The following is a 280,046-nucleotide window of genomic DNA, read 5'->3' as shown; positions in this document are numbered from 1 at the left end:
CATGAAGCATAATAAACGTATATGTTCCAATGACTCAACTCCTGAAGTGAAAATTAAAATTCAAGATTTATAACGCTTAAGAGGAGGTTATGATCTGCATTCTCTAAATTATGATTATCTTAGAAAAGATAGTGTAATGCCCTTGAAGAGGTAATGGATATCCAAAGAAATGAAAAACTTTTATGCATATGCATGCACATGAGAATATGAGATCACAGATTGATGATAACCAATGGTAATGTTGGTTTTTACAAGTAGCTACTAAATTCATCAATAAGGTATATGATATTGAGTTCTGTTCTTTTTTCGTCAACAAAATTATTGGCCAAAATGGAGAAAGGCAATTCCATTACAATTTTGTAAGAACGTGAAAAAATAGACCTATATACTTGAATACAATACAAATAGCCAAAAGATGTAGAACTTAGAAGGTTACATATGGGCATTTGTAATACCGTGAAATACACTCACATGATATGACACAAGGTTGTAAAGGAGTTCCTATGAATGGAAAATTATATACGAATGGTTGTACGTAGCCCACATCACATTTCTATAAGTAAATCCCTCAAGAATACATGGGAGCAAATTGCTCTGTATAAATTCCAAAGGAAAATGTGTCATAAAGTGTAGAAAATCCCTGAAGGATTCAAATTGCTTGAAGAAAGCCCTGAAAAGGTAAAACATAAATTATGTACTTAATACCAATGGATGATATAAATTGTCTTAGTGAGTACTATCACTATGATATTGTTGCAACATACTTAAATCTCTTGTAATAGTCGATGACATTAGATTGGGACTCTTGAAGAGTTTAGAAATATTATAAAGTGTTGAGAGAAATATTGTCTCGAACTGCAGATCGAACAATCTACCAACACGAATTTTATCCATGATGTTTATGATATTAAAGAATCATATGGATTGAAGATTATGAGTTGAATACTCAAATGATTTAGACACTAAGAATGACCATTTATCTGCACGAGGGTAAAGATAAATTGATATTTAGTCCAGAAGTACCATATCTTAGTAAAGTATATGTTTTATTGTATTTAGCACAATACATTGAATGAAATAAAACTTATCTATTGATATCTCAGATAAATTACAGACATGTACATACACATGAGTTAAAACAAACAGGATGGAACCTTCACAAAGGTTACTTATGTGATGCCTCAGTACTTGGAAGTACCCCAGAAAGGGGAGACACCGGAGGTTGATTATTTGGAGCCTCTATACTTGGTAAAACTCTGGATGACGAAGGCAATAGGTGCGATTAGAATAAAGCCTCGAACCTCTGATTGTCACTTTGAGTCAGACTTTCGGATTCCAGCAGCTGGTGAAGCTTTCTTTTCATGCTCGTTGAGTAATTATTTGTAAGCATGTGTAACACTCTATTCTCGTGCTTGAGCCCTCTGATCTCTTGTTTAAGACTTGCCACCTCAGCTATCAATGATTAAACTTGGTGAGTTCGAGCAAGTATGCGTTGGCCCGTATTGGAAATAGAGGCAGCACACTGAACGCTGAGAGTTAATGAGTCTTGAACGACCGACTTATCAGACCGTTTTGAAAGGATTCTGTTATCCTTTGGAGTGAGAAGATTCCTAGTTACCACTGTAACGGTTATGTTATTCTTCATCACAGAGTCCCCAACCGTAAAATGACCATTAGAAGATAAGAAGGACGGGCGCCATATATTATCCTGACGATGCTCGTCTATATCACTCCTAAAACTCAAATCTAAACAAATGTTAGATGGGCAAGCCATTTTCAGAAATGATGAAGGAAAAATAAGGTCAGATAAAATCTCAAAAGTGCAAGAAGGGGAAAATTCTACATGCAACAGTTTTTCGAGCATACATTTTGAGCACAATTGATGCCTCTATAAAAAAAAGAGGCAACATAGCCATTTGTCCGGAGATCGAAAAGGCACCGCTCTCCGAATTTCAAAAGCCGGATTTCCTGGATCAAGGTTCATCAACATTTCTCATACGTAATCTCAACTTTTCAGATATCACGTGCAACTTTGTCAAAGATTTCTGACAAAGTTGAAAACATGTAAATCTTACTGTTCTAATTACAACACAATTGCTAACAAAAGTAAAGACACAACACCACTACTTGCTATTGGAAAATCTCTATATATGTTGGCCTCTGTTCTCCATAACAAAGCAGACCTGCAAAAATACCTAATTTTTCCTCATCTCCGATAATGCATCTTTAACAAAGCACCTTGAAATACTCAATTTTCTTCCTCTTCGAGAACACCTCTTCAAATAAGTCACACCATAACAATAATATCTTATATCATCAGGGACGAGAGCAAGAGTATCTCATATCATGCAATCTCCCTGTCATTTCCTTTGTCTTTGTTCTCACTTGCATGATAAGGAGAAAAAAAGCAATTAGTCACCACATGGACTCAAGCTCCTGATCTGGAACTGATTGCCTGGAACCTTTGTCTGGTTACTTACCTTGCATTACTCTCGAGTACTCATTTTCAACTGTTGCTATGATGTTGGTTATTTACACTGAAGCTGTTAAGCATGATGAGTTACTGAGATGTGATGTTCTGAAGGACTATTCAAATGCAAGGGTTGCATTCCACTTCTGTATCAGGGGACAAATATTGTAAGAGAAGATGTCACACCTGCATAGGGAAAATATTACTTCTGCAAGGGGAACATATAAGGCAAGTGAATATGATACATTAAAGCATGTGGAGACAAGCACAACAAAACATGTGTCGACTCATCCTCGAGGGAGCCGAAGATCACTTGTTACGTGGAGCTGCTCGTGGTCCCATTTCATTCGAGAACAAGTCCCAATGCCTTTAAGGAAATCATAAGTCCGATTCAAAATCAAGTGTCCACCACCCTTGGATCGAATTTAGCTCTAGATAAATGAAGTAAATTTAGACATTTGGAGGAAGTCTAGCAGAAAACCCTCCAGCCCAATTCAAGAACAAGCTTGTGGAAAGTCAACAAGCACAATAGATATGATACTACTCATTAGGGAGAGCATAAAAAAACAGATCAAAGATTTTAACAAGTCAATCGAAAACTTATGGTCATCCAAGGAGGAGTGTTATAGAACAGTGAATGTCCACTCAAAGAATAAAATAATGCGCCATTTCATTATTTGCCGAAGCTTACCTCATACGACTCCTATTTTCTATAAAATACAAACTCCACACAACATCAAAGCAATAAGTTCATGAAGAGGAAGATAGAAAAGAGAGGAAGAGGAGAGGAGATAAAATACAGAGTTATTTTGTACTACTATTATTCTAAATTATAATAAAAGCACCACTGCTGCTCGGATGACGTACTTCAGTCACACTGACTGTAGAGGAACCTCGTAAATTTTGTGTCTTGTTTTATTTATTCCATTGCATACACCGTCGATTTTACAACAGTACCAATGGTTTGTAAGAATTAGAGATGGTATGATGATTTTTTGGAAGTATCAATAATAGTATTAAGAGTGTGAATCTCGTATTAGAGATAATAAATACAATGCAAGAGCTTGTAGTGTGTTAAGTATTCTTCTGATGCTAGTTATTTTAAAGTGGAATCTCAATTTCTTTCTTGGTATTACAACAGTTATCTACGTTGTAACATCCCACATTGTCCAGGAGAGTGAATCTTGTAAGCCTTATATATATATTCTCATCCCTACCTAGCACGAGGCCTTTTGGGAGCTCACTAACTTCAGGTTCCATTGGAACTCCGAAGTTAAACGAGTTCGTGGACGAGAGTATTCCCAGGATGTGTGACCTACTAGGAAGTTCTCGTGTGAGTTCCCAGAAACAAACCCGTGAGGGCGTGGTCAGAGCCCAAAACGGATAATATCGTGTTACGGTAGAGTCAAGCCGGGGATGTGGTGGGGGCCCAGGCCGGGATGTAACATACGTGATAAGTCTCATTAATGACACATGCTCTACCTCTATGACATCTTATATATTTTGTTGGTTTTTTAGTCAAAATAAACCATAATACCAAAATACGCTCGAATTTTGTAAAATCATTTTGGTAATTTGTTATTAAATTGAGGATATTTTTGCTGCTTTGGTCCTTATTTAACATAGAATTTTCACAAAATGATCAAAATGATTGATAGTGGATAAACTCAGGGATCACTTTTATCAATTTCAAATCTCAAATACCAAAGTGAGAAATTATGATAATCTCATAGACCATTTTAGTTAAAACAACTATTTTTGTTCACATGTTTGAAATAATTAACCTCATACGTGAGACTAAGAGAACGTTTTAGATTGACAAGTGTCAATAACAAATTTCATAAGAAATTCTATGACATGGACATACGTAATTGACAAGGAAAAGCAAGCCATTAAACACACAATTAAGAACAAAGGTGCTTTTCACCAAATCCCCATTATGCCAATTATTGAACATTTGACTGAAAAACAAAAACACCGTCAACACTTCTTTAATTAATAGGAGTTTTAACGAAACATTTTCGGTACTGTTTATTTTTTAACGAAAAACTTCATTTTTATCTTTTGCTAGTACTATTTATTACACCTTTATTTATCAATTTTCATTAAAACTAAATTTTTTTTTAACTTTTCGTTAGTTTTCTTTTAATTATTAATTAGATTTCGACACCGTCAAGTACGGCCGTCCGTCCGTCCCCACGACGAGGCCCAACACCTGCAGCTCACAACGCACGGCGGGCATCAGCAATAATATCAAACGACATGTCGACAAACCAAGAGGGTGAGGACTGGGGAAGGAGCTTGCGTTGACCGTCAACGCCAGCGTGGCCACTCCCCAAAAATTGAAAAAAGCCTACGGAATCTCCGTCATCCACCACGTGTCTTCTTGCTATTGGACCTACCTCCCTACCCCTTCCTAGTGGCGACCATTTTTATGCCCCCACCCGGATTCCATTTCCTCCAGTTTTGCTTCGAGCTTAGATCTTCTTCTTCATCGTGGACCAGAGAAGGTACGGACGCCCCCAGCTTCTCAAGAACTACTCAGGGTTTGATTTTTCCTGATTTGATTTCAATTTTAATTTTTTGTTGTTGATTTTCTGTTTGTGTGATGATTTGCTTGTCTAAGATCTAAGGTATAGAGTTCAGTTTTTTTTTTTTTTGGCATAAAAAAGATAGTGACTTTATGTTTGGTGGTTGGATCTGATTTGATTTAAGCTGTTTGGTAGTTGATTTTCGAGTTGTGACTTGTTTGGTTGCTGGGGAAGTGGAAGTGTTTTTCTTTCATTCTATCATCAATAAAGAAGTGTTTTTTGAAAGTGGGATAAGAAATTTGGGATTTTTTTATTTTTTATCTGGTTTTACTGAAGTTAGAGGCTTGGAAATTACCATTTGGTTAAGCTGGGAGTGAGATTTATTGGTCTAATCTGATTTTGCGATAACTGAATTAGGATCCTGATCTGTTTGTTTGCTGAGAAAATTCTTATAGAGGTCTGAAGTTAGCATGCTTAATTGTTTTATAGGCTTTTATGGAATTAACATGGCTTTACTCATCTGTTACTAATTCAACTGTGTATCGCGTTTGCTTTGGCAGATCTGAGTAACCTTATGAACAGAGATCGCTGATTTCATTTGTCATTTGTTGGATTGATTCCCAGGTTTCAGATTTAGGCTTACATAGCAAAGATGTCGCCAACTGATTCTTCACGCGAGGAGAATGTGTACATGGCCAAGTTGGCCGAACAGGCTGAGAGATATGAGGAGATGGTCGATTTTATGGAGAAAGTTGCCAAGACTGTCGATGTTGAGGAGCTAACAGTGGAGGAAAGAAATCTCCTCTCTGTGGCTTATAAGAATGTGATTGGAGCTAGGAGAGCTTCGTGGAGGATCATATCTTCCATTGAGCAGAAGGAGGAGAGCAGAGGGAATGAGGATCATGTTGCGATTATCAAGGAGTACAGGAGCAAGATTGAGACTGAGCTCAGCAAGATCTGTGATGGGATCTTGAGCCTTCTTGAGTCGCACCTCATTCCATCTGCCTCATCCGCCGAGTCCAAGGTGTTTTACCTCAAGATGAAAGGTGATTACCACAGGTACCTTGCTGAGTTTAAGACTGGAGGCGAAAGAAAGGAAGCAGCTGAGAGCACTTTGTTGGCTTACAAGTCTGCTCAGGTTGGCTTTCAGCTTGCCATTCTGCCACTTTTAATTTGCAATTGTGCTTCTGTTTTTTGTAGTGATCCGTAAGCTTGTTTTGTTTTCTTTGATGTAGGACATTGCCCTGGCTGAGCTGGCTCCAACCCACCCGATAAGGCTTGGACTTGCACTCAACTTCTCAGTCTTCTACTATGAAATCCTTAACTCACCAGATCGTGCTTGCAATCTGGCAAAACAGGTTTGTATGCAAGGCCTTATATTTGCTATCATTTTGTTGTCTTTACTTGTGTGCATTCTAGTCTGTGTGACTAAATTATTTAGTGGTATTTGTTGCTTAAAATTAATATAGAGTGGTACATATTGAGTGAAATTACATAACCTATCTTCATTGTTAACATGTTGCCCCGTTTTTATGATTCTTTATGAATTTGTTGAGTTGCCATGTTTGGCTTTAGTGTTCCTGAAATTTACATACTTGGTGAGAAATTCTTTTCCAAAGACATTTGGTTGCAAATTTCTTTGAAGGTATTAGTTGGTTCATAAATTAAGAAATACTTGGTTTATCTGGTTATGCCACATGTTCTATGAGAAATGGCGAGTCGTCCTTTAATCACTCACTTTTATACTCTCTGAATACTTATTTCCCAAGTAATTTCTACTTCTTGGCTCAAATTTTAAAAAGCCTTTCCACTCGTAACTTTGTTTAGGTCAGATTCTTGATCATGCTTGATGGGTTAATTAATAGGTATCACTACATATACTAGAAGAAATGAACTCTCACCAATTTCAAGATTAGCAGCCATCATGTTTGGTGGGATAATTTAGATAACATTGGACTTGTAGTGAATATACAATCTGGATGTGAACTTTTGAGTTTTAGCTGTTATGTAACATGTTACAATTTAGCAATTCATGCTCCAGAATTTCTGTATGAGTGTTATACATTTCTTATTTAGGGGTTGTTTAACCATTCGTGTATCTTCAGGGCATGAATTTGGTATATGTGTTTTGCTTTCTAACATTTGGTTTGTTAAGTGAACTAAACATGCTATCGTAAAATGATTATTTTCTCCCTTCTGGTCGAGTACAAGTTTCTTTGTGACTGCAGGTTTCAAATAAACTTGAGAATTGGATGTTTAGTGTATTGCTTTTAAACTCAATTTTGCTACGTCTTCCCACAGGCCTTTGATGAGGCTATTTCTGAGCTTGACACATTGGGTGAGGAATCCTACAAGGATAGCACTTTGATCATGCAGCTTCTCCGAGACAATCTGACACTCTGGACTTCCGATATCACGGTATCTCTCTCATCCTCCTTCCCTCGTGATGCATGTACATGAACGAATGTAAACATTTAAAGTACATTAGATTTATCTCTCCCCCCTCCCTCCCTACCTTGTTGAACATGCCCACGTATTGATCATTTATTAGAGTTAAGGTTGGTGGTACTTTTTTCATTTACTCCACAAAGGGAGAAAGGAAGGGGGGTCTTGAGATCGGGATGCATCATTCTAGTGATACCAATGATGTAACCAATAATTTAAATTTGTATTCATCCAATGCTGTTTGATGATTAAGTTCCACTCCAGTATTTTAACTGTGGTAGACTAAATGTAATTGTTATATCTGGTGTTTTAGGATGATGCCGGGGATGAAATCAAGGAGGCATCAAAGCGCGAATCCAGTGAAGCACAGCAGTAACGAGGCTTCTGGTTCGTAGAATTTGTACTATGTACCCTTTTATCTTGGGACCTTTATAATAGATGCCTGTGGATTGTAGAAGGATTTGCCTATGAACTTGACGGTCTTGAGCGCGTCAGCGCTTAGGGTTGAAATGTTCCAGCCTAGGGTTGGAATGTTCCAACAGATCGCAAAATTGCGTTTTATAATTGGTGAGAAGAATTTGGTTCAGTGCTTTCAGTGCTGTGCTATATGATTTAGTGTTAAAAATTAGTGTATTTTTTTTCAATGTTTCTTCAGATTTCCAATGGCTTGTGTTGTTTTTTTACCAGATGTAACATTGTGGAGCTTGTATTCTTTATGCTTCTCTCAACTAGAATGTGTTTCGGGTACATCCAATTCGCTCGACCCACGTTGGTACCTTCATTGTTTGCAACCTTAGAATTGATTGTTTGGGGCTTCTACAAATCAGTTTATTGCTTTGTGAACTTGTGATTTCTTGTATCTTGAGCATGTACATCTTCTTAATCGATAAGTCACTGAGTCCGCTGCTTTATCGTCGCGATTTGATTCGTTTTGATACTGAAGCTATAGGTGCCTCAATCGGTTTTAACTCGTCTCCATGTTCATCTTCTTCTCTTGTTTCTCTTCCTGTTGGTATTTACTTTTGGACATGCTTCGTTTGCTTTGCTCTTCTTCTTCGGACACATTTGACATGGTGCTAGAACCTTGTTTCGAGATGTTTTTGCTGGTATTGATCCAGATTTAGATGCTCGAATTTGGATGCTGCATTTTGGGCATTCACGAGTTTCTGGAGTTGGGAGTTACATTGACGGTTCTCAAAGTTGTAAAGACGATGACGTTTCTTGAAGCGAATGTTTTGCATTTCTTGGCTCTGACATCGAATCGGAGTGGCTCGCGAGAAATGAAAGGCTTCGATGATCACTAAAGGTGGTGGTCACCATTTTCTTAAAATTGTTGCCACTTAATCCATTGCATTTCAATAAACTGATTAATTTCCGACCAGATTCACATGAGAATTATGGGCAAATTAAAGCAACGAAGAGTATGAAAACTACTGGGAAAAAAAAAAAAAAAATACAAACAAGCATATCAAGTCTGACCGAAAGCGCCCCCACTCCCCAAAACCAATCTTTTCGGTTTTATAGTGGTGGTGTCTCCCATGACGCTTACTCGTCACTCTTTGTTCGTTTCGAGACTGGATCCCCTCCGGATCCAAAAGGATGTGAGCCCACTAATCAATTAATCTTAACCATTTAAATTTGATTAAATGGTTATAATTATTATAACTTTTAGAGGGGTTCCTGTTTGTAGCCGTTAGATCAAATTTCAATAGCCAGGATTCATTGATTAGTGGGCTCAGATCCCTTGGATATGGAGGGGATCTAGTTCCGTTCGTTTCTGTCTTTCTTCTTTCTCTATTTATTTCTTATTTTTTTGTGCAAACTTTTAAGATCGAACCGACAATTAGGGTTTAGAGTTTAGGGTTTAGGGTTGATGACAAACATAACGTAGAGCCATAATTGATATTTCCCTTGTAGTTTTTCTTTAATTTTCCATGAGAGCATAACTGAACTAAAAAATTTACAAACAAAATAGAGAGTTGTTGTATTTTTCTTTCTATAATATTTGAGGTGCAAAATGCGAATTTTATAGTGCCCCGTAACAATTCCCATAAAAAAAATTTAGTTGATACAAATTCTAAGATTAATTTGTCAAGCAAAATTAAAAAAAAGAAAAAAAAGGCTAGAAAAACTACTGCCGCGCAAACTTTTATCTCCACTGGTCAAGCAAAACGCCGCCGTTTGCCCCACTTCCATCGCGTTTTTGGTGTCTGGTTCCCCTGCTCGAATTGCTTCACAACATATAAAGAAGATACACGCACGTATCATACACGAACACGATATGCTATTCGATTGAGTATTGATCAACACAGTCACTCCTCTCCCTGCTATCTTTTTAATAGCTTCGATTCAAGCTCTGATTCAGCCTCCAATGGCATCCGATGCTGCCATTGCCACTTGGTATTTGCTCTCTTTCTCTCACCTCTCGGTTATGCTATTCTAGAGAGAGAAAGTAGAGCAGGTTTCGTTCATTCTGTTTGTCTTTGTGAACAGGGGCTCTGGGGAAGACGGCCAATTGGGAATCGGGAACAACGAGGAGAAGGAATGGGTGTGCGCCGTCAAAGCCCTCGAGTCGCAGACTATCCGCTCTGTTGTCGCTGGCAGCCGAAACTCTCTCGCCATTTGCGATGACGGCAAGGTGGGTCCTCTTTCATCTTCTTCTTGTCTTTTTATCACTCCATCCACTGTTTTGATTACTACCCTTTTCACTTGTTTGTTTGTGTGTATTCTGCAATTTTTGAATTTTTGGTTTTGGGTTTACTGAAAGTTTTTATTTTTAATTTTTATTTTTAATTTTTGGTTTTGGGTTTACTGAAAGTTTGGATTTTTATTGAATTTGTGGTTTTGGATTTACTGAAAGTTTGGATTTTCGTTGCATTTTTTGTTTCACTGAAAGTTTGATTTTTTGTGTTGTGAATTGAAATGGGTTACCAGTTGTTTACATGGGGTTGGAACCAAAGAGGAACCTTAGGGCACCCTCCCGAGACCAAAACTGAGAACATTCCAAGCCAGGTTAAAGCTCTTGCTAATGTCAAGATTGTTCAGGTAATTTCGAATTTATCATAACCGTGCTTGGCTTTGGAAATAGTTAATTTTTTTGTTACTATAATTTTCCTTGGATTTAATTAGGGGTTGTTTGAAATCTAGGCTGCTATTGGTGGATGGCATTGTTTGGCTGTCGATGATCAAGGCCGTGCTTACGCCTGGGGTAATTGATCAAGCTTTTTCTACTGTTTAAGTTGTGAATATTTACTTCTCTGTCTCAAGTTCTCTAGTTTTCATTATTTAGAATCCAATAGAAGAAAGAATGCATTCCTTTAAGCCAGTTAAGCCAAATGCCAAAAGATGGTTGCTTCTAAGTCATGTTTAAAACCATCCTGGAGTTTAGTATGTTTAACTTCCAAGTAAAGGTTTTGGTTGGTTTTCTTGAGGTGCGGTAAATAGACCTGGAAGTTGTTTTTTCTCAGTCTAAGGGTACAAAGTTGTTTGGTGCAGGTGGGAATGAGTATGGACAGTGTGGTGAAGAACCTGAGCGGAAAGATGACACTGGTAGACCTTTGAGAAGGGATATAGCGATTCCTCAACGCTGTGCACCAAAACTTAAAGTCCGCCAGGTGGGTACCCATGCCTGTGTCTAGAGAACTCCATGATAGGAATTTTTGGATGTAGGATGCTTTTGTTTCTCAAGAGACATCTCTTTCTATAAAACGGTATTTGACATGTTCTAATTTTTCACATCCCAGGTAGCTGCTGGGGGTACTCACTCTGTGGTACTTACACGTGATGGGCAAGTATGGACATGGGGTCAGCCATGGCCTCCTGGAGACATGTATGTTGCCCCTGGACTTGAATCTGTCAACTTGTTTTCAAGTATCTGTCTTAGATTGCAGCCAACCTTCTAGGTCATACTATATCAAATTCTCTTTATACTATAACAGCTACGTGCATGGATGTACTTGTGAACTCATCGCTCACTGTCGTTTATCATACAATCATCCCTGGACTTTTCTTCTAATTTTCAGAAAACAAATTTCAACGCCTGTGCGTGTACAAGGTCTTGATGCAGTGAGGCTCATTGCAGTTGGGGCATTTCATAATTTGGCTCTGCAGGAGGATGGTACTTTATGGGCTTGGGGTAATAACGAATATGGACAACTGGGAACAGGGGATACTCAGCCGAGATCACAACCTATTCCTGTCCAGGGGCTATCTGATCTTAATTTGGTTTGTATCACATTTCCGTGTATCTTTTTGTTTAATTTCTTGTAGTTGCTTTAGCCTAGCCTCATGTATGATTATCTCGATGTTTTCTGAATGTGTGCCTTCGCATTATCCACCGTACACTGAAGTGCGTTGTTTGTCTAACCGGGAAGATTGTTACGTGATAGTTCGTAGGTTTCATACCTTCATGGTTGAACGTTTGCAACTAGATGATACGCCATACGTTTATAATGCGTTTGCCATAAGTTTATAATGTGTGTTTTTTTAACCTTTTTGCTTGTATAGGTGGATATTGCTGCTGGAGGATGGCATTCTACTGCACTAACAGAAGATGGAGAGGTGATTTCTCTCCCTTCCTCCCTTCTAACATACACCAATGACCGTTTGAGATCAACGTGCTATAGTTCAAATATTTCGGTATTGCTAACGTCGTAACATCTGCATTTGAGTCAGTGGGATATCCTTACTTCTCTGCCTTTTTCATTTGACTGCAGGTGTATGGTTGGGGACGAGGAGAACATGGAAGGCTTGGGTTTGGCGACAATGATAAAAGTAGTAAAATGGTGCCGCAAAGGGTTCATCTTTTAGTTGGGGAGGATATTGTTCAGGTACTATCTATAGTTCATTCCTCGCCGCCACTCTGAATAACTCGGACTGCAATGTGTTTTATCGTTGATTTGATCGATTTCTTTCGTCGATTGCTCCAAAAATCCTGCAGGCTCGTAATAATCTCGTTTCCTTCCAACAGTTTGAGATAGATTCTGTTTATTTTTCATATAGGTGTCTTGTGGAGGCACTCACTCTGTTGCATTAACTCGTGACGGGCGAATGTATTCGGTAAGAATTTTTCACCGATACGAGTTAAAAAGATAATTTGCTTACGTTAATTTCTCATTGTCTTGCTTTAGTTCTTGCATCATCTTGAGTTTCCTTCCACATCACATCTGGTTCCACCATTTTTGTTTGATCCAACAACTTGTCCTTGTGTCGGCAGTTTGGCCGAGGCGACCACGGACGCCTTGGATATGGAAGGAAGGTGACGACTGGTCAGCCGATGGAAGTTCCCATCGGCATCCCTCCCAGAAATGGCACTGCAGACAATGGACACTGGATTGCCAAACTCGTCGCTTCTGGAGGACGCCATACGTTGGCAATCGTAGATTGGAAAGCCGATGATGAACCAGAATCATAGGAATTATGTCCGAAAATTTTCCGGTAGCTCGAATAATCGATGTTGGTTATGTATAACTGTGTTAACTTAATATTTTCGTTCTGCATATTTTTTGCTTCCGGGTTTTTGAATTCGGTAAAGAACTGTTTTGCGTTTGGGTTTTTGAGATCGGTATAAACCGAAACTCATACAAACATAAGCCCCTTCGAACCCTTCTTGCTCGTGTCCGGATTAGGGTACGTCCAGCGTTCCATTCCCACCAAACTAACCGGAAAAAAACTGATACAAACGCAGAGCGCGGCTAATGAAACAGAGACATTGTGTTGTTTAATTTACAGCTGCTGATATGAACGGAAGTCAGATCACAGTCATTGCGCCGGTGCTCCGGGGGTCATGACCGGTGCCAATTCCACCATGTCTATGTCTGCTCCTAAACATCCCAGCATGCAGAAGCACCAGGTAAAGCAATTGACCTAGTAGTGATATTGCAATCATAGCTTCCAGTGTTTGCTGAAAAACACCAATTAATTTAAATAATCTAGTTTTATTGTGCCTCAGCAAACAGCAATATTTGCTTAAAAATTCTCTTACCAAGCGTTTTCCTCTGTGCCCTCCTAATATCATCTCGTTACACACAAAACTGCATCAGACACATCCATCCAAAACTGATTAATTTCTTGACTTTTGTTATGAAAATGTAAGCACTTTTTCATGTTGATTTTGGGGCGGAGAGGGGAGAGAAAACTACCCGAAAGCGAAGGCGATAATCGTCAGGGCTACGATCGCTGAAGAAGCTGCACCAGCTAAACTATTGGTTCGCCATATCCGGAGATGTATCAGACCGTAAAGCACAGAAGCAGCACCAACCACACCGGCTATCAATGCAAAGATCAACAAGAAGCTAGTCGATGTATTGCCTCCCAAATCTGTACAAAAGTATCAGAGCTCAAAACCCTATTTCAACCATAGTATTCTAAATTACTCTAATCTATGCACAGGGTAATCGTACTCAGTACACATAAGTGACACTTTTCTGATCAACTGTTCTAATCCACGTCGAATACTAGAGGGATACTACACCAACAATAGAACATGCAATCTAATTAACTGATTCAACCCAACTCGAGTACTAGAGGACACTAAATGGACAATAAAATAAACAATCTGATCAATTGACTTAACGCACATCGATGACTAGAGGAATACTAAATAGTCAATAAAACGAGGCACTATACCGTGATTTACGTACGATGTTTAGTCTCTCCCACTACTATTTTGCAGAGTTGGTTCTATTTGTGCATATTTTCTATTGACATTCTAGTGGGCGTAAAATAAGCAATGAAAACGTAAAAAAAAGAGGAGTGATTGAGAGAGAGAGTGCTTACGGGCGAAATTTTGCTCTCCATTGATGTATTTATCAAGGGACCAACAAGCAAGTCCAAGCATGATCAGATGGACCACCAAGTTGACTACCAGAAGAGGAGCCATTAAACCTCTACCAATCCTTCCGACCGCCATTGATATCAAAGTTTCAAAAGCTCAAGCTGCAACCCTTCAATCTTTTAGTTCTCAAACTATACACACTTTTAAACTCCAAGCTCAAAAGTACACACCCTGAGACCTGAGTGACACAGAGAGATTCAAAGCTGATGGATGAAAAGGACAGAAAGCTCTTTGTGTTACGTGGTTTGTTGTAAGCAACCCAACTGTAAACGTGTCGGCAAGCAAGGGCATGGTTCCTTTAACGTGGAGATACACCATGCATGAAGAATTCGGGTCTGAAAAAACAAACAAATGAAATTATAGTTTGGATTTGGGAGCCATATTTGTTAGAACAAAAAGTCACTTGGTTCACATGCAGGCTGTCGGGAGTTCGTTTAATTAATTAATTACCTTGTTGGCCAATGACGTTGTTCAAAGGGACGTTAGGTTAAGTCGTCATTCGATATGTATGCATGTGTAGTTAAAGTTATCCACGTACATAAACGACTAACTGTAGCATAATTTTATCTCATTAGACTTCCAAGAGAAAAACTTAGCAGTGTTCGAGGCACACGTACTATGGCCCACCTCAAAACTAGAAAGATGTAGAAGAATCACTAGAAAATGAGGGAAGTAATCCGAGGGCACGCGTGTTATAGCCCTCCCATCCTAACCTACCCCTCGCACAAGGTCACTGCCAACCCCAAAGTTCAAGGCTGGCTTCGTTTTGGCCTCTCAAAAAAGTACGAGACCCTCTATATTTTGTCTAAACCGGCCTCAAAGCTTGTTCCACCCGATATAAGAGGTGTCCTAGTCAGGTGGCCCTACTGTTCTCTCTACTCTTGAGGCTCGAGTCTCACAAACTGTTACAAACCGATTGCATGTAAAAATTGATACACACTGTCAAAATTGAAGGTCTACCCTCTTGCGTGCTACACAAGAAACACATATGAGCTAATGTGTTGTATAAATTGATGGTTTCGCATCCTTGTAGAAGTTTTACGGAGAAGTATCTGATGCAATGACATTCAGGGGAGGTCCCACAAAGAAAAGTAGAGAGCTTAATACAAGAACAAATAGGGCAAAGAAAAACAGTGATTTGCAAGGATCTGCATATCGTCTAACAAGTGCGATTCCTTCCTCTTGGCCACTTGTTGAAGAAGATGATGCATCATCCAGTTGAAGAGTTGGGCATGTCAAAAACCCATATGCCACTCCTGCAAATGCTGCTCCAAAATGTGTCCTGGAACAACATAATATGATATAAGGTCACTCAGGGACAGTCTCGTAATGTTTTCTGATATGAAAATAAAAAAAAAAACGAGTAAGTATCTTCAAAACTTGAAAATGCGTCTGGTAGCTTACCAATCATCAATAGGACCGAAAATGCTCAACGCGAAGCTAAGAAGCGTGGTTATGACAGCCTTTTGGAACATACTCTCCGAAATATCCTTTGAAATTATGTCCTTGTTTTGGACCTGATAAGCGAGCCAAGCTCCGATCATGGCAAATATTGGTCCCTGCGATCACATTATGAACATAAACACATTCGGAAGAGGAGAGAAAAGGGGTAACAAGATTCGTAGAAAAGGAATTTGAGGAGCAGAGCTGCTTACCGTTCCACCAACAGTTGGCTCTGGTGTATGAAGAAAACTAATCAAGTTGCCGGAGACTCCTCCGAGTATGTAAATCAAGAAAAATGTGAATGATCCATAGCCTCTGCACACTTTAGGCCCAAATACAACAAGTCCCCAGCAACCAACAGCTATGTGGAAAAGCCCCGAGTGCTGCATAAGTTACATGAGCCGCGTGATAACCGTTGATAAGGAAGAATAATATGCAAATGCTCTTCAAGAATTTATCGCTTTAGGAATTCCTACTATTTTCTTAATCGATACAAATTGTGAGGCGGATCTTGCAGATATTTCATAAACCAGAAAGCATATATGTGCTGCATTATACTAAGAACCAACAAACTGGACGTTTCATAAACGATAGTTAGATACCCGACAAATGTTAAGGCCAGATAAATCTCTAGTAATGTGCAAAGCCCTATAATTATTTGATACGTTCACATTCAAATCCAGTGGTTAACTAGCTAATGCAAATTATCACGGATAATGTTGAAATGGAAACAGAATGGAAACACGAACCGAATCGTCGGTCTTGTACCAGAAACATGGGTGTGACTAGCCTCCACCATTCTCCAACCAGGATCAAATCATTTATCTTTGCTCCATATAGCAATGGAAGAGAGAAGAGCCCTAAGTCAGTGTTCCTAACCGGACTCGCAATCTCGAACAGAAAAACTGCGATGTTTACAGAACCTAATATGCTTCTGCATCCAACATAAAGAACAAAGAAGCAAAATGTCATTATTCCTAAGGAGCTCCCAGATTTAACCTGGATTTTCGGTTCCCAATATTATATGAATAAATATACCGGTCACAAACTTTTAATCGAAAATAAAACTGGCAGAACATAAAACTGCGCTTTATATACAGACTTACGAGTCTATTTAGTTCCCCAATTTTATTTCTCATTAAAAGTTTATAACCGGTTCGATTGGTGCATATTTCTGAGGACTAATTTAGATAGGGCAGGGTCTTACATTAAGTAGAGATCAGAGATTTCATTATACTCGAGCGAGTCTTTAGAAATCTTTGGACCAAGATCATCCCTTTCACGTATAGGATTTCTGTATGCCTTCAATACCCTCTCATCACCTTTTCCGGAATCTCGATTGATAGCTGATGGTTTTGCAATTGGAATGTCTTCAGTAGCAAGATCAACAGAACTAGATGATTTCGTCGAGTCTCCATCTGAGTTAATACAAAATATAAGAATTAAAATGTCATTTCTAAAAGTAACACACACAATCGACTCAGCTGGGAAGATAATTTTACCTTTATTTCTAAGTTTTCCAAGATAATCATCAAGAGACTCCAAACCCTCCTTTAGTCTCAGCTGACCATTATTTTTACTGAGTGGTTGCTCCCTTGTCGTGTTTGAATCATCCGGAGGCACATTTGTGACGTTTTGGAGCTTCCCAAAGTAAGAATCCAAGGATCTCAAATGGTTCCCAGAATCTGATGCAGCATACCAAACCATCCCAAGAATCTTATGTTTTCTTGCATTATTTTCTGAGGTTGGAATACAATCACATCGAAACCCTCTGTCCCTCTGTCCGATTACATAGTGATTTGATTCAGCACAGCCTCTATATGGCATTTTGTAGCATATTGGAACCACGGCCATGTGTTTCTGAAAAAGAAAGAAACCAAACAACAAAAAGGGTATCATGCATGAACTAACTCCAATATATACAACAATAGTGGTAACCAGTGGTTTATCTCCGCTCTCTATCTCACTCGTCACGTAAAATCACAGCCGTTGCATGTAAGAATCCCTTGAATAAAAATTATGAGGAAGTAAAAATTAGTACTAGAGAGCAAATTTTTTACAAGTGCAACATTAAAGCATGTGACTTTTTCAAGTTAGTTTCAGTTATTTTCTCAGCAACCAAACAGAGACTCAAAAGGCCAACTTCATACCAGACAAACAAGCTTAACATGGTTTGCCTGGTTAATTCTGAAAGAAATTTCCATTTATAACCAACCCAAATTCTCCACTGTTACCAAAGACAAGCTTTTAATCTAGAAACCATAATTCTCTTCAAATACAATACAAAGCAGGAGACTTTTTCTAGGAAATTTCAGTTATTTTCTCAGCAACCAAACAGAAGTTACTCAAAATACCAACTTTCCTGAACAAAACAGAAAAATCTCAAAAGGGTAGGTTTAAATACCTCCAAGTCCAACTCCCAAGTATTTCCCAGATTACCTCAATGCAGAGGTTCTGTGAGAGGGACAAAGTCTGAGGTTGTTTGTACTTGTGCTTGGTTCTGCCATTAATGGAAAGACATGATTAAGTACAAATAATACATGAAAGGCCCACGATTGAAAGGAACAGTAAGAAAGTGTCACTGACAGTCTGACATGGAATGAAAGAAATCCAGGGTGGATTCTCCTTATCGCTATTGGTCCATTAGGTTTCTGCCACGAAGGACTCACCGGCGATATGGTTTGCGTGGATGAACTCTATCTGACTACCTTCAGCAGCTAACCAGAAACTAATGGTCAACGTACAAGAAAATTAGAGGCTTTTAGTCGAATACCCCACTTTTGTTTATTTATTTAATCGCAGGCCACAACATTTTTCTGGCATGAATTTTTCATAACTACTTTAAGCCACTTGTTTTTAAGAATTTTATTTTTAAGCCCTATTTCCCCCACATTTTGAGGCTAATGTATATTTTGTATATGTTAAGGGTTAGGCTTCTAACTTTCCACAGAGGTATCCACAATTTCAATGTAGACGTACGTTTTATCCTTTTAGTTTTCCATAATTCTAAGACAACTTTGTTTATTCTAGTGGGTAGATAGCGTGCTAACGTGTTTATTTTGAAACTGATTTTGTCTCATTTTACTTCTTGAAATTGTCAGTTTTGTCTCAAGTAGCGAGTTCATTCTATTTTCGTCTATCCCGTCAAATAAACTTTAAATTAAAGGGTACTATAGATATTTCATTTTTGACACTACTCTTTATCTCCAGCATGCCTCTAAAATAATTGCAATTCTATTTTTGACAACTCTAATTCAAACTTATGGACATCTTGTGTTTCAAAATCTAATCTAAGCTACTTATTGAATCAATGGTGGCTATAGCTACAACAATCCGCAAGAGACTCATAAGGTTTGAATGAGAGTTGTAAAAAATGAAATAGGAATTGTTTCAATAAGCAAGATCTCTCATATACGACTCACAGATCTACATTATCTTTTGTACTTACCACAAACTTTCTCCATTGAAATTTATGCTCATCTTTTGTTGTTCCCTCACCCTTTTCTGAAGGTATCAAATTTCTCCAACGTTTTTTTTTGCTTCTATTGCATTGTTGCAAGTACTCTTAGATCTATATTATTTATGATTTTTTATTTTTAAGTTGAATAGTATATACTTGTGAGCTTTGCGTTATTGTTTTTCTTGGAGTCGTATACCTTCTTGCTCTCCTTTGTCAAAAGTGGTTGGCAAATTGGCCATTTGTCAAAAGTGTAATAGTTCAATTAACTGCCTCACAAACAACAATAAATTCATTTGCTACACGTGAGGCAATTGATGTAAGAGAGAAAAAAAAAAAAAAAAAAAAAAGGTGTTAGAGAGTGGTGGGTAAGTTAAAATTAACATATGATCCTAGTGATGACTCTCAATGTAGTTAATATAAAACGTCAACAACGAATTGTTTTAAGAAAAGTAATTTTCACACGTTATTTTTTCTCTTAATGCACACTTAGTTATTTTTAATATTTAAATTAACATAAATAGAGGGTGCATAAAGGGAAAATAAGTGTGTGAGTGTCATTTCCCTTACATTAAGGCATGATTTAGTACTGAGGTGATTATGAAAAAAATTGATATAAAAAAAAGTTGAGAGCTGTTTTTGTGTTTGGTAAACATTCAGCTTCAGTTTTTTTTCACAGTTTTGGGTGAAAAAAAGCCAAAAACAAGAAGCTGCAAAACCCAACTTTGAAAAACCAGCTTTTTTTTCACATCTGTTTTACATAAAAGTTTACCAAATACTATAATACTGCTTTTTTTTTTTCTTTTCAAAAGCACTTTTACAAAAATATTTACCAAACACTCTACTACTTTATTTCACAGCTGCTTATTCTTACAACACAGCAGAAACAATTTTTTTTTAAAGCACATTAATACCAAACCAGCCATAAATATAGTGTAAAGTAGACGCAAGTTGAGAATTGATTTATACACACCATTTTTCATTCTTTATTTAGTTCATGAATCAAAAAAGACAAAAAAAAAATCAGAAGTCAGACTAAAATGATTATGTACCAGTGTGTATAAATTGCTCACGTGGAGAAGGGTAAAAAAAATGGGCCCAATTTTTTTGAATTTAGAGGCGCCACATGGTGCGGTAACATATTTTCTATTTTTTTACCGTCGGAAATCCAACAGTCCTGATCAACGGATCATTGAAAATCCAACGACTGTCAAGCATCCAAATTTGAGCCGTTTGGCTCGTTGCATTTCACGTGCGTTGGGAATATCTACTACTGATGTCCTGAGTTGCAAGCGGGCTCAAGCCCTGCCTTTAGTTGGGAGGGCAGTCCAACGGGCTCCTGCCTTTCACCCAAACGCCCCTAATTCCAAGGGCAATTCAACCTAATTCCAAGGGCAATTCGGGGACTGCGAGGGTTTGCTGTAAACGTGAAAAAATTTGAAAAATGAAAAACGTTACACGAGTCCCAAAGTCGAAGCCCAAAATTTGAGTGACGACCAAAATTCTCCCGCCAACCTCGAAGAGGCGGGGAAAGGAAATTTCAGACACATTACAAAATTAGAAATAGCTGCTCTCTCCCCTCCACGCACTGCTCTGTCCGAATCTCAGACTATAGAGAACGGGAGAGAAAGGGGAGTTTTACTCGAGCTCCGCTGCGGAAGACGTCGCCTCAGCTCGCAAGATGGTGGTGGAGGAGAGCAACAAGGTTGAGGATACTATGGTGGTCGGGAAACAACGCGTTCGGGCCGTCGGTGGCCAGACCTACGACTCCAAGAAAGGAGTTTCCTGCCATCAGGTGATTTTTGTTTCGTTTTCGGTTTTGGGTACTTGATTTGGAGGTTGGGCATCTGTTTGGTTGGTGAGAAAATTTTCAATGTAAAGGATTCGACTTTCCTAGCCCTTTTTCTTGGTTTCTGTTTCTCTTTGGATGACGAAAAAAGGTTGGGAATTATGAAACTTGGGGTGGATTTATCTTTGTTGGTCAATTTGTTTATTGATTTGTTGGTTGAATTCTTCAGTGCCGTCAGAAGATGACGGAAAAGTTGACAGCTTTGGCTGCCTCCTGTAAGAACGTCAAAGCGAAAGGCATTTGCCCGATTCAGTTTTGCCATAAGTGTCTGTGGAACAGGTTAGATTGGAATGATTTTTTCTCTCATTTTTCGTGTTTTCGAATTAAGTTTTCGGATTGAAATTAGTATTTGGGTGTTGAATTGAGAATAGGTATGGATTGAAAGCTGAACAAGTGGAACTCGAGGATGATTGGAAATGTCCGAAATGTCAAGGCAATTGCAATTGCAGTATATGCTTGTAAGTGTTTGGTATATTAGACAAATGTGTTTTTATAGTTGTTGGTGTTTTGGTGCTGCGGCTGATTAGACTAGTGTGCTTTATCAGGAAGAAAAACGGTTACCAACCCACTGGTCTTCTCGTGTACGAAGCCAAGGCGAGAGGGTTTCAATCTGTTTCTGATATGCTGACTATGTACAAGCCAAAAAAGCAAGGGGATGAGGATGACAAAAGCAAGGATGGCTCACCACAAAAGCGCGTCGCTTCAGAGAAGGTCTGGTGCTTTTGATTATGGTTGCTTTTGTGAATGCATATTGATATTGTTGATGTCGTTTTGGTTGGTTTTAGTGATGTTTTTATGCTCTCGAGTTTTGATAGGCAATTGTCGTTGGTTCACCAAGAAAACGAGGGAAGGAGAACACTCTCGATCGAAGCAAAGATATGAACTTGGATGCAGCTCTGAACTCTGGTGAGCAGGAAACTAAGAAAGCAAAGCGGGAAGAGTTGACAGAAGTTTGTAATGGCAGCAGGGATGGTGGTGCTACTGTGAGTAATAAGGATGCCAAGCCCAAGGCCAAGGAAGTCAGAAGGAACCGGAAAGTAAAGGAATGCCCTGTGAATATTGAGAATCAAAAGGTTGATCTTGACCTTCCCCTGCCACAGGGCAATCCCTTGACAACTGTAGCTGGTGTTGAATTGGCTGCTGAGGATGTTGGAAATGCACTGCAGTTTCTGAAATTTTGTGAAACTTTTGGAGAGGTAATTCTAACTTTTTGTTCCATACTTCTGTTACATATTAGACTAAAATGGTGTTCAAGTTTTCTGGTTCTATACCTGAATCAAAACTGATTGAAGTATCTGTTTAGCCCTTTGCATTTAGATGCTCACATGATTCATTTGCGTTCTATTAATATGAAATGGTTCTCATTTTTGCACATTTATTTTGTGTTTAAACATTCCTGAAATTTCACTGCACTTGAAATCTCATTTTCCTTTTCCTTTCACTTTAGTTTCTTAAAATCCAAAAATGCCAAGCTGAATCTGTACTTAGAGAACTATCACGTCGAGGAAGTGGGCGAAGGGGACGGCCTGGACAATACTCCTCAGTGATTCGATTTCATAACTATATGCTCTCCTTCATACAGAAGGGTTCCTTAGAGGAGTAAGAACTCTACCTAGCATTTTCCATTTATACATAAAGTAATTTAGTAAGCTTTAGTTGCGGGAAGTAACTCATTTGGTTTCTGTCAACTTTATTTCCTGTCAGGTCTTCTTTAGATCAATCAAGCTACAATAAGTCCTGGTTCCAAGATTTGGGGGAACTTATCTCTGCATCCGGTGTCTCTAAGGTCGATCCTGTATTAAAGGAACTGTCCCCAGAGTGTTTTAGCAAAGGCGGGGATGGATATGATATGTTGAACATCACTCAAAAGCTCAGGATTTTGAATTTCCTTTGTGATGAGGCTCTTGACACCGAGTAAGTGAATAAGCATAATATGTGAATCATTATTTTGCAATTGTCTTGGCTTCTGGATTAAGAGTGATGAGAACTTTCTGATCTTTCCTTCAGTATGCTAAGTGGATGGATAGAGGACCAAAATGAAAAATTGGTCCAACGAAAAAGGGACGCCAAAGAAAAAGTTGCTAAAGCAAAGGATAAGGTAATATGTAAAACAAGGCAACCTTTTATGAGGCAACATCTTTTGAAGAAAACATAGAGTTCTATTTTTAACTAAATCATATATTTGCAGGAGAGAGATCTCAAAAAGAAGTTGCAGAAGGAGATGACTAAGAGGATAATTGCAAACAATGGTTATCCTGTCCGAATTTCAGAACGTAACTCTGTTGTTTCACAAATCACAAGCAAGGCAGCTCAAGCTCACACTGAGGTGGTTGAAGCAATGGCCATGTCACCTAAAAGTAAGTTCCCCTTTAAAACTATCCTTAAGAATATCTGAGACATTTTTCTGTGGTTGAATGTTTTTCATGTTTTAATTCTTCATGAAAATCGGGTTATCAGTTTGCTAATTGTTAAGCTTTCGTATCCTGCAAGCAACCTTGCTATACATGCCCGTGTTAAAATGTTTTGACCTATTTTATAGGCAATGAAATATGTGAAGCTGTTAGAATAAAGGCTTATGTTTTGGATGTTCATGGCCGTGCATTTTGGAAACTGAACGGTGATTTTGGTGAAGATATTTTGCTTCAAGGTTAGTCTTAACTGTGCCAAATACAATTGGTAGATTTCCAGGTCATGAGTTATTTCGATGTGTAAGCTTTATGTTTACGTATTGTACAGATATGGGAACATGGGATGGAGCTCCTTCTGTTGAAAACTGGTTCGTTTATGGCGCTGAAATGAAAGAGCCAATCGACAAATACCTCTCTTTTCTAAGTCTAAAGTACGCACATATAATTGTTCTACATTTTTAATTAGGTTGAAATTGTTCTGATATCGCACAGTTTTCTCTTCCTCCCTTTTCAATGGACTGGTTGTTCATGCATTCATTGTTTGCTTGGCTTGCAGACAAGAACGGGCCAGGAGCCAGAGGCCATTCAAAAGTCGGTTTGCAAGCAAAGAAGAAGACTTGCAGGTTCCTCAGACTCCTGAAAGCAATGAAGAAAACCCTCCGGTTTCCGACACCTTCTCAAAGCAATGAAGAAAACATGGAGCTCAGTCCTGAGGCTAATTAAAGTTTTGAGCCATCAGAAGACAGTATTTATCTCCCCCAATTTCTGCACACACCTATATGGGATGGTTGTTTCCTACTTCAGATTTCCCTCTGTATGGCGGGGAAGTGATGTCGAATAGCCGGCCGACGGCCTCAGACGGAAAGAAATGTTTATCTGAACTTTTGGATAGTTGTATCTTAATGTTAGGGAAGTTATTTCGTACTACCTTTAATCCTCATGCACACTTTAGGTTACTTTTGGCCTCTGAATTGAAAGAATTTAACAACAATCAATCAAGGGACATGTAAATGATAGTGTGCAGAAGGAGTGCGCAAAAATTATTTTCCCTAATTTTATTTTGTGATGGGAAATGTAAAACAATGTGACGAGTTAAATTTCGATGTAAGCTATGATTTCACGTTTCTCTACCTGTGCTCAATTTGGTTGGGTGTAAGATGTGATTTCACTGTTTCTTTATCTTATTCGTAACGGTTTGGCGTTGGATAAAGTGATAAAAACTTGGGTGTATCATGTATGCTTGTTTCTCTATCTCATTCATAATAGTTGATTCTTGATAAAAACGAGAAAAATTTGAGTGTGCTGTGATTTTTCATTGCTTCTTTATTTCACTTGTAATGGTTGAGTATTGAAGAAAACAAGAAAAATTTGAATGCAAGTAGTGATTTCTAGCTCGAAGAATGTGACAATTGCAATGGTTACATTCAATCCTAAAGAAAACAATGAAGTAAAAGCTAGCGCTGAAAACACATGCGGGTGCATGTGCATTTGGATATGCTATTAACTATAAGCAAACCAAACTCTAAGAAAGCTTAAGTGGGTTAATTGGCTAGTTAATAATAAATGTACTTTTCTATATAAGAGCAACCCAAGTTCTATACAGTTGTCAAAGCAAACCTTTAACCTAGAGGAGAGGGAAATTGGTGAGGATCGACCAACATCAGGGTGTATGAACATAATTATATTTCACCACTGCGATAAAGCGTTATCTACAAGACAAATTTTTATTTCAGTGAGTACATAGCACCTTCACATGCCATAGATAAATGAGGGACATTTAAGTCATATTTATGATCATTTATTAAATAGTACTAGAAACTTGACTCGATTATTGCTAAGGTCCTTGCACTCTGTTAAAATTACTTAAGTAACATCGCGTGACATATCATCATATAGCCTACTACCAAAACAAGGTCGAGTGACGCTCGAGATTGAAGGATCAATTGTGCACATTATATAATGGGCTGTCTCAACTTAAGAAATTAGAATATTTTCAAGTTGAGGTGTGATTATCAACGTCATGATAGTGTACCTACTGTGAATGAAAATAAAAATGGATAGCGAAGAAAAAGTGGCCATCATTTAATTTTATTTCATTTTAATGAAATTACAAATATACCCTCTAAACCCTAGGCACCTCCTATTTATATGTGTTTTTGTCTCACTTTCATACCAACAAAGGCTGCCGCTACTCAGATTTATCTTGTCTTGTATTTTTCAACAAAAAATTTCAGCCATAAATCTGCTTCTCTTTTGCATTTCCCTCACTCTAATATGAAGGTATGTAACTTCTCTAGCATTTGTTATGTCTCAATTGCAAGTGTGCTGATACTCTCAGATCTATACTAATTCTGCATTTTTCTCAATTTTGATTGTAATCTTGTAATGAAAATGGATTAAATTAGATATTTTGATTATTGTTATCTCATCAAAATGAATTCTGTCGGTGCATAATTATTAGCCCAAGTTAGCAAATTATTATCATTTTCTTATACATGTGGGTTGAGAGAGTAGTGAGTCGATTAGAATTTCAAATTCAGAGATCAATGGTCACAATCACTTGAGTCACAAGTCCGTTATTGGATTATTAATGCATATCATCTCAATTTTTTTTTTAATTGTAACTATATATCTTGAAAATTGGATTAGATTATATCATTAATGCGTATAATTTTTGCACAACTAGTGGATTGCTTGCCTTGGTGGTTAGATTATCACTTTATGAGAGCAAGTTCACCCTTAAAAAAAAGCGCCAGCACCCAGCCTATTTAATTCACTCAGTGAATAGTGATAGATCCCAATGAACAATAATAGGCCAAATGCATCTCCATCCCTAACAAAAAATAGCCCAGTCAATTTTATTAAAATATTATTATTATTTATTATAAAATAAAAAAATTTATTTTTAATTTCTGACTTTATAAAAAAATATTATTAATTTTTGATATGTTTATAAAATATTATTATAAATTAACTTGACACACACCTATACATATAATAACACCATCGTCGCCGCCACCTTTAGCATCACCGACGGCCCGACTCGCGACGCCAAGCCCACTGTCCTCGTCTCAGAGAAGCTTGGAGAACCCGGAATCAACCTCCTCAAGCAGTTCGCTAATGTCGACTGCTCCTACAATCTCAGCCTTGAGGAGCTTTGCACTAAGATCTCGTTCTGCGACGAGTTGATCGTGCGTAGCGAGACCGAGGTCACCCGCAAGGTGTTCAAGTCCTCCGGCGGGAGGTTGAAGGTTGTGGGAAAAGCTGGCGTCGGCATCAACAACTTGGATCTGGTTGCGGCGATTGAGTTCGAGCGGTGAACACCTCCACGACCAACACCGTTGCGGCCGCCGAGCATGGGATTGCTCACGTCAGATGGCCCGGCTGTTAGGTCTGTCGATTCTGAGCTGGTCTCTTGCCTGGCTTGGGCTAGGTGCAAACCTATTAGGCTAGGGTGGAGTGATTTGGCTGGGGGCCGACCTGTTTTGGGTGTTGGGTGCTGGGCAATCCACTCTCGGTGGACTTGCTTTGAAGAAGTGACCATGATTTTGAGTTTTACCACGGAAAATGTTGACTCAAAAGAGGGTAGACAAAGTGTCTAGAGGATGATGATTTGAAATTGATGGATTTTTACCTTTGTTTTTTAACAAACACTATTATCTACACTAAAGGGAAAATGGTGGGCTTAACCTCACAATGGGCTAGCAATAATGTGGTTCGAACTCGCTAAAGAGAAATACTGCTAGACCGTAGTACTAAGTGGCTTTACCTCGTTAAGAATTTAGGATATTCTTTGATATGAATTAGTGAAATAGTTAAGTTTTTTGAAGTAACAAAATTCCATTGAGTAGGAAGAAATACATAACATTAGGTAGTCTTTTCACGATAGTTATCATTCCTTAAGTATAGATTTTTTTATTTTTTAGAAAATTTTAAGGAAAAAAAACAAGGGAGTTTTAATGAAACACTCTTAGTACAATTTACTTTTAACGAAAAATCACATTTTTACCTTTCATTGATACTATTCACTACACCTTTATTTGTCCATTTTCATTAAAACTAGTTTGTTTTTTAGACTTTTCGTTAGTTTTCCTAAAAAACAAATGTAGATTAGTAAATTGTACATTCAAAATTTTAATAACAGTTCATTATGCAATACATAAATAATAACTTCTACGGTAAAATTTTCAACGCAAGTGTGGTGTTTTTTTTTACCACAGTTGGGAAAAACAATGGCGCCTATGCACCTTGGTGTATGTTGATCTCCACCGATCTCTCATTCTTAACAATTAACAATTTAAGTCACTAATACTTTTATTTATCCAGTTAAAATTTAACAACATTTTAAACAATTCTTGGTTTAAAAACATTAATTTAAAAGCTTGGACATGCATGCACGCAGGGTAGCTATAACTTATTCAAAACATTACATAAGTAAATTTTCTTAACAAAAGATTCACGAGCTCACACTCTAACTAGTCATAATCTTTCTTTTTTTTTTTTTTTTTTTTCAAAAAAAAAATTATTATTTTTAAGGAGAGAATGAAGGTTCAAAATTATTAAAATAATTTATAAAAGAGGAGTTTCAAATCAAGGATGCCTGGGTGGGAATGCAACATACTCTTAAGTGTGTTTTTTTTTCCTGAACAAACGATATTATTTTCGCTAAGAGGAGAGGGTGAGCTTAGCCTTACAATGAGTTAACAATAATGTGGTTCAAATTCGCCTTTGGCAGGAATCAAACGTAAGACCTCTCAATTACAAGTGAAGAGGAATACCATTAGACCATAATATTAAGTGGCAACATGCTCTTAAATTTAGATTGTGTGAGATTAAAGAGTTCAGACTTGAACAAATACCAAGTTATTCAACAAACTTAAACAGAAAAACAAAAAGAAGAGAGAACAATTCATCCTCTGTAGCCCATTCATAAGACATGTATGTCATACCTGAATCGGGCAAATGAATTTTGCTTTGACGTTCTTGCATAACGCCGCAAATTCCATCTTTCTTTGACGGCATGGCGGAATTTAATCAACAAAAAAATTAACCAAAAAGATAACTCCAAATTTCATTAACAGTAGATGCTTTCTCATCATCCAAACAGAAATAAAAACAAAAACAAGATAAAATGGGCTAGGAAAATCAACTCTCCCGTACATTCAAAACCCTTTCACCAAATAAAACCAAGCCCTTGAATCGCGTACTTGAAGCCGAAAAATAAACAAAACTCACCTGGTGATAGGTTTCATTCTTCGAACTGGCGATCCAGCCTCCTACTGCCACACTGCCGTGTTTCTGGACAACCACGTTATTTTCTGCAACGGAGCGGACCTCCACTTCCATCCTCTCAATCGTAGCACAGCAGAGCTCGAAGCCATCCCCATTTCTCTCCAAAAACTCGATTCAGAAATACAAAAGGATTGTCACCTTTGAAGTATGCCAAAGAGACAGGTCGCAGAGGTGTCAATTCTGAAATCTTCCTGGTGCCCGAGTTCAAAGTATAAATTTGAGGTGTGAGTGATTTTGTACTTCTGGCGATGGCTTTGAGCTTTGCTGCGGCTACGGTTGAGAGGATGGAGGTCGAGGTCAACCCCGCCGCAAAGAATATGGTTATCCAGGAGTACGGCAGTCTGAGGTTTGGATCGCGGGTTCAAAGAACAAGACCTGTCACCAGTTGAGTTTTGTTTTTGGTTTCCAAGTATGCGATTCGAGGGGCTGTGTTTTGTGGTGAGAAGATTTTTAAATGTAGGGAAGAGTTGATTTTCGTAGCTTTTTTTTTATCGTGTTTCTTTTATTTTGTTTGGATGACGAGACAATGTCGGGAATTTATGTAATTCGGAGTAGAATTATCTTTTTTTGGTTAATTTAATTTTTGGTTAAATTCTGCAGTGCCGTCAGAGGAAGACGGAACTCGCGGTGTTGTCTAAAATGGTCAAAGCCAAAGGCCCTTGCACGGTTCGGCTATGCCATAGTTGTCTGAAGAACAGGTTCGATTAGAATGAAAATTAGTCTCCTTTTTTTCGGTTTCGGAGTAAATTTTTTGGACTAAAATTGGTGGTGGGTGTTGAATTGAGAATAGGTAATACATTGAGGCCTGAGGCAGTGGCACAGAAATGTACGAAATGTCTAGGCAAATGCAATTGTAGAATATGCTAGTAAGTGGTTTAATACCCACTGGTATTCGCATGCACGAAGCCAAGAAGAAAGGGTATCAATCTGTTGCTGATATGTTGCGTGTGGAGAAGCTGCAAAAGAAGGAGAATGGTGACGGCAAGGATGGTAAAGGGCGAATGCATGTGGCTTCAGACAAGGTTTGGTGCTGTTGATTACAATTTTATGTTTTGATTGGTTTTATTGCTGTTTAAGCGGGCTTATGATCTTGGTTTTGGCAGGCAACGAGTTTTGATTCACCTTGCAAACGAGGGAAGGAGAACGCTCTTGATCAGAGGGAAGATGTGAACTCAGATGCAGCAAAACCGGGCGAGTTGATGGGAACTTGTAATGACAGCAGAGATGATGCTGCTGCTGCTGTGAATGATGATGATGCCAAGGCCAAGGGGCAAGGCTGCAAGAGGGCGTCGCAGGGTCAAGGAACGCCACGTTGAGAGTAGAGAGGTTGAGCTTCCCCTACCTCAGGGCACCCCATTGACAACTGTAGCGGGTGTCAAATTAGCTGCTGAGGATGTGGGAAATACTCTCCAATTTTTGAAGTTTTGTGAAACTTTTAGAGAGGTAATTTTTGTTCTATTAGATGTTTGATTGAAAGATGCTCTAAACTTGTTTTAATTTACTTTGACACTTGAAATCTCATCCTTTATTCTTTTTACTCTAGTTTTTTAAGATTGAAAAGTCCCAAGCTCAGTCTGTTCTTCGGGAACTATCGCGTGGAGGAAGTGGGCGAAGTGGACGTCCTGGACAGTACTCCTTCATAGTTCGATTTCATAGCTATATGCTCTTCTTCATACAGAAGGGTTTATCACAGGAGTAAGAACTCTACCTAATATACTATTGTTATGCATAAAGTACTTCTAGTATTTAATGAGGGAAATAATTCATGTGGTTTCTGACATCTTCACTTTCTGTTAGGTCTCTAGAGCAAGCAAGCAACAACTGGTCATGGTTCCAAGATTTGGCGAAGCTGGTGTGTGCATCGGGGGTCTCTAAGGTCGACCCTGTGATGAAGGAGCTGCCTGCAGAGTGTTTTATTGGAAGCAGGGAGGGATACAATGCCTTAAACTTCTCCCAAAATCTTAGGCTCCTGAATTTCATCTGTGCTGAGGCTCTTAACACAAAGTAAGTAGATGATACATAATATGTAAATTATAATTGTGTTATTGTCCTGTGTTTTCTGCGTTATGAGTGATGAGAACTTTTCAATCCTTTGTCCAGGACACTGAGGGGATGGATTGAGGAGCAAAATGAAAGATCTGTTCAATGTAAAGGGGACATGAAAGCAAAAGTTGCTCTAGCAAAGGATAAGGTAATATGAAAACAAGTCGAGCTTTTATGAGGCAAGCATTTTTGAAGCCAACATAGAAGTCTGCTTTCACTAAATCTTATGAGCAGGAGAGAGATCCAACCAAAGTTGCAGGAGCAGATGGCTAAGAGGGCCACTCCAGACAACGGTGATGCTGTCCCAATTTCAGAGTCGGACTCCATTGCTTCAGTTCTCAGAAGTGAGGCAGCTCAAGCTCACACGGAGGTGGTCAAGGCAATGGCCACGGTACCCCAAAGTAATGAAACAAAAAGTAATAGGAATATAAAATGTTGACGTGGCTTAACCGTGACCACACAAATAGAAGGGCATGAGAAGAGTACGGAAATAGGAAGGCAGACAATCCACCTCCTTTTTTTTATTGCTAGAATCGATGTTAAAACTATCGTTAAGACTTAAGAACACTTTTTGAGATGTTTTTCCGTTTGGTTGAAATGCTTTTTATGTTTTTGGTTCTTATTGAAAATCTGGTTACACGTGCTTACGCTAAAATTGTTGACTTATTTTACAGGCAATGAAATATGTGAGGCTGTTAGAATAGAGCCCTACATCGTGGATGCCGATGGACAAGCCTTCTGGAAACTGAAAGGCGATTTTGCTGAACATATATTGCTTCAAAGTTGGTTTTAGCTGTTCCAAATACAATGCATTGATTTCCCATTTTTGAGTTATTTCCGTTGAAATGTCTCACATCTGACTGTATCAATGACAAAATAATAGTTTAAATACCCTAATCTCACTCCAACTAATATCGAGGCTTTTTGTGATAAAACCCCACACTTGACGGATTGTGTACATGGTAATTACCAAGTTGCAAGTTGGAGACAATATTGGTGTTGTTAAAAGTGCGCTGTATGTAATAATTTTATTTTCGACTATTCTACAGATCTGGGAACCTGGGATAGAACTCCATCTGGGGAACGATGGTTCATCTGCGGTGCTGAAATGAAAGAACCAATTGACAAATACCGCTCTTCTCTGGCTCTAAATTATGCACACATACCTGTCCTGTTTTACATTGTTTATATTGTTCTGATGTCGCAAAGTTTTATTTAACCCCACCCCCCCAAAATCCCTATTTTTTATGAACTGGTTGCTGATGCATTAACTGTTTGATTGGCTTACAGGGACAAACAGGCCAAGAGGGAGCAAAGGTGTTCCAAAATTTCTTCAAGCAAAGAAAAAATGTCGCAGCTTTCCCGAACTTCTTTGGAAAGCAATGAAGAAAACACTCAGGTTTCCCAAGCTCCCGATTGCAATGAAGAGAACATGAAGCTCAGTCAGGAGGCGAGTTAATTTTTTTAGCCTAGAAGACATTAAAGCCCATTTTATTTTATTTTATTTCAAATACATAGAAGGGGATATACATTTACAAGAAAATATGTATACATACAACTATACAAGTTACAAGGATCCGGTTGCATGCCCAAATTTCTGTATGAACTCCTACATGGGAAAGCCGACCATAATTACTTTGTGACGGGGAATGTAAATTTTAAGATGAGCTTTGTCATAGTTATTTCTTCACAGCCTTTAGAATATTCATGTCTTCATCTCTCTTGATATTTGCTCCTAGTTAAGATTCCAAATATTTCAAAGTACCTTGGGTTTAGGTCCTTATGCGTTTGTTTAATTAAGACTGCTTTTGTAAGAGTATTTTTGCTCATAAGCGCTTTTTTGAAAGTGCTTTCGTTAGAACTTTGGTCTTGTTTAAGAGTGATTTAAGAAAAGCTAAAACACTTATGATTGTGTTTGGTAGGAAAGGTTAAAAGTGCTTTATGAAGAAAGTGGGTAAGAAGACTTTCGAGTAAACAAAGCCGAGCCTTCTGCCGGAGCCTTAGATGATCTGATTGGCACCGCCGCAGGAGGAGAACAGAAGAAGATGGTGGAGGGGGGGGTGGTGGTTAAAGGGGAGGATAGGGAGTAGAAGAATTAGGGCTATTGTTGGAGTTTGATGAGTGAAACTAGTGGAGTGAGGCTTTCGTTGGACTTGGATATGGTTGAGATTGCCAAGACTACTGGGTTTCGGGGATGTAACTTTTAAAATGTTGGTATCAACATTTCTTACATGTGCAACTCTTTTTAAATGTTGATATGAACATTTCTCACATTTCTTACATATGTAACTCTTTTTAAAGAGTTACATTTCTTTGTAGTTTCAGTTACTTTCTCAGCAATGAAACATAGGACAAGAATAATAATACTTGAAAGGCTTTTTAGCTAAAATGATCCCTGAGATTTATCTAACTCTTCAATTTGGTTCTTGATATTTGAAATCAATAGAAGTGATCCCTGAGATTGTCCACTATCAATCATTTTGGTTCTTCAGTGAAAAATTATGTTAAATAAGGATCAAAGTGACAAAATTAACCTCAATATAATAAACAATAGGCTAAAACAATTTAACAAAAATTGAGGGTATTTTTGTCATTTTATCCTTATTTTATGGAAATTTTTCATAGAAGGACTAAAATGATTGATTGTGGACAAACTCACTGACCAATTCTATGGAATTCAAATCTCAGGGACCAAAATGAGGAATTATGCAAATCTCTAGAATCATTTTGGCTAAACAACCTACAATTGACCATTGAAGCATACATGAATTTTTTTTTTTTTTTTTTTTTTAACAAACAATAGATAATTTACACTATCAAGATAGATGACCTGGCTTAATTGATATCACATATGCACAACATACCACCGTATAGCCTACTACCCGAACAAGGATTTGTCATTTTGTATAGCATGATCTAAGCCAATCTCCAAGGTGGGGTCAAGGTCGAGATAGAAGGATCACTTGTGCTTGTTATATAATAGGCCGCCCCAACTTGAGAAATCAAAATATTTTTTAATTTGGGGCATGATAATGAGACGGCCTAACAAGATTCAAAAGGGAAATAGCTGACAAAGTAAAAGGATCCCCATTTTTTTCACTTTGAATTAAATTACAAATATACCCTTCAAACTCTAAACGCCCCCTATTTATTTGTGTCTTCGCTTCTCACTTTCGTACAAGCTAAGATCGTTGACGGTTAGATCCACTTATCTATTGTATTCTTTTCCAAAAATTCTCCTGCTTCTCTTTTGCAGTTCCCTCACTTTAATCTGAAGGTATGAAACTTCTCTAACACTTTTCTAATTTATCTCCACCTTCATTTTCGCCGGCGCTCTTAGATCTTACTAATGTATTTTTCTCAAATTTGATTGTGATCTTGTAAAGAAAAATGGATTAGATTAGATCTTACGCATCTAAATGAATTTTGTGGGTGAGTAATTGAGAGAATTTTTCTCCTTTGAGTTGAAGTGCACATATTTTGTTAGCACACATTATTAGTAAATTTTTTTTCTTTTCTTTCACAAACGTTTTGGGGAGGGTGGAGAATTAGTTATAGCTCCTCAGATTTATGACAGAGTTAGCTATTTGAGTTACAATTTTAATTATTATTGATGCATATCGTTGAATGATTTGTTTCGTACATTAAGTTTTAAACATTAAGATGTATAGATTTTGTTTGGATGATGATTTCAGATTGATGGACAAAAAATAATCGAGGAAACAAAAAAGATGTAGATTAGTTAATAATCCATACCCTCGAAACTATAAAAATGGTTCAATATCTAATCCCTACCCTAGTGTTTTGAAATAACTGTTTTTTCTTTTTTTTTAACCAAAAGAATTGTTTTATCAGATTAAAGGAAGTCGATGCTTTTAGGATTTTACGGAAAGAAATCTGAAGAATATTCATGCTTTCAAGCTTTTACGGGACAAAATCTGAAGAAAAAAAATCTAGGTCTATGAGTTTTTATAGAAACAAATCTGAAGAATAAATTAAATAGGAAAGTAAGTTAAAACTCCTGATACTTTGCAACCATAAAAGGAAAAACATATTAACAAATCCCAAAAACTTTGACTGGCCACCAAATTCTCCTGCCAAATGTCGAAGAGGGAAGGGAACTAGGACAGTACAAATAGCAGCTCTCCAATGTCCCGCATGATCATCATGAGTTAACTATGCAATCTCCCCAATGGCTGAATGCGAGAATATAAATTGAGGCTTAGGGAGAGATTTTGTTCTTGCGAGTCGATTTCTGAAGAAAATGGTGATAACTTCAAGCTCTTTCGCAGCCACAGTTCATCTTCTAATATGAAAGAAATAAGCTCGAAGGTAAAACTTTTATAATTCATGAGCACACACTCTAACCAAGTAACCAGTCCTAGTCTTTCTTCATTTCTCATATTCAGACAGTGTGCGAGATTGAACATAGATATTTATTCCACAAATTTTATCTGGAAATTAAACAAAAGGAAGATATATAGGAAAAACCATTCTAATCTAGCCTGTTTATAAGCCATCTATTGCATAATTGAAGAGGGCATGTGCCTTCTATCCTCTACTTTCTTGCTTACGTATTACACCTCCATCTTCTGCGCTCGGACGTTGCTTTCCGTGAGGTGTAAGAACTCTACCTTGTATGTTACATTTATGCATAAGTACTTCAGTAGGCTTTAATGGTGGAAATAATTCATGTGATTTCCGCCACCTTCATTTTCCTTTAGGTCTCTAGAGGAAGCAAGCACCAACTGTTCATTCAAAATTTGGTGAATCTGATCTCTGCGTTAGGGGTCTGTAAGGTCGACCTTGTGATGATGGAGCTGCCCACGGAGTGTTTTGGTGGAGGCGGTGATGGATATGATGAGGCTCACGACACTGAGTAAGTAGAAGATACATAATATGTGAATAATCAATTTTTGTAATTGTGCTGTTTAGATTTACGAGTGACGATAACCTTTCAATCTTTTCTCCAGTAGACCGAGTGGATGGAATGAAGAGCAAAATGAAAGGTCTGTCGAACAAAAAAGGGATGCCAAATGAAAAATTGCTAATGCTAAAGATAAGGTAATGTGAAAAACCAGGCAAGCTTTTGAGAGGCAAGCATATTTTGGAGCCAACAAGGGGTTGTGTTTTTTAACTAAATCATATATGTGCAGGAGAAGGATCTCGAAGCAAAGTTGCAGGAGGAGATAGCTAAGAGGACCACTGCAAACAGTGGCGATGCTGTCCAACTTTCAGAATCCGACTCCATTGTTTCGCAAATCACAAGTGAGGCAGCTCGTGTTGTGCGGAAGCTTCAAATATGAAACCAAAGCTAATACGGTAAAATATGACAAGACAAATAATTCATAAAAAACACAAGGATTTATACTGGTTCGGCGTAAGCCTACATCCAGTTCCGAGACGGCGAGGAAATTCCACTAATGTCAAAAGGAGATTACAAATAGAGTTTTAACTCTCAAACCCAATAGCCCACATACACCCAATAGCTTTCACTCACCAAAGAAACAAATAGAGAAAGAAATATAATGAATAATTTCTTCTCTATACATATAGCTCAAAGCTATTACAACAACAACTACTTTGGTGGATGATTACTAACCAATTGAAGCAGCAACTTGTTCTTCTTTTTGGGCTCTCTGCAAGACTGCAACTCTCTGATTTTTTCTCTTAATTTTTCTCCTCTGAAAACAAAAGGGCAGCAGCTCTCTTCTCTCTCTCTCTATCTCACAACCGAATGGAAGAAAGCAACCAAACCCTCCATTATGAAGGAGCCAAAACTCACGGGTGGTAGACAACCAAACTTTTCCCTTTTACTTTTCCCTTTTTTCTTCTCCAAAACAAGGAAAGGTGTTGTCCACCTTCTTGTTTGTTTATTCTAAAGTATATGGCCACTTGGCCACATAATCCAACAATCTCCACCTTGGCCAAGTTCCGAAAGCATCACAGAGAATCGAATCAACAATCACCATAAGCACCCAAAGTACACACTAAAGACAACGGGAACTAAATCAAATTCTCCAAACTTACCAGTGCTCATAACAATTTCCACCTCGACTCAAACTGTACCAAAGCCAACAAAAGTAGACCATTTCTCTACCGTCTTCTCCAAATTTGCAAACCATAAGTGCCTTTATCAAAACAAAAAGTGATTCAAACGAAGAACTGAAATTCTTCAATATCACCAACAAAAGATCAAGTACACCATACCAAAGTTGGACACACAATGAACTCCACCTGCTCACAAACACCATGGTCTTAAACTGCACCAATAGACTCATTCACATAGCATGGCACATTCTCCAAGTCAAAACTGATTACAAATTTGGTAACAAAGTCTCACATACCACATACGAAAATATGCCCTTCACTCAAGTTTACCATCATCACATGAGCACCAACAGGACAACCAAAATTTCAAATTCAAATAATCAGTAGGAGATCCAAAACCATACCTCAACTGGAGTCTTCAAGAAAGCTAATTGCAGATGATGGAGACCAACAGACCAAATAGCAGTGGCAAACACATCCAACCAAATGTCCATAGCCCAAACAAAGTTAGAAAGCATATAACTTGCCTTCTACACGAGGGTTCCACACAAATGTTCTGCAGTGCATGTGGTGTATCCAAAATAGTGTGGTGCCTCACTATCCAAACTTGCAGAACTCAACAAATTGGCCCTCACTGAATTCAACTTTACCAAAAAAAGCAAAACCATACCAATATCCAAAACAATAAAAACACCGATGAAGAGCAACTGACATAACACAAACATACATAGAGGCTACTAAGCAACTTTCTCAAATCATAACAAGGAATCCTTACAAACTCTTAAATCTCCATATGTAGTGGAGAGATTTAAGAGTACCCACAACACCAGATTCTCTTCCTTTTTTTTTTTTTTAAATTTCAAATCTGGTGTAGCCAACTGTCATCATAGAACAAAGTCGAAGTCGTCATCGACGACATTCGCACTCGCACCAGCATTATCTTTCAGTTTTGGGCAATCAACTTTCCAATGCCCTTCCTTGCGACAATAGTTGCATGTGTTGTTTCTGGTCTTAGACTTCGATCTCAAATTTCCTTTATTACTACCTGAACCATATTCCCTATCTCTGCCTCTTGCTATCAAAGCCTCAGAATGAGAATCATTCAAATTTCCAAATACTTTGTTCTTTAACTCTCTTGAATTCAAAGCGGCTTTTACATTCTCCATACAAATAGAATCTCTCCCATATAACAAAGTTTCGACAAAATTCGCATACGAAGGAGGTAAAGAACACAACAAAATCAAAGATTGATCCTCATCATCAATTTTATTATCCATACTTTTCAAATCCATAATAACCTTATTAAACTCATCAAGATGATTTTGAATAGGCGTACCTTCATTCATACGGAGAGTGTACAAACGTTGCTTCAAATACAAACGATTGGTGAGGGATTTGGTCATATATCTACTCTCCAACTTAAGCCACAAACCAGCTTCAGTAGTTTCATTATCCACCTCACGAAGAACTTCATAAGATAGTGATAACATAATTGCACTATGTGCTCGATTCAAAGCGTCTTCTTTTTCTTCAGCAGACCAATCTTGTGGCAAGGCTTCCACACCCTGTAGCGCCTTAAGCAACCCTTGTTGAACTAGCACAGCTCGCATCTTAACCCGCCAAAGGCTAAAATCATTCCTCCCATTGAATTTTTCAATATCATATTTCACCGACATATTCGATGGTTTCATAGACATACTTGTACAAAGCCCCAAGTCGAAACCCAGAGCTCTGATACCACTTGTTGTGCGGAAGCTTCAAATATGAAACCAAAGCTAATACGGCAAAATATGACAAGACAAATAATTCATAAAAAACACAAGGATTTATACTGGTTCGGCGTAAGCCTACATCCAGTTCCGAGACGGCGAGGAAATTCCACTAATGTCAAAAGGAGATTACAAATAGAGTTTTAACTCTCAAACCCAATAGCCCACATACACCCAATAGCTTTCACTCACCAAAGAAACAAATAGAGAAAGAAATATAATGAATAATTTCTTCTCTATACATATAGCTCAAAGCTATTACAACAACAACTACTTTAGTGGATGATTACTAACCAATTGAAGCAGCAACTTGTTCTTCTTTTTGGGCTCTATGCAAGACTGCAACTCTCTGATTTTTTCTCTCTATTTTTCTCCTCGGAAAACAAAAGGGCAGCAGCTCTCTTCTCTCTCTCTACCTCACAACCGAATGGAAGAAAGCAACCAAACGCTCCATTATGAAGGAGCCAAAACTCACGGGTGGTAGACAACCAAACTTTTCCCTTTTTTCTTCCCCAAAACAAGGAAAGGTGTTGTCCACCTTCTTGTTTGTTTATTCTAAAGTATATGGCCACTTGGCCACATAATCCAACAGCTCGAGCTCACATGGAGGTTCTTGAAGCAGAAATAGCCATGTTACAGGAAAGTAAGTTCCAATTCGAGTATCTTCAGCCCTTCAATTTCCTTTTTTTTGTTTCTATCAATTGATGTTTTTCTTTTAATGTTGTGGGTTTTCATGGAAATCTGGTTATCGTTTTGCTAGTAACTAAGCTTTCGTATTTTTCATGTGCCTGTTATACATGCTCGTGTTAAAATTGTTTTGACTTATTTTATAGGCAATGAAATATGAGAGGCTGTTAGAATACAGCCTTATGTTGTGGATGCTGATGGCTATGCCTTACGGAAACTGAAAGGCGATTTTGGTGAAGATATATTGCTTCAAGGTTAGCTTTAACTGTGCCAAATACAATGTGTAGATTTCCAGTTCACGAGTTATTTCGATGTTCTAATTTTACTTTTCAGTATTGTACAGATACGGGAACATGGGATGGAGCTCCTTCTGTTGAAAACTGGCTCTTTACGGTGCTGAAATGAAAGAGCCAGATGTTTCCTAGTTCGGATTTCGCTCTTTACGACAGTGCTGATTCGAAGGGGAAGTGATATTGAAAAATTGGCGCGCTGCCTCATATTGTGGTTATGAAAGTTTAATAGTTATTTTTTTATAAAGCGATATATTTACGGTATGAGGGGTGAGAAAATAAATTGGCAGTGAACTCGTCATTCAGAAATACGAACATAAAACTAGTCACTCACAAGTGAAGAGAAATATCACTAAATCGTAGTATCAGTAGCGAATAGTTGGATCACAATTTTTTTTGTAATGGGAAATGTAAATTATGGGATGAGCATTGGTCATAGTTATTTCTGAACCGCTTTTGGAACTTATATAAATGATTTTCATGTCTCTTGATCTATCTCGAATTCTTGGTCAGGCCTTGAAGTTTTTTTCATTTGTTCATGACTATTTTGCGGTATAAAACACTTGAGTTCATAATATATATATATATATATATATTTTTTTTTTTTTGGTTACAGGGTGCTCTTATTAGAAGGTAGAAAAATAATTCAAAAAAAGCTTGGAAGTATTTTTAAATTTGTTGTCAAATTGTATTTTTACAAGTTATCTAAAAAGCAAAATAAAATGGATAACATGAGGACACGTAATCAGAAATTTGGCGGTTGGGAGTAACCAGCAAAACTACTGAAGCTTTCTCTCAAAATCTGAATCTTTGAGGAAGGAGAGTGAGAGAGAGAGAATCCAATGGCAACGCAAGCACTATCTACTCCAACTGCAACTGCAAGAGGAAGCAGCAGCTCCTGCCGCCATCATGACGTCAACCGCAGCCGCTTTCTCTCTCTGCGCCACCACACCACTGCCTCATCCTCATCAAGGCCCATCACCAGCTTCCTCATCCACCTGGATCCCATTGGACGCAGAGCCCACCAACTCTGGAAGTCCAAGCCCAAACTGACCATCCAGAGAGCCGCCGACTCTTCCACTCAGCCTTCCACCGTCACCTCCTCCTCTGCCGCCGGCAAAGCCATCGTTCCCGACGACCAGTTCTCCCTTGCTAAGGTACCCTCTGCTCTTCTTTACCTTCCTCCTATTTCATTCACACACGTGCGAGAGGTACGTGCCAATCGTCTGCGAAACAAAATATGCACATATAAAATCGGTTGCAAACTTTAAAAACAAAAATATAATTGATGGGATATGTAATAAACAAGTGTAGTGTCACTTTATTGTCCGTTTAGTGTCCATTCAGTTCTACTTTTTATAAAAGAAAATTGTAACCAGTTCTATTTCGTGCATATTTTTGGAAAGATTCGAGGATTCTAATATAAGTTGTTTATGTAGATATGAATATGTATACTTGTATCATGTAGTTTTTCTTGTGTGGTGTTTGCAGGTTTCGTTTGGGGTTATTGGTCTGGGTGTTGGGGTTTCACTCCTGTCGTGAGTACTTTATCGCAGCATCAAGTTTGTAAATTTTTTGAGCATATTTTGATTCTTACATGTTTTTTCGTAATTAATTCATGTGGTTGTGATGGATTTGGAACAGGTATGGTTTCGGAGCGTATTTTAATATCCTTCCTGGGTCCGAATGGTCGGCATTGATGCTCACATACGGCTTCCCTCTTGCAATCATTGGTATGGCTTTCAAGGTAACACTAATTACCAAAGCCATTATCTTGTGTACAAGTTATAATGCAGGCTACTGCCAGCTTCAAATGTTGTCCGTGTGATGATGCGGATTAGTAGATGTTGATTTGTTTCATGAACATTTTGTCTAGTGAATTTGCTTTGATTCTCAAACAAGTTCACACCTAGGTTCTTGCTCTGCTATTTAGACAAACTTCGGCTTTGTTTATTTCGTGACTGGAAGTATTTTGTGTATCTATTTGCATCATCGTGTTCCGTTATTCTGTTTTGTAGTATGCAGAACTAAAGCCAGTGCCATGCTTGACTTATTTGGATGCGCTACAATTAAGGGAAACAAGTGCCACCCCAATCCTTACACAGGTAATTAGATTGAACTGCCTCGTTTGTGACATAAAAGACGTGGTAATGTAAGAAAATAGATGTTGTAATGGTTTATATAAGGTGTGGTAAATTTATTGCATCAACCCTCGAAAACCTTGGACTGTATGTGCCAGTAACGAGTCGTTCATTAGTAGTATTGTCCCATATATATTTAGGTGATTGCAGTTTTGGGCAAGATTTGTAGTTTCTTCTTGTGGTTCTTCATAACAATTTTGAACGAAGGCGGGAGGTGATTGGAAAAGGATCTCTTGAAGAAACGTGTGCTTGAGAATCAATATCATTAAAATATAGAATAGGATGTTGGGGAAATATGATCAACCCCTCTGAACTTCGGGGTTAGTTCTAAGTCCATAAATGGATAGAGTGGATCACTTCTTTGAATGTCTGATGCATGCAATTCATGGTTTTTCTTTTTTGTTGTTTTAGCCAAATGTTATGATATATGGATTTAGGTGAGGAATGATGTTACGAGGTATCGTTATGGAGATGAGCAGCATTTGGATGAGGCGTTGAAACGAATCTTCCAATATGGTCAGGTGCGTTATCTGCTTTGCGTGTAAATACAAGAACTCTATGACATCTATTCATTTGTTTCGGAATGTTCTGTGAGAGTGAAAGAAATGTTTGGCCTTCTGTATACCTTTTTGGAAGCGACTTGTCATCACAACACTTCACTTTTAAAAGAATTTTGGATGTAGATAATCTTATGCTCAGTGCACAGTTATTCTGAGGGCCTCATTAAAGAATATACGCTTCAAGCACTGTTTTGTGCTTAACATCTTCTCGTTTACCTGGTTTTCCTTTCAGGGTGGAGGAATTGCTCGGAGGAGTGCACCTACTCTCCATAGTGTTCGTGAAGAGGTATGCTTCTCACCAGCAGTTGGTTTCAAGCACATAAACTTTCGAGTTTACTAAACAAAATTTTTTTTGTGTCGAAATGTATCAGCACACAGCAACTTTTGTGGCCACTTGTAATATCCTTTTGATTACCCTCCACTAAATAAAACTCTTTCGGGAATTTATATGAAAGGAGAATTTGTTCTTTCCTAAATATCGCAAACAAGAGCAGACTGATGACATGATATGATTGCTCAATTATTTTTGAAGTATCTTGCATCTTAAAGAACCTCAACCATTTGTAACATCCTTAAGGTTTTAATCCTTTCAATTTGTGGTGAGGCTATTAGTTACTTTGTATCAAAGTGTGACCGATCATTATTCCCCGACTGCTAATACTATCTCAAATTATGATCGTATGTTCTTAGGTCACCGGAGATGGTAGATACTCTCTAGTCCTGGTGTTTGAGGCCAAAGCTCTGCAGTTGTCAGATTTTGAACAAAGACAGGTAAAGAATTATGAGTCTACAGAGTCCCGCTGCACCTGTTAATAGTCGCATTTATCTATATTTAGATTTATTCTTGAAGACAATGTTTACAAGTTTGCTCGTGCTTCACGGCATAATAAATTATTTGACCTTGCATTTTGAGAAAAGGATACTGCATACTGATTAATCGAATTCTGACATTTCTAGGTTAAGTTTACTTCATTCTTCGGACCAGGAATCACAGCTGAAGTTGGTGAGTTTTATTCCTAAATGCTTCAAGTCCAATGAAAATTTTCGACCTTGTAGAACTAGAAACCTGTGGCTTCAACAATCTGAATTTCACTTATACCGAACTTTTTGGAATACTACTTACTTTGTGGTGCAGGGAAGGGAGAGAATGATCTATACGAAGTCCGACTTATTTCCAACTCCAACGCTAACCCTTCTGCATCACCATTATAAAAAAAAAAAAAAAAAAAAAGATGTATTATAGTTTGATCGAATGCTACTTTGTAGTAGTGTAGTTTCATATTACGCGGCTTTTTGTCACTTGTAATTTGTAAAACTTCTGTTTAGATTCAGTTGGCAGAAGCTTTATTGTATCATACACGGATTTTTGAAGAGAGAATCGGAAATATGAGCAAAATTGAACTCGTCGTTACTCATCTCGGTAGCTTCAAATTCAATTCTGCTTAGTCCATTCCTTGAAGCTTAGATCTTCTACCACTTCGAGTAGTAGCCAACTTCTTCAATTTGTTGTTTTTCTTTTGGCTATTTCGAGTCTTCTTCTATTATTTGCCCGCTCTCTTATGAGCTTGTGGGACTAGTGGTTGTCTAAGATGGTTATCCGAGACGTTTTTGAAAGTGGTTTTGAATTATATTCTCATTCTCCGCTTCTTTGGGCGCTTGCGGGTGTAGGATGGGGCAACGCACCTATATATCTCTCTTATTCTAATGTTCCTCTCCAGTCTCTATGTGCAGGATGAGCCTGCACGTGACGGAGGTCATAAACTTGATGTACATCATTATAAGATAGTTCTGGAATTGTCAAGGTTTTCCATTTTTCTTTTTTGTAACCTCTCGTTATTTTCAAAAAAATTTGGCATACAAATTGATACACGACTAGATGACCAATGATGATCAAAGTTATATTAAGTTTATCCCACCCACATATCTTCAAAACGGTTTCTCACTGCGGTTAATTATACTTATTAAAATGTGGACAGGTCGCACATGCGTTGTTGATACTATTAATACTTTGAGATGATGTTGATATGCAATCAATATAATCTATCATCAATAAATTAGATAATAGTTAACCGCACTGAAAAATGACTTAGCCCTTAATTTCCCAAGATTAAAGTTTTTACTCCAAGATCTTCATATTTCGAATCCTATTCAAAAGCGCACAAACAAAAAGCATAAGTGAAGCCCAAAGATGTCAGCCAATTTGAACATAACAAGAACAAAACGTTAACATCATCAGTGACTCAAAGTATTACTACATAAAACGTAAACATAATAATACATTGATGGATTGTTCTTTTTTCTTCCTCTCTGCAAAAGATTTCTCAAAAGACACAGAGAATCTCTGCTTTCACCCTGCAAATATTCACTTCTCTTTCTTCTTTTTTTACCATATTAATAATTTCAGCTCCTGATAATAATTTAATTTTCTCAGTACCCTTTGAGATTCAGATGAGAAAGAAAGTTATTCTTCTTGTTTTTTGGTCTATGTTTCTCTCTGTACCTTGTTCTCATCCATGACAAGCACCCACCTAGCCTGCACTTCTGCTTTTCCTTTTCTCTTTTTGTTTCTTCTTTTGTATCTTCCACTTCCACCTGCATTTTATGTAGCAACATACATAAAATCTCTTTCCTTTTATTTTCAATTGCATCCTTTATATATTACGAAAACTAACAAAAAGTCCAAAAAAACTTCTCTTTTAATGAAAAATCATTTTTAAATGTATAGTGAATAGTACCAGAGAAAAGTATAAATGTGGTTTTTCGTTAAAAATGAACAGTACTGTGAGTGTTCTGTTAAACCTCTCTTATATATTTGGTAATTTGATAAGGAAAGTAATATAAAATAAAGCAACAAGAAGCGTCTGGTATATGAAAAAAGAAACCCCTTTAACCTAGTTAGTTTCTCTCGCACTTAAAATATCAGGGACGGTTCTAGTTTGTACCTGACCTAAATTTAGATGGTGCAAAATTTAGTTGATTTTGGAAGAAAAACTTAATATGTTGATTCCTATCTATCTATCTCACTCATCAATTATATTACGTAATAATTGACATAGACATACGAGAATATGTCATGGTTGCTTGGGGCTAGATGGAGACTAACAATTTCAAATGAAGTGTAGTGTTAGGTCAATTGCTAGAGTAGACTAGTGTCACTTTCTGTAACCATCAGTCACCATGGTAAATCACACGGTCTCGGACGCAAGAGAATCCGCTCCGGACCTTAAGTGTCCGGAGCCTCATCATCAAATCATCTGGACCGTAGAAATTGAATCCAACGGTCTCCATTAATTCATTTTTTTGGTCCAACATACACAACCAACGATATTGATTTGACTTGCACACCAATCAGTGATCCAGATGTCTTGATGAGAAGGCTCCGGTCACTAAGATCTAGAGCGAATCCTCTTCCATCTCAAAGACCATCAAATGACAATCTCCATCACAAACATGTACAAGTTGATGATCACAAACCCTAGCCAAAAGTTTGAAAGGACATGACTCAGTCACCTAGTCCAAAGATGCAACAAATTGGAATCGGATCCCACCCAAATAAACTGAGCCTTCTGAGCAAAGGATCCGAGTCGTTGAAATTTGATCCAATGTCTACAAACAGGGGGCCCTCTAAAAGATGTAATAATTGTAGTTGTTGGATCAAATTTCAATGGTCTGAATCCTTTGATCCTTAAGCTCAGTTTATTTGGGTTCGGAGGGGATCCGGTTCCCAACAAATTTGCACTTAAATAGTGAAATCATCAAGTAACAAACCCTGAAACACATGACCATCTTTTCCAAAAAGATGAACCAATAAATAAGTGATGGGGCATTTTCAGTGAGGAATCCGGATCCTCGTCGGATTTTTTTTTGTGAGGACTCCGGAGATCCGTTAATTGTGTCCGTTCATCGTATATCGTGCGATCAGAAATCATATTAAATTTATTTATTTAAAATTAAACACAAATAATACCTGATAAAAACTGAGAGCACGATGTATGATAAATGAACGCGATTCACGAATCCTCAGGATCCTCACAAAGAGGATTCAGAGAGAACCCTGCTGGTTAAGTGAGAATCCGAAAGATCAAAACCGGTGGGGTTGTGTTGGGGGGTGGGGAGAAAAAAGTGAAGAATCCTTTTTAACATTTGCACTGAAAGAATTTTCAGGGTTTCCACACAAAAACAAAAAGGTCGTGGTAAAAAAGGAAGAGGATCTTCTCCGAATTCATTTGTGGAGATTCTAGGGATCCTCACATTCCAGCCATTCTTCGTATATCGTGTGATCAATTTTCATCATGTACTATTTATGTTTAATTTTAAATAAAAAATATCAAATGATTTCTAACCGTACGATGCACGATAAATATCTAAGATGTAAAGATTTCTAAAATCTTCATAATTTGAATCCGTATGGGATTCAAATCCGGTAAAAAAGGAACACATAGTTTCTGCATAATTCTAAAAAAGGAACACGTGTTCTGCATAATTCTAAAAAAGGAACACATAGTTTCTGCATAATTCAAGGCAAAAAGTTAAAGCGAAGTGGTGGTGGACGTGCAAATTGTCTTGCAACTTAGAGAGGATAGAAACTTATCTACACTCGAGATAATACGATTGCCAATATCGCATATTAATAATGTATTGTCACGTAATAATCATGTAGTATTACAAAAGGACGAGTCTAACTGTATTTGATACTATTGGACTCCATGTGAAATTGTGAATACAACTCCTAATGCACACGGTCCGACACACTGTGACAGCTTACCCTACCCAAAGTTTTTCTTTTCTTATTGGAGGCAAAATGATATTCCGAGAAGAGAGTTTATGTGCTGGAAAGCACATAAAACCAGAGGGACCAATTCAATCTGCTAGTCCCCCACCTTGAAGGGAATACTCTATTTTTTATGACACCGAACGACCTTCATTTAATTGTCCCATCTTCAGAAACACATCATTAATTAAAAACACGAGAAACGCTGCCGGCATCCCAAATGCATATCATGTAATCGGTCACAAATTTTTAATAAAATATTCAATGCAAAGACAATAAACAAGCAATAAAATGTATACAGTTGTCCTTCTAATCTTGAACAGTTTATAAATCGGTTTTATTTGTGCTTATTTCTCTGTTATTAGTCTTAAAAACCTACAACATGGCTAACTCTTAAGCATTTTGTTACAAATATGAGCAAAAACATACCTCTTTATCAGATTTTGATTTTGCACTTGTTTTAGACGAATCTCCTCCTCGAAATCGATTTGACGATCTCACTACGATCGGAGGGGTTGAAGTAGAGCTAGGACAACTACTTGAACTCAAATCAGGAGGAGTGCTTTGAGTTCCCACATCTCTCATTCCATCTATTTGCTTCTCTGCATTAAAAATAAGTTGTGATTGAAGTTGTAATTATCATTCCATGAGAAATGAAGTGATTTTTCCACACCTCGTTTAGATTGGGCCTTTGAATTGAATAAAGGCTAGTTTTAGATTGTTGTGTTTTTTTTTTTTTTTTAAAGTGCTTTTCTTAAAATTGTTTTTGTTGTGGTTTAAGAATAATGTAAAATAAAACAATTAAGTGTTTGATAAACTATATGTTTAAAAGTGTTGCAAAGATGAAAAACAATGTAAAAGCGATATAATTATATATAATGACAAATATGGACATGATAGTGGTTGTGACAGTGGTGGTGGTGCCAATAATCGGGTGTGGTGGTTTAGGTGCAAAAGTAACAATGGTGGTAGGGGCGGCGACGTTGGCGAGAAATGTGGTTGTGGCTGTGGTGGCAATGGTGGCGGCGTGATTGTGGTAAAAATGGTGGTGTTAATGGCGGTGGTGATGTAAGAGGTTGGGGTTTGTAATTGTAGGTGGTGATCACTTTGTTCTTCAAAGATAAAATGTGTTAAGTCATTTTTAAAAATTATCAAGGGTATTACAAGAATTAAAAATATTTATTAAAATCCCAACTCCACTTTTATTAAAGAGGTTATTACTTTTAAAATAAGCAAAACGTTTTATTTTTACCCAACATTTTTGTATAGCTAAACTTTGAAGTGAAACAGCTATTGGTGAAACAAAAAAGCAATATTAGAAGAAGCAAAATACAAAAATAATTAGATGTGTGAAAAGAAAGAAAAATGACTGAACCTGGAATTGGAAATTGACGAGCCAAATCTTCTTTTGTAGGATTAGAAAAAGGCTTGGCAATGTTGGTTGTATGGATTGGTCTCGAGTGGGAAGAGTAAACAAGAGGTGCAGACATTGTGATTCGATTCGTTACGTTTCGAAACGATCTTCCGCTAAGTGTTTTTGCAGATAAACACTCCATTGGAACCTGCCCTGATAGAGGGTTGCATATGTATTTCTCTGCTTCGTTCCACTTTGAATTCAAAGCAAACCCTTCCGGTGATGACGTTTCCCAACTGTGATGAGCGGACCTTTCCTGCAACGCTGCGAGAACAACACAAAATCTGGTATATTAGTCCGGCTGTGGAACAAACGTCTGCTTTTTAATAAAGAAAGCAAGAATAAAGATGAGACGTTCTGCACAGAAAATTTATATTAGTCTGGTTTTGGAATCGACGTCTGTCTTCCTTTGTTATTTAAGAACGTTAATAAAGACCGAACGTCATGCACAAAGAATTTTTGAGCTGTATATAACAATTTGAATTTGAACTAACAACATGCTTTCACGATCATGATTTCGTACCTTTGAGGGCTGTGGTGAATGAGTACGTTGCTGGGTCGATTTCATCTGCCAAAAAGGAGGAGTTTTTTTTAATTTTTTTTTTATGAGAAATGGTGGATTAAAAAACTCGGTTTTGAGTGAAGCAGAGAGAAGGGTACCTCTTAAGTTATAGCCAGGGGAAGAAGCAGTGCTGGAGATTGTAATGTTTGATCTGAAAGACCTTGTGTCCTCTCTGAAGCTTCGAATGTAAGAAGCCGAAAACCTTCTAGACTTCGGGTTTTCGCGGCTGATTCTGGCCTTCACAGCCCACTCTTTCAGGTTGAACTCCGGCTCGTCTCGCCTTCTCGAACCGTATGGTGAGTCTTCCATGGTGGAGATCAAATGGAATGAGCTTTTCTTCTGACTTTTCAATTTGGAATGGTCTTCTTTTAAGGGGTTTGAGTTTTATAATTAATAAGCATGAAAACATGCAGACTTCCAAATTCTGTAAAAATGTGCTTCTGTTTGTGGGAAGATGTAGTTTAAATGAGTTTTATATTTGTGTGGGATTAAACATGTCGGCATACGATAGGCTTGGACATAAGCAATTTGGCTAAAACAATGTGACTTCAAAGTTTGAATTGCACCAGTGTAATTTTGGCTGAGTTAGAATATCGCTCGAATAAAAAAGAGTAGCACATGAAATAAGTATTGCCACTTTGGCTGCCAATGATACACTCACACACGCACATAAAGGGTAAAAATTCATTCGCTTTCTCCTTCCAAAAGAGCTCGACCAAAAACAAGAAAGAGTGAAGGGAAAAGCTGCAGACTGTAGTACAAATTTTGAGACTAAAGATTGTATTTTTACCTGTTCAAAATTATACACGGTTCTATAACTTTATGGTATGATTTTCAAATACTTGAATCGAGGGTAAATTCTTTAGGGTGTTTTTCAAAAGAAAATACGTGCATTGATATTGTCAAAAAAATACATATAACATATTTGTACGTTTGTTGGTCACAGTGATATCGACATATTACAGATAAAATATCAACAGTCCGTCATTTGAAAAGAAAAATACTCCTATGGCCAAAGAGATACAATCATGTCACCAATTCATCAAATGGCAGGACAAGTGATTTATTTTTTAAACACGTGACAAACATTTATTGGACGAGTGACGCTGCTTAGATTATATCTTAATTGAAAGAGATAATCTTTCCTACACAGACTATAGTTTTCCTATGCTTCTATTGGATTTTTTACCAAATGGAAAGGTTGAAAGATGACAATTCACCACTTCTCTGCGGAGAGCCAAAGATTTGAGAGATGTACGTGCGCAAAACTGACAACATAATTGGTATAAAGAATCTCAAAATTCATATATAAACGCTGGAATGTGGGGTCATATGGTAAGCAATTTTGGTTTGTAGCTGTGCTTTATGAGAGGACTAGCATTGCAAATAGTACGATGGTGTTGAATTTTTTGGTATCAAACAGTCCAACCAAATTTAGCATTTGAAAATGTGAGTGCATTATGTAGTGCACCCAATTTTCGGAGGCAGATTTTGTCTGCTCTTGTGTTTGAGTGTCCTTTTTATCTTTTTTTTTATTTGTACGATCACGATTAAATCACGTCAATATTTTATATTTCTATTATTTTTTTGTCCTATTATCTCTATAAAAAAAATCAATATAAAATATTAACGTGGCTTAATCGTGATCTCACAAAATAAAAAAAAAAAAAGATAAAAAGGACATCTATTTAGGGCAGACAATCTGCCTCCCCAACTTTCCCATCTGGAAACTGCTGCCTCCTGGGAGTGAGGTCAGGGGAGATGTGATTTGATTACTTGTATGAATGTGTATAACTTTTTGACAGAAGTGTCAGGAAATTGAATTCAATCAGGTGAGCATAGGTATAGGGGTAACATGGGTTTTAAATTATGGAATTATTGCGATTTGGGATTGCCTAGTTGAGCAATTACGAGAGAGGAATGGAGTTGGGTGTCTCCCCTCCTTCCCATCCTCTCTTTCTCTTTCAGTTTTTTTTCTTCTCTCCCTCTGCGGAAAGGTAAATCAAGATGACGATGTGACTTAATTTTAAGTGTTCAAATAAGAAGAGAGGAACATGAGGAGAAAATGAAAGGAGAGAGAATTCAGATCGATGAGGAACTTACCTACGTCAAACATTGTTGTTTGGTGGTAAAAACGTATATGTTTAACTCTAAGTAGTATGACTATGGAACGTGCGTCCGTATTTTATTAAGAACATGTGGTCATCGGAGGACATGTCATATGTCGGGGATGGACACAACTTCTTTTGGCGCTAGAAGAACATAGGAAGACACTCGCGACCATGAAAGCAGCACACTGGACGGGCATGCTTCGATTGTCTCCGAGGCACAATTGAATGTAGATATCATGAATGTGCGGGGATACTAGATCAAGAAGCCTATGCAATACATCATTAATAATGTGTCGATACTACTGTAGCCAATAAAGCAGACATAAATGTTACTGATATATTATCAACAACATTAGCGACGCGTCCCTTTGAAGCACAGCAAGCGTATAGAGAATTTTTATAACAGAAAAATATGACCAAGCAGAATATATATTATCCTACATAGTGCAAATATCGGCCTATTATTTACCTCACCTCTCTAAGTCTAAACCAATGGGATTATGACAGTGCATAAAACTTGTGATATATGAAACCAAATGTTAAAATCACATCCGGTTTTTTTTATAATTTTCTGGGGAAATGGGTTTTTTTAAAACAGCAAATAAGTTGATCAAGCAAGCAGATAACAATGTGGGGTTGCTTTCGGTGTGGCCTGGGCCTGCATCTGGATCTCGCTGGAAAGAAGAAAAAAGTGTGGATAGAAAGAACCGGAGAGCAGACTCTGTGTGTCTCTTACACAGAGAGAGAGAGAGAGAGAGTGAACCTCTCTCTGTGTGTGGGTGTGTGCGTGTGAGTGTGTGTGGCTGTGAATTTCCATGTCATGTGATTGTCAACATCCTCATCATCCCTGTCAAGGGAAAGGATTCCTGTCTGGATTCCTTCCTCCTAATCTATCAAATCTGAAAATTCAAACCATTAAAATTTGATTTAACGGTTAAAATTATTATAACTTTTAAAGAGAATTCATTTTTGTAACTGTTTTATCAAATTTCAATGATCCGGATTTTCGAACATAATAAATTAAAAAGACGAGATCTGGACATAATCCCTTTCCCTCCTCAAGCTATCCTCAAATTATGGGGATGCCTCACCCCCGCTGGAACCCTTCTCATCATGGTCGAGTTTTGTCTGCTGTGTATGCAACGTAGGTTTCAGGTGCGGTCCAAACCACCAAACCACCAAACCCCACCCCACATTTAATCTCTAAATCTTTCACTGCGCATTTCGAGAGGAGGAAGGAGGAAATAATCTGGTCTTATCTGGATATTATTTGTCCGTTTATTTTCATTTTTGGCTAAGGTAATTACTGTCCTTGTAAATCAAAGATGTCTGTTAAATCCAACACTTAAAAACATTTGTTTCCAGAGAAAATTCAGCTGTGAATGGCAAGGTCTCACAGAAAGGAGAGAAACTTGACAATAACGACAGCGTTGCTATGACGTTATTCCAAACTAATCAAGCCCTGTCATGTGGAAAAATTAAATACAGGAAAATGCTCGTTTGAGTTGAGATACCTCCACAATAGAATTTCAGTTGCAAGTTCACGACAGGAAGTGGGGGTTTTACTAATGCTGATGAAAACTAGTATATTTTCCATTTCCATATCATCAACAGCAGTACTAGACAATCGCAAGGATAAAGTTCAACAAAAAGCGTTATTACGCAGAGTCAATATGTGGATAGAACTGCGAAGTTAGACGCGTTATTACAGACCTTGCAAGCTTTAAGAACTGAAAGTCTCGTAAAGTCTGGAGTTTCATCCATATCAGTCTCAAACCTTGCTAGCTGTCTCATAGCTTCTTTTACCTTTGGCGAATGCACTTCAGTTCTCCAGTTGACAACCTTAGAATAGAGACATGCTCGACAGAGGCAACACAGAAGGACCAGCAGCGAATACGTTCAGATATGACAAAGTTGTAGCTCATGGAGTTAGGTTGAACAACAGAAGTAGCCTTCAGTTGCTGAAAGGAAGCAATGGCACACACCCAACTGGTACCGATTCCATACCACCTAAAATGGAGGGGAAAAGATTTATGTAGCGATGCAAACCACACAACGATAGCAAACATTAAGAAACCAATACAAGATTAAAGTCAGACCTTTTGGCCCCTTAAATCCAAACCACCTAAAATGGAGGGGAAAAGATCTATCCTTGTTATTGGTTACATAAACAAGCTCTTAAATCCAAACACAAGTATTTGAGAATAGAATGGCTACTTTGGCCGAAAACCCTTTGGCCCCTCATGGACTCACTATCTTAGACTCCGCTGTTAAACACTTATACATTAGCACAAAAAAGAGTCTCAATCTACATGATCTCTACACTACCATGTAGCAAATGAATGCAAACTATCATTGAAATCCACAGCCCATAGTCTGAATTAACTTCTTTTGATCTTTTCAATTACGAAAAATTTAAATGACAGTGCATACCTTCAACAGCTCAGCATTCTCAAAGTCTTTATCACTTTAGGGTAAAGGGGAAACTGCAGCTCCTGACTTTGGTAATATAGACAACGCAAGGGACCATGGAAATCAAAGAACACAAGAAGGGCACCTACAAAAATCAAAATATGAGTTAAGACTCCATACTAAAATACAGAGTAGACATGACAACTTGTTTCTGAGTCCTGGTAACATTACCCCAGGTTCACAATCATACTGGCAGAGCTCCTTTAAGCCCGGAAGTCAGAAGTCCTGAGAAGAAACCAGCTTAGATCACAGCCACAGAAGAAAAAATATATATTTGAGTGAATAGATTCAAGACAAACTGCTCACCAATTAGAAAAGGTGGGTGTAACTATGCAACTTCAAGAAATCGCATATGTGTACAAGCTTCCTGCTTAATACAATCACATATGACGATTAGCCTTTTATCTATATTTCAAATCCAGCAACACTTATTGCATATAAAGTACAAGGAGAAGAAAAAAACCACATACCTTGTCCAAGAATCAAAATAGCATTTGCAGCCATAGGAATAAGATCTTGAATTTTTTCACTGGCAAAAACTGTGAGAAGAACTAGCACAGAAAAAAGAATTGAGTGTGAAACACTGAAAATTAAAACCAATAAGGGGCATATGACCTCGACTTTCAAATTATAAGGTAAATACAATGCAAACGACCCTATCAATTAGGGGATCATTGGGTGCAAATGTTTGATGACCAAGTTTGGACCTCCACTGATGATAAAATTAAAACAATATCACAATCTCATAGAATTACAGAAAAAACGAGAAAATTTATTTGACATGTTACAATGAAAGATACGACATGATTTCAAATTTAATGAGTAAGGACAATGAAAACCTGAGACATGAATCAGCTTTTCCTCACTGTCATTTTTCTCATTTTCCACAATATCCACGTCAGATGCCAACATCATCTGCACAGAATTATATCCATCTGATGCCCAAACAGATTGAGTTCCTGCAAAGTGATGGCAGGTTTCCAAGTTTTTCAGAGGGCAATGAGATAGTGAAGAGTAACCTCATGGTTGAATCTATCTCTAAAGTTTAACATTAAGTGTTTCATTCATAAAAATACAAACCAAGCTACATCCCTACAATTATCTGCACAATAAGATCATCTATTTCAATTGTTTCCATACTGCAAATCCAAAAGACCTTCGGTGTTCCAACATGTAAGCATGAAAGATATTTAAAATGGAATGGGTAGGAGAAGCATACTTGAATCTATATCAGGAAGAACAGCCAGCTTTTGCACTTTCATAATGTGAGGCAAATGCTGCACGCAAGAAGTTATTTCTGATCCAATTATAGGACCGGAGAGGTGCAAGATGCGTAAACCTCCATCTGAATCCAAGATTAAAAATTTGTTGGGGGACAGTGCTTCAATAGAAATTGCCTTTGCTGGTATTGTTCTTTTCGATTTTGAGGTTTCAAAATCCTTTCCCTTGAATTCCACAAAACACACTCCCTCTTCACAAGAGTCTTGGTTCAGTTTAACACACCTCTGCTTGACTGCAAGGTTAAACACAGCGTTAGAGACACTAGTAAATTAGCTAAGGGCAAACAAGTTCATATGAATCTAAAACCAAGAATCAATCGAAGTCACTTCCATCTAAAATGGACAGGTGCAGTTATCTGGTGAACATACTACAGAACTATACTACAGTAGAGAATTTTCGAGGGGATCAAGGTTAGAATCTGTCTATGAGCTACAGATTCCAATTCGATGATAAGAAAGTTAAGTTACTTTTCTAATCAGTGATTTACCATCTAGAGGCATCCTTATGATTTTAACCAAAGGACAGCACCCTGCTTATATGAGTAGCACCCATGTCCTGGTAAAAAAGAAATACCTAAAAAACAACTTGTCAGTGGAAATTACAGATAAACACATAGATAAGTTACAAGTAGTTCAGGCTTAAGAAACAGGCCTAACTAATGTAACACAAATAGATATGTTACAACTAAAGTTACAACATATAATGGAAAAGATCTTGTTTACAATACAACCCTTCCTCTCACATTTAATCCATAACGTGCTGGTGATAGACCAGTCATTGTGAGAAGGAGTTTGGGTACAACCATAGGAACACAAATTTCAATAAGGTATCGGATGTGCATAAAGATCCACGGGTATATGGTATTGGTTTAAGACAAAGTGATCATGACACTTTCATAGTAGCAAGAACACTGAAAAAGCCTGATACCAAGATTTCAACGTGGTAATACAGGACTGTTTTGTTAAGCCAATCATGGTAGGTCACTTCAAATCCCAATCGTGATCTTTCAGATTGCATGTATAAAATCAAATTTGAGAACCACATTATTCATGCACTTGACCAAATGATGGAATCCCTTTTTACTTACACACTGCATATAAAAGTACACTAATTTACTAGAGGATCCAACCTCATCTTAGTGGCTAGTTAATTTACAAAATATATCTAGATAGTCACTCTAATGCAGTTAGGGGATGCCTATGCATACGATCTTTCATCATCATGAACCCTAAATTTAACTCAAGACTGAAAGTCGTGGGCTGAAGGAATGCTAACCTCATTTCTTTGTTTTTTCGGTTTTCGAATAGAAACCCCTATTCTAAAAACCCGAATTACTTCCCACCGTCAAACCTTGACCCTAGCACTCCCAAAGTGTTAACACCAATATGGATTTCAACAACCTTCCAGCCATCCAAGTTTAGCCTTTTCCATCATATGCAAACAATAAGACTCATATGCAATCCTTGAAACTTCCAAGAAAAACCTACACTGAATATTTATGACCTTTTGAATCCTCTACCGTGCCTATGCATTTACGAGTTAACACATTCACCTTCTTTCACAATAAGGATTGCTCAAACTATCAACACTACCTAAGTTACATAAATAAATAATAAAAAAGCCTATAATTAGCTTTGAAAAAACAAGGCCAATGGGGGAAAAAATAGCACTTAGAAGTTAGCAGTGTGTTAAGCTATCCTTATTGGTTATATGGTTATCATAAAGCCATAGGATTTGCTTAAGTTCTCGATAAATTTAGAAGACCTATAAAGCTTTCATCTTGCAAAATGTTAGATTAAAAGTTCCAGCATCCAACTCTATTAAGTACCAACTCAACAAAGAGCAACAGATATGTCATATGTACAGAGAACGTTTGCAATCTTGCATTTTCTGCATGAAAGGTAAGATCAGCAAAAGTAAAATCAAAATGCAGAATTGGCTTACTTACCAGAAACATAATTCCTATCATTCTTCCCGCATGAGTTACCACTGCAAATTATCTCCAAACTCCCCTCAACGCCACCACATTTACTGCCTCCATGCTTATTTCCACAATCGCCCACATCACTATGCACTTGGTCACCAATCACCCCATTAGGCAAGCCCAAATTTCGGCCCTCATTTTTCGAACTTGAGCTCAAATTCTTGGCCTTTCGAACACGCCCTTTAACAAGCTGCCTCAAGTTGAAAACCCTAACTCCATTATCTTCTCCTAGGATCAAGAACCCAAACGAAATGCTAATCGACCAAACGAGCTTGCAACACTCAATGACAGCACACCTCATCAACTTCACAACCACCCCATCATCGCCATTGTCGTCATCGCCAACTGCTTTCACAGCAAAAACCGAAATCTTTGAGCTCGAAACTGAGTACATGGCGAAGAAATTGACGGACCCGGCAAGCTTAATCGAAACCCCATGATGGGCATCAACCAAAACCCCCAATTTCCCATCAAATTTCACCCCTTTCTGGGTGCAAACAACTTGAGCCCTCACAAATTGCTTCTGGTTCTGCAGAATGTAGAACCTGAGCAGGACCTGGGACCCACCTTTGTGAGGGCCGGAGGCAATGAAGAGGGTCCGGGTGTTGGGGCTAGAATTAGGGTTTTGCAGAAGGAGGAAGGTGGAGGATGATGAGGGAGGGGCAATTAGGGTTTGGGGAGGAGGGAGGGAGGAGAGGGAAAGAGGGGAGGGGAGAGAGGGGTAGAGAGAGAAAGTGGAGTCAGAGTGCATGAGGGCTAGAGAGAGAGAATGGGGTTCAAATTGGAGGGAAGTTATTTGGGGAGGGGAGGAGAGAGAAGGGTTTGGGAGGCTGAGCTTGGAAGCTTGGACAATTACCATTAGAAGAGGAGTGAGAAGAAGAAGAAGAAGAAGAAGATGATGAGACCCCAACAAACAAAACCACCACAACTGCCTGTCTGAGATTTTTGTCAGTTGGGTTGTTGGAGGAACAAGAGGAGCATTGTCTTTGAATTTTTGTTCTTTTGGGTTTGGTTTGGTTTTGGGGGAGGGTTTGAGATTTGATACTTGTAATTTGATGGGAGATCCAAAGTTGCAGAAATAAGTCTAAAGGTTTAGGCTTGCTGTCAATTTGCTAATCCTGGATTATTATATTTCTTAAGTAGTCATGTTGTCCACGTTAACAAGGTTTAGAACAATTTCCCTTTCTATTTCTGGATAAATTATTAGAAAAAGAGTCCTCGCTAACGGACAGGGATCTTCTCCGGATCGTTTTTATAGGGATCCAAAAATTAATTAATTGTGTCCGTTCATCATACATCGTGCGGCTAGTTTTCGTGAAGTACTATTTATATCCAATTTTAAATTAAAATTTTAAAATAATTTCTAATCGTACGATGTACGATGAATGCACACAATTGATTGATCCTCCAAATCTCCACAAAGAGAATCCGTAGAGGATCCTATTCCCTCGTTAACAAGGTTTAGAACAATTTCCCTTCTATTTCTGAATAAAATATTAGAAAAATGATGGAGAAAGATATTTATCTTTTGCAATTATAGGAAAGTAAATTGATTCAAATGCATAAATAAATCATAATCTTTGATAGACTAGCTTAACTTACTTATTGTCCTGAGATCGAAATACTTTAAATTGATCATAATTTAACGTATTGAGCGATTTGCGCCATCTTATAACTTAACTAATAATCACATCATATCTTGTATCAAATAATTAATTAACCTAAAATTTAATGAATGTTTCGGTGTGATGTACATTACCACATGGACTATCAAATTTACTTATTTTGGCATAGGGTGAAGTGCCGATTTAGTCATTGAACTAACACCTCTGTGAAAATTAGGTTCCTGAATTATTTTTTCGGCAAAATAAGTCTTTAAATTCATTAAAAATTGTTAATTTCATCCCTACTATTATATTCAAAGCTATTTTATCCAATTTGTTGTCAACTTAAGTCACTTAACACACTTTAGAGTGTAATACCATCATTTTCTTGCCTATAAGCTCTTAACATTTCATATAGGTTGTGAATCTAACGTCTAATTTACTCTCCAAAGTTAACTTACACTATTTCTTATAAAATAAAACTACCAGTTTACCCTCCAAAGTTAACTCCATACACTATTTCTTTATGAAAAACTACCAATCTAACCTAAGTAACATAACTTCAATTGAATATAGTAGCTTGTAATATAATATTAGGGATGTAATTGGCAGATTTTTATAATTCAATGACTGATTTTTCTGAAAAAAAATAGTTTAGAGACCTAGTTTTCACTGAGGTAACAATTCAAGGATTAAATTGACAGTTCACCCTTTGGAATATCATGTCATGTCCGGAATTCACTTGCATTCACTTCAAGCCAAGTTAAAAAAAAAAAATTTATCACACTTGTCACTTAGTAGTATGGTCTAATAGTATTCTTCTTTACTTGTAAGTGAGATGTCTTTAGGTTCGATTATCGTCAAAGGTAAATTTAAATCACATTATGAGGCTTAGCCTCACTCCACACCCTCTTAGTGTAGATAATATTATTTATTCAAAAAAAAAAAAATTATCACACCTAGTAATAAGATGGACACTGATTTTGTTGCCAAGTTTGGCCTTCGAGGGATTCTAACATGTAATCATATTTATCTCACTAGCATTGTGACATGATACATACTAATGGCGGTATTTTTGGTGAGCTTGGCATCCTAATGGGCTTCTTAATATCCTAATAAAATGAAAGGGCGAATAGTTTTGTAGCATAGTTCTTTGTTAATTTAACTCTTGATTACAAAAGAGAGAACAAAAAACTTCCTGGCCTCTAAAGGCCGATTCGATCTTTCCTCCTCCACCTCTCTCTTTTCTCTTGTGGTCTCTCTCACCTTTCTAATGGTTTCAGGCCCGTTTGGTGGTTTGGAACATGTTATTTTTTTTTTAAATTGGACTTGTAACTTAGCTCATGCTTGATGAGCTTAATTGTAACACAGATTAGATTCGGAATAAAAGATTGAGCTCATAATAATCTGGGTTATGTAACTTGACACAACCCATGGGTTATGAAGCCAATCCCCTTAGCCTTCGTCGCCATCCTCTCTTCTTTCTCTGTTCAGGCGACAAAGTCTAGCGTTCATCCTCAACTTCGGTCACAATTTCGGCGAGTTGACATCTTTACAACGTTCTATAAGCATCGCGAGCGTTGTGGTGTGTCTTAAGCGGCATCGTGAGTTGATTATTCGATGGGTTGCGAGGGTTGTTGCAGAGAGAGATGGATGTTGGTTGTTGTATGCTTTTATTTATTTCAATCCGAACCAATCCGGTTAAGTTGTTTACACCAAATTAGGGACAACTTTCCCAACCTCTTCCTTCCAATTCTAGCCTAACTATTCCAAAATACATAACCTATCATGTCCAGTCCATCAAACGGTAACCGCTTTTTTGATATAAACTCGTGGTGGTTGGGCTCTTCATATTCGTCTTTATCTAGTTTGACTCTTCTTGGAGATAGGAATTGTTTGGTCATATTTCTGAGATTCATCTCTTGAGAGTGTTACTAAACAAGCATCAAAAGTTGTCATCTCACTTGATATATAAAATGCATTGTTCAAAACGATACATTGACTTCAAAACACACAAGACATTTAATTAAATACCATATTCATCCAATTCCTCTCATTCGTACTACAATTCTCATCAGTTGGTGAAGTTGGACACGGTGGCATGGGCCTCACAGGCCTTGGCAGCAGGGCTGGGCTCCACACCAGGGCCGGGCTCCACAACCTTCACATTTGTAAGCTCCTCAGGCAAATCCTCAATCCCCTTCAGAGAAAATGTGTACAAAATCTTGAAGGGGAACAAAATCTGGTGCAGCTTCACCTGCCCGTACACCCCTTCGAAAATCCCAGACCCACCAGTCACAGCCAGATACGTGTCCTCGTAAGTCAAGTACGGCCCCTGAACCGCCACGTGGCCGTAGTTCCCGAAATAGAAGCTGTAAATTGCCTCGTATCGATCTCCTTTCTTCTCCGGCTTGTTTTCGATCAAAATGCAGATTCCCGCCGTTATCCCCAATCGTTTCTGAAGATCTCCGGTGTAAATCTGCAATTACATTCAGACAACGGAGGTATATTAGCAAATGTAAACCTAATCCAATGAAATTTTATTTGTAGACATAATTTTTAAAGGAAAAGGAAAAGGAAAATACTTTGTTAGTGAAGGGCACAAGGTCTCCGAGGGCATGCACAGGTTTCTGGCTTAAACTGAGATACGCAGGGCTTGAACGATCTCGCTCGTTGATCTCGTACACGTTGAGTTCTTGAACTTTTGCTGCAGAAAAAAATGAAACAGCAACGTTTACCATCAATTCAACACAATATGCGACACATTGACTCAATTAATATCGTGCACAAGACTATCACATTTGCTGAATTTCAAACAAGATAGTATTTACGTTGACGGATGTCCGTGAACAGAAATGATGACGAAAAAACAAACTACCGAGACACGAAAGTTGAGTTTCGAGAAAACTAGAGGGTACTACAGGGACGAAAAACGTGTTTTAGCTGTAAGGTTATTGCGAAAGAAAAATGAAGAAACACTAACTGGGTCTTGAAGAGCTTGAGCAGGCCATTGCAGGAGTCTTTTTTTTCCTCTCAGTTGGAATTAGCAAACAATGTATCGTGTTGTGGGGAAGTGGAAGAGACGGTGTTTATATAGAGGGTGAAAAAAATTGATTCATGGTGGCATTTGATCACGTGGGGTTTTTGGGTAAGTGGACTGTCGGTGAAGTCAAAGGTCTTCGTCAGGATGTGAACTCGATGAAATGAGATAAACATGTGAAGAAATTGGGAATTGAAAAGTGGCAACTATTATGGCCGGTGGAGCCTCCCAAGCGGTGGCCAAGCAAACCAAACGTGCACAAAACAAGTCAAAGAGTCAAAAGCAGTCTCCAATCGTTGTAATGCGGAATTAACAGTTGTAGTATACACTGGTGTATAACATGCATCGAATAATTGAATGTTAAATGTACGAACAATAATTTAATGATTACATATTGTATGGTATACACTAGTGTACAGTAAAAATCTCGACACTCAACTTCAAACAACAATAAATTATGCTTGGCTTTATCTATTTATAAGTTTGATGTTCGTGTCAACTCACAAGTTGACCAACATACGAAATGTACGGGTTAAAATAATAGTTTTGTTTCAATCTACCACTCACGTGTAGTTAAAATAATAGTCAATTGATAGGTAGCTCAACACATAAAATAAATATGACTTTTTAGCTAAAATGATTTTTGTTATTTGGTCCCTAATAATGAAAATCGATAGAAGTAGTTATTGAGTTTGTCTATCGTTAATTATTTGGTCTTTCCATTATATTTTATGTTAGTATGATGATGTGGCACATGAGTGGTCCCACCAATCTAATCATGTGTCACCACGTGGATTACCACAAAAAATTCTTCTTCTTCTTCTTCAAAAAAAAAAAAAAAAACAAACCTTAACAAAAAAAAAAAAATCGTCATTGAACTGGTGGGACAACTCATGTGCCACATCATCATATTAACTATATTTAACGAAAACCTAACAAAAGAACCAAAATGATTTATGATGGACAAACTCTATGACTATTTCTATTGATTTTTCATTATTAGAGATCAAGCTGCTAAATTATATCAATCTTATGAATCATTTTGGGTAACAAATATTTGAATGGTTTTATGAAAAATATTTATATTCTAATCATACATACATTGGAGCCTATATTGGAATAGATTTCGAAATGTCCAAAATTAGAACCCAACAAATGGATGGTGGAAAATTGGGCATGGGCCACTTGTTATTAATAAAAAACAAGATGCCCAAACGGGCAAGCGCATCTGGTGTAGTGGTATCATAGTACCCTCCCACGGTACTGACCAGGGTTCGATTCCCTGGATGCGCAATTCCTACCTTTGTTTTTCTTTTCCTGAAATTTATTGTGGTTTGGTTTGATTTCAAACGATTTTGGTTTTCGGTTTGGGATTAACTTATAGGTAAAGCCCGTTAAAAAATTGGGCTTACCTTACAGGTCTGTTTCGATTTACAGTTCCCAACCATTCTTTTAATTTTATTTTCATAGTTTTCTTCAGTTTGTTTTGGCCCCCAAATGAGAGAGGCCTGCTTCGATTTACAGTTCCTAACCATTCTTTTAATTTTATTTTCATAGTTTTCTTTAGTTTGTTTTGACCCCCAAACGGGAGAGAAGAACAATTAATGGTAAGTAAAACCCAAATTGATAACCACCATACTAAAATTCAAGGAAATCATTTTAGGGTTTGTTTCAAAACCAAAGGGGGAAAGTAAATCCCAGCAACCAATAACCACTATACATTATATAGGGTTTGTTTCATGTATCAAAACAAATTTTCTAATTAAATTGATTTTTTTTTTTACATTATGCAGTTCGGTTCGTTTCCAAATATTAACCAAAACCAAAACCAAAACATTATTTTAGCTTTCGGATTTGTTTCAAACCTAAATCGTTTCAAAAATGCAAAATTCAAACCATTCAGTAAGTCCATTTTGATCCATGTTTCGATTTCAATTTTTGGTCCGAAGCACCCACCCCTATTTGCCTCATTCTTTTGGAAGTAGGATTTTTTATTTTCCCACCAAGTATAGTTTTACTCATATGTATAAACTTTTTATTTTGTATTTTTCTGAGTTATTTATGCACACAGTTTGAACTATGAGTATATATAATCGATAGGAATGCAGTAATTTCTACTTCCAAGGAAGAAGAATTGCAACGTTTATTAATAACTATATATTAATGTAAGTAGAATGAATATCTAGTGTCGTTTAAGTATGTGGACAAATAAGCTTCAAGTTATTTATACGAAATTGGTGTCACTCAAACTAAACGCATACAACGAATACCTATCAGTGGGAAACGTGTGGCCATTTAGTCAAATACATGAATACCCTACTTTAAAACCATTCTAAAATGTAACCATTCAAGCATTTCAAGGTGATGAGAGTAGAAGCATGAGATCATTTAACCTATTTTTGTAAAACTTTAATATTCGATGCGAAACACCTTCAACACCATACGAAACTTGCACATAATGTTGTATAATTGACACAAAAGGTCATGCTGACGATACCTTTATCGTCTCTTGAAAGTCTGCATTGGACTCGACACATAAATTTGGAATGCTTTGGTCCAACCAATTAACTCGATTTCCCTTCCATCTTTATGTGTATGCTGGTGCATATAAATCCAAAGTTTGAATGCCGAAAAACCCTGACACGCCTCGATCTCGATATTCCCTGAATACCAAGATAGGCACGTGCTGGCTGACACCCGAGGGTGACGAAAGCCATTTATTGAATGCAAATGCTGAAAACAAGGAATAGATAAGACTTATAAATGTAAAAAAATAATAATAATGAATATGCATTTAAGGAACATGTTCAAAGCACACATCTAATCTAGAATGTTAAATGAAATAATATAAAATTGAATGAAACAAAGAACGGGTCTTACACTGAGAAAACTCGAAAAAGCTAATGCGGAAGTGCCTGGACGCCGGGATTATATGCCTCGATTCTAAGTCTTGAAGGGGCACAAAACAAACATGAGTGAATCAAGTTGATATATATATATATATATAATAAAACAGGGATCAACATACTAACCCTCTAGTTTTTTGAAAACACATATAACATGATAATATAGGTTTTCCGAAACCTAGCATGTCGTGCAATGTCTCAAAACATATCTTGTATAGATAATAATCACTAATGAATGTCCAATATCCCTCCAGGCCCCATGCCAGCTCCTCGTCTCTGTGCAAACAGCCAGAGGAAAATTACCCCCAGGCCCCATGCCAGCTCCTGTCCATGTGCTAATAGCCAGAGGAAAAACCATTCAGGCCTTGTGGCAACACCATAACCGTCGCTCAGGACGGACTGGCATCTATCCCTCGTCCCATAGCGGAATTAGGACGACTAGGTAAGTACAAAACCACTGAACATACATGTATTGAAAAGCAACTTCATAGTATAAAGTCATCCATCATCTATACTATGAAGAGGTGTTCGAAACATGTTCTATATATTATATCGTCATCCATCATATATCCTATAAAGAACATGGGTTATAGGAAAAATAGTAATAATTCAAACTAGCCTCAATAAGCATGTTATCTCATAAAATGTAATCATTAAATCATGCTTTTTATGTATGCATTTCTATTATTCAAACATGCATTTTTAGAAGGGGTCTACTCACAATACTTCGCCACCGAAGAGCCACGCAATTAGCGAAGACGGAAACGCCACAAATAATTATCCTTAAGCACATAAAGGGTACACTTACTCAAACTCTACTCAAATGATGTAATTTGGGAAAACAGACATCAGAAACGAGTTCAGGACGTTGAAATTAGCCTAAGAGGGGTCCCAAACGAAAACCCAAAAAGTCATTGGTCAAAGTCAACGTTGACCATAGACCGGTCAAGGTCAAAGTCAACACTGACCTCTGACTGGGTCGGGTCAAATGGTTTGGAGTTGGGTTTGGGTTTTAAAAGAGATTGGGCTTGGGTCATAAAGGCCTAAGGTTTTGGTTTCAAAAAGGACTTGGGTTTTAATGGGTTTGGAACCTGGGCTGGACCTAAAGCCTGGGTTCGCCTTAAAGGCTTGGCCCAAGGGCTTGGGTTGGGCTGCAAGGTTTTGGACTGGGTTCAAAGGATCTGGGTTGGGTTTGATCCGTTTTCAAGCCATGTTTTTGGCCAGTTTCTGGGCATCACTTCAAACGCCCATAACTTTTTCGTTACTTAACGAAATCAAGTGAAACAAAAATGAAGTTATAGTTCTCGACGAGATAAAGATAATGGGACCTCGCATGATAGCTAACTTGCAGTGGTTTGGCCGGAAAATGCCTCAAAATTCTTAGAGGTTACCTAAAACTGGGTAAGATTCAAATGGATATAACTTCTTCAATACTCAACGAAATTGGGTGATTCAAAAATGAAAGTTGTAGTAATCAATGAGATGAAGAGATTGATACCTTGCACGCTGGCCAACTCACAGTGATTTGGCTGGAAATTTCCTTGAAAAGGGCCGCGCTGGTCGAAAAATTTGGAAAAGCTACTCCGAGCTATTTTCTGCAATTCACACTTATACACCACTTAAAACAAGCTTTGATCTAACCCTAAAACACAACCCAAGGGGTTCTAGAAGTTAAAGCTGACTAACGTCGGAAAAATACGAAACACGATGGATAAGATGATGAATAGTACTGGTCAAAAGGAAAAGAAGGGTTTGTGGTGTTCTTTCTTTGAATCTTAGTTCGTAGGGGTGATGCTGATGGTGTTGCAGGTAAATGGTAAGGGTGTGCGTGTGGGTGGATCGGAAGGTGAGAGGGTTTCGAGAGAGGGAAGGGAGAGATCACAGAGGGAGAAGAGAAAGAAAAGAGAACTGAGAGAGAAGAGAAAGAGCATTGGAGACAGGAGACATATATCAGGGGTGGGCCGCTTGGGCACACTATTTAAGACCCAAAAATCATTTTTTTATAAAATTTTTAGGGGATTTATGAAATTACACTTTAATTCGGAGGTGGGGTGTAACAAACCCCGCCTTACACCTAGTGAGAAAACAAGGACAAAAACAAAAAAAGAAAAGAAAGGAAAACCCTGCCAAAAACAGATACGATAAATGTGGTGATGGGTTTCATCTTTATATACAAGAATAAAACACAACAACACAAACAAACACCCTTTTCAACATTAAGCATTCCAATTGTGTTTGTGTTTGTGCTTTTGCATTATTTGGGAGAGAGTTTCAAACACGATTTGGAGTGGTTTAGTTAGTCTATTGGAGATGCTTTTATCGAGCAATAACTGTTACTTCTCATAATCCAATCATAGTGTTATTTTACTGCCCTTCCGTTTGAACTCTACATGCTTAAACACGCTCCTATGTAGTAGTCAGACTAAACAGATTTGAATTATGTCAGAGTCGATCCTACAAAATTATACCCCTTTAATAGTGACTTGTAAAACACAATATGTTTGGTTTAATAAGTAACGTCCCAATATTTGTAAGGTCACCAAACATGGACTAGCACATTAATCCAATGCAACTAAACTACCCTTGTATCATTCTAACCCTATAATACAAGACTATACAACCAAACACTAAACCCGTTCTATACAAGTCTATTTCCTTCCGCCAGGATCAAGCCACCAACCTACGACTACTAATAGTAAAGTTCCTTTAACATAAACCTGTAGTTTCTCACTTTTTCTAACACACCCTGATCCTAATATCCTCCATATACCAAGGTGGGCACATGCTAATCAACACCCGAGGGTGACGAAGCCATTTTAACATGCATGCAAGTTATGAAGAAATGACGAATGTAAATAATATATATAAATTTAAATATAATGAAATATGCAAATGCAGAAACGTGTTCAGAGCATACAACAAATCAAGAATAGTGTGAAAGAAATATTATAAGACAATGAGATTACAAAGAAAGTAGGTTCTACACTGAGAGGTGGACTCGAAGCTACTGATACGGGAATGCCTCAACATCGGGATTGTACGCCTCGATTCTAATTCCTGAAGGGGACGCAAAACAAAAAGGTGAGTGGACCAAAGTTTATATTAATAATACTAAGTAAAACTATTTTTCTTTTGAACATACTAACCCCCTGTTTTGAAAACATTATATAATACTACATAGTATGTTTTTTTGAAAACCCTAACATGCCATGAAATATTATAAGACAATGAGATTACAAAGAAAGTAGGTTCTACATCGAGAGGTGGACTCGAAGTTGTTGATACGGGAATGCCTCAACGCCGGGATCGTACGCCTCGATTCTAATTCCTGAAGGGTGCGCAAAACAAAAATGTGAGTGGACCAAAGTTTATATTAATAATACTAAGTAAAACTATTTTTCTTTTGAACATACTAACCCCCTGTTTTGAAAACATTATATAATACTACATAGTATGTTTTTCTGAAAACCCTAACATTCTTAAACCAGTGTTCAGTAATGGTAACATAGTCGTTCGAAGGAAAATCCATAAAACTTTTGTAAATCATAAATTAGTGTACTTAGCTAGGGATATCATAGTCGTCCAAAGGCATAACCATCACCCAAAGGTGAAGTTGTATGACACTGGGTTACAACAGTGAAGAAATATGGTAGGTCCCATCACCCGAAGGTGAAGTTGTACGACTCTGGGTTACGCCAGGGAAGAAATATACATAACACATCGACACTAGCCATGGTTAATGAAGCTGTCCAACATTGGTTTCGCCAGTGAAGTTGGGAGTATGTCATAAATATCCTTAACTGTGTCCTTTGGCCATAGACGTATGCATACTCAGGTTGTGTGTATGTGCTGTATGAATACCCACTAGATAAACATCGAAGAACATAACCAAAATCTCATACCAAGTGTAAAATACCCAAACCTCATCATCTGAAATCATAATACATCCATCATGTGAAATCATAACTTCACATCTATAAATCTATCATATATCATAAAGCGTAAAAAGAAATGGTTCGTAAATATTTCGTAAATGTAAATACAATAAACCATAAATAAATCATGAAACCATGCTTTTCATGAATGCAAGCCTAGCATTTAATAAAAAAAACATGCAATTTAAGAAAGGGTCCACTCACAGATACTCCATCGTCGAAGAGTCGTTCGAACTAGTGAGGATGGGGTCGCCACTAACAAATGCACCTAAGCACATAAAGGGACCAATTAGTAAAACCCTACTAAAATGATTGAATCTAGGAAAACGGAGCGCGGATTTGAAATTAGGGCATCGAATTACCTTAAGAGGGATCCTGGAAAAATTTCGTAAAAACATGCAATTTAAGAAAGGGTTCACTCATAGATACTCCATCGTCGAAGAGTCGTTCGAACTAGTGAGGATGGGATCGCCACTAATAAATGCACCTAAGCACGTAAAGGGACCAATTAGTAAAATCCTACTAAAATGATTGAATCTGGAAAAACGGAGCGCAGATTTGAAATTAGGGCATCGAATTACCTTAAGAGGGATCCTGGGAAAATTTCGTAAAAAGTCAACACAAAGTCAACATAGAGGATATTCTAGAGAATATTCCCTCTTATTCTTCCCTTCTCTGGTCGCCAGAAAACCTCACTGAAAATCTAGGTTTTTGGTCGAATTTCTGGGCAATTTTTAAAGCTTAATAACTTACTCGTTTCTCAATCAAATTTGACCCATAATATATCAAAACGAAGATAGGAAAGTGTAGAACAAGATTATATCTATTTTGAAGCCGAATGGTTGCCGAAGATGGCCGAAAAATGGCTTGAAAGGTGACTAGTCTGCGGAAAAACTAAGGTATTCACTGAAAAAATGGAAAATTTTAAACATCCACTTTGTCAATACTCAACGAAATTGAGTGATTAAAGAACGAGAATCATATCTCGGTACGAGACAAATAGATTCGTACCCTCCTCGACGGCTAACTCGTCATGGTTTGGTCGAAAAATGGCTTGAAATCTGCAGAAGTCGTCGAAAACTGGGTAAACTTTAAACGTTCATAACTTCTTCAATTCTTAACCAAAATCGATGATCTTTATATGGAAATGAAGCTATAAATGAGATGAACACATTTGTACCAAATTGGGACTGAGTGGTGGCCAGGGTTGTCCGGCAAAAGCCTGTAAAGTTGTTGGTCAATCACTGAAAAACAATGGGAAAATCCTTCCCGAGAAGTTTTCTTGGTCTTGGTTCGATGATGGTGTTTTTTGGGTGGTGAGTGGTGGTGGTTGGTTCTTGCTTAATGGGAAGGGTATGTGGTGTCTGAAGATTAGGGAGGACGAGAGAGGTATGAGGGAAGAAAGATGTGACAGTTAAGAGAGGGAGAGTTTGTAGTAATTGAAAGTATAAAAAGAGAGGGAGGGAAGAATATCCAGAAAAAGAGGGAAGGGAATAGAGGACACCGGACAAATATATGGGCCTAGGTGGCTTAGAAAACAAAATTATAAAATATGGAACGGGAAAATATCTACGAACATAAGAGTATTGAAATGCCCTCAACGTTTCAAAATTCGTAAAATTTTCGTTATAGCTCCAAATTTAATTCTATTCACGCCTACGCATTCGTAACAACGAGTACTACGAGGATACATTAACATAATGGGTTATACGTCTCCTGATACGAGGGTCAACAAAAGTCTACGATTTCGCCTCAAAAGCCTTTTCATAAATTCACACTTTAAAAATTATAAAACCATAAAATTGGGGACGGGTTGTTACAATCTACCTCTGTTAAAATAAATTTCGTCCCCAAAATTTGAAATAATTTGCTATACGTAAAATACTCGAACATAGGAAGAAAATATATAAAGTAGAAATCAAGTTAAAGCGGTTGCATAAAAGATAATGTCATTCTGTCGTGATCAGATTGCAATTATTCCTCTTTCATGCCTCCAAGCTCATACCTTCTTTGTTCTTCAATATAATAGTATTGTGTAATACCTATATAAAAATATATAAAAAATAAAATATGTGTAACAACATAAGGTCAAAAATTTATACATATAATAAGGTGATGTCAAAATAGATATATAATAATGTAGAATTCAAATACTTGTACTGAATTTAAAATTGAAAGTGGAAAGGATTCACCCAAACATTTGTAACGTCAAAAAATACATATAATAATAATAATAATAATAATAATAATAATAATAATAATAATAATGTAAGTTAAAAAATACTTATGCTGAAAATTAAAACCTAAAATGAAAATGGGTCTCGTCTGAGCATTCGAAACGTCATGTACTCCGAGAATGTGTGTGTCTTGAGTCAAGTCCAAACCATAAATAATTAGTAACTACTACCATAGACATGCCTACTTGTCCACTTGCTTAACGAACCCAACGAATAAGCCATTGGTATTACAATTTGCATCCCGCTATACCGATAACTCACTATTGTCACAATAAGCAAGTAAACAATTCATGAGGGTGCAAAATACCACTTTGCCCCTCATTGTGAAAGTGTACATAGATCGTCTGATTTAAGGCTCATTCGTTCTCACGCATTACCCTCAAGCGCACCAATCCACGTTGCTAAAAGTGCCTTGGCATCCACGTACACACGAACCGTCAAATCTAGAGCAAAATAGTTAAAAAATGTGTCTAGACGAACACTTGTAGTAAAACATTCATTTGTAACTAATCACTAGGGTCGTTTTCCAAATCGAGGGGTATGTTGAAAACCTGAATTAGAAAAACCATATCTCTGACCACATCATTTGAATGACGGTTGCCGTTTCGAACCACACTTAGAAATTGACGCCACAATCGCCAAACTCAGAACCTACATTTCTACCTTTACCAATTCCATGCTAAAAGATTGTTCAATCCTCAAGGCCACTTGGAATTCTTTCTAGTAAGTCTGGTAAGCTTGTGAAAGAGTTATGCTCCTAATGTTTATGGGATAATCAATATGAAACTGGGCGCACATTTCAGCTGAGTCGATCCATTGTGATTTATTCGCGGATTTAGAGAGAAATCATGTTGAGAAAGCTAAAAAGAACACTCAAGAAGTTTAAGGGTCAAAACAAGTCCATTAAATCTATAGTATAAGATATTGGGATTGTTTATACAACTCTAATGCTTAAACACGTGTAAGTACCTAACTTGATTAGGTAATAACAATTTGAAAGGTCAAACTTGAAAGTCAGCTGAAAGGTTTCCTGATGATTAAAAAGTAATGTCACAACAGTATTCAAGAGTTCTGCACAAGGTGGAAATAGAACAGGTTGAAAAACATTCAAGTACCTATATGTTTTTTTGCAGAGGTTGTTAGCCACTACGCTTGCACAATCAAAGATGGTACGCGATGAAGCAATCGTAGACATTAACATATTCTATCCATCGCCGCTCATTGAGATTTAGCTTTTTTCGAGTAAAGATAATTAAGAAGTTTGTGAGGTTGATAAGGCTTTGATGCGTTACTCCACGAAGAGGGTGTCATTAGGTTTCCAAGCCAAGATGGTAACCGTTGACTCAAAGTCGTAGGTAGGATGGTTCACTTTGTGCGTTTTCAACCGTTGAGAGACACAAGCGTTACTCGGTCATGCTGCGTCGACAAGCGGCTAAACATTCAATAAAACATCACCTTAGGATTCTAATTTTATCGACGTCATTGAAGAGTGTAAGAACAATGGTCGGGTAAGATGACACTTCAGTTGTTAGAATAGGCAAGGTCGATGTTTGAGGAATTTGGTATAAAGCTGGCTATTGATGTTTAGTAATTTTGACCTCGTTGTTAGAATAGGCAAGAAGGTTATCGTTAAGACAATCACGAATCCGTTGGAAAATGCATGGAATACCCAGTCCATTAGGTTCATAAACGTCGTTGGAACATTTGTCACTCATTAAGAGGCAATGCAATCACCAAAAAACCTTCTGAGAGTCCACATGAATTTCTTTAGTAGAAACAACAAGCCTGAGAAAATTGACTCGATTCCACCAAATTGACACTTGCTAAACTTCGCTTACAACTGGTGCTTCCTAATTTCTCCATATAGGTACAACTCTGCCCATAATACCTAGGGAACCTATGACGCAGAATATCAGTCTGTTGTTGAAAGTCGTCCATCATCCTACTACGTCGCTGATGAGGCACAATCCCGACACAAATTTTTGTACTTCAGATAAGGATGTGACAATTCAAACTGAATAAGGATTAGACAACTGTGCCAAAAGACATCAATACATAGAAGACGTGACAACTAAATGATATTAAGGCCAATAGACTAGTAGAGTAGGAGAATACCCTAAGTATGCTTTGAACCAAACCATGCTCTGATACCAAACTAACATGCCACGCCCGATATCCTCCAAATACTAGGATGGGCACGTGCTGGCCGGCATCCAAGGGCGATGAAGCCATTTTAACATGCATGCAAGTTATGAAGAAAGGACGAACGTAAATAATATATGTAGATTTAAATATAATGAAATATGCAAATGCCGGAATGTGTTCAGAGCATACAACAAATCAAGATTAGTGTGAAAGGAATATTATAAGACAATGAGATTACAAAGAAAATGGGTTTTACACTGAGAGAGGAACTTGAGCTACTGATACGGGAATGCCTCAATGCCGGAATCGTACATCTCGATTCTAATTCCTGAAGAGGGCGCAATAAGGACCAAAGTTTATATTAATAATACTAAGTAAAACCAATTTTCTTTTGAACATACTAACTAGGGGTAGTTTGGTATGGGATCTAAACCGAAAATGGGATCCCAAATCCCAAACCAAAAATTTTTGGGACAAGAATTTGAAGACCAATCCCAAACCAAAATTTTGGTATTCCCAATTTTTGGAATTCCCGAAATATTTTTGGTATTTCGGGATGGTTTGGTATTCCCAAATTTCATACAAACTGAAATAGCAATCATTCATAGAGTTAAATTAACATGAAACCAAAATAAAATAAGTAACCAACCCAAAAACAAAAAAATTAGTTACAAACCTAATATGTTTGAAACCAAAAAATACAATTTTTTGATTTCATGTTAAAGAAATAGACACATTTGTGGGAGATTCGTACATGCAAATGTGGCGATAAAGGGCTATGGTTACTACCTATAGACCACACCAATTATATTGCTACTAGTAGTTAGCAACAATTCAAATGTATAATATATATATATATATATATATATTATTTATTTTCGATTCGGTATGGGATTACTGAAGGATTGAGCAAACAATACCTAATCTCGTATCGAAATTTCGGGATTGGTTTAGCATTTCATCCCAAAAAATTCGGGAATTTTGGTTTGGGATTTTTGGGAATTTTTTCTAGCCTTGATACTAACACCCTGTTTTGAAAACATTATATAATACTACATAGTAGGTGTTTTTGAAAACCCCAACATACCATGAAAACCTTCGTAAAACATGTATATAAAAAATAGTGTTCAATAATAGTAACATAGTCGCCTGAAGGAAAATCCATAAAATCTTTGTAAATCATAAAATAATGTACTTAGCTAGGGGTATCATAGTCGCCCGAAAGCATAACCATCACCCGAACGTGAAGTTGTACGACATTGGGTTACGACAGTGAAGAAATATGGTAGGTCCCATCATCTGAAAGTGAAGTTGTACGACTCTGGGTTACGCCAGAGAAGAAATATACATAACACATCGACACTAACCGTGGATAATGAAGTTGTCTGACACTGGTTTCGCCAGTGAAGCTAAGAGTATGTCATAAATATCCTCAACTGTGTCCTATGGGTATAGACGTATACATACTCAAGTTGTGTGTATGCGCTGTATGAATACCCACTAGATAAGCACCGAAAAACGTAACCAAAATCTCATACTAATTGTAGAATACCAAAACCTCATCATCCAAAATCATAATAAATCCATCATCTGAAATCATAATTTCACATCCATGAATCCATCATATATCGTAAAGTATAAAAAGCCATGGTTCGTAAATCTTTCATAAACATAAATTTAATAAATCATAAATAAATTATGAAATGTAAAACCATGAAACCATGCTTTTCATGAATGCAAGCCTAGCATTTAATAAAAAAGCATGCAATTTAATAAGGGTCCACTCACAGATACTTTGTCGTCGAAGAGCCGTTCAAACTAGGGAGGGCGGGATCAAAACTAACAAATGCACCTAAGCACATAAAGTGATCACTTAGTAAAACCATACTAAAAAGATTGAATCTGGGAAAATGAAGCACGAATTTAAAATCAAGGCGTCGAATTACCCTAAAAGGAGCCCTAGGAAAATTGGTAAAAAGTCAACGGAGACACCGAGCCGGTCAACTACATTAAAACTTCAAATTTTCACTAAACGGATGTCAAAAACAGATTCAGGGCGTCAAAATTAGTCTAGGAGGGTTTCTGAGAAAATTTCGAAAAACTCAACACAAAGTCAACATAGAGTATATTCCAGAGACTATTCTGAGAATATTTCAGAGAATATTCCATCTTTTTCTTCCTCTCTCCGGTCGTTGGAACCGCCATCGGCCAACAGAAAACCTCGCCAGAAATATGGGTTTTTGGTCGAATTTCTGGGAAATTTTTAAAGCTTAATAACTCACTCGTTTCTCAACCAAATTTGACCTATAATATATATCAAAACGAAGATAGGAAATTGTAGAATTTGAAGCCTAATGGTTGCTGGAGATGGTCGAAAAATAGCCTGAAAGGTGATTAGTCCGCAGGAAAACTAGGGAACTCACCAGAAAAATGAAAAACTTTAAACGTCCATAACTTTGTCAATACTCAACAAAATTAAGTGATTAAAATACGAAAATCATACCTCTAAATGAGAAAAACATCTTGGTACCCTCCTTGATGGCTAAATCATCGTGGTTTGGTTGAAAAATGGCTCAAAAGCCAAGGAGGTCGTCGAAAACTGGGTAAACTTTAAACGTTTTATATGGAAATGAAGCTACAAATGAGGAGAACACATTCGTATGACCAAGTGATGGCCGAGGTTGGCCGAAAAAAGCCTGCAAAGTCGCTGGTCAGTCACCGAAGAACTGGGAGAAAATCTTTCACTAGCGGTTTTTTTGGTCATGGTTCAATGATGGTGATTTTTGGGTCGTGAGTGGTGGTGGTTGGTTTTTACTCAATGGGAATGGTCTGATGTATGAAGATTAGGGAGGACGAGAGATATGAAATCTCGTTCCTGGATTTCACTATTGCAAACTACGTATTTGTTTTACGGAGATTTTATATTATTTTTAGGCATTCCTATTAAATTTTATTAATTTAGATTTTAATTAAACTAATTACGAAGTTTGAATTTTGGTCAGTAATCATAAAAAAAATTTGTGGACTTTAAGGGGTCACACTAAGTACATTTGGATAGAGCTTGATCCTACGAACGCGTAGGCAAAAACCGTTCGTGAATCGGAGTTGAAATGAAAAAAATAAAGGCTTAAAAAAAAAAAAAAAAAAAAAAAAAACTGGAAGCTGCTAGATGGCAGTGGGATAGAAGGGAAAAAGAAGAGATGTGGGAGAGAAAAAGGAAGAGGGGACGAATTAGAAAAAGAAGAAATAAGGGAAATGAAAGAGAAGAGAATGAGGGAACTGGACCCTTTTTTTGACCCGCGACCCGACCCGGCTGTATCCATGTTTTCCGATGCCTTTTACGGTGGTTTCTTCGGTGAACTAAAGCCAATCACCACTTGGAAGCGACCTAGCATCCATTCCTCTTCCAATTTCACAAAAAACATGAGTTAATTTGGCCTTGATTTTGTGAAGAACTTGCCAGCGAGTTTGTGGGGTTCACGGCGGCAATCCGTCATTTTTTAGGGTAGTAAAGTTGACCACCACCCCTAATAAACTCTCCTCAACCTTAGGAACAAAGCCCATGCATTGGTTGGGGCATCAAAGTTCGTTTTTACGTCGAGTTGAGAACACCTATTTTTACAGTTTTCGATGGATCCAGGCGTTTTCAGGCCACTTCCTAGCCAAATTGAACTTCAACCCAGGTATGAAAATTATTCCCCTTGACTTGCTCTACATTTTTGTAAAATTTGGTAATTTTTTGGAGTTCGTTGAAAAATTGGGTTTCTGTTTACCTAAAACCGTCGCATGCAGTGGTACGTGGCCAGTGGGCCAACTGTATCTTTGTAGGTTAAATTTGATACCCCGAATCATTATGTGTCATCCAATCGATGAAATCCCGTCGTTTGAGCATATTTTCGTTAGAGACCGCCACTTGATCATTATAACAATCGATGATCTGACTGTTAGATCGTTATCAAATTTTAATATGTTATTATATGTAATATTTGAGGAACTTAGGAATTTACGGATTGAAAATCCGGTGGGCGGATCTTCCTGATTGATTTACTAGGGCTGATTTTGATCAAAACGTTCTTAATCGTTCTTGAATACTAAAATTGGTATTACTAGAGACCAAGTAGGGCTTAGTCAGGCTATATCGGTTAGTGAGCTATCCCAGGTAATATATATCTTAGTCTACGTGTATGGGACACCTTATTGTAATATAGATGTGAATTTATCTTCTTGATAATATGAATGATATGTATGGTAACTATTATGACAATGTGAGCTTAGAATCCTATTAGAAGTATTTCGGAGAACTTGTATGCTTGTGTGACACGTTAGTTAGTAGTCATGAAAAGTTGATAAGGCAGGTGCTTATGTTGTAACTCATAAGGGTTAAGGGGTATGTTATGTGTTGAATTTACTGCACCATGTAGCAGTGGTACATGGATGGTCCTGCTTGATATATCTGCGATAGAGGACCATACATATTTCAGGGGTAATCATGCTTGGTATATACGTGATGGGTGATCATTGCATGTATGATTAGGCTATGCTTATGGTTTTAATTGGTATATCCACAATGGGGGACCATACGCATTCTAGGAATGATCATGCTTGGTATATCCGTGATAGGTGATCACTACCTAGAGCTATAGGATACAGTAATGTTTGGTATATCCACGATGGGTGATCATCACCTACACGATTAGACTATGCTTATGGTTCTGCTTGGTATATCCGCAATGAAGGACCGTACGCATTCTAGGTGTGATTATGCTTGGTATATCCACGATGGGTGATCACTACCTAGAGCTATAAGATACAGTCATGTTTGGTATATCCGCAATGGAGGACTGTTAGGGGTGATCATGCTTGGTATATTCACGATGAGTGATCACTGCCTACGTTATTAGACTATGCATATAGTTCTGTTTGGTTTATCCGTAATAGAGGACCATATGCATTCCAGGAGTGATCATGCTTGGTATATCCGTGATGGGTGATCATGACCTAGAGTTAGGATGTGGTCCTGCTTGGTATATCCGCGATGGTAGACCATATGTATTTTAGGGGTGATCATGCTTGGTGTATCTGCGATGGGTGATCCTTGCCTGCACACTTAGATTATGCCTATGGTTCTACTTGGTATATCCACGATTAGGGACCATACGCATACTAGGGGTGATGAGGATTAGTTGTACTTGGAACATTTCGGTAGGTGCCATGTTTTAGTTAGATTCCATCGAGTGGTACGGAATCCTCGCTCTTGCTCATTTCCATAAAGTTAGTCTGGAACCTAGATTTGAGTGAATGAGGATTAACCACAGTAGACCTTGTGAATATAAATTAGATTTATCATGTTATTACTTATAATCCAAGTAAGGAATTATGTAGAGTTCTTTAATTGAATTCGTGAAATGATATGTTATTTCATTGATTGATTAACGTAGTTAGATGTTAATATCGTGCATCTTTGATTCATGGAATTGATTAATTGACATGATTGTGGAATGACGTTGGATATGATTGTTATTATTATGATTAGATTAGTTGATCAATGTGGCTTGAGAATAATATTGTGCCTTGTTGGTTCTTTGATATGTTACATGTTGTGGATCTAGTACCATGTTGAAAACATCGTGATTTATATGATGGATGGAATGTAAATCTTGAATGTCTTGTGGGTATGTTATGTAGCCCTGAATCTAGTAATTCATGCATGTAAAGTCCTAATAATTGATTGAGGAATGCTATGCCTTCTTGTTAGAACGCATTAGGATAAATGTTTGAGTTTAGTGAATGGTGAACTACGAATGGCTTGATCCCTTCTTAGGGTACTTAGGTAGTCTAACGCAAAGGTTAGATGCAACCATGAAATAAAAGAAAATGACCGCATGGTTAGATCATTGATTGTGTTTTGGGTCTTGTCTCGGAGGCGAGACATGACAGATAAACAGGAATGTGATGACGTCACGTGTTGATCTTGGACGTATGTCGGGATTGGGGTGTGACAAGAGAGGTATGAGGGAAGAGAGACAAAGTTTGTAGTAATTGAAAATATAAATAGAGAGGGAGGGAAGAATATCCAAAAAAAAGAGGGAGGGGAATAAGGGACACTGGACGAATATGTGGGCCCAAGTGGCTCATAAAATAAAATTATGAAATATGAAACGGGAAAATATCTACGAACCTAAGATTGAAATGCCCTCAACGTTTCAAAATTTGTAACGTTTTCCTTATAGCTCCAAATTTAATTCTGTTTGTGCCTATGTGTTCATAACAACAAGTACTATGAGAATACACTAATAGAATAGGTTATACGTCTCCCGATATGAGGGTCAACGAAAGTCTACGATTTCACCTCAAAAGGCATTTTCGTAAATTCACACTTTAAAATATAAAACCGTAAAATTAGGGATGGGTTGTTACATTTTCCCTGTCTAATAACACATGAGAAGGGAATGTTATTATTGCACTAAAGAAAAGTAGAAGGGCCACATCAAGGCACATTCTTTTTTCGCTATCAACATAGTACGACCATCTCCAACCGAAACGGTTAAATATAGCCTCGTCCAGAGTTATAACCTTGTAAGAAATTATATTTAAATGAATAGTGTCATGCTATATTTATATACCATCTCCAATCGAATGAGTCAAAACATAGTCCTTCAACAATTTTTTTATTTTTAAGTTTGTTCTTTAACTTTATTGGTGAATTGAATTAACTACCATATTAAAATAAGGTTGTCCGAACATATCTTGGGTGCCACTAATCGTTTTGAATGTGAGAAATAGTGTCAGGCATCCCTTAACCAAACCACGCACATTGGTACCCTGAAATCCTCTCTCTTTTATTTATGATTTTATCTGGGTTGGTGTCCCACTTTGAACTTTGGAGCACCAAAACCGGTCAGAAACCAGTATAGCAATTAAAGTTGAGCCTGTTGAGGTCAAAAATCATAAAGAGACAATTATAAACTATAAAGAGGTGCATGCATCCTTCCTTCCCCATTTCATAAAGCACCATGCGTGTGGTGTCACCCCTCCCCTCCACCCATAGTCCCCATCACCCACATCAGCCCATTTCATAAAGAACCGCACCTTGAAAACCGGAAACCTTTTTTTTTTTTTTTCTTTCCTTTTCCTCATCATCTTCGTTTTCTTTCCGTTTCCTCTTCTTCTTCTTCTTCTTCTTCTTCATTTTCTATTTTCCCTTTGTAAATTCTCCCCTTTGTTTTTTGTTTCCTCTTCTTTTGTTTTGCGCTATAAGTTCATCTTCTTTGATGGATTTTCGAGAGGGGGAGTTGCAACAGCTAAGAAAGTCGTGGTGCACATAGAGAGGGAGTCAAGGCGGCAATAAAGCTTTTGCGATTCTGGGTATGTTTGGAATTTCTTCCTAAGAAACCATTTCACTTCGCCTAGACCTCCGACTAGACAGCCGCCTAGATTGCCCAATCCGCCTAAGAGTGCCTAGGCGGATGCCTAACAGCTCCCCGATTTTTCTTAACAATTTAGACCTAATCGAATCGGCACACCTACGCCCAGCGCCTAGGCGTTGCCTATGCTTAAGCCACTTTTTAGAGCACTGGAAATTCCATAGGTATATATAGAAAAAAAAATTAAAAAAGAATTAAAATTTTTGTTTTTAACTTCCGTCTGATAGCTAACTTCTACGAAAACCAAAAGGTAACAATTATCAAATTGAAAATGTTATTTTGATTCTTTCGAGCAGCCCACACTGATACTTCTTTTCTAAAACAATATGTGGAAATAGTTTTAACATGTTGATCATGCTTGAGTCCATCTCATCCATTGGATTACATTGTAGAGAATGGCAAAATGGGGCTTGGCGTGGGGCTGAAAGTAGCCAGCCCGTTAGCCTTTTGACCAACTTTTGGCCTGGTAGCTTCTACGCATTGATGTGGAATCGTGGATAGGTGTTCAATTCCACTCGGCATCTTTGTTATCCATGCACAGTAATTGTGAGGGAGGGAGTTGAGGGTCTTTGGCTGTCCAGTGCGCCCCCGGTCCAGTCCGGTCATGTCCTGTTCACCACTTTGACTAATCACTCTGTCACCCACCCGCCTCCACCACCATTCCACTCACCCCACCCTCATCCTCTCTCTGATTTCTGATCTTCTGATCCTGCCCTCTGCCACCGTTCCCTCTCTCTATCTCCCCAATAACTAATCCCATCTGGGCAAATCCTTCACCATCATTCCAATTCGCCCTAAAACCAGCGACTACCATCGTTTCACTTTTCACTGATGCCACGCTCATTCCCCGCGCGTCCACTAGCCACCCCCGTTCCATCCTTAATAATTTCTCAAATCGTACTATATAGTAAGAACAGGAAGTTGAATCGAATTGGGTTCGTTGGATTGGAATTGGAGTCAGTCCCTCATCCGTCAGCGGTTGCGATCTCTCTCAATTCCGGCGGAAGAAATGACGATGAAATGAAGAAGCGACAGTGCTGGCAACCAGAAGAAGACGCCTTGATGCGATGGGTCAAAAGAGTGGAGCCTCGCCTCCCAGTGGATGGGGAAGCTCCTCTTCCATGACCCGGAGTCCTGCCTGGATCGATGGAAGAACTATCTGGAGCCGGGCCTGAAGAAGGGCTGACCTCGGAAGAGCAAGCCCTCGTCGTCTCCCTCCAGGCCAAGCATGGCAACAAGTTGAAAAAGATCGTTGCCAAGCTCCCTGGTCACACCCCCAAGCGCCTCGGTAAGTCGTGGGAGGTATTTAAGGAAAAGCATATCAAGTTGCAGTCTCAAAGGCAAAAGAACAAACACTTTCTGTTCAGTGAGCCTGACGTTGTCTCCCTCCGATCTCGACCCAGACCCGACCTGTTTTCATCAAATGGGCACTCTGATTCAGCTGTGCAAGGAGGTGGATGAGGGGAGGCAGAGCTGGATGCAGCAGAAGAATGAGGCAATGTGGCGGCTGAGCAGGCTGAAGCAGCGGCTGGAGTCGGTGAAGGGAAGGAAGCGGACGGAGGCGGTGGAGAAATCGAGGCGAAGATAAGGTGTTTGAGAGAGGATGAGGCGGCGTTCGTGGGGAGAATCGAGAGGGATTACAGCCAACAGGGAGGAGCGGAGCGGAGAATGCTGCAGAGGGAGGCGGAGGGCAATGAGGCCAAGTTGGTAGAAGCTTTTGATGCGGCAAGCACGTGAAGCTAGCGAAGCTTGTGGGGCGGGTTGCGGTCAGGGTTTATAATCATGGTTTTAGCAGTAAACGAAGTTAATTAGAATCTAATTATGTGGTTTGGTTTTGTTTTGGAATTTTACCTAAATTAATACTATCCTCAACTTGTCAGCTTTCTTTTCTTCAGTTATTTTGTTTTGTGTATTTCAATAATTTTGAGATTCCTACAAATCTCTTAATTGAAATCGTTTTTTCCCTAAAGATTATTTTTAGAAAAAAAAAATTGTGTAAGTTGAATACCATTTAGTCATTTGTACGTGTAGAACAAATAACGATTTTTGTTTTAGTCCATAAGAAAGGCCAAAAGTTGGTCGGAGGTCATCGGAAAATGGCATGAAAGCGACAGGCTCGATTTTGAGTTCTCCGTTTTCATCGGTTTCGAAGTGGATTTGGGCATGCAAGCTCAAACCTATGGCCTAGGGGTAGTAGGAAGTCGTCCTACACCTTCAAACTCAACCACAACAAGAAGTTTTTGTTGGGTTTAGCTTGGAAAAACCTACAACTCGCCAAAAAACATGGTGGGTTAGGAAAACGTCCATGCGTTCACCAACACATGCATGCATGCATGAAACCTAACCTTGAGAAAGATCGTCAAAGCTTACTGAGATAGAAGTGGTTTGATTGGTCGGTTCCGTCCAGATACGTAACGAAAAGTTTATATTTTTTACAAGCTAACCACGGCCACAAGGTTTTGGATGAGTTGCAGAGATCATTAGGAAGCTTTTGGGTGAGTTTGTGAAATTTTTAGGAGTGGTGTGGTGGCGTTTTGGAGTGTTGCGGAGTGGAGGGTGAGGAGAGAGTGACGGGAGAGAGCTGGAAGAGAGAGAGAGAGCTGGAAAAGAGAGAGAGAGAGAAAAGAGAACCGGCTAAAAAGAAAAAGAAAGAGAGGGAGAGAGGCTAAGTGAGGGGAAAAGGACAAAAAGTGAATGAGAAGTATGATGTCTTATGGAATGAATGAGAGGAATAGGTTTTTAAAAAGTAATTTTAACGGAAAAATCTTAGTATTGTTTTTTTTAATAAAAAATTATATTTTTATATTAAAAAACTAATTTGAATACTATTCATTTTATTTTTTAATTTACCATTTTATGTAAATTTGATACTGTTTATTTTAATAAAAAATTATATTTTTATATTAAAAAATTAATCTTAATACTATTTATTTTATTTTTTATTTAATCATTTTATCGTAATAAGTGCATGCTTTCATCCTGCACAAGATCCCACTCACACACTCAAATCTAATAAAATATTGATTAAAACTAACTTGTTTTTCTTTAATCAAATCAGTCAACTCATGCCAGTTTTTACACTGCACGAAGACTAATTTCTGTTCCAAACACATGCAGTGGTGCACACTGCATAAGATTGTCTCAAGTATTTTTACACAATTTCGAACGTACCTTATTGGTATAATTCTGAATTAAATTCCATATGCGGTTACGCGTTTATAAAAATAAGTACCGTTTAGAAATAGTAAAATAAGAGTGAAAAAGTGAAAGAAAAATTGAAATTCATGTGGAAGGCTTACGGTGGCATCTCAGGAATATTTTAGAAATTTCATTGCTACGGAGAATAAAATACAATAAATCTTGAAATGGAATGTCACACACTACATTTGGATAAGGGAATTAACTTAAAATTTGGACAAAAGCGAGAATTTATAAATTTACGTGCACCAATTCTTTAATTTGGATTATAAAAAAATTGAATTTAAAATTTTCGCATGAAAAAAAAAATTTAGAATTTGAAACCTCGAATTTCTAAGTTTAAATTTAATATAAATAGTTGTCATTTTCCTAATTTCAATGAGTGAGAATTTGGGACTATCACCGCCCACCATCATAGCCATCATGCGTCAATGCCAATGCCACTACCTACCGTTATCACCACTATCGCCACCACCCATCATCATCGCTAGTTCGCTACCATCTCCACCACCACTACTAGCACATTTCTTAACTACTATCTCTCATCTACATATTAACAACTATTGCACATTAAATTTCATCTTTTTTAAGTTAACTAAAAAAAAGAATGTTCACAAGTTTTAAAAATTAAAATTCAGCCATTTCAATTTTTTGTTAATTTAAAATTCTTTAACAATTTCATCATCTAAACGAAATGCAGATGAAAATGTGAAAATGCGCTCGTTGAAATAACTGAAGTATCCTTGATTGCAATGCATGACAGTGGTCGCGTAGGGTCTCTGTTTAGAACCCGGCATCGTATGGTTTTTAATGCACTCTCTGTTCCTTTTATAATAAATTGGTTGTTTGGGCCGATTGAGTAGTTAATTTATGTAGAGCCTCCCGAATGTGCTTGTTGATCCTAGTTATTTCGTTAGTGAACTCCCGGTTCCAGGCGCAAAGAAAAATATAATACCCTTGGAAACTCATTAGATTATTGGCTTATATGTCAAAATGGTCTATGTGTTAGTTATTTGGTTAATTTAGTCTTCATGTTTTCAATGTGGACAATTTAATTATTGTGTTTGTCTCTATTGGTCAATTAAGGATATTTCATTTAATCACTGTTAATATTACAACCATTATAGAATTTTTTTTTTCTTTCAATTAACTAGAAAGAAATATAATTCCAAGATAAAAATAAAAAATAAAAAAAATTAAACAAACCCATCTTGCCATCCGCCTTGTCCTTGATCCAAACCTCAACCCTAGCCACACATGCTTGCAACTAGACGAACACGTCTCTAGGTCCACCTCGACCCCACTTATCACCATAGTCTGTAGAAAATTAACTCTGACCACCTCATCTTCGGCTGTGTAATCGAGTAACAGACTGCAATTGAGAGAGCCATACATTTCTCTTTCTCTTTATTTAATTAAAATTTTATAGAAAAATGAAAACCAATGAGAAATAACACATATAATAGATAAAACTTCCAATCTGGAAGATTGTTAAGGTTGTGACATTAAAAAGAGGGTTGGGGAAGAAAATTGGGAGAGGAGAGAACTTTAGGGAGGTGGTGGAGTTGGAAGGAGATTAAATATTTTTTTTTAAAATTTTATGAATAAATTTATAATAATTTGGCTAATGGAAATAAACTTTAGAATTAAATTGGCCAAATTAAAAACAGAGAAACTAAATTGGCCAAAGTGAACCATTTTGACATATAAGGTTAGATTATTTGTGGGTAGGTTTGCATAAAGGGACATGACAACCATAATTGCCCAGAAGACCACAACTTTATAATCTTTACCCAGAAGAAAAAAAAAAGTAAATAGACCATTCCAAGACCAAATACATTGAACACATGTCCATATCATTCCCAGCTGAACAAAAAATGTTTAAACATATTCTAATACTACCAAGTAGAAACAAATTAGTAGTAGCTTGCAAGACCAAATCGAAGAAAATCCAACAAAATAAAGTGTTGCATAGTAGAAAGGCTAGGCAATCTGTAAGTACACATGATTTGTTCATGTAATTTCATACTAGCCTTCATGCACGTGCTCACGCGCGTGCATAAGCTATTTTTTGAATTATGGCATGCTACGCACGATTTATACATTTTAAATATATTTTTATGAGTAAATTGACAAAAGAAAAGTCAAATATTTGAAGTGAATGAATAATCTTAGGTCATGCTAAAAGAAACTCCTCATAAACCAATTAAAGCAATTGAATCTACATAATAAAATCGGTCTCTATTGAATTTATATTAATAATAGAGAAAATAATATTTAATAAACAACTAATTGAATCACATTATTGCTAACTTATAATGAGGCTAAGCTCACCCCCTCCCCCTTAATGTAGATAATATCGTTTGTTAAAAAAATAATCATTTGACAACTAATTTAATCACATTATTATCCGCATGCAAAATAACTTTTTTATAACCGGCATTACACGCCTCTTAAAATATTTTGAACGTGTTTTAGAAGTAAAGAAAATAATATTTAATGAACAACTGATTGAATCATATTATTGTTAGCCTATTGTGAGGTACTAATTATAAATCATGTGGGGCAAGTTACAAGGCAACCAACTTTGAATGCAATTGCAAATGAAGTAGTTTCACAGGGACCTCAGATGGTTTACAATCCTATTGCAAGTGAAGGCGGTTCAGAAGTATCTCATAGGGTTATCAATCCTACTTTCATTTCGGAAGGGTCACAAACTACGTCATTGATAGCAAGGATATGCCAAACGGTCAAGCTTACTGCTCCGAGAGCAAGGATGTGGAAGCCATAAATTTAACTAATAATTTGTCTACAATATGTTAAATGCTGGATGACTTTTGTGATCGCTGCCTTGAACTTTAGAAAATGGCAGATAATTATGTTTTGTAAGCAATGCCTTCAACTTTAGCAATTGGCAGCGCTAATTGTGTGTTTGTATGCGCTGCCTAGAACTTTAGTAAATGGCAATTTATTTTGTGCAGTTGGTTGATGATTTCGTAATGCCACATTAAATGTTAATAAAATCGTTATTTGTTATTGTTCTATTATGTATTTAGGATGATTCAAGTTTTCTTTCATATGTATATTGTGATTTGGGGAAAAACTGGCGGGAAATGATTTAGGGGAGAAGGGATAAATGAAATAACAGATAAAAAACGAACTTACCCTCAAAACTAATTTAAAAGTAGATGAATTTTTTCAAATATGACGGTGAAGGGTTAATTGACTGATTTAAAATAGTTTAGGGGGTTAATTTACCACAAAAGAGAAGTATTCACTATAAAGTTTGATGGCTAAAGAGTTGCTAATGCTCAACTCAGTTAAGTCTGAGTAAGGTATTAAGCATTATATTTATAAATGATGATTTACATGAGTTAGTTACAAGGAGTCTTATCTCCTATTACAAAATTGAAATATACATGAGATAATAGAAATAAGGGGAAACTTGATATAGATCCAATTTTTTGAGCTAATAGTAGGAATAGTCCAATTTTCTTAAATCTTATTATTTTATTATCAATAATTATCTCTTAAATGATAAGATTTATTATAAAAATCAAATTTCTTCTTAATTATCTCTTTGATTATTTATTTATTTTGTTCTTTCTTGTTCTTTATCCCGTTTTAAACCCTATTTATAGAATTTAGTTTTTATTTTTATAATCAACCTATATCATAGGTTAATTATATTTATCTACCTATATGACAGATTCTTTTTTATAATCAAGTAAGATTCATGTGTCTTACTTGTAGATATATTATGTTGTTTCTACCTTTTAGTTAAGTTTCATATCTTACTTATAGGTATGATATACATTCATATATTTGTTACTTGAGTTAGGGTAGAATGATTTGCAGATAGATTTATGTCAATATATATATATATATATATATATTTGTTATAAGACATTAATTATATTTTTTGGGGTTGAAAATTCATAATATTAGAAGATTTTAATTGATTTTTAATATTTTTAGAAAATATAAAATGAGCATTAAAAAAATAAATACATATAATTAGGTAATTGGACTCACTCCTAAAAACCATCTATGTTTTTGAACTTGGATCTAAAAGCCCCTATAAATAATTATAAGTTGAAGAGTTGGAGATAAATCCCAACTCTTCCAGGAGTATATTCGACAAAGCTGTTGCAGCAGATTTGAGCGGGAAGGGTTGTTTGAGATATTTGAAAAATCATGGCTTATCAGCAATAGTTTAGGGGGTCAAATGACAGTTTACTTATGTGCATAGTTAGTCATAAACTTAGGGTACATTTGTTTCACCAGACTATCTCAGACTGGATTAAGTTCAGGAATTAAGTTGGATTAGCTTGACATAGACTAACTAGTATAAGAATAATTGAGCGTTTAATACATTATCAGACTAAGTCACGAACTAAATTATTTTTGAAATCTAAATATTTTTTGTCATTTTTTAATGGGAGTTTTAACGAAAAGCTCGCGGTACTGTTCACTTTAAGGAAAAACCACATTTTTACACTAAAAAGTCAATCCTGGTACTATTCACCTTACCCTTTATTTTGTCCTTGTTATTAAAACTCAAAGTTTTCAAGTCATTTTCATTAGTTTTCCGTTTTTTAATTTCTCTCCCCCTCTTTCTTATCCTTTCCAAATGCTTCTTGTTCCTTTCTTTTTTCTTTTTTTTTTTTGGTCATAGCTTCTCCGTTTGTTTCTACTCATTCCTTTTCTTTTTCCGTCCTTTTCAAAGTTAGGAACTGGGTACAAGTCGATGAATTCCAACTAGATAAAAGATTTACCGATCGAAGCAGGCGTTAAAGTTGCAGATGGTGTGGTCGAGCGCGAACACGCAGATCGGCGTCGGCCTCGAGCTTTGGGTGAATGCCAATTTGGATTCGCTTACCTAGAGAGGCACCATGGCAGTCGAGCAGGACGAGGAGAGAGGGAGAGAGTGTGGTAGTCTGGTGGTGTGATTTCGTTGGATTGAGTACAGAAAGCAAGCAATGAGAGCAGGAGAGTAGAGAGCAAACGAAGGGAGGGAGGTCTTACCAGTACCATGGTTATTAGGGGTCTCGCTAAGACCTCCTAACGAAGAGGTTTGTCCATGCAAGTTCCCTTTAGTCTCATTAGTTGAAATCCCAACACGGAACAAACATGGGATTAGACTAAGAAATAATCCATCTAGTCAAGTGATTGTTAATGAGGCCAAACAATCACATTCTTATGGTGCACAAAATAAACATTGCTTATAACAGAAGATTTGAAATCTTGATTGAAGCAACAGTTCCTAAAATGCTAATAGAATTCATCTTTGAGCAGAGTACATTACTTCCTTATTTTATTAAATATGACTCAGAAATAAACTTTCTTTCATAGGATTTTTCTAAATTTATCATGTCTCACTAAGTCACTTAAAATGACTCTTTTTGGTATTTTTGCAACAATTAAAAAGCATATATGACAACCACACATGTTTCCACGATCTTCTCCCTTGCCTTGTGCTCAAATTTTCCATTTCTGTTTGAAAGTAGCAATAAGACACTCCACTACTGGAACCGAGGCCCGGTAGAAGGTTGTATGTTAACTCCGAACAATCTCACCATTCCATCATCTTGAACCGCCCCTAAAGGCTCACCAACCCTACTATGCATCTCCCTGATCCCCGACACATCGACGTTTCTTGGTCTACAGTCAATGAACATCTTCTTATCCTCCCCTACTGATCTCTCAAACCTCACAACATCACCAGCTTTCAGCTTCTTCTCCTTCACAAAGCGAATCCACCCTTTGCTCAACACATAGCTCTGACTACTACTCCAATAACAATACCCAAACCTCCACACATTACCCACCTCATCCTCAAATTTCAACAACACCCCTTTACCAAACCCTACACTCAGATGAACCTGAAAATGCTTCTCGGCATGTTGTTTTGGTATAACCATGCGGTTCAATCTCCCTACATCGCTTGGTGTTGCCACTTTCTCGAAAAGCAACTCCCTCTCGCTACTACATGTGTCCATTAAATCAAGGTGACACTTCATACGCTTTCCGCCGGCATCAAGGCCTAGGGCACCACCATTGTACAGCTTATGCTTGTACATCTCGAGCTCGTTGGCATAAGAATGTTTTCGAAGCATGTCAACAATCTCAGCCTTGGAATGGGACTCCAAGAAAAGAGCCTCCGTGACATCAAATTCGTAGGGTGTCATTTGGTTCCGACTGAAATTTGTGATGGCATCAAGACCCCGGAACTTTAGCGAAGCAATGTTGTAGGTTTTAGCAGCTTCTTCTTCATCATCGAAGGTTCCCAACCACACACGATGACTCTTCTCGTATATTTGAGCTCCCCATCTGCCATTTGACTGGGGCACTACTCCTTTGTAGCCAGAAGAAGGCAACTTGTTTGAACTTGCAGCCCTTGCTCCAGTCACTGGTGAGTAGTCCCTTGTGCTTCTATTCCAGCAACTCATCAAATCCATTAGTTAATTAATCTTACTGAATTTAGATATTGCACACACAAAAATAGAGTAAAATGAGTGGAGAATGTGCAGTGAAGGTTTTCTAGCGAGGGTATTGGGATCGGAAGAAGAGAGAACGAGAATCAAACTCTATTTCTAGGGTAATTTGATCTGTGGGAAGAAGATGATGCGAATAACCGGTCGGACTTCCACACTCTAAAGTTTGATTAGTTCGTATTTCTTCAGAATTGAGATTCTCGCAAACTGACCTACAAAGATGAAAATGAAACACTGTTTTTAGGGTTTGTATTTGGATTCGCATGAAGTGGAGAACTAGAACCAGAGTCTTTTTCTGTGAACTTGGTTCAAAAGGTTGAAGGTAGGCTGGACCAATCGCCGTTCTAATTTATATAATTATAGAAGTGTGTGATGTTAAAAATAGGGATATGGTATTCACACACCTTTTTTCACTTCTGTCATATTCTTTATTAATTTATACCCTTTGATCTTCTTTAATTCAATCGATCCGACAATCACAAATTAAAAAAGTGAGTATGAAATAAAAATAGATGCGTAGATAACACATTACTAAAAATATTGGTTGTGAGCCGATGTAATAATAGTAAAACCCACTTTAGCAAGTGGGATGGTTTCAAAAAGAATTTTACATTATTTTATTGAAACTTTCCTGTTATATATGCCTTACCTGATACGATCTAAAACGAAATAGAAAATAAAAGACTGCTTCTAGAAATTAGAATTCCTTCTTCTCACCTCCTTCTAATAATCGTGTGTGTTAAATGTGGGAAAGGGGGATTTTACCAGAAGGAGCTCACTGTAAGTCCTATTTAGATCTAATAATGCATTGTCATTATATGAAAAAGGAATTATACATACACTATTAAATCAGACGCCAATTGACTTATTCTATTTAAGTCATTTTCGTTAGAGGAGTAGTTGAAATTTCAGAGGCTGGATGTGTCCTATGTGAAATTCACTAACATATCCTTTGTCCAACACTTTGGCACGTTATTCCAGTTTGGCTGTATTGCGTCTGCATCTTTTGGACAAGCTTCAGTTAGAGGAATTACTGTTAACTTTGTTTTCCATGAACCCAACTGAAATAAAGTGCATAATTAGATTGTGATCCTTAATAAAATTTGTTTCTCATTAAAATCAGGTGTATATGAAGAAACTTAAGGTTCCATCATAAATCCAATTGGTAATATGACGAGTAGCTCAACTACTTATAAACTCATACAATGTTCCTTCCACCAATGTGAGATTCATTCTCAACACATCTCCTTATGTGTGACAAATTTTTAAGTCTAACACTAAACAACACAACGGAGTGACATGAAGCGTTTGTTGCTGTTTGACTCACATGTGGGATAACTTGGCTCTGATTCCATAAAGAAGGTTGGGCTTCCACATAAAACCAATTGATAATATGAGACGTAGCCCAACTATTTATAAGCTCATGCAATGTCTTTCCTCCGATCAATGTGGAACTGATTCTTAACAATATAAGATTGAATATTGAATTTGATCGTTTTCGTAAAAATTAGTTCTTCACTTAGTACTATGGTCTATTGATATTCATTTTCTCTTATAAGTGAGAGGTTTTAAGTTCAATTCTTGTCAAAAGCGATTTTGAACCAAATTATTATGGTTAGTCCAATGTGAGACTTAATCTATTCCCGACCCTTAGTGTAGATAATATCGTATGTATTAAAAATTAGCTAATTATTATTGACTTTTTAAGTTTGTTTTCTTTTGCATTTTATTAAACCGATTCTTAATTAACGTGTGCATTTTACAAGTTCATATATAGGTCCTAATAAATATACTAGGTTTCCATATAATACGAGCTTTTGCTCATACAATGTTAGAGGTATCAAATGATATCGTGGCTAAGATTTTGAGAAGAAGAATAACTTGTTCAATTCAAAACCATCTTTCTTCAGATATTCATATCAAAAACCAGAATTCATGCCAATAGATTCTTCCTCTTGTATTTTTTACATTGTGCACTTGTGTATTTTTATGTGAATTTCTTTCCCTATTTATGGACCTATATTTATGCCCCTATATATATTATATATAGTTTCAATATTCATCTGTCTATCTATATATCTATACCTATGTATTTTTGTATACCGAATGTCCTTATATGTAAATATACGTGTAACTATATATCATCTATATGTACCCTTGCCGTGTACGGTTATACAGCTCCATCATTTTGAAATTTGATTTGAGCATTGCTCATTTAATATGTGGAAGTGTAATTCCTATTTTTAAAGATTAATTGATGATTGAATTGAATTTTTCAGATGAAAATATGGCAAATAGTGATAGTAGTAAAAGTACCTTAATATCACATGACATTGAGTTTTAAATGGGAGGACCTAAATTAGATTCGCAAAACCATTCAGGCTATCATGTAAAAGATAAATGCCCCTAAAATCAATTAGTAGCTACGTAATAATAAATACTTTTGATTGCCGGGTAGATCCAAAGTCTCCAAGTACGTGTAATATGTACATAAAAAGTGAAAATTTTCATCAGTTAATATTATAGTGTACGGATATTAGTGACAGGTTTTAGGTTTGGATGTCGTAAATAAATTGATCCAAAATTTTCTTCTACCCCTTAGTGTAAATATATCTTCATATAAAAAAATGAAAATCTTCAAACCGAAAAAGCCAAATGGTGAGCATGTAAGGTTTAAATTTGGCAGCCACTTCGTACTACAGTTTAGTGGTATTCATCTTCACTTATTTGAATTTCGGTAATAACGGGTTTGCATCCAATTTATAGCAAAAACCCAGTGGGAAAAATGCTCATAATTGTAGGGAGAAATAGTACATTAAGATCAAGTGAGTATACTTATGGATGCTTCCCCTAAGTTTGACATAACTTCCAAATGAGAACTACAAGCATTACATATGAATAGTTAGGCATACCAATTCCTCGGACAAACTTCTGGAAGGAGGACTTTGGCAGTGACGTCGTGTAGAGGTCGGCAAGGTTATCTGGGATTGGTTTGCATGACTTCAATCTTCTGATGCTTTACTGATGTAGATGTAGACTCAATATGTCTTGGCGTTGATTTTATTGATGTATCATGTCTTGGTCGGGTGGATACATGAGGCATAGTCTTCATGGATCGTCGTTGGGACTCAATGATGGATGAAAACAACAAGTACTTTGAATATGCTCAACAAGAACTCCTAACCATGTCTCACTTGTGGCGTAATGAAGTGAGGTGAGTCTTGGAACGATTCGAAAATTTCACAACTAAGGTCATATCGTGGACCTCCAAGATATTGCGATATCCCTAACGGTAAAGACATAACGATTTGGGGATTTTGCCTTATGCGGGTCTGATAAGTACCAGAGTCAACATAACAAACAAGGAAAGCATCATTCCGAGGATTAGGGGGTTGGATCCGCTCGAGATATGTTGGGATTGATTTGCCCAAATTCGTAGTACCTTCAGGGTACGTCTTTAATACCAATTCAGTGGTTGCGTGTAGGCACGGTGATGCATATTTACCAATAGATGAAGAGCGAAGGAGATGTCCTGTCTAAATACAATGAGCTATGTACAACAAAGCACAAAGTTGAACTTTAGATATGGAATTTCAGATTCCATAACCTCTTCAAGGGTCTCATTTACATATAGCGTAGGACAATCATAGGCATATTCAAACGTAACATGTTAGGGGTGTAGTTCGGCTGATAAACCAAGGTACCGTCAGAACAACGCTTGAACTTCAGGTCAAAGCATAAATGAGTTTTCCTAATATCTTTTATCTCAAATTCTATCTTCAGGTGCGAGGTAGTTTTCTCAAGCTCTTCCATAGTCTTAGTGAGATGTATGTCAACGACATAAACTGTAACTCTAGCAATTTCGAATAAGACTTCATATTTTAACACGTAAGGGTATAATTCATATCCCTAACTAATCAAATAATCACTTAGACAGGTATACCACATCCGTCGGATTGCAAGTGAACGCTTCAAACAAGTTAAGAAGGTGTTCCGTGGTTTTCGAACTATTTGAACCAGTCCATGTAATTCTTCGGGAACTTACATGTCAATCTCCGTATCTATATCCCCATGGAGAAAACACTAACCACATTTCATAATGTTGCTATCAATCACATGACGTTTGAGAGAAACATTGTTCTGTAAAACGTGTATCATATTGCATTATTTCATTCATCTCATAACGTTTCTTTTCCCACTTGCAACACAACAAGTTTACCTTAGGCAGTGTAGGAATGAAAGGTCCAAAACACACTTTGGTAAGGAATTAGACTTGGATTGTAATTTTGGTTGTCCAATCAGTTCTATGTTGTTACTTAATCAACGAAACACGGTTCAATATCGTCGCTTTTCATTTATGTCGATAGCTACCATATAAGTGAAAACATCATCGATCGTAATCTCATTTCAATTCTATTTAGCTCATCCAAACTAGTATATTGGACCAAGAACTTCAAATCTCAGGAGTAATCCAGATTAATCTCATAAGATGTAAATGATTTGAAACAGCGCGACCTTCCAGGGATGTTGATCCATTAAGTATGTTTATCCTTGCAGGCATGTTTGCAGCTGGTATATGATTTCGTCACTTTAGCTAGATCAGAGGAATACGTCTGGAGCAACATTCTGAAAGCTAGAATTCATCGTACTTTCTTATCACACTTATGAGATATAGGGATTGAGATGAGACATTGTGGGCAACGTCCACGCAACTTCACGTCATTCTACAAGAATGTTGAAGTTATTATCTCCCCCTAATGGCGGAAAGATTGTCTTATTAAAGTGACAACCCGCAAATGAGCAGCAAAGAGATGACGTGCAAGGGCTCTAAGAGAGCTAGTGTGAAGGAGAATCATGATCGACAAAGATTCACATCCTTCTTTGAGGACCCATATTGGTATGTTGCGGCGGTGCAACTTGGCACATAGAATGCACACCCAAATGCATAAATATGAAAAACACCAGGTTCGTACCCAATAACCAATTGTAACATCATATAGGTTGGGTGGCAATGGGCCTCAAGACGGACCAACATAAATGTATACAAGATTGCATATCCCTAGGAAGAAATCGAAAACTTGGTACATTTACCAAAATCCGGGGCAATCGTTTAAATTGCGCTTTATGATCACTAGGCAAGGCTATTTGGGGTGAACATGGGAATTCGATGTTCAATTATAAACCCAAAATACATGTAATACGTTATCGAAAACCGTCGATTTAAACTCTTCGACATTATCCAGTCTCCCAGACTTTATAAGATAAGTAAGGTGGTGAACCCTTAATCGGCTTGGAGGTTTAGCAGCAATGTGTGTGGACAAACATTTGACCAGTTTGTCGATTCATCAACCAAAACCATAAGTATTTATATGGTCCGCATTTTGGTTGGATTAGTTCACATATATTCCTTTGAATCCCTAGTGAAAAGGGGGCGATTTCATATCTTTGTGAGGAATGATATAGAAAATCAATTTCCCTAATGAGCAGGCTTGGCAAAGTGTACTTGTAGGCATAAGATCCTTACTTCGAGTAAGGAGATGCGTCGTAGCATCATTGTTCGACCTAAGTGTCCTAAATGGCCATGCTAAAGCAAGTAAACTGCTCAATCACCAGGCTCCAGGCCGGCCACATGTGGTGTGTTCCCAGTTGGAAGACAACCCGTTAGCCCCAAATTAAAGATGCATGCTCATTTTTTGAAGCGGTGCAAAGATATTCCACTCTATTTTCTTCGGTGGTTTCATTTATGTTCATTGTTCTCTCAAATATCTTTACAAACTCAACGACATGGAAAATTTAAGGTCCCTTAAATGGTAATTCGGTACCATTCATACAACGAGGAGCGTGCCAATACTCTTAATCAAGTTGGATAAACCTGAAGTCGTTGTTAGAGATGTGATTTAGGTGTAAAGTTAGTGTGCGTAGTATCATATTCATCCAAACAACTAACTTTCCCACATTTCTACCTAATCACATGTTTAATTGAATTTAATCATATGTATACAAGAAACATAATTCAATTAACTCATATTTAAGGACAATATCAATAAGACTATCCATAAGTAAAACATACACCAAACTTGAATCCAAAAACATGGAAAAATGTTCACAAAGTAAATGGTCTACTAAGGGGATTCGGCCAACAAGGCCAACCATGTCAAAATTCTGCTCTTCCAACAATATTTGGTGGAGCAAAAGTAGTCTTACAGATTGGCTACGAGAATGCTACTCCTCAACGACATTTGTAGGGGCATGAACAGATGCATAACCAATGATCTATTCCATCGACATGAACATAGATTCTGCAGGGTTAAGGTTCAAGAATATTTTCCCTTATTCTTGAAGTTTTTATGTCTTAGGTGCCAAGGATCATGCTTCGAGCATGATGCCACACATTTGCATGCCTTGATTCTACCATACGTTGTAAAAACAAACTCGAAATTGGATCATGAGAAAGACAAACCCTGAAATGGATTTGATAGGCTCCAACCGAAGCTGGAAGGTCTGTTCGGTGCACTTCTGCCAAATTAAGGCATCATCGTTCGGTAAGCTGTGACTGAACTAGGTCAAGCCATTCGGTAGACTCTAGCCGAACCGAGTTTATGCCGTTTTCTCACATTTGTGGTAGTAATCAGATTCAACAATTTGGTAAACTTCCGCTTTCTACACTACTGCTTCAGGAATGAGTTAGAAACATGGAAGGACGAGAAAAGCATTCTCTAGTCAAAATTCAATCGGATTTATAAACTTCAGAATTGTACTCATTCATGGTGTGTTTCAGGCAATGTCTTGTACCCCACATAAAGTGGTTTCTTTTAGAAACGTCCAAATAAGGGAAATCAAACTTGTGATGGTTCGACAATCCATTGAATTTGGAGGGAACATGATTATGATTGGTGTTATGGGATTGAATCGTCCATAAGCATCAAAGTTAGAACATTCGAGTTCTAAGACATGGTTTTCATGAAAAACGTTGGGTTTTCATGAGTGTATTGTTTTATGAAAACTTCGGGTTTCAAAGGCACTAAATTTGAAATTACAGGTTCAATTTAATTTATGAACATTTGGTTCATAAAAGAGAAGTTCCTACAAGAACACAAAATGCAATATGCTGATTTAAGTGTAGTGGATTTAAGTTGCTTCAAGAACTCAAGTGTGAGCATTTCGAGACTACGAAAGTGAGTCAACGGTTCAAAGTATAAAAATAAATTATTGAATCTTTAATGTCCAAAAGTGATCTTCAGGTCAATAATTTTAAATTTATTATCAGATTAATGGATTGTATGTCACTTTTAATTAATTCAATAGATTGGGACTAAACGGGGTCGATCATAGAAGCAAAATATTGCTAAAATAATAGCATTGGGTCGAAAATACCATATCACAAAACTTGGGCTGGCTGTCATGAGCAAAGGGCATGGGTATGGCTGCAATAGCAGCCCATGGAGTGGCTTCAAGCCACAGGCTAAATGACATAAGGCCAGCAGCAGGGGTAGGCCTAGAGGCCTACGGGTGTGAGAGAAACCCCAATCACAGCTGAGTTTCTGGTTTGGGCCGAAGGGGGGCACGGGTCAAGCCCAATGAAATGCTGGCCTACGAGTTTATGCGTGTGAGGACTAAGCCCAGCCCCATGGGCTGGCTAATAAGTCACGGGTCGTGGGAAATGACCCAGCCAACTAAGCTGGTGGAATAGCTGCAGGCTGGGGCAACAAGAAGTCCCAGCAAGCACAAAGGCTTGCTCGCAGTTAGGCCAGAACTACTTTGGTGGGCACAGGCCTTCAAGCCTTATCGAGATTGACCCCAGGCCAAGGCTTGGTTGTTGTGATGGTCAGCTAGGCTTTAAGCCAGTGACTTTGCCAACGGTCGTGGTGCTGTGGTGTCCAATTTTCCCTTTTTTTTTTTCTTTGAAATTATTAGGGTTTTACAAACCCTAGATTTACTTCTAATTTATGAATATACTTTGACTCACATATTCCACATAGCAAATATAATTGCATAATACATGAAACAAATATATATATATATATATATATATATATATATATATCAAAAGGAAAATATAAATATAGGGGTTTCATGCATCATGGGGAATGTTTTCATGCTTCATGGTCGTTTCAAATATCTTCCTTTATTTTAAACTTACCTTATTGGCAGAAAACAACAAAAGTCTTTGAATTTGTAAAAGATCATTCTCGGAAAGCCGGAATTGCATCTCCAATGCGTTGTATCACATTCAACAAAGAAAAATTAAATTGAATCACTAGCATATAGATCAATTCAATAAAATAATAAATTAATCATAAAAAGATGATTAAAATGTAATACTCCCCTGATTGAAAATCAAACTCTCTTTTGTGTAACGTCAAGAGTGTGTTGATAACATGTTGTACGCATAATTTATTGAACAATTATGGAGGCCAGAAAGAGAGAGGGTGCGGCATAGAGAGAGAAGAGAGAGATCTGTTATTGTGGGTGTGTTCTATTTCACCCCATTGTGCCTTTATTTATAGTAGAAGGATGGATAAAATTCTTACCCTTTTAGAATTACAACTCTTAATAGGTAATCAACTCCTAATAGGAATATAAGAGATATTCCTAGATCTACTAGAATTTACACAATCACATTCCTAATCTAATAGGACTGCAACAAAAAGAAGATTGTTGCATAATATTGTGCATTGTTAAATAATATTATAGTTAACAAGCTTCAGTTATATAAAAAAAAAAAAAATATATATATATATATATATATATATATTGTTTAACAAGCCACTACTCAGTATTGGTAGTAGAGACATGTTGGATGAGATTGCGCCTAAATTGATATTGTCTTCGAATTGAGTGGTTGTGCATCGAGTAGAAACTTAGCTCGATTTGGTTTATTTTATAAGCCTTCAGCGGTAAAAGGACTTAAAATAATGAGTAATGCTACAATTTCTTGTAAGGGAAACGCGACAGTTGATTCAACGAGTAATGTTACATTTATTATATTTTTTTATATCATATTTATACCATTTGTTTAATAAAGGTATGACTTACCTGAACATATGAGTCGCATCTCGATTAAAAAGATTATATAAACGTCGTATGAAAAATATAATAAACATATATTTCTGGAAACAATTTATTATCTACGTAATTAATCCATGAAAACAGGAATTGAATTGCCTGGGTATTGATAACACTAAGTGGTAGTATGCGTCCCATCAACTCAAAAAGAAATTCTATTAGATGACATTTTATGAGCAGTTTGCAAGGAATTTTGGACTCTAGCTAATACCACATCAAGTAACAATAACTTTGAAGATTCTAGGAGATTAAAAGAATAATGAAGAAGGAAAAATGGTCATGATGGCAATCTGAATTTGTTTTCAGCGAGGTAATGTGTTCCTTAAAGCATTTATGCAATGATGGTAAATATTCTCTAGCACAGTCCCTTTATGCAAAGAGATTTTCATTTTTTTTCCAAAAAATAGGAATTATGTGTGGGGTTCATTCCATGTCGAACCTTAACAATCCAAATCGTCTATTTTGTAAGTCTCGATTCATAGATCATATTTGCAAAAATTCAATTTAATCCGAAATCATTTGCCTATTTAATTATCAAGATAAAATTTCATTGTTTATTATTTAACAAAGTACTCGTTAATTTTTTTTAACCCAATTAGATGTCTTAAATATTTCCGATTGGACTAATATTGTGCAAAGATGATCTATGAAGTGCAACTTGAAAAATAGACGATTCAGATCGTTAAAGGTCAATGTAATGTGAACCCCACAACTAATTCCCATTTTTATTAAAAAATGAGAATCTCTTCCCTTAAAAGCTTCATTCTCTAGGGTACCTAAAAAGAGTGATAGAAAAACAAAGCACAAATAGTACGTTAAAGCACTAATAATTTTAGTTACGTGAAAGAACATGATATATATATATATATATATATATATATATATATATATATATTTTTTTACGTTATTTTGCTCCATAAATTTTATGCCAAATGAGAATCATTTATTTATTTTTTATCGCCATCTAATGATCGTCTGCATAAATTTCATTTATCTTGGCGACCATCACTACAAGGTCATTCCAATACAAAAAATAAAAACATAAAAGATATTGCAGAAACCCACATTTACCAGTCTCATGAAGTGCAGGCTTGATTTAGCCATTCAAAACTCAACCCATATTTGCAAACTAAGATGGGTTTTCAAGTTCTTCAGGTGTAAATTATAATATAAACTATGTCAACAATGAAACTCTACATTACAATATAATTGAGCTCAGTCCCGAAATTGAAAACCTAAAAATTTCAACCCCATAATTTGACAGTTGCGAGATGTGGTTTCAAACCACTTTCTAGCCCATATAATCAATCAGAATCCTCCAAATCATAGGGGTTTTAATCGCTGGGATGTTTAGTTTACAATCATATTAATAGAGTCAAGAAAAGAGCTATAAATAAGATGAAATAGTGTTTTAAAATAGGTTAAATAGTTGCATACATTCTCGAGAAAATTTAGCTTCAAACTGAATCCAATAAATTTTAATTGAAGCCAAAGCTCCAAATCAGTTTTTAAAGGACTTACCTTGTTCAGGACTAGTTTAGATGAATCCTTGCTATCCAATACCCTAAATGATAAGACAACAAACAACAATAGATTGAATAAGAATTCCTAATGAATAAATCAACGCTGGCTGAGTATTACCTGGATAAAGAATGAAATATGGACAAAAAGATACAGAATTAGCACGCTTTTCCAAATCAATATCAAATTAGGCCTGTTAACCAAAATTTTAATTTAGTTCTATGGAGTTAACATGTAAAATAATATACAAAAAATCCTTTTTTAAATAGGAACAAAGGAGGGATCTGCTGGCGTAAATCAAAAAAACTGAAACAAAATTGTCAAGTAAAATTAAAGCTGAAAATAAAACCTAGAAACCTGTGAGACGGAGAGAGAGGTCATGACTCGTGAGGGGGGTAATGACGTCTAGAAATTAGGGAGGGAAAGAGGTGTAGTGGAGGGCAAGAGAAAGAGATAGAGAGGGAAAGTGCAGATCAATGTCGAACAGGAACTGACTGGGTTGAAGTTTAGGTGGAGAACTGTGAAGCTTGGTTTTGGGGATATTTATCCAAATTAATAACAGAAACATAATTCCCAATTCAAAAATAATAATAAAATATTTCTTTTATTGTTTAAGCGGCAACTTAAAAGAAATATTTTATTATTTTATTGTTTAAGCGGCAACTTAAAATTGATGGATCATTACTACAAAACCAATTGGGGATATTTGAAAGAAATTGTAGTAATGGTCTCTCAATTTTAACTCAATTGGAGCAATAGTCCCTCAACTAAAAATTCATGACTAGTGGTCTCTTAACTCATGAAAACGTGCATATATGGTCTTTTTCGTCAACTCCATTAAAACTTCTGTCAAAATAAGTCACGTGTCACGCACATAAGGTTGAATCAAAAGGGCAAATATGGAAAACTAAATGAAAAAATTGTAGCAGCAATCCCTCAACTTTAACACAATTAGAGAAATGATCCTTCAACTTTAACCCAGTTGTAGCCATGGTCTCTCAACTTCAACCCAATTGTACCAATGATCCTTCCAACATAAGTCGTTTTGATAGTCATGGATTAAAGTTGAGAGATCATTGGTACAATTTTCTTTTTTATTTGGTATGAGATCCCCTTTTTAGTATATGTGACGATGTCAAAACCTATATGCAACGAACAAACCCTCGCACAAAACCACATCTCTCTCGTTAGAATAGGTGTCGACATTGGTCTATATCCCAAAACTTCATTTTCTCCGTGTTGAGTTAAGAGTGACGGCTGCACAAATTCGTCACATATTATAGGAATATCTAGCGCTTATGGGTCTCACATATTATTTGGTCACGTCTTCACTTTTTTCTTGTACTACGTTTAGTCATCCATACGATAATTAGTGACTCATTTAAGAATGTTACTTGTTATCATAACTGTTGATTTATTTGATATATATGAATGATTAAATGGCCTCCAAATCTAATGAATTTTTATGGAGATGATCTTTCAGTAAGCTAAAGAAAATGTATGGTTCAAATTATGATGTTTGCACAATAAAATGAGGTCAAGTCTATATTGAAAAGGAAAAGCCTCCTTACAATATTGTCCTGTGTTAAAGCTAAAGTTTTTGAATAAAACAATATATTTATACTAAGGGGTGATCATTTGAATTAAACCACACAATAGACCAACCATATAATAATTTGGTATCGAACTCGCTATTTACGAGTTGAACAAAAAAATCTCCCACTAACAAATGAGAGAAGAATATTACTATATAGATCGTAGAGGTTGCTTGTCAAGACTGAAGTTAGAATTGTTGTTTTTCTTTCTTGCAAAAAACAAATCAAACCAAAAGAAACACTATTATGAAATTTGAATTTACTTGCTCAAGTAATGAGAGGACTTTTGTTAGTAGGGTTTCGGGTTTAGGTCTCAAATAGATAAGTAATGAGGGAGTTGCTTTTCGAGAAAGTGGCAACACCAAGCGACGTAGGGAGATTGAACCGCATGGTTATATATACCAAAACAACATGTTGAGAAGCATTTTCAGGTTCATCTGAGTGTAGGGTTTGGTAAGGGGGTCTTGTTGAAATTTAAGAATGAGGTGGGGAAAGTGTGAAGGTTTGGATATTGTTGTTGGAGTAGTAGTCAGAGCTAGTTATGTGTTGAGCAAAGGATGGATTCATTTTGCGAAGGAGAAAAAGCTGAAAGTGTAGGAGTTTTGAGACCTCTCTTGTCCCACATCGGGCAACAGTGGTTTTTCACTAGCCTTTATATAGGCTTATTCCTTTTTCTTAGTAATTAGAACTTGGACCATTTAGAATGAGGATTGAGGTTTGGGCCACTAATTGTGTAGATTAGGTTTGATGATTATACTATAATATTAATAAATATTTAATATTAATTAATCAAGACAAGGGCCTTGGGCCCTTGGGGTACTTGGGGCCAAGGAATTAAAATTAAACTGATCAATTAGTTTTAATTTCGAATTAAGTTTTTAATTAAATTAATTAAAAACGTTTTGATTAATAGACACAACTCTTTGGAAAGAGTTGTATCTCTTTGGAAAGAGTTGTATAGTTTCAGATACATCCAAAAGGTGTTTAAAGAGGTATGAAAGAGCCTATCTAACTGGAGTCCTCAGTTCCATCAAAAATCATTTTTTCTTCCTCTTTGTCTTCCGTACAAAATTTCCAGAGAGTAAACACACAAAGCAATTCGCTAGAGTTCTATAATCTAATGCAGGTTGTAGAATTAGGTAGTTGTATCCTGGTCAAACAGACGTCGTTAAACCATAAGCACACGAGTGGGACGGAAATACTGTTCGAAGGACATAGTGTTTGCGCTAGCCTCTACCTTCAATTCATTCAAGTTAGTATCATTTTAATTTTTTTTGATATTATTGTGTAATTGCATTCTGTATTGCAAGTATTTTTGAATAATAAAGTATAAGTATTTCGGTTCTGTATTTCTATTATTTTATTGTTTCTAAATTGTTCTCCAACAATCTTCGAACAGTATGGAACAATCAGGAACTAAACATCATTCTGAGAAGCTTGAGAAATTTAAGGACGAAGACTTCAAAAGATGGCAGCAGAAGATGCTGTTTTATTTGACAACCTTGAATTTGACTAATGTTCTACGCGAGACTGTACCTACTGCAGATGGAGAAAATATTTTTTTTGCAGAAACTTTAACAGCTATAGATGCTTGGAATCATAATGATTTCCTCTGCAGAAACTATATTCTCAATGCATTAGATGATTTATTGTATGATGTCTATGTAGTACGCAAAACAGCCAATGAACTTTAGGAATCACTTGAGAAAAAATATAAAACCGAGGATGCTGATTCGAAGAAATTTGTCGTGGGCAAATTTTTGGACTACAAAATGGTGGATTCCAAGTCCGTTGTCTCTCAAACTGAAGATCTCCAAAAAATCATCTATAACATTCATGTTGAAGGGATAGTGATCAATGAGTCTTTCCAAGTGGCATCCTTTATAGAAAAACTGCCACCTTCTTGGAAAGAAATCAAGAATTTTCTCAAGCACAAACGTAAGGAGATGACCCTTGAGGATCTCATTCTAAGGCTGAGAATAAAGGAAGATAACAGAAAGAATGAGATGGGTCTGGTTTCAAGTAGGGAAGCCAAGGCAAATGTTGTTGAAGGAAGTTCATCAAAGCAATGGCCGAAATTCCAGAAAACCAAGAAGAAGGAAAAGAACTATGCCCCTGAAGTGAAAGGCAAGGACTTCAAGAAAATCAAGGGAAGTTGCTGGGTTTGTGGAAAGCAAGGTTATAGGGCTCAAGAATGTCGTCATCGAAGAGATCAAGGTCCTGGACGTCAAGGCAACAACAATCGCGCAAACCTAATTAAAAACAATATAGATGCCCTGGCTGCAATGATTTCTGAAATCAACCTTGTATCTGACCATGCTGATTGGTGGATAGATACTGATGCAACTCGCCATATGTGTGGTGACAAAAATATGTTCTCTTCGTACAAGAAAATTGAAGGAAATGAGGATCTGCTTATGGGAAATGCATCTGCATCTGTTGTGGCTGGAATAGGGAAATGTGTTCTGAAATTCACTTTTGGAAAGGAATTAACCCTCCTTGACATGCTGCATGTCCCCGATATAAGGAAGAATCTTGTTTCTGGTCTTATCTTCAGTAATAAAGGATTCAAACTAGTTTTTGAGTCCAATAAGTTTGTACTAACTAAATGGGGAATGTTTGTAGGGAAGGGTTACCTTGCTGATGGATTATTCAAACTAAATGTACTTGCTAATGCTATGAATGAAATAAATAATGCTTATGCTTATATTGTTGATTCGTCTAATTTATGGCACTCTAGATTAAGACATGTAAATTTTCGTTCTCTTTTTAGAATGCATAATTTAGGTTTGCTACCCAAAATTGATTATCTAGATAATGTTAAATGTGAGACTTGTACATAATCGAAATTTGCAAGTCAAAACTTTAAATTAGTGCATGAAAAGTCAGATGATTTATTAGATTTAATTCATAGTGACTTGTGTGATTTTAAATCATATCCAACTCGTGGTGGAAAGAACTATTATGTCACATTTATAGATGATTTCAGTAAGTATTGTTATGTTTATTTACTTCATAGTAAAGATGAGACCTTGGATATGTTTAAGACATATAAGGCAGAAGTTGAGAATCAACTTAACAAGAAGATTAAAATCTTAACGTCCGATAGGGGAGGAGAATATGAGTCTCATGCCTTTGTCGAAATTTGTGCCACACATGGCATAATTTATCAAACAATAGCCCCTTATACACCGCAACAAAACAGTGTTGCCGAACGGAAAAATAGGACTTTTAAAGACATGATCAATTCTATGTTGAATAGCTCTGGGCTTCCACACAATTTGTGGGGTGAAGCTTTACTTACTGCAAATAAAATTTTGAATCGAATTCCACCTAAAACGAGAAATGAGTCACCATATGAATTATGGAAAGGAAGAACCCCACAGTTTAAATTGCTTAAAGTGTGGGGTTGCCTAGCAAAAGTATAAGTCCTATTGCCAAAGAGAACAAAATTAGGGCCTAAAACTATATATTGTGTTCTTATTGGTTTTGCATCTAATAGTTCAGCTTATAGATTCTTAGTTTTTCATTCCAAAGTAAGTGATATACATGTCAATACTACTATAGAATCTATAAATGCAATATTTTTTTACGATATATTTCCATACAAAATAAGCAAGTCTAATTTATTGAAAAAGATATTACATGATGATGTATCTGAGGTTAATGATGAACCTAGATAACATGATGATGGTTCATGCTCATCTAGAGTTCAAGAAGAATAAGAACTTGAACTTAGAAGGAGTAAAAGGACAAAAATTCGAAAGGACTTTGGGCCTGATTTTGTGACCTTATTAACCGAGACAGAACCTCAATCATTCACGGAGGCCATGTCCACTCCTGAAGCTCCATTTTGGAAGGATGCAGTTAACAGTGAGATAGATTCCATTATACAAAATCATACATGGGAATTAGTCGATTTTCCCCCTAGCAATAAGCCAATTGGGTACAAATGGATCTTTAAGAAGAAATTAAAACCTAATGGTACAATTGACAAATATAAGGCTCGTTTGGTAGCTAAAGGATACCGTCAAAAACATGGTTTGTATTTCTTTGATACATACTCGCTTGTAACGAGAATTACGTTAATAAGATTGTTGTTATAGCTGCACTCCATAACATGGAAATACATCAAATAGATGTAAAGACTGCATTCTTAAATGGAGACTTAGATGAGGAAATATATATGGAACAACCCGAGGGGTTTGTGGTTAAAGGTCAAGAACACAAAGTTTGTAAACTTGTGAAATCGCTATACGGGCTTAAACAAGCTCCAAAGTAATGGCATGAAAATTTTGACCATATTATGATCACACACGGTTTTAAGATAAATGAGTGTGATAAGTGTGTCTACACAAAAACTCAAAATAATGCTTGCGTTATGTTGTGTTTATATGTATATGATATGCTTATAATGGGAACTAACAAAGAGATAATAAATTGGACCAAGAAGATATTGAAATCAAGTTTCGATATGAAAGATCTTGGATTAGCTGATGTGATTCTTGGTGTAAAAATAAAAAGAAACCAAGAAGGATATATTCTTACACAGTCCCATTATATAGAAACTACACTTAGAAAATATGGTCATTTGGAAAGTAAAGATGCAATTACTCCTTTTGATGCCAATAGCAAACTTAAGAAGAATAGAGGAGATGTTATATCTCAACGAGAATACTCACAAGTTATAGGAAGCCTTATGTACATAATGAACTGTACAATGCCTGATATAGCATACTCAGTGAGTAGACTGAGTTGATATACATGCAATCCTGGGCATGATCATTGGGAAGCTTCAAGTCGAGTATTGAGATACTTAAAGCATACAATGAATTATGGATTGCATTATACAAGGTATCCTCCTGTGCTTGAAGGATTTACTGATACGAATTGGATATCGGATAGTAATGATACAAAATCCACAAGTGGATATGTATTTACTTTGGGAGGAGCAGCAATATCTTGAAAATCTTCTAAACAAACATGCATAACCCAATCAACTATGGAATTGGAATTTTTAGCTCTCGATATGGCTGGAGGAAAAGTTGAGTGGCTAAGAGATTTTTTGGAAGATGTTCTCATGTGGCCTAAACCTGTAATAGCAATATGTATACACTGTGATAGTTTAGCTGCACAACATCGAGCTAAAAATAGTGTATACAATGGGAAGTCTAGACAAATTAGACGAAGGCATAATACTATAAAACAATGGCTCTCTAGTGGTGTAATTTCTATTGACTATGTTAAGTCAAACGATAATATTGCGGATCCGTTTACTAAAGATTTGTCTGGAGAGCAAGTTAAGCATACATCGAGGGGAATGGATTTAAAGCCAATAGAGTAAAATGAAATTGCCAAACGGAAACCTAACCTAGTTGGTTGGAGATTCCATGGTCTAGGTTCAATAGGCAAACTGGTTTGGCTAGATTCAAGAAGAAACACATTTACATACCCATTCCTATGATGGAATAAGTGTGGTGACTGCTGATGGTGTAAGATACAGTAGTTTAATGATATTGATACTTGTAAATCAGGTGGAATAGTAACAGCCTATTTTTAATCAATATCATCTATATGAGAGTAAATGTGGGGTCGCATTTATGAGAATTACATGGCTACATTCTCTCAAGCTCTCATGAATCCATGATTTGTTCAGGACCAAAATGAACACAAATGTATGAATTTGCAATGTGTTGGTGTGACATATGTTTTGCTTATTGTCTTGGTTTACTACGGAGATGAACAGTTCAAGATTTTATATTCACTGCGTCATCTAGTAAATCTGATAAGTATATACTAAAGTAGGTTCAAGTTCAAAAGACACATCTCCTGATATATGTCACATCTATTGTTTACTCTCGTATCTTAGTGTTTCTAGGTCCAAAGAGTTGTCTCAAATGTGGGGTATTGTAGGAGTTTTGAGACCCCTCTTGTCCCACATCGGGCAACAGTGGTTTTTCACTAGCCTTTATATAGGTTTATTCCTTCTTCTTAGTAATTAGAACTTGGACCATTTGGAATGAGGATTGAGGTTTGGACCACTAATTGTGTGGATTAGGCTTGATGATTATACTATCATATTAATGTATATTTAATATTAATTAATCAAGACAAGGGCATTGGGGCCAAGGAATTAAAATTAATTTGATCAATTAGTTTTAATTTTGAATTAAGTTTTTAATTAAATTAATTTAAAACGTTTTGATTAATAGACACAACTCTTTGGAAAGAGTTGTATAGCTTCAGATACATCCAAAAGGTATTTGAAGAGGTATGAAAGAGCCTATATAATTGGAGTCCTCAGTTCCATAAAAAATCATCTTTTCTTCCTCCTTGTCTTCCGTACAAAATTTCCAGAGAGTAAACACACAAAGCAATTTGCTAGAGTTCTATAATCCAGTGCAGGTTGTAGAATTAGGTATTGTATCCTGGTCGAGCAGACGTTGTAGAACCACAAACACACGAGTGGGACGGAAATACTGTTCGAAGGACATAGCGTTTGCGCTAGCCTCTACCTTCAATTCATTCAAGTTAGTATCATTTTAATTTTTTGTAATTATTGTGTAATTGCATTCTGTATTGCAAGTATTTTTGAATAATAAAGTATAAGTGTTTCGGTTCTGTATTTTTGTTATTTTATTGTTTCTAAATTGTTCTCCAACAAAAAGTTGGTGATGTTGTGAGGTTTGAGAGATCGGTAGGGGAGGATAAGAAGCAGTTCATTTACTATAGACCTAGAAACCTCGACATTTCGGGGATCGGAGAGATGCATGGTAGGGTCGGTGACCCTCTAAGAACAATTCAAGATGATGGAGTGGTAAGGCTATTCGAAGTTAACATATCACGGAAACCTGTGCATTGTAGAGAATAGCAGGTATTGGAGGCTTTGTAGAATGTTCATGAAGTTTAAATGATAAAGCACTTTTTTCTTTTTCTTTCTTGTTCATTTTAGAATTTTGGTTGACTAGTTACAAAGTTTGATTTTCCGTAGTTAGGCATTAAAACTCCGTAAATCTTTCGTGGTCAATATTAGTATTTTCAGATAGAGTTCGATCACATGAATGCGTAGCCAAATGCTATTTACGAAACAAGAGTTGTAACGAAAGATAAATAAGCGAGCATGGGCAAGGGCAACATGATGTTTGGACTTTCTACGTATAGCAGCTCTAGCAAAACTAAAGCAGCCTTACCATTTCTATAAAGGCCAACCCGTGAAGCCGACCCGACGACCCGGTTTCTTGCCTCTCGACCAGAATTTCTACAGATTTTTCAGGTGCATTTTTCGGCGGATCCGATCTTGGCCACCACCTCATTCAACTCGCCTTAGTCTCTTGAACAAGAACCCACCAACGCTTGCCCCGTTTGACCACTGTTCACAGCGAGGTGAAGTTCGACTTTTTTGAGTTCCCTAATGGCAAACTTGCCGTCTCCAATCATTCAAACATTTTTCTATATATTTGATTTAGGGTTGAAGATAAGTAGGCCCGATCAATTTTTTTCATTTAATTATGTGGTAAGAGTGTGTAATGTTCATATATATTAGGGGTGGAATTTTTTGCCAAATTACCATACTAACTGAATTACCAACCGTACTATACCAAAGTTGTGCTAAAAAATTTGTACCATTGGTAATGGTACGTTATTTGTACCGTACCATACATATTCGATACGGTAATGGTATTCAAGACCATTACTAGTGATATACCGTACTGTACCACTACTATTAATATTATATCATTTATTTATTCATTTATATATATAATTAGGTATTATTATCATTATATATGCACTTTATATTTTTTTTCCTAGTCATTTATCCAATCATCCCACCCTCTAACCTCCACTTTCCCAATAAAAAAACCTAAGCTTTCTTGCGCTGCGACTCTTTATCTTTTCACTCATCTAGCCATCGACTTCATCTATGTTGCTCCCGTTCCGGCAAACTCTCTCTCTCTCTCTCTCTCTCTCTCTCTCTTTTCCTTGTCTATCTCATCTTCTCCATCATCAAATTGGGATGTCTTTCTCCCTGACTTCATCTATCAAGTTAATTTTTGTACAATTTTAAAGAATGTAGAGATGGAATTTAGGAATCTTTGTACTATTTTTTTAGGGATGCTGGGTTCTTTCAGCAATCCTTCCATCTATTTACTTCTTGTTTCTTAAATGAATCTCTATAAAATCTTATAATTAAATAAAAATGTTTTAGAAACCCAAATAGAGTGGCCAAACCACATTTGGGCCTTGAATTGGGTTGAAAAAAAAATCAAATTTTCGCCCAAAAGAACGGCCCAAAACAAAGTGGTAATTACCATTACCATACCATGCTAACCGAACTATTTAGCATGCCGAAGTTCGGTATACCAAAAGTTTGGCACAGTAATGGTAATAGATTTTGTCATACCAAAAATTTGGTATGCTAATTGGTATATGGGTTTTGGTACGGTAATCGTACCAATACTACCCCTAATATATATAGTTGTAGGTTGGTGTATTAAATGTAGAACTTACTTAATACTACGGTATATTCTTCTTCACTTAGAAGTGAGAGGTTCTAAATTTGATTCTTGCCAAAAATGAATTTGAACCATATTATTGCTAATCTACCTATCTTCTCCTCCTCCTCCTTCTTAGTGTAAATAATGTCGTTTGTCAAAAAAATAAAATAATAATAATAAATAAATAAAAAATGTTCCTGCTATATATACCTTACCTGGTACGATCTCATGGGATTTCTGATTGGCTGGATCTGTCCTGCATACTTGGCATTTCTGATTGGTTTTCTGCATGTTGTGATAGTCACTAAATATATCATTTGCCCAACGGTTTGGCACATTATTCCAATTTGGTTTATCACGTCTTTTTTTTTTTTTTTTTTTCACTGCGAGCATATGGAAAGTGAAATTGCACATATTACTGTTGCTTTGTTTATCTTCATTTAAAGGAATTACAAGAAACTTGATGAATTGTCCCAGCATAAATAGATTAGTAGCTAGGTCTCAAAATTTTTTTATTGCCCTGTAGATCTTTTGTTTAAATAGAAGGGTTAATATCATTGACTCTTGTGATTGATTCCTTCCTCCCCACCATTGCTTGTATATATATAAAAAAAAAAATTGTTGAATAATTAATATTGTACATTGTTAACTATATTTAACAAACATCAGTTATATAAAAAAAATATTTATTTGTTTACCACTAAAATCGCCTTAGACTTGGAAGTAGGTTAGATGATTGATTGTGTGAGCGAGCCACTACTAGATATTGCACTACTACATAGCAAGCCATTCTTGGCGTTCTTAAAAATGACAAGAAAAACAAATTCCCGTCTGATATATGTAAAATCAGACCAAAAATGGTTGCTAATTTTGTAGTAGTGATGGGGGTAGACAAGTTGGATGAAATTATTGGGCCTAAAATGATATTGACTTTTGTGCTTTGAGTGGGAATTGACTCATTTTGTTTCTTGGGTAAATTACACAAAATTTTCTTAACTATGGATCAAATTACAATTTCATATTTCATGTTTTAAACTTCAAACCTTGCAATGTCATACCTCAACTTATGAATTCATTACAATGTTAGACCTTGGTTAAATTTTTTGTTAATATGGTTGTTAAAAGATGATGTGGCAGAAATGGGCCCACTCATTCTCCAACTGGAATTAAAAAATTAATTAATTAATTAAGAATTTTTATTTAACAATTAAAAAGTAAACAAGTATTTTAATTAGTTATTTTGAAAAGAATATTTTATTAATTCAAAAACAAAAAAATCCGAAGGCTGCCTTCTGGTCAAGCAGACTCTTCGCAGGCTGGCCGGCTTGTCGCTCTTGCTTCGGCAAGAACCCAGATCCACCCCGCTGTGAAAGTACTCTCATGTTCCTCATCCTTCTTCTTCCCTCTCTCTCCTCTTCTTTTGTCTCCAACATTTCACATTTGTTTCTCCGGCGGCCCCGAGTAAGAGCCAGAAGCCTCTTTCCTCTTCGTCGTCCTTCGTGGAATCTGCTGCTACCTCCACGTTTCCAAGCAGTCACTCATGGAGGCCGCGAAGGCCATTTCTGAAGGAAATCTGATGCCGCGACTGAGATTCTCGCCCGATTGACGACGACCCAACTTTAAAGATCCAATTTTTTCACAAAAACTTATCAATCGTTTCGAATGTGAAGATTTTCGATTTCGATTGAGAAGAAATTCAACTTTACCTCTCGGGCAACGTAGACCCAGCCAAAATTTCCCTTTTTGGAGGGATTTTCCGATCTCAAATTCCCACTGGTTTTCTTGTGTTTTCTGGGGTTTTGATTCCATTCCCTCTGATTTTTAAGGAATGGGCTTTTTTGGGAATTGAAGCTACACACAGAGAAGAGATTAGACGGCCTGGGATTAACACTTCCTCCTTCAAACCCACGGAACAAATTCCATATTTGAGGTGGAGATGAAGCTTGTAGGTGCTCGGGTGGGAAGAACATTTTTTACTTTTTTAATTAATAATTTTTTTTTCAAAATAATTTAATTAAAACAAGTTTTTAATTCATTTTAATTGTTAATAAAAATTCTTAATTTATTATTAATTAATTAAATTTTTATTCCAATTGGCGAAAGAGTGGGCCCCATCCTGCCACGTCATCATTTAACAATCAAATTAACAGAAAATTTAACAGAGTTCTGATATGAGTTCTGATATTGTAATGAATTCATAAGTTGAGGCATGACATTGTAATGTTTAAAACATGAGGTATATGATTGTGGTTGGATCCAAAAGTAATTTTATGTAATTTACCTTTGTTTCTTTTATATGCCTTAATCCATTAATCGACTTAAAACAATATCTTATCTAAGGAATTAAACCATGAAAAACAAGAACTGGATTCCCTTGCTTTTAAAAGAAATTAAAATAGTTGAAGATATACACACAATGAAATTGCTGGAAGACATGAGAAATCTGGAATGTATGCAAAAACCGTAGAGAAATATTTGTAGACATCGGTTTGGAATTGATCATGGATGTCGTCTTCCTTGATGCGCCCTTCTTTCTTAATATAGAGTACGAACCCTAGTTTTCGTAGTAAATTTGTTGTTTGACGGATAAGGAAACTTGGAGCTACAATTTAGGAAAGATGTATTCAATTAGAATTTTGACGGATTTTAATTTTTTTTTTTTTTAATGAATCTAAGGGGTATTCAATTATAATTTTAAATGATTTTTTGAAATTTAATGTGTAAGAATTTTAAGATAATTTATTAAAATTCTTAGAAATCTGGGTGTATTCAATTAATATTTTAATGAAGTTTATAACATTCAAGTGTATTCAATTAGAATTTGATTTTAAAAAATTTGAAAAAGTTGAGGAATAAGAGAGAATTGAAGAAATTTCGTAGTGTGTTTTAAATATCCACAAATCTCACATCTCCCCATGAGATTTTGAGGGAATTGAATCAAAATTTTACATGTAATCTCTACAAATCAATTACACTCCATAAAAATCCATGGGTGTATAAATCCATAGAAAATTTTAAAATTCCCGATTGAATACACTCATATAAACCAATACCCAAAACTCCTATTAGTAAAAAAAAATAAAAAAAAAGGAACTTCTTGCAGTGTACAAAATAAATTTTGTAGCCCCCCCCCCCCCTTCAAACCCCACATGGATAGAATAAACTAAAATTAATTCTATCTCCCACATGATGAAAAATAGTAAAAGGTCTCGAAAAGAAAATGGTTTTATTTGACTGCTACACATTACTAACATCAGAAAATGGAATATTCAGGAATCTTGAGTAATCGGCCAAGCCACTAAAGTAGCTGGCTAACTTTCTATTTGATTGACAATATAACATGTATGTGATGTTAAAAGGCTTAATTCTAACTCCCACATGATGAAAAAAAGTAAAAGGTCCCAAGAAGAAAGCTAAAGTAGCAGACTAACTTTCTATTTGATTGACAATATGGCATACATGTGATGTTAAAAGGCTTAATTCTAACTTTCACATGATGAAATAAAAGGTTTCAAGAAGAAAATGGTTCTATTTGACCGCTATACATTACTAACATCAGAAAATAGAGTATTCATGAATCTCGAGTAATCGGCCAAGCCGCTAAAGTAGAAAAGACTAACTTCCTATTTGATTGACAATATACCATACATGTGATGTTAAAAGGCCACAGATTGGCCATTAAAGCTTTAATAAATGAGTATGAATCTTTAATTATTGCACCTCTACAAATAAGTTGCGTGTCCACCTGGTCCCATGCATATGCATACATATCATGCGATAAGCATTGATTCTTTCCTTTTACATCGACTATCCTATTACAATCAGCCCATACTTGGGTTGTACTCTCAAGCAGCCCATATTTAGCATAGGTATCCTGTGAAACACATTACTCCCGATTAGCCCATGCTCAAAGAGTGCATGATGCGCGTCAATAGGTTGTTGGACAGCTTAAACAACTAATTTAAATAAAGTATAGAAACAGTAGTCTTTACTCGCTCTAACGATGAGCACATAGTAGTGTCCTTGTCCCGCATAAGGTTATCATGTGCTAGGCTTGTATTCTTCCGGCTTCACAATTGTATCGATAGAGTCCAGATCTGTTGTGCCTAAATATCCTTTGTCAAGTTTGTGATCACGTTCTTCTTTCGATATTGCGTTGTTCTTGTTTCAAAACTAACAATGTTACCTTAGAATTATTTGTAAAGACATGTGCCAAAAGGTAAACGTGAAAAAATATTCAATGTAGGAAGAAATGCCTCTTTTTCCTTTATCTTCTTTTTTTTTTTTTTTTTTTTTTTCATTTGTAGTTCAAAAGATAAGAAATTCAATGTGGAAAGACATACTTCAATCTTCATGACATTCGTACATGAGCTGAAACTACTAAACATGTGGTTCCTAAAAAATAACGTATCAAAATAACTCAAAACTATGCAATGATCATTGATCAATGTAAGACCAATTTAACTTGTCAATGTTGTGGATGATCTAAAATTTGCCAGCAACTAAGCCTTTACAAGTACATTGTTGTAGCTCTTGTGCCTTCTCCTTCCGTACACTAGTTTGGATTATATTCTTAATTGTATTTTTATGTCGCGTTTAAATTAAATCCTAACGAATTAAAGAAGTGTGGAATAAAGCGAAAGCCCCCTAGCCCTAATGATGAGCACACAGTAAAGGTCTAGGTTGCTTAGTAAATCACGGTCGGTTATCATGTGCTGGGATCGTCTTCTTTCGGCTTCACAACCGTGGCAATAGAGTCCAGATCTGTTGTGCCCAAGTTTGTGATCACGTTCTTTGATCAACACCTATTCTTTCGACATCACATTTTCCTTGCTTAAAATCTAACGATGTTACCTTAGAGTTATTTGTAAAGACATGTGTCAAAAAAAAAAAATGAAAGAAATTCAATGTAGAAAGAATGCTCCTTTTTCCCTTCAAATTAAGTTATGCCTCAATTTTTTTTTTTTTCATTTGTAGCTCAAAAGGTAAGAAATTCAATGTAGAAAGATATACTTCAATCTTCATAACATTCGTACATGAACTGAAACTACTAAACATGTGGTTCCTAAAAAGTAACATATCAAAATAACTCAAAACTCTGCAATGATCAATGCAAGATCAATTTAACTTGTCAATGTTTTGGATGATTTCAAAGTTCCAGCAACTAAGCTTTTACAAATGCGTTCTGCTGTAGCTATTGTGCCTTCTCCTTCTGCGCACTTTGGGCCACGGAGAGCTTTTCCGCACGATATTCCTCCGTGTAATAATTGGATGATAAACCAAAATTAATCATAAAACCTAAAAAATACACAAATTCACAACCACTAAACTTTATCTTAACATATATAGATTTTTCAAAGAACATAGATAGCATAAGATAGATTTTCAAAGAACATAGATAGCACAAAACCAAAGAAAAGCCAATTCTCTAAATCCTAGAGCCATAATTCTTTAAATTACAAGACAACCTGTATTAATCGCTAACACTATGTGTGGATGAGGGAAATAAACTTGAAATTTGGATAAAAGTCAGAATTTATAAATTAACATGCATTAATTCCCTTGTTTAGATTCATAACCATAGAAATTTAGAATTTCCGCGAGAAAAAAAAAACTTTGAACTTGGGACCTCAAATTCCCAAGTTTAAATTCTATGTAAATAGGTATCATTTCTCAATTTCTATGATTGAGAGTTTAAAAATAACAAATTATGTATTCAATTCCATTTTTCTTTTAGGTTAACCAAATAAGAAAATTCACTTAAATGTCTTCATCCAAACATAGTATAAGTATAGGCAAATCTAAAAAAAAAAATTAAAAAAAAAAAAAAAAAAAAAAAAACTAATCAAAGCTCAAATACCACACAACCTTGAAGCTAGAAATCCAGATACCAACAGGTAACAGAGCATTGAATAGATAATGGATGCATTTTTTGCCACCATCTCATCCGACACATAAAATGTCTACGTAATGCATTTGCATTTGTTCTCTTCGGTCAATGCGACCATTTGTTCTATTTCCAAGTGATGCAAGAGATTTTATGAATAATGGCAATAAGTACGTAGGGATCAATTTATTTCAGTTACAATTACAGAAAAAAAAAAAATCCCTAAGTTCTGAATCTGAAGTGCAAGCTCCTGAAGAGTGCTCATGAGAAGTTAGTGTTGGTTGAAGAGTTGGTATTGGCTGAGAATTAGACCTTGGTGACCTGCAACTTCAATGAATGATTTAATCCCTCGATTAGTACAAGGTGAAGGTCATCACAATACAAAAAATAAAAACATAAAAGAAATTGCAGAATCCACCAAATCATAGGGATTTTAATCGCTGAGATGTCTGGTTTACGATCATATTAATAGAGTCAAGCAAAGAGCTATAAATAATAAGAAATTGTGCTATAAAATAGTTGCACACGTTCTCCAAAAAATTTAGTTTCAAAATTCAATCCAGTCAATTTCAATTTTGAAGAAAGTTGAAGTTATACCATAAAATCAATTGATAATATGAAAAATAACCTAACCTCTTATGTATAATCCATTGCGAGGCTTTTTCTTTCACCAATGTGAAACTTTTTTACCTTCACATCCTCACACGCCCCTTCACGTGTAGCGACTTTTCAAGCCAAACACATGGGCAACACGAATTGAATGATGTGTAGCACGTGTGACCATTAAGCTTCACACATGGGTCAACTTAGTTTCACCATAAAACTAATTGGCAAAATAGAGAGTAACTCAACCTCCTATATATAAGCCCTTGCAAGAACCCAAGCTCCAAATCAGTTTTTAAAGGACTTATCTTGTTCAGGACTAGTTTGGCTGAAGCCATGCTATACAATAAACAACCCTAAATGATAAGACAACAAAACAACGATAGATTTAATAAGATTCCCTAATGAATAAACCAACGCTGGCTGAGTATTTCCTGGATAAATAATGAAATATGGACAAAAAGACAAAGGAATTAACACGATTTTGCCAAATCAATATCAAATTTGGCTGGAAAATTTTATTTGAACTGATATAATCTTACTTTACATCTAATTTAATCTCTACATGCATATTATTTTTAATTAAATCATCAACATTTTTAATTAAAATTTACTACCTATACTACCCTCACAAAATAACCCAATTTAATATTTGAATTTATCTTGGCATCAAATTAAAAAATAAAAGTCTAACGTGGAAACATATAGAGGAAACGGGAAAATATTTTGAAGAGTAGCGAAGCAGAGAAAGAACGTGGAATGACGTAGGAAACTTTCCTTTCTGTTTAACTTCCACTTTTAGGCTCATCTCAGCTGGCAGCAACTCCCTAAAATCTTTCTTGTTGAACTTCTGCTTTCACATCCACTTAGTATTACAATTTAATGATATTTTATTCATTGGCAGATAAGAGGTCTTATGTTTGATTTTTACGAAAGACGAATTTGAACCACATTATTGCTGATCATTTGTGAGACTTAGACCTGGTTTGGTACTGAGGTGATTCTGAAAAAAACTGCTATAAAAAAAAGCTGGGAGCTATTTTTGTGTTTGGTAAACACTCAGCTTCAGCTTTTTTTCACAGTTTTGGATGAAAAAAAGCCAAACACAAGAAGCTGCAAAACCTAGCTTTGAAAAACCGGCTTTTTTTCACATCTGTTTTACATAAAAGTTTACCAAACACTCTAATACTGCTTTTTTTTTCAAAAGCACTTTTACAAAAAAGTTTTCCAAACACTCTGCTGCTTTATTTCACAGCTGCTTATTCTCACAGCACAGCAGAAGCAGCTTTTTTTCAAAGCACAGCAATACCAAACCAGCCCTTAGCCTACTTCCCCACCTCCTTAGTTTAAATTTAATATCGTTTGTTAAAAAAAAAAAATTATGCTTTCACGTTCATCCCATGTATCTTCTGGCGTGTATCTACTTCAATTTCAGATTTTTTTTTTTTTTAATAATCGATATTATCTACACTAAAGGAGATAGGGTGGGTTTAGCCTCACAATGAACTAGTAATAATGTGATTCAAACTCGCCTTTGGCGAGAATTGAACCTAAGACTTCTCACTTATTAGTGAAGAGGAATAGCACTAAATCCGTAGTACTAAGTGGCACTTCACTAAATTCGTAGTACTAAGTGGCACTTCAGTTTCAAATTTAAATACGCTTGCATTCACATATAAACTTGATTCATTTAGGTCAATCCCACTAACCCCTGGCGCCAGAGGTGGATCTATTAAGGGACCAAGGTGGTCCCAGGACCACCCAAAAGCTCAGAAAAGTAGCTATGAAAACCTCTAAGGACCACCCAAATCTGGGTTGTGGTGGAGGAGAAGAGCAACCATGGTTGCCAAGCACCTTCTGCAAAACAGAAGGATAAGGAAGAAGACTCTTTTTCTTTCAAATTATTTGGTCAAAACGAGACCATTTTGAGCCAAACCATTAAAAAAAAAAATGGAAAGCGTGCATTTTTTATTGTGATTGGACATCCAGTCACATCCCTTTGGTTTAGACTCCATGTGAGGTTCTTCAATCCATACACACTGGTGGCTGAGGTGGGACCCACTTCAAAATAAAAATCAATTTAAAGACTTTGAAAAAGGGAAAGATTATATCAAGGGAGTCCTAATCTCATTCAAGTAATCACTTCGTTTTGCCTTTGGGATTCCTCAACTCTTCCAACCGGTAAAAAACTTTAAACTTACCCTCCTCCTCTATGCTTATTGCTGACTGCTGCCCAGTGGTAGTGGGCCTATAATCTTTGTTGGCATTTGGGTTTAGCCTCGAATTTGCATATGTCTTCTTCTTCTCTTCGATCCCAAAACCCTAATTAGAGTTTAGTTATGCAAGTTTTTCTTGGGATGCCTAGTTTATTTATTAGTGCATGTTGTGAGGACTTGTCACTCAAGTGATCGAACACAGTGTTGGTCTTTGTATTAACGGCAAGAGTTTTGATAGTCTCGCATTCATGATAAGAGTTACACATTATGTAGTTATACTTCAAGACAACAAAAATATTTATTTTAATTTGATAGACAGATACTGACTTTGTCATTTTTATTTTTTTTTCAATATTATTTTGGTCTTTTTTTTTTTGGAGCTTTAAAGTTAGGACCACCCCATACTAAAATTCTGAATCTGCCACTGTCTGGCTTCAAGAGCATATGATGAGAAAGTACACCAATCTAAAATAATTAGCTCATCCTCCTCTATGCTTATTGATGACTACTGCCCAGTGGTAGTGGACCTATAATCTTTGTTGGCATTTGGGTTTAGCCTCTAGTTTGCATACATGTTCCATTCTTCTCTTCGATCCCAAAACCCTAATTAGAGTTTAGTTATGCAAGTTTTTCTTGGGATGCCTAGTTTGTTTATTAGTGCATGTTGTGAGGACTTGTCACTCAAGTGATCGAACACAGTGTTTGTCTTTGTATTAACGGTAAGAGTTTTGATAGTCTCGCATTCACGATAAGAGTTACACATTATGTAGTTATACTTCAAGAAAACAAAAATATTTATTTTATTTTGATAGACAGATACTGACTTTGTCATTTTTATTTATTTTTCAATATTATTTTGGTCTTTTTTTTTTTTTGGATCTTTAAAGTTAGGACCACCCCATACTAAAATCCTGGATCCGTCACTGTCTGGCTTCAAGAGCATATGATGAGAAAGTACACCAATCTAAAATAATTAGCTCATCATCATCGTGGATTTGGAATTAGGGTGTGGATCATAAGCCACTGCTCTAATTGATACTTGTTAAAATCATCGTAGAAGCATATATCTATTTCATAGTGTAGCATTAGAATGTTATGCTCTTCATCAGCCACGCTCCAACTAAATTTTTCTTTGCAATTTCTTTTTACTAATGCATAAGTACTTATCCAATCTAATGCTTGAAGATAACCTTCTTTTATAACGTCTTCGAGTTACTGAAAGATAAGTTGTTTCATTTCAGCATGGATGTCTTCAAAACTTATATGCCAGTTCGTCTCTGGAATCTCAAAATTACAACTGCCCCTAGTTAGACCTCCAATAGTAACACTTCCACAATTTTTGCAGGCAATACACAACTGCTCCTAAACCCGAACGAAAATAATTGAAATCAAATAGAATAAACTGTCATATTTCGATTCATACCGTATTTTAAGGATTTAAACTTCAAAATCACTGTACATCTGTTCAAAAGAGCTTGTTTTTCTCTTTGACAACGTCTTAGGGTTTTAGCCATCATAGAATCGTAGACGAAAGATTGTGTGATGACAAGGGTTTGATTATTATATACGTGGGTTTGTTGATACATTTGGTTTAAGTGTTAATTTTATCTTGTACTTGGTGATAATTATACAATAAGGCAAAACAAACAATTTATATTTAAAATTTAGATTGGTGTAGAGTGAGTTTATATGGGTTCGAAATCTATTGCTGATGTGGAAGCCAAACTTGTGGCTAGAATGAGGCTGAAATGTCTTTGTGAATCTTTCCGGCCCTCGGAGTGGATAACCGTGTCTTGTCATAGTTGTCCCCTTAAAATAAAATAAAAAAAAAATTAAAAAAAAAAAAGACAAACTTGTTAACCAAAAATATTAAATTAGGTTTCTATGGAATTAACATATAAAATAATACAAAATTCCTTTTTACCTAGGAACAAAGGAGCCTAAGGACTAAGGAGGGATCTGCCGGCGTAAATTAACAAAACTAAGCAAAATTGTGAAGTAAAATTAAGGGATCTTTTGATATGGGTATAAAGTCACTAAAAATTGAATCTATTTTAAAAGTCAAAAGTCACTAAAAATTTTCCCTAAAATTAAAAGCTGAAAATCAAACCTAGAAACCTGTGTGACAGAGAGAGAGAGGTCATGACTTGTGCCTGGTGTGGTTGGAGAAATTTTTTATTATGATGGGAATACAAGTGGTACACCATGTGTTTTTATGTGAGTGGTGTGAAATTTTCTTTTTTAAGTTATTAACTTTTTAAGGCTTGGTTTGGTATTGCTGTGCTTTGAAAAAAAGCTGCTGTGAGAATAAGCGGCTGTGCTGTGAGAATAAGCGGCTGTGAAATAAAGCCAGCAAAGTGTTTGGTAAACTTTTTTGTAAAAGTGCTTTTGGAAAAAAAAAGCAGTATCATAGTGTTTGGTAAACTTTTTTGTAAAACAGCTGTGACTGTGTGAAATGACCAAAAAGGGTATATTACTAGATGTGCTATTAATTTAATTTTCTTAACAAATAAAAGTGAATTACTAAATATATTTTATTTTTAGAAGAAAAATATTTATAAACTTCATCTTAAATAGTATGACAAACTACTTTAATAGAAATATTTTAGAGTGAATAGCTAGGATTCATTAGTACAATATTGTTAATGTACTTGAAAGTAGTCTAATTAGATGCATTCATCAAACTTGTTGCTATTCTATTTCTTAATGCCTCTATCTCATGTGATCCTTCAGCTTGATAATTTTGATATTCATCATCATCATCATCACTACTATCGCTTTCTTCACAAAAGTCCCTGGGGTCATCAAAATGACGATCACGTTCAGAATACATCCGTATGTAGTTATGAAGAGCCATTGTAGCAATGTCAATCTTCACTTGCTTATTGAACGGGTAATTAGGCATATCCCTTAAAATTGCCCATCTTTTCTTCCATACCCCAAAAGTTCGTAGCACGGATAGAAAAACCCTTGTATCATGTGCAGTCAAACCTTGTTAATTCTTGGTGTGTTCTCATTTGTTTAAAAAAATGTTCCAAGTTCATCCAACAGTTTTCCCTTGAGAGAAAGTTAAACATAATTGGGGTTTGTTTTTGGAGGTCAAAAGTTAAAACATAATCACTTTTGTTAGGTAAGGATTATCCAACAAGGAAATCGAAGATAATTGGGACGTGACCATAACCACAAAAGCAGAGTTGAGAGGATACTCACTGAATTCAACGTTTATTTTCCAGTAAAATTACATCAAACACGAAACATTTACATTTCCGGCTTCCATTAAGTTCTCACATCTGAAAAGCCGGTGGCAGCTAGGGGAGAAGGTTTGATACATTTCCAAGACTCAATAACAAAGCGATTTCATGTCCTTGGCGACAAGAATCCACTGCTCTAGTTGGCATTTCGTGCAAAACGCATTACTCAGGCCATTGCGGAATTGTAGCATCAGTTCCACTTCTACTTCCAGATGATCGTACCCTATTTGCAGTTTCCGAGTCACAGAAAGGAATCTGATAATGACGGATGGTCAAATCTACAGGTTGGCCCAGAACTGCAAACGCCAAAGTGGCTGTAGTCTGTGCAAATCTTCTGACCCTGGATTGGAAACAAATTTAGGATGAAAGTTTGTGCAATTGATGGCATGCAATAACGAAGCACAATAACTGATCAAACCGAGTATTTCATATAGGAGAGGCAAGAGAGGAACTGTGAGTTAAGAATCCTTCTATGTTGAAAGAGACATCCATAACTTTCATTACAAATTATCTTTCGCAAGGTCAAATGAGTCTCAGTAATATACATTTTCGTGGTACATTGCTAATTATCCAAGGTACACTAAAACTTGCAAAAAGATTTCAATTCCAATATTATTCCATTACTAAATATAAAAAAATGTTTGAATAACAAGTAGTGGTTAGTTATTAATGCTGTCAAGGGTGAAAAAATATGCACATTGGCAAACGGTCAACTCATTGGCCCAAAAGAGAATAACTTAGAACTTAAAAACCAACCTACTTGTATCACAAGCTTAACTGTTATATTAAGATTGTGAATCTGTTACTAGGCCACCATGTACGTTGCACAGATTTGAATACACGGGTACAAAGGGAAAGAAATGTCATTGACATTTAAAAACATAATTGTAATCCTGTATAAAAAGGAAAATGTAATTGTAATGTAACAGCATACAACTGTCGAAACACATCGACTATGAGTTGATCACGTTCAAGACCCTCATCATTCTATAGTTAGCTACAAGATGAACAAGGTTTAAGCTTGTATATTCACTAGTGCATTCTAACCTACTAGCTTTCAGATAACCATATCGAGAAACCCCATCGTCAAAACACAACATAGTACTTGAAATCAAATATGCGAAGTAAAACAAAACTTAATGATGTAAAACATGAAAACCAACCAGTTGCAGTAAAAACCAGAACTTCGGATAGATAATAACCTTGCTTTCGGTCTGGTCTTGCTTCTCTTCCAACTCTTCCCTCAGCTTTGCCTTGTCCTTAGACACCTTCAAATCAATATGATAAAGTTCAAAACACGAAGAAACACAAAGTGAGCACCAACGACACAATTATTTCCTGCAATCATACGAGGCCAGATGCATTAATGTCTCAAATACTAAATGCAGGCCCAAAGTCCCGATTTGTTTCGGATACATTTCACCACAAAGATGCACGTGAAAGAATAACATCATCTTTAACAAACAAATGCGGAACAAGGGAGATATACCTGCTTGTTTTTCGTTATCCGAGGGTGATTATACTTGCAATTCGATCCGAACTTACAATTGCCAGTCCTCAGATAGTACCAACAGTCTCCATGCCTCAATGGGTACTGATCCCTTCTGCTACTCTCCTCAACAACCTCCTCCTCCACCTCACCACCATTCTCATTCCCTCCTCTGCTGCCGCTGCCGCTGCTGCTTTCGCTCTTTTCGCTCTCTCTCTCTCTCCTTCTCATTTTCCTTTTCTTTTTCAGTCTCTCTCTCCTTCTCTTCTTCTTTTTCCTCCTTTTCCTTCAAACTCAATTTCCGAATCCCATCAACAATGGAAGGATCGAAGCTCCGATCCTCATCGAGGAAGGCGGGGTCGAATTGCTGAATCTCATCGAGCACGGCGGGGCCGAGTGTCCCAATCCAATCAAGGATTTCAACAACGGACGGCTCAGGAGACGGAACAGACGGGGGATTTTGAGGAACGTCTACGCTTTCAGAAAATTCCGCAGGGAAAGCAGGGTCCAAGTTCCGAATCTCATCAACGATGGAAGGATCAAAGTTGCGAATCTCAACGGAGGGGTCGAATTGCTGAATCTCATGGAGGAGGGCAGGGTCGCGATTCCTAATCCTATTGAGCACGGCGGGGTCGAGTGTCCGAATCCAATCAAGGATTTCACGCTCGAGATCGGACTGTTCACCCGTGTGTGGGTGAAAATAAGCTGCTTTTGGAAGCTGCAAATTGCAGCTTCTTGTCATCTCCTGATTTTGGGCTTTTTTTCACCCTCAACTTTGAAAAAAAGCTGTTTTTCAAAGTTTACCAAACACCAAAAATTTTCATAGCTTTTTTTCATAGTAGCTTTTTTTTTAATCACCTCAATCCCAAACAGGCCCTAAGAAACATATCTCATCATTTATATAGTGACACGTGATGTACCATCTCGTGTGCCGATCACACTGAAAAATCTTTCGTGTGGTTGGCATTGACGTCTAGAAATTAGGGACAGAAAGAGATGTGGTGGAGGGAGGTGGATTGTCTACTCTCCCATTTCCATACTCTACCCATGCCCTCATGTGATGTGTAGTTACGGTTAAGCCACGTCAACATTTTATATTCCTATTACTTTTTGTTTTATTATTTTTGTAAAAAATTAATATAAAATATTGACGTGACTTAACCGTGACCACGCAAACAAGAGAGTATAAAAAATGGGGGGCAGACAATCCATCTCTGTGGTGGAGGGCAAGAGAAGGAGATGGAGAGGAAGAGAGCAGATCAATGTCCGACAGGCACTGACTGGGTTGAAGTTTGGGAAGAGAACTGTGACGCTAGGATTTTAAGATTTGGGTATATTTATCCAATTAAATAATATAAACATAATTCTCAATTCAAAATAATAATAATCAATGAAAATTGTTATTGATACTTTAAAAATATTGTTTTTTACTTCAAAAATTTTATAATTAGAAAAAAAAATACATTTGTGAAAAGTGTATAATAAAATTATTTTTGAAATGCTAATAAAAGTTTCTTAATTAATTCATCTTTTTTATTTGGTAAGAAATCTCGCTTTTAGTATATGAGTCGACGTCAAATTCTATGTGCTGAACAAAGCCTCGTAGAAAACCACTGCACTATCTCGCGTGATAGCGCGCTAGAATAGGACATTGGTTTGATCTCGAAACTTCATTTTATCTGTGTCGAGTTAATAGGACACCTACACAAATTCGTCACATATTATAGGCATATCTGACGAATTTATAGGTCTCATATATTATTTCGTCGCATATTCCCTTTTTCTTGTAGTTAGTCATCTGTATGATCTTTAGTCATATGTAGTGAGTCATCTTGTAGTTAGTCATTTGTATCATTTTATTGTTATCATAACTATTGATTTATTAGATACATATGAATATTTAAATGTCTTCAAAATCTAATGAATTTATAGGTAGATGATATTTCAATAAGCTAAAAAAAAACGATTGGTTCAAATTATAATATGTATAATAAAATGATATCAAGTCTATATTGAAAAAGGAAATCCTCCTTACAATATTGTCTTACGTTAAAGCTGAAGTTTTTGAATAAAATGATATATTTACATTAAGAATTGGTAATTTGAGTTAAGTCATACAATTAGCTAGCCATATAATAATTTGGTATATATCGAATTCGTCATTCACAAATGAATAATATACTCACAAGTGAGAAAATAATATCACTATATTGTAGTAGGTAGCTTGTCAAGGCTAAAGTTTGAATCCTTGTTTTTCATTTCCGTTCAAGTTATTTTTAGTAATTTTTTTTTTTTAAAGAAGAAAAGAATGCAAGTAGTTGGAGATGAGAAGAAAATTACAATACTTGTATTTAGGCATACATGTATAGATAACATATTTTGTCACACACCTTTTAATACAGATAAACTATATTATTCACTTACATTAAAGAGTTCGTTAGTAAGTATAGTTTTGTGTGTAAACATAACGTACCTTAAATTTACAAAATGATGACCAAGTCATTTGGTTACAGAACGAAGGGATTAGGATCTTCTTCTTCTTTGATTAAACACGAAAATCAGGAAAAATACCCAATCGTTATATATGCCACGAGCCTTTTGAAATATAATTATTCTAATTGCATGCATGCAAAGGAAGGCTCTCTCTTGTTCAAGCAAAAAAAAAGAAAAAAAGAAAAAAAAAAAAAAAAACGTCTTTCAAACTTATTGAACATGCTCCAAGCCTCCAACACCTGCTATTCTCTGCAATGCACATGTTTCCGTGATATGTTGACGCCGAACAACCTCACCACTCCATCATCTTGAACCGTCGCTGGAGGGTCACCGACAGTACCATGCATCTCCCCGATCCCCGAAATGTCGAGGTTTCTAGATCTACAGTCAATGAACAGCTTCTTATCCTCCCCTACCGATCTCTCAAACCTCACAACATCACCAACTTTCAGCTTCTTCTCCTTCACAAACCGAATCCACCCTTTGCTCAACACATAACTCTGACTGCTACTCCAATAACAATACCCAAACCTCCACACTTTACCCACCTCATCCTCAAATTTCAATAACACTCCTTTACCAAACCCTACACTCTGATGAACCTGAAAATGCTTCTCGGCATGTCGTTTTGGTATAACCATGCGGTTCAATCTACCTACGTCGCTTGGTGTTGCCACTTTCTCGAAAAGCAACTCCCTCTCGCGACTACACGTGTCCATTAAATCATGGTAACACTTCATACGCCTTCCGCCATCATCAAGGCCTAGGGCACAAGCCGCACAACCATTGTATAACTTATGCTTGTACATCTCGAGCTCGTTGGCATAAGAATGTTTTCGAAGCATGTCAACTATTTCAGCCTTGGAATGGGACTCCAAGAAAAGGGCCTCGGTGACATCACATTCGTAGGGTTTCATTTGGTTTCGACTGCTCTGTGTGATAGCATCAAGACCCCGGATCTTTAGCGAGGCAATGTCGTAGGTTTTAGCAGCTTCTTCTTCATTATCGAAGGTTCCCAACCACACACGATTACTCTTCTCGTATATCTGAGCTCCCCATCTGCCATTTGACTGCGGCACTACTCCTTTGTACCTAGAAGAAGGCAACTTGTTTGAACTTGCACCGTTTGCTTGATCCACTGTTGAGTAGTCCCTTGTGCTCGCACTCCAGCAACTAATCAAATCCATTGTGATTGGAAGGAAGAAAAGGACGAGAATTAAACTCTATTTCTAGGGTATTTTGATTTGTAGGAAGAGAAGAGTGAGAATCAAACTCTATTTCTATGGTAATGATTTTGAGGAAGAGGCTGACAAGAATTGATTGCTTGGGCTTCTAGACTCAACAGACACTCGTCAGTAATGTTTAGGTAATATTTCTTTCTTCATGATTAGTTTCTCGCAGACCGACCTACTAGGATGAGATTAAACTCTGTTTTTACGGTATTTGGATTCACAAGAAGAGGAGGATAAGAATCAAACTCTTTTTCAGGCTGTTTTTGAATCGTAAGAAGGAGACGATAATTGAATTGTATTAATTCTAGGGCATTTCCTATTCATAAGAAGAGGTGGATGAAGATAAGTAGGCCCAATCGGTTTTCTTCATAGAAGTATGCGGTAAGAGTGTGTTCAGTTCATATATATAGTTGAAGGTTGGTGTATTAAAAGTAGAACCCACCTGTTATATATATACCTTATCTGATACGATCTCATGGTCTCTTGTATGTTAAATGTGCTAGGAGAGGGGATTTTACCCCAATGGGATGTGAAGAGTGGTCGAATTTGAGAGGCTGTACCTGGACGTGCTTCATTTAGAAGAATTACTATTTAACGTACCAATTTGGGTTATCAATTTCTTTTTATCAAGGTTCTGAAAAATAGTAGGCGCTAGTCGGGTAATAGATTAGGCAGATTTAAGTAAACTTATTATATATTGTATAAATAATGGGATGTCTATACTTAAAAAATATACTTAAAAATATATAATTATATTGGGATACATAAATTGAAAAATGGAATGTCATATAAATTAGAAAGTATTAGAACATACTGAAAACATAGGAAACCAAAATATAATGATTGTTTATCTAAGTATTCAACAACTCTCTTATAATTTATTTAAAAAAATAAATGCAAAATGAAAGTTATTTATTTTCTGTCTAAGTGAGAGTCGCTACCTAAGTGGGTGATTAGGTGGGTCTAAAGGGGCTAGGCGGGGCGCCTAAGTATGTCTAAGTGTCGTTTCTTAATTTTCAAACACCTCGCGATTAATTGGGGCAGTAGTCAGCCGCCTAGCGTCTAGGTGGGGCCTAGCCGGCGCTGGGTGAAGGGTTTTAGAACAGTTCTTTTGATTGAAGTGTAGATCTTTTGTGGATGGATCTTCCATGTGATGTAGTAACAAAAGTCTCCAAATTTGGGTAAAATGTAGAGTAAAAGTGAGATTTTCAAACGAAAAAGCCAAATGGCGAGCATTTAAGATTTATTTTGACAAGGTAACCTTTTTTTTTTTTTTTTTTTAATAAACGATATTATCTACACTAAGAGGGTGGGGCAGTAGGCTAAGCCTTACAATGTGCTAGCAATAATATTAATGTGGTTCAAAATCGTCTTTGGCAAGAATCGAACTTAAGACCTATTACTTACAAGTAAAGAGAAATACAACTAAACCACTATATCGTAGTACTAAGTAGCTGGCAAGATAACTTAATTGGTTAAGAGTTTTTCTGTTTAAACACCAACTCTTATCTAAGTTCATCATATTTCTATCTACACCGCATTAAAAATTTAAATTAATTGTTTCTAAGAAAACCCCACTATTCTCCTAAACTACCGTTCATCACCAATACACACCACACAAATTCGCCATTAAAGATTTAAAAAATGAATATGAATGTTGAATTGTTGCACCTCTCCAGATATGTCGTGTGTCCACTTACTCCCTTGCCATATTTAGCATAGCTATAGCTATCATGTAATAATATCTTGGCAAAGATTCTCTCAAACGTTTATCCTTTCCTTTTACATCGACTATCTTATCACAAGCATCCTGTCAAACACCAAAACTCCCAAGCCGCCCATACTCAAAGTATGCATCAATAGGTTGTACGTTGGATAATCTCAACAACTAATTCAAATAAAATATAGGAATAACCGTCATCACTTGCTTTAATTAATGTAGGACACGGCAATTCTTGCCGACCACCTCAATCAACCTCAAAGTCTATGAAGCTCAATTATTTTAGAGTAATGCTAAGGAGATTAAATTTATAGACATATTTTACAAATTAAATAATTTGTCACCAATAATAAATGAGCATATTTATTAACATTTAATTAATAATTCAATCATGATCAACTTTAATATCATTTAGTTTATAAAATAGGATTGTTCATTCTTTTAATCTCCAAGAGAAGGATCCATGCATGTACGACGCGAATAGAATAATGCATGTGCTTAAAGGCTTTTTAAAAAAAATGCATGTACTCAAGGGCATGTTCTGAAAAGGTGATTCCCTCCAAATCTTAGTACAGGTTAATAGAATTTACAATTTAGAAGGAAACTTATACTGTACAACAGAAAAAAAGTTTGGATTGTATTCTTAATTTTATTTTTATGTCAAGTTTAAAATAAACCCTAACGAATTAAAGAAACGTGGGATATTGGGAAAGCCCCCTAGCCCTAATGATGAACACACAGTAAAAGTCTAGGTTTCTTGGTAAATCATAGAAGTGTCCTTGCCACTCACAAAGTTATCATGCGCTGGGCTTGTCTTCTTTCGGCCACAAAATTGTGTTGATGAAGTTCAAATATTTTTTGCCTAGGCTGTAATCATATTTATCTTTCGACACATATCTTTTTAATCTCATGTTATTCCTACTTAAAATCTAACGATATTATTTTAAAGTTATCTGTTAGGATAAATGTTGAAAGAAAGTGATCACAGGCTGAGTAAAGAGCATTTAGGCACTAACAAGTCTGAACTTGTGTTGATGTAGCTACTCACATCTTCCTCTATAAAATATTGACTACTTCTCCACGAGCAACATCTTTCTAAATGCAGATCTCATTATACAAAAACAACTTATTATAATTTGTGTTCTCACTATTTAGATCAGAACCAGGACCAATTTTGACAATAAAATATCAAGGTAGAGTCACAAAGTTTGAAATTCTTGGACGCCAATGAGAGATCCTGGAAACTTGCACATAAGCAGTTCTCAATTTGCATCTAGAGTTGCAGTCTTGTTCATCTAACACGGTCGTGTAAAGAAATGAGGGTCACTCACTGTTAATTTTAATATAATAGTAGGAAGTTATTATTTTTTTGGATCACATGATCTAAGAGAATGGGACTCCCTCTTTGGGCCATAAATAAAAATAAGGCCTGTTATGGGGCCTATTCATTTTTATTTAGCAAAAACAACACGATTCCTACCTACTAACTTCGAAACCCAAAATTAGGGCTAAGACGACCATCTCATGTCACTCCAATATGTCTAAAGCCTTGAACAAGTCCTTTGGTAAAGCGCGTCAGCCACACAGACAACTAGAATCCAAAAAAAATCCCAAGCCCTAAGTGTCTACGCACGTGACATCCAACCCGCTGAGGTCAATAGTGCGATAGTGCTAACTGCCTCAAGACATAGCTGAAAGACACCTACCAAGAATTACAATCACTGGCAGCACCAAATGACCGATCTACCCTTATTCCAGCTCAACAATATGATCGAGATTGCTCCTTCTTCATTGCTTATAAATAGAACCAGAGGCCTTTAAGTTGAGGACCTTCATCAAATTAATATCTACTATTAAACAAAACATTGAGTGATTCTTCAATCAACCCAATTGTTTTTCAGCACACACTAATCAGCAAAACTATTATAGCTTTTCAACTGCAATTTCAAAGCCCTCCTTCGAAGCAAACACTGTCTACGATCCTTGAGTTTAAAACTTTTACTACTTTGCCACCTTGTGGTATGATACGGTTGATGTGCAATTCCAATAACCCTGATTTCCTCTATGAGGCTCATGTTTCGTACTAAGTCCAATTTGACACTAGTGATCTCGGTGGACTTTTCTAGCATTATCTACCCATCATGGCTTGAATCTTGCTAGAGTTTTACTACTTTCTTTACATTACTAGTCAATTCACATTTCAAGTTATGTAGCTAGGCCTAGATTTTACATTTGTAACATTTGTAATCTCGACTTCATCATCAAATGATTACTGTTTCTTGTTTTAGTTTCCATTTTGATTTCATTTACTTTTTAGACAAGCATACGCAAAGTATCACTTGCTCTAATTAATGTAGGACACGGCAATTCTTGCCCACCACCTCAATCAACCTCAAGGTCTATGAAGCTCAATTCTTTTAGAGTAATGCTAAGGAGACTAAATTTGTAGATTTATTTTGCAAACTAAATGATGTTTTATCAATAATAAATGAGCACATTTATCAACGTTTAAGTAATAATTCAATCATGATCAACTTTCATGTCATTTAGTTTATAAAATATAGTCTATAAATTTAATCTCCTTAACATTACTCATACTTTTAATCTCCAATAGAAGGATCCCATGCATGTATGACGCGAATAGAATAATGCATGTTCTTAAAGGCTTTTGAAAAAAAAAATGCATGTACCTTAAAGGCATGTTTTGCTGAAAAGGTGATTCCCTCCAAATCTTAGTACAGGTTAATAGAATTTACAATTTAAAAGGAAACTTATACTATACAACATAAAAAAGTTTGGATTTATGTCACATTTAAAATAAACCCTAACGAATTAAAGAAGCGTGGAATATTGCGAAAGCCCCCTAGCCCTAATGATGAACACACAGTAAAAGTCTAGATTTCTTGGTAAATCATTGAAGTGTCCTTGCCCCTCACAAAGTTATCATGTGCTGGGCTTGTCTTCTTTTGGCTACATAATTGTGTTGATGGAGTTCAAATATTTTTTGCCCAGCTTGTGATCACATTTGTTTTTCGACACACATCTTTTTTATTTCACATTATTTTTATTTAAAATCTAACAATGTTACTTTAGAGTTATCTGTTATGACAAGTGTTGAAAGAACGTGGTCACATGCTGGGTAAATAGGATTTAGGTACAACAAGTCTTAACTTGTGTTGATGTAGCTACTCACATCATCCTCTGTAAAATATTGACTACTTCTCCACGAGCAATATCTTTCTAAATGCAGATCTCATTATACAAAAACAACTTATTATAAATTGTGTTCACATGTTCAACTGATTTGTGTGTCAATAATAATGGCTTGCTCGTGTAAGCAGTCATTTCTTTTTAGTCAAGAATCAGGACCAATTTTCACTATTTATATCAGAACCAGGACCAATTTTGACAATAAAATATCAAGGTAGAGTCATAAAGTTTGAAATGCTTGGACGCCAATGAGAGATCCTAGAAACTTGCACATGAGCAGTTCTCAATTTACATCTAGAGTTGCCGTCTTGGTCATCTAACCCCGGTCGTGTAAAGAAATGAGGGTCACTCACTGTTCAGTTTTAATATAATAGTAGGAAGTTATTATTTTCTTGGATCACAGGTTCTAAGAAAATGGGACTCCCTCTTTAGGTCATAAATAAAAATAAGGCCTGTTATGAGGCCTATCCATTTTTATTTAGCAAAAACCGCACGATTCCAACTCACCAACTTTGAAACTCAAAATTAGGGCTCAAACAACCATCTCATGTCACTCCAATATGTCTGAAGCCTTGGACAAGTTCTTCAGTGAAGCGCGTCAACCACGCAGACAACTGAAATCCAAAAAAATTTCGCACCCAAAGTGCCTAGCACACGCCATCCAACACGCTGAGGTCAATACTGCAATAGTGCTAACTACCTCAAGGCACAGCTGAAGGATGCCTACCAAAAACTACAGTCATTGGTAGCACCAAATGACCGATCTACCCTTATTCCAGCTCATCAATATGATCGAGATTGCTCATTCTTCACTACTTATAAATAGAACCAGAGGCCTTTAAGTGGAGGACCTTCATCAAATTAATCGCTACTATTAAAAAAAACATTGAGTGATTCTTCAATCAACCCAATTGTTTTTCAGCACACACTAATTGCTTTTTAGCAAAACTATTATAGCTTTTCAACTGCAATTTCAAAGCCTTCATTCGAAGAAAACACTACCTACGATCCTTGAGTTTAAAACTTTTACTGCTCTGACACCCCGTGGTATGATATGGTTGATGTGTATTTCCAACATCCTTGATTTCCTCTATGAGGCTCATGTTTCATACTAAGTCCAATCTGACACTAGTGATCTTGGTGGACTTTTCTAGCATTATCTACCCATCATGGCTTGAATCTTGCTAGAGTTTACTACTTTCTTTACATTACCAGTCAATTCACATTTCAAGTTATGTAGCTCGGCCTAGATTTTACTTTTGTAACATTTGTAATCTCAACTTCATCATCAAATGATTACTGTTTCTTGTTCTAGTTTCCGTTTCGATTTCATTTACTTTTTAGGCAAGCATATGCAAATTTACACTAAATTTTAAGTCCTCGTTTACTCGAGGCACAAAAAAGAACGTAGCCAAACCAGCGTACCACTAGGCGCACAATCGTTTGGTTAAGAAGTTAGATTAGCGCGTAACTTTTACACTTAAACACAAACACTGTTTGTTAGCAGCCTCCAACAATGACATGCCTATTCTCGCATTCTCTCGAGCCATCTCGTGGCACTAGTACTGAAAACAACACTCCAACAAATACGTGTTGAATATCGTGCCCAAACTCTATCAAGAGTTTTGGCACCAACACTCCCTTTAGTTGATCATTCCGTTGTAGAAATCAGGACACGTCTTAGTGTTGCCTGCGGGTTAGGGTTCCATTATTGAAAGTTGCATTGCGCTTCCGGCTTCTCCTTCCAAATTTTTCAGTAGGTCGTTCCCACCATTGTTAAGAAACCGTCCCTCTTAGAAGTACTCACTTGGGGTTTTTATTCTGAGGAAGTGGAAGACAAGAGTTCTCAATTTTGCCTTCTCTGATATTGATAGAATCGACCAATGTGTTTTTTTCTTCATGAAATATGAGAAGAGCGTGTGGTTTTTTATATATAATATATGTAAGTTAGGATTTGAAGACACGTTTTTTACACAAGTTTTGATACACGCTTTTTTGGCCCATTCTGTAATGTATTTCAACAACCCAACTGCCTATCATTCATTTCTTACCTCAAAGATCATGTCTATTAAAAATCATCTAAATCCGAAACCATATGACCTTTGGATCAAATTTAGTGTTTTTTCATAGAACCGTATTCGTCTATTTTCTTCATTACAAATGAATGTCTTGGTGGTTTGGATTTGTCTAAGTTTTTGCAAAAATAATTTATGAATGATGTACTAAAATATAGACATTTCGAACCATGAAATACATTATGAAATAGGTACAATAAATAGGTGTCAAAATATGTATAAAAAACGTGCATTTCCAGGTTCTAAAGATAGATATGCATATCATATATTGTCGAGTGACAGTGGATATTGTCAATGGATATATATATATTCATATCATATACGTATGCAAAATCAATAGATGGATATGACAAGAGAACACTTTTTCTTAATTTTTTTTACCACAAGGTATATCTTTCGACTGCCCTATTACTACATGGAGTTATAATCTAATTAAGTTTATATCTAATATATACATTGAGAGTGGATATAGCAATACCTCTTCTGAAGTGATAAATACTTTAACCAATTGAGTTCTAATTCCTAATTGTTTATAGACCATTTGTATATGGGAGTTTTAACAAAACATTCCTGATACTGTTCACTTTTAACGAAAAACCACATTTTTACCTTTCCTGGTACTATTCACTTACACATTTATTTGTCCTTATTCATTAAAACTAAAGTTTTTGAGAACTTTTCGTTAATTTTCTTTTTATATTGGTTGGGGTTCATGCATTCATGAACCTTGTTTTGGATATTGGACTTCTATCCAAACAGTCGTTCTTATATCTCCGATCTCTCATGTGAAAGATGTACCAAGTTTTATCTAAGAATCCAACCCCAAAGGTTGAACTATCAAAGTCTAAAGGATCACAAAATTGACCACCCTTGTCTTGTGTGATGTTTGCTACATACACCCATCAACTAGAAAGCACATAAGATGGGTACAAAATTGCTCATTACTGTATCCAGATTGGCAGATTCTGAGCAGAATGGTCCATCTTGTTTGGGTTTGTGGAGTGTTCTGAATAGATATTAAACATTCGAGATTCTTTACAATGTGAGTTTCTTTATTTGTCTTATAGTTATTTCACAATTATCGGTTATATATCATTCTCCTTGGTGGAGAACCAATCAATTACCATTTTTTATCATCAAACTATCCACACTCTTTATGTTTCGGAAGTGCTCTTTCGCATGGTTATTATTATTATTTTTCACAATTCTATTTATTTCTGATTTTGTAAATTAAGTAAATAAAAAGGGAATCAAACAAAAAGAATCACTAAAAAAAATATGAGCGTTGCACACAATAAATTATATGTGCCCCTTGAGGCCAAAAAGCATCAACAATTGTGCCCATAGACCAATAACAACAGTGCAACAACTATTTCTATTTGTGCCCTCCATAGGCGTTGCCTTTGATGATAACACACAATAGGATGTTTTGTGCCCAAAGGCTAAGCACAAATAGGGGTTCTTTTGTGTCTCACTTCTGACAACACTGACTTTTTCAAGCCATGTTAGCACAGTTTTGTTTTTGTGCCCAATAGGTAAAATATTAAAATACAAAAAGAACAAATTCAAATATTACAAACAAGCTTATACAATTTAGTTCTACAAACAATCAATTCATACAAATAATAAAAACAACAATTCCTAATACATGTTTTCTTCTATGAAAGTAAAGCCAATTCCTAGTACTTAATGTTAATTCATGTTTTCTTCTTGAATAAGCAACTAAATACATGAGGTTGACAGAGCTTATAACAAACTAACCAAAAAGGAGAGCAAAACTGCCTCTGTTCTGGTCCGCTCGACGATTGTAACATGTCACAATAATAGTAGGCGCCAAGATTATGACAATAATAACTATTCAAAAAATTGACAAGAGTTTAAAAATTTGGACAAATACCAAGAGACGTGCACGTATGAAAAGCATAATTAAGGATACAACAAAAGATCTCTGAGGAAGGACAGTTAACAGCTTTGTTTACCTGGTCTTTGCCAGATCTTCCTCTAAACATTTCACTCGTTCTGCAGCCTGGTCTTCAGCCTTTCTTGTAGCTTCCCACATTAGTTCATATTTTCTATCATATTTTATAGCAGTACAAATTACCAAGTAACAACAATACCAAACATGCACTTCCTTGGACAATATCCCATGATCACAATACCTGAGAACTCTCAAGGAGAAGCTTGACGTCAGTTCTTTCTTCTGCAAAAAATAATTAAGTTGTACCACAATAATTTTTTGCATTGAAGAAAAATACTTTAATGCTACTCCATCTACTCGCGAAGAGTTTACAAAGGTGTGAAGGGATTCAATCATGCACCCTCGTTCTTCAGCTCTTTGTAACACTGCCGCAACTCTAGATGCAGCTTCATCAGTGTGTTTCTTGATCTCCATTTCAAAATTCTCCTGTAGTTCAAGATTCACAAAAACTCATCAAATAGTTTTCACAAGCAAAGCTGGTAGCACTAACTACTAAGCTAAACAAACAAGCTCCATACTTACAAACATTGAAACTCACACCAACCTTGAACTCCATTTCTCTATTTTCAAGCTGGTCAGAAAGATTCTGAACAAGGCTCCTGAGCTGCGCATTCTGATCAACTAGTCCATTTATGTCCTTGAAGGTCAACTATTTGCATTGTTATACCCAAAAGAAATTAGATACAATCAGCCACACACAAAAGAGACAAAGCATATGTTTGAAGTGATATTAAAGAAAACGAGCATCAAGCTCACGAGATGTTCAGACATGGCTCTCTCAGCATCAGATTCAGTGTTCATCTCAACAACGGCAACATTGCCATAGTTATTGTATATCACGGCATTTCAAGCTCCAAATATTTAGTGGGGAAAAAAAATCATTCACTAGGTTCACCGGGGAGACGTTGAGTTTCCTATGGGGTTCTTTAGATATAAACCCTTGAAACTCCTATTTTCCAAATAAAAACCCATCTAAATTTAAACATTCAAATAAAACCCAAATTTCAAATAGCCTACCATGTAGACAAATATATGACCAACTATTACAATACAATTACAACTTATGCCATAGAATCCTAATTTGGTCAATAAATGTTATTACTCATCCTAATTATGATGAGCAATTAATTCCATATGGATATTTTACCTTTCTTGTATCATAAATATTAGCAACATATATAAATTAATTTACCAAATTTAAAAGAGAAAGACAATCTTGTACAGAAAAAATAATATTGTTTGAATTATGTAATTACTTACATACAAATTAATTTACCTACTTATAAAATATTATACTAATAAACCTGCATTTTGAATCATGTAATTACCTACATATAAATATTATACTAATTTACCAACATTTAAATTAATTTACCTACTTATAAAATATTATACTAATTTACCTACATTTAAATTAATTTACATACTTATTAATATTATACTAATTTACCTACTTATTAATATTATACTAATTTACCTACATTTAAATTAATTTACCTATTCCAAAAAAAAAAAAAAAAAAATTAGTGATATTAGATAATGTTCGAATGTTGTGGGTTTGTGCTTGTAGGCAATTAAATAAACTTTTAATCTAATGCACATAAATCATGTAGGTAAATTAGACCATTTTGAAAGTAAACTAGACCCTTTAAATTTTGGTTTGATGTAATAGGTAAATTAGACTATTTTGTAGGTAAGAATTGTGCGGAACATATAGCTTTTGTTTTGTGTATTAGGGATTGGAATATTAGCCGAAGCTGTTTTAGGTTTATTGTTGTGTTGGTAGGTAAATTAACTTATATATGTAATGCACAAAATTATGAAATTAGTATTATTATTTTTCAATTAGCACGTTATAACAATTTGAAAGTTAATACATTGAATATATAATGAATGGCATGAATTATTTTGTAAAATATATAAAACTAATTAAATGGATATAACAAGTAATTGATCCAAAAACCCCATCCAAGTATTAATAGGGGTAGTTTAGGCATTCGAAAAATACATAATTTGAAAAGTCAAACTTAATTAAAGAATTTGTTTAATTGAAGGTTAGTCAATATGCTTTATTCAAGAAAACAAAAGGAGATGGGTTTTAGCGGAGGAAAATATAGTTTCAAGAGGTAATATCAAATTTTCAGAAAAAAAAATTACACAAAAAAGCTAAAAAGAAAAAAGACAATTACCCAGCTGGAAAAAAGATGAGGACCACGAAATCAATGAGGACGGCAGCGACGAAATCGATGAGGACGACGACGACTACTCCTCCCTCCCTCTCCTGAGTCGCACCCGCCCTTCCCTCACCACCGCCTCCCTACCCTACCCACCTCCTTCCCCTGATCCCTCCCTACCAAACCCGGATCCCAACCTGAATCCCGATTCGGACTCTCCATGCACCGATCTTCCCAACCCTTCCTTCACCAGGTTCGAGTATTGTGACGAAGGTGAGTCCAAACGCCTCCTCCGTAAACCGCCCCTCGATGACCCCGTAATTACCGAAACTGCCACTCCTTCCTCCGATTACGAGATCCTTTCTTGTGGAGATGACGTGCAGAAGGTTCCTGCCAAGGGCTTCTGGCAATGATGGAGCTCAAGAGCCAGAGGTGAGATAGAATATGAGGGAGGACAAGTGGAAGAGGAAAGTAAGGGAGATAGAGAGAATGAAAAGACTGAGTGGGGTGTGGGTGAGCCTGCTTTTGAAATTGAGTGGGGCCGCGTATGGGTGTGGTAGGAAGACACGAACATCGTGTCTTCAAAACCCAATGAATTTTTTTTTTTTTTTGTTTTGAAAGGAAGACGATATCATTAGCTTGGGAAACTTACAAAATGTCTTGGATGAGGGGATTCTAAATAACACTAGGAGGCTCCTCAACCCAAACTACTCTTGTCTCAATGAAGAACGCTACCTTTGCCAAACAATGAGCAATACTGTTATTACCCCTAGACACGGAAATAAACTTAGAAGCAGTAAACAAATTTGCAATATGAAGGACATCCCCCACTAGCAAATCCATGACCGAAGCACGATCCACACAAGTATTAATGATAAAAAGGCACGAAAATATTTTTAGTGTGTTTGTAAATTAATAAAAAAATTATGATTATTGATATCCATACACAGTGACACAATTTTGTGTGCTCAAATTTTAATAGGCACAAACACGCTTTCTTGAAGACACCAATTGTGACATCCCACATCGCCCAGGGAAGTGATCCTTGTATGTATATTCTCATCCCTACCTAGCACGAGGCCTTTTGGAAGCTCACTGGCTTCGGGTTCCGTGGGAACTCCGAAGTTAAGCGAGTAGCGTACGAGAGCATTCCCAGGATGGGTGACCCATCGGGAAGTTCTCGTCTGAGTTCCCAAAAACAAAACCATGAGGGCGTGGTCGGGGCCCAAAGCGGACAATATCGTGCCTACGGTGGTGGAGCGGGCCCGGGAAGTGGTCCCCCTAGGCCGGGATGTGACACCAATTAATGTGCCCTTTTATTTAGGAGACACATTTGAGATAGTTTTTGTGTTCTATGACATTTAAAAGCACAAATACACATATGTGCTCAATGAAATTGAAAAGGGCACAAATCAACTGTGCTCTTAGACCTTTTTTTGTAGTGAATGTAAATCTGCAGAAGAAGATAATAGATGTGCAGAAATCATTCTCATTATGTTTTCTCGTTTTCGTTGTATACATCTCGTGATAGGAAGCAACGAATGCAGTAAATTGCTTCGGAAACATCAGCTTTAGGTTCTATTGCAAGAAGTTCAATTTCATAGTATATATGTTTCTCCATATATTTAAATGCAGGGTTTTGTTCAACACAACACAACACAAAATAAAAAACTTGTCATTTCTAGTTTTTAAGCAATATATGAAAAATACCAAAACTTGTCACTTCTAGTTTTTGTTAACTAAGCTAACTAAGATACCGATCGAATTGCTTGCACTCCACTTTGCTCCGCGGTCTTAGAGGCATTTTATCGCACAACTTAGCCAGTTGACCGCCATGCTCGAGGAGTACATCAATGAAATGTCTGGCAACTTCAAAGATAGTAAAAATGGTGGGTAAGGAGTAAGGACGATAGCTAGCCTTCACTTGTGTGAATATAGATGTGACATTGCGTGCCCTCCCAACTTAAACCTAAACTTATGGTAAATGTTAGTAAACAAGTTGGAGTACTTTGTACAACACAAACCCTAAAGAATAATTAAACAAAAAACCGCAAATCCTTGTTGAGATTTGCACAATCTTATCCAAAACGAAATTAGGCGACTTAATACAATGAACAAAACAGTTTAGGAGAAACATAATCTTTGATTTAACCAAGAACAAACTTTGTTCATTCTTCACTCTTGCTTTTATGCCCGCGTTTAAAAGAACCCTAACGAATTAGAAAATATTGAATGGACAACTCACACGGGCCGGAAGGCCTTCTCTAATGATGAAAAGTCAGAAAAATAAGGGAGCTGAATATTTTAGGTTTTATTTATTTTCATCTTGAAAATAATTATTAACACTTATGCTTTCTTTAATTATTTATTTTTGGTCAATAACAATTATGCTTGATTTCCTGTATTGAGCATGCAGTTGACGACATGACAAGGATGATTCAGGGCCTTGGGAACACTGGCAGTTTGGCATGCCAAATTGCTCAAATATCTACGAATGTAACTCATTTCTCAGATGATTTTATTTTCTCGTTTTTGTTTTTGGTTTTTCTTTTTGATGAATGGCCGACCAATTTTCTTGGTGGTTGATGCCCACATAAATGTTGGGTGAGAGGATGACGTGTCAGGCGGGCTATGGGGTGATTTGGAAAATTTAAAAAAATTGTAAATTTAAGTGCATGAAATTTTGAATCCTGCACAGAAAATTAGGTAGGGTTTTGGGTGGGGGCCGACTGCATATGTGCATTTTCTTTTGGAACGTTGGACCACACCACTCTCCTTATTTATATGAAGCCCTTCCAAGTTTCCTTTCAAAACATAGCAAAGAAGTTATAAATCTCTGTGTTTCTCCAACTCTTTCCTTGTTGTGTATTAACAATATATACGTCTATATATATAGATATGAAACTTAGCAGTTCAGGCATGGAAGCTGATCAGTCTAGCAAGAAAAATAGTGTTTCATGCAAAAGGCTTGGGGGGTATCTTAGACAACAGAAAGGAAGGCTCTACATCATTAGGAGATGTGTAATCATGCTTCTCTGCTGGCACGACTAATTTCCCACCCACCAAGTCTTCAACATTCGTAGTTTGTTCAGAGTGTGAAACTCACGTCGGGAAAGTAAGAGACGATATCTGTTCTTAATCCAACTTGAAGCAAATTTGCAACCATTGCTCGCAGCTGCAGTGAAGTTTTCAGCAAACAGTTAATTATCTCCAGATCTCTCTCTGATGATTTGTGCCACCCTTCTTCTTTATGACGATGATGTGTAAATGGCAAAGAGAAATGTTAGTGATGATGAAAGTTGTTTTTTCTTTCCCGCAGAAGAAGCCTTTCTTTTGGGCATTTGTACTATAGAAATTATTTGAATTAACTAATTAGATATGCCGAACCAATTTTAGAGTATTTTGTCTCCTTTACTACTGTGTGTGCGCGTATATACTAGTTTTGGTTGTTTAATTAATTCCTGGATAATCAATTTAGTCAATTAATAAGTACTTTATTTGGTAATATAAGGGTGAGAAACGGTTATAGTAACCCAGAAATTTGGAAATTATATATATAGTAGCTTGGTTACAAATGGAAAGGTTCTTCAGCCTCTTGTTACATATTTTCTCAAAGTAGAGAAGTGATGTTTTATTCTTTAGTCAGAAAAATATTGCAGGGTCAAAGAGGTAGCTATTCCCGGAAGAAAAGAAAAAAGAGCACCCTGTGAATCCGTGATGCAGTATCATGGCTGCTGCTACCACATTGGTGATGAGTGTTGGTTATATTTCTGTCCTTGTGAGAGTTTGTGTCTCTCCACTTGTGTGTTTATCTCCTTCGTCAAATAAAACACATTATATACCACCGATAATACATCATATTTTCTCGAGTTTGTAAGGTGTGTTTTTTATTTTAGGTGCTGTCAACTCAACTTTCAAATTCATATTGAAAAAGTGTGGGTGATCACATGCGAGTCGTACCCTATGATTGGAGTAGATATTAATTCTACTTTGGATTCATCTTCATTCCAAACAAATCTACTACTGTTCCTTTTTACCACCTTCACATATAGAGTAACTGCTAAGGTGACTTTATAAGTGAGTACCAATGTATGTGCTTATTTAACACTAACCCTTATTGTTTAAGAGTACACAGTCCATCAAATTCCCCTACTTTGATGAGAAAAAAAAAAGAAACTATACATACGAGTTATTTTCATGCACTCTCTTCGTTATTTCAGTTTATTAATTTGTTTTACTTTGTTCAATCTAGAGACGACAACAAAAAAGAAATATGCACGTGGAGAAAAGGACAATGCAAAAATCACTTGATGTATGTATATATATCTATCTACATGGAACTAGGAGCAGTAGGACAACATGAACATGGAACATGGAGGTTGCCAATTAATAAGAACCTTATCTTCTGATTTCAAGGTTTGCCTGGCATCAAACATGCTTAAGTTCTATAACTAAGGCAGTGGCGCATACCAAATGAAAGCAAAGGCAGGATGAAATTAGGTACGCGTAATGCACACATATATCCACCTTACCTAACTACCTAATGAAGGCTGTAGGCAAACTAGACCTAAGCCGATATAATGGGTACTGTTCAAGACTTTTAGCTAAGTGTAGCTCTGAGACTGGCAAAAACTTAGTTGCATTCAAATACGCACATGAGTGAGAGATGACACAATCGGTGTATATATGTATAGAGTTTATACTAGTTGATGTGGAGCTAAGTCAAGTAGAACAATGTGGTTTATATTATTAGAAAAGATAAAAAACCATTATGATATTGGAAATTAATATTCTACTAAAAACTTGAAAAACTAATTTGTTTTGAAAATTTTGAGTTGTAGTTCACCAAATGTATCATTATGAATTATATCAAAGTTGTGCCCCAGTCGAAATTGATCCAAAATTAAGGAGGAGATGCTATATCTCAATTCTCATCTTGATCCGACAAATTTTTACATATGTTAGTTCTCCAAACATGTTGGAATGAAGAGAGTTGATTTTCTAATGAATATGCATGAATGAGTTGCTTCTTTAAGGAAATCAAACCTCGTGCAGCTATATTAACTTAACTTAGTAAACGTGTTTGGCATATATCATGTATATATCATGTATCCATGCCAACTAAAGTGGAAACAAAACTGTTTTATTAAACAAGAAAAAAGTTTGGACCGCTTTTAATCTTGAGACTCATATGATATGAGTATATCAAAATTATAACGTTCCGTATCATTAATAATACAATATTATGAATATAAAAAAAAATTCCCACAGCTACGATGGCATTGACAGCATTAAACGTCTTCTACTCAATCTCACTGGCTTGAAGATATGAAACTGAAAACGTGGGTCTCGCTAAATTTATGAATCCTGTGACAGTATAAGCCACTTGTACGGGCAGAATGTGTGATCAACCCAGATAAGTCAGGATCCTTTATTTTCTTACCGTTTGCTGTTGGTCCCAAAACAAAGGGACAATGAGAAAAATAAAAATAAAAAGTAACAAATTTTTTAATTAAATTTTGTAAATCAAATAATGTAATTTTTAATAATTAAATTATTACTTAACGTAGTTATTTTTTATTTGTAATACATAATTTAATTTAAAATTTTAATCTATGATCCAAAGTAAAGTTATGCGCATGCGAAATCAAGTGAGAACATGACTACAAGACTACAAGTCAAGAGCAGCACGGTAACCACTCGTTTCTAAATTCTTTTGCGGCCAATCGCAATCTGCCACCGCACGATCAGGGAAGCGATAAAGTGTTGGCCGTTCAAAGTGGCAGCCTTATCTTGCCCACGTGCACCTCCTAATCCTCAAGGCCCACGTCTGCATCCACCACAACTTCTGTCTTTCAATCCCGAACAAATGACTTGTTCAGTTGTTTTATGTTCACACATCAAAGTTTTTACTTCCGGTTTTCTTTTAACAGTTTCTGGTTATATTTGTTTAGATCAGGTGGTAAATCTCAGAGTGATCAACGTCAATATGTCTGCAAAAAGTACTCAACTTAATCTAAATTATACATCAAATAGAGTGTATAATGACATGCACTAAGGCTTATAAAAACAATATTATATAGTTTTACCGAAAAACGGAATCCTGTTAACATACACTTTACAAAGCATGATCTTGCTCGTTGAACGCAACATTTGCATAATTTGTATGCTTACTACTTTACATTTTATAAAGGGGCAATTTGAATACGGTCCTTAACAATTAATATTATTTAATTGAAACCTTATTTGTTTTTAGTTTTTTATCGAACTCCATGACATTAATGTAATAATGTAAGTTACTATAGTTTTTAAATTAAAAATTAAAATTTGTATTTGTTTATATTAATGAGATTTTAAATAAAACCCATAATTTGTGGGATTAAAAATAATAAAATATAAATTATACTCTCTATTATATTGTGTGTATGTATATATATTTATATATATATATAGGTACATTCATCAAAATTAACAAAAAAAAAAATTATTGTACCAAAATATGGATACATTCTTCAAAACCACAGGAAAAAAAAATATTAGACTTAATAACATTAGTAAATTTCTTCGATTAAACTTGACATTGATACATTCTCAAATCAACGAAAAAAACTGTACCCATATAAGTTTAAAAATGGATTAGAAAATTTTGAATGGATTTTATATTGAAAAATTGGGTACATTTTATATAAAAAAAAAAAAAAAAAGGTACATTTTACATATAACAAATTGGTATATTTAAGAATGGGTACATTTAAGATTAAAAAAATTGAAAATTATATGAATGGGTACATTTAAGATTAAAAAATTGAGAATCTTTTTATAATAAAACTAATGGGTACAAACTTAGAATTTAAGATTAAAAAATTTAGAATCTTTTTATAAAAAACTAATGGTACAAACTTATTCTAATATATATATATATATATATATATATTTGAAATGTTTGAATTGAAAATTAATTAGGAGTTTAATAGAGGTGTGAGTATTAAAACCCTAAATCAATTACTAATTTTTATTTAAAAAAATTATGTAATAAACATGTAAAACTAGGGACGGCCGGATACGTACTAATTTTTCCTTGTATAAATTTTGCATTTTTAAGTATATTGGTGTGTAGCGGCATATTGATCGAGCTAGGGAATGTTTATTCTCGCGTGTTTGCCAAGTGTACAACTCATACCAATTACCAATTGATGCAGAGAGAGAATGAAAATACCATAATAAAAGGAATGTGAATTTGAAGATCCACTATTTTTAAGCGCAACGAGGGACTTGAAAACCTTAAAGTCTCGTTTCTAATATCACTACGCAATTGCAGAGAACTTCAAAATCTGCACTAAAATATAAAGAGAAACACCGATTTATTTTATTAATCGAAACATCCAAATCTGCACTATTTCCATCAAGAAATTGGATATATAACATAACTATTTTAAATTTAGAAAAAAAATTGAAAAGAAAAAAAAACACATAAAAGTAATCAGATAATGTTAGAGATCGGATGAGCCTTGGTGTTTAAAGAATCTCTCTGTCCAGTTCACTAGAGAATTCCTAGTGCTCCTGCGTACGTATTGGGATATTGTGACCAGGGCCCAATGGCATAATCTATCATGAATGTGGCTAGAGATTTTGGATTGCAAGCCTGGAGAACATATGTATATATATGCGACCAAATATAGCTGGGTAGAGACAAGAAAGTTAAGATCCCTTATGTGTGGAATTTGTAGTTATATTTTTCAGCACATATACACACACTTACTATCAGTAGAATTAATCTTCCCACTCTACTAGTTAAAAGGTTAGAAGAAAGCACATTGATGCATAAAACATTTGTCCTGCCTGCAGTAGTCTACTTACATATTCCCTACCGAAGGATCGCATTATTTTGATCACTTGGCAGAATTCAGAAATTAAGCCAATGCCTGCACAAATACTATAAAATAGATCGATGAGAAAACTATAAGAATCATTTTCTAACTTACAAGTACATGTTACTTTGATTCGAAAGCTTTTCACACATGCAATTTTTCCGTCATCCAAGCATATCCACCCTTATAGCAGAACTGTCAAGTAAGCTCAGTTTTAATAAAGTTCAAGTTACAACAAATGCAGTATTTACTATATAGACTATCTGATATTGTTAGGATACTGCTAGATGGCATACTAGGATGATGACATCTGTACAAGGTTGTTAGTAGTTAGTTACTTGTTAACAGATAAATAACAGATTGTAAAGATAGAAAGGCAATTAATGAAATATTGATTGTTTGTATGGTTTTTTTATTAACATCCCATATTTTGTTGACTACACCCCCACATAATGATTTAATATTAAATTGCTCATAAAATGATTATTAAAGCCCTAAAATGTTCTAAAAATTAAAAAGAAGATTCTAAATACACCCCAAGTTCTTTCTTGAGTCATGCCTAAAATTTACTTCTACGCTCTCACATAAGCAATATGACTATTTTTCCAGAAATGAATGAATAGGTTTTCCGTAAAAGTTTGAAACTCATTGTGAAACTCCATCACTTCAATAGATATAAATACAACTGCAAGACTTAAACCCTTTTGCCCTCGAGTCAGTTTGGGTGAGGCTTGTGTCCTTTTGTCTTTGCTTTAATGAAAACTCATTTCGACTAAAAGAAATATTGAAGTTTGTGAAGACGAATAAGCGGGTTTGATGTGGGGTGTATGTGAGGAGTTTAGACTGTGAGGGTAGCTTGGGAAAGAATGTGGGGTGTATTAAGATATTTTTTTAATTTAAAAAGTGGATGTGGGGTGTTTTAAGTACGTGGGGTGTAATCAACAAAATATGGGGTGCTAGTAAAACAACGGGAGACTTTGGATGCGGTCCTTAGTTATAAATATTCTTTGATTGAGATCTTGTTGGTTTTTAATTTTTGATCGAGGTCCCTGAAATTAATGTGATAATTTATTTCTATGTATGTTACTATATTTTTTAAATTAAAAATTAGAAATTTTAGTTATTTATATAAATGAGATTTTAAATAATAAAAAACCATAATTTGTGGGTTTAAAAATATTAAAATATAAATATACTATTGTGTGTGTGTATATATATAAACATGGATACTTTCATCAAAATTAACCAAAAAATTTATTGTATCAAAACATGGGTACATTCTTCAAAATCACAAAAAAAAGAAGATATTAGGCTTAATAACATTAGTAAATTTCTTCGATTAAACTTGACATAGATACATTTTAAAATCAAAGAAAAAAGAATGTACCCATATAAGTTTAAAAATGGATTAGAAAAAAATTGAATAGATTATATATATATATATATATATATATATATATATGAAGAAAATTGGTACAAGTTAAAGAAGAATTACAAACTAAAAATGGGTACAAACTAAAACTAAAAATATATGATACAAAATTTAATCATAAATATAAATATACTAATTGTAACATTTTTAACGTTAAATGAATATATTTAGAAATAAAAAAATATTTTATTATTGAAATAATTAATGATGTTATTAATACCTAAGGACCTTGATAAAAAATTGAAAAGGAATAGAATTTTAATCAATGGAGTTGCAAAAGGAAGGATGAGAACCTAATTTCTCCATAAAACAACCCTTGTTTGTATTGTTGTTCTGTTATCCCATCTCTGTGCAATTGTGGAAGATGTAAAGTAGGGTTCTAACAGATATATGTCCGTCTGCTTAAAATATGAAACACACACACACACACACACAAAAATAAGCTGCTCCAAATTAAAGGAACAAAGTAAACATTTATCTCTATAAGCGTAGGACGAGCCTAAAAAATATGTTTGAGTGGTTCTTTGTGCTTGAAAGGGTTCCTCTTTAAGCCACCTCGATCATCGTCTAGCCAGCAAAGCAGTTAATTTTCAACTTAAAAAGTATTAATCTTAATGACTAAATGCTTGGCTGAACAAGCATTTTGATGCTTCAATTAAGACCCAGAAATCGCGCACTGCCCAGCTGTTAAAATGACTGGAGATTAGTGTTTTACGGGTTCAAATTTGACCAGTATGATTCTGTTCTTGACCTTGATCTTCTCTCATTGTGCCCTCCCAACAATCTTAAGCAGTGATCACTTGATAACCAATACGTTATTACCTTAAACAGAATTCGTTTCCATCCCCCTAATGTTCAAAGCAACTGACCAGCCAAAATGTTAATTCTACACAAGCACATCCAACACATTAATTTGTACCAAAAATGGCTTGAAATGTTGGAAGGGACGAATCACAACCAATTGTGAATTTCGAATTTCCAGAACTCGAGGAATTGTCAGGTTATAGGTATTAAGAGTTCCACACCATTAGTTAGATGATTAGTTAAATGATTGTACAAGTCAGCAATTAATTAGTAAGTTTGTTAATATTGATTAGGGTTGTTAGGCTTTCTTTTATAAAAATAGAGTTGTATAATCTTTATTTTTCAGCTAATACAAGTATCACTTCTCTCTCTAAACTCTCTCTAGTTCTTCATATTTCTCACCGTTATTCTTCTTCATTTTCTCTTCAGTTTTGAAATACTTCAATGTAGTTAACAATAGAATGGGGACAATAATCATGATTAATCTCCGGACGATGTGAAAAGGAAAGCCTTTTATAACATGATACACTGACCAATCCATAACATTCCACTCGCCCTAAAAAGTCACAGGCCTGAAATACAGCACCATCCATGTCTCACCCTAGATATCTCAATTTCATGTTGGTAACGACTGACAACAATAAACTCTATATATATTGGAAAGAGATCATCTCTGGTTATTTTTCATCAAGGTTATCAGATCAAGTAATTCGAACCTTTTAAATTTCATTCAATAGTAAAAAATTATCATACCTTTTAAGAGATCAAAACAAATGGACCGTTAAATAAAATTTGAAAAATCTGAATCACTTGATTTAATGATTTTAGTGGAAGAGATCCAAAAAGATCTCTTTCCATATATATCATTCTGCAGTGCTCCACCAACCAAATTAATATGTAATTTAAGTTGTTCGCATTAAGTAGCGTCATATTTATCATGCTATGTAATATATACACACACACACACACACACACATATATAGAGAGAGAGAGAGAGAGAGAGAGAGAGAGAGAGAGAGAGAGAGATGATCAATTCCCATTACAATTACCTGATCATCAGAAAGTTATTCACATTAAGTAGTGTAATAATGCATGCTGTATAGGAAATCTGCAGGCAGATTTAACAGTGAAACTTGTGGAATGATCAAAACTTCATCTTTGTGAGGACGTGAAGATAAAAAACTCTCACATTGATAAAATAAAAAATAAAAAAATAAAAAATAAAAAATAAAAACTCTTGTAATGACTTATAAGAAGTTGAGATACTCCTCATATTTATTATTATTGGTTTTATGGTGAACCCCCAATTTATTTTTTTCATGGTATCAGAGCAGGTTGACGCACGTGTGAAGGTCAACGGCCACACGTGCTCTACATCACCTAGTTCGTGTCGTCTATGTGTTTAGGTAAAAATTTGCGCGTGTGGATACCTCGCATCAGTGAAAGAAAAAAACTTTGCAAGAACTCATTAGGTTTATTAGAAATGTTTCCGTTGTACAGTACGTTATGGTAAACAATAATATGTGCGCGTGTGAGAGAAAAAAAAAGAGGGTTTAGGTTTTGTGTGGCTTATGAGTTATGCGTCCGGGAGAGAGGTATTCTGATTTTGTGCAGGAAAATGTTAACACTGCCGTTCTATTGCTGATGTTATTTACCCTTTTTTTTTTTTTTTTTAATCAAATGGTGTTATTTACTTTTAACCATTATGAAAAGTTTTAGATAGCCTCTGTTTATTTAATAGGTGATTTTATATAAAATCAATAAAATGTTATAAATATTAACAAGGGGCATTTAGATCCAGGTCCAAAAAAATCAGTTACTTTTGGATTGAGTCCAGTTAGATATTCTTCCCAGTTTAGGTCTAGTTGATCTCATCTTATTCCCGTTTTGCCCTTTATAGTAAAAATAAATATATATTTAAATTTCCTAATTTATGCATTATTTACTCAAATTTGAATTTCAAAATTTGAATCTTCAAATTCCTCAGTCTAGCCACAATTTAAGGAAAAAAATTTAAAAGTAAGTTCATGTGTATGACTATAAACCCACGACTTAAGTTGAAATGAATGATATATATAAAACATATGAACAAAACCTATGAACAAAAACCTGTGATATAGGTAGACTATGAACAAAAACCTGTAATATAAGCAATGAACAAAAACCTATGGTATAGGTAGATAAATATTTTTAATTTGAATTAGAATATCAAGAACTAATGTGTGTGTGCACTATTAATCCATGATATAAGGTAGATAGAACAAGATAACCTATGATACAGGTAGAAAAACACAATTAACTTGAGACAAATTATCAATAATGTGTGATAGGTAGATAATACAATTTATCCATGACACATGTAGTATAAAACACACATAGGTAGGTTAGAAAAAAAGATGTGATATATATACCAAGAAGATCCATAGAAAATGATGAATAAAAAGATGATGCTGAGGGAGTAAAACACGAAGAGGTTTAGAATAGAAAAAAAAAAAAAAATTAAAGCATATACAAGATTGGCTAAATTCTACAAATCAAACCAACAATAGAAATTTGAGTTGGACATCTTTGATCATCTACGCTTGGGAGCAGGGAGGAGGGAAAAAAAGAAGATATCATGAGGGATGAGAAGGAGACATCGTGAGGGAGAAAGAGAAGGAAGAATAGGAAACGTTTTAAAGAGAATTAAATTCCTATACTTAATCCGATCATTAAGCATAAGATAATCCTATGAATAAGGATTAAAAATCATCATAAATATAAAAAAATTAAGAATATATTAATTACTTAATTAGTCAATTTAGGGATAAATTTGGCAAAAGAACAAAAATAAGCTGATGTGTACAATGAGCCATTGGACCTAAGTCAATAATTAAGCAAAATTGGACTATACCTCACAAAGGCTCACAAAATTGGACTCATATCAAATTTTCTCTATTAACAATATATCAACAATATTTATACTAATAATAAATAGGTCAATCATGTATCACGATACTTAAATGCATTTAAAATAAACAAATATTCCATAATTTGCCACTACAGTTGGCATCCACTTCAACTGACACCTCATTTCTCATTGTCTTATAGTTTGGAATAAGTCAATATGGATCAGACATTGCAACGTAGTCTGTTGAAGAAAAATTTTATGCCTCAAACCAGTTCATCAATATCATCACGCAATCAGGTTCTTCCAAAACAACGGTTTTTATCTCGATATTTTTGCAGACCTGATAGCATGAACATTCACCATAATGCATTACCCAACTTTACGTTTTTCGAATTTTAGATTCTACATAAATTGTGTATGCATTATATTCATAATTGTTGAACTATGTGAATTTGATATTGCCATGAATTGCATCAAATATATATCCATGCATTGAATTATATATTTATATACATGCAATTGAATTTAATTACAAAAAAAAAAAAAAAAAAGGATTCGTTTGAACCTAAACCCAAGAGCAAAGATGAGACCATGGAGCCCCACAAGTCTCCAAACCCAGAACCTGATGCAATCACCGGTGTCACCATCGATTTCTGACACAAGCACGGCATACAGCCATGCCCAGCCACCACGGCTGCTTTCCTGACGACCTGAAGTCGTCCTCATCAAAATCGTGGATGAGATTTTTGAAATCTTGTCGGAGTTCGAAACCCTAACTTGAACCCGAGGGTTTCTTGGTTTGTAGACCTCGAGTTTTGACTCTTCGTCACCTGGGAAGAGGTTCTATGGTGAACTATAGCCCCATACCGCCGCTAAAAGCGACGAGTTCAACGTTCTTCCTTGGCGAACACACCCAACCCATAGCTGGGTTGTTCTTCTGATCCAAAAACCAAGCCCTCTAGGCTTTAGCTCTTCCTGACCCAAATCAAAACCCAGATTTGGCTTTTGGGTTTGTTGTCGCATGCCCTATCTTTCGGCCCACTTGCCAGCCCAATTGGGCTTTGGTGTCCCTATGTCCTGCGACACACTGGATTGCGTCATCTCATGGGTTCACCTGTCTGCGCCGCACACGATCCCAGCTTATGCTGGAGGATGTTACACTATTTTGCACAACACTGAATCTTTACCCTTTTCATGGGCTCTTCCTTAGATCTGACCCATTTTTTCCCTCTCTTACCTTGGGTCTGCAGCCCACCCAAGACAATTTCAGCCTAATCTGGGCTTGGACCTCAGTGCAGAGATTTGCTTAGCCCACATGTGGGCTTTGCCTATGTTTTTTTAGCCTCGAGCTTAAATTTGCCCTGACATATCGTATCTGCGTGTTTTTGGTTGTGCGGTCTATGTGCTAATTTCGCCGCCCTTATGTACAAAAATGGGGTCTCAGTGATGAAAATCTATGTTGGATATGATTATTCTTCGATCATTCATTACTTAAAACCATTGATAGGCAATATGTTTACCACTCGTTTCACAAATTGTCACTTCTAGGAGACAGTCTTCCCGTGGTTAGGGGAAGATAAGAACGTCAACGTTCCTAAAAAACAACACGAATAATCATGGACGACTCCCACTTTATGTCATTTAGATCACTGCACTGCTCAGTCTGAAACTAAAGTGCAACGCATATTAGAGCTTCAAAGCATAGCTCAGAGCATGCCATATCTTTTCACCGATCTAGCATAAGTGACAAGATCATATATTTCAGCTGCAAATACGCCTGCAAAGATGGATATACCAAATATACGACGAACTTCCCTCATGGAGGCTCGTGACGCCAACTTTGGTGATCCACATACATTAGCGGCTAACCAATCTTCTACCCCTACATATAAGCGTGGCAGACCTCCTAGTTCAAAGGATTCACACCCTTGAAACAGGAAACCCAGGACACAAGCCCCTGAAGAGCCTACCGTGAATCCAACTGCTGCTTACTTATTCTATCTAACTTATGAGAAAATTCTAGATTATGAAAGTGTCCTTGAAGAGACGAATCCACCTCCCGAGAAATGTGATATTTCGGTCTATTATGCTAGCTTAGATGATGTGTGGTGTAGAAATGAGATGATCATCAACGATGCATTAACACATGCAGTAGCTACTGAGATTATGTTAAGCGATGACATTGAACACTATTTTGTTGATGAATGTCAATGTAGAACCGATTGGTCAAATTGGAAACAAGCAATCCAAGTCGAAGTCGATTCACTTGCGAAACGTAAGGTGTTTGGACATGTAGCTCCTACTCTTCCATAAGTGAAGCCCATTGGTTACAAGTAGGTTTTCGTTCATAATCGTAATGAGAATAACGAAATTATGTGTTACAAAGCTCATCTTGTTGCGCCAGGCTTCTCACAACGCATCAGGATTGACTATGACGAAACTTATTCACCCGTTATGGATGTGATTACTTTTTGCTACCTTATCAATTTGGTGGTATTCGAAAAACTGAGTATGCAGCTGATGGACGTAGTAACTGCCTATCTCTGTGAGGATCTTGATACGAAAATTTATATGAAAGTTCCTGAATGACTTATTGATTAGATCAAATGTTTCCAAATCCATGAACGCTATCAATTAGGTGGAGGCGTTCACTCTATAGTTTGAAGCAATGCGGAAGAATGTGGTATAACCGTCTGAGTGAGTATTTGACTAGTTAAGGATATGTGAACAATGAACTATGCCTTTGTGTGTTCATTAAGAAGTCACATTCTAGTTTTGCGATAATTCCAATATATATCAATAACATGAACCTCATTGAAACTCCTGAAGAGCTCGCGAAAACTGTTATGCACCCGAAGTCAGAATTTAAGATGAAAGATTTAGGAAAGATTCGATATTGTCTCAATCTCGAGATAAAGCACTATTCAGATGGAATCTTAGTACATTAATTAAACTACACCTAAAAGGTGTTGTGCCGCTTTAACAAGGATAAAAAGAAACCTTCGAGTACTCCTATGGTTATTCGATCGCTAGATGCAAAACGAGATCCCTTCCATCCGAATGAGGATGATAAAGGGATTTTGGAGCCTGAAGTTCCTTATCTAAGTGTAACAGGCACTGTACTTAGCTCAATGCACTAGACCTGACATCTCATTCAATGTTAATCTTTTGGCAAGATACAATAATGCACCAACACGCAGACACTGGACTGATGTTAAAGACATTTTTGGCTACCTTAAGGGCACTACGGATTTGGGCATGTTCTATCCCTATGAATCCTCGAGTGATGCTGCAACCCCCGCTTCTCGAGTCGATTATCGCCTTGTTGGTTATGCCGACGCATGATACTTATCTGATCCGCATAAGAAGCGTTCTCAAACGGGTTATGTCTTTACCGTTGGAGGCACCACAATCTCTTAGAGGTCAACTAAACATACCTTAGTTGCCACTTCGTCTAACCATGATAAAATTATCACCTTACATGAAGCAACTCGGGAATGCTTTTGGTTGAGAGTAGTTGTGGGCCATATTCGAAGCTTCTGTGATCTTTACCTCATCGTGGATGTCCCGACAACGATCTATGAAGACAACGCAGCATGCATCGAAAAACTCAAGAAAGGTTACCTCTAAGGAGACAACACCAAACACATTGCTCCGAAGTTATTCTTCTCACATCAACAACAAGAGCATCAAAAGATCAAATCCATTCACAAGACAATCCGGCCAACCTCTTCACCAAATCACTACTGAAGGTGACGTTTCAGAAGCTTGTTTAAGAAATTGGTATGCGTAAACTTTCTGAGTTGTAATATTGCTAGTTCTCTTTGGAATTATGTCAAACTCAGCGGATATCCTGAATTATACTTGCTTGATCTTAATGTAATTTTTTTCCCTACGATTAGGAGCATTTTTCCCACTAGGTTTTTGCTACCTAACTAAGTTTTAACGAGGCACCCACCTTGGGTTGATCATATCCCTGATGATGTCCGTAGACGTTTCTTTTGACTTTGAATTACTCACGCATTTTCCCTTAGATTATGGATTTTGTCCCTACTCTAGTTTTTGCCATAGCCTTAGGGTTTTTTAGTGAGGCTTACTTCCTTATGCAAGTTCCTACCTTATTGAGAATAGCGTTATTCCCAAAATCAGTGTCAACGAGTCGACTTCCTCAACTTCTACATGATGTCGAATCTACCTTAAGTATTTACACACTTAAGGGAGAGTGTTGTAAACTTTCCTAGTTTAAGTGTGATTGTATAAATACTATATTTGATTTTATTCTAGTTATTCTTTCCTATATGAACTTGTATTCCTTGAGGATGAAGGATTTCTTCTTCCTCTTATTACTATAAATAAAGGGAATTTTAACGAAAAGCTTCTAGTATTGTTCACTTTAACGAAAAACCAGATTTTTACACTAAAAAGTCAATCATGCTACTATTCACTTTACCCTTTATTTTGTCCTTATCGTTAAAACTCAAAGTTTTCAAACTTTTTTCATTAGTTTTCCTATAAATAAAAAGCAATGTGTATGGGGATAACACATCCTCTACACACATCCCTCTACACATTCTATAAACATATCTCTACAATCCCTCCTTGTCGCCAGCCCTTTCCCCTTATCAGATAAAATAGGCTACAACAATCTACACATACTTCTACCACTTTATTTTAAGTTTTGACTATATAGCTACTAGCTAAGCTATATATCCAATGGGCCCATTCCCATTTTCAACTTCTCTTCTAGGATTTGAATTCCAATTTTAATTTCTAGAACATGAGCAATTATATTTTTGGTTATAAAGAGTCAAGTTATAGATTATTTTAGCTAGAAAATAAACCAACAATTTATATCAAACAAATTATCGAAAGATTAACATATGTTAACCTATGAATCTATGAAAGATTGAAGAAAGAAACAATGACAAAAAGATGAACAAGGAAAGAAGATGAAGGAAATGCTCTCTGTATTTATCACAATAGTCGAATACAACTTAACAGAAAATGATCTCTACAACTTCCTTTTTATAGTCGTTAGGCCTATTGCAAAAGACCCAAATACCCTTACTAACAACCTCTAACTAACTCAATCATATGGTTATTACTCTCTCCTCAAACTAAACTTGGAGTATCCAAGTGGAGTTTGAACTAGCCAGGTATTTGAGACTGATCTGGAACTGTGAGAGCAAGATGTCTGCCATGCTTCAAGAATTAACTTGCTGCAAACAAGAAAGCACCTATTGACACCTTTGTAACTGCTGACCAAAACCTTTGCTTACCCCATTATCATCACACAAGATTACAACTTTAGTCGTTGGTGAAGCCATGATGAAAGCCACAAATACAATCCAGCTTTATCGTTAACATACCCAATAGATTTTCGACTTTGAACTAAGAAGCCATATTAACACACTCACTGTGTATGCAAATTACCCCTCCTAAATCTTTACAGAGACTGGCACCAAATCAACCAAGGAGATTAACACTTCTTATAGCTTCCTAAATCTTCCCAGATACTAACACCAAAATTAACCAAGGAGAATGACACTCCAAGAAATCAAATCAACCAAGATTCACAGAAAATACCCAAATAAGGAGACTGACACTCTAGATCGCATCACCTACCTCATACTTCTATTTAGGAGAATGACACTCCAAGATTCACATAAAGAATGACACTTTCTTCTTTAAACCCGCAAACTTTTACTCCCAACATATTCTCAAATCCCATAGTATGATACTCCAAGGAAAGACAAACCCCAAATCAACGCATCAAGATTCTAACCAACACACCCCAAAGCTTTACTTCAATCAAATCACGAAATTAAGGCAAAACAAACACCACAGCTTCAAAGAATAGGCATCATACAAAATCAATAAACGAAATCACCTGATTCACGAAACTCACACTAACAGATCTCCGAATAACACCGTTTCAGATCGCCAAACGCCCAATCTTCGAGCAACACCCCAACCAACGGAAGACTTCACCAAAATCGAACAAACTAACACAAAATTTTCCACTGAGACAATCAAACAAACAGTTGGAGTGCAGAAAGAAATATGAAACCTGAATCTTCAGTTCTTGAGTGAAAAAGCCTAGAAATCACACCGAAAATCAGCAACCATTCAAGATAGCACATCAGAAGTAGCAATGACCAATATTCTTGAATCCAAATATCACAAATCAGAACTCCAATTTGGGAAAAAATAAGGCATGGCCATGGATGGCAGCAACATGGATGATTTGGCCATCAGGTGCTTCGTCTCCATCAAGACCACGCTCAGTGACCGCCCCTCCAACATTGTCATCATTTAAGAGAGTTCGAAAAAAAAAAAACAGAAGTTGTCATACTTGGGTCAGGCGGAAGACCCGCTCGATATCAAAAAGTGTTATCTTGATGTCAATAGTCTCCGGGCCAGGGAGGAATTGGCGATTAGGCAAGCAAAGGCGGAGTCGAAGAGGATTGCCAAGAAGTTACAGGACGATCACGGAAGCACCGAAGAAAATCTAATGAAAAACGGAACCACCATAATCCATGGCGTAAGCCTAGTGGCTCTGATACCATGTTAACCTATGAATCTATGAAAGATTGAAGAAAGAAACAATGACAGAAAGATGAACAAGGAAAGAAGATGAAGGAAATGCTCTCTGTATTTATCACAATAGTCGAATAAAACTCAACAGAAAATGATCTCCACAACTTCCCTTTTATAGTCATTAGGCCTATTGCAAAAGACCCAAATACCCTCACTAACAACCTCTAACTAACTCAATCATATGGTTATAAACATAAGCATGGAAAACTTATGTGATTGGAATAAGTTGACTAAGTAAGGGTTCGGAACATTGGACCGATCTCTATAGCTTGAAAGGGAAGTTGACCGCTGAGGATGTGCCAATAGTGCAATTAAGCAGCAAACATCTGTTGTTGGTCATGGAGGAAATAGCACCCAAGCCTGGGTTGATATAATCACAAAAACCTTTGTGTCTTTAATTGTAAGAGAAAAGGACATCAAAGAGCATGATGGACATCTGGGCATGTATGTACCGTTGTTGGATATATATGTGAACTCCTATTGGAATTGAAGAGGAAATGACCACATTATTATTTGACGTGAACAAGGTAGGTCTATCTCTCTGCAGGCCGAAGCAAATGAAGTGACCCTACTTTCATTTCATTATTAATGGATTGCGAAGAAAGTTGATATTTCTCGTGGAACTAATTGATAAAAGAAAAGTTATTTAATTACTTATAAGGATTTATAAGGATATATAAGGTTCTTTTCTTCTTTTTTTAATGGGTGAGTGATATACTACCAACACGTTTTTTCCGTGTAGTGAATTTTTAAATCTAGTACGTAGATAACACAAATTGAATGATGTAAAGCACGTATAGCTGTTTAGGTTTACACATAAGATAACCTATTCTTATCTTAATATAGCTCAATTATTTATAAATGAATAGAAAGTTTCACATTTTTTTCGATATGAGATTCATGCTCTTATTGTACACATGAGACACTAGCTATAGCTAGCTTTCACCATCGGCACCAATCTCACCCACCCATTGTGTGAGCAGATCCTTATCTTCAATTCGTGCGAAGATATCTAATCGTTGTCCTTGAAACAACTATATAAAAAGACCTACCCTCCCTATCACGGCTTAAATCAAGTTTTCATGCCTTTTGGCCATCTTATATGGTCGTCATGCCCGTAACGTCTTTCTAATCTAGCTGTTATTACTGGTCTGTGGGTGCCTGGGAGGGGGCAGGGTGTATAGTAGATATATACATAAGATTTTTTTTTTTTTTTTTGGGAAAATAAGTTGTACGATAACATGCAAGTTGATGTTTTCTACGGGTATGGGATACACTGATGTTTCAAGGCTAGATTGCGATCGTTTAAAACAACATGACTAAGTGATTGATAATTTTATACTTCTACTCGTAGAGGAAAATCATGGTAGAAGTCTCCAACATTCATCAGGAAATGACATAAAAAACAACATGACTAGAATGATCGATAACCTAGCTTTTTCTCATTATACGCGTCCGGGAAAAGTTTATGATCCTCAATCGCTATCTAATTTGAAGAAAGTGGAAATAAGTTAATACTTGGAAATTTGGAATTCTTAGTTATGTCATGTTCAACCTACTGAATTAAGATCTTAAAATTGGGTTAACACAAAAGCAAGAATTGAGAATTATAACATATGAATCTGATCAAATTAATTAATGGGGCTGGAGTTTTTGATGCGTTGGAATATGCAATGGAAGGATCAACAAACGTTTAGATCAAAAAACAGAAATTGATTGGCCACTTAGTACTAAGGTCTAGTAGTATTCCTCTTCACTTCTAAGTTAGAGGTCATAAGTTTGATTTTCATCAAAAGCGAGTTTAAACCATATTATTGCTAGCCCATTATGAGGCTAAACCCATCCCTCCCCTTAGTATAGATAAAAAGGAAAACTCTAGCTAGCTTTATAAATTAATTTACATAAGTTGTACAAGTGTCAAAACTTGGATAGAGGCTGGATTGGATACAGCACGTATTTGCTCCGAGTGTTTCTTTAGGTCTCAGTTTCACATAATAGCTCGAGAGAAAGAGAGATTATCCTCTTTACACATTATCCTAACTAGGTGATCGAAGCAACCAACACTTAACACTTTTCGTTGTTCCAATGTCCATTCGATTTCGTGCATCAACAACTTTGTTCATTATTTTCTGCATCACTTTGATAAGTTATTGCCACACCAATTTTTTTTTTTTTTTAACTGAAATATTCAATTCATTGATAAGAGAAAGAGGGAAAGTACACGGCGGCATCAACGTCTACGACCTACAATCCTTAGAGTAAAATTCAAATTTTAGGTTCTAAACCTATCCCAACTTGCTCAAACCCTTAAGCCAAATATAAGTTTTAACCCAAAACTCATTTTGGGGTAAATTTAGGCCAAAATTCCTCTCATGTTAGTGGGTTGGCCCACTATATATGTGTATTTTTTTTAGTTTGATATTTATAAATTTATTGAATCCAACGGCTAAGATCTAATATGATTAAATTTAACGGTAAAGAAAAAGATATAATGGTCCAAATTTAAATCCAACGGCTAAAATAATTAAAAAAAATTATTTCATGTGTTTCATATTCTTTTATAGTATTCCACGAGTTTTATAGTGTAGGTTTAGTGATTTTCCAATATCTATAGGAATCTAAATATTTTGAGGTTAAAATGTTCATAAAATTAATTATGATAGTCTAAATAAATTTTTTTTAAAGTTACTTTAAGAATTCTAAATTTATTATTTAATAACCTCGGACTAAAAATTAACCCAGAAGGGTTGGAGTAGAAAACATATTTCTAGGTTAAAACTTTTAAGTATTAACTCAAAGATTGAAGATGGTCTCAAGTCTAAACACAATTACAGTCTTCAACTATATAGTAAATTTTTATGAAACATGCCAAAGGTTGAAACATGCCAATGTCGCTTTTAATTTAAATGAAATCCATGCCTGAGAGCATTTTCACCCATCTGATGGATTTGAGTTTAGAAATAGGTGTGGTAGTTACTATTCACTTATATAGTAAATTTTTTTTGGCTTCTCTTTATCACTTTCTACCTATTATAAACAGTGACTGTTATGACAGTTACTATTTACTAATTATTCAACGAATGAGATTAATTTTGAATAAGTTGTTGCGATTATGTTACTCTCCATCAATTGTAAATAGTAACTACCACGAACTCGGGGCTAGATTTGTCATGGCTGCTGCAAAGGCTGGCTGGCTTGGAGGAGTGGGTGGAATGGGTTTTGAAGTGGATTTTGGATTTGGCCATGGCAAAATTTCATGGGTGGAAATGCTCCGATGGTTTAGTTAGGCTAACACATTCCACTAGCCAGGGAAACACCCCAAATGAACCCTACTTGTTTTCCACCGATCCTCCTTTACTTTCCACCTTATATGATACTTAAAAAGAGGGTGAAAGCGACCCTAGATGGGATATTCAAAAAGCATACCTGCCTCGACAACACTACTTGCTACCTCTATAGCTGGGTAAAAGACAAAAGCATGTGCAAGCTTTAGCAATTTCCATATACGAAGCCACCACATCCAGCAGCTTGGAAAACCTAAAAATTCATTAGTTTTTTCTTTTCCAAGCAAATAGAAAGCTTTGATCGTTTGCATGCTTAATATTTGTATGACAAATACAGAATATATGTTTGTACAGGCTATTTATGCAAATGGATCTTTATTTTTTTCCAAAAAGTATGTGGGGTCCACTCCACATCGAACTTTAACGATCTGAACCGTGTAGTTTGTAAGTCTCGATTCATAGATCATCCTTACAAAAATTAAATTCAATATAAAATTATTTGCCTATTTAATTATAAAGATAAAATTTCATTGTTTCTTATATAACAAAGTATTCGTTAATTTTTTTGAACCCAATTAGATGTCTTAAATATTTCTGATTTGGCTAATATTTTGCAAAGATGATCTATGAGGTGCAACTTGAAAAATAAATAGTTCAGATTGTTAAAATTCGATGTCGTGTGGACCCTATAACTAATTTCCATTTTTATAAAAAAAAAATAAGAATCCTTTCCCGCTTCATCTGTTTGTAATGGTCATAATGAATTAGGCTCCCTTTTAAGAAGTACGGACCTAAGAGTATATGTTAGATTAATTTATCTGTCAACAATGGGGAAACTTTTGTGTATACTCGATTTTTATGATACGTAATGAATTAGAGAGACTACGTGTTATATTAACACCAATAAAAGTTAACATATTAAAATTAAAACACCATTTCATAAAAAGCTAACGCCAAAATTGAAGTTTACTTTTTAATTTTCAAATTCTACAAGAGGCATTATCTAGTTGGGGAATGATTTATATAGTCTTTTTTTTTTTTTTTTCTCTTACTTTTTTTTATAAGAATTTTTTATTCCTCTTACATATTCCTTTATTTTGACCTTTAAATTGAATAAATAAATAAAAATTAAGTCACAAAAATTATCTGAACCATGTAGAAAGAGCAAAAATGTGCTTGGAAATTATTATCTAGGCTGGGGTATTGCCTAACCTAACCCTAGTTAATTAAACATGGTCTTGCTCTTTTCTGGAAATTTTAACGGGTCTAAAAGTTGGGTTGTCAAATTTCCCATCAGTTTTGGCTCGGCATGGTGTTTCCACATTAAGTGGCACAAACCCACATATTTTGCGCCTTACATCTCCGGTGACACGTCACCCTCAATGAAACCCAAAATTTGGAATTCGGATTCCTTTTGTGAAGATTCTGAAAATTTATAAATCATGATTGTTCATCGTATATTATGTAATTAATTTTTCTCATGTACTGTTTGTATTTAATTTTAAATAATAAAATTTTAAATAATAAAATTTTAAATAATTTTTTATCATACGATGTACGATCGACGGATAAAATACACAGATTCTCTGGATTCTCACCAAGAAGATCAGTAGAGGATCCTTATTCCAAATACTGTACCTTCAAGACTCCGCCCAAGAAACAGTACACCGGGAAAAAAAAAAAAAAAAAAAGAACAACAGAAAAGTAGAACAACAGAAACAACCAAAAACCCATCATTCAGATGTCTCCAACACAAACAAAACAATCCCCCACTTATTAGTGCTTCCGTGTTTATATATCCGATATTATGCATCTTTCACAGCAGAGCTCACTCCCCTTGATCTTCTTTTTAAGAACACAGATGGATCTGAAGTTGCAGTGAGAAAGTGAGTCTGAAAAGAGAAGTCTTGAGAAGTTCAATGGGTATGAAGAAGCTCTCTTTACCTGTTCGAAATTAGGATAATTTCTTTCTAGTGTTCAAAAGAAGAAGAGGCTCTCTTAACAAAGGTATTATATTGTATAAGGACTGCCTCACGGCCTGAGGAAAAAGAAATCATGTTTTCATCTTCCAGTTATAACGGTAATACTGTAAGTCCTTTTCAACATAACTTTCCCTTTTCTTCTTCTTCTTCTTCAAATTACCCTCCTCCTCCTCCTCCTCCTCCTCCTCCTCCTTGTGCAAACCTAGAAACCTGCACTGGAGACACTTTCCTTCATCACATTCCTGATCCCCTCTCTGGTCAATTTTCACAGCAAAATATTGCTTTATTGGCGCCTCCTTCTCATCAAACCCTAACCCATTTGGGAGTTTCATCAAACACCGTGCCTGGTAGTATAAACTCCACCATATCATCATCTTGTGGAGATCATCATCAGTACTACCATAGTAACTATGGTAGCATTAGTAATGATAATACTATTCCTTATTTTCTTCACTCTTCTAGGGAAGATGTAGTAGTAGCACCGGCCGCGACGAAGAAAGACCGGCACAGCAAGATCTTCACCGCTCAGGGTTTGAGGGACCGTAGGGTGAGGCTGTCCCTCAACGTTGCCCGTCAGTTCTTTGACCTCCAAGACCTGCTAGGGCTTGACAGGGCAAGTAAAACCATCGAGTGGCTACTAAAAAGGTCCAGAAAGGCCATCAGGGATCTCGGAACACAGAAGAAGAACTTGAGCTGCAGTTCTGAGCGGTCCAAGAGTTTGTCTTCCACTTCCGAGTGCGACGAGGTTGTTTCGGACATAAATGAGGTGGAAAACCATGTATTGAGCAAAGAAAAAGAGATGGTGATGATGAAGAAGTTGAAAGAATCTAAATCTGCCGGAGCTTATGTTGCGAAAGAGTTGAGGGCAAAGGCAAGAGCAAAGGCAAGGGAAAGGACAAGAGAGAAAAAGATGTGCACTACTAGTAGGAGGCCTCATCAGATGTTGAACCAATTGAACTTAATGATTGAGCAGCTTGATGATCACGAAACAAACATCTCATCCTCGTCGAAGGTTAATTTTGGAGATCATCGTGTGAATCAAGAACTGGGATCCCTCTTGGCCAATCAAGCTCATCACCATCATCGTCACGAGGAGGATCAATCTGCTTTGATCAAAAGAAACAAAATGAAGTCATTTTCATCAGTAGTTTCCGATTATAATACTACTGATCAGAGTTCCAGCAATAGCCACCTCCAATTTCCCAATGCATCTCAAAATTGGGACATCAATGGCGCTTTCCCCATGCCCTAGCATTAATTGTGCCATCGCCACCATCAATCTTAATTTCCACCGGTAAACATATACACATATATATTGCAGCCATGCCTCTCTTCAATTATTTATTTTTCGATTCCAGATTTAATGATTAAGATTTCAATCTGCAGGAACTGAAATCTTGGGAGGCTTAATTGTGGAATTATCCGGCGAATTTATTGATTATCTTCCAAATCATTAACTTCGATCAAAGAAGTAAGCTATATTTTTGTTCATGTATTTCTTTGAATGCTCATTAATATATCTATTGAGTCACCTGTTCCACTGTTTTACAGCTCCTCAAGAGTTACCATAATGACTAATACTGATGACATTGATGAGATATTTGTTAATTAGTTATAACGTGTTTTTTTTGTTTTGTTTTAACTTATGATGTAAACATTTCTGTTCTAATTTAAAAAAGGTACAATTTAAGCGGGGATAGATATGCTATAAACAATCAAACTCACCACATAGGGTATATATTCATGTTCTGACAATTAGTATCTGATTTAACTAGTGATATCTTCAAGGAAAAGGATCGGTGCCAGGAGATACTTGATGAACAGGGTTTATGCTTGCTGTAATGAGATTCACCATGATCAATATTGCTTGATAGTTGTTCCCTGTTTGATAAAAAATAAATATCACCTGATAGTTGTTCCCTGTTTGATAAATATTACACGATACTTGTTCCGTGTTTGATATTTGTCATGGATTTCACACAATTAATCTTTACTAGAGCGACCATAAAATTAAAGATGGATGCTTATCGAATTATGGTTTCTTTTCCAAGGTGAAAAGGTTTATAGCAGATTTATGGGATGAGGAATGTGAAATTTCTATTCCCCTTTGTTTCTGGTTTTATTTCCTCCTTCCTAGCTTGTTACGTTAAAGGCTCCTTGGAAATTAAGCAAGACTGTTTTAATTTTACCGTTAAAAAATATGGCGATTGAAGGATTTAAGGTTATTATTTATACGAATAATAGCAATCTCATAAAAGTAAGCCAGATTTCCATAGAAATAGTTATTTGCATGCACGTTCTTGGCTAATTTTAATATCTTGAATTTCACAGTAATGTATAAGGCTATAGCTTCTTGTCGATCGAATTGATATGGATATATTAGTATTCAACAGCTAGCCTGATGGACTATTGCACAAGGTGTGTGATGAACATGTTTATGCTTTGATTAAGAAGTTTGTGGAAGAATAATCAAACAAATCTTGGTAAACAATATAGTCAAGGTCCAAGGATAATGATGCCCTCACCGAATTTTGTTCTTTATGAATTGTGTAAAAAAATTTATTCAAGATAAAGGAGAAAACTTGGCAAAAACGGTGGCCCTGGCAATAGTTTTCTTTTTCTTTGGCTGGGAAATGTTTGGTGTTGTAATAGTTCAAAACACAATTTTTAATCCACTTATAAAGCTGTAGCTTTACTTGTAGTATTTACACAAGGTAACACCTACTCTTTAATCTGCACATAAGAAAAGGAAAAAAAAAAAAAAACTACTTATTCGGAATAAGTTAATCCTGTGCGGAGAATTAGATACTGTTCTTCCTGATGTTTACATATATATGCATTTATTTTGAAGATCGACGATGTTTCCTGTTTTCTCTTCCTGGAGCTGGTTATGTTGTCTATATTTCTATTGTGAAATGCATTAAAATACGCACACATAAATACAACATTTATGTTTAGAAGTTATAATGCACGTACATAGTATTTCAATGGGGCAATTTCATTAAATTCATGGTCCTATATTCAATCGCTCCGTAAGGAAATTGCTAAATCTCTAATTATATGTTACACACGTACATACATGGAGATATTTCCACTAGCAATATCACGTGCAGTAAGAGGTTCACCAAGATATTTTGAAGTTTGATCTCTGTATCTTGATCTGGGAACACAACCTAATTTTAGTTCGTACTAGTTTAGCTTGAAGTTAAATTGCTAGAGAAACTGAAAAGTAGTATAGATAAGAGGATCATGAAAATCGTTTAACCGTGCATGTATCTGTCTTCCCATCTACCCTAGCTTCCCCTGTCCTTCCTTCCCCTCTTTCTCAAGCTAGCTAGCCCTAGATATTTAGGAAGTATGTCATCTAATTATTTATTTTTAGATCTGACTGTCTACAGTGAGTCAATAGATAGCACTTCTAAGAAGTAAGAGAGTAGTGGTCACCAATTTAGTGTATTTTTCTTCACTAGTAAATCAAATATCTCAAGTTTGACTGGTTATAGATGGCAAGTTCAAAATATAATAATCAAGTCATTGTGTGACTCTTCCTAAATCTCCACTCTTAGTATATCATTGTTCTAATGTTATGGAGATCACATTTGTTTACCATTTTACATGACAAGTAATGTGTACATGTCAATTAATGAGTTTATCTCTTTGGATTTTTGTTGTATGCATCCTTTGCCACATCATATAATATACTAATATGGTGTATATATATGACTTCTCTAGAATTACTCTTTTATCATATATGTACTAGCATTTGCCTACACATTTTGTTTGTATGAACACATTTTTTTAGACAATGAGAAGGTGAGAGGGAGAGAGAGAATGTGGGAGGAGTGGGAGGTTTTTTTTATTTTTGGTTTTTTTTTATTTTTTTTATTTTAAATATTGGAGGTATTTTAACATCACCTGTAAGTGATGCTTCAATAAAAAAAAAAGAGTAAAATTTGGACCTGTGAAATTACATTATTGCCCATAATTTTTTTTTGTGTGATAGAAGACTAAGTAGTTTTTTCATCCTCTTCTGGTTAACAAAAAGGGTTTCATTAATTAATAGAGATTAAAACTATGATTGATCATGGTTGCTACTTCGAAGGAGAACATTATCTACTCTCTAGTTATACATGTACTAGTATATGCCTACACACAAAGTGTGAACTTTTTTACTTTTATTGTTAAAATCGAAGGATAGAGGAAGAGAATGAGAGAGAACTTAGTGAGGAGAGAGAGGTTTTTTTTATTTTTTTTTTTAATTAGAAATGATAACATTACATGTAGGTAAGGTTTAAAAAAAAAAAACAGAATTTTGCCTTGTGAAATTACATTACTGTCTTTAACATTTTTGTTGTGATAGAAGACAAAAATGTCTTTTCATCCTCTTTTAGTTGATAAATAGAGTTTCATTAATATAGTTTTAGATATACTTATTCGAGTATCTTTCAGTTTCGCTACAAGTAAATCTTTAAGGGGTTGTTTAATAATCTTTTCACTTTTATTTTTATTTATTTTATAACTGAAAACTTGTTCAAAACTACTTTTAGTTTTTGAAAAACTCAAAGCCACTTTTGTCAATTTTCAAAAATCTAAAAGCAACTTTGTTTAGATTTCAAATTCTAGCTTAATTTTTGTTTCTAATTTTCATGAAAATATTTATCAAACAAGTTTTCAGATAATTTAAAAACAAAAAATTGAAAATTGAGTGCCCGTTTTCGTTTAATAATCATTTCATTTTTGTTATTGGTTTTATTGTTGTCTTAGATTAGATATACAATGGGAGAAATGAGAGATAAAAAATAAAGAAAATATGGTGGGAGAGATGTAGAAGACATGTAGAAAAAATACACCGAAATAAGATCTAAGAACCAAAAAACCTTCTAATTTTTTTCACCTTCAAATTTTTGTTTTAAATTCTTCATTTCTCTCCCGCCACCTTTCTTCGTAGTAACATTGGAAAATCAAATATCGTCACCGGAGACCAGACAGATCAAAAGACATGGCCATGATTTGAAATATCATCAAAATTACGAAACAACACCACACATCAAGAAACGATGTATTGAGGTAACTGGGTGAAGATAGCAGAAAATGATAGAACCAAGTTCAGTTCGAATCTTAGTAGAAAAGAAAAACAGAACAAATTCACCAAAAAAATAACGACACACATGTGGAAAGTTACCTGCAACAGAGAGTGAGGTACATAGAATAGTGGAAGTGACGGCCAGCGATGAACTGAAGTAATTCTTTCCCTTTTAATTTCTCTCTCTCTCTCTATATATATATATATATATATATATATATATATATGTTCGGTATTTGTTCAGAGATTTGTGCAGGAGATAATCATATTATAGTTTCTGCTCTGTGTGTGAATGAAAGGGTGATTAAAAAGGGTCACGGATTAAGGCGTCTGTTAGAGCAATATTAGAAAATATGAAAATAACACAAGAATTTCATTAATAATAATCATAAAGAAATTCACAACATCAATTTATGTATGAGATTAATATAAACAACTAGAAAGAAAGTTAGAAAAACTAACAAACTTGGAGATTAAGGCTTACATAAATGTAATGTCCTAAAGACAAAATTTCGCCCTTACTCTTGTATTTGTAGTTCGATAGGCATCCGTCTCTCAGGATTCAACAATATATAATCCAAAGTCAAAGCACTTCAATCTACGGATTCTGGCGAACTTCATATATTATGTACTCTCAAGACACGACTCGGATTTTGACTAACAAATAATAAAAGACATAGGAGAAAACTCTTTTCTTCGGTCCATTGGATATGTGGGATGTTTGAGTTTATATAGAACTCAAGCCACCCCTTTTGAAACATTGTGATTGTTGCCTAATTTTTCAACGAACAGACGCAATTTATGAATTTGAATTCAATTATAACATATGGCTCTTATTTTTCATTCATATAAAAGTTAAATATTATAATATTAATTATAATATATAATTTTCAACGGCTTCAAGTCACTCCTTTGATCGGTTGGGCATGGAAAGGACCTCGCTTCTCTGCTTTTTCAGTTCTCATACATTCTCATATTCTTCTATTTGTGCAGTTACGGTTAAACCATTTTAATATTTTAATCATTATTATTTTTTTTCTTATTATTTTTATTAAGAAAATTAATATAAAATATTGACGTAACTTAATCGTGATCGTACAAAATAAGAGAGATAGAAATGTATAAAAACTGGAATGACAGAAAAGCCGGGTCCGCATGGCAATACGTAATACACACTTGACAGTACTGGTAGTTCGTCAATGACCAGTTTTTTATACATAAAAAACCCTACCTACCGGGACTGGAGACAGAAAGGCTATGGGTACTGGTACCAGAGAGCTGAGACCTAATCTCTCCTGCATATATCAAATGCAAAGCGATTGATTTATGTCAAAATCTAATATAATAATTGCTTACTTTTCAGCGAGTGTACAGAGAAGTACGCCATATCTAATATAATACCCAGCAGAATCTGCTTTTGGAAATACGGTGCACCCCAAAGCTAGCTGATCGATAGTTGGTGGGTAAGGGGTCTGGGCAATACTATAGCCACTAAATGGCTTTCATTTTCATCATGATCACTTTTTTCTTACATTGAAATTTCGATTAAATAAATACTCTCTAATACATTAACATTATATTTGAACGAGGAAAATAAACATGAAATTTTAGTAAAAGTCAGGATTTATAAATTAACATGCACCAATTCTCTTATTTGGATTCATAAACATAGAAATTTAGGATTTCAGCGTGGAAAAAAAACTTAGAATTTAGGACCTCCAAATCCCAAGCTCAAATTCCATGTAAATAGGTATCATTTCTCAATTTCTATGATTGAGAGTTGAAAAATAACAAATTCCGTAATTCAATTTCATTATTCTTTTAGGTTAACCAAACAAGAAAATTTTCAAATTATAGAAAATAAAATCTCGTCATTTCAATTTCAGTTATTTTTAAATTCCTTAGTAATCTTAAATTTCTTCACCCAAACATGGTGTAAAAGTTTCAATATGTCAAGGCATACATGACATACGTCATGTGTCTCACAAGTTGTACACATGAATGTGACTCATCAAATTTAAACAAATCATCAAGAAAGATATGTGTCAACACTTGACGGAAAAGAATTATTTGATTTTAATTTAATTAAATCAAATGTAATTGATGGAGTCAAATTACGAACCGGCCCACAAATTGAGTCATACTTCTTTTGTCAATTAATCAAGCCTACAATCAATGTCAAATCTATCCGTAAGCAAAGTTTTGAGAGTTTATAAATACGAGGTTCCAAGACAAAGAAACAGGCCAGAAAATCATTCATGCCCAAACGCTGAAACTTTGAAAGTGAAGCTCTCAAGCACTCAAACCCCCAATAATTAAGAAGACTCGGAAAACCCTCCCCGTTCTTCGTCAAACCCATAAAGAATCATCAAGCACTACTACTCGTGCCGGTTGTTCCATCACCATAAGCCAAATCCTTGCAGCAATTATTCATTCGAGATCAAGTCATTGCAATCCTCGAATCAACAACACCCATCTACACATCTTCGGAGAACGAATCAGAGGAAACTTTGTAAACATAGATTGTAACCCTACATTTACATTAATACAATACAATTATTTTGTATAGAATTCACTTTTTATGTTCTTAATTATGATATTTCTTCGATGCCCTTTGCTTCTTTGAAACTCTGAAGTGTTAATTTAGAGATTTCTTTTTCTTTTTTCTAAGTTAAGTGTTCAAGTGTTTATGTGTTCGTCACACGCAAGCTCCTCAAAACTCGATTTTCTTACTCAAAAACACTTCAAACATAGTTTTCTTACCCAGTCAGATGGATTAATGGTAACACATATCCTTCTGGAATTTAAACTTTGAACTTTTATCACACTCATGAAAAATGATAACTCAAACCCTTGAGTTTTAAAAATTAAGAAGCATTTACTGTAATACCATGTATTAATCCATGTCATTGCGTAAGGAAATAGATGACACTACTTTGGATCACCAAAAACTCTTCTAACTATTTTCTGTTCACAAGTGCTTACAGTTTTATTTAAAATAAATAAATAAATCAACGTGCTCCAAATAAAATCACTTTTCTTAGAAGCATCTTTGCCAAGGAACGAGCCCAGAATCTGGACTAGTAATGGGTTAAATATTGTCCATAGGAAAAATCAACATAATGATCACCCAAATTACACAGAATTGAAAGAAAAAGAAACTAAAGAAAAAGAATTACACAAGGACTATAGGATAATCAGCCCATATAAGCAAACGCAACCACAATCGTCTGGCCCAACACAGTAAATAAAATGGGCCTCAATTAAGCCCACATAGGTAGTAGCTAAAGCCCAATTGACCCAACCCAAAAATTGAAGTTAAAAGCGGAAGAAAAGAGTCTCCCTATTTGTACTTGTAGCGAAGTCACATTGCTTGCTGAAAAAGAAGAAGAAGAAGAAGAAGAGGAAGAACCAGAGAAAGCTAAATGGAGGCACCGAAGACAATCGAGCACCAAATCGGAGGAATCCAGAACGACGCCCTTCGATTCGGACTTCACGGCGTCAAGAGCGACCTCGTCGGCGCTCACCCTCTCGAATCTGCTTTGGAATCGGTATTTTCCCTCTCTCTCTCTTGCTCTCTTTCTCTCTCTTGGTTTTTGTTGTTGTTTGTTTGGAATTGAAGATATGTGATTAAATTTTGTTTATTTGGGTTTATTTGTTTGTTGGGTTTTAGGCGAAGGTAACGCAGGAGCAGATAAATAGGAAAATCTTGGGGTACACTTATGGAAGTGCGTTTCCACTGAAGATGGATCTCGAAAGGCAAATCCTTTCTCGGTATGGGATTCGTGTTTTTGTCGAATTCTGGCTTCTGTTTGTGAATTGTTGTAATGGGTTTGTCTTATTTTTTATGATTGAGTAGAAGTAAACGTGTGTTGCTATGTTGAAACGTTAGGGTTTTTTTTTCTCTTGTTATGTTTGTCTATTGCGCTTTCTTGTTGCGAAACAAGGTCGCGTGTTTTGTTTGGAATCGTTGTGGGATTGTTGGTTTTGCATCATAAGGGTTGCGAGTGTGAAAGTTTTGCATTAGAGCTTTGTTGGTGGTTCTGTCTGTGTAGATGTTGATCTCTGGTACGGTTTTTGCTCTTAGGTTGTGCCCAGTTCCCTATCAATTTGAGGTGCTTTTATACATTTGTTGTGCTAACTTATTAGTTGTGTCAGATATCCAGACCGAGTATGAGTGAAAAAAAGAGCTTACAGAATCTTTTGTCTTTTAGTCTGAGGCTGCTCTGAAGTACTCACTCCGAAGTTCATATATTGTTGGTTGACCGTTGATGTAATTGTATGTGCTGCTTATTATAGTGACTATGTTTTTTTTTTATCACATTCAGTAATGGACTTAAAACACTGAGCCGTTTACTTGCTGTAGTTTGTATACTTCAATGCATGCCAGTTTGTGTAGTCCATAAATATATAAAGTGGCGTTAAATCTGAGTTGTACTCTATTCTTTGAAACAACTGCAGATTTCAGAGGCCTGCTGGCCCAATTCCTTCCTCCATGCTGGGTTTGGAGGCAATGACTGGAAAATTGGATGATTTCGGCTTTGAGGATTATCTGAATGGTAAGAAAATACTCTTCATATACAAAGTAGATAATACTGATATCCTAAGCTTTAACTATTCATGGTTTCTCGTTGAACTATTTGTTTGAACTCCTTCAATGTTTATGATACAATCGGAGCCTTCTACGTTCCTCTTTGTAAAGAACTCACCAATCAGGGTCCTCTTGTAATTCTCTCTTTTAAACATCCATAGTAATCCTCATGAATTTCAAACACGCAGCCTTTTTTTCTTCTAATCAACTGGTTTTTAATTCGGGTTGATGTCGTTAGGAATTTTGTATTTTGATTCTTCAAGATGCTAATATTACAATTATGGATCATTAAGTAACAAGTAATGAGTTAAAACTTCTTGAGTGGAAAATCCCCTAGATTTGGCTTATATCGATTTAATTCCATGCCAATCGTCGGAATTCAGTTGGTATGCATATATTTTAGACCTTGCATTCTTGTAGAAGCTAAGTTTAAACGATCATAGTAAAACTTAGGAAGAAAGCAGTTCATATTGTTCTAATTTTCTTTAACCAAGTGAAACGCATACTGTTGCTTCGTTCTTTTAACCCATTAATTGTATGATTGTGTTGGTTTCTTATATGTTTCATTGTGCTAATTGCAGACCCCCGTGAATCTGAAACATTCCGGCCTGTGGACACACATCATGCAATGGAAGTTCGCCTTGGGCTGTCAAAGGGTCCAGTCGCCCCAAGCTTTATGTGATCCTCGTACTTTCTTGCCGAAAGAAGAGGATTAGTATCTTTGTGGTGGATTTATAGTTTTATGTCAATGTTGTTCTTAAACTGTGATTGTCTGTCGCGCTGAGTTGAAAGGTCCAGACATTGATATTGTGGAGTTACATTAACTTTGGAGTAGTATTGGGTATCTCCTATCCAGTTACAGTTCCCCTATTTGGTACTTCAATTTTGTTTTGAAAATTTAGCCCCACCTCTTGATCTTGCTTGTGACATGTGAATAATTCTACCAGAATCCTAATCTCAGATGATTTTGCTAATGCTTATCAGAGGATTGAGCATGCTCATCAAAACATTCTTAAACGAAGTAGTGATATTCACTCTCGTTTTTTCTTTCCGCACTCCTCCCCTTGTTTAATACGTACGATATGAACATCAGATTGCACGTGTACACTTTTTTCGCTTGATACAAACGACATTAGGGGAGAGAGGATACAAACACATAATCTCGGATGCAAAGGTAAACACTAGATCTTTAGCTTGTAGAGAGCATTTTGCAGAGAAGCACACGTCAAATGCTTCTCCAGAAAAAACTTCCAAGTGTTTTTTTACAAAAAGCACTTGGAATTTTAGTTTATGGTAAAAACATATATTTTTTTTAACAAACGTTATTATCTACACTAAGGGGTGGGAAAGTGAGTTAAGTCTCACATTGGGCTAGCAATAATGTGTTTCAAATTCTCATTTAGTGAAAATCGAATCTAAAACCTCTCATTTACAAGTGAAGAGGAATACTACTACAATGTAATATTCAATAGCTATAGTAAAAAACCAAAAACGTTTATAAGCATAAATGCTTACTACACTGGTCCTAAACGGAGCCCTTAATATGAATGTCATTAGCGCTACAAAAGTCACTAAACTTTACTCTTTTATATTATAAATGTTACGATCTAGTAGTATCAATTTAAACGTAGATTATTTTGGCAGTCACATAAGTAAAAAAAAAATGAAAAAGAAGAATAATATTTTGAGCATCTTGTTCTGTCATCGTCAATGGTCCTGTGTGCATAATGCTTACTACTTTCAAACGGTATTGTAATAAAACATCAAAGGGAAATTTTATTCGAACTCATATAACCTCTTTTTATATACAATTTAAATTTTAAATGTTAATTATCTTTTTTACTCTAGTACATAATTACCGTCAAGTACAAGATAAATTTAATAATACAATTAAAATATATCAATAAACCCAAACAAACACCAAAGCGCAAACAAATCAACAACAGTAGCAATGGGAGATGCCACAGTGCTGACATCGTCCAGGAGAAGTGCCATAGTGCTGAGGTCCAACAAATCAAATGACATGCAGGAGAGATGTCATAGTGCTGAGATCATCCAGGAAATATATCATAGTATATTTCCCATGATATATTGGGCGGAACAACCATGAATCGTTTAAGTTGAAAATGCCGAGGGCTTGGAAATCTTGGGGCAGTTGGAGCTTTGAAGAGAATAATTATCTATTTGATCCAACTCACCATCACAAACATATATGATATATCCTCCTACCTTTATTTTGATCCATGCATGCATGCGGTAAATCATACTAAAAGATATGAAGTTTCTGTGAACACGAAAGATTCCGAAATTTCGATGTCTACAGTTTCATCCAACATAATACATCCTAAAGATAAATATTCATCCCTAAAAATAGTTGGTTAAATCTTGTACGTAATTGATAGATAATCACAACCAGAGAAAGGACTTCAACTTAAACCAAAGCGGGAAGAAAAATTAGAATAAAGAAATAATAGCATTTAGAATTCAGATTCAGATCATTTGAAACAAACAAAAAAAAAAAACCCTTAAACTAGTGCGACAAGCTCTTTTGCAATATGATTGCAAGGATGATCATATTGTTTGGATTAAGAATTTGTCAACTTTTTCGTAGTCCTAACTTGAAATAGACTTGTCTTTGCAAATCTTAGGTTTTTATTTCTAAATGAGTGTACGGATAAATCTACAAATTGAATTGGATTTGTGAGTGTAATTTAGGTAGTAAATATGAGTTTAAAAAGATATGGATAGTTTAATTAAAGTTGATATGGGTAAAAATAGTAAGTTAGATGTAGAAACAGGACATATTGATTTAAACAAAATTTCCCAACATCAAAAGCACAGTTACGAAGGGAAATTCCCACTTCGTTTTCACACGCTCTGCCTGCTTCCCGTCTTCTCCCCCCAAAACCCTCACTCTCCGCCCCCAATGGACCCTCGCCGGCCCCCGCGCACGGTCAGCGACCCCAAGGTCCGACAAGTCGGCTTCTTCGCCTCGCCCGAGCCCATAGCCTACTCCTCCTCTCCTCCCGTCTCCGGCATCTCCCCTTCCGGTAACTCCCTCTCTCCGGTAATGATTCCCCCGCCGCGTCACTCCTCCGACACCACACGTCCGGTTCTTTTCCCAGCCTCCTCGGCCCGTCGAGAGTCCATACTCGCCGGGAGTTACAACAACTCTTCTGAGTTCTTCCCCGCCTCGCCTCCTACTGCTTCGTCGTCCTACGGAATTGTGATGAGGAATGGCGAGTTCCTAAACGACGCCGTTATGTCACCGGGTAGAGCATTCAGAGGTGTAAGAACCGCTGCCGGTTTGACGACGTCATCTTCGTTTCCTGGTGGAGGGTTTGATCTGACGGCTGCCGTGAAGGCGAGTAGCGTCCCCGCGAGTGGGTTGATGACGGTCTCCGTGGTCAAGATGCCTTCTGGGATTTCTGGTAATTGCTGATTGCTGTTCGTTTTCTTTGGTTTGATTAGGGGTTTTGGTTTAGCTCAAGCATTTTAGGATTGCAAAATTTGAAGAAACAAAGATTGAAACTTTGCAGAGAAAGATGTTGATGCGTCAGTGGAAGTGCAAACCGAGCGAGCTGCAAATTCGAAGCCACTGAAGGAGAAAACCACGAAAGCCGAAAGGCGGGCTGTTCAGGAAGCTCAACGAGCAGCTAAGGCTGCCGCAAAAGGTATGGCTTTTCTAGGCTTTTACTTATTCACAAGTGTTTTTAACAGAAATGTAATTGAATTCAAAGAATTCGAATTTCTTATATTGATTATGAATGTGTTCCTTGCATTGTGTTATTAGCTGAAGGAGGTAAAACACCTTCTGTTGCTGCTTCTGCTTCGGCAGCAGCAAATGTGAAACTGCCTAAAGCCACGAAGCTCGTGTCACAATCATCTGTGGCGGTATCTGAGAAGAAGGGCGGTGGCGGAGGTGGTGGCAGTGAACATCTGCCGGAGAAAGAGAGGAAGAAAGAAGTTCCTCATCCGCGAATGCAATATGATGATACAAGTCGTGTGGAGAAGGCGAAAAGGCGTTCAGTGGTCAAGCAAACTGAGGCCAGGAACAGGGTTGAGTTGTTCAGGCATTTGCCTCAATACGAGCATGGAACTCAGCTTCCTGATCTCGAGTCTAAGTTTTTCCAACTTGATCCTGTGCATCCTGCTGTTTATAAGGTATTTAGATGCTTATGTCAGCATGTTATGGTTTGAGTCTTTTGCTCGATTAGTCGAGAGGTTATTGTGATTATGAAAGAGATAATGGTTCTATCTAATTGTAGCTTTCTGTACGGATGTCAGGTTGGCTTACAGTATTTATCAGGAGATATATCGGGTGGCAATGCTCGTTGTATTGCCATGCTTTTGGCATTTCAGGAAGCCATTAAAGACTATTCAACACCACCAGAGAAAAACCTCAGTAGGGATTTGACAGCAAAAATAAGTAGTTACGTTTCATTTTTTAGTGAGTGCAGGCCGCTTTCAATCACCATGGGGAATGCAATTCGGTTTCTAAAGAGCCGAATTGCCAAGCTACCTTTGACTATGACCGAGTCAGAAGCAAAAGCATCTCTCCAGTCAGATGTTGAACGGTTCATATCCGAGAAGATCATACTTGCTGATAAAGTGATAGTCAAGCATGCAGTTAGCAAAATCAGGGATGGTGATGTTCTTCTAACGTACGGGTCATCCTCTGCAGTTGAAATGTTGCTTTTACATGCCCATGAGCTTGGCAAACAGTTTCGTGTTGTGGTGGTAGACTCTTGTCCAAAACTTGAAGGACAGCGTTTACTTCGTAGGTTGGTGGGAAAAGGCCTCAGCTGTACGTACACTCATATAAATGCTGCTTCATATATAATGCATGAAGTTACTCGAGTTTTTCTAGGTGCTTCTTCAGTGCTGTCTAATGGAACAGTTTACTCAAGGGTTGGCACTGCTTGTGTTGCTATGGTAGCACATGCATTCCGTGTACCGGTATTAGTATGTTGTGAGGCATATAAATTTCACGAAAGGGTACAACTTGATTCCATCTGCTGTAACGAGCTCGGTATGCATCCTAGCCATTAATTTGTGTGACCATTGTGACAGTTTATGATAACTTCATGCTCTGTTTGCTTGATTCTCAGGTAATTGTTCCACTTCTTGCAGGTGATCCCGATGTCATTTTAAAGGTTCCTGGTAGAAAGGAAGGCAATCCTTTGGATGGACACACGAATTGTGAAAATATTCAACCTCTGAATTTGATGTAAAGTGTTCATAAATTTATTGTTCTGTGCTATCACATTTCTCGGCTTTAATCTACCCGGACTGACTGTGCACTCCTGTTTTAACTTGTTATTGGCAGTTATGATGCACTCCCTTCAGATTACATTTCAATGATAATCACGGATTACGGCATGGTAAATCCTTTTCTTCTTCAAGTAATTGTTGCAATAACTTAAAGAGCAATGTTTCGCATTCCTTATGTTCTAAGTCTGAACTTGCAGTTATTACGACTCATTGTTTATTCACATTTTCAATCCTTTATCTCTGAAAAGAGTGATGACTCGATGTTTTCGTGCTTCTATTAGGTTCCACCCACAAGTGTGCCCGTCATTGTGCGCGAATACAGAAGAGAACACTTGTGGATGTGATCATTTAAAAGCGCCCTCTCGGAAATGGATCTTATGATTCGGCGAGGTTTCTCCGAAATTTTGTGTGGATGCTAGTATCAGTGGATTCAGAATCAGCAGCCTTTAACATACAAGAAGAGACCAGAGCCTGAAGTTCATTTTTTCAGCGCTTGAGACACAAGTTTTTCTTTTCGCCATACAGTGAAACACAACTTACACAAATCAGATGTTTTAAACTTATGTTACACAGGTTTTGGATGATTTAATCGCAGTATCACGTTGTTAGCCGTTCGGAAGTGCCATGTTTTCTCTTTTCTCGTAAAAACGCCATTTGCACTCCTCTATGTATTAAATTTCTCGCGTTTTCATGAACGTTTTTGGACTGATAATAACGGTTTTGAAAGGATAACATCATGCCATTGAAAATAAAATCATCCGAAAGGAACAAACAAAAGGGATTTGTTAGTTTAATCATACAACCATCTTTTGACAATAACAAAATCTTGTATAATCCATAGTTAGGGTAAACCTATGCCTTCTTTGTGAACTTATATAAGCACAGTTGTGCAGCTTGTGCTTACTCTTTTGATCCTTTGAGAGCATCACCCTTATTATTATTCATTGGAGTAATAACGGCAAGAATAACAAAACCTCCCAGAACGACGACCAATACTCCGAGAGAGTTTACGAGCAAAGCCTCAGTCGAATAGCGTGATATTACTTGGTTGGTTTGAAGGAAGGTGACTTTTTCTAATATACCAGTGGTTACAGTAACAACTGCAAGGGCGTAGGTATAAACACCGAAAAATACATGCCATGGCAGCAAGTTAGCTCTGCTGTGTTTCGAGCCTCCCGGGAACCAATACGTTACAAATCCAGCAGCCCACTGTGGAAAAGAAAATGACCATGAATAAAAGCAGTTGTACGCTATCTTCTCAGGCGAAGAAAAATAGTAACTACAAAGGTACCTGGAGGGTGAAGAGGAATAGGCAAGCTAGACCCAGCCACGAATGTAGGCTGTAGAAGTTGTCAATGCCCTTATCGTTATGGAACTTCAAAGCAGCCCATACACCGATGATGCTTAAGCAAAAGGCAAGGAATTGTAGCATAAGATGAACTAACTTTTTCGAGTTTTTTGTTCCTGAAACAGTCTTGTATGCTAGCATGGCTGCATCATTGTAGAAACACAAGATTGTTCAAATTCATAATAATTTTCGTTAACATACAGCTAGTCAATAACTTCCCTATATAATTATTTCACATTTTAGAAGCAAACAAAACAAAAGTACCGGTAAGTGAAGCACAAGAACAAAAACTCTACTTAGCTCTCACATAAGACATAACTCTTGGCAAAGGAGGAAAAAAGAAGTATCCGAGTACATCTAAAATCCAGCAAGACCATTTATAACATACGATTATAGTTAGCGAAACTCTTGTAAGTGAATCAATTTCTCACTTAGGAACCATATGGACCTCCACAAACGCTTCAAACTAATCACTATCATCCTTAGCATGCTTCTAGGAAACTCATTGTACTAGTGCATAATCATCCAAGGCAATCACAAAACTTTAAGCCTAGATTACAGGGAAGGATGCACCATTGAGAAATCGGTAACTAGATACAGGGTCAAGTTCCCAAAGAACAGAAAATTTACCTTCTCCATTTAACAGTATCAGCCCAATCACCATCAATACTGGATGAACCTACATGCAACACAACAACCATATAAGATTTACCAAACCTAAAAGTGCTAAACGGTCTATTTATATATATATATATATATATATAGAGAGAGAGAGAGAGAGAGAGAGAGAGAGAGAGAGAGAGAGAGAGAGCGCAAAGGCAATGCCCCAAATACTAATTTACAAAGAGAAATTTCTCCTAGATCAAACAACCAGGAAAATTGGCCAAAGAAGCATCATTTCCAGTTCAAGATGATACTGAACTACAAATTGATCGGACGATATTCTAATCTGGGGATTCGAACCTAAGTGCAGCGGGGATCACACGGAACAAGATTAAGATACAAGCAAAGAAGAGAAACATAAAATTGACAACAATTAAGCTCTAAAACAAATAACATGATAAACCCAGTACCCAGAACAAGTCAACTACGCAAACCCATCAACCTTTAAAGAAAATTCGAAATTAATTTCCCTATAGATATTATACAAAAAATTATGAAAAATAAAGATTAAAACTTTAAGGAGAATAAAGTGAGAGAAAAGGAGGATTTCGGCAGAGACGTACGTTGAAAATAAGATCTTTGTTATCGGAGATGAGAGCCAATCCGCCGCGGAAATGAACTGTCCAGGTGAGCACCAGAGCCGCCACTATCACTCCTATCACTCTCACCGCCCTCAAGATCGGGAAGCGGACGACCGGAACCGCCGCCATTTCTTCTCCTTCTCTTGCTTTAGTTCTGAAATCTTTCAGAGATGGAAAATTAGGGTTCTGACAGATAAAAAGGGGTTTAATTTGGGTGTTCGATTCTCGGATTTGTCTTGTCAGCGGACTGTTTCTTTCTTTAACATTAGGGGACGGGGGAGGTGGTGGCGGTTGAAATATTTTCAGGATTCTTCTACTGAGATGTGACACGTCAGCTTTAGTCCACGTTGGACCATTATTGCTAAGTTGGCCATACTGCTCTCTTGGAGGGAAAAACATCCTCGCCGAATCCTTTTTCTAGGGGTCCTAGAGATTTTGTGATCGTAATCGTTTATCGTACATCGTGTGATTAGAATTATTTCAAAATTTAAAATTAAATATAAATAGTACCTAATGAAAACTAACCGCACGATATAAGATAAACGATCATGATTACAGGATCCCCAGGAAAATGATCCGATGAGGATCCTTTTCCTCTTGGAGAAATTATAGAGTGGTACAGTACGAGTCCGGATCCTCTTTGTGAGGATTCTAGAGATCCATGAATCTTGTTCTTTCATCGTACATTGTGCGGTCATAAATTATTTTTAATATTTTTATTTAAAAATAAATATAAACAGTACTTGATAAAAAATAACTGCACGATATATGATGAACAGATATAATTCATGAATCCGAAGATTCTCACCAAAAAGATTCGGAGAAGATCCTATTGGGTACAGTAGTACCCCCCGTCAGTTATAGTACTTCCACTCAAAACTTGCCATTTGTATAATTTTTTTAACAGCTGAATTAAATTCATTAAATATTTTGTTAATAAACAATAAAATAAAATTTTAAGAAACAAAATTAAAAAAATTTCCTCAGTCGTCCCTAGATTCCCAAACTGCTTTTAGGTGGACAGACCATAGACCTACTCCAACAACACTGATATTGTCCCCCTTTGTTTTCCAGCACCACCACTCTTTTTATGTCAAATTCATTCGAAAAATCAAATTAAGGCAGTTGTACTTGGAATTTTATCTTTCAAAATTAAGAGATTTGGATTAGTTGGGTTGTTTGATTTTTGGGGCTGTTACTTCTATGGCAGCGAAGCGAATCTCGGGAGGATCTCCTTGAACACGATAAGCGCGTAGGTCGAAGATGACGTTTGCAAAGCAATTAAGAAAAAATTGAAGGGAGGAGAGAGAAGGCAGTGAACAGAAGGCCAACCGTGAATGACCAGGATCAATTGATCCCTAAGTATTCGGAGAGGATCCTAGTCCATCCAAGATGGCAGCCATGGCAGGTGTGAGAGTGGTGGCTAGAGATTGGGGATTTGCCTAGGATGGTTACTGGATTTTATTATTAATTTAAGTTTTAAGTTTCTAAATTCTTTTTACTGACCAAAAAACAAAAAAAGACAATAAAAAGACATTAAATCTAGGTGTAAACAAAATTTCACGTGGCAAAATTTGAGTAGAAGTATCACCGACTGACGTGGTGATACTGTACTACTCCATAATTTCTCGCTCTCTTGCTAGTTGCTATCCGTATTCATTTTAATCTTGAGTTGTTGAGTCTCATTAATCGGAATTTTGAGGCAGGCGGGCTCACAGCGTGATATGTCCAACCACTCAATATCGATATATTGATTATTAAGCCATTCATATTCATATGTCCGACCACTTAGTATCGTATCGTTTCAATATGATTATCAATTGAATTTAAGCAAAAAAATAAATAGCGACGTGATATTATTTGATTAGAAAGTTGGAGAAGCTGGTTGTGAGGCAACCTGACTCAAGATTTTCACTTTTATTTACTCTTTCGTTATATGGTTTGATTACCTATCAACTATGTAAATAACCACAAAATAAAAATAAAAAAATTATTATCTTTCTTAATTCATAATAGTTGTTTGGCTCGTTTGGGTTTGTCATGCAGTTTTAGTCTTTTTTTTTTTTTTTAAGCAAGTTACTTCTTCTTGTCATCGGTTGCTAATTGCTAATTGCAAATATAGTTCGGATCTCGTAGCCTCGTGATAGTTTATTCTATGTAATATTTTCTTTTCTTTCGGGCTTATACCCTGATCCAAAACAAGCTTCTACAAGGTAGAAAACATATGGCTTACCTCTCAGTATTATTGTTTAATGGACTTTAACTAGCCGTTAATCCTCTATCCACTTTGGATTAAACACCAACAATTTTGAGGTTCATCCCATTTATACATACTCAAGTGTCAAGAACAATGCTTGCAGCTTACTAGGTGGCGCGGTAAGAGAAATTATGGCCTCGGCCTCGGCCTCTTCCAACATTGCCGTAACCACTTCCGTAGTAACCACCACTCCGTCGGTCACCTTGACCTGGCTACGACCTCCACCACCGCGATGCCTTGGTGAACTGCTAAATGTCTGCATAACCATCACAAAGAGGTGTTCAAAACATACATACTTGCAAACAAACAACGACTACTAAGTGAAAGAAACTGAAGGCATTGGTGTCAGATTTTCGATACTTTTCGTTCAAGTTTCAAGCCGATAAGAATACATGAAAACTAATGAAAATGACAAAATAAAAGTGTAAGTGAATAGTACCATGAGTGACTTTTCAAGAGAAAAATATCAATTTTGTTAAAAAGTGAACAATACCGAGAATGTTTCGTCAAAATTTCTCAAGAATACCTTGCCCTCCCATTGCAAATTCCATGATGAAGTGCATTGCACGACAGAGAATCAAAGAAGTCATCCCAACATAAACCGTCTGAAGAACAAGAAATATGAATTAACAAAAGTCAATTCCTTAATATCACCTGACATGCTCCAACATCATTTTCATCCGGTGTATCACATACGTTGAGCAAAACAATGAAATAGTAACGAAAGGATTTAACTTTGTTGAGATTACAGCTAGCTTGAGCTCGAACTTAAGTTCTCCGTAATGCAGCGAAAATTCGTCAAGATTATACTGTTGATCTTACATACCAACTTATTAAACAATCCACGTTTTACATAAACTCACAGATTATAATGCTAAGTAAAGCACCCTGCTTTTTCCAAAAGCAAAAGCATCTCAGCTTCTATTGGAAAACAAACAAAACCCCACTTCAAAAATAACTATAAAAATCCATAAACGAATAAAAATAACAACCCAGTTGGTAAAGAAACTAAAAGGGGGAGTTTTGATGACACCATTTCTCAGACCAATTCTGGATTCTTTTTGGTTTTTCGTTCTTTCCCAGGGCCGGTTTGCTGTTCATGTAAAAGTGTTAGATGTAAAAAGGTGAATATTTTGTGTTTAACGGTAGAACTTTGATGTTACTAAATTCGTTTGGATTGTATGTGTTTTTTCTTTTCTTTTCAAAAGTACTTAAAATTGTTTCTTCAGCCAATGTATAAATCATAAACACTTTTAATTTTTCCGTAAACAAACGTTTGGAAACACCATAATTTTAAAGGGATTTTGGACCTTACAAAACATTCTCAAGTAAGTCCGTAGATGTTATATTGTAACACATATATCATGTCAATTCATAGTTTGATGTACAACTGATTTTTCTGAAACGGTTATTTTCACTCATCACATTTTGCTTCACAAACTCTTTCAATTTATTAATAGTTTTTTTTATGTAATTATATAGGATGACAATTCTACACCGCATTTTATTCAACAAATACTCTAAAAAATTATTAACTAATCAAAAGAGTGTGTAAAAAAATAAAATAGAGTGAAAATCACAACATCCCTCGTTCCTCATGCTCTCGTAATTGCAATTTTTTGTGGTTTTTATTTGAAGTCATTGATGAATTAATATATGAGTGGAGTATTAGGCTTGAGTTTCTCATGTCACAAATTCAACAAACAAAATTTAAATGAGTTAAAGTCCAAATTGAATAGAACCAATTGGTCAAATTAAAACCAAACCATACAGATTAATTATTTGATTTGGGTTTCGGTTTGTGGACCAAAGTGAAACGAACTAGACCATGCCAATTGTTTTAGTATCTTGAAACCATATATAAAAGACAGATTAGCTCAAATAATTAATAACGTCTTATATCGCATTTGACATCTTTGAATTCAAATTTCACCATCTTAATATCGTTTGTGTAAAAAAAAAAAGGACAAGGATTGTCTGCCCTCCCACTTCCGTGCCCTCTTTTTTTGTGTGGTCACGATTAAGTCACGTCAACATTTTATATTAATATTCTTTTTTGTCTTATTATCTTTATAAAAAATAATATAAAATATTGATGTAGCTTAACTGTGATTATATAAACAGGAGAGCAAGGGAGGACACCGGAAGTAGAAGGGCAAACAATTCTTATCCTAAAAAAAAAAAAAAGAAAAAAAAAAAAGCTCAAATAATATATTTTGAAAAACGAAGTGGGCAATGATGAAGAAGAAGCCACATGTGACAAAGAGACGTTTATCTTCAAGGCCTAATCCCCTTTTTTCCCAACTTAACAGCTCCCGTACACCGTGGCTTTTCGGTACACTGTCACAGGTATATTCTTTGGAAAACACGAGAACATGCCCGGTTTATCAAAGTACCCCTACCTCTACCCCAATTTACCCATTCCGCCAGTCCAAACGGACATTTCCAACCATGGGCAACTTCGTCTTTACATACCAAACAATCGAGCCACCCACGTTGCTTTCCATAAAGCCAGCCAGTTCGAATTCCGAAACTACCCTACTACCATCGGGTTCAACTGCAAGAAAATGAAGGGTAAATTGGTAGTTCAACATGAAATTCCGCGCTGGCCCAGAAATAAAAAAAGAAGGAACGTGAGTAATCCGCACACCAGCACACAAAGGTGGCTGAGAAGAGAGAGAAACAAGAGAGAGGGAGAGAGAGGTACTGAGGAGGTTTCCGGACTTGAAATCTCCTATTCGCCGGAATTTAGGAACTCCGTTCACGTCCGGACTAGGGCTTCTTGTTAAGGGACGGAAACCAGAGAGAGAGAGTGTTACTGAAGCAAAAATTCTCAATTTTCATCCGAATTTCAAAACTTCAATTCGCCGGAATTTTGGTATTCTGATCGGGTCCTGGCTTGGGGTTTCACTCCTGAACGCCACTTCGTTTCTCAAATTAGGGTTTTTCTCCGACGGGGTTTCTGTTTCTGAAATTTAGGGTTTTTTTCCCTAATCGTTGAATTGGCTTGGGCGTGCATGCGCTTATGAAGTTGAAGTTGCAATTTGTAAGCCTTCTGGGATTGTTATAGAGAGTTTCTTGATGTTTACGCCGCAACGGTGGTCGGGTTGGTCTCGAACGCCCAGAACCGGGGCGGAGAAGACCGGAACCGGGTCCGGTGCTCCGAACTCTAACTCCGGGGATGGGATCATTGCGAAGGGAAAAGGTGTAAACTTGTTTGAACCCGCGACGCCAGTTTCAGGTTCCATGCTTGAGAATGTGGGGAAGATGTTAGTGGAATCCGGCGGCGCAGCCACTGGCCGCGAAGTCTTGGCTCACAGGGTTTCGGAGCTCGAAAATGAGGTTGGTCGAGTGCTTGTTGAATCCTGTGATGCTTTGTTTGCTCTACTAGTTTCAAATTTTCAGTTTTTTTTTTTCCTGTAAATTTCAGGTTTTTCGTTCGTCTTTTTTAGATGTGCCATTATAATTTAGCACATGATTCATATTTTAAGCATGGAATTTACTCTTACCAATTGTTTGATGCATGCTTTTTTTTATGAATGATTGTTTTTTATTGAACAGCTTTTCGAATACCAGTACAATATGGGTCTGCTCTTGATTGAGAAGAAAGAGTGGACTTCTAAGTATGAAGACGTCAGGCAGTCATTAAACGAAGCAAAAGAGGCTGTCAGAAGAGAGCAATCAGCCCATTTGATTGCAATGACAGAAATCGAAAAGCGAGAGGAGAATCTGAGGAAGGCCTTGGGGGTTGAGAAACAATGTGTGCATGATGTAAGATTTATCTTCCTAATCTTGTTTTTGACTCTTCTACATGTAGGCGACTTATCAGTTTCTAGAAAGCCTTGGAGGGCTATGAAAACATCCATTTGATCTTGGTATATACAATCTTTGTCAATTTTTACTTTCCCTTATGATCTTTCAATTGACTAAGGAATGCTCACCATACAACGTATTTGTCGTTTTGTTTCTTAGTAAATATATGTGCTTTTTTACTTTATATGAAATGAAAACCAGCCTTTTCTGTTTTTGAGTGGGCTAAACTTTAAACTTCAGAATCGACGGTTATTATTGGAAGTCTATGTTCTCATCTAGAAAGTTAACTGATTGTGGTTGATTTTGCAACATCTGGTACATTAACTTTGCAGCTAGAGAAGGCTCTACATGAAATTCGTTCAGAAAATGCAGAAATTAAGTTTACTGCTGAATCAAAGTTGGCCGAGGCAAATGCTTTGGTTGCTAGTGTAGAAGAGAAATCATTGGAGCTAGAGGCAAAGATGCGTGCTGCTGATGCCAAGCTTGCTGAAGTGAGCCGTAAAAGTTCAGAAATTGAGAGGAAATTGAAAGACTTAGAGTCTCGAGAAAGTGCACTTCGAAGAGATCGGTTATCCTTCAGTTCAGAGTAAGATCAAGGCTCTTGAACTTTTCTTTCTGGTGTTTTCTATAATCTATCACAATATGTTTTTTTTTCCTTTCTTTCTGATTTTTATTAAAGCATTGTTGACCACTTCTCAATATCAAGGTTATTTCTTGTCTTAATTTATCTAGTTTGTCTCTTCTCAGACAGGAAGCACATGAGACTTCTTTGTCCAAGCGGAGGGAGGACTTGCTAGAATGGGAAAGGAAATTGCAAGAGGGAGAAGAGAGGCTAGCCAAGGGCCAAAGAATTCTCAACCAAAGGGAGGAGAGGGCAAATGAGATTGATAAGAGTTTTAAGCAGAAAGAGAAGGATCTGGAAGATGCTCAGAGGAAGATTGATGCAACTAATGAGACACTGAAAAGGAAAGAAGATGATATAAGCAACAGGCTAGCAAATCTAACTCTGAAAGAGAAGGCAAGAATATTTTATGTATTTATGTGAGCTGTTTTGAATGTCATAATTGATTTGTTTAAGTAAGTTTCCATTATATGCAGGAATATGATGCTCTGAGAATGAACCTCGAGATGAAGGAGAAGGAGTTACTTGTATGGGAAGAAAAGCTCAATGCTAAAGAAAAAGTAAGGCCAATAACTACTTAAACCTTATGGGATGATGCTCTGTTTTTTCTATGGCATTAAAGTTGACTTACAACTAAAACCTGAAACTTTTTTAGGTTAAAAATGGATAAATGTGAGAGTGAAATCATTATTCTAATGGTCCCCAACTCTTTTCTTTTGCCAGGTTGAGATCCAAAAGCTTATTGATGAACACAATGCCATCCTGGATGCAAAGAAATGTGAATTTGAGTTGGAAATTGATGAAAGGAGAAAATCCTTGGATAGTGAATTGAGAAACAGGGCTGTTGATGTGGAGAAAAAGGAAACTGAAATCAATCACTTGGAGGAGAAAATTGCGAAACGGGAGCAGGCTCTGGAAAAGAAAGCTGAAAAACTCAGGGAGAAAGAGAATGACTTTGAAACAAAAGTGAAATCCCTGAAGGAAAAGGAGAAGTCTATTAAGTCTGAGGAGAAGAACTTGGAAAGCGAGAAGAAGCAACTAGTTACTGATAAAGAGGATTTGGTTAGGCTCCTGGCTGAAGTTGAGAAGATCAGGGCTGATAATGAGGAACAGCTGCAGAAGATTAGTGAGCAGAGGGATCTGCTCAAAGTAACTGAAGAAGAAAGGTCAGATTATCTCCGCTTGCAGTCAGAATTAAAACAGGAAATTGACAAGTACAGGCAACAGAAAGAACTGCTCCTGAAGGAAGCTGAAGACTTGAAGCAGCAAAAGGAGCTTTTTGAGAGAGAGTGGGAGGAACTGGATGACAAAAGAGTTGAGATTGAGAAAGAACTGAAGAATGTGGGTGAACAGAAGGAAGAAATAGAAAAATGGAAACATGCTGAAGAAGAAAGGTTGAAAAATGAAAGGGTGGCGGCACAACACTATATAGAAAGGGAGCAGGGGGATCTTAAACTGGCCAGGGAGTCATTTGCAGCCCATATGGAACATGAGAAGTCAGAATTAGCTGAGAAAGCTCAAAGTGAGAGAAGCCAAATGCTTCATGAATTTGAGACACGGAAAAGGGAGCTTGAAACTGATATGCAGAATCGGCTGGAGGAGATGGAAAAACCCTTGCGTGAAAGAGAAAAATCTTTTGCAGAAGAACGAGAAAGAGAACTAGACAATGTTAATTACTTGAGAGAGGTAGCTAGAAGGGAAATGGAAGAAATCAAAGTTGAAAGGCTTAAAATAGAAAAGGAAAGACAAGAAGCTGATGCAAATAAGGAACATCTTGAAAGGCAACAAGTTGAGATAAGAAAAGACATTGATGGACTTCTTGACCTTAGCCGGAAACTCAGAGATCAGCGTGAGCAGTTTATTAAGGAGAGAGAATCCTTTATTTCATTTATTGAGAAACTCAAGAGTTGCACAACTTGTGGTGAAATGATATTGGAGTTTGTGCATCTACGACCTTTAGCTGAAATTGAAAATGCAGAGGTCATTCCCCAGCCGAGATTGAGTGATGACTATGAAAATCTGGCTGCTTCTAAGAGGCAAAAAAATGAGATGTCTCCTGCTGCTGATCCAAGGTCTCCAGTTTCTGGTGGAACTATATCTTGGCTTCGTAAATGCACCACAAAGATTTTTAATCTCTCCCCGGGGAAAAAGATCGAGTTTGGTGCTCCTCAAAATTCTCCAAATGAGGCACCATTTCCGGGTGAGCAAAATGTAGAGCCATCCGAAAGAGTGCATGGCACTGAAAACGAGGCTGAGATCTCTTTAGGAGTTGCAAGTGATTCTTTTGATGTCCAGAGGATTCAATCTGACAACAGCATCAGAGAGGTCGAAGTTGTTCAATATCCTTCACATGATGAGCATAGCAACATGAACAGTGAGGCACCACCTGATGTCCCAGAAGATTCTCAGCGTTCTGATTTGAAGGGTGGTCGTCGAAAGCCAAGTAGGAGTCGCAGGCCTGCGGTAAACAGAGCTCGCACTATGAAAGCAGTTGTCAAAGATGCTAAGGCTATACTTGGGGAGGCTGACAGTGAATATGCAAACGGTACTGCAGAGGATTCCATCGACGTGCAAAGTGAAAGCCTTGGTGGTTCCAGTCCTGCTGACAAAAGAACAACAAGAAATGGACGGAAGCGCGGCCGCGCTCAGACATCTCAGATTGCTGTGAGTGATGGTGGTGATAGCGAAAGACTTTCTGACATTGTCATGGGTTCCCAGCGCAAGAAGAAGCGAGAAAAAGTTCTTCCAGCCGAACAAGTTCCAGGGGAAAGTCGGTACAATCTCCGGCGACCGAAAACGTAAGTCTTTAAATTGTTATATCTTAAGTATATGTAGTGTAGTACCATGTAAAAAACATAGCAATCTGTCGTAGTTTCTTGAATAGAATTGTTGTTTGCCGCATGGTTCTAGAGTATTGTGTATTGGAAAATGGATGTTGAAGTCATTTTCTAGCTTAACGAAAATCTGGTGTTTTTTGCCATGCAACCAAGTTTTTATTTTTCTCATTATTTGCTCAGTGGAGTCAGAGGTGCTGCTGCAACTGCCTCACGCGACCTTGTAAAAGAAAATGAGGAGGTTGATGGAGCTAGAGGTACGAAGGCAGTGATTCATTACTCTAAAGCTGCTCCTGCTACTTCTTCAATGGGAGTTGCTAGCGAGAATGGTGGAAGCTCACACTTTGTCCGGGTGAGTGTCCAATGAGTTTCTTCACTGGCCCATTAGATTTTCACTAGATGGCACATGTGTGTTTATTCATGACCCTTCTATTTGTTTTATGGAAACTCTTCTTCAAAAGATGGTTTGTCAGTAAAAGCATCATGACTGATCTATCTAATGCGGTGTTTCTTTTTATTTTGTGCTCAGTGCGAGACTCTTGCAAACACGCAAGATGGTGATGCAGATGCAGAGAAAAATCAGGAAGAGAATCCAGCAGCGAGTGAAGAGGTGAATGGTTCAACAGCAGGGGGTCAGGAGTATGTCGACGGAGATGAGTATAGGAGTGAATCCGGGGAAGCTACTCCCATTGAAGAAGACGACAACGATGAAGAAGAATCATCTGAACATCCTGGTCAAGCCTCAATAGGAAAGAAGCTCTGGACCTTCCTCACAACATAATGAGATTAGACTTGTTTCCGCCACGTGGATTTTGGACGATGGGAACTTGACTGCATCAACTTTAGGTTTGCTGTTGGCTTTTATAATGTGGTAGTATTTGTGCATGACCAATTAAAGTGTAGTTAGAACCATGGAAGTAATTCAGTGGGAGGGATTAGGCTTTATTTGCCCTCTTTTCGTTTAGGACTCAGGAAGACATTGGAGCTGTTTCTTATTATTTTTGTTTTTTTTCCCTAAAGACAAAGCTAGATTTGTTCTCTTGTAGCAGCAGAAGCAGCAGCAGCAGCAGCGGTAGGCAGTGCATATTATACTGCTGGACTGAAAGCTCCTCCACGTCCACATTGTTTGTAATCTTTATTTCCTTCTGGTAGTGATTGTTTGAACTGCATGCAAGCTCTCTCTCTCTCTCTCTCTCTCATGGTTGGCATTTTGCAACAGTAGTTAACAGGATAGATGATTTCAGTGACCCAGATTATATAACATGGCAGAGGCTGCCGAGATGGCTTACCCGAGATGCGGGTTAGAGCCACGATGATGCGGGTCTTTAATTTGTTCGGGAGCTTCTGGTCGCAACCAACATTTATGTTTTGACGCCCAACAGCTTAATGAAAAATCGTATTTCGGTTACGTCTCTGTTGAATCGACATTTATGCCCTTTTTATGTTCATAAAAACTGTTTTCGTGTCATTGTCTCAGAACCATTATCTCACGAAAATCCATCAAATTGTGTACATATCATTTTTGTTAGTACATCATATTAGACGATTGAAATATATGGAAAGAGATCCCCTTCGAATCTCTCCCATCAAAACCACCTAATCAAGTAATCTAGGTTCTTGAAATTTGATCTAACGGCTAAAAACAAGAGGTCCATTTAAAAGTCACTTTATTATGTGGCAAAAGCATGTGTTCATCTGCCGACGTACAAGAAAACTACGCTGTTCAGGGAAGGGGTAAGTACTACGGAAAGAGCCTTAACCAGGTACCAAAAGCATACCTTTGTAAGCCTATTGTTTTGGAACCACACCAACGCCTCGAATCACAAGCCGTCTGAAGGAACGCTACTAAGTCTGTACACAAGGGGTCAGTATCAGACCGATATTTCACTGTGTTTTTATTTGACAAAATCGTTGAGCCCTGCAATACTTAATGCTGCAAGTTATCCTGCTTCTCAACCTTCTATAAACTCAGCTGCCGGTGTTGACAATCCTCTCCTATCCTGTACACTTTAGACTATCAACGGTTAGCAACCTTCACTGCTCACTGCTACCTGACTAATTCTTCAACCGACACTCTTCTGCATGCTTCTTCAGATCCCTTCAAAATCATCACCAATCAATCCGATAAATGAGCGAAAAATTAGAGCAATTATGATAATGCTATAAGAACTAGCAAGCCCCTTTTTGGTGTGGAAGGGGGTGGTGGCTAAATGCAATGAATATAACTCACATGCATCGTGGTGTGGTACAATTTAGTTTTCTACAGTTTATCGAATGCAGAATCAATCCGCTCCATGCCTTCTTACAGAAGTGACAACCTCCGGTAGCCCGAACAGTGCACTTATCTGCATGGTATAATAGCTTCTTCATCTGGAGGCAGTTCGGGTAAAAGCAAGGTTGAATCTTGGTTGGCTTCGATGTAGTTGCATGCTGTAAAACGTCCAGCAGTTCCCTTATCTGCACGACATATTTACACTATAAGTCTAATCAAACATAATGACAGGACAAAGTAACTGAACATCGCAAAAACACGTGCACACACACGCACACTCCATCTTTTTCATTTAGGTAATTAAAATTATTTTTTGCAAAGAGGAAGGAATGATGAATATTATCTTTATTGTAGTTAATAATATTATTATCAGGAAAAAAGATGAAAACTACTACTACATGAAAAGAGGAAGGAATGATGAAATATTTAAACTTAATACTTTTATACCAGAAATCCTTTTTTTGGCACCTTTCGATTCTCTGTCCCGCGGTTAGCTGAGGGAGAACTTTGAGTCAGCTTATGAATGTGACAAGCACTTCCTTTCTCTCGATAGCATGTTGCACAAACGTCAAACTCTGGACATATTTCACACACCCATCTCTGATCAACCACAGCATGCTTATGGCAAATACTGCATGTGCTCCCACCAGTTAACACAGTAGCATTATGGAGATGATGCAGAATCATTTTTGAGGAATACTTGGCCCGGCGAAGTGTGCCGAACTGATAATGCTTCTTCTCACAAAAGCTCAAGAAAGTATGCCTATTTTCAAGTCAATTGTTGTTCGAAATAACATCATCCTTGGTATCAGAAATCACATCCTCAACCACAACCTGAAAAAGAGCAAAAGTCATACGAATTAATCAAATTTGATTGTAATATGCACAAACATGCCACTCTAACATTAACGACAGCATTTATTTGAATCTACAACTTCATTTGGTAAAACTAGTAACTAGGCTGGTTCATATTATTTTAAGCTTGGTAGATGCTAACACTAATTGACTGGTAAAATTTTTTATTGTAAATGAGCTCCTATCATGAATTAACAAAAACAGGTTTACGTGCAGTACAGTTACTGATTGTTGATATCTCCTTTTAGTGGATAGATCTATACGGTGTACAATTATGTTTCCTTCGCCACTTGATTAGTTATCTACTGAGCAGGCTAATCCTGCATGCAGAAGGGCAGAAATATCATATCAGCTCATAAGGTTTGAAATTCACCTGAGAAAGCACATGTCGTTCCATGTTGGCTGAGATGTGAACGTCCTGTCCACAATTTTTGCGCTCAGCATCATGGCATCTACAACATATACAATAAGAGTGAAAAGAAATAGTAGTTACACATAAATTAAGTTCTTAAGCATAAATACCAAAGAGAAGGTCAACAGATTCTAGGCATTAAAGACGAACAATGTCCCATGAATATTTTCACACACAAAGAGAAGATTGAGTTATTGATAGAGAAAAAAAATAAGATAATCAATTCAACCTAAATGGAATTTTACTTCTTAAAAAAAAAAAAAAAAAAAAAAAAAAAAAAATTTTGCTCAAGCTCAATCCAATGATTTTTTTTGTTTTGTTCATCCACCCCCTCCTTGTTTGGAAATAAGATATCAGGTAACTAAGAATGATAAACAATACTGCATTTCAATGATAGGAACCATGAATATTCTTATTAAAGGGCAGCATAAAAAGTTTGAAGAGAAGGAGAGACTTCAGAGTGATTGGTTACCTTTCACAGAGGTGAAAATTTTTGCACTGACCGCAGGACCAGCGTCGTCCAGATAATATTGCTTCATGACAGTGAGTGCAAACATACTGCATGTCGACAATCATAAAGTCCTCCTTGGTCTGTAAAATGCTTTGCCCCATCTAAAAAGGAAGATACAACAAAATAAGATCGAGAGTAAATAGATATAAAGGGAGAAAAAGAGGGTAAATCTATTAATAGTATTAACGCAATTGACAACACTGGTGTAAATGTTTTATTCTTTCCCAAGACCTATTGACTATTACCATTGTAAAATTTAAGGCAAACACTCACTCAATCACTCCAATATTGATCTTGTGATCAAGGAATTGAGATATTTCCCAGGAAACCACAGAATCTGGATAAAGTATTGCCCTCGTTACTCCCTAGAGAAGTACCAGATCAAAGTGAAGGTGATCGATCATATTGATCAAGCATTAGTTTGTGCTCTGTTTTTACCCATATCTATCAGAGTTTCAATACTTGTCTCATTTGACTAGATAGGGTATATTTTAAGCCACCAAGGTTGCTTCACTAGAGTATGCAAAGTGAAGAGTTAGATGATTAGAAGATAGCTTTTAAGCCACCAATTTAGTAGGAAAAATTAGAAGGGAAAGGTTTAGTATATTTACTCTCTGCATCAGTAGAATATCCTTGGTAAAGCCATCAGAAGGATCTGTATGGCCCATGGCTTTTAAAGTTCTCTTTGTTATTGTTATCTTCGATTTCTTTTGTGTGTCTGCCATTCTTTCTTGTTCAATTTTCCTGATTGCCTCCTCAGTTGCACCAGACCAACAGTCACCATCAAAATATGGCAAACGAGCTGCCGTTACCTTGGAGTTACATTCCCCACTGGGGATAAAAAAACGATCATATAAATTAGTGTGACTGACCACAATTTTTTCATCAGCTGCTTTTTTTATCAACGAATGATACCTGCACAAGTGAACTAGTTAAAATCAGAGAAGGCACATCTGCAGAAATGCATGCACACATGAACAAAATGACAAACACGAGAGAGAAAGAGAGACCATTGCCGCAGCTTCTCAGGCTTGGGCATTTTCTGCAATTCTGGATGGCAGTGTAAAATATAATCTTCACCGTTTAAAGGGGCACACGCCCATATATAGGAGGTAACAAAACCTCGTTTCTTACAAAACTCAAGGTAAGCTATCTGAAGACAAAAATAGTAAAAATAAAAAATGTAAGTAATCATGTGTCAATTAACCTACCAATAACGTGGGCCTAAATAATGATAGGGAAAAGAGGTAACTACCAATATTTCATGATAAACAAACGTACGAAGAGCTTCTCCAGTCACGGTTTTTGTCTCTGGCCTGAAGTACTTAATAGAATCCAGATATGAGATATAAACACAACGCTTATTTGGGTGACTACATTCTGAGCCGAACTCCTGCACATACATTCCAAAAAGGCATACATCTACTCCTTCAATCTTCTGAAACAAGAATAACCTGGATGCAAAAAGAAAAAAAATGTGAGATTAGGTTTTCTTGTAACTGTAACAAACAAGCAATTATAGGAGAGGAGATTCAACGGGAGAGTGAAGAGAAATCTATAAATCAACAAAGAAATTTATGGATTGTAAAAACTGTCTCACCTTTGATTTGTATGGGAATTCAGCAGGGTAATTCTCATCATGAAAGAGATCCAAAAACATCTGCTTCACTTTTAGTGTTTTTTTAACCGATAAAACTTCTCTCACAACAAGATCTTCTGCTCCTGGAGCCTAACAACCCATCAAACAAATCATAAACAATAAACAGACAGAAATGATTGTATACCACAAATCCATTCAGCGAATATCGAAACAGGACTTTCAGATGGGAACTTAACGTACACTGAAGCAGCCCCTGATTGAATTGATTGGCATGTGACTTGTAGGTGGAGTATTTATTCTTATTAGATTGGAAAGTTTTTTTTATACATTTTCAATAGAACAAACCACTTAGACAACAGAACCTTCTGTTCCCAGGACCTAAGAACCCATTGAGAAAAAAACATAAGAAACAAGCAGGTTCAAAGAACTTTATATTATGAACATTTATGAAGAATCGATACACACACGATTATCCAAAACAAGCAACTTTATTAGATAAAAAATAAACAAAGATCTGGTAGCCCATAATTAAATCGATTATTCCTTGTCGCTAGGTGTTATCTAGAGATCAAAATTGCCCAAATCTCAAAATAAATAAAATTTCCAATAAAATGAAAAATAAATCAGATAAGCTGAACATGTAAAATTCCCAATCAGAGTTTGCTGCTTACCTCAGAAAACTCTTTTTCGTGGACCTTTGCTCTCTCTTCTCTCTCTCGCATGAGGCGCCTAAAGAGTCTTTGTTCTGTATGGTCGCTAAGCATGGTAGTTGGCAGATCTTTTGCACTGAAAATATAACTCTTTGGTAAGTTCATGAGCTCCCCACAGTCTGTTTCTTTTAACAAGCATTTGAGACATGCGTTCTCAACTTTGCCTTCCAAAGCACTATTATCATTCAAGACAGCACATATCTGATGTTGCCAGCCCTTGCATTTATCACATTGAACCCACTGCAAGCACATAAAAAGCCTCCAGAATTGAATAATTACTTTCAAAATCTCAGAAAATAAGAAGACAGTATGACTTGATTTACCCTTTCTTCAGTTTCCTCATCGTTCTTCTTTCTACCAAGTGTTGCCTTTGAAATACGGATACTATGAAATGAGATATTTCCTCTTCGAGACCCCTTATAGCACGAGTTACAAAAACAATATCGTGTACTATGCTCATCCAGCGTGCAGTAATAGTTAACACCGTGCTTGAGACGAGCATTACAGCATGAGCAAAACACTGGTGCAGGGGCAAAAAAAAGCTTTCCTGACGCACACAATTGACACACTTTCTCACTGTTTTCTCGTTCTTCCATCAAGATACTCTGTTTTAAACAACATGCATAAGAATAATAATTAGAAAACAATTGAAACTCTTGGAGAATATAGTAATGATGAACGGAAAATTATTACCTGATCAATGCTCTGCCCAAGACTCGATAAATGCTCCTTGATTGGCTCTTCTTTTAATAGTTCCGTCAAAAGGACACTATTTGTTTCTTGATTCTGAGGCTTTATTACTTCCTTCAAATCAGAGTCTGGTTTTGGATCTGTCTGGGTGAAGTCCGTCCTCACTGTTTCCTCTGTAAGCCCTTCTGAGAAAAAATGGGAACTCTTGGACCCCATTCTTTCAGAAACTTCTTTCACATTGTCAATAATCTCACTACTGCTAGTAAGGTCTATTTGCTCCATATGATGACAAGAAAATATTTCCCCAGAAGGAATCAGCACACTCTCAGAGTTCAGTTTAAGGATAATGTCAGAATCACATTTTGTAACATCATTGATCCTCATGGAATCTTGTATGGAATTATTTGCTGGTTCCATCTCCACATGCGTTACTTCAGAATTAATAGATACAGGAGATTCAGATTGTTGCTGCAGATATGAAAGCCCTTCAGGAGCACAAGGTTGAACAACTGAAGGGGCCAATAGATGGTAATTTTCATTTTTATTCTCCATTTTCAACTTTTTTGACGAAGGCGGGATATCTTCAATATTTCCTGAACTGGATCCATCTGAAGCATACTGTTGAGCACCATGTGACTGTTCAGGAGGAAACTGAGGCTGCAAATATGGATGAACTGGCCATTTTCGGTTATGTTTAGACTTTATCATCTGGGAGCAAGATTGCACTATATCCTCAGAACTAATAAATGCAGGAGATTTAGGTTGTTGCTGCAGATATGAAAGTCCTTCAGGAACACAATTTTGAACAACTGAAGGCGGAATATCTTTGATGTTTCCTGAACTGGGTCCATCTGAAGCATACTGTTGAGCACCATGTGACCGTTCTGGAGGAACCTGAGGCTGCTTCAATGGATGAGGGCATCGTTTTTTGTTATTTTGACAATTTATCATCTGAGAACAAGACTGCACTATATCCTCAAAATTAAGGGATATAGGAGATTCAGACTGTTGCTGTTGATATGAAAGTCCTCCAGGAACACAATGTTGAACAATTGAAGGAACCAATAGATGATTATTTCCATTTATGTTACCCATCTTCAACCTTTTTGACGAATGTGGCATACCTTCAATGTTTCCCGCACTGGGATCATCTGAAGCATAATGTTGAGCACCATGTGACTGTACTGGAGGAACCTGAGGCCGCATTAATGGATGAAGGGATTGTTTCCGGTTATGTTGAGACTTTATCATCTGGGAACAAGATTGCACTATGTCCTCAAGAGTTGCGATCTCTTGGCTGCAGATTGTGCCAGGAAGAATATTGGAGACTTCAGGAACATCCATTGGAAAATGTTGAGGGATCAGCAAGTTAGAGGAGGAAAACACTGAAAAGTTTACCTCTGTAGATGGACAAACCAACGATTGAGCATTCTGGTTACTCCCCAAACGACCTTCGAATTTAGAGCATCCAACTTCACCAGAAGAAAAAAAAAAAACCTTGTTAGAAACAGGCAAACAGCATGAAGGGTTTAGTGAAGATGTATGAGTGGATGGACTTCTTAAACTCAAGTATGTTTTCCACTTTTCCTATACAAAATTATTACTTCTAGAAATATAGATTCTCTAATAACATAATTTACAACTCTAATTAATTGCACGCCTATGATACTAGATTGCAAATAGTCTGCTTGAGAGCATATTGGATCAGTGAACATACAATATAATAAGCAGGTTTATCAAATGTAAAATGGGAGAGCATGAGGAGTATGAGCAATATGGCCTTGGATCTAACTACGTTGTTTCATAATAATAACACAACGATGCTACTTCTACAGCAGTCCAGTGAGAACCAAGAAATCTGATTCAAGCTATCGAAAATCTGAAAAGAGTATGTCATTTAGATAATAGATTGTAGTCTGTAGCTAAATATGTAATAAAAAATTACCTCACCAGGAATAGCAGAAACTAGAAAGTAAATTCATACCAAGAAACGACCCATGAATTGGGGACCTAAAACAAACCCATACCATGGCCAAGATGTTGCTGTTGAACCTGACAATCAGATGATATGTCAGAAATGTAATTCCGATTCTCTTGATTGGCATTGGAATATGCAGCGAATGATGTTGAAGTGTCCTCAAGAGGAAGAACAGTGTCAGAAGAAGCCTGCCTTAGGCCTAACGAGAAAGGCATGTCCAACTCATCGGAAGTAGTGAATCTTTTAGTATCTCCCTGCCTATCACCATTAAAAGGGAGCCCTACAAGAGAAATTGATTACGCCATGAGATAAATATGCCTAAACTAACCAATGGTTAATTATGTTTATGATGGAAGGGTCAAATGGCTCACCTTTTGTGAGGTTAACATCATCAGCATTGTTAGCTACGAATGCATTATTACAAATGGAGTCAGATCTAATAGCACCACCCAAGCAATTAGAAGGTGTTTCTGCAGAACCTGCTGGTTGACTGGAGTTTGGATCATATAGGTTGAGTAATCTTTGCAGCCAAGGAGATAATGTTTCCACATTCACATACTCCTCCTAGAACATATCCAAATTTAAAAGTTCAGGATATTTTAACACATGCATTCATAAAGTTTCAACCAGACAAGATATAAGAGGAATATATCCAACAAGATTTAAGTAACAGGTTTTTTTTTTCCTTTAAAGAATTTGAATTACTCAAAAACATGTTACAAAGACTAATAATTAAGCCTCAGAATACAAAAGGTATTTCCAATAGCACGGCCACCATTGGCTGTCAAGTTTTTCCCATTTAGTAGCAGAAACATAAAGATAAAACAACAAACTTATCAAGCTAAGTATTGAATTTAATATGAATGCAGACCTCAGAAGTAGCTGGTTCTCCACGACAGCCGCATAATCAGATGCCAGCTTTCCGAACCCATAATTGGTACATATTAAGTAGTCATTACTGTGGAAGAAATTCAAACGTCAGAACGAATAAAAGCAATGCTTAAGACTACGCAAGCATAGTTTAATACATGCTCATGTTGAAATGCAAACTTAAGAGACTAACAGTAGTTTCCTAACGAAATTATGAAAGCGGATAACTTTAGGACCTTTGCGCCAATCCCTCAAGTAGACTACCGGGCATTTTAACGCTTGACGACGTAAACCATCCCCTCCTGGTAAAAAAGGATTCAGCTCCGGGTAGTTAGATATATGGCCAAGGGTTTGCCCTGAATTGTATCTCTGTACATCCATCTTGCTGATTTTATAAGACTTCATTCATGCTGAAACTGTAAATTACCAAACATTTAGTATCAAACGTACCAAATTATAAACAGAATGCTTGAGTTTGCATGAACACCGATAATCTCGATAACAATGCAGCTGCTGTTTAGTAATATTTACCAATTACCACGTTTAAATCACGATTATCCACGTGAAACCATCAAATTAATCTAAATTAAATTTCAAAATCAAAAGAAAATCAAATCCATCATTTCGCTCAAATCCCCGATTTCCGAGCACAATTATCAAACCCCGCATTGTTCCAATAAATTACAAATCTTTACCTCGCCGAGAGCTAACAACCCTAATCCCCCAAATCCCAAATCCAAAATTCAGCAATTGGCTGCACAAATTATCCCACTTAAAAAAGCCCTTGAATTAAATTTCTAAAAAAAAATTAAAAAATTGTCAATTACGCAACAAAATTGCAATCAACGGCGAGTCAGAAGCAAGAATTGGGATTTAACGCCGCCGGCCACAGCCGAATTGCAATCAACAACGAAGTCAGTCTAAAAACCCTAATTGGACAAAAGAGGGATTAGGGTTTAAGGAAAAAAGACCTGGTCTTTTCATTTTTTTTCTTTATTGGCTTGAAGCTGAAGTTTGCGTACTCGACGTTACCATCAGTGTGGTGGCCCACCGAAGCAGGAGCAGTCGGTCTAAAAACTTATATAATGTCTAAAAAAAAGGATGTGTTATCCACACATCCATTTTTACTTCTCACACACCTCTTATTAATTTATGTTCTTTGATCTTATTTAATTCATCCGATCTAACGATAAAAAATTAAAAAAATATGTAAAAAGTAAAAAGAGGTGTGTGAATATCACATCCAAAAAAAACCTTAGGTTTTACTCCAGACAGGAGGAGAATGGTGTCTGTATTACCAAATTACCCTTGCACGCCCTTTTTTCACCTCCGACCGTCTAGATGCGACACAGAAGTAGAGAGATGCGTGATAACCGGATAGATATTTGGCTCCGTCTAGATGCAATAAAGAGATCAGGAATGCATACTAAGAAAATAATGTCCGGCTTCGATGGTTAAAAACTAATATTTTACTTCTCGTAATAGAAGAATGGTGATATGTGTAACAGTCTTATCTAGTTTCTTTTTTTTTACCTCCGTTCGTCTAGATGTGCCACGCGAGTAAATAGACCAGAGATGCATACTAAGCAGATAGTGTCTGGCTTCGGCTGCGAAAAACCTAGATTTTACTTCTCATAACAAGAGCGGTGATACGTGTAACAATATTACCCAATTTCCTTTTTTACTTCCCTCCGTCTAGATGCACCACGCAAATAAAAAAAATAATAATAATAAACAAATAAATAATTTTTTTCTGATTGTGCTTAACTCCCTCTCCTAACCCAAACATGAAATTGCTATTCTCTTTCCTATTTTCAAGAAACAAAGACAAAGCTTTATTAGCTTGATCCCCAAGCATTAAATTGTAAAAAATAATAAATAAAAAATTCTTATAAATACCTACACCATTCCTACAACATTAAAAAAAAAATTTAGATTTTTTTTAATTCATCCAAAAAAAAATTTTCAAATTTCAATGGTAACCTGACGGCAACATGACGTTAGCTAGTTGGCGTCATGCTCATATCAAGTAGTCGTTGGCATTCAAATGGGCTAAGCTGGAGGGCTGGGCTAGGGGGCTAGCTGGCTAGTTGGAAATGGCCAGCCTGTTGGCCTGATTTGGGGGTCTGGGCCCAATGGGACCCACAAGCCTTTTGGTCTAACTCTCGGTTGGAGACGATTTTCATGTCATTCTTAGTTATTTTTAACCCTATGATCCTTTAACCAGGTCGGTTGGAGATGGCCTTAGTTTCCCGACCTAAGCACGGCCTGACCCTTTGCCACACGATTTCATGATTGTATAACGTTAAAATTAAAATAGAACATAGAAATTTTGTAGTTAACAAAAATATAAAAGATGCAAAGAAAAAAAAAATCCTTCAACCACCCAGTTGCATGAAACCAATCCAACATCTCTTGATGCACATCCAACTCCTGTAAACGTTGATGAGGCCCTAAACAAGTTCTGGCCACATAAATTGACGGTTTGACTAACTGATGTATGAAATTGCAATGAAATAATAAATAAATAAATAGAATCAAAATGTTTTAAAATTGTTATATGAGGTTAAAATTGCACCCAAACTTGAGGAAATAAAATGTAATTTACTATAAATTCTTATATGAAACAAAGCGACTAAAAGTTTTCAAACTTCGAATCTTCAATTACAGAAAAATAAAAGAATGAAGAAGGGTAGATTAAATTAGAGAATAACATACAACAACAACAACAGAAGCTGATCACAGAGCCATCTAAACTCATCACATCTAGTTCTTTGTACAACTCCCTCCTTGATCAAATTATCCCTATATCCCTCACAGTAAGCATCTCTACTAGCTACATGTCATTGTCATTACCTCCAACGGTGATGGCGATACCTGTCTAGCCTATCCCTACTATAACTTGAATTATCAAGGTCGTAGTCATTCCTGCTTTCATCATTCCAACTTTCAGTATTCCCCGCGCCATAATCCTTTGGTGAATGACGAGAATTGGAGTAAGGAAAAGAACCTTCATTGAACGAAGAGATTCTTCGACCTCTCTCTGACTGGGACCTTCCGAAGGTAGGACTTCTTGGTGCTGAAGCACTTGAACTGTGAGAGTTGTAACCGTAATCATAACTACCATATCTTGGAGGGTAGTTAGATGGCGCAAAACCTGGGTCAACACCAGGAGGCCCATCGTCTCCATAATCCCTGGACCACCTTTGCTCGCGGTGATGCCCTCTGCTGACAGGTTCCGAATGATGGCTTATTCTGCTGTGTGAACGGTTCCTAGAGAGATCTCCAATTGAATGTCCAGGTGCCCAAAGCCTCTCATCAGCATTTTCTGGGATTGGTGCGTTTACTCCTGGAAATTCGACTGTCTTTTTCCTCTCCGGGTCAGCATAGTCTGTCTGAACAATTTCACCGTCCTCCTGTTCTTCCTTAATTTCCCCATCAGCATAAATTATTATGCCTGATGGCTGATCCTCATCATCTACATCTACAAATAACAAGATAAAGTGTTATGGCTTGAAAACAGAATTTTTAAATCTAAAAGAAAAAGACGGTCAGGGGTGCTCTCCAGGATTTTAGCACATCACTCTCCACAAAGTCTAAGCATACGAAAACCCCATACATCACAAAGCAAAAAAAACTCAAATATTCGGCGAATACTGGATAATCTCTCCAAGAATGCACATTGCACACCCCCGCACCACACAATGCACTACCAAAAACAATTATTAAATTGCAATAATAAATTCTGAACTATTAAACCTGAACTTTTTGAATATGTTCCGAAAACTTCTTTTTAAGTACTTCTGTGATGGGACTACAACAATTATTATAATCAGTTGTTTTAAGTGACAAGGCCAATTCAGTAAAATACATTCAAATACCTAGATATCCCGGTGGGTAACCAATTTCTCGCATTCTGTTAAGCCAAGGCGGTGGATCAAACTCCTGCACACAACCAAATAATAAATAAATAAATTGGTGCTTAATATTCTAGACCAATGTGAACACAAGCACGCCATTAAACTTCTATACTAGTACAATCTGGAATAGAAGCTATGTTCAATTAACAGCATTTGCGTCATACTTCTAAGGAACACTACTTGACATTAACAAGTCTTCTGTAACACAATGAGTGATCACTTACCCCAAGCCCCAAAAGCTTCCGTGTCTCAGAATCGAGAGCACCAGGCCTTAAACCATCATACTTTCCAGCTGGAGAATCCTGATAATATCGTGTTGGATTACGGGAATTAGCATTTTGATTACGTTTGGACTTTAGCTGTTTACGAGCACTGTTGACAGCAGCATGGTTACGAGGCTTTGGGCAATTTTTCAACGAATGACTATAAGAGCCACAATTGAAACAACGACTTGCATCATCTATAATCTCCAAGCCTCTGAAACATTATATAAGAATAAAGAATATATCAAAGATCAGTAAGGCAAGCAAAAACAATGTTTTGCTTATATATAGAAATCTTGCTCAAGACAACCATGAAATGGATTCAAACATTTCACAACCAGATTACCATACAAAGTATCCTGAATGCCATGTCATGCTGAGATTAAGGATTAAATGATCTCTACTTAGATACCTAACAATGTTCGGAGTCCAGTCACCCTTCACTCTTGCCACTCATTATTAATTCTTAATTTTCTGGTGGTTTCTCCATCAAGAAGATCAAGGAAATAAACTTGGCTATCAGAAGGACCAAAACATGGAAAATAAGGAACCAACTACAAAACCTTCAGCAAATATAGTAATACCATCATCATAAAACATAAAACCAATAGCATGATGTTAATATATTTAAAATACTGATAAGATATTTACCCCTCTGCATTAATTGAGCTACCAGCCAAAGTCAAACCTAAGGCATAACCACGATCATACAGGGGCACGTCTTTGTTATCCAAAAGGTTGGATTCGTTGTTATCTGCTTTCTGTGTTTGGTTGTCCATCCAAAAAGACTGCACGTGAAAGAATGCTTCAGAAAAAACTAACAAATAGTACTAAGCAATGAAACTCATAAACAACATTCCCTTTTTCTAGTTTTTCTGACAAACAGAAAAATTAACAATTTTGAAGAAACCATTGAACACATATTGGGTATCACTATTTCATCCTTGTTGTAGTACAAGTGCACAACAGAGGTAGGATTTTGGGCACGTCCTGTCCCCAAAAGGGAGGTGAGGAGAGTTAAATTAGGAGATGTTGCCACAAGTAGTGGCTGCATAACTTTAGCAGCTAAGCATAGTACGAGATTTTTGATACATAATCAGAAAAGCACCTAAACTCAAGTACACAAAAACACATATAGAGAAAAGTAGAGACAATAGCAGGACCCTCACCACCGCAGATGTCTTCTCTATGCCAACATGAAGAGCTGGAAAGAAGGTCTCTTCACCTGATTCCACTACTTCAATAGAATCCTGAACGATCACAAGACTCAAGTAATGATACACCCATTACATTCAAAAGAAAAAAAATGATAATGCATAAAACACATCACCATAATTTAGTCAACAAATCAAACAAGGTAGTAGCCATGTTATTGATTTGACTCTATCAATTGAAGATCTCTCATTCTCTAAGATACTCTTGCTTTTATGCCGTATAACCAGAATTATAACAAAACAAAAAAATCACTTCAAAGTTTAGTGCATTTCACAAACCACCTCTCCATGTCAAATGTTCAAAAGTACTTCCAAAACCAGAACTTAAAGTCAACCTACCCCAATTTTTGAGTGAAGACTTGATTAAAAGAGAAAATGTATCTTAAACTTAAAACTTAATACTTTGGATGATTCATCCCATGGAAAGTCATGTCACAAAATGAAGTATTCAAGATGATTGGCCAACTAAATAAGGAGTCTTACTTGAGATGAAGAAACATGCTTTGCATGCCACTCTGACCACTGCTGTAATAGTTCCTCAAGCTTTTGTTTACTAGCTCTAGAAAAATTAACACAAATCATTAAGAAATTGACAAATGGAAAACTAACAGCAAATAGAAATTCTCTATATACTTTGTATTTTTTGGCTTAAGTTCATATCAAAACATTATGCAACAATTTACTCCAACCCCACCTTGTCAATGAATCAAATGTCACACGAACTGAAGCTTTCTGTTCATCAACTGTCATTCTAGCTCTCTTAACACCTGATATTGCTGGCAATGTTGAATTACGGATAACAAAAATTCGAAGATCATCAGCATTCTTAATTTTAGCGTACAGCATTGTATGGTTGAAGAAGTAAACATATTTGCACATGCCACAAAGTTTCACAGTTGGAAAGAGATAAAAAATAAACAAGAAGAAAACCTTAAGAAAACAAATGTGGAAGAAGGATACAAGTGCCACCCTTTTTGTGGACTTCAAAGGTCCTTGAATCTTGGACTGGAAGGCAACCATTCTCATGCACCTTTGGGAACAAAACATTTGACTCCCCTGCAACTGTAACAGTTTCAGACTGTATAAAATGAGCATCCCCGTTCTTGTTACCCACTAATTTGATTTCTTCATTTGCCGAACAAGAACTGTTCAAGGCAGGAAGGTTGTTTATGTCCTCGATTTCCATATCTGAATCACCATCGACCAATTCTTTTTCAAGGTTTGATTCCAGCATGCAATGGCTAACTTCATATTGAACACCACTTTCATGCCTCAGTTTCTCACTGTTAGCTTGAACTTCACATTGAACATCACTTTCATGCCCCAGAATCTCCCCGTTTTCTTTAACTTCATGTTGAACATCGCTTTCATGCCCCGCATTCTCGATGACAGAATCACCAGAATCAGGGAGGCTGATAAAATTCTCGGATTCCATATTTATAAAGAGACCACCCGGAAAGTATTCTGCACAACATCAAAAATCATAGGTAGATCGGACTCAAATACCGATACTAAAGTGCATTAATTTAAACAGTTAAACAGACTTATGTATATTTATGCGTACAAATATGTTTTAAAAATTTGATCTTGGAGTTGAAATGTCCAGACTATGAAATAAAAATGGAAATTCAAGAGTAGGAACACCACAGACATACAGTAATTATACCCCAAAAAAAATTTAAATTTAACCAGCTATCCAGACCCACCACTCTCTCAACTCAAAAAATCCAATCTTGAAGCATAAATCACAAAAATTATTACTAATTTCACAAACAAAAAATAATAATAACTGAAAAGGAAACAAGTAGGCAATGACACAAGATTAGGGATTTGAAGCTAATTTACTTTCTGACCTAAAATTCCAGGGTTTCTCGGCAACCAAACGGAAAAGAGAAAATTGATAGAAAGGGGGTCGAAATTAGGGATTTGAAGAGTGCAATTTACCTTGAATTGAGTGAGATTAGGGTTTATGTATAGAAGCACCGCAGCTTCAATCGAAGTCCTGAGACGGTTTGGATTCCGAGTGTGAGATGGCGGGAGAGAGGCGCAATGATTGGGTGTGCTGCGGCGTACGTAACAGCGCGGCCGCAGCTATTTTTTGCTGTATATATGGTGTAGAGAAATCATTGACTTTTTTATTCTTTGATCATTTTCGTTTTTCTTTTCTTTTGGGTACATTTTCTCTCTCAAGTTTTCGTTTAATGTCAAATTCGTACGTCACTTTTTCAATTTCATATCACGATTTCGTATCAATTTTATACTATCATTTTAAATTGATAGTTAAATGATAATGTGATAATTGTAGAACGCACATTTTGCTGACTTAAAGTTCAAATTTGAGTCACATAATTAAGACAAATTAAAAGAAAATTTTAAATTTACTAACAGTTACATAATATTGGTACAAAATCGTGAGTCGTATAAATTGAAAAAACTATAATATGTTGTATGAAATTAAAATTGAACGAAAACCTGACGAGACAAAATGTAATTTTTTTACCCTTTTCTTTCCTGACCTTTTTTAGACGAGACTAATAACGTACAATGCTCTTGCTTTATCACAAAACAATTTCTAGTGAAGGCGACACACATAAGATACTTTGTCATCAAATGTAAAATTACGGATAACGCTTTTTTATGGGATGAACTCATTCCCTTACTTACTTATAACGTATTTCACCGTAAAACTTGAGTTGTGATCCAATTCCTACCTAGTTTCTAATTAGTTGACGACAAAGCCCTTCTCCTCTTCAGCGACAAGCTCCTACTGGTACCAATCATTATATTTGGTTCAGATTCTATAGGGCTTGATGCAGCTGCCTTTGATGCACTTGTCTTTGCCAGAAACCCTAACCCATCACTTGAACTACTCTCTTCTTCCATTGCAGCTGCCTTCCCCTTGCTTTCGTAGCAACTCCACTCACTCTCTCCTCCTCCGCCGCTGCTGCCGCTTTCTCTGGAGGACGATGATGCATCACTCAATGCGGGGACTACACTCCTTGTTTTCTTCCCGTCGTATGATGGAAGAAGAGATTTCGACCGCGAGCTGCTGCCGCCATCTCTGCCCAAACTATATGTTGTTGAGAGCTTCCTCTCTATGAATTGCCTTTTCTGTAACAGATTTGACAGTTTCTCAAGCACTTGTGCGTTGGTCACTGCTTCGACCGCGGCTTTTTGCTCGAGCTCTGTGATCGTCCTGTCGAACGTCTTCTTTTTGAGTCGGAGAGAGCGCTGAGAGCAATGGCAGAAACATATTTGAGAAGGTGAAGGAGCATGCATTGTTGAAAGCGCATGATGAGGACTATGATCTTACTCTCTTTTCAAGAAAACTTCCGAGGTTTTTTTCGCCTTGAAGCTTCTTTTTACTCCAGAATATGCAGCAGAATCGCACTGGTCCAGCTAGTAGTACCAAGATTGCAGATTCGAAAAGCAGGAACAAAAGTATTGCCCTTCCATTACCTGATGGGGACAAAAACAGGAAGTACTGGCAGCTGAAATCCTTCGAGTTCAAGATTTGCAACTATATCATTCGCGTGATTCGCTACTTACCAGTGTACATGCCGTCCAGCTTCGGCCTTACTTGGGAGCAGCTAGACATAAGCTTTTGACCTGATCAGTACAAGTAGAAGGTTACAAGAACTACAATATAAACGAGTGTCGAAGAAGTTACCAAGCTAGGTCTTACGCGTGGAACGGCATGCCAATGGATTTCCAGTTTCTGCATCCATTTAATGAAAACAAATGGATCAATAAGTAAGCTGAATTACTGCTAGCTGTACGAAACATATACATAAAAATATCAAGTGAGCAGATAGATCTGATGATCTTGCCGACCACTTTTCTTGTAGTGAAAGAAAGAGAGGTACTAAAGAGTACACTAACGTTTCCCAATTAGGATACAAAGGCATATTTTCATACATATTTCAGGACACTGCAAAAAGGTTGTACAACAAATCCAAGAAGGGTCTCTCACTTGAAGCAGCGACAAATGCAAGAAGAATCCTCTCGTCTAGCATAAAATGGCGAAGATCATTCTGAGTCATTAAGGATGACAACGGACCTAGAAGAACCAACCGCTGTAAGGATTAGCGCATGCGAAGCAATATAAATGGTGAAAATAGACGACTCTAATTAAATTTGGTCGCTAAAAGCACCACATAAACAAAATTACCAGGATAGCTATCGGACCAGTAGATGGATCCGGTGGCTGGAACATACAAGGTAATATGAACACTTTTAGGTTTCATTGCTGACACATAAGTATATTCACCTACGGCATGGCTGATCTTCCCTTCCATCTTCGTCTGAGAGATATAAATTGCATAACCAGTGCAGTCGAGTACAGGACTGACTTGGATCACCGAGTCCACTGCAGTTGTTATTGAGAATTTCTTGAGAATCCCGGTTGGTGAAAATGAGTATAGGAACCCATCCAAGGAACCAATAGATATCCAACCTGTTATATGTGATGAAGCAGCAAAAAAAACAGCTAATCAATTCATTGGGAGTTATGACAAGCCAAATTTGGGAAAGTTCGTATACAGAAACATAGAGCTACTACCATTAGAATCAACAATCGGCGTGTAGTCTGAGTTACTTAATGGACCAATAATTCCCTCCCACAACACATTTCCTGAAGAAACATCTAGCGCCAACAATAGAGCCTTAACTGGTACAGTAACATACAATCTACCGTTGTTTCCAGCGGTTATCGTGAAAACTTTATCGTAACAACTTAAATCCTGGATCCATTTGAAGTGAGGACTACGAATTGATAGCGAGTAGATCTCACCTTCAGTATTCGAGATCTGCAAATTAATAACTTTGTCTTAAGAACTTAATGCTGTCACATGGTAAACTGTTGATTCAACCGAAAAATTGAAAAATATACATAAACATGTCCTCACATATATACTAGCCTCGCATTCATCAATCACAGGGACGGTGTTGAAATAACAATCTGCATTGTTCTTCCTACAACCTTGGCGATAACCAAATAGATCGATGACAGGTCCCGCACTCCAGACCAACTGCCCCCGTGTCATGTACGCGAAGAGTCCCCGATTTTTGACATTTACAAAGATCAATGAACTCAATGTGCTAACTGCAATCCCAACAACCCCACCTTGTTCGTCTTTAGTTGGCTCAGTACTTAGCAAAACTTGTGCAGACGGTTCAGAAGTTCCATTGTTCAACAAATTGATTTTAATCACCTTGTTACCTGCAACCAGATATATCTGCCAAAGCAATTTCACATATAAACAACTTTTTCAAAAAGTGCTTTCAAAACTTGAACCACACTCCAGATGTCATATTCAAGCAGCCTTTATACATGACGAGAAGCGCTTTCAAATAACCAAAAGCGTTTCCATAAAAAAAACCAAGTTGAAAATGTTGGTCTTGCCCATGAAAACCGCCTTGTCACTGCTTTCTACAGATGCCGGAGCAGACATTTTCAAGAAACGCACGTACCTGTCCTCTACCACCGTGGACCGGAGCCATATCGGAGTTGCAGGTATGGTTCAAATGCATGGTCCAAGCAATGGACCCATTGGATTCAAATGCAAGTAAATCTTTGTCAGAGCAAGCATAAACCTTCCCATCACGTCCGATTAGCGGTCTCGAAAGCCGGCTACGAGAACTTGTTCTTCTACTCGGATCATTAACTGAACAAAACAGAGAACACAGTAAGTAATAAAAATATGCAGCAAATAGTTTCAAAGGCATAACTTATAGATTAGAACACGAAAAAGAAAAAAAAGAAAAAAAAAACAGAATTCCAGCACCTGGTTTATCCTGGAATTGTGTGGTTTGAGAATGGGTAGGTATCAAAAGGACCATCATCAACAAGAACACAACTTCCATTGCAGAAATTGCAGACGAAAGATGTTAGTGTGAGAAAATGTGAAAGAGAGAGAGAGAGAGAGAGAGAGAGAGAGAGAGAGAGCTTTTGCTATGGTTGGTTTGAAAGGCCAAACCGCTCAGGACGTGGGGAACCAAAACTCATGCCGTTTTTGCTCTGTTTTGGTCATGCCATTAATCTGGGCCAGGTTTTTTTTAGTATGGTGGCGGATCCTTGGTTTTTTTGGAAATAGAGGTGGAACTTCTGGATGTTTTTCAGGAAGTGGCGAGACAGTGTTTTTGTCATACTAAAAATTTTTTTGGAAGCTTTTTTAAAATAATTAAAAGTGCTTTTAGAAAAAAAGTTTTTTGAGTTTTAAAAATAATTGAAGTGCTTTCTGCAAGCAGCAGGCACTTTAAGTGTTTTTTCAAGGTTTACTTGCAATTTTAATAAAAATTTAGAATTAGTTTACAAAATATTTTTACCAAAAACATTTTCAACCATTTTAAAAATAGTTTTAAACAAGATCTAAAAGATTTCAGCAAGAAGTGATGGTGGCGTACCCCATAATTATATATATATATATATATAATTAATTAAAATGACTTGAAAATTTTGAGTTTTAATCAAAATGATAAAAATGTGTTGTAAATAAATAGTATCAGAAGTGACTTTTTAGAATAAAAATGTTATTTTTTGTTAAAAGGAACATGAACTAAAACACCTAAAAAAAATGGACAGGCTTTGCAGGCAACAACGGCCGAAGCCCATATTGTTTTCTTTGGGGTCTTAAACCCTTTTTTTTACTCTGTTCAGGTCTGCCTTCCTCCTCCCCCTTCTTGTCTGCAAGTCTCTCAAGATTCTCAGCGTTCCCTTCCCATCATTGATTGGTAAGCTCTTAATTGTAACTTATAATTTCACTTTCTGAACTCGATTTCCATTTTTCATTCGATTTCTTCATCTGGGTATATCTAGAAACTTCGGTTTTTCGATTCTTCGAAGCTAATTTGTGGGTTGTTCAATCTGGATGGCTGTGTTCTCTGCTGCGATCTGATAATATTTTGAAAATTGCAATGTCTTGATTTGCAGTATTTGAAATTGTCGTTCATGTCTGTAATCCGAAAGACAAAAAATAATATATTTTCATTTCTTAGCTTGATCTGATTGCGTGATGTTCAACACTCGATTTTGTAATTTTGTTAATTTTGTGAATTCCAAAATGTTATCTTTTGCTTTGGTTGTGGACTTGTTGTTTAGAAATGTAATGGGAAACGCGCACTGATGGAACCCGCTACGAATGTTGAATGAAAAATAGAACTCGAGGGACACTAAGTAGTGAATCAAGGGGTACTAAATCGTGGTTTGTATACGGCTTATTGTTGGTTTGGTGTTTTGTTTCGGAGTTTGTAACCGGTTGTATTTGTTCGTATTTCTCAAAGATAATCGGTGCTGATTGACATGCTCAGATTATACGTCTGATGTGTAACATGTATCGTAATGTAGATGGCTTTTCAGTGTGCTCCAATTTCGAATCCAATATATCTAATCTCTGTTCTATGTACATTGTTGCAGGGATTTCGATTGGGAAATTGTGTGTGAACATTGAGGAATGGCAACCGAGGAAAAGGGAGAAGAATTGCAGCAAACCACAAGTCCCCAAGCTGCAGCTGGTTTGAGAGGAGCGGTGGAAGCAAAGTACCGGCAAATCAAAGAGCATGCTGAGACCTACCCTTATGTTTGGGCTTCCTACATTGTTGTATATGGTGGTTTTGCCCTCTGGGGTACCTACAGATGGAGAAAGCTTCGCAAGACTGAGGACCGTGTACGTGCGCTTCAGGAGAGATTACGCAAGCATTATGCAGCGGAAGAGGCTTCTGCTAGCTCTTCCACCCCAGCTGTGAAGGTTCCACCATCTGCTGATAAAATCTCCAAGTAGTTAGAGCATTGATCACTGTTTTTCAGGTTTACTTTCCCCCGATAAAGAAAATTTTGCTTCGAGTATGAGCGCAGATTGCTTGTGCCTTTGTATGGATGAGAATTGAATCCAAATGCGTCGTACTCAGTAGGTTAGGGTTAAATGTTAGAAGTTAATACTTATGTAAACAGGTTCTTATATAATTTTGTAACACTCCACTGTCATTTTATCCGGTGGTGACTTTCCATTTTCCCGAAAGTCATTAGGTGATTGTATTGACGTTGAAACAGAAACGCGAAGAATAATGTATGATGCACTGAATAATGTATGATGCACTGAACTTGGCGGCAGTTTGTTGCAGAGTAGCTCACGGTTCTTAAACTCGTTTTTCTTTCCTGTCGGAGTACGTTCGCTTTCAATTTGAATTATTTCCCTGTTTCTCTTGGAGCTGTTTCGGCTGGAATAGGTAATGAAAGGCAACCAAGATGTTATGCCAAAGCACAATTCTGCCTGAAACAATGTAGAAACTGATTTATTTGCACCTTAAAAAATCACCACGAATGGCAACAATGTGTTCTGTGAATAACAAAAGGAAACTGTTTAATACAGAAACCAAGTAAAGACCGCCCGCTAATCTACGAGTTTTGGCGTTTTAAGTCTACATTAAGGGACAACAAAAACAAATTCTTCCAATCATGTAAAACGATTGGATTACAAGGAGAGAGACATCTCTAGATATCTGAGGCTACTGATCTCTGTCTTCGATATATTCAACTCGTGGATTATGATGGAGCAACCTCATCAAAGTAAATATGTTGTAATGTCTTCTGAATAATCTAGATCTCCACGAGCCGATTGAAGCCTCTCCTTTGCATGGACCTAATTGGTCTTCAATAGTGACAGTGTACAAGGCCTAAAAGGGGCTGATGCAGCGTGCCAACTTCAACAAGAGCTCCGGAACAAGGCGCCTTCTCGGAGGTGCAATAGCATCTTTCTCAAGAGCTTCGGTATCACCAGCATGTATCACGGAAACTAGTTGGTCAAACAATTCATCTTTGCCGCCTCTTAGAGGATCCTATAAAGTGCAGCCAAGAGTCAGATGCCTATGAATGAATTCCTGATATCCTATTTCAGATTGCTCTCAAAGAGTCTGAACTGTAAATATTGTAAGTTCATAAAAAGCGAATAGCAATGGAGGCCGTAAGTTTGCAATAGCGACAATTGTAAAATTCTCACATCCGAAAAATCACTTACTTGAAGAAACAAATCTGTATGAGTCTTTCCGTCATATAGTATTAAGTCAGCTTTAGCTCCTGCCTTCTGAAGCGTGTCTGCAAAAACTTTACTGCACATAAAGACACATTATTTACTGATACTATCACGCCATGATATTCTCTAGAAAAGTTTAAGTTGGATTCAGCCGTCTGTATCAAGACGGACCAAAATGAAGCTTTCTACAAAAGGCAAAATGTTTCGTTCAAGGTATGAATGTGTACCGTGCAGATAGAATCGAAAGAAAGAGCAAATGTCATGGATGACAGGCATTAGATCCAATTTACTTTAAGAAACATTTTCGGACTCGATTTGTAGGAGGCACAATATGCTAATGTAATAGACATCTACGTAATGGTTTCCTATGTTCCTTCAGAAGAATATGAACGTAGCATTAAATTAAAGGGAATTTATATACTGTGTTCACAGGAGGCATCAAAATTCCATATAATCCCATATAAAGGTACAATTTATATCTGGGGCATTCTAACCTGGCGTCTGATGGTATCGAATAATCTGCAGTTCCATGGAAAAGAGTGATAGGAGGCAAGAGAGAAACGGCATTCCTATTGCTTGGGTCGTTTACTTTAACTTCAGGAGAAAACTGATGTAAGGATTCTTCACCTTCCATAATGCTGCATGAGTCATGACACATCAAAACAAAAGCATCAGTAAGTAACAAGCAAGAAAAGTTACAATATAATTGATATGAGTATGCCAAAGAATGGCTAGCAACACATCATATGGTAAGTACCTCAAAAAGATGGAACGATATAGTCCACGATTATCGAAATGATCAACTAAATTAAACAAATTGTACCTGTGAGGAGAATAAAAGAAGATTAGTATACCCATCCAAACCCGTCAACAGATTCATCTACATAGTACTAAGGCAACTACTGGTCATCAGTCTCTGATGGAGCTTGATACAACAATGACCCATGCATGTAGTGTTTATACGGACAATTACTGGTCATCAGATTCTAGTGTTTATACGGACAATTACATGACCAGATGGGATGATTTCTTTCCACTATCAGATAACATGTGTACCAGTATTTATGTTTCTAGACGTTTTGAATTTTTCTAGCCTATTTTAAGACATACTTGGACCTTTTTGTGAAGCCACATTCTCGCAATTGGTGCATCCAATTCATTTTTTTACCTTTCAAATTCAGTAAAATTTCAATTGATTCACAATGATGAAGCAAATAGATCTTTACCCGCCAGATAAACCAAAATAAGCCTTTATCTGGGAGACGCTCCAAGAAATGCTCTCTTCCTTCTTAGCTTCTTTGATTGCTTGATCCAAGAGAGCACAAGCAGAAATATGTGCACCAGCAGATTGTCCCATTAGATAGATCCTACTCAAAACAATCACAAAACGACTATAATAAATGAATATATATATATACAATCAGTTTCGAGATGCACAAGAAAGGAAAGAACGAATATTAGTATGTCACCTATTAGGGTCACCTCCATAATCTGCTATATTGTTGCAGACATATGAGATCCCCTGAGAAGCATCTTTCACCATATCACTGATGGTACCCTGCGGAAAGTTTCTGCATGAACCATATAATTCATATCAACAACACTTGTAAAGGACATACCGGAAGTGTATAATTGTTCATTTGAGTGACATGACACAGCCTTCATTGCGCAAAACAACAAACTTTACATAGGTTCCCCTTAACTTTTACAAAGCCAAAGCTTGGTGAACCAAAACGAATACTTTAATGTTTGAATGTATCACTCTAATAATAGACACAGTGGACATGGTGTCTACTATTTTTTTCCAAATACTTCATCTAAAGCACCATATATAAGTTAAAGTAATCACACATTATAACTTGCACTGCTTAAACTAAAACCAATTACCTGTAATCAATGCATGCCACAATGATGTCTCTTTCAGCCAACTGCAGACCTAAAAGGGAACCCCAAGCTTTATACCTACATCAGCACGAAACTATGGAAACTTAATGTCAAATAACTAAATAAATGGCCACATATATATAACCAGAAACTTCACCTAAAGATGTTTTGCATGATCCCCAAAAAACAAAGAGAATATCATCTCCAGGCCGTTGCACCAATTCATGAAAGAAACTTATAAGAATTGCTGAAGTAACAGCTCTCATCTATTTAAAATCACTCACCCAATAATCCAGGCTCCACCAGTTACAAATACCACTACCGGCTTTTTTCCATCACTATTTGCAGGTAAATATAGATCCAACCTATAAATGATACATGAAATAAATGGGGTCACAGAATTTGAAAAATCTAAATCAACTGTTTAATTTCCTTCGACAAAATCCACCTACCTATTTCTTGGTTGATCTCCATACACAATACTACGCTGGACCTGGCTTGAAAAGAAATAACATATTGCAACTGAAGAAAAGTAAACAATCAAGTTATGTTCCGGTTAAATGCACAAGAGACTATTCACTACATTAACTGATTAATATAATAAAACAAAGAAAATTAGAAACTCTCATCATATGTCAAACAAACAAATCTACGTTCAAGAAGTGGGTCACGTCAAAGAACATCATGGCACGGTAGTGTGAAATCTACGGACATAACACTACTGAAGTCTTAACAACGGGAATACTGAAGTACATCAACAACAATAATCAAACTAGGAGCCTTTTCCGAAAGACTATGATGGTGCAAAACCCTATCCAGGCGGCAAGTTCTTTCTTCGATTAGCGACAAATCAAACAAATCGCATCTTTCTTATAATTCGAGCAGCAGGTACTATGATTTGACGAAATATAAAACAAATAACGAAAAGGGAAACAAATTTATATTGGCAATGAATGTGTAAGAGCAAGTAGTTACATAAACACACAAACCTTGAAGAAATCCTGGCATTAGTAACATAGCATAGCAACCAAGAGCAAGCAATCTCGTCATCCACCGGTAGCCTACCCTGAATCAAAATATATGATTAGAAATAACAAAAACTTGCATTTTTCAGCAAAAATTAACGATAATTGAACACAAAAATTCCATACAACTTAGAAAATTGATAGACCCTGGTTTTTGTTCTATAAATCCATTTTCTTTCGGTTTCCCACAATTTTCTCGGCAACCAAACAGAGGTTAAATTTAAACCCAATCCTTGACCAAGTCAAGCTAGGAGGATCTAAAGAAGAAGAAGAATGGATACCCGAGGTATCGAAGGAGCGTGAAGCTGAGGCTAGTAATCAGGTAAGTCTCCTTGGCAGCGTGGCCGATGTCGCGGCTGAACGACTGCTGCCGACGAGGGCGGGGCGCGGCGGAGGCGAATTTCTCGGCGAGCCTGCGACGCCTCTTGTGGCTCGATGTATTGGTATTAGCAACAGGATAGCTCAAAAACCTACAAAGGAAGGGCTTCGATGCGTCGGCATTTTCCGCCATGTCTTCCGCCGCGGAAGAGGAAGATTGCCGGAGAAGACGATCGGTTTCCGACGCCATAGCTGCCGGGTAGTGGGTATACAGCTGGACGATGAAAGCTCCAATCTTTTCAAACAATCAATCAATCAATCAATCAATCAAACAATTGTTTAACTTTTTTAGTAAAAGAAATGGATCCGAAATTGCTTTCTAAGCCTTTTTTGGTGATTTGCTAATTTCGGTGGACATTACTTTTACTATTTACCGTTAAACCGTTAATTTTGAAGCTCCCGGAAGATGACTCCAGAACCGTTGGAACCTGAAGCTACCAGAAATTAAAAAATAAAATTGTTTATTTTGAAGCTCCTGGAAAGTAAAATTGCATCTTTTATTTAATTCTGAAATATAAGATAGGAAAGAAATCCGAAGAAAATCTCTTTCATATAAGATAAGATATTATTTTTAAAAAGGAAGACATTCGCGTGTGAACTTCACTGGAAATATTCTCTCAATAGATCAAGATTCGATTTTTTTTATGTAGACGCAATATTAAAAGGGAGAAAGCACTTCCACTTTAGCCTATGTTACTCCACATCTACAATTAGAAATTTTTTATAGTGTTTCAAAATATTAGATACTTCGAGTAATTTAACTGGTAAATTTTTTCATAAAAAAAAAAACACAATTAGTATTTAACTGTTAAAAATCTTTACATAGATATCGTACTTGGGCGAATCTATATGGTAATTGGTAAAAAGAGTTTGTTGTCCACCAGAATCGGCATTTGGATGAATAAAATCCACTAGAGAAAACTAACTCGATATACTTTTTATCCACCCGCAATCCAAATGAGTTCCGACAAATTCAGTACATCAGACGTCAGTTTTTTCTTTTAGCTTACAAGAATTCAAGCGAATTTCCATTGACGTCCTTCTCCAATCTCATCTTCTTCTTCCGAGTCTCTGATTCTCTACCTCTACCGCAACCACCATCTCTGGACAGCAGAGAGGGGAGTTCCCAAGAACGCCGAGTCTCTGATTCTCTGCCTCTACCGCAACCACCATCTCTGGACAGCAGAGAGGGGAGTTCCCAAGAACGGGGTGTAGCGGTGGATAAGAGGGTGAACTGTCCTTCCGATCTTGGTCCACACGCTCAGATGGTAGTTAGCAGTCACTGGGGCATGATACATGAGCTTCAACAGCTGTAAAATGTATTACAGACGAAACTCATTAGGCTCTGCTATGAGTTTGAGATATTCGCGAAAAATGAACGTATTGAAATCAACTTTTTACATCACTAATGCACTTCTCGACTCCATAAATTACCAAGATCTTGACCTAAACTGACAAAAAATTACTTGTCGAGTGAGCCTACGCTTGCAGAAAATGATATCTCCATCTCTATAATTAATGAGAAGAATAATGTTTGCAAGGGGCACCGACTCGGTGCATATTTTCAGGTGCTTTTATCCATTTGTGTGTTTGTGGCTAGCGTGTTCAACATGATTGAAACAATTTAGCTTCAGGAACACAGATGCCACTCCATAATGATAAGAAAAGAACGGAAACGCACCTGCCAGTACATGAATGCCTGTACAATGTTGCGCTGCCACCTACCAAAAATACATCACAAATTAAGAAATGTTAGAAGTGAAAGCATAATGACAATGGAATAAGAATGTGTCCGTGACTAGAAAAATGCAGCGCAGAAAATGGTTCAAAGCAACTCACGAGAACAATGAAATAATCAGAAGGAAGCCAACTCCGATCTCAGCATGTGAAGAAAGTATGCTGAGGGTAGTTGTATTTGACTCCACCCAAACACAAGGCATTTCCAGGTACTTCCTGCTCACCATGGCAGAAGAAAAGATATCGCTCAGTAAAGAAAACAGGTAGATTTAAACTCAATGCTGGTAAGGTACTATTCATTTAGATTGGACTGAACATCAAACCAAAAGTAAATGCGCTCGAAAAATCTTGAAAACTATCCTGATGCCCAGCATCAGAATTAGCAATCCACAGCGTAATAAAATTGGATGCAAATAACAGTGCTTAAAATTGAAATACTACTATCCCCATGGGAGCAGGTATCTAACACAAGTAAATATAAAGCAACATTATTGAACATCAACTCTTCTACCTGTACAAGGAGGATTGACTAAAATTGTGCCTAAGGAACTTGGCAACGTGCTCAAGAGCCCGACACAGAATGGGAATCAGCGCGACTGCAATAAACATCACATCATTAAACTAGACATGCCAAGAACATGAGTCCGACTTAGATTGAAAACATATAAGAAAAGAGAAGACAAAACTTGAGGATTATGGAATGCTTACATTTTAGGCAAAGGTGTGATGTGACAAAGGTAAGGCAGTACATCAAGTAGATAAAATCCTTAGTCATGATAATTGACTGAAAGTACACTTGAAAAGCCTGCAAGTTCCAAGCCCTTGGTTTCTGAAAAGTAAAGGGTGCGTTAATCAAATATGAACAAGGACAGCACATCCAAGTTAATGAAATAAGAAAGCAAGTGATCGAATCTGAGAAAGTAGATTTACCCCGTAGAGCGAGTACAAGGAATACAGAGATGAACATGCAGTGCCCATAAAGGAAAGCCGATACGCCCTATGTGAAAGGTTTCTAGGCACCAGTGGGAAAATTGCAAACACAGCCACAAGAAACACCTGCAGGGAAGAAAGACATACAAAAGGAATCAATAACAACAGACATATTAAAATGCATGCAGCACTTAGCAAGACGTCATTGTTAACAGCAAGTTTTGGATTCAAAAGAAGCACACATATTTGTCATAGAGAAGGACCCTTGCCCAACTGGACAAGAATAACATTACAGCAGTTCAGTTGCACTGAAAAACCATAGAGTCAAAAGTAAAACATAAACTCTAACCTACATAAAAGTGTTTATTGAGACTGTCCATAGAGAACATGGTTGAAGGGAACAAGATAAACTGTGAAGGTCGATTAGAAAGAAAAACTACAAGAAGTCCCAACATTTCTTCAAAATCAGGCTGATTTATAAACATCATTCGCCTTGCAAGGAAAGAGTTTGACAGATAGATACGAAAATAAAAATAAATCTGATTCTATCAATGCATGAGTAGACTTGACAGTACCCAAGCGTTTACAGAAAACTGAATGGTTTTTCGATCCCAACGCAGAGAAGTTGGAGGAGCTGCTGCTGGTGTCCCTGGAGTTCTGGGAGTTGAACCTACAAACACCAATTCAAGGTCAATTAACTATAATCGACAAATTCCAGACTACTGAAAGAAACTACAGTTTTATTTTGAGATAAATTTCATTTCTTTTAAAGGAAACAGCAATTTTGGCATATCCAAATTTTTGTATAGAAAAATTAAAGCATCCCAACCTGCGCTACGGGGCTGAGTTTGGTCATTTGTCGTCCGGGACGAGGCAGATGGTCTCTTTGGCTGGGCAGAACTGCTAGATGACATCACGTCTACCATAAGTTCAGGATCCTATTCACAAAATCCAGGTACAAACTTTGTCAAGGTGCACAGAATTAAAAAAAAAAATCTAACAAAATCCATGCATCTCCGACCAAATTACATTCCCCGAAGCATTTACCAAGAAGGCACTCTTAAACAATGATAAAACCACAAACTGAAACCCCTAAAGCATAATTCTTCAACCAAATGTTGACCTTAAAGTTGTACTCATGTATCAAAACTGTTCCTTTTGAAAACAAAAATAGCAAGATCTCACTTTTACTCATAAATCTAAAAAGAAAAGAACTGAACTGAATGAACTTTCCATAATCGAAACCCAACATTGAAAAAGCTACTGAATCAATTCATCATCAAACAAAGAAACAGAGTTCTGCATAAAGTTTCCATAATCGAAACCCAACATTGAAAATGCTACTGAATTCTGCCTAAAATTTCCAAAATCGAAACCCAGAAGCAAAATCAGGAATCCAAATTATCAATTCATCATCAAACAAAGAAACAGGGGACAAAACCCAAAATTACCCAATTGGAAAAACGACCCCAATTGCACAAAACAGAAGAAACCCAATTGAGATTCAAGTGTTCAGAGTCCAAATTCGAAGAAACAAACGCTAATCAGCAACCAATTCATAGTGAGTAATCACTCAGATTAAAGAAACTGCACAAGGAAGAGAGAAAGACAGAGTACGGACAATAAAGCGTTGGTAGAACTTGCGCTTGAAATGGTCGACGACGTCGCTGCGGGAGGACATGTGATGAGGGATGAGGATGTTGGACCAGTAGTCGGCCCACCTGGGGTCGTTCTCGTAGTCGTAGGCCGCCGCCGCCGCTCTCTTGAGCTGCTGTGGGTCCTCTCTCTCTTCCCCCATTTCTTCACTTCTTGATTTCTCGATCGCTTGATTGATCGATTTGATTCCTCTCGTTCGTCCTTTCGAATTTCGATCACACACACACAAACACACTAACTTGGGTACTGGTTTGTTTTCTTGCTGCGCAACCGAACTCTCTCATTCTCCTGTTCCTTTCTTTCTCTTTATCTTTGCCTACGGATGACCCGACTGTCAACGACGTCGTTTGGAGGACGTTTTCTTAAATGTTAGGTGAGTTGGGCTTTTTGGGTTTACCGCAGTTCTATTAGGTCCAACAATTTTTTGACAGGTGGCACCAAATTTTACCCGTTTGTTTTGAATATTTCCTTTCACTTTGTCAAGTAGTATTGAGTTTAAATGTTGAAATTTAATATTATTAAAGAATTTTAAAATAACGAACATAGTATTTCTCCTCATAACGAGTTAGCAATGATGTGGTTCAAATTTACCTTTACGCGAGAATCGAACTTAATATCTCTCACTTACAAATGAAGAAAGATATTATTAGACCGCATCAAAAAGTGACAAGAAAACATTTGTAAAGTGTCGATAATGATTCTCTAAATTAAATGTTATTTGCTTATAGTAAAAAGACTTGTACATTGAGACCTATTTCAAGTAGAATGGTGCTATCTACGCACTCATTTTTACTTTTCTACACACCTCTTGTTAATTCGTATCATTTGATCATCTTCAATTCACTCAATCTGATGGTCGAAAATTGAAAAATATGTGTAAAAATTAAAAAAAAACGTGTGTGGATAGCACTACCTTTTCAAGTACTTGCAACAAATGGGATGGCTAGTCTTGCACAAAGTATCCCATCCATCCAATCAAAAATAAGATAGAAAAAAAAAAAACAAAAATGCTTTCACAGTATAACGAAGGGTACTCAAGTATCAAGGACCAAGGAGCAATAATTTTGTTTTAGCTCTCTCTCTCTCTCTCTCTCTCTCTCATGATGCAGCCATGTGCCTCCACTACTTGCAAGACAACTTTTGTGAAGCTCCAATCAATCTGGCAAGCTTTGCATTACTAAGCATGCTTTGTAATTCTTCATCTGTTTCTTCACCCAAGTCCTCAAGTCCTTCTCCTGATAACAACCCATGAATCTTCAATCCATTCTCTAACTCAATGGCTTCAGCCATTTTTGTTACAACCTTCCCAAAGCTGAGGTATCGCCCGCTGGCGCCATGGTCCATCGCTTCGTAAACGCAGACATGCGCCTTAGCCGCCTTCTTCACGTCATCCACAGCCAGGCGACAGTGTTTGAGCATTGTCTTGCCACCTATAGAAAGAGTGTAAAAACATGCAAAAATAAGTATCAGATGAGACGTTCTCTTATCACACAATCTGACATATTAAGTTGTTACTGCTGGTGTGGTCTCATATTAAACTGTCGAGACTGTTTGGCAAGAGAATATGTCTCGCTTTTAAGATCTTTGATATGCAGAAAAAGAGGATTTGCCTTTAAGATATGGTATGGAAGTGGATATGTGAGCATTTGGATGAGATGCATCCATTAGGAGGCCAGGGCACACAGTAACAAGATTGACTTTCATTTCCTTGGACTTCCTCCAACAAGCCATCTCTGCTGTGGTCTTCCCTAGGGCTAACCAAAGCTATCAGTCAAAGTAAAATGATGAATTTGTTAAAAATATTATTTGGTGCGACCAATTAGCAAAAAAAAAATTCATTCAAAGGCCCTCAAAGTTTTTATATTTGTATTTGCATACCTTGTTTTCTCTGCAGAATTCCACATTGGTCCAGCTATACTCATCGATGATCTTCTTTTCTTCGTAGTTTTCACCTGTCCAGATCGCAGCAAGGAGAGAGGAAGTGAAGATGCATCTCCTTGCATATGCTGCCCTCCCACAAGCTTCAATTACATTTCTTGCCCCTTCAGTTTCAAGAAATGCCATTTTTTCCTGATCAATAGTATAATATTGCGCAATACCTCAGAAAAGTATTATAAACTAGTCTAATCTACGAGGAGGTGAATCACACTATGTTTAAAGAAACGAGCACACTGCTTTAACAAACTTACTGAATAACCGGAGATACCATGTGGATCAATAAAAGAGGAGGTGTGAAAAATTGCATGGCAACCTCTAAAGGCATCGCAGAGATTATCCAAATCACCCATCTTTGCCACAACCACGCACTCCAACTGGCTTATCTCTTCACCTCTCATTAGCTTCTTCATGTCCTCAAAATCCACTGCTCACAACACGTAGTTTGAGAAAACAAAACCGAACATGGTAAGCCAAAAACGAAATTTCGAGGGTCATGCGCGAAATATAAACGGGGTACGTACCTTCATTTTGAATGGTTACTCGGACCAAATAACCCCGGGCCAATAGTGCCCTAACTATGTGAGAACCCAAGTGAGAATTCCCACTGGTCACACAAACCAGCCTCCTATCTCTTGCATCTAAACTGCAGCTGAATGCATTTTTGACACAAATTTTATGTTCCTCCCCCGAAGAGGACATCAAATGTTTTGGGACTTCCATTTCTTCCATTGCCATCTCTCTCTCTCTCTCTCTCTCTCTCTCTCTCTCTCTCTCTAAAGTCTCATGCAACACTAGATATAAACAACAACGGCAGCTCGAAAGTGATGCAGCTTTCTATTTTTTCCGATGGTAGTTGGAGAAGATTAGATGAAAGCACGAGGGTAGTAAGTAAAGTGTGACGCTTCTCTGTTCGTCAAAATCCAACTTGGTTGTTGGTACATTTGGCAAACTTTGATTGGCCAAGAATCATATTCTTTGGAAAGTTGCAACTGCGTCCAGAATTTTTCATATTTTAAAAATAATACGGTTAAGCAAACAACTATATTTTATTCTAGATTTGTGGTTGAAGTGTCGCCCTGAATATAATGTTATTCCCCTTTTGCTTTTGACACAAGAAATGGAGTCAGGATCCTTGCATTCGGGGGATTATCAAATCAGATCTGTTCATCGTACATTATACGGTTAAAAATTAGTATAAATTTTTTTTATTTAAAATTGAATATAAACAGTAGCTGACAAAAACTGACCACACAATACACGATGAACGGATGTGATTGGAGGATTATGGGATCCACACAAAGAGGATCCGCGCGAGGATTTCTCTCCAAGAAATGAATGTTAGATGATAGGAGAATCGAACGTAAAATATTGATTAGATTAAGACTAACCAATTGAGATTGGTACTATAAATAGAGTTTTCACCGTTAATGCATGTGGAGCCCACACCGTCCCACTTTATTTTGATCTTACGTATTAACTAAATGGCAAAAACAAAATATATACAAGTGTCGGTCATCAATAACTAGGATATAGGACATAGATTTCAACGTTAATACATGCAGCAGTTTTCACCATTAATGCATGTAGAGCCCACACCGTCTCATTTTATTTTGATCTTACGGCTTAACTAAACGGCAAAAAAAAAAAAAACATATACAAGTGCCAGTCATCTATAACTAGGAGATAGAATATAGATTTCAATGAATGCAAGCAGGGCCCGCATTTTATCTTATCTTAATCTTAGCCACGAGGAGGAAAAAAATTTCAACTACTTGTATTATAACATTTGATGTATCCGTACATTGAAAAACTATAATGCATGTATTTGGAGAGAAGGATAATTCAGATAAAATTATATATTTCAAATAAGATACATACAATATACTGTATCAATGAATCAAAATCACAAAAAGAATACAGAAATTGGGATCCTGTCAACAAAATCATGTCAGCAGAGAACACAAAAATAAATGGAAAATGATATGATTTGTGTAAGATTTACAAGAAATGAGCAACACAACACAGCCTACCCTGGCTCAAACAGTTGGTTGAACTCTCAGTTGTTCCATATCCCAGATCTATCTATGGATATCGCGGTACTGGGGTTTCTCGGTTCTCTCTGGTCTCGACTCCAGCTGCTCTGAGTTTGATCCCCATGCTCCCGAGAGTCTCTACTCGCCCAGCTTCTCTGATTTTGGTACCCTTGCTCTCGGGAGTCTCTACTTTTCCAGCTGCTCTGACTTTGATTGAAAAAACTCGTACTGTTGTCTTCACTGCCGAATGCCATCCTCTGAAACATTCTAATCTGTGCAGAGTGTTCTGCAGAATTAAAGATTTCGCTCTCGCCAGGTTTCATTCCATTACTGAGATCTGAGAATTCATCCAAGGAGTCGAAAGCCCTTACCACCTAGCATAGGGACAAAGATTATTAGTTCTCTGCAGTCGAAATAAAATGTGGGTAAGTGTCATGCAATATTCTGTAAATACCTGTCTCATTCGTGGCCTTTTCGTAGCTGAATGACGCACACAAGCTGAAGCCGCCTCAATCATTCTAAACATTTCATTCTCGACGTAATTCTTTTCCAGCCTTGGATCTGCCAACCCTTCTAAGTCTTCACTTTCAAGTGCCTGACTAAGCAAAGGTCGAGCCTGCAGCAAAATTTAGATGTTATAATCTAGGACTTAACTGTGCTAGATAGAACCACAACAATCCATCAGAGTGTTAGCATAAAACAACACAACACAACAAAGCCTTTTCCCACCAGGTGGGGTTGGCCGTGGGGGATGCAACACGAGGACTTCCCATGAGGTCACCCATCCTAGTACTACTCTTGCCCAAACTCGCTTAACTTCGGAGTTCTGATGGGATCCGGTGCATGTGAGTTGGTATGATCGCATCCCAAGGATTCGACGTAAGATAGGAGTGCCGGCTATCTGACTATCAAAGTGTTAGCATCAAACAGGTAAAATCTCCACCTTAAACATGCCCAACGGAAAGCCACTTTTTGACTTCAGCCGTTTGAGAATTCTTAGTTATTAGACTTGAGCCCTTTGAAATTCTAAGCACAACTCCGTAATTGATGGAAAAAGAAAAAAAAATAAGGAATTTAGCGAAAAGCGAAAAATAGTCTCATAATGATTGGCATAGACGCACTTTTGAAAAGAAATAACTTCCAATACCTACAGGGAGATATCAACAATGTTTATGAATTTACCCATTCAACTAGGCTCTCATCACCCAATGGCTGAGAAGAATCCACAGGTTTGCGACCTGTAATTAGCTCCAATAGCACAACACCATAAGAGTAAACATCAGACTTGTCCGTCAACTTTCCACTTGTTGCATATTCTGGCGCCATGTATCTGGAAAATCACACAATATCATTCATCAGAATATATAAAAAGCAAATGATGCCAACGGAAAGATTGAAGAAATGGAAAGGATCCTGATCCAAAAAAGTGAAGGAAACTACCCAAATGTTCCCATTACTCTTGTGGTCACATGAGTATTTGAATCCAATGCTAGCTTTGCAAGCCCAAAATCTGCAACCTGTTAACAAGTAAAATTCATCGTTAGAAGATTAATTGCTGTCAAATGATTAACAATCTGAGACAGGGAAAACGTGTTCTAGCTGCCAATTATTGTAAGAGGAAATTGTAGTCATTCCATGAATATATGATTATTAGGCTGCCAAAAAGGCTCTTACTTAAAAGGAGATGGAAATGCGCTTGTGTTGCAAGCACTAGAAGCAATCACTATAACTGCATAGAAGTGTTTTTATTTTTAAAATTAAGGTTGTAATCGACTAACATACTTGAGCTTCAAAGTTGCTATCCAAAAGGATGTTTGACGACTTAATATCTCTGTGAATAATGCGGGGATGACCTGATAAACACATTTAAGACAAAATACTGTGAGAGGGAGAATTAGATCCTCAAAGGCATGCTGATAAATACAGTACTGGAGAAACAAACTTTGTATGGAAACAGCTAATCTTTATATATATAATATTTATTTCATTTATGCAAAGCACCAAACACTATTAAATTCCAGAAATAAGCTAGCTTGTTTTAAATACGTCAATTGTCTTGACAACAAAGCATTCTTCTACAATTGTTAACGTCATTCAGAGAGTTAAAAGCATTGGAAACTAACATGAACTTTTATGTAGAGGACCTTAGTTTACACTATAATTTCTGTATGATTATTGACTAATGGCTGTTTCACATAGGATAAATAAAAAACTGTAACTTTGTATTTGACGGAAATTCTACTGTTCATTTAATTAAAAAATGAAGGAAAAACTGTCATTTCTGATTGTGTTTGCACTCGATCAAACCAAGGTCGAGAAAAGTTGAATCCAAATTGAGAGTTCCAGAACAAAAGAAGAAACTCACAATCTTCATGTAAGTAAGCTATTCCACGAGCTGCACCAGCAGCAACCTTGACTCTGGTTGCCCAATCCAGGACTGGCATGCCCTCACCTACAGCTTTCAATAGAGGAAAGTTAGAAGAGGTACAATTTTGACAAGATACCTGCATGCAGAAGAGAATTACGCTTCAAATTTACTAATGCCCAAAATATTGCTTGATACATTATGCCGTGACTTTAAAAAATAAATTACCAAGCACCATGTGCAGCATTAGCAAGTTTATTGGCACAGGTTAATGTAATTTAACTAAAAGACATCAATATTGGACACAACAGGATATAACACAAGCCCCCTATTTGGTTCCAGAACATTTTAGATTGGTCTTGCTTTCAAAATTAGAAGGCTTACCATGAAGATGGTAATGAAGAGTATCATTTGGAACGAAATCGTAGACAAGCAACCTTTGATGCTCGGATATACAGTAACCAACCAGGGAAACCAAATGGCGATGGTGTACTCGACTAATAATTTCAACTTCAGCTTTAAACTCACGCTCCCCTTGTCCCCCACCAATTTTGAGCTGTTTTACAGCAACTTCTCTTTCATCTTCCAAAACACCTTTGTATACACAACCAAATCCACCTTCGCCCAAAAGATTCAGTTTTGAAAACCCATTTGTGGCTTTGATTAGTTCTTCATATGTGAACCATGACTTTGAATTGTTAACGCCACCATCTGATTGTGCATACATGTAATCGCTGCCAGAACCATTTCCTACAAGGGGAGCTGGAGAATAGGGCTTAAGAAATGCTGAATCTGGAGAGCAGAAAAAGTTCCATTAATTCGAATCCAATTACCTTATCTGCACATTCAGCTAAAGCTTGCTAGCTAACTCAAAAGCTTACTTCTAATATGATTTTATACAATGTTAGAGCCTAAAGGCCGTACAAGAACTGACGGCCCTAAAAGAAAGTAGAATGGCAGAAATGAACAAGAAAATAAAGCAAGTTTTGAATAAGCAAGCTCATCCAGTTCGTATGGAACAGCTGCTAGAATTCCTTGTCAATGAAGCAAGTTTGAATAAGTGTCAGCAAGCAAACAACAAAGTGACATAATTCAAGTAAAGCATGCTCAATGTGTTACCTGAATTCTGGGATGAAGCAAATGGGGAGGGCATGTTGTAGGCAAGATGTGCTCTTCTTCTCTTCTGCTTCTTTGCGAACCACACCGCCATTACAACAAGACTGAGCACCAGGAATCCAACTACAATTCCAATTGTCAAAGCTCCTCCAGTGTCTAACCCTCCTTTATTTCCGGATGTGGCATTTGATGTTACATTGGCATCAGTGGTTGACCTTGCAGTTGGCTTCTGTGGTATGCTAGTGGGACTTGATGAATTACTGGGAGGAGGTGGTGATTGCACCGTGGATGCAGGGGGAGATTTATCAGCTGGTGCAGGGGCAGATTTGGAAGCAGATGGAGGAGGTGTACCAGTGGGGGATGAAGGAGATTTCTTTGGTGCTTCTCCTTGTGGTGGTGGTGGAGAATTGGACGAAGGTGGCGGGGAATCTGCGGATTTAGGTGGAGGTGAGGCTTCTACAGGAGGTGTAGGGGAAGATTTGGGAGGGGGAGAACCTTCTGATGGAGGTGAAGACGCAGCTGGAGGAGAGGCAGCTGGTGGAGAAGGTGGTGGTGATGCTGGAGGAGGTGATGATGGGGGTGGTGCCGCGGTTGGAGAAGCAGTAGATGATGGGGGTGGAGCTGCAGGCGGTGGTGAAGTTGGTGGCGGAGTTGACGGAGGTGGTGATGATTTTGGAGAGGGGGCAGCTGGTGATGCTGGAGGAGGAGATTGGGCAGGGGGAGGTGAAGCGTCAGAAGGGGTTGCAGTAGTTGTTGGGGTAGTTGAAGAATTTGATGGGGGTGGTGTTGTGGTATCAGATGAAGTCGGTGAGACCGCAGAAGGGGAAGAATTTGGAGAAGGTGAAGTTGAAGACATGTTAATGTGAAATTGAATGCTAAATTTTGCTTATTTTTACTGGTATTTATACATCAGAGACCGTTGAATTACAAATATACAAATCCCATATGTCAGAAAACCCTAATTCAAATTTTCCAGGCAAAATCCATTGCCTTCTTCAACTTCCTGACTTTTTCCCAAAACTCCTGGAAAGTTTCAGATTAACCAAAATTCACAGAATCTAAGCACTACCCAGTTCACAAATCCCTCGAAAGAACAAATTTAACAACCAACCCCAAAATTTGAGCACAAATCAGATCAAAAAAGCCCACCATCTGCAAGCTTCAAGCTTTAAAACCCAGATTTATTACTACTACAACTACAAGCTCATAACTTTACAGGGAAAATGCAGCAATCCAAATTGCCAAAACTGTTCAAAAACAAAACCCAGAAGCTAAAAGCTCGAGCAAGTTCGCACCTATCTCGGAAATGGTGGAATCTTCGAATGTGGCAATGTTTTCCCCAGAAAGCTTTGATATTTTATTGGGAAATGGACCAAATGGTAAAGAGTTCAAGAAAAAAAAGGTGTAAACCCAAAACACGCTTAGTAAACGTGGGGGCGACTTCGGAAGAGAGCGACTAGCGAGAGAGACTTCACATGCAGAGCGGCAGTTGGCAACCAAAAACAATGATTGTAAAATTACTTGAGAGGAGAAGCACGGTCACAAATTTTTTGCTTAGAATATGTAAACGCCTTCATTAGCTGTTCCTTCCTGTTTATATTTCTTGTTTTTGAATTTTAATTTTTGCTCATTATTTTTTTCTGCTAAGTGAGTTTTAGTAATGTTCACGAAGATATTTCAAACTTTTACTTGATGTTCAAGTTTACTTCCGCAACTAATGTGTACAGAAAACTTATATTTGATTATATTTTTCTTTTTCTTTTAAATTCAATTATATTGAAGAAATTGGCCAAAAAAAAAATTATAATGAAGAACAACCCTTTCAAGCTTTAAATACTTGATTTTTAAGCAAAACTTTTTTTTAGGAACCTCAGCGGTGCGAGAAAATTTTATTAAAATGAAAAAAAGTTACACCTAATCAACGGATATAAATATTACTTCTCATAAAATAAGAAAAATAAAATACATAAAAAGATAGGATATAAACCTTACTCTTTTTGAAAAGCGGCATACCAAAATGTGAAGACCAAAGAAGCCCTCAATTGGCTAATTTGTCAACAATTGCATTCCTTTCTTGATATGTATGAGAGGAAAACCATGTACTGCAACTGGGAAATGCGGTTTTTCCAACGAGTCCAAAGCGACCAAGGAGAAGAATAGAAGAGTCACTTTCAAGCTATAAATTTGTCAACACCACGCATAAGACCTCAACAATGATAACAACACGAAACTCCACATAATAAAAAGTATGACAACTCAAGTTCAAAGAAAAACCACCAAAAATTTAACCTATAGAATTTCGAAAAACCCCACCACAAGCTCAATTTTTAAGCTAAACGTATTGTGGGTGCTTCCATCCTAAATAGTAGAGCACAAGTTTTTACATTTAGTCGTTCTTGCTTTTCCCTCCTTTTTTAAGCTATTCAAATTTGCACTTGTTGAGGACTTGTCCAACACCTTATGACACGAGTTGATAACAATTATACATGTACCATAGCTTTTTTTAAAGGAGCCACTTTTTTTAAGAGGATTCTCAGCATGTCAAGTTCTAATAAATTTCTTTATTTTGCATCGAATTAAATTACTTAGTCCACCATTTATGCGTGTTCCCGTCAATTCTTTTGAGTTTCACTTTTGCTAACCTACTTCCCATACAAAACAACAACTGAAAACGATTGTTAAAACCCAATAAGCTGATGAGAAAAATGAGGAATATGGAGGGGCTCGCACAGTCGCATGTAAGATGTAAACAAGTGGATACACTGCTTGATCAATAAGGTTTTCAATTTGTTACTTAGGTTAAAAACTTTTACAGTAAAAATACCATGTGATTGTGGTAATATTTCATCAACGGAGGTGCATAAACAAAGTTTTTTTTATGAAAAAAACAGAATAGTCAAATAACGAGGCCGCGTAGGACTTGAAACAATTAGTCAGCGCCAAAGCTTAAAATAAAGGATTAACATTAATTAGATAGATGAGGTGATTTAAATAAACAAATACTACGAGATCTCATTCCCTCATTACTCCCATGATGTCCGAATGTGCGACTGTTGATCAACGCCAACAAACAATTCTGCAAAACCCAGCTTTTAACTTGTTTTATTTGTTTCATTTGCTATTGAGGTGAGAAGCATCTATATGGATTGGATTCACACATGTGGCATTACGTATTAATAATGCGTTGTTATGTGTAAGTTTTTGCATTAAGAGCAAGGATATCCTAGTAAAATAGGAGTGACTGTAATTAAAGACAAAATGAGAGAAAATTGGTTAAGATGGTTTGGACACGTGAACTGAATGCCTACAAATACTCCGTTTAGAAGATGCGACTATGAAACGAAGACTCGTAACAAAAGAGGTAGAGAAAACCTAGGAAGACTTTGGAAAAGACTATAGGAAAAGATATGAAATACTTGGAGCTAGTGGAAGACTTGGCACAAAACCGAGCACAATGACGATATATGATTCATAGCCGACCCCACTTAGTGGCGTAGTGGGGTAAGACTTAGTTGTTGGTTGTGTGTAAGTTTTTCTTCTTAAATTAATAGGTTATAAATCGAGACAAAATAATAACAGTGAACCTGTTACATATAAGTTATTCTCGAAATTAAAAAGGAAGGCTTTTGTCTCTTGAGTTGTTTTATAAAGTGGTTTCACTAATTAAATAATGCAAAGCCATCTCATAATCTTGAAATCTTCAACTCAAAGGCTTTGAAAGAGAGGTTTGTTGGTTGAGCTAATGACAGAATATGGCATGCAATGCAGGCATTCTCGTGGAGACAGGCTAACTGCAATGGTTCCTTCCTTACTCTCTAATTTTGTTTTATGTTGGTGGACAACCTAATGTGGCTTTTGATTCGTCCTATAGCATAACAACACTATTCCAACAAGGGCATTGACCTAAAAATATTGCAACAAGGCCTTTTATATGAAAATGACATAATATTTGAAAAACATAGATACACTAGGATTTGAATATGCAACTTGAGTTTTGAGATATAACTTTGACTTTTAGGATCTATAAATTAATTTTCTTTACTTATGGTTATGACTATGACATTTGATTATGAATTTTGTCAGTGTAAAATATACAATGATGATGATAAGTGGTGATAGTTAGAATGAATAATGATGGTTGTGAAGCTCACGTTAACTCTAAAGATGAGTGGTGGCAATCACAATAACAACATAACAAGTTTTGTAAATGTGTTCATGAAAAATTCAATATTCTAAACTACCAAAGTCTATATGCAGGAGGGTGCGGACTCAATTGCAAGAGACTAACATAGTGCCCTGATTAACTAGCCTAATTCACATATGTGACTTAAGATTAAATCTCACACACATTAGTGTACTTAAAAAAAATATCGATATACTCAAACGAAGAAGAAAAAAAAAAGTTTTAGCTAGTAGCACTTCAAAACTAGTGATATTCCTCTCAATTTATAAGTGAAATGTCTCTACTTCGAATTTCATAAATGACGAATTCGATACCTAATTGTGGTTAACGTATTTAGCCCAAGTCCACCTTGATGTCATTGTATTAAATAAATAATGAATTTATTATTCAACTTAAAATGGGGAAATTCTTATGGGCTATGGACAAATGGGTTTTATCAATGTTGAACTCCTCCAAGCCTCAACAACTTCGTAACCCAATTATCGTTTTGGGCCATATAAACCGGCGGCTAATGACCCAAATGACCGCGGAATCCCATTCCCAACGCGCGCACTTTCAAATTTCTCCGTCTCCCTCTCTCTCCAACTCCAACTCCAACTCCGATTTCTCAGCTGAGGTACGCCCTTCTTCTGCCTCCGTATCGAATTCACTAATTTCGACCTCATTTTCTGTAATCTGCTTTCGCATCCGATATATGGCTTCTGTTTTGTTTTCGTCAAATATCGAATTCATGTTCGCCGCGTTTTGTTTGCTTGGTTGCTGAGAAAATGTCCCAAGGAAAAAAATGAACGCATATATGTATGTGTGTGTGAGATGGAGGAGCGATTCAACGGAATGCCTCCTCTTCGACATCATTGCGCGTCAAATCTACAGTTTCAAGTACTTGCGTTTGAAACCTGCACGCACCGTTGAGTTTGTGTGTGTTGTGTGAGAGGGTGAAATGTGACCAGAGAGTGACTTCCATACCGCGAAAGACAAGCTAACCCACATCTGGTATTGGTGTCTTTCTGGAAAGATTTTTGAATGTGTAAGATTTGTTTCGCTGTTCTATCAAATACTAGACAGCAGCGCACAATGCTTTTGTTTTTCGCTTCTAAGATGGATGGTGATCGGGGGAAACGGAGGAAAGCAAATACTTAGCCCCTGCGGTCTGCGCTGTCTGGTTTCTAATAAACATTCTATATAATGCCAGGATCCACCAGCAACAATCAAAATGTGTCAAGCTTCGGAAGATGACTTACCATTGAGTCTCGAAGTGTGCAGAGTACTGACTGCTCTCATTCGCCAAGTTGAAGAACAAATAGCCCAACTTCACGAACGAAGGAATGAAGCTGTAGCAGTGTTAGGAAGCATGGAGGATGACCAAGATTCGGAAGATGGCTCGGATTCAGAAGATGACCCAGATTGGGAATATGACCTAGATTCGGAAGATGAAGATGACCAAGGTTCGGAAGATGATCAAGATTCGGAAGATGGCCAAGATTCGGAAGATGACTTATTGCAGAGTCAAGAGTTCTGGTTCTTTTTTATTATTATGTTCTTATTCTGGTCTGCATTTCTTCTCTTAATTAGGTCTTGATTCTTGTCAGGCATTTGTTTGACCTTACTGCTCAACTATGTATCAAGTACGTAATGGCGAAGAAAGGGTTAGGGTGGCTTTTGTAGGGCGATTCTCATCGGAGACCTTGTTCAGGTTCAGTGAGTTTGTAATGGCGTTTGTGTTCGGTTCTGTTCAGGCTGTGAAAGAAAAAACCTTGCAGTTCTGGATGTTTAAAATTTTAGAATTCGACTCCCCTTGTTGTGTCAATGTTTCTTGACATGAAAGTCGTGTAAAATGATATATTTCCGAAAAGCAGTTGGTTTCAACAATAACAGGTAAATACAACAGATCGAAATAGATAGAAGTTCTCAATTCGGAAGAAAGAACAAATGTATGTCAATCAAAACATGATAGTAAATATAACGGAGAACGAAATCACAATCACAAATTATAATGCAACCAGTTTAATGATAAAGCCCGGACCAGGAAACGTTATGTCCAAGTCCGACTTCCTGTCCTTCCTTTCCTCTGCTGTGGATCCACCACAAAAGATTTGTAAGCGAGTTACCATCATCGTGACCACTCAAGTTCTTTATCTTCCCCAAAGCGCCTTCTTTGTCATAAATCCCTTCCAAGGCATAGACAAATCCTTTCCATCCTTCCCCTACTCCCTCCCTACTCAAAGACGGTAGTGTCCACGTCACAAGATCCCTAATAAAGCCAGCATCTGAAAACAAGGCCTCAGTGATCGGCAATAGAGGTAGCAACTGAATTCCAAGCCTGCACTCTTTCCACTCTGAAGGAGCGAAACAAACTGCGCTGTCCCTCTTGTTACTCCATAAAACTCCAACCAAGCGATTTTCCCTTGTGAAATCCTGCTCATACATGTTACTTCCCTCTTTTACGTGCCACCACATTTGGGCTGCCCGAATCTCCAAAGCCGCAAGCATTGATCCTGTGGCTACAAGATGGGTGTCTCCATAAACTAAGCCCAACAATGCAGCTGAATAGTATGCATTCACTGCCTCACTCGTGCTCTCCTGATTACGACCATCTGCAGACTCATTTAACCCGCTTCTCCACGAGTGTAATTTGTAAAAATCAAAGCACCTTATGCGTGGATAATGCGAATCTGAATGCCTGCCTACCGTCAAATAATCAGCAGTGAGCGAATAAGCTTGAGCTCGATACTTCCTCCCCCAAGCAGGATCAATTTTTGCAAGCACTGAAATCCCATAAACAAAGTACCCCAGATGATAATGGTGACCACTATAAAGTCCAAACCCAAAATCTGCACCAGAATCGGTTGCTCCTTGTTTCGTGACAATGCCACCCCATTTCTTGTCATACAAGAAACCATTTCCCCCAAAAGTTCCAGCCAGCCACGGCTCAATCGTTTCCTTCAAGAATTTCCTAATCGTCGGAATCACATCGAGATGAGCCACCTCCTCTGCAATCAAAGCCAGCCTCGCCGCCCTCGCGATCAATTTTCCATAAAAGTACGAAGATTTTGTAGCTATCCCACTGGAATTCAGCTCCCCAACATCCTTAACAAGTGCAGAAACAATTTCAGCATACGACTCTTCTCCAACACCTCGATTCGAATGCCAGGTGATCAAAATAGGGTCGAGTTTCAGCGACCATGAATCGCCAACAACGCCAACAAGATCCCCATCAATGCTCTTGACCTTGAAATCCTCCAAAACAGTGACGTCAGAATCCTCGTGGGAGAGAAGCTGGAGGTGCAGAGGATGAGCAAGCATGAGCAAATCGCCCGATCCTTTCTTCTCCCATTTGTACTCCAAAGCAAACGGCTTCGTGAAAACCGCTTTGCCGGAAACCGGGTAGCAAGGACTGACCGGGTCAAGGGTCGCCTCGAATTTCGGATCCGAATCCGGTAATATCGCAATCCGAACAATCCCAGAAAACTCATTGGAGGTGATCGGTGAAAGGCAGTTGGTTGCCAAATCGATCGGGGAAGAAGTGTATACAAGCCATGTCTGATTGTTACTGAGCTTGATGGTGTATTTTGTCTTTGAGTCGTTTGGTGAACACGAGAGGATTGAGTGGATGGTGGAGATTGAAAGAGAGGTGGCGTTGGAAACAGAGCACGTGATGAATGGGCTGCCGCGGACGAGGTAGAAGCTGAGGTTGGAGGAGGGGAAGTCCAATGTGACACTGAGGTCGTTGAAGGAGGAGATTTTGTGGGGTTGTGGAGAATCGGGTTTTTGGGTGGCGGAAATGGCGAGATCGGCGGTGAAGATTTGGTGTATGAAGGCGGAGGTGGAGGAGTGAGATGGGTAGGAGATGGTTAGGGTGGCGGAGGAGGATTTGACCGCGTAGGGGTGGATGTATACGGGTTGGTCGCCGTTTTTGAGAGCGAAGTTTTGGAAGAAGGACTCGGTGGGGAGAGGGGATGAGAGGAGGTCTTGGGAGAAGAAGTTTGATGGGTCGGGTAGGACGGTGGATTGGGTTTCGGGGAAGAGGAATGAGGCGGCGGCGGCGGGTGGTCTGAGAGTTTGTTGCGGCGGTGGTGACTTGGTTTGGGATTCTTCTTCCGGAGGTGGTGACGACAGGGTTTGGGATTCTTCTTCTGGAGGTGGTGATCCCATGGTTTCGGATTCATCTTCCGCATGTGGTGATGATGGATCGGCTGTTGGCGACACGGTTTCGGATTCTTCTTCCGGAGGTGGTGATGATGGATCGGCTGTTGGCGACACGGTTTCGGATTCTTCTTCCGGAGGTGGTGATGATGGATCGGCTGTTGGCGACACGGTTTCGCATTCATCTTCTGCAGGTGGTGATGATGGAGCGGGTGGCGACGTGGTTTCGGATTCTTCTTCCGGAGGTGGTGACGACATGGTTTGGGATTCTTCTTCCGGAGGTGGTGACGACATTGTTTGGGATGGATATGAAGATGGAGGGGGTGGTGGTTTAAAGGGATTTTTCTTGGCGAAGCTAAGTCAACTGAAGCACATGGGTTTGTTTTATGCACGAAGCTCGGATCACCATCCCGATAACATAGATTGGACTGAAACATCATTCGAACTTTGGAGGATGGTGGGAAATTGGGCAGGAGCCAGGAGCCATGGGGAGGGAAGCTAGGAGAAAATGGTGGGGGTTTTTTTAGCGGTTAGTTACCAACACAAGGAGGAAGAAGACCTTTAGTTTCTGTGCATGGGATGGGACGTGGGAGAATTGCAAGATATCCATAAGTAGTTTGATTCGAAGAAAGGGATACCAATGACAAATGTGGGAATTAAGGAGAAGGATTCTCTCCCCTCTTTTTTTCCTTCCCCTTCCCTCCCCTCCTATTTGAACGGTCAAGGTTAAGCCACATCAACATCATATATTAATTTTTTATAGCAAGATAAAGACAAAATAAGAGAATGTGAGAGGAGGGGATGGAAGGGGATGGAAAGAGGAGGGGAGAGAATCTAAGTCCAATTAAGAATGCTTCGTACGCAAGCAACTATATGACTTATAGGTAGCTAGTATAACTCACCTTTTAAACATGTAACAAACATTTATTTGAGGGAGTTTTAACGAAATACTTTTGATACTGTTCACTTTTAACGAAAAACCATATTTTTACTTTTTCCTGACACTATTTACTATACCTTTATTTGTCATTTTTTTTATTAAAACTAGTTTTTTTTAGACTTTTCGTCAGTTTTCCTTTCATTTTTAACGAGTTACGTCACTAAGATTATGTATTGGATGCAAAAAAAACAAGCTCCCTTCATACATACGTGACATTAGAAAGCTACAGAGCTTTTTTACAATTGGCATTTATGTTCAATTCCTTTCTTGATATCAGAAAGAAAAAAGATGTAAATGCAATATAAATTTGTGTATAATAACACGTTATCGATGATATAAAAAATTAAAAAAAAAAGAAAAAAGAAGAAGATATATTTCATAACCAGATTAATTAAATATTAGATGCGATGTCCTAGTATTTATGAGAAACATGCAAATAGATTTCACATAGAGAAACTAATCAAAGGCACACAATCGTTTAGTAGAACAAAATAAAATTCAACATCACATAGCATGCCCAAAGGAAACCTCAGAAGTGCTCAACCAAAATAAAGAAAAAACATCCAATATTGTCTTCTCTCTTCCTTCCTTCCCTCTCTTAATCGCTTCTATGTACAATAGTTAAGGTTGAGCTAGGGTTGAGAATTTGGGTTCTATCACACACTATTATTCCTCGAAAAATCTCCCTCGTACATTCTCTCTCTCTTTTACGTGCCACCAAACTTTCGTTGCATGCATTTCCAATGCCGCAAGCATTGATCCTGTGGCAACAAGATCGTCATCTCCATACGTTAACCCCATCAATGCGGCTGAGTAGTACGCATTCAGTGCCTCGGTTGTGCTCCCTTGATTACGCCCGTCCCGGAATTCAGTTAACCCTCCTGCCCACGAGTGTAACATAAACATATCAAAGCATCTCAAACGTGGATAATTTGAGCTTGATTGCTTGCTTCCCAAGTTAATAAAATCCATCGCCATTGAATAAGCTTGAGGTCTATACTTACTCCCCCATGCTGGATCAATCTTCGCAAGCACCGAAATGGCATAAACAAAGTACCCTAGATGAATTGAGAGAGCTAATTTATGAGTCAATTTCATATTATATATTTTAACCCGTTCTTAGTGTGTTTTGGTAGAATTTTGATACTTTGCTTTATATTTTCAATGTAGAACATTCGACTTCTTCTCGAGCAAAAAGTGGCCAAATGAACGAATTTTGGAGTGATTCCAATTGAAGGATGTTCGTGCGTCCCTTGGCTTGTTCGTGCCAAAATTTGGGATTTTTCTCTAACATCTTTACATAGATAGTGCAGAAATGATTTTGGTATACGAATCCTCATCGACACCTCTGATTGAATGCCAACTGATCGAAATAGGGCTTGGATTCAAAACCCACGAATTGCCAACAACGCCTACAAGATCACCATCAACGCTTTTGTACTTCAAATCATTCAAAACAGTTGCATTACTTTCATCAACAGAGAGAAGCTGCAGGTGGAGGGTATGAGCAAGCATATTATCAAATCCCCACACCCCTTCTTTTCCCACTTATACTCCAAACAAGACTGTTTTTTGAAAGCTCCATTGCCGGAAACCGGGTAGCAAGAACTGAACTTGTCCAGAAACGACTCGGATTTTGGATTAGAACCCGGCAACATAGCAATCCGGATGATCCCAGAAAACCCACCAGAAGTTACGAGTTTGTGTCGCTGGTAAGTTTCAAGTTGATTGCTGAGGAGGCATATAGAAGCCACGTTTCGTTGTTGATCTCGATTTTGTATTTGGTACGTGAGTTGTTGGAACAAGAACACGAGAGAAAAGCACGGACGGTTGGGATTGAAAGTTGAGTAATAGGGTTAGAGACAGAGCAGGTGACGTAAGGGCTCCCGCGGACGAGGAAGCAGCGGAGATTGGAGGGGATGTCCAATGTGGCCCCGAGATCGCCGAAGGAAGAGATGACATGGTTTTTGGGAGTGTTTTGTTTGGTCTTGTGTGTGACGGACATGGTGACGCCAGCAAAGCTGACGTGGTATGTGAGAGAGAAGTTGGAGAAGCGAAGAGATCGTGAAATTTTTCGTGACCGGAACACGAAGATACACCACGTGTTTTTATATAAGTGATGAAAAATTTTATTTTTTATGTTATTAATTTTTTTAGCATACATATACTACAATTTGTATAATGACACGTAATATACCACCCTATGTTCCCGTCACAATGAAAAATTTCTCCTCGAAGAGATCGACAGCCAAATTCACTGACCGTTTTGATTTGCAAGGGACTGTTCAGTTCATATGTATTCTAGAGTTCCTTGGCGTTTCTTTTCATGTGGTGTCTATACAGCTTCTTCCAGAGCTTTTCCAATTGTCGGCAAATTTTGTTTCAATTCTTTTCATGTTCAACTTTGATTCTACCATAAAACCGATTGAAAATATAAGAAATAATTCAACAATTCTTTATTAGCACATATGAGTCCCTTATTTCTCCGATGTGGGATTCACTCACAAACACCGTGAATTTCGGTGAAGATTTGTTTAGGTTTTCAACGAGAGATTGAAAGGAAGATGAAGCTAGGATTTCAGAGAATGCACAAGGATGAAAATGGAGTTCGTTGCTCCTTCGATCTCATTGGATTCGCGGCTACAAAGCTGTGTTAAACCAGAACACTACACTTGGATTCTTTAAACTTCTCTGGGATTAGGACCTGCAGCAATGGTTATACTTAAACAATAGCAGTGTTAGGGTGGCGTTTGTAGGGCGATTCTCATCCGAGACCTTGCTCAGGTTCTGTGAGTTTCTAATGGCTTTTGTGTTCGGTTCTGTTCATGCTGTGAAAGAAAAAACCTTGTAGTTCTCGATCTTCAAAATTTTTAGAATTCGACTCCCCATGTCGCGTCAATGTTTCTTGACATTAAAGCCATCTAAAATATGATATATGGTTTCAACAATAACAGGTAAATACAACGGGATCGAAATAGATAGAAAGCTCACAATTCAGTAGAAAGAACAAATGTAGGTCAATCGAAACACGACGGTAAATGCAACAGAGAAGGAAATCACTATCACAAATTGTAATGCAACCAAATTTAATGATAGTGCCTAGACCAGCAAATGTTATGTCCAAGTCCGAATTCCGCTTCCTCCTCTCCTCTGCTGTGGATCCACCACAAAAGATTTGTAAGCGAGTTACCATCATCGTAACCTTTCAAGTTCCTTATCTTCCCCAAAGCGCCTTCTTTGTCATAAATCCCTTCCAAGGAATAGACAAATCCTTTCCATCCTTCTCCTACTCCTTCCCTACTCAAAGTCGGTAGTGTCCACTTCACAAGATCCCTAACAAAGCCAACATCTGAAAACAAGGCCTCAGTGATCGGCAATAGCGGTAGCAACTGAATTCCAAGCCTGCACTCTTTCCACTCCGGAGGAGCGAACCAAAGTCCGCTGTCCCTCTTGTTATTCCATAAAACTCCAACCAAGCGATTTTCCCTTGTGAAATCCTCCTCATACATGTTACCTCCCTCTTTTACGTGCCACCACATTTGCGCTGCCCGTATCTCTAAAGCTGCAAGCATTGATCCTGTGGCCACAAGATGGGTGTCTCCATAAGCTAATCCCAATAATGCAGCTGAATAGTAGGCATTCACTGCCTCACTCGTGCTCTCCTGATTACGACCATCTGCAAACTCAGTTAACCCGCCTGCCCACGAGTGTAATTTGTAAAAATCAAAGCACCGTAAGCGTGGATAATGCGAATGTGATCGCCTGCCTACCGTCAAATAATCAGCAGCAAGCGAATAAGCTTGAGCCCGATACTTCCTCCCCCAAGCAGGATCAATTTTCGCAAGCACTGAAATCCCATAAACAAAGTACCCCAGATGATAATGGTGATCATTATAAATTCCAAACCCAAAATCTGCACCAGAATCGGTTGCTCCTTGTTTCGTGACAATGCCACCCCATTTCTTGTCATACAAGAAACCATTCCCCCCGAAAGTTCCAACCAGCCACGGCTCAATCGTTTCCTTCAGGAACTTCCTAATCGTCGGAATCACATCGAGATAAGCCACCTCCTCTGCGATCAAAGCCAGCCTTGCTGCCCTCACGATCAATTTTCCATAAAAGTACGAAGATGTTGTAGCTATCCCACTGGAATTCAGCTCCCCTACATCCTTAACAAGTGCAGAAACAACTTCAGCATACGAATCTTCTCCAACACCTCGACTCGAATGCCAGGTTATCGAAACAGGGTCGGGTTTCAGCGCCCACGAATCGCCAACAACGCCAACAAGATCCCCATCAATGCTCTTGAACTTGAAATCCTCCAAAACGGTGACGTCACAATCCTCCCCGGAGAGAAGCTGGAGGTGCAGTGGATGAGCAAGCATGAGCAAATCGCCCCATCCTTTCTTCTCCCATTTGTACTCCAAAGCAAACGGCTTTGTGAAAACCGCTTCGCCGGAAACCGGGTAGCAAGAGCTGAACCGGTCGAGGATCGCCTCAAATTTCGGATCCGAATCCGGCAATATCGCAATCCGAACAATCCCAGAAAACCCATTGGAGGTGATCAGTGACAGGCCGCTGGTTGTCAAATCGATCGGGCAAGAAGTGTATACAAGCCATGTCTGATTGCTATTGAGCTTGATGGTGTATTTGGTCTTTGAGCCGTTTGATGAACACGAGAGGATTGCATGGATGGTGGAGATTGAAAGAGAGGTGGCGTTGGAAACAGAGCAGGTGATGAATGGGCTGCCGCGGACGAGGAAGAAGCGGAGGTTGGAGGAGGGGAAATCCAATGTGACGCTGAGGTCGTTGAAGGAGGAGATTTTGTGGGGTTGTGGGGAACCGGGGTTTTGAGCGGCGGAGACGGTGAGATCGGCGATGAAGATTTGGTATATGAAGGCGGAGGTGGAGAAGCGAGATGGGTAGGAGATGGTTAGGGCGGCGGAGGAGGATTTGACGGCGTAGGGGTGGAAGTATTCGGGTTGGTCGCCGTTTTTAAGGACGAAATTTTGGAAGAAAGAGTTGGTGGGGAGAGGGGATGAGAGTAGGTTTGGGGAGAAGAAGTTTGACGGGTCGGGGAGGACGGTGGATTGGGTTTGGGGGAAGAGGAATGGGTCGGCGGTGGCGGGCGGCCTGAAAGTTTGTTGCGGCGGTGGCGACATGGTTTGGGATTCTTCTTCCGGAGGTGGTAATGATGGAAATGAAGATGGAGGGGGTGGTGGTTTATAGGGATTTTTCTTGGGTTTTACCAACGTTTGGACTTTCCTTTTCACTTTTTTCAACATTGTATGGTACGAGAGTAAGTTCAAGATTTAAATGCTGAACGCGTAACAAATAAATTTTACATTAAAGACATCGATAATAATGCAAACCTGAGCGAAATTAAGTTGATTGCAGCACGCGTAAGAAATTAAAGACATCGATAATATGGATTAGATCGAAAATCCTTTGAATTAAATAATCACAAGAAAATAAAAGGATTTTGGATGATTTGGTGGGAATTGGGTAGGAGCCAAGAGGAGCAAGCTAGGAGTAAATGGTGGGGTTTTTCTAGCAGTTAGTTACCAAACAAGAAGGAAGAAGAACTTTAAATATATTGGGAAATTTGGAATCCGGATGGGACTTGGGAGGATTGCAAGATATCCAAAAGTACTTTGATTCGAAGGAAGGGATACCAAAAACAAATGTGGGATCTCAGAATACTTCATAGGCAAGCAAATATATGACTTATTGGGTGGTCTTGAGCCTCGATTTTTGTTTGTTGTAGACTTTGCGTAACTCCGAAAATTGTAATTCAAAAGTGAAAAGAATGTTCTCTTTTTTATTTTCTTGGGTAACAATACTAAATGTATCATCGTGTTAATTTACAAAAAAAATGATCAAGTGTCTAGCCGCCTTGCACAAGAGTGGCAAATAAGAACACGACAATCTTACGTGGTTTAGTTACATTAAGAATGTTTGAAAAATAATTTCAGCACACGTTCTTTCACTTTTTGCAAAATCTTATCATTTTTCTAGCCATTGACTCAAAGACTAAAATTAACAGATTGATAAAATGTGAAAGAAAAAAAGTATGCAAAAATCACTCACTTTTCTCTGTCAATCAAATTATCAAAGAGTAGAAATTCGGGTAAAAGAAATACAACTAAACTAAAGTAATATGGTCTAATCAAAATGAGATTTCGACTCGCCAATGACGAATTCAAACAAAATTATTATGATTCATTCATTCCGAACTCATTTCCGTTCAAGAAAAAAAATAAAAATAGCATAGTGATTAGTCTCATAATTTCAACTTTCAGGCCATCTCCAACCGATGGCTGGTCAGAGGGCTCGTTTTAGCCCTCTGGTCCTCTAAGATTCTCCAAGATATTAATATTTTAATGAACAGTACATGACCATATTTGCCTTCGTCTCCCTTGTCACAAAAAACCGTCTCCAACCGAGGGCCAAACATAATTTATTATTTAAAAACTACAACTTAAATGTTGTTTAAGTTTTATGTTGTATAATTTTTATGTTGGTTAATGTTATTAATATTGTTTAATGTTGTTTCATGTTACTTAATTTAATTTAATGTTGTATAATGGCTTAGGAGGTTATAGAAAAAAATAGAATTAAAAAAAATATGAAACAAATTTTGTGAAATAGAAGTTATAGGAAAAAAAATAGAATTTAAAATAAAATGAAACAAATTTTGTGAAATAGAAGTTATAGGAAAAAATGAAATTTAAAAAAAAAATGTGAAACAAATTTGTAAAATAAAAGTTATAGGAAAAAAAATAGAATTTAAAATAAAATGAAACAAATTTTGTGAAATAGAAGTTATAGGAAAAAAAATGAAATTTAAAAAAAAATATGAAACAAATTTGTAAAATAAAAGTTAGAGGAAAAAAAAAAATAGAATTTATAAAAAAATATATGAAAAATAGAAGTTATAGGAAAATTTTTGTAAATAAAAAATAATAATAAAACTGTTAAAAAAATTATTCAAAGAACCGACAGGAATACATTTGTATTATTTAGTATAAATGTATTACTGTCTATTATAACCGACAGTAATACATTTATATTAGTAATACAATGTATTTCTGTCAGTTATAACCGACATGAATTCCAACATAAACAAAAAAAAAAATGGCTAGCCCAGGGCTGGCTGCATGCAGCCAGCTCTCCAGCCCTCTAGCCCTCTCCGATTCCGTGGGGCCCTCTCAGATTCCAGAGCCCTCAGGCATAGCCCTCGGTTGGAGACAGTTTTCGGACTATTTTTGACCCTCTGACCCTCTGAACCGTTCGGTTGGAGATGGCCTCAAGTCTAACAGCCTAGAAAGGAAAGATAAGGTACAAAACACATAATTAGATTCTAGATAATGAAAGCAAAGGTGTGACTGATGACATGATATATTCCTCATTAAATTATTAAAAATCAGAAACATGACTCAAACATTGACTTGAAAACCCAAATTTGAAGCTATCCAGAAATTGGCAAAATACTTTTATTTTTATTATTTTTTTCAATTTTATATTTTTGTTAGATTAAATATTAGATTAGTCAAACGTGAGATTGAACTCACGCTATTATGTAAAGATTCAATACCTTTCTACTACTATGGTAAATGATGACTTGCAATTGGCAAACTACTCCCAACCCGAACCTCGTTCCAGTTCAATTCTCAAAACACGCAAAGGTCTAGAAACCCTTCTTACAAGACAAATTCCCATGAGATGGTCTTGGTTTAATTGTATTTTTCAAATTTTTATTGTGTTAGTGGAGGGATTCATTTGTGATTTTGTGGAACTAATTTGGAAGAGGATCTTCTCTGGATTCATTTTGTGAGAATCCTAGAAATTCCCACATTTTAGTCGTTTATCGTACATCATGTGGTCAGTTTTCGTGAGATACTATTTATATTTAATTTTAATTAAAAAAAGTTAAATGATTTTTGACCGTACGATACACGATGAACGATTAAGATGTGAGGATCATGGTTTAATTGTATTTTTAATATTTTTATTGTGTTCAGTGGTGGGACTCATCTGTGGAATTAATTTGAAAGAGGATTCTCTCCGGATTCACTTTGTGGGAATCCTAGAGATCTCTACATCTTAGCCGTTCATTGTATATCGTACAGTCAATTTTCGTCAGATACTATTTGTGTTTGATTTTAAATAAAAAATCAAATACTTTTTTACTGCACGATATATGATGAACGTTTAAGATGTGAAGATGAATAGAATCCTCACAAAATAGATTCGGATGGATTCCAATTAATTTTTAAAAGAAGAGGCATACGCGGACGGAGAGTCCGGCGTAGCATTAACTATCGACGACTACCAGTGCGAGGGTTCGAAGCCTACACTCCAAACCAAGAGAAAAGAAAAAAGAGAATATTCGAATTCGAAAACTCGGCGGCGAGGCATGAATAATGCAGTAGTGGTGGAGGAAGTGGAAGTCGAACCTCCACTCTCGGTGCTGTTGGCTCCAAAACGCGGGAAAACAACCAAGACCAAGCGAAAATCCCAACCAGAAACAACATCCAATCAGCAGAACCCAGAGCCGGAGCCAGTTCGAATCGAGCCTGAGTCTGTTCGGATTGAGCCGGAGCCTGTTGGAGTTGAGCCGGAGGGAGTTCGAATTGAGGCGGAGCCAGTTCGAATTGGGGATGAAGGCTCGAGGAATGGGCCTAGGGTTAGCGTTTCGATGTTCGACGACTCGGTGGAGAATCACTTCAGAGTTATGGACACCATTGCCAAGCTCTGCGGCGAGGCGGAGGAGGATCGCGGCGTCGAAGACGGCGACATTCAACGCTTATCGTCCTCAATTACTTTTCTAAGGTAGTAACAAATTAAATCCCTATCTATTCATAGTGTGTTTGTTGCTCAATTTTGTAAAGAAGCGTTTTTTTTCTTGTTTGTTCACTGTAAAGAAACGTTTTTTTTTTTTTGTTCTGATGATTGCAAAGAAATGTTTTTGTTGAAGGGAATGGGCAGATTTTAAGTACGAACCTCGAGATGTTCGATTTGCTTGTGGAGTTGGAAGTCCTGAGGGGGAGGATGTCGTCAGTGGGATAAACTTGCGGCAATTTTCTTCTGCAACAGTTCCTAAGGTTACATATTCGAATTCAAATTTATCGTCGGTTTGCCTGTGATAGTTTTGCAAAGGATGAGCTGTAGCGATGTCTCTTATTCTCATATGAGGAAACAAAGTTGGCAGTTGATCTAATTTGCGATTTACATGTTAATGCAGAACGAGGCACTCTCTGGGGTCGCACAATCTCCGGAGTTGAGGTACGTGAATTGGCATTAGCAATGAGGCATTTTGTGATGACTTAGAGCTCGTTTGGATGTACTTTCTAAATAACTGAAAGCGCTTTTGGTAAAAATGTTTTTAGAACCAATCTTTAGTAAAAATGCAAGTAAATCTTGGCTAAGTGCTTTTGGAACCAAAAATATTTTCTCTAAAAGTGCTTTTAGTCATTTTAAAAGCACATCCAAATGAGCCCTTAGTTGTTTCATGCTTGTGTTTTTGCATTTCATTCACTATTCTACTTTTCAAATTTCTCTGAGATTGTTGCTTTTGTTGACCAAAAAATTCAAATGTAAACTTGATGTTAGTCTTGTATATTGGATTTTCGCTGCCACCTAAACAAGCACTGATATACATCTCCAAATGTCCTTTATACATTTTTGCAGCCAAGACTTTGTGATGTATGTTGGAGGGCCTGTTTGGGCGTTAGATTGGTGTCCTAGAGTTCATCAAAGTAGCGATGGTCATCCAAAATGCGAGGTACATGATCTTTTTGAGGCCCTTCCTTCTTTCATTCTTGTCAAAGTCTATTAATTAAAGGGTCTACAACTTTCGCTACGTCTCATAGAAGGAAATGTGATATGATACTTTTGCTATTTACGAAGTTATTTTTGTAATATTTGACTTTAACATTCTTGATCATTAGTGGTTAGCTACTTCAACAGATTCCTTGATAATGTTAAGGGCCTTAAATGGTGAACTCTGAAATATTAGTTTTGAGCAATGTAAGAAACTTCCCTTGACTAGTTTTCTCTCAAATGGACGAGAAATCTCCTTTTAGGTGATTCTTAGTATGGTTTTCCATCTTCTTGCTTTCTTGGGTTCAGTTTCTTATGTTTACGTCATTAAATTAACATTATTTTATTAATCATGCTAGTAAGTTTGCACATACACATACATTTGGCAATAGTTGTCTACCTTTGATGTTGGACCATAGCGATAATTCGTTTTCCTTTTTGTGAAAAGATACAGCTAGATTTCAAATATTTATGCTACTCCTTGTGTTATTGTCAGCAACATCTGTAAAATTGGTGAGGTTTATACAAGTTAGTGAACTTTTATCATGTTAAAGTAGTTCTCGTCTTCTATTTTATGACAACGTTATCATCACCGTACTTTGCAGTTTATTGCCGTAGCTGCTCATCCTCCTGGATCTTCTTATCACAAATTAGGCGAGCCACTGACTGGGAGAGGTGCCATTCAGATATGGTGTCTTTTAAATTCTGGTGTACATAAGGAAGACAAACATTCAATAGCAGAAAAGCAAAAGCAGGGCCGTAAGAACAGTGGAGCCAGACAAGAAAATTCAACTGAACCAAAGAAGCCTTTAGGGAGGCCTAGAAAGAAGCCAATAGAAGAAAAATCAACTGAACCAAAGAGGCCTAGAGGAAGACCTAGAAAGAAGCCAATTGAAGAAACTGCTGACAAAGAGGCCACAGAAGAAAAATCAACTCGACCAAAGAGGCCTAGAGGAAGACCTAAAAAGTATGCAGTAGAAGATTATGTTGACAACTTGGATGAGAGCAATGATTATGTTGAGGTTCTTGCCATCGAATATCCGGAGGGATCACTAGAGTTGCCTTCTACGGATTGTGTTCCTGCAAATACTCATGTGCATGTTGTACCAGAAGATCATGGTAAAAAACGAAAGAGTTACAAACATGCCGCATCTGCATCTGATCCAGCTTGCAAATCACATGTTCAGAGGAGAAAATTGGATAATATGGAAAGTGCAGGGAGTAGTAACAGTTATGCATGTCCACCGTTGTCAAATCAAGATGGGGAGAAAGGATCATTTGTTTCAGATCATCATACACAGCAGAATTATGGACAGGAGCCTCATAACAGTTATACTTGTCCACCGTTGTTGAATCAAGATGGGGAGAAAGGACCACTTGTTGATCATCATACACATCAGAATTCTGGACAGGATCCTCTTAATAGTTGTACATCCCCACCGCTGTTGAATCAAGATGGGGAGAAGGGACCACCTGTTTCAGATCATCACACACAGCAGAATTCTGGACATGATCCTCAAACAAGCAAAAATGTTCAAAATAATGGTTACTCTGAAACTGGCTCGACCAGATGTTCAGTTCCGACAGATGTAGCATTGCCACGAATTGTATTATGCCTGGCTCACCATGGAAAGGTTGCCTGGGATGTGAAATGGCGTCCTCTTAATGAACGTGTTTCCAAAAGCAAGCATCGGATGGGCTATCTTGCTGTGCTGTCAGGAAATGGGTCTCTGGAAGTGTAAGGCATCAACCTACTTGTTTATAAATGGTTCCTTTTCGTTTCTTACACTTTAGGTCCTTTAACATTGTTCTTTTTTTCGACCTACTTGATATCTATATCTATTAGATCTCTTCTCAAAGATTTGCAGTTTCTTTCTTTGCAGTCAAGATAATATTTGAGTGCACATGCAACATGCAATTTGCAGTTTCTTCCTTTTACATTAGTCCTGGACTAGCTAAATGACTTTGTGTTCTGCCATCTCATCATACTTATCCTGGACCTTTTTAAATGCAGGTGGGATGTTCCTCTTCCTCATGCAATTGAAGTTATTTATTCTTCTTCATGTGGTGAGGGCACTGATCCTCGCTTTGTAAAATTAGCACCAGTTTTCAGATGCTCAATGTTGAAGTGTGGTGGTGAAAAGAGGTACCCTGGAAGTATATTCCTCATTTTTGATAATAATTTGGAAATTTTCTTAGATTGCCATGTAATTTAGAGCATCATTTTCAAGTTTTTGACAACAATAAAATCATATCAGAATTTCCCCGGCTTATTTTGATTGGTGTATGAAATTCCCATATGCATGATATCATCAGTGAAGAACTATTTCATTTGGTTTGTGCACTGATTTCATTTGCTGCATAATCTTGTAGAATATCCATGGGTTTCTCACTGCATTCAGATGTCTCACTTGACCATGTTATGTGACATTATATGATTAACTGGAAATTTGAAATCCGTTGCTTTGTTGAACAGCATCCCTCTTACCGTGGAATGGTCACCTTCACCACCTTATGATTACCTACTTGTTGGATGCCATGATGGAACGGTGATTTTCTTGCACCTCATTCTTTAATGTTTCTTTAATATATTTTCCTTGTAGACTTTTATCATGCGTTTGCATGGTTTTAAAAAAAAAAAAAATTCATGTTAACTGATGAAGGGTTTCCATAAAAGGATAAGTACTCAATGGGCAACCTTGTGGTTATTCTGCATTCTGATAGAAGGATACATGTTAAACATTTCGTGTATTTGTTTTTGAATTTGCTAGTTCCATCTCCTCCATCCCACTCAGCGTCCAGCTGGAAGGAGTCTCTTTCTTTAGTTAATTGTTCTTTTTTTCTTGATATTATAACTAAAAGAAGTTTTTGATGTGTTTAGGTTGCTTTATGGAAGTTTTCAGCAAGTAATGCATCTCAAGGTATGGCTAACATGCGACTTTTAACTTTACTAATAAGTAAACTAAGAATGTTAGCTTCAATTCTCCACTTGTTGCTCAGCAGATACAAGGCCTTTACTTTGCTTCAGTGCAGATACAAATCCAATAAGGGCACTTGCTTGGGCCCCGGCTGAAAGGTTAGCTATGTTGGAAATCAATTTGTATTTACTTCTTTATGTGGTACTTTACGGTCTTCTTTTGAAGTTCCGTGGGGCTATGTGTGTTGTAGGGGTTGTCTTGAATGTCACTAAATTATGATATAGGCATAGAGATTGCTATTTCAGGCTCTTATTTATTTATTTTATCAATTTTATATTTATTCGTTCAGATATGTGAAATGCAACTGTTTGTGAATTTCAGCAATTCAGAGGGTGCCCATCTTATAGCTACTGGTGGACATGGAGGCCTAAAATTTTGGGACCTGCGGTAAGTATCATGGCTTGTTTTTTTATTACGCTCATGTGTAGTTTCTCCTCTACTGTTAGTTAAATGCTTGTGGTTTTTAGTGTAAATTGCATTTCATAGTAATGCATAACTTTTGGTTTTGCAGTGATCCATTCCGTCCATTGTGGGACCTCGATCATTTACCAAGGTTCATATATAGTCTGAATTGGCTTCCAGATCCAAGGTACTCAGAGTCTCGGTGTGAAACATAAGCGTAACTATCTGGTTGGTGTGCATATGTACACATGTATTATATACTTTTCAGTTTTAGTGGGTGTTGTGTTTTTTTAGGTGTGTTCTTTTATCCTTTGATGATGGAACAATGAAAGCTATCAGCTTGGTGAAGGCTGCATCCGATGACCCTGTAACAGGAAGGGTTGGAACAAAACAACCGGGCCTGCATAATCTCAGCTGTTTGCCTTTTGCTATCTGGAGTGTTCATGCCTCGCGATTAACAGGTCTTCCTTGTGCTTTTCTATCTGGAACGGTATTTCAGTTGATTACAAATGTGTGCATATATGTATATTGATTATATCAGAGTTGACCATATGGGTACATATCAGTATGGCCTAATGGCAAATGGCTCTACCGTCTGCAACCTGGTGCTAAGTTCAGTGCACTGAGAGAAGCATACTCAAAACGAGATATGGCCTTATTTTTCTTTTTAAGGAAAAGAAAAGGAAATATATATATGGTACCTGGATCTCTGAGGTTCAATAGTCTCATTGACTGCTGAATTTACATAAGCATACTGCACATAAGATTAGATAGATACTGTGTATTATCCGCTCATTTCTTCTAAATTTCCTTGTTTGGACTTATTCCTCACGCAATTGAAACTGCATAAGCATTGGCTATTGAATTCTTAATTTTTTTGGGAAAGTGTTGCTGTGTCTGAAATTCCTATTCTCCCTTGATGCTTAGCCTCCTGCTTGCCAGAAATTTTAAATCATTGTCCTTGACCATAAATTTCACACAGCGAGCATGCTACTCATATGTCTGGCTGTGCCTTGGCTATTTTTTTTAAGTAAACTTTGTGGGAAGAGTTGTCTGGATTGACATTGACAGCGGTGGGATTTCATGTTTGATCTTCTTTGTCATATACTTCTGGGGAACTTCTGATTCCAGCTTTTTTTAATTCCTCTAATTGGAGAACTCCCCTTTCAAATCTCAGGTATGGTTGCATATTGTGGTGCAGATGGAACTGTTCTTCGCTTCCAGGTGAGTTTCAACTTCTTCCATTGATATCACTATATCGGACGTATTTATCTTTCTTGTTGACATGCTTAACATCACTTTTCAGTCGTGGAGGTAAATTCTTGATTTATAGACGCCATACGACCATGTCTAAATTTTTTAGTAACATCAGACCTGCGGTAAATTTTTTGTTTTTATTTTCAAATCATCAGCTTACAACTAAATCTCTGGAGAAAGATCCTCGACGAAATCGAGCCCCACATTTTCTGTGTGTGTCATTGACAATGGAGGAATCTGCTGTAACCATCAATACTCCAGTATCAAATTCCCCTTTCCCACTGAAGGTAGCTCGTAACAATGCCGAGTCAAACAAAGTGAAAACTACTAATGATAAGATGGCAAAAGATAACACATCTGAAGATCAAAGTTTAGGTAAAGCTTTGTCAATTACGTAACCCTCGATATTCTCTTTAATTCCCTATGTTCTTAGTTCCATCTTTTGGAATGTTCGTCAAGTTGTCTCTTTGTCGCAGCTCTTTGTTATGGTGATGATCCAGGTATTGAATTGGAAGCTGGGGGAGAAATGGCACCTCTCAAAAGCAAAAAAACACAGAAATCCAAGTCCAGTATGAAAAAACCAGATGATGACCGGGCATTGGTATGCATAGATGAAGAGCCGACTACTACGCAGGAAGAAGAAACTGGGGCGGCTTCTCTCGAAAGCAAAAAACCAAAGAAATCAACGTCCAGCAAGAAAAATGCGGATGATGACCAAGCATTGGTATGCATGGATGAAGAGCCGACTAATCGAGAAGAAGAAACCGTGAAAGAGCCAGAAGTTTTTCCTGACAAAACAGTAGCAATGCATAGAGTGAGATGGAACATGAACAACGGTAGTGAGAGATGGCTGTGTTATGGAGGGGCAGCCGGAATTATTCGGTGTCAAGAGATTGTTTTGTCCGACGTCGATAGGGCGTGGGCTGCAAAGAGATGAGAAGCCATGTTTCTTGTATATAGTTTTGTCTGTAAAATGGAAAAGAGATAACGAAATTAATCTATGAAATTTTGAGTTAGTTAATGCCATTTCTTTGAATGGTGTTTTACCATCGATTCCCAAATGTTCACAGCAAAGCAGATTTCTCGGTGGAATAAGAAATTCAAACTTAGGGAACTCTTTCAACATCGAAAAGAAAAGTATCATTAGGCTAAGTGTTGGTACATGCAATTTTAATTAGTTAGAGTTTTCGTTAAGAAACTAATATTTTAGTTCCGTGCATGATAACTAATAGTTGCCATTCTAGTCTTGATTTTGGATCTATTTCGCGTAGAAATTTATTTTTATTTGGGAGAAAAACATGAAAGAGAAAATGGTATGAAATTAGCGACTTTGTTTTAGTTAACCTGCCATGGCGAGTTCTCTTTGCCCTAATTCTTCGGCATTATCGACTTCTTGGTATTGTCGATAGCACAAAACCTTGTCTTGCGCCTCTTCTACCCGATCGATCTCTGAATCCGACGTTTGAATCTTGGTATGAGAAAGATCAAAACCTCCTGATTTGGTTTAATTCTACACTGTCTGAGGAAGTAATTCCATTTACTGTTGGAGTTTTGTCTTCTCGCGATCTCTAGCTCAAACTCGAACAACGATTTGGGGGCGTTTCTAATGCACACATTCATCAGCTTCGATCGCGACTTCATAGCATTCAAAAAGGTTCACAATCAATGTCTGATTACCTGCAAGAACTTAAAGAGATCTCTGACTCTCTGACTGCCGCTGGAGCTTCAATTTCTGATCGTGATCTAATTACTATCACTCTTGCTGGTATTCTTGATGATTTTAATTCTTTCACCGATTAGATCATGCTCCGGTTATCTTCAACCTCTTTGGATGAATTGCATGGGTTGTTACTCACCAATGAGCTTTCTATGACTCGTTGAAAGAAAGCTGTCTTATCTAGCAATGTTGAACCTTTTCATGCTTTATCTGTACAAGGTCAACCATCTCTTCTTCCCACACCGCCTAATGCGTATGCAATATAGAATCAACCACTTCAGAACTCTTTTTGCTACAATTCGAATCGAGGATGAAACAGTTGTTACAATAGTAATCGTGGAACTAGAGGTATCTCTCGAGGGAATCAATATACCAGTGGCTTCACTTGCAACAACAACAATTTCAACTCTCGTGGTTCATCTTTTGGTCCTTGGGCATCGTGTCAAATTTGTGGCAATCCCAGTCATGAAGCTATTGACTGTTTTGATCGCATGAATCCAGAGATCTTTGGTCGAATCCCTCTGCTAAACTTCAAGCAATGAGTGCACGCTACACTGTAAAGCCCTCTCCCTTTTGGTTGATCGACTCTGGTGCCACCTCGCACATTACCAATGACATTTCAACCATCAATTTTCCTACTACCTACACTGGTGAAGAAAAAGTATACATCGGTGATGGTAAAGGTCTGTCAATTATCCATCTCAAAGCTTGGCACTGTTTCACTATGATGTTTGGGCTCCTGTGCTTTATGTTAGTGGTTTTTGCTATTACTTGTTAGTAGTCGATGATCATACTAGATATAGCTGGTTTTTTCCTTTGAAAGAAAAGTCTGAGGTGTACTCTACACTTGTAAACTTCAAAATTTATGTAGAAAATGTTGTTGGAAATAAAATAAAGGTTATCCGTTCAGATTCAGGGTGAATTTGTTAGTTCTTCATTTCTAGCTCATTTTCGTTTGCATGGCATTTCTCATCAGCTTAGTTGCCCACATATTCCTGAGCAAAATGGCTGTGTAGAAAGAAAGCACATACATTTAATAGAGACAACTTGAAATCTTTTGGTACTATATCTACTACTCTCTATTTGATTAATCGATTGCCTATTTCTGGTCTTCTCAATTATCCGCGGAAGTTGTTGTTTCATACCTTACCAGATTATACAAGGCTTAAGGTCTTTGGTTGTAGTTGCTTCCCTTGGTTAAAACCTTATGTTTCCTCTAAGTTGGATGGTAAAAGTAAGGAATGTGTTTTTCTTGGATATAGCATGCAACACAAGGGATATAGATGCTTGGATCTTCTCACAGATAGAGTATATATCTCTAGGCATGTTGTGTTTAATGAGAGCTATTTTCCTTTTCACCAAGTTCATCTTCCACAGCCTTTTCCTGTCTTTGCCCTTGTTCCCTCTCTCATTGATCTTCACTTTCCTATTTCTTAACCATCATCTTTAATCATTGACTCATCTCTACCAACTGTTACTCAACTTGTTACCTCAACCTCATCGTTTCAACCTTCTAATCAATTACCTTATACTACTTATGTTGACCATCATTCTTCTGCACCAGCCACCAATATTCATCCAATGATTACAAGGTCCAAAAATGGTATTTTCCAACATAAAGCTTTCTCTGCCACTAAGCATCCTTTGCCATCTAGTGTTGATTATATTCCCAATACTCATACTTAAGCTTCCAAGTATAGTGAATGGAGAGTAGCTATGCAAAATGAGTTTAATGCCATGCGCATCCTACATTTTCTCAATCTTATTGAAGAAGCGATGTTGGATAATACTTTGGTGAAAGAAGCGGGAGTTCGAATAGCCCGCTTGCAGCCATTTGATACGGGATCATTGATGCTAGAACTTCTCGTCTATTTCCTCCAATTTATCTAGCCGAGCAGTGACACCTTTAATCTCCTCTTCATTATCTTCCTATCTACACTGTAACTGTTCCAGATGGCGGCTAAGAGTCCCAATCTCCTGTTGGCTTCCCTTGAAACGAGATATACTTCAGTTTAGAAGGTTCCCTTTGCAAGAATTAATGCCCCTTAACCAACGGTCCACCTCACCTAGACCACCCTTGATACTCCAACTTTTCCCAATCGCCTCCTTGCACCTATCCTCCTGAGGCCAGAAGGCCTCGAATCTGAAAAGCTTATTTCCTCTGGGAATAGTTATCTATGTGCTCATGATTAACAGACAATGGTCCGAGCCACACACAATGCCATAAACAACAGAGGTGTTAGGCCAACAGAACTGCCAACTTCCATTAACTAGGTCCCTATCGAGATGTTCCTGTACCAGGCTATTATTTCTTGTGCCTCGCCAAGTGAAGTTTGGGCTGTTAAAACCCAAGTCAAACAGTCCCATAATAGACATAAACTCGTGAAGATATCTTGGTCTTGTGTGGAAATCCTCCCTATCGCCCGATTTCTCAAATTCCCATTAGAACTCATTAAGGTCCCCCTACAAAATCAAGGGTCAGCAGTGGGCTCCAACATCCCACTAAGCCAATCCTAGAACTCCCTATTCTTTGCCCTATAAGAAGTGCCATATATCCATGAGGCTTAAAACCAATCACAATGATCATTTTCTTGTATCATGGTATGAATCAAATTCTTAGTCGCAACTTTAATAGTAATTTCCACATGATTGTTCCACCAGAGGCTCAACCTACCAGTCGTCCCCACCGGTGGAACATCCGATCCATGGGTATACCCCATTCTTCTTCTTACCCCTTGTAATCTATGGTTTTTCATCTTGGTTTCAGATAAAAAACACCACAGAGGGTCTATGTTTCCGTATGAACCTGTGAAGGGCTCGAACCACTGTGTCGAACCCTAGACCACGGTAGTTCCATACGAGTACATCATATCAATTTTGCAGCCGTTTGAGGCTAACCGCCACCACCCTAAGGTTATTTCCCTACCATTCGCTCCCTGAGCTCTTGACTTTCATCCTCAGCAATACCGTCAAGGTAGTCCCAGATATTGCTTTCTTCTGTCACCAGGACATCTTGCAGGTCCTCCTTTGCAAGGATTGCCTTCTCAATTGCAGACCACTGTTCTCGTTCTTCCATGTATTGTGCTGCCTTCCCCAACTTTGGCTTTCTTCTTGGGAGATTGCACTCCCTTATAAGACTTCTTGTTAGTGCTTCGCTTCAAGCCCATCGTTTCAAAGATATTGGGCTTTCCTTGGGTAATCTCTAACTCACATGGAATAGCCATATTAAAGATTACAAGATTTGGGGATGGGTCTCTAGAGATCCCCTGCACTATTGGGTTACTTTGTAGGCCACCAGATGGAGATGACACCACATTTGGGCCTGTCAAGTGCAGCGGGCCCCTCCTTGACACATTGTTCCACCATGTCTTGAATGCTTACACCCCCCGTGGGCTTGAGTATCCGGCCCAATAAAATTAGGGTAGCCAAGTCCAAACCCATTACCCCTCAAAATTATATTCTGAGCCTCACGTGGCAACACTATTTTCATGCGTTTGTAACACTATTTTTCATTGTGAGCTATCTACCTTAATTGCATGTTCTATCCCCCTTAAAACCTATTCATCTCTTAGAGCCTTTTCAGGAACGTACTTTGTCAATATAACGTTAGCAGTAAAAAAGACAATTAACGTTCCACATGCATTGGGAAGTATCCTCGGAATATACATCCCACGATTCCCACGATTCCTTTATAATAGATTTAGCATGGGAAAATATATTTTGAAGAACATGAATATGATAGTTTGTAGTTATGGTAAGATAAATAAAAAGATAAATAAAAAAATAAAAAAATTTGAAAAGAGGGGGATCGGTATGAAATTAGCGACTTTATTTCAGTACAATTGCTAGTTAACTAGCGATTATCGCTAGCTCACAAGCAACTCCCTTCAAGGACCATAGGAATAAAAGTACCGATCATAACATTTTTACCCCTCCTTTTTTCTTTTTCTTTTTCCATTGAATTTCTTTTCCTAAAACTATTTTTTATTGATTTTTAAAGTTGAAAATATGAGAATATCTTTAAATTTAGGTTTTAAATCGTTAATTTCAATTGTTTAAATATTAATTATAATATATTTAGCATGGGAAAATATATTTTGAAGAACATGAATATGATAGTCTGTAGTTAAGGTAAGAGAAATAAAAAAATTAAAAAATTAAAAAAAAAATTTGAAAAGAGGGGGATCGGTATGAAATTAGCGACTTTTTTTTTTTAGTTCAATTGCTAGTTACCTAGCGATTAAATTTGTATATAATCGCCATGTCACTAGAAACTCTCTTCAATGACGATAGGAATAAAAGTACTGATCGTAGCATTTTTACCCCTCCTTTTTTCTTTTTCTTTTTCCGTTGAATCTCTTTTCCATTGAATTTCTTTTCCTGAAACTATTTTTTATTGATTTTTAAAGTTGAAAAATATGAGAATATCTTTAAATTTAGGTTTTAAATCATTAATTTCAATTGTTTAAATATTAATTATAATAGATTTAGAATGGGAAAATATATTTTGAAGAACATGAATGTGATAGTTTGTAGTTATGGTAAGAGAAATAAAAAAAATAAAAAAATTGAAAAGAGGGGGATCGGTATGAAATTAGCGACTTTATTTATTTTAAATTGCTAGTTAGCTAGCGATCGTAAGTCCATATGATCGCTAGCTTACTAGCAACTCCCTTCAAGGACAATAGGAAGAAAAGTACCGATCGTAACATTTTTACCCCTCCTTTTTTTCTTTTTCTTTTTCCATTGAAATTTTTTTCCTAAAACTATTTTTTATTGATTTTTAAAGTTGAAAATATGAGAATATCTTTAAATTTAGGTTTTAAATCTTTAATTTCAATTGTTTAAATATTAATTATAACAGATTTAGCATGGGAAAATATATTTTGAAGAACATGAATGTGATAGTTTGAGTTATGGTAAGAGAAATAAAAAAAATAAAAAAATTGAAAAGAGGGGGATCGGTATGACATTAGCGACTTTATTTCAGTTAAATTGCTAGTTAGCTAGCGATCGTAAGGCCATACGATCGCTAGCTTACTAGCAACTCCCTTCAAAAGCAATAGGAAGAAAAGATCCGATCGTAACATTTTTACCCCTCCTTTTTTTTCTTTTTCTTTTTCCATTGAATTTTTTTTCCTAAAACTATTTTTTATTGATTTTTAAAGTTGAAAATATGAGAATATCTTTAAATTTAGGTTTTAAATCTTTAATTTCAATTGTTTAAATATTAATTATAACAGATTTAGCATGGGAAAATATATTTTGAAGAACATGAATGTGATAGTTTGAGTTATGGTAAGAGAAATAAAAAAAAATAAAAAAATTGAAAAGAGGGGGATCGGTATGACATTAGCGACTTTATTTCAGTTAAATTGCTAGTTAGCTAGCGATCGTAAGGCCATACGATCGCTAGCTTACTAGCAACTCCCTTCAAAAGCAATAGGAAGAAAAGATCCGATCGTAACATTTTTACCCCTCCTTTTTTTTCTTTTTCTTTTTCCATTGAATTTTTTTTCCTAAAACTATTTTTTATTGATTTTTAAAGTTGAAAATATGAGAATATCTTTAAATTTAGGTTTTAAATCTTTAATTTCAATTGTTTAAATATTAATTATAATTGATTTAGCATGGGAAAATATATTTTGAAGAACATGAATATGATAGTTTGTAGTTATGGTAAGAGAAATTAAAAAAATAAAAAAATTGAAAAGAGTGGGATCGGTATGTAACTAGCGACTTCGTTTCAGTTAAATTGCTAGTTAGCTAGCGATCGCAAGTCCATATCATCGCTAGCTTACTAGCAACTCCCTTCAAGGACAATAGGAAGAAAAGTACCGATCGTAACATTTTTACCCTTCCTTTTTTTCTTTTTCTTTTTCCATTGAATTTTTTTTCCTAAAACTATTTTTATTGATTTTTAAAGTTGAAAATATGAGAATATCTTTAAATTTAAGTTTTAAATCTTTAATTTCAATTGTTTAAATATTAATTATAATAGATTTAGAATGGGAAAATATATTTTGAAGAACATGAATGTGATAGTTTGTAGTTATGGTAAGAAAAATAAAAAAAATAAAAAATTGAAAAGAGTGGGATCGGTATGAAATTAGCGACTTCATTTCAGTTAAATTGCTAGTTAGCTAGCGATCGTAAGGCCATATGATCGCCAGCTTACTAGCAACTTCCTTCAAGGACAATAGGAAGAAAAGTACCGATCGTAACATTTTTACCCTTCCTTTTTTTCTTTTTCTTTTTTAAATTGAATTTCTTTTCCTGAAACTATTTTTTATTGATTTTTAAAGTTGAAAATATGAGAATATCTTTAAATTTAGGTTTTAAATCATTAATTTCAATTGTTTAAATATTAATTATAATAGATTTAGAATGGGAAAATATATTTTGAAGAACATGAATGTGATAGTTTGTAGTTATGGTAAGAGAAATAAAAAAAATAAAAAAATTGAAAAGAGGGGGATCGGTATGAAATTAGCGACTTTATTTATTTTAAATTGCTAGTTAGCTAGCGATCGTAAGTCCATATGATCGCTAGCTTACTAGCAACTCCCTTCAAAGACAATAGGAAGAAAAGTACCGATCGTAACATTTTTACCCCTCCTTTTTTTCTTTTTCTTTTTCCATTGAAATTTTTTTCCTAAAATTATTTTTTATTGATTTTTAAAGTTGAAAATATGAGAATATCTTTAAATTTAGGTTTTAAATCTTTAATTTCAATTGTTTAAATATTGATTATAACAGATTTAGCATGGGAAAATATATTTTGAAGAACATGAATGTGATAGTTTGAGTTATGGTAAGAGAAATAAAAAAAATAAAAAAAGTGAAAAGAGGGGGATCGGTATGTAACTAGCGACTTAGTTTCAGTTAAATTGCTAGTTAGCTAGCGATCGCAAGTCCATATCATCGCTAGCTTACTAGCAACTCCCTTCAAGGACAATAGGAAGAAAAGTACCGATCGTAACATTTTTACCCTTCCTTTTTTTCTTTTTCTTTTTCCATTGAATTTTTTTTCCTAAAACTATTTTTATTGATTTTTAAAGTTGAAAATATGAGAATATCTTTAAATTTAAGTTTTAAATCTTTAATTTCAATTGTTTAAATATTAATTATAATAGATTTAGAATGGGAAAATATATTTTGAAGAACATGAATGTGATAGTTTGTAGTTATGGTAAGAAAAATAAAAAAAATAAAAAAATTGAAAAGAGTGGGATCGGTATGAAAGTAGCGACTTCATTTCAGTTAAATTGCTAGTTAGCTAGCGATCGTAAGGCCATATGATCGCCAGCTTACTAGCAACTTCCTTCAAGGACAATAGGAAGAAAAGTACCGATCTTAACATTTTTACCCTTCCTTTTTTTCTTTTTCTTTTTCCATTGAATTTCTTTTCCTGAAACTATTTTTTATTGATTTTTAAAGTTGAAAATATGAGAATATCTTTAAATTTAGGTTTTAAATCATTAATTTCAATTGTTTAAATATTAATTATAATAGATTTAGAATGGGAAAATATATTTTGAAGAACATGAATGTGATAGTTTGTAGTTATGGTAAGAGAAATAAAAAAAATAAAAAAATTGAAAAGAGGGGGATCGGTATGAAATTAGCGACTTGATTTCAGTTAAATTGCTAGTTAGCTAGCGATCGTGAGGCCATACGATCGCTAGCTTACTAGCAACTCCCTTCAAAAGCAATAGGAAGAAAAGATCCGATCGTAACATTTTTACCCCTCCTTTTTTTTCTTTTTCTTTTTCCATTGAATTTTTTTTCCTAAAACTATTTTTTATTGATTTTTAAAGTTGAAAATATGAGAATATCTTTAAATTTAGGTTTTAAATCTCTAATTTCAATTGTTTAAATATTAATTATAATTGATTTAGCATGGGAAAATATATTTTGAAGAACATGAATATGATAGTTTGTAGTTATGGTAAGAGAAATTAAAAAAATAAAAAAATTGAAAAGAATGGGATCGGTATGAATTAGCGACTTCATTTCGGTTAAATTGCTAGTTAACTAGCGATCGCAAGTCCATATGATCGCTAGCTTACTAGCAACTCCCTTCAAGGACAATAGGAAGAAAAGTACCGATCGTAACATTTTTACCCTTCCTTTTTTTCTTTTTCTTTTTCCATTGAATTTCTTTTCCTGAAACTATTTTTATTGATTTTTAAAGTTGAAAATATGAGAATATCTTTAAATTTAAGTTTTAAATCTTTAATTTCAATTGTTTAAATATTAATTATAATAGATTTAGAATGGGAAAATATATTTTGAAGAACATGAATGTGATAGTTTGTAGTTATGGTAAGAAAAATAAAAAAAATAAAAAAATTGAAAAGAGTGGGATCGGTATGAAATTAGCGACTTCATTTCAGTTAAATTGATAGTTAGCTAGTGATCGTAAGGCCATATGATCGCCAGTTTACTAGCAACTTCCTTCAAGGACAATAGGAAGAAAAGTACCGATCGTAACATTTTTACCCTTCCTTTTTTTCTTTTTCTTTTTCCATTGAATTTCTTTTCCTGAAACTATTTTTTATTGATTTTTAAAGTTGAAAATATGAGAATATCTTTAAATTTAGGTTTTAAATCATTAATTTCAATTGTTTAAATATTAATTATAATAGATTTAGAATGGGAAAATATATTTTGAAGAACATGAATGTGATAGTTTGTAGTTATGGTAAGAGAAATAAAAAAAATAAAAAAATTGAAAAGAGGGGGATCGGTATGACATTAGCGACTTTATTTCAGTTAAATTGCTAGTTAGCTAGCGATCGTAAGTCCATATGATCGCTAGCTTACTAGCAACTCCCTTCAAAAGCAATAGGAAGAAAAGATCCGATCGTAACATTTTTACCCCTCCTTTTTTTTCTTTTTCTTTTTCCATTGAATTTTTTTTCCTAAAACTATTTTTTATTGATTTTTAAAGTTGAAAATATGAGAATATCTTTAAATTTAGGTTTTAAATCTCTAATTTCAATTGTTTAAATATTAATTATAATTGATTTAGCATGGGAAAATATATTTTGAAGAACATGAATATGATAGTTTGTAGTTATGGTAAGAGAAATTAAAAAAATAAAAAAATTGAAAAGAGTGGGATCGGTATGTATCTAGCGACTTAGTTTCAGTTAAATTGCTAGTTAGCTAGCGATCGCAAGTCCATATCATCGCTAGCTTACTAGCAACTCCCTTCAAGGACAATAGGAAGAAAAGTACCGATCGTAACATTTTTACCCTTCCTTTTTTTCTTTTTCTTTTTCCATTGAATTTTTTTTCCTAAAACTATTTTTTATTGATTTTTAAAGTTGAAAATATGAGAATATCTTTAAATTTAGGTTTTAAATCTTTAATTTCAATTGTTTAAATATTAATTATAATTGATTTAGCATGGAAAAATATATTTTGAAGAACATGAATATGATAGTTTGTAGTTATGGTAAGAGAAATTAAAAAAATAAAAAAATTGAAAAGAATGGGATCGGTATGAAATTAGCGAATTCATTTCGGTTAAATTGCTAGTTAGCTAGCGATCGCAAGTCCATATGATCGCTAGCTTACTAGCAACTCCCTTCAAGGACAATAGGAAGAAAAGTACCGATCGTAACATTTTTACCCTTCCTTTTTTTCTTTTTCTTTTTCCATTGAATTTTTTTTCCAAAAACTATTTTTATTGATTTTTAAAGTTGAAAATATGAGAATATCTTTAAATTTAAGTTTTAAATCTTTAATTTCAATTGTTTAAATATTAATTATAATAGATTTAGAATGGGAAAATATATTTTGAAGAACATGAATGTGATAGTTTGTAGTTATGGTAAGAAAAATAAAAAAAATAAAAAAATTGAAAAGAGTGGGATCGGTATGAAATTAGCGACTTCATTTAGTTAAATTGCTAGTTAGCTAGCGATCGGAAGCCCACATGATCGCTAGCTTACTAGCAACTCCCTTCAAGGACAATAGGAAGAAAAGTACCGATCGTAACATTTTTACCCTTCCTTTTTTTCTTTTTCTTTTTCCATTGAATTTCTTTTCCTGAAACTATTTTTTATTGATTTTTAAAGTTGAAAATATGAGAATATCTTTAAATTTAGGTTTTAAATCATTAATTTCAATTGTTTAAATATTAATTATAATAGATTTAGAATGGGAAAATATATTTTGAAGAACATGAATGTGATAGTTTGTAGTTATGGTAAGAGAAATAAAAAAAATAAAAAAATTGAAAAGAGTGGGATCGGTATGAAATTAGCGAATTCATTTCGGTTAAATTGCTAGTTAGCTAGCGATCGCAAGTCCATATGATCGCTAGCTTACTAGCAACTCCCTTCAAGGACAATAGGAAGAAAAGTACCGATCGTAACATTTTTACCCTTCCTTTTTTTCTTTTTCTTTTTCCATTGAATTTTTTTTCCTAAAACTATTTTTATTGATTTTTAAAGTTGAAAATATGAGAATATCTTTAAATTTAAGTTTTAAATCTTTAATTTCAATTGTTTAAATATTAATTATAATAGATTTAGAATAGGAAAATATATTTTGAAGAACATGAATGTGATAGTTTGTAGTTATGGTAAGAAAAATAAAAAAAATAAAAAAATTGAAAAGAGTGGGATCGGTATGAAATTAGCGACTTCATTTCAGTTAAATTGCTAGTTAGCTAGCGATCGTAAGGCCACATGATCGCTAGCTTACTAGCAACTCCCTTCAAGGACAATAGGAAGAAAAGTACCGATCGTAACATTTTTACCCCTCCTTTTTTTCTTTTTCTTTTTCCATTGAAATTTTTTTCCTAAAACTATTTTTTATTGATTTTTAAAGTTGAAAATATGAGAATATCTTTAAATTTAGGTTTTAAATCTTTAATTTCAATTGTTTAAATATTAATTATAATTGATTTAGCATGGAAAAATATATTTTGAAGAACATGAATATGATAGTTTGTAGTTATGATAAGAGAAATTAAAAAAATAAAAAAATTGAAAAGAGTGGGATCGGTATGAAATTAGCGACTTCATTTCGGTTAAATTGCTAGTTAGCTAGCGATCGTAAGGCCATATGATCGCTAGCTTACTAGCAACTTCCTTCAAGGACAATAGGAAGAAAAGTACCGATCGTAACATTTTTACCCCTCCTTTTTTTCTTTTTCTTTTTCCATTGAAATTTTTTTCCTAAAATTATTTTTTATTGATTTTTAAAGTTGAAAATATGAGAATATCTTTAAATTTAGGTTTTAAATCTTTAATTTCAATTGTTTAAATATTGATTATAACAGATTTAGCATGGGAAAATATATTTTGAAGAACATGAATGTGATAGTTTGAGTTATGGTAAGAGAAATAAAAAAAATAAAAAAATTGAAAAGAGGGGGATCGGTATGTAACTAGCGACTTAGTTTCAGTTAAATTGCTAGTTAGCTAGCGATCGCAAGTCCATATCATCGCTAGCTTACTAGCAACTCCCTTCAAGGACAATAGGAAGAAAAGTACCGATCGTAACATTTTTACCCTTCCTTTTTTTCTTTTTCTTTTTCCATTGAATTTTTTTTCCTAAAACTATTTTTATTGATTTTTAAAGTTGAAAATATGAGAATATCTTTAAATTTAAGTTTTAAATCTTTAATTTCAATTGTTTAAATATTAATTATAATAGATTTAGAATGGGAAAATATATTTTGAAGAACATGAATGTGATAGTTTGTAGTTATGGTAAGAAAAATAAAAAAAATAAAAAAATTGAAAAGAGTGGGATCGGTATGAAAGTAGCGACTTCATTTCAGTTAAATTGCTAGTTAGCTAGCGATCGTAAGGCCATATGATCGCCAGCTTACTAGCAACTTCCTTCAAGGACAATAGGAAGAAAAGTACCGATCTTAACATTTTTACCCTTCCTTTTTTTCTTTTTCTTTTTCCATTGAATTTCTTTTCCTGAAACTATTTTTTATTGATTTTTAAAGTTGAAAATATGAGAATATCTTTAAATTTAGGTTTTAAATCATTAATTTCAATTGTTTAAATATTAATTATAATAGATTTAGAATGGGAAAATATATTTTGAAGAACATGAATGTGATAGTTTGTAGTTATGGTAAGAGAAATAAAAAAAATAAAAAAATTGAAAAGAGGGGGATCGGTATGAAATTAGCGACTTTATTTCAGTTAAATTGCTAGTTAGCTAGCGATCGTGAGGCCATACGATCGCTAGCTTACTAGCAACTCCCTTCAAAAGCAATAGGAAGAAAAGATCCGATCGTAACATTTTTACCCCTCCTTCTTTTTCTTTTTCTTTTTCCATTGAATTTTTTTTCCTAAAACTATTTTTTATTGATTTTTAAAGTTGAAAATATGAGAATATCTTTAAATTTAGGTTTTAAATCTCTAATTTCAATTGTTTAAATATTAATTATAATTGATTTAGCATGGGAAAATATATTTTGAAGAACATGAATATGATAGTTTGTAGTTATGGTAAGAGAAATTAAAAAAATAAAAAAATTGAAAAGAATGGGATCGGTATGAATTAGCGACTTCATTTCGGTTAAATTGCTAGTTAACTAGCGATCGCAAGTCCATATGATCGCTAGCTTACTAGCAACTCCCTTCAAGGACAATAGGAAGAAAAGTACCGATCGTAACATTTTTACCCTTCCTTTTTTTCTTTTTCTTTTTCCATTGAATTTCTTTTCCTGAAACTATTTTTATTGATTTTTAAAGTTGAAAATATGAGAATATCTTTAAATTTAAGTTTTAAATCTTTAATTTCAATTGTTTAAATATTAATTATAATAGATTTAGAATGGGAAAATATATTTTGAAGAACATGAATGTGATAGTTTGTAGTTATGGTAAGAAAAATAAAAAAAATAAAAAAATTGAAAAGAGTGGGATCGGTATGAAATTAGCGACTTCATTTCAGTTAAATTGCTAGTTAGCTAGCGATCGTAAGGCCACATGATCGCTAGCTTACTAGCAACTCCCTTCAAGGACAATAGGAAGAAAAGTACCGATCGTAACATTTTTACCCCTCCTTTTTTTCTTTTTCCTTTTCCATTGAAATTTTTTTCCTAAAACTATTTTTTATTGATTTTTAAAGTTGAAAATATGAGAATATCTTTAAATTTAGGTTTTAAATCTCTAATTTCAATTGTTTAAATATTAATTATAATTGATTTAGCATGGGAAAATATATTTTGAAGAACATGAATATGATAGTTTGTAGTTATGGTAAGAGAAATTAAAAAAATAAAAAAATTGAAAAGAGTGGGATCGGTATGTATCTAGCGACTTAGTTTCAGTTAAATTGCTAGTTAGCTAGCGATCGCAAGTCCATATCATCGCTAGCTTACTAGCAACTCCCTTCAAGGACAATAGGAAGAAAAGTACCGATCGTAACATTTTTACCCTTCCTTTTTTTCTTTTTCTTTTTCCATTGAATTTTTTTTCCTAAAACTATTTTTTATTGATTTTTAAAGTTGAAAATATGAGAATATCTTTAAATTTAGGTTTTAAATCTTTAATTTCAATTGTTTAAATATTAATTATAATTGATTTAGCATGGAAAAATATATTTTGAAGAACATGAATATGATAGTTTGTAGTTATGGTAAGAGAAATTAAAAAAATAAAAAAATTGAAAAGAATGGGATCGGTATGAAATTAGCGAATTCATTTCGGTTAAATTGCTAGTTAGCTAGCGATCGCAAGTCCATATGATCGCTAGCTTACTAGCAACTCCCTTCAAGGACAATAGGAAGAAAAGTACCGATCGTAACATTTTTACCCTTCCTTTTTTTCTTTTTCTTTTTCCATTGAATTTTTTTTCCTAAAACTATTTTTTATTGATTTTTAAAGTTGAAAATATGAGAATATCTTTAAATTTAGGTTTTAAATCTTTAATTTCAATTGTTTAAATATTAATTATAATTGATTTAGCATGGAAAAATATATTTTGAAGAACATGAATATGATAGTTTGTAGTTATGGTAAGAGAAATTAAAAAAATAAAAAAATTGAAAAGAATGGGATCGGTATGAAATTAGCGAATTCATTTCGGTTAAATTGCTAGTTAGCTAGCGATCGCAAGTCCATATGATCGCTAGCTTACTAGCAACTCCCTTCAAGGACAATAGGAAGAAAAGTACCGATCGTAACATTTTTACCCTTCCTTTTTTTCTTTTTCTTTTTCCATTGAATTTTTTTTCCTAAAACTATTTTTATTGATTTTTAAAGTTGAAAATATGAGAATATCTTTAAATTTAAGTTTTAAATCTTTAATTTCAATTGTTTAAATATTAATTATAATAGATTTAGAATGGGAAAATATATTTTGAAGAACATGAATGTGATAGTTTGTAGTTATGGTAAGAAAAATAAAAAAAATAAAAAAATTGAAAAGAGTGGGATCGGTATGAAATTAGCGACTTCATTTCAGTTAAATTGCTAGTTAGCTAGCGATCGGAAGCCCACATGATCGCTAGCTTACTAGCAACTCCCTTCAAGGACAATAGGAAGAAAAGTACCGATCGTAACATTTTTACCCTTCCTTTTTTTCTTTTTCTTTTTCCATTGAATTTCTTTTCCTAAAACTATTTTTATTGATTTTTAAAGTTGAAAATATGAGAATATCTTTAAATTTAAGTTTTAAATCTTTAATTTCAATTGTTTAAATATTAATTATAATAGATTTAGAATGGGAAAATATATTTTGAAGAACATGAATGTGATAGTTTGTAGTTATGGTAAGAAAAATAAAAAAAATAAAAAAATTGAAAAGAGTGGGATCGGTATGAAAGTAGCGACTTCATTTCAGTTAAATTGCTAGTTAGCTAGCGATCGTAAGGCCATATGATCGCCAGCTTACTAGCAACTTCCTTCAAGGACAATAGGAAGAAAAGTACCGATCTTAACATTTTTACCCTTCCTTTTTTTCTTTTTCTTTTTCCATTGAATTTCTTTTCCTGAAACTATTTTTTATTGATTTTTAAAGTTGAAAATATGAGAATATCTTTAAATTTAGGTTTTAAATCATTAATTTCAATTGTTTAAATATTAATTATAATAGATTTAGAATGGGAAAATATATTTTGAAGAACATGAATGTGATAGTTTGTAGTTATGGTAAGAGAAATAAAAAAAATAAAAAAATTGAAAAGAGGGGGATCGGTATGAAATTAGCGACTTTATTTCAGTTAAATTGCTAGTTAGCTAGCGATCGTGAGGCCATACGATCGCTAGCTTACTAGCAACTCCCTTCAAAAGCAATAGGAAGAAAAGATCCGATCGTAACATTTTTACCCCTCCTTCTTTTTCTTTTTCTTTTTCCATTGAATTTTTTTTCCTAAAACTATTTTTTATTGATTTTTAAAGTTGAAAATATGAGAATATCTTTAAATTTAGGTTTTAAATCTCTAATTTCAATTGTTTAAATATTAATTATAATTGATTTAGCATGGGAAAATATATTTTGAAGAACATGAATATGATAGTTTGTAGTTATGGTAAGAGAAATTAAAAAAATAAAAAAATTGAAAAGAATGGGATCGGTATGAATTAGCGACTTCATTTCGGTTAAATTGCTAGTTAACTAGCGATCGCAAGTCCATATGATCGCTAGCTTACTAGCAACTCCCTTCAAGGACAATAGGAAGAAAAGTACCGATCGTAACATTTTTACCCTTCCTTTTTTTCTTTTTCTTTTTCCATTGAATTTCTTTTCCTGAAACTATTTTTATTGATTTTTAAAGTTGAAAATATGAGAATATCTTTAAATTTAAGTTTTAAATCTTTAATTTCAATTGTTTAAATATTAATTATAATAGATTTAGAATGGGAAAATATATTTTGAAGAACATGAATGTGATAGTTTGTAGTTATGGTAAGAAAAATAAAAAAAATAAAAAAATTGAAAAGAGTGGGATCGGTATGAAATTAGCGACTTCATTTCAGTTAAATTGCTAGTTAGCTAGCGATCGTAAGGCCACATGATCGCTAGCTTACTAGCAACTCCCTTCAAGGACAATAGGAAGAAAAGTACCGATCGTAACATTTTTACCCCTCCTTTTTTTCTTTTTCCTTTTCCATTGAAATTTTTTTCCTAAAACTATTTTTTATTGATTTTTAAAGTTGAAAATATGAGAATATCTTTAAATTTAGGTTTTAAATCTCTAATTTCAATTGTTTAAATATTAATTATAATTGATTTAGCATGGGAAAATATATTTTGAAGAACATGAATATGATAGTTTGTAGTTATGGTAAGAGAAATTAAAAAAATAAAAAAATTGAAAAGAGTGGGATCGGTATGTATCTAGCGACTTAGTTTCAGTTAAATTGCTAGTTAGCTAGCGATCGCAAGTCCATATCATCGCTAGCTTACTAGCAACTCCCTTCAAGGACAATAGGAAGAAAAGTACCGATCGTAACATTTTTACCCTTCCTTTTTTTCTTTTTCTTTTTCCATTGAATTTTTTTTCCTAAAACTATTTTTTATTGATTTTTAAAGTTGAAAATATGAGAATATCTTTAAATTTAGGTTTTAAATCTTTAATTTCAATTGTTTAAATATTAATTATAATTGATTTAGCATGGAAAAATATATTTTGAAGAACATGAATATGATAGTTTGTAGTTATGGTAAGAGAAATTAAAAAAATAAAAAAATTGAAAAGAATGGGATCGGTATGAAATTAGCGAATTCATTTCGGTTAAATTGCTAGTTAGCTAGCGATCGCAAGTCCATATGATCGCTAGCTTACTAGCAACTCCCTTCAAGGACAATAGGAAGAAAAGTACCGATCGTAACATTTTTACCCTTCCTTTTTTTCTTTTTCTTTTTCCATTGAATTTTTTTTCCTAAAACTATTTTTTATTGATTTTTAAAGTTGAAAATATGAGAATATCTTTAAATTTAGGTTTTAAATCTTTAATTTCAATTGTTTAAATATTAATTATAATTGATTTAGCATGGAAAAATATATTTTGAAGAACATGAATATGATAGTTTGTAGTTATGGTAAGAGAAATTAAAAAAATAAAAAAATTGAAAAGAATGGGATCGGTATGAAATTAGCGAATTCATTTCGGTTAAATTGCTAGTTAGCTAGCGATCGCAAGTCCATATGATCGCTAGCTTACTAGCAACTCCCTTCAAGGACAATAGGAAGAAAAGTACCGATCGTAACATTTTTACCCTTCCTTTTTTTCTTTTTCTTTTTCCATTGAATTTTTTTTCCTAAAACTATTTTTATTGATTTTTAAAGTTGAAAATATGAGAATATCTTTAAATTTAAGTTTTAAATCTTTAATTTCAATTGTTTAAATATTAATTATAATAGATTTAGAATGGGAAAATATATTTTGAAGAACATGAATGTGATAGTTTGTAGTTATGGTAAGAAAAATAAAAAAAATAAAAAAATTGAAAAGAGTGGGATCGGTATGAAATTAGCGACTTCATTTCAGTTAAATTGCTAGTTAGCTAGCGATCGTAAGGCCACATGATCGCTAGCTTACTAGCAACTCCCTTCAAGGACAATAGGAAGAAAAGTACCGATCGTAACATTTTTACCCCTCCTTTTTTTCTTTTTCTTTTTCCATTGAAATTTTTTTCCTAAAACTATTTTTTATTGATTTTTAAAGTTGAAAATATGAGAATATCTTTAAATTTAGGTTTTAAATCTTTAATTTCAATTGTTTAAATATTAATTATAATTGATTTAGCATGGAAAAATATATTTTGAAGAACATGAATATGATAGTTTGTAGTTATGATAAGAGAAATTAAAAAAATAAAAAAATTGAAAAGAGTGGGATCGGTATGAAATTAGCGACTTCATTTCGGTTAAATTGCTAGTTAGCTAGCGATCGTAAGGCCATATGATCGCTAGCTTACTAGCAACTTCCTTCAAGGACAATAGGAAGAAAAGTACCGATCGTAACATTTTTACCCTTCCTTTTTTTCTTTTTCTTTTTCCATTGAATTTTTTTTCCTAAAACTATTTTTTATTGATTTTTAAAGTTGAAAATATGAGAATATCTTTAAATTTAGGTTTTAAATCTCTAATTTCAATTGTTTAAATATTAATTATAATTGATTTAGCATGGGAAAATATATTTTGAAGAACATGAATATGATAGTTTGTAGTTATGGTAAGAGAAATTAAAAAAATAAAAAAATTGAAAAGAGTGGGATCGGTATGTAACTAGCGACTTAGTATCAGTTAAATTGCTAGTTAGCTAGCGATCACAAGTCCATATCATCGCTAGCTTACTAGCAACTCCCTTCAAGGACAATAGGAAGAAAAGTACCGATCGTAACATTTTTACCCTTCCTTTTTTTCTTTTTCTTTTGCATTGAATTTTTTTTCCTAAAACTATTTTTTATTGATTTTTAAAGTTGAAAATATGAGAATATCTTTAAATTTAGGTTTTAAATCTTTAATTTCAATTGTTTAAATATTAATTATAATTGATTTAGCATGGAAAAATATATTTTGAAGAACATGAATATGATAGTTTGTAGTTATGGTAAGAGAAATTAAAAAAATAAAAAAATTGAAAAGAATGGGATCGGTATGAAATTAGCGACTTCATTTCGGTTAAATTGCTAGTTAGCTAGCGATCGCAAGTCCATATGATCGCTAGCTTACTAGCAACTCCCTTCAAGGACAATAGGAAGAAAAGTACCGATCGTAACATTTTTACCCTTCCTTTTTTTCTTTTTCTTTTTCCATTGAATTTTTTTTCCTAAAACTATTTTTATTGATTTTTAAAGTTGAAAATATGAGAATATCTTTAAATTTAAGTTTTAAATCTTTAATTTCAATTGTTTAAATATTAATTATAATAGATTTAGAATGGGAAAATATATTTTGAAGAACATGAATGTGATAGTTTGTAGTTATGGTAAGAAAAATAAAAAAAATAAAAAAATTGAAAAGAGTGGGATCGGTATGAAATTAGCGACTTCATTTCAGTTAAATTGCTAGTTAGCTAGCGATCGTAAGGCCACATGATCGCTAGCTTACTAGCAACTCCCTTCATGGAAAATAGGAAGAAAAGTACCGATCGTAACATTTTTACCCCTCCTTTTTTTCTTTTTCTTTTTCCATTGAAATTTTTTTCCTAAAACTATTTTTTATTGATTTTTAAAGTTGAAAATATGAGAATATCTTTAAATTTAGGTTTTAAATCTTTAATTTCAATTGTTTAAATATTAATTATAATTAATTTAGCATGGAAAAATATATTTTGAAGAACATGAATATGATAGTTTGTAGTTATGATAAGAGAAATTAAAAAAATAAAAAAATTGAAAAGAGTGGGATCGGTATGAAATTAGCGACTTCATTTCGGTTAAATTGCTAGTTAGCTAGCGATCGCAAGTCCATATGATCGCTAGCTTACTAGCAACTCCCTTCAAGGACAATAGGAAGAAAAGTACCGATCGTAACATTTTTACCCTTCCTTTTTTTCTTTTTCTTTTTCCATTGAATTTCTTTTCCTGAAACTATTTTTTATTGATTTTTAAAGTTGAAAATATGAGAATATCTTTAAATTTAGGTTTTAAATCATTAATTTCAATTGTTTAAATATTAATTATAATAGATTTAGAATGGGAAAATATATTTTGAAGAACATGAATGTGATAGTTTGTAGTTATGGTAAGAGAAATAAAAAAAATAAAAAAATTGAAAAGAGGGGGATCGGTATGACATTAGCGACTTTATTTCAGTTAAATTGCTAGTTAGCTAGCGATCGTGAGGCCATACGATCGCTAGCTTACTAGCAACTCCCTTCAAAAGCAATAGGAAGAAAAGATCCGATCGTAACATTTTTACCCCTCCTTTTTTTTCTTTTTCTTTTTCCATTGAATTTTTTTTCCTAAAACTATTTTTTATTGATTTTTAAAGTTGAAAATATGAGAATATCTTTAAATTTAGGTTTTAAATCTCTAATTTCAATTGTTTAAATATTAATTATAATTGATTTAGCATGGGAAAATATATTTTGAAGAACATGAATATGATAGTTTGTAGTTATGGTAAGAGAAATTAAAAAAATAAAAAAATTGAAAAGAGGGGGATCGGTATGTAACTAGCGACTTAGTTTCAGTTAAATTGCTAGTTAGCTAGCGATCGCAGGTCCATATGATCGCTAGCTTACTAGCACCTCCCTTCAAGGACAATAGGAAGAAAAGTACCGATCGTAACATTTTTACCCTTCCTTTTTTTCTTTTTCTTTTTCCATTGAATTTTTTTTCCTAAAACTATTTTTTATTGATTTTTAAAATTGAAAATATGAGAATATCTTTAAATTTAGGTTTTAAATCTTTAATTTCATTTGTTTAAATATTAATTATAATTGATTTAGCATGGAAAAATATATTTTGAAGAACATGAATATGATAGTTTGTAGTTATGGTAAGAGAAATTAAAAAAATAAAAAAATTGAAAAGAGTGGGATCGGTATGAAATTAGCGACTTCATTTCGGTTAAATTGCTAGTTAACTAGCGATCGCAAGTCCATATGATCGCTAGCTTACTAGCAACTCCCTTCAAGGACAATAGGAAGAAAAGTACCGATCGTAACATTTTTACCCTTCCTTTTTTTCTTTTTCTTTTTCCATTGAATTTCTTTTCCTGAAACTATTTTTTATTGATTTTTAAAGTTGAAAATATGAGAATATCTTTAAATTTAGGTTTTAAATCATTAATTTCAATTGTTTAAATATTAATTATAATAGATTTAGAATGGGAAAATATATTTTGAAGAACATGAATGTGATAGTTTGTAGTTATGGTAAGAGAAATAAAAAAAATAAAAAAAATGAAAAGAGGGGGATCGGTATGACATTAGCGACTTTATTTCAGTTAAATTGCTAGTTAGCTAGCGATCGTGAGGCCATACGATCGCTAGCTTACTAGCAACTCCCTTCAAAAGCAATAGGAAGAAAAGATCCGATCGTAACATTTTTACCCCTCCTTTTTTTTCTTTTTCTTTTTCCATTGAATTTTTTTTCCTAAAACTATTTTTTATTGATTTTTAAAGTTGAAAATATGAGAATATCTTTAAATTTAGGTTTTAAATCTCTAATTTCAATTGTTTAAATATTAATTATAATTGATTTAGCATGGGAAAATATATTTTAAAGAACATGAATATGATAGTTTGTAGTTATGGTAAGAGAAATTAAAAAAATAAAAAAATTGAAAAGAGGGGGATCGGTATGTAACTAGCGACTCAGTTTCAGTTAAATTGCTAGTGAGCTAGCGATCGCAAGTCCATATCATCGCTAGCTTACTAGCAACACCCTTCAAGGACAATAGGAAGAAAAGTACCGATCGTAACATTTTTACCCTTCCTTTTTTTCTTTTTCTTTTTCCATTGAATTTTTTTTCCTAAAACTATTTTTATTGATTTTTAAAGTTGAAAATATGAGAATATCTTTAAATTTAAGTTTTAAATCTTTAATTTCAATTGTTTAAATATTAATTATAATAGATTTAGAATGGGAAAATATATTTTGAAGAACATGAATGTGATAGTTTGTAGTTATGGTAAGAAAAATAAAAAAAATAAAAAAATTGAAAAGAGTGGGATCGGTATGAAATTAGCGACTTCATTTCAGTTAAATTGATAGTTAGCTAGCGATCGTAAGGCCATATGATCGCCAGTTTACTAGCAACTTCCTTCAAGGACAATAGGAAGAAAAGTACCGATCGTAACATTTTTACCCTTCCTTTTTTTCTTTTTCTTTTTCCATTGAATTTCTTTTCCTGAAACTATTTTTTATTGATTTTTAAAGTTGAAAATATGAGAATATCTTTAAATTTAGGTTTTAAATCATTAATTTCAATTGTTTAAATATTAATTATAATAGATTTAGAATGGGAAAATATATTTTGAAGAACATGAATGTGATAGTTTGTAGTTATGGTAAGAGAAATAAAAAAAATAAAAAAATTGAAAAGAGGGGGATCGGTATGACATTAGCGACTTTATTTCAGTTAAATTGCTAGTTAGCTAGCGATCGTAAGTCCATATGATCGCTAGCTTACTAGCAACTCCCTTCAAAAGCAATAGGAAGAAAAGATCCGATCGTAACATTTTTACCCCTCCTTTTTTTTCTTTTTCTTTTTCCATTGAATTTTTTTTCCTAAAACTATTTTTTATTGATTTTTAAAGTTGAAAATATGAGAATATCTTTAAATTTAGGTTTTAAATCTCTAATTTCAATTGTTTAAATATTAATTATAATTGATTTAGCATGGGAAAATATATTTTGAAGAACATGAATATGATAGTTTGTAGTTATGGTAAGAGAAATTAAAAAAATAAAAAAATTGAAAAGAGTGGGATCGGTATGTATCTAGTGACTTAGTTTCAGTTAAATTGCTAGTTAGCTAGCGATCGCAAGTCCATATGATCGCTAGCTTACTAGCAACTCCCTTCAAGGACAATAGGAAGAAAAGTACCGATCGTAACATTTTTACCCTTCCTTTTTTTCTTTTTCTTTTTCCATTGAATTTTTTTTCCTAAAACTATTTTTTATTGATTTTTAAAGTTGAAAATATGAGAATATCTTTAAATTTAGGTTTTAAATCTTTAATTTCAATTGTTTAAATATTAATTATAATTGATTTAGCATGGAAAAATATATTTTGAAGAACATGAATATGATAGTTTGTAGTTATGGTAAGAGAAATTAAAAAAATAAAAAAATTGAAAAGAATGGGATCGGTATGAAATTAGCGAATTCATTTCGGTTAAATTGCTAGTTAGCTAGCGATCGCAAGTCCATATGATCGCTAGCTTACTAGCAACTCCCTTCAAGGACAATAGGAAGAAAAGTACCGATCGTAACATTTTTACCCTTCCTTTTTTTCTTTTTCTTTTTCCATTGAATTTTTTTTCCTAAAACTATTTTTATTGATTTTTAAAGTTGAAAATATGAGAATATCTTTAAATTTAAGTTTTAAATCTTTAATTTCAATTGTTTAAATATTAATTATAATAGATTTAGAATGGGAAAATATATTTTGAAGAACATGAATGTGATAGTTTGTAGTTATGGTAAGAAAAATAAAAAAAATAAAAAAATTGAAAAGAGTGGGATCGGTATGAAATTAGCGACTTCATTTCAGTTAAATTGCTAGTTAGCTAGCGATCGTAAGGCCACATGATCGCTAGCTTACTAGCAACTCCCTTCAAGGACAATAGGAAGAAAAGTACCGATCGTAACATTTTTACCCCTCCTTTTTTTCTTTTTCCTTTTCCATTGAAATTTTTTTCCTAAAACTATTTTTTATTGATTTTTAAAGTTGAAAATATGAGAATATCTTTAAATTTAGGTTTTAAATCTTTAATTTCAATTGTTTAAATATTAATTATAATTGATTTAGCATGGAAAAATATATTTTGAAGAACATGAATATGATAGTTTGTAGTTATGATAAGAGAAATTAAAAAAATAAAAAAATTGAAAAGAGTGGGATCGGTATGAAATTAACGACTTCATTTCGGTTAAATTGCTAGTTAGCTAGCGATCGTAAGGCCATATGATCGCTAGCTTACTAGCAACTTCCTTCAAGGACAATAGGAAGAAAAGTACCGATCGTAACATTTTTACCCTTCCTTTTTTTCTTTTTCTTTTTCCATTGAATTTCTTTTCCTGAAACTATTTTTTATTGATTTTTAAAGTTGAAAATATGAGAATATCTTTAAATTTAGGTTTTAAATCATTAATTTCAATTGTTTAAATATTAATTATAATAGATTTAGAATGGGAAAATATATTTTGAAGAACATGAATGTGATAGTTTGTAGTTATGGTAAGAGAAATAAAAAAAATAAAAAAATTGAAAAGAGGGGGATCGGTATGACATTAGCGACTTTATTTCAGTTAAATTGCTAGTTAGCTAGCGATCGTGAGGCCATACGATCGCTAGCTTACTAGCAACTCCCTTCAAAAGCAATAGGAAGAAAAGATCCGATCGTAACATTTTTACCCCTCCTTTTTTTTCTTTTTCTTTTTCCATTGAATTTTTTTTCCTAAAACTATTTTTTATTGATTTTTAAAGTTGAAAATATGAGAATATCTTTAAATTTAGGTTTTAAATCTCTAATTTCAATTGTTTAAATATTAATTATAATTGATTTAGCATGGGAAAATATATTTTGAAGAACATGAATATGATAGTTTGTAGTTATGGTAAGAGAAATTAAAAAAATAAAAAAATTGAAAAGAGGGGGATCGGTATGTAACTAGCGACTTAGTTTCAGTTAAATTGCTAGTTAGCTAGCGATCGCACGTCCATATGATCGCTAGCTTACTAGCACCTCCCTTCAAGGACAATAGGAAGAAAAGTACCGATCGTAACATTTTTACCCTTCCTTTTTTTCTTTTTCT

General features: G+C 36.3%; 29 protein-coding genes, 3 long non-coding RNA genes, 2 other non-coding genes and 3 pseudogenes across 59 annotated transcripts; 15 read left to right on the top strand and 22 right to left on the bottom strand.

Annotated features, from left to right (window-relative positions):
• Positions 1-4,747: 4,747 nt before the first annotated feature.
• On the top strand, positions 4,748-8,109 carry LOC137739620 (14-3-3-like protein A). Of its 4 annotated transcripts, none has more exons than XM_068479253.2 (5): positions 4,748-4,980; positions 5,626-6,139; positions 6,237-6,359; positions 7,303-7,419; positions 7,760-8,109. In XM_068479253.2, the coding sequence occupies exons 2-5, from the start codon at positions 5,654-5,656 to the stop codon at positions 7,820-7,822; spliced, it is 789 nt and encodes a 262-aa protein (XP_068335354.2). In that variant the 5' UTR covers positions 4,748-4,980; positions 5,626-5,653; the 3' UTR covers positions 7,823-8,109. The 4 variants fall into 4 exon arrangements, with proteins under 4 accessions (XP_068335354.2, XP_068335353.2, XP_088555905.1 ...); XM_068479252.2 differs by having other exon boundaries at positions 4,882-5,016; XM_088699779.1 differs by having other exon boundaries at positions 4,938-4,980; positions 5,562-6,139.
• A 1,513-nt stretch (positions 8,110-9,622) lies between these two features.
• LOC137739594 (ultraviolet-B receptor UVR8) lies at positions 9,623-12,946 on the top strand. Its single transcript, XM_068479217.2, has 11 exons — positions 9,623-9,846; positions 9,940-10,084; positions 10,381-10,491; positions 10,594-10,654; positions 10,942-11,060; positions 11,190-11,275; positions 11,469-11,670; positions 11,953-12,006; positions 12,162-12,275; positions 12,448-12,504; positions 12,662-12,946. The coding sequence occupies exons 1-11, from the start codon at positions 9,818-9,820 to the stop codon at positions 12,857-12,859; spliced, it is 1,176 nt and encodes a 391-aa protein (XP_068335318.2). The 5' UTR covers positions 9,623-9,817; the 3' UTR covers positions 12,860-12,946.
• Positions 12,947-13,072: 126 nt separating this feature from the next.
• Positions 13,073-14,436, bottom strand: LOC137739595 (membrane protein PM19L-like). Its single transcript, XM_068479218.2, has 4 exons — positions 14,224-14,436; positions 13,587-13,764; positions 13,430-13,478; positions 13,073-13,348 (listed from the first exon to the last, which is right to left on the bottom strand). The coding sequence occupies exons 1-4, from the start codon at positions 14,354-14,356 to the stop codon at positions 13,196-13,198; spliced, it is 513 nt and encodes a 170-aa protein (XP_068335319.2). The 5' UTR covers positions 14,357-14,436; the 3' UTR covers positions 13,073-13,195.
• An 834-nt stretch (positions 14,437-15,270) lies between these two features.
• On the bottom strand, positions 15,271-18,449 carry LOC137741113 (RHOMBOID-like protein 9, chloroplastic). Of its 4 annotated transcripts, none has more exons than XM_088699774.1 (8): positions 18,311-18,449; positions 18,129-18,224; positions 17,227-17,729; positions 16,932-17,142; positions 16,493-16,658; positions 15,937-16,107; positions 15,686-15,840; positions 15,271-15,563 (listed from the first exon to the last, which is right to left on the bottom strand). In XM_088699774.1, the coding sequence occupies exons 3-8, from the start codon at positions 17,621-17,623 to the stop codon at positions 15,320-15,322; spliced, it is 1,344 nt and encodes a 447-aa protein (XP_088555900.1). In that variant the 5' UTR covers positions 17,624-17,729; positions 18,129-18,224; positions 18,311-18,449; the 3' UTR covers positions 15,271-15,319. The 4 variants fall into 4 exon arrangements, with proteins under 4 accessions (XP_088555900.1, XP_088555902.1, XP_088555903.1 ...); XM_088699776.1 differs by having other exon boundaries at positions 17,227-17,584; XM_088699777.1 differs by having other exon boundaries at positions 17,227-17,584; positions 18,394-18,412.
• A 2,280-nt stretch (positions 18,450-20,729) lies between these two features.
• On the top strand, positions 20,730-24,568 carry LOC137741064 (uncharacterized). The gene is made up of 12 exons (XM_068480868.2): positions 20,730-20,976; positions 21,200-21,309; positions 21,402-21,488; positions 21,576-21,741; positions 21,846-22,226; positions 22,478-22,629; positions 22,735-22,944; positions 23,038-23,128; positions 23,219-23,387; positions 23,570-23,677; positions 23,767-23,869; positions 23,995-24,568. Exons 1-12 carry the CDS (start codon positions 20,863-20,865, stop codon positions 24,125-24,127), a joined length of 1,824 nt encoding a protein of 607 aa, XP_068336969.2. The 5' UTR covers positions 20,730-20,862; the 3' UTR covers positions 24,128-24,568.
• Positions 24,569-29,839: 5,271 nt separating this feature from the next.
• On the top strand, positions 29,840-32,313 carry LOC148694073 (uncharacterized). The gene is made up of 8 exons (XM_088700136.1): positions 29,840-30,173; positions 30,274-30,425; positions 30,528-30,734; positions 30,831-30,921; positions 30,976-31,174; positions 31,448-31,555; positions 31,823-31,988; positions 32,064-32,313. Exons 1-8 carry the CDS (start codon positions 29,976-29,978, stop codon positions 32,230-32,232), a joined length of 1,290 nt encoding a protein of 429 aa, XP_088556262.1. The 5' UTR covers positions 29,840-29,975; the 3' UTR covers positions 32,233-32,313.
• A 1,643-nt stretch (positions 32,314-33,956) lies between these two features.
• LOC137738864 (uncharacterized) lies at positions 33,957-36,053 on the top strand. Of its 2 annotated transcripts, none has more exons than XR_015966221.1 (4): positions 33,957-34,050; positions 35,498-35,652; positions 35,747-35,837; positions 35,930-36,053. It is a non-coding gene; the product is annotated as an uncharacterized LOC137738864 (long non-coding RNA). The 2 variants fall into 2 exon arrangements; XR_015966220.1 differs by lacking the exon at positions 33,957-34,050 and adding an exon at positions 34,637-35,105.
• A 3,130-nt stretch (positions 36,054-39,183) lies between these two features.
• On the top strand, positions 39,184-40,008 carry LOC148694072 (uncharacterized). Its single transcript, XR_015966222.1, has 3 exons — positions 39,184-39,236; positions 39,427-39,534; positions 39,624-40,008. It is a non-coding gene; the product is annotated as an uncharacterized LOC148694072 (long non-coding RNA).
• A 306-nt stretch (positions 40,009-40,314) lies between these two features.
• On the top strand, positions 40,315-43,686 carry LOC137739588 (uncharacterized). 2 transcript variants are annotated; one of them, XM_068479211.2, is made up of 9 exons: positions 40,316-40,727; positions 41,062-41,108; positions 41,215-41,317; positions 41,589-41,675; positions 42,149-42,232; positions 42,504-42,557; positions 42,962-43,042; positions 43,229-43,274; positions 43,407-43,686. In XM_068479211.2, exons 1-9 carry the CDS (start codon positions 40,413-40,415, stop codon positions 43,481-43,483), a joined length of 894 nt encoding a protein of 297 aa, XP_068335312.2. In that variant the 5' UTR covers positions 40,316-40,412; the 3' UTR covers positions 43,484-43,686. The 2 variants fall into 2 exon arrangements, with proteins under 2 accessions (XP_088555527.1, XP_068335312.2); XM_088699401.1 differs by lacking the exons at positions 42,149-42,232; positions 42,504-42,557 and having other exon boundaries at positions 40,315-40,727.
• A 757-nt stretch (positions 43,687-44,443) lies between these two features.
• On the bottom strand, positions 44,444-49,667 carry LOC148694071 (uncharacterized). Its single transcript, XM_088700358.1, has 5 exons — positions 49,117-49,667; positions 48,980-49,024; positions 48,418-48,720; positions 47,472-47,644; positions 44,444-44,863 (listed from the first exon to the last, which is right to left on the bottom strand). The coding sequence occupies exons 1-5, from the start codon at positions 49,325-49,327 to the stop codon at positions 44,699-44,701; spliced, it is 897 nt and encodes a 298-aa protein (XP_088556484.1). The 5' UTR covers positions 49,328-49,667; the 3' UTR covers positions 44,444-44,698.
• A 3,034-nt stretch (positions 49,668-52,701) lies between these two features.
• Positions 52,702-57,996, bottom strand: LOC137739889 (uncharacterized). Of its 4 annotated transcripts, XM_088700357.1 has the most exons (9): positions 56,831-57,876; positions 55,411-55,455; positions 54,821-55,114; positions 54,441-54,560; positions 54,072-54,152; positions 53,908-53,968; positions 53,773-53,826; positions 53,563-53,686; positions 52,702-53,139 (listed from the first exon to the last, which is right to left on the bottom strand). In XM_088700357.1, the coding sequence occupies exons 1-6, from the start codon at positions 57,723-57,725 to the stop codon at positions 53,940-53,942; spliced, it is 1,464 nt and encodes a 487-aa protein (XP_088556483.1). In that variant the 5' UTR covers positions 57,726-57,876; the 3' UTR covers positions 52,702-53,139; positions 53,563-53,686; positions 53,773-53,826; positions 53,908-53,939. The 4 variants fall into 4 exon arrangements, with proteins under 4 accessions (XP_088556483.1, XP_068335727.2, XP_088556480.1 ...); XM_068479626.2 differs by lacking the exon at positions 55,411-55,455 and having other exon boundaries at positions 56,831-57,996; XM_088700354.1 differs by lacking the exon at positions 55,411-55,455 and having other exon boundaries at positions 52,702-53,090; positions 56,831-57,917.
• A 2,426-nt stretch (positions 57,997-60,422) lies between these two features.
• LOC137740995 (allene oxide cyclase, chloroplastic) lies at positions 60,423-61,555 on the bottom strand. The gene is made up of 3 exons (XM_068480802.2): positions 61,454-61,555; positions 61,056-61,177; positions 60,423-60,949 (listed from the first exon to the last, which is right to left on the bottom strand). Exons 1-3 carry the CDS (start codon positions 61,479-61,481, stop codon positions 60,545-60,547), a joined length of 555 nt encoding a protein of 184 aa, XP_068336903.2. The 5' UTR covers positions 61,482-61,555; the 3' UTR covers positions 60,423-60,544.
• Positions 61,556-62,732: 1,177 nt separating this feature from the next.
• On the top strand, positions 62,733-62,803 carry TRNAG-CCC (transfer RNA glycine (anticodon CCC)). The gene has a single exon. It is a non-coding gene; the product is annotated as a tRNA-Gly (tRNA).
• Positions 62,804-88,776: 25,973 nt separating this feature from the next.
• On the bottom strand, positions 88,777-89,836 carry LOC137740356 (AP2/ERF and B3 domain-containing transcription repressor RAV2 pseudogene; annotated as a pseudogene).
• A 10,476-nt stretch (positions 89,837-100,312) lies between these two features.
• On the bottom strand, positions 100,313-100,938 carry LOC148694069 (uncharacterized). The gene is made up of 2 exons (XR_015966218.1): positions 100,797-100,938; positions 100,313-100,482 (listed from the first exon to the last, which is right to left on the bottom strand). It is a non-coding gene; the product is annotated as an uncharacterized LOC148694069 (long non-coding RNA).
• Positions 100,939-122,429: 21,491 nt separating this feature from the next.
• Positions 122,430-124,732, bottom strand: LOC148694068 (zinc finger CCCH domain-containing protein 37-like). Of its 2 annotated transcripts, none has more exons than XR_015966318.1 (3): positions 123,976-124,732; positions 123,689-123,824; positions 122,430-122,826 (listed from the first exon to the last, which is right to left on the bottom strand). XR_015966318.1 is itself a non-coding variant. In XM_088699644.1 (3 exons), the coding sequence occupies exons 1-3, from the start codon at positions 124,204-124,206 to the stop codon at positions 122,728-122,730; spliced, it is 396 nt and encodes a 131-aa protein (XP_088555770.1). In that variant the 5' UTR covers positions 124,207-124,700; the 3' UTR covers positions 122,430-122,727. The 2 variants fall into 2 exon arrangements, 1 of the variants encoding a protein (XP_088555770.1); XM_088699644.1 differs by having other exon boundaries at positions 123,689-123,754; positions 123,976-124,700.
• Positions 124,733-126,421: 1,689 nt separating this feature from the next.
• Positions 126,422-128,090, bottom strand: LOC137741042 (AP2/ERF and B3 domain-containing transcription repressor TEM1 pseudogene; annotated as a pseudogene).
• Positions 128,091-136,254: 8,164 nt separating this feature from the next.
• LOC137740077 (nuclear-pore anchor) lies at positions 136,255-139,307 on the bottom strand. Of its 3 annotated transcripts, XM_068479876.2 has the most exons (5): positions 137,440-137,627; positions 137,228-137,332; positions 136,961-137,109; positions 136,685-136,864; positions 136,255-136,559 (listed from the first exon to the last, which is right to left on the bottom strand). In XM_068479876.2, exons 1-5 carry the CDS (start codon positions 137,482-137,484, stop codon positions 136,403-136,405), a joined length of 636 nt encoding a protein of 211 aa, XP_068335977.2. In that variant the 5' UTR covers positions 137,485-137,627; the 3' UTR covers positions 136,255-136,402. The 3 variants fall into 3 exon arrangements, 2 of the variants coding, with proteins under 2 accessions (XP_068335977.2, XP_068335976.2); XM_068479875.2 differs by having other exon boundaries at positions 136,685-137,109; XR_011069132.2 differs by lacking the exons at positions 136,255-136,559; positions 136,685-136,864; positions 137,440-137,627 and adding an exon at positions 138,873-139,307 and having other exon boundaries at positions 136,865-137,109.
• A 2,351-nt stretch (positions 139,308-141,658) lies between these two features.
• LOC148694067 (small polypeptide DEVIL 3-like) lies at positions 141,659-142,257 on the top strand. The gene has a single exon (XM_088700447.1). It carries the CDS (start codon positions 141,756-141,758, stop codon positions 141,906-141,908), a length of 153 nt encoding a protein of 50 aa, XP_088556573.1. The 5' UTR covers positions 141,659-141,755; the 3' UTR covers positions 141,909-142,257.
• A 21,265-nt stretch (positions 142,258-163,522) lies between these two features.
• On the top strand, positions 163,523-165,414 carry LOC137738751 (uncharacterized). The gene is made up of 2 exons (XM_068478227.2): positions 163,523-165,011; positions 165,104-165,414. The coding sequence occupies exon 1, from the start codon at positions 163,791-163,793 to the stop codon at positions 164,967-164,969; it is 1,179 nt and encodes a 392-aa protein (XP_068334328.2). The 5' UTR covers positions 163,523-163,790; the 3' UTR covers positions 164,970-165,011; positions 165,104-165,414.
• A 6,728-nt stretch (positions 165,415-172,142) lies between these two features.
• On the top strand, positions 172,143-174,298 carry LOC137739676 (cyclin-B1-2). Its single transcript, XM_068479337.2, has 4 exons — positions 172,143-172,351; positions 172,474-172,574; positions 173,262-173,359; positions 173,973-174,298. The coding sequence occupies exons 1-4, from the start codon at positions 172,226-172,228 to the stop codon at positions 174,071-174,073; spliced, it is 426 nt and encodes a 141-aa protein (XP_068335438.2). The 5' UTR covers positions 172,143-172,225; the 3' UTR covers positions 174,074-174,298.
• A 1,895-nt stretch (positions 174,299-176,193) lies between these two features.
• On the top strand, positions 176,194-179,284 carry LOC137739098 (uncharacterized). Its single transcript, XM_068478587.2, has 7 exons — positions 176,194-176,822; positions 176,931-177,065; positions 177,185-177,555; positions 177,679-178,423; positions 178,525-178,621; positions 178,721-178,775; positions 178,947-179,284. The coding sequence occupies exons 1-7, from the start codon at positions 176,318-176,320 to the stop codon at positions 179,007-179,009; spliced, it is 1,971 nt and encodes a 656-aa protein (XP_068334688.2). The 5' UTR covers positions 176,194-176,317; the 3' UTR covers positions 179,010-179,284.
• Positions 179,285-179,383: 99 nt separating this feature from the next.
• On the bottom strand, positions 179,384-181,580 carry LOC137740174 (transmembrane ascorbate ferrireductase 2). The gene is made up of 4 exons (XM_068479992.2): positions 181,240-181,580; positions 180,644-180,692; positions 179,957-180,156; positions 179,384-179,874 (listed from the first exon to the last, which is right to left on the bottom strand). Exons 1-4 carry the CDS (start codon positions 181,384-181,386, stop codon positions 179,566-179,568), a joined length of 705 nt encoding a protein of 234 aa, XP_068336093.2. The 5' UTR covers positions 181,387-181,580; the 3' UTR covers positions 179,384-179,565.
• A 4,566-nt stretch (positions 181,581-186,146) lies between these two features.
• LINC1 (little nuclei1) lies at positions 186,147-191,952 on the top strand. The gene is made up of 8 exons (XM_068480048.2): positions 186,147-186,856; positions 187,076-187,285; positions 187,660-187,913; positions 188,075-188,345; positions 188,426-188,509; positions 188,673-190,747; positions 190,967-191,135; positions 191,313-191,952. Exons 1-8 carry the CDS (start codon positions 186,596-186,598, stop codon positions 191,562-191,564), a joined length of 3,576 nt encoding a protein of 1,191 aa, XP_068336149.2. The 5' UTR covers positions 186,147-186,595; the 3' UTR covers positions 191,565-191,952.
• A 1,057-nt stretch (positions 191,953-193,009) lies between these two features.
• On the bottom strand, positions 193,010-201,646 carry LOC137739404 (histone acetyltransferase HAC12). The gene is given in 16 exon segments (XM_088700133.1): positions 193,010-193,240; positions 193,503-193,889; positions 194,284-194,362; positions 194,795-194,934; positions 195,445-195,748; positions 195,844-195,986; positions 196,089-196,287; positions 196,426-196,562; positions 197,105-197,383; positions 197,467-197,748; positions 197,837-199,305; positions 199,861-200,091; positions 200,183-200,375; positions 200,439-200,496; positions 200,683-200,769; positions 200,875-201,646. Coding segments are annotated over 16 exon segments (4,431 nt in total). The 5' UTR covers positions 201,087-201,646.
• A 1,619-nt stretch (positions 201,647-203,265) lies between these two features.
• Positions 203,266-208,305, bottom strand: LOC137739707 (uncharacterized). Its single transcript, XM_068479384.2, has 9 exons — positions 208,023-208,305; positions 207,039-207,542; positions 206,773-206,854; positions 206,562-206,637; positions 206,034-206,114; positions 205,516-205,652; positions 204,826-205,078; positions 204,563-204,626; positions 203,266-204,165 (listed from the first exon to the last, which is right to left on the bottom strand). Exons 2-9 carry the CDS (start codon positions 207,511-207,513, stop codon positions 203,534-203,536), a joined length of 1,800 nt encoding a protein of 599 aa, XP_068335485.2. The 5' UTR covers positions 207,514-207,542; positions 208,023-208,305; the 3' UTR covers positions 203,266-203,533.
• A 198-nt stretch (positions 208,306-208,503) lies between these two features.
• GEX3 (gamete-expressed 3) lies at positions 208,504-212,047 on the bottom strand. Its single transcript, XM_088700171.1, has 10 exons — positions 211,865-212,047; positions 211,551-211,744; positions 210,986-211,315; positions 210,640-210,886; positions 210,250-210,534; positions 210,052-210,138; positions 209,764-209,796; positions 209,628-209,687; positions 209,392-209,537; positions 208,504-209,309 (listed from the first exon to the last, which is right to left on the bottom strand). The coding sequence occupies exons 1-10, from the start codon at positions 211,941-211,943 to the stop codon at positions 208,797-208,799; spliced, it is 1,974 nt and encodes a 657-aa protein (XP_088556297.1). The 5' UTR covers positions 211,944-212,047; the 3' UTR covers positions 208,504-208,796.
• A 632-nt stretch (positions 212,048-212,679) lies between these two features.
• On the top strand, positions 212,680-214,082 carry LOC148694066 (uncharacterized). Its single transcript, XM_088700177.1, has 2 exons — positions 212,680-212,810; positions 213,493-214,082. Exon 2 carries the CDS (start codon positions 213,530-213,532, stop codon positions 213,854-213,856), a length of 327 nt encoding a protein of 108 aa, XP_088556303.1. The 5' UTR covers positions 212,680-212,810; positions 213,493-213,529; the 3' UTR covers positions 213,857-214,082.
• A 257-nt stretch (positions 214,083-214,339) lies between these two features.
• LOC137739735 (isoprenylcysteine alpha-carbonyl methylesterase ICME) lies at positions 214,340-219,103 on the bottom strand. 4 transcript variants are annotated; one of them, XM_088700173.1, is made up of 12 exons: positions 218,766-219,103; positions 218,295-218,626; positions 217,978-218,054; positions 217,441-217,510; positions 217,273-217,353; positions 216,992-217,066; positions 216,574-216,675; positions 216,331-216,471; positions 215,862-215,927; positions 215,599-215,742; positions 215,090-215,180; positions 214,340-214,910 (listed from the first exon to the last, which is right to left on the bottom strand). In XM_088700173.1, the coding sequence occupies exons 2-12, from the start codon at positions 218,579-218,581 to the stop codon at positions 214,749-214,751; spliced, it is 1,296 nt and encodes a 431-aa protein (XP_088556299.1). In that variant the 5' UTR covers positions 218,582-218,626; positions 218,766-219,103; the 3' UTR covers positions 214,340-214,748. The 4 variants fall into 4 exon arrangements, with proteins under 4 accessions (XP_088556299.1, XP_088556298.1, XP_088556301.1 ...); XM_088700172.1 differs by having other exon boundaries at positions 216,331-216,495; positions 218,766-218,866; XM_088700175.1 differs by having other exon boundaries at positions 217,978-218,049; positions 218,766-218,859.
• Positions 219,104-219,303: 200 nt separating this feature from the next.
• LOC137739341 (uncharacterized) lies at positions 219,304-223,050 on the bottom strand. 3 transcript variants are annotated; one of them, XM_068478900.2, is made up of 10 exons: positions 222,680-222,998; positions 221,888-221,996; positions 221,634-221,728; positions 221,059-221,184; positions 220,837-220,957; positions 220,640-220,724; positions 220,231-220,344; positions 220,073-220,112; positions 219,547-219,701; positions 219,304-219,474 (listed from the first exon to the last, which is right to left on the bottom strand). In XM_068478900.2, exons 1-9 carry the CDS (start codon positions 222,854-222,856, stop codon positions 219,549-219,551), a joined length of 1,020 nt encoding a protein of 339 aa, XP_068335001.2. In that variant the 5' UTR covers positions 222,857-222,998; the 3' UTR covers positions 219,304-219,474; positions 219,547-219,548. The 3 variants fall into 3 exon arrangements, with proteins under 3 accessions (XP_068335001.2, XP_068335002.2, XP_088556302.1); XM_068478901.2 differs by having other exon boundaries at positions 219,304-219,701; positions 222,680-223,050; XM_088700176.1 differs by lacking the exon at positions 222,680-222,998 and adding an exon at positions 222,510-222,639 and having other exon boundaries at positions 219,304-219,701.
• Positions 223,051-223,577: 527 nt separating this feature from the next.
• Positions 223,578-225,507, bottom strand: LOC137741002 (cinnamoyl-CoA reductase-like SNL6). Its single transcript, XM_068480811.2, has 5 exons — positions 225,174-225,507; positions 224,904-225,076; positions 224,593-224,784; positions 224,325-224,478; positions 223,578-224,144 (listed from the first exon to the last, which is right to left on the bottom strand). Exons 1-5 carry the CDS (start codon positions 225,385-225,387, stop codon positions 223,837-223,839), a joined length of 1,041 nt encoding a protein of 346 aa, XP_068336912.2. The 5' UTR covers positions 225,388-225,507; the 3' UTR covers positions 223,578-223,836.
• A 986-nt stretch (positions 225,508-226,493) lies between these two features.
• Positions 226,494-231,811, bottom strand: LOC137739568 (proline-rich receptor-like protein kinase PERK8). 2 transcript variants are annotated; one of them, XM_068479187.2, is made up of 8 exons: positions 230,170-231,811; positions 229,435-229,842; positions 229,051-229,143; positions 228,468-228,538; positions 228,126-228,202; positions 227,868-228,015; positions 227,140-227,301; positions 226,494-227,059 (listed from the first exon to the last, which is right to left on the bottom strand). In XM_068479187.2, the coding sequence occupies exons 1-8, from the start codon at positions 231,020-231,022 to the stop codon at positions 226,709-226,711; spliced, it is 2,163 nt and encodes a 720-aa protein (XP_068335288.2). In that variant the 5' UTR covers positions 231,023-231,811; the 3' UTR covers positions 226,494-226,708. The 2 variants fall into 2 exon arrangements, with proteins under 2 accessions (XP_068335288.2, XP_068335289.2); XM_068479188.2 differs by having other exon boundaries at positions 229,051-229,137; positions 230,170-231,701.
• On the bottom strand, positions 227,434-227,552 carry LOC137741192 (5S ribosomal RNA). The gene has a single exon (XR_011069226.2). It is a non-coding gene; the product is annotated as a 5S ribosomal RNA (ribosomal RNA).
• A 4,363-nt stretch (positions 231,812-236,174) lies between the features above and the next one.
• On the bottom strand, positions 236,175-239,118 carry LOC137739398 (glucan endo-1,3-beta-D-glucosidase-like). The gene has a single exon (XM_068478967.2). It carries the CDS (start codon positions 238,784-238,786, stop codon positions 236,354-236,356), a length of 2,433 nt encoding a protein of 810 aa, XP_068335068.2. The 5' UTR covers positions 238,787-239,118; the 3' UTR covers positions 236,175-236,353.
• A 1,610-nt stretch (positions 239,119-240,728) lies between these two features.
• On the bottom strand, positions 240,729-241,437 carry LOC137739397 (glucan endo-1,3-beta-D-glucosidase-like; annotated as a pseudogene).
• An 885-nt stretch (positions 241,438-242,322) lies between these two features.
• Positions 242,323-244,997, bottom strand: LOC137740105 (glucan endo-1,3-beta-D-glucosidase-like). Its single transcript, XM_068479914.2, has one exon. It carries the CDS (start codon positions 244,715-244,717, stop codon positions 242,519-242,521), a length of 2,199 nt encoding a protein of 732 aa, XP_068336015.2. The 5' UTR covers positions 244,718-244,997; the 3' UTR covers positions 242,323-242,518.
• Positions 244,998-247,693: 2,696 nt separating this feature from the next.
• LOC137739488 (uncharacterized) lies at positions 247,694-254,947 on the top strand. 6 transcript variants are annotated; one of them, XM_088700095.1, is made up of 15 exons: positions 247,694-248,267; positions 248,413-248,539; positions 248,680-248,720; positions 249,126-249,219; positions 249,863-250,995; positions 251,272-251,403; positions 251,734-251,806; positions 252,139-252,178; positions 252,261-252,333; positions 252,557-252,622; positions 252,747-252,824; positions 252,932-253,098; positions 253,815-253,861; positions 254,050-254,269; positions 254,395-254,947. In XM_088700095.1, the coding sequence occupies exons 1-15, from the start codon at positions 247,852-247,854 to the stop codon at positions 254,829-254,831; spliced, it is 3,144 nt and encodes a 1,047-aa protein (XP_088556221.1). In that variant the 5' UTR covers positions 247,694-247,851; the 3' UTR covers positions 254,832-254,947. The 6 variants fall into 6 exon arrangements, with proteins under 6 accessions (XP_088556221.1, XP_068335175.2, XP_088556223.1 ...); XM_068479074.2 differs by having other exon boundaries at positions 254,371-254,947; XM_088700097.1 differs by having other exon boundaries at positions 254,354-254,947.
• Positions 254,948-280,046: the final 25,099 nt, after the last annotated feature.

The sequence above is a fragment of the Pyrus communis genome, chromosome 9 (assembly GCF_041283825.1).
Source record: "Pyrus communis isolate YQ-2024b chromosome 9, ASM4128382v1, whole genome shotgun sequence".
NCBI classification, from domain to species: Eukaryota; Viridiplantae; Streptophyta; class Magnoliopsida; order Rosales; family Rosaceae; genus Pyrus; species Pyrus communis.
The sequence above is the reverse complement of the archived record's forward strand: the minus strand, read 5'-3'. Positions and strand labels throughout refer to the sequence as shown.

Excerpts from the sequence above, each read along its gene's own strand:
- LOC137739620 (XM_068479253.2), top strand. The coding sequence starts at position 5,654 with ATGTCGCCAACTGATTCTTCACGCGAGGAGAATGTGTACATGGCCAAG. Across the intron at positions 6,140-6,236 it reads TGGCTTACAAGTCTGCTCAG|GACATTGCCCTGGCTGAGCT; the intron begins GTTGGCTTTCAG and ends TCTTTGATGTAG. Across the intron at positions 6,360-7,302 it reads CTTGCAATCTGGCAAAACAG|GCCTTTGATGAGGCTATTTC; the intron begins GTTTGTATGCAA and ends GTCTTCCCACAG.
- LOC137739594 (XM_068479217.2), top strand. The coding sequence starts at position 9,818 with ATGGCATCCGATGCTGCCATTGCCACTTG. Across the intron at positions 11,061-11,189 it reads CAAAACTTAAAGTCCGCCAG|GTAGCTGCTGGGGGTACTCA; the intron begins GTGGGTACCCAT and ends TTCACATCCCAG. Across the intron at positions 11,276-11,468 it reads CCATGGCCTCCTGGAGACAT|AAAACAAATTTCAACGCCTG; the intron begins GTATGTTGCCCC and ends TCTAATTTTCAG.
- LOC137739595 (XM_068479218.2), bottom strand. The coding sequence starts at position 14,356 with ATGGCGGTCGGAAGGATTGGTAGAGGTTTAATGGCTCCTCTTCTGGTA. Across the intron at positions 13,765-14,223 it reads TGGAGAGCAAAATTTCGCCC|ATTTGGGAGGCAATACATCG; the intron begins GTAAGCACTCTC and ends ACTTTTGTACAG. Across the intron at positions 13,349-13,429 it reads GGCACAGAGGAAAACGCTTG|CAAACACTGGAAGCTATGAT; the intron begins GTAAGAGAATTT and ends GGTGTTTTTCAG.
- LOC137741113 (XM_088699774.1), bottom strand. The coding sequence starts at position 17,623 with ATGATACCCTTTTTGTTGTTTGGTTTCTTTCTTTTTCAGAAACACATG. Across the intron at positions 16,659-16,931 it reads ATCTCTGATCTCTACTTAAT|AAGCATATTAGGTTCTGTAA; the intron begins GTAAGACCCTGC and ends TGTTGGATGCAG. Across the intron at positions 15,564-15,685 it reads TTCGGTCCTATTGATGATTG|GACACATTTTGGAGCAGCAT; the intron begins GTAAGCTACCAG and ends ATGTTGTTCCAG.
- LOC137741064 (XM_068480868.2), top strand. The coding sequence starts at position 20,863 with ATGGTGGTGGAGGAGAGCAACAAGGTTGAGGATACTATGGTGGTCGGG. Across the intron at positions 22,630-22,734 it reads CAGAAGGGTTCCTTAGAGGA|GTCTTCTTTAGATCAATCAA; the intron begins GTAAGAACTCTA and ends ATTTCCTGTCAG. Across the intron at positions 23,870-23,994 it reads CTCTCTTTTCTAAGTCTAAA|ACAAGAACGGGCCAGGAGCC; the intron begins GTACGCACATAT and ends CTTGGCTTGCAG.
- LOC148694073 (XM_088700136.1), top strand. The coding sequence starts at position 29,976 with ATGATGATGATGCCAAGGCCAAGGGGCAAGGCTGCAAGAGGGCGTCGC. Across the intron at positions 30,735-30,830 it reads GCTGAGGCTCTTAACACAAA|GACACTGAGGGGATGGATTG; the intron begins GTAAGTAGATGA and ends TCCTTTGTCCAG. Across the intron at positions 31,175-31,447 it reads AATGGCCACGGTACCCCAAA|GCAATGAAATATGTGAGGCT; the intron begins GTAATGAAACAA and ends CTTATTTTACAG.
- LOC137739588 (XM_068479211.2), top strand. The coding sequence starts at position 40,413 with ATGGCAACGCAAGCACTATCTACTCCAACTGCAACTGCAAGAGGAAGC. Across the intron at positions 41,109-41,214 it reads GTTGGGGTTTCACTCCTGTC|GTATGGTTTCGGAGCGTATT; the intron begins GTGAGTACTTTA and ends GATTTGGAACAG. Across the intron at positions 42,233-42,503 it reads GAATCTTCCAATATGGTCAG|GGTGGAGGAATTGCTCGGAG; the intron begins GTGCGTTATCTG and ends TTTTCCTTTCAG.
- LOC148694071 (XM_088700358.1), bottom strand. The coding sequence starts at position 49,327 with ATGGAAGACTCACCATACGGTTCGAGAAGGCGAGACGAGCCGGAGTTC. Across the intron at positions 48,721-48,979 it reads ATTCACCACAGCCCTCAAAG|CGTTGCAGGAAAGGTCCGCT; the intron begins GTACGAAATCAT and ends TTGTTCTCGCAG. Across the intron at positions 44,864-47,471 it reads AATCAAAATCTGATAAAGAG|GTGGAAGTGGAAGATACAAA; the intron begins GTATGTTTTTGC and ends CATAAAATGCAG.
- LOC137739889 (XM_088700357.1), bottom strand. The coding sequence starts at position 57,725 with ATGGTAATTGTCCAAGCTTCCAAGCTCAGCCTCCCAAACCCTTCTCTC. Across the intron at positions 55,115-55,410 it reads GTGCTACTCATATAAGCAGG|TCAAGCAGAGGTGTGTTAAA; the intron begins GTGCTGTCCTTT and ends TTAACCTTGCAG. Across the intron at positions 54,153-54,440 it reads AAAGCTGATTCATGTCTCAG|TTCTTCTCACAGTTTTTGCC; the intron begins GTTTTCATTGTC and ends TTTCTGTGCTAG.
- LOC137740995 (XM_068480802.2), bottom strand. The coding sequence starts at position 61,481 with ATGGCCTGCTCAAGCTCTTCAAGACCCA. Across the intron at positions 61,178-61,453 it reads CTCAAGCTCTTCAAGACCCA|CAAAAGTTCAAGAACTCAAC; the intron begins GTTAGTGTTTCT and ends TTTTTTCTGCAG. Across the intron at positions 60,950-61,055 it reads TTGTGCCCTTCACTAACAAA|ATTTACACCGGAGATCTTCA; the intron begins GTATTTTCCTTT and ends ATGTAATTGCAG.
- LOC148694068 (XM_088699644.1), bottom strand. The coding sequence starts at position 124,206 with ATGAGAAGGAGAGAGAGAGAGAGCGAAAAGAGCGAAAGCAGCAGCGGC. Across the intron at positions 123,755-123,975 it reads GGATAACGAAAAACAAGCAG|GTGTCTAAGGACAAGGCAAA; the intron begins GTATATCTCCCT and ends ATTGATTTGAAG. Across the intron at positions 122,827-123,688 it reads AAGACCAGACCGAAAGCAAG|GGTCAGAAGATTTGCACAGA; the intron begins GTTATTATCTAT and ends TTTCCAATCCAG.
- LOC137740077 (XM_068479875.2), bottom strand. The coding sequence starts at position 137,484 with ATGAACACTGAATCTGATGCTGAGAGAGCCATGTCTGAACATCTC. Across the intron at positions 137,110-137,227 it reads ATAGAGAAATGGAGTTCAAG|GAGAATTTTGAAATGGAGAT; the intron begins GTTGGTGTGAGT and ends CTTGAACTACAG. Across the intron at positions 136,560-136,684 it reads GAAGATCTGGCAAAGACCAG|TTATTATTGTCATAATCTTG; the intron begins GTAAACAAAGCT and ends TTTTTTGAATAG.
- LOC148694067 (XM_088700447.1), top strand. The coding sequence starts at position 141,756 with ATGAAACTTAGCAGTTCAGGCATGGAAGCTGATCAGTCTAGCAAGAAA.
- LOC137738751 (XM_068478227.2), top strand. The coding sequence starts at position 163,791 with ATGTTTTCATCTTCCAGTTATAACGGTAATACTGTAAGTCCTTTTCAA.
- LOC137739676 (XM_068479337.2), top strand. The coding sequence starts at position 172,226 with ATGGAGGCACCGAAGACAATCGAGCACCAAATCGGAGGAATCCAGAAC. Across the intron at positions 172,575-173,261 it reads GAAAGGCAAATCCTTTCTCG|ATTTCAGAGGCCTGCTGGCC; the intron begins GTATGGGATTCG and ends AAACAACTGCAG. Across the intron at positions 173,360-173,972 it reads CTTTGAGGATTATCTGAATG|ACCCCCGTGAATCTGAAACA; the intron begins GTAAGAAAATAC and ends TGCTAATTGCAG.
- LOC137739098 (XM_068478587.2), top strand. The coding sequence starts at position 176,318 with ATGGACCCTCGCCGGCCCCCGCGCACGGTCAGCGACCCCAAGGTCCGA. Across the intron at positions 176,823-176,930 it reads GATGCCTTCTGGGATTTCTG|AGAAAGATGTTGATGCGTCA; the intron begins GTAATTGCTGAT and ends GAAACTTTGCAG. Across the intron at positions 178,776-178,946 it reads TAATCACGGATTACGGCATG|GTTCCACCCACAAGTGTGCC; the intron begins GTAAATCCTTTT and ends TGCTTCTATTAG.
- LOC137740174 (XM_068479992.2), bottom strand. The coding sequence starts at position 181,386 with ATGGCGGCGGTTCCGGTCGTCCGCTTCCCGATCTTGAGGGCGGTGAGA. Across the intron at positions 180,693-181,239 it reads ACAAAGATCTTATTTTCAAC|GTTCATCCAGTATTGATGGT; the intron begins GTACGTCTCTGC and ends TGTTGCATGTAG. Across the intron at positions 179,875-179,956 it reads TATTCCTCTTCACCCTCCAG|TGGGCTGCTGGATTTGTAAC; the intron begins GTACCTTTGTAG and ends TCTTTTCCACAG.
- LINC1 (XM_068480048.2), top strand. The coding sequence starts at position 186,596 with ATGTTTACGCCGCAACGGTGGTCGGGTTGGTCTCGAACGCCCAGAACC. Across the intron at positions 187,286-187,659 it reads AGAAACAATGTGTGCATGAT|CTAGAGAAGGCTCTACATGA; the intron begins GTAAGATTTATC and ends TTAACTTTGCAG. Across the intron at positions 190,748-190,966 it reads AATCTCCGGCGACCGAAAAC|TGGAGTCAGAGGTGCTGCTG; the intron begins GTAAGTCTTTAA and ends TTATTTGCTCAG.
- LOC137739707 (XM_068479384.2), bottom strand. The coding sequence starts at position 207,513 with ATGGAATCCGAGAATTTTATCAGCCTCCCTGATTCTGGTGATTCTGTC. Across the intron at positions 206,115-206,561 it reads AGCATGTTTCTTCATCTCAA|GATTCTATTGAAGTAGTGGA; the intron begins GTAAGACTCCTT and ends GTGATCGTTCAG. Across the intron at positions 204,166-204,562 it reads TTACCCACCGGGATATCTAG|ATGTAGATGATGAGGATCAG; the intron begins GTATTTGAATGT and ends TGTTATTTGTAG.
- GEX3 (XM_088700171.1), bottom strand. The coding sequence starts at position 211,943 with ATGGAAGTTGTGTTCTTGTTGATGATGGTCCTTTTGATACCTACCCAT. Across the intron at positions 210,887-210,985 it reads AATGCGAGGCTAGTATATAT|ATCTCGAATACTGAAGGTGA; the intron begins GTGAGGACATGT and ends ATTAATTTGCAG. Across the intron at positions 209,538-209,627 it reads GCTGGACGGCATGTACACTG|GTAATGGAAGGGCAATACTT; the intron begins GTAAGTAGCGAA and ends TGTCCCCATCAG.
- LOC148694066 (XM_088700177.1), top strand. The coding sequence starts at position 213,530 with ATGGCAACCGAGGAAAAGGGAGAAGAATTGCAGCAAACCACAAGTCCC.
- LOC137739735 (XM_088700172.1), bottom strand. The coding sequence starts at position 218,581 with ATGGCGTCGGAAACCGATCGTCTTCTCCGGCAATCTTCCTCTTCCGCG. Across the intron at positions 218,055-218,294 it reads ACGCTCCTTCGATACCTCGG|GGTAGGCTACCGGTGGATGA; the intron begins GTATCCATTCTT and ends ATTTTGATTCAG. Across the intron at positions 217,354-217,440 it reads GGAGATCAACCAAGAAATAG|GTTGGATCTATATTTACCTG; the intron begins GTAGGTGGATTT and ends TATCATTTATAG.
- LOC137739341 (XM_068478901.2), bottom strand. The coding sequence starts at position 222,856 with ATGGGGGAAGAGAGAGAGGACCCACAGCAGCTCAAGAGAGCGGCGGCG. Across the intron at positions 220,725-220,836 it reads ATCACACCTTTGCCTAAAAT|TCGCGCTGATTCCCATTCTG; the intron begins GTAAGCATTCCA and ends TGTTTATTGCAG. Across the intron at positions 220,113-220,230 it reads CTGATTATTTCATTGTTCTC|GTGGCAGCGCAACATTGTAC; the intron begins GTGAGTTGCTTT and ends TATTTTTGGTAG.
- LOC137741002 (XM_068480811.2), bottom strand. The coding sequence starts at position 225,387 with ATGGCAATGGAAGAAATGGAAGTCCCAAAACATTTGATGTCCTCTTCG. Across the intron at positions 224,785-224,903 it reads ATGGTATCTCCGGTTATTCA|GAAAAAATGGCATTTCTTGA; the intron begins GTAAGTTTGTTA and ends ACTATTGATCAG. Across the intron at positions 224,479-224,592 it reads AATTCTGCAGAGAAAACAAG|CTTTGGTTAGCCCTAGGGAA; the intron begins GTATGCAAATAC and ends TTTGACTGATAG.
- LOC137739568 (XM_068479187.2), bottom strand. The coding sequence starts at position 231,022 with ATGTCTTCAACTTCACCTTCTCCAAATTCTTCCCCTTCTGCGGTCTCA. Across the intron at positions 229,843-230,169 it reads TGCTTCATCCCAGAATTCAG|ATTCAGCATTTCTTAAGCCC; the intron begins GTAACACATTGA and ends TCTGCTCTCCAG. Across the intron at positions 227,060-227,139 it reads AAAGGCCACGAATGAGACAG|GTGGTAAGGGCTTTCGACTC; the intron begins GTATTTACAGAA and ends TCCCTATGCTAG.
- LOC137739398 (XM_068478967.2), bottom strand. The coding sequence starts at position 238,786 with ATGTCGTCACCACCTCCGGAAGAAGAATCCCAAACCATGTCGTCACCA.
- LOC137740105 (XM_068479914.2), bottom strand. The coding sequence starts at position 244,717 with ATGTTGAAAAAAGTGAAAAGGAAAGTCCAAACGTTGGTAAAACCCAAG.
- LOC137739488 (XM_068479073.2), top strand. The coding sequence starts at position 247,852 with ATGAATAATGCAGTAGTGGTGGAGGAAGTGGAAGTCGAACCTCCACTC. Across the intron at positions 251,404-251,733 it reads AAGTGTGGTGGTGAAAAGAG|CATCCCTCTTACCGTGGAAT; the intron begins GTACCCTGGAAG and ends TTTGTTGAACAG. Across the intron at positions 253,862-254,049 it reads GAACTGTTCTTCGCTTCCAG|CTTACAACTAAATCTCTGGA; the intron begins GTGAGTTTCAAC and ends TCAAATCATCAG.